Source organism: Spermophilus citellus (genome assembly GCF_964194105.1).
Source record: "Spermophilus citellus genome assembly, chromosome: X".
NCBI classification, from domain to species: domain Eukaryota; kingdom Metazoa; phylum Chordata; class Mammalia; order Rodentia; family Sciuridae; genus Spermophilus; species Spermophilus citellus.
Window position 1 is genome coordinate 38,186,356 of NC_138190.1, and position 257,401 is coordinate 38,443,756.

Genomic DNA, 257,401 nt, shown 5'->3' on the forward strand with positions numbered 1-257,401 from the left:
TTAGTTCAATAACTCATGGTAGATTCAAATAGTACCCCAAAGTAACTACCTAAAAATAGTCATAGGGTTTAAATACATTCATACAAATTTTGTCAATTTGTCCACCAAACATATTTTTGCTTCTCATATATTGTTACTACCATCAGTTGTCACACATCTTAGAAGATTCCACTTCATGTTGTAATGAATCAGTGCTTTCTTAGTTTTTTTTTTCTTTTTAAAATCAACTTATTTTAATTAGGTATATATGACAGCAGAATGCATGTTGATTCATTGTACACAATTGCAGCACAACTTTTCATTTCTCTGGTTGTACATGATGTAGTGTCACACCATATGGACAGTTGTACATGTACCTAGGGTAATGATGTCCATCTTCTTCCAACATCTTTCCTGCCCCCCTGTCTTAGTTTCTTTAAAAATAATTTTACTTGGTATTGTTCCATGCAAACTATTCAAAGGAGCTAATTCCTCAGGCCTTTCAAACATGACATTGACTCCTCAAATAAACAACTAAGTGGTATCTGTAATAGTTAACTCATGAAGTACCAAAGGAAACCACTCAAAATTAATTGCCTGTTTTTTAATTGGGTATGAATATTGATCACAATGTCTTCAATTCTTCAAGCAAATGTTCTAGCTGAAAGGCTAATGGCCTTAAGTTTATTTTCTCTGGACACATTTCTTTGGCTGTTGCAATCAAACACAATTTAATCAAACAGTTTTCCTTGTTTGGTTAAGAAATGAGCTGCTCAGAAAATTACTTTGTTTTCAATCTCATTGTTAGTTTTTATTTTTGTGAAGAGTTCTGCTGTGATGAAATATTCTTTTAAATTTTCTAGTGGTTCTCACTGTTGCTTTCCTGTTGGTTGGGAATATTGTGATGTGTGCTTATTCTGATAATATTGACATATATTGTATTGTTTTAGCAAGGCAATAACAAATTGCATAATAAATGCTTTGCCATCAATTTGGATAATAATCCATACTCTGCTGTGGGCTGGGGATATAGCTCAGTGGTAGAGTGTCCCTGAGTTCAATTTCCTATATTGAAAAAAAAATCCTTATCATATAATTCAAATATATGATTCATCTTAGTATTTGCATCTTTGATCATATTTTCTCATTTAAGATTATCCTGATTTTTGGTATTATTAGTGATTTTTTATTGAAACCTGGACATTTTAAGTATTAGGTTGAGACTTTGGATCTTATTTAAATCAGCGCAGGCTTCCTCTGACATTGCTTTGATGGGGGATAGGAGCACTGACTTCTTACTGCTACATGTTGGTGGAAGTCCAGGTTCCTCATTTAGTCTTCATTGACATTGAGTGGAAAAGGAGTGTCTTCTTACTGTCTAGTAGGGATGGGAATTCTGGCTCTTTAATAGGCCTCCAATGACACTACCCTGGATGAGTGGTACAGAAGTACCTCATTCTTACTCCCTGCAATGCATTTGGATGATGGCATTACCACTGATCAGTGGTGAGTCTTGACTCCCTACTAGGTCTCCTCAAACATTAACTCAGCAGGGAGGGGGCATGACCACTCATAATGGGTAGAGACAGAATTTCAGGTTCCCCAGTGCAGTTGTGGAGGGTGGGGTGAGGTTCAGCCTGGTGAAGGTGTGGGAATCTAGGTTTCTTCTAGAAGCAGAAGTCCTAAAACTATTCTGACAACTTAAATTTTTGTAATAAAAAAGTCTTTTATTATTTATTCATTGTGGTACTTGGCTTAAACCAAGGGATACTCTATCACTGAGCTACATCCCCCAGCCCTTTTTGTTTTAAAAAAATATTTTTTTAGTTGTCAATGGACTTCATTTTATTTTTTAAATGCAATGCTGAGAATCGAACCCAGTGCCTCACACATGCTAGGCAAGCACTCTACCATCGAGACACAACCCAGCCCCCCAAAGCCCTTTTTATTTTGAGACAAGGTCTCACTAAGTTGTCTAAGCTGGGCTTGAACTTGTGATCCTCCTGCCTTAGCCTATTGGGTTGCTGAGATTATAGGTATACATCTCCATGCCTGGCTCAGATAATCTTTATGATACTGGTCTGTATAGTATAGGAAGAACTGGTAAATTTTTGAACTTACTTTTGATGCTGACATAAAGGATAAGTATGGTTCTATTTATAAAACTAGATCTTTGCTATGTTACTTTTTATTATCTGTACAAGTTCTAGGCACTAACACTAGAAATAAACTGTATATACCTACATGCTTCAGGTTAAGTATTTAGTTGTTTAAAATAGATTGTTTTTATTATAATAGAATGAGTTCCTTCTGACATTGATGGTATTTATGTATTAATATAACATTGCTACAAATTATGCAATAATTACTCTATAATCTTAGTACAAAAGGTTTTATATAATTCAAAATATTGATTTTATCTACTTTATCTATATGTCATATCAACTTGGTAAATTCAGATTAAATTTTGCTCAGTTCCTAGTGTGTTGTTTATGAAACAAAAATTAGTACTAAGTGATATAAGGTTTAATTTTATTTTTTATTAATTTTGATACTGGGGATTTAACCCAGGAGTGCTTTACCACTGAGTTACATTCACAGCCCTTTTTATTTTTTGAGATAGGGTCTTGAAAAGTTGCTTAGGGCCTTGCTAAATTGCTGAGGCTGGCTTTGAACTTTCGAACTTCCTGCCTCAGCCTCCTGAGCAGATGGGAAAAAGGTGTGTATCCCTGCAAGGCTTAATTTTAGAATAAATGAAGTGTAGCAATGTTGGGTTGATATGTCTCAAGTATAAAGTGGATTTTGACTGCTTATGTGTTGGAATTATAGGGAGGTTGGGGAGGGTAAAAGAGGAAGTGATTAGTAGATGACGATCAATAAATTGAGAACCCGACTGTAAAAGCAAGGAAAGACTTCAGACCTTCCAACCTTCCTATTTTATAGAGTTTTTGTTTTGTTTTGGTGCTGGGGATTGAACCCAGGGCCTCATGTATATACCAAGTACATGCTCTACCACTTAGCTGTACCTCTAGCTCTACTGAAGTTTTTGAATCTATATTATGTATTCGGCACTTTACCTACCTAATAGCATCTAATCTTTAAATTAATGTCGTAAATGGCTGTATTTTCTTTTTCACAGGTGAATGACTGAGGCTCAAATTAGACTAATTGAAGGTCTCACAGATATCAAATAATAGTTAGGAGTTGAGACTATCTGTATATCACGGTTCATGCTCCTTTGGTGACGCCACTCTGCCTTCCACATGGGTTTTCAGATTTCACTTTTCATAGAAATAATTATTATAGAACCATTTGTTCTATTTCCCCATTTTTCTCTTCAGTGAAGGAGAAAGGTTTAATTTTACATATATTTGACAGATGATAAACTATGAAAGATCCAACAAATTACATAGTGATGCAAGGACTTATGTCACTGCATGAAAATTGTCCCTTGCTTGATGGAGGACAGATCCTTGTAGTTAGAACAGAAACGGAGCTTTGGTTTAGAGGATAGGTAATTTTCCCAAGGTCATGCAGTCTATTCAGAACAAGGATAGGTAATCGGGTCTGCCCGACTCCAACCCTCCCCAACCCCACATCATTGCATACACTAAAGGCAATTCTGCTGTTATATAGTTATGGTGGGAAGAAATACATTGAGAGATGGGGAGTGGGTAGCTTTATCATTCTTGGAAAGGGCCTGAATCAGGAGCCAACTCTAGTAAGATGGCCAAATACTGGCAGATTTATATCTGCTGTGCGTGGAGCACCCCCATGCTAGTGGGGTCAAAAATCTTCCAGGCTTTGAAGGCCACTATTTATGACAAAGTTAACAATGCATGTGTTAATTTAGCCGTAGAAAATATTCAGCCCCCTCTACTCATTTAAGCAAAATGGCATACAATAAAGAATGGAAGAGGTATTTTAGAGAGTAATTAAATATGAAACATAATTTATATAAAACTAGAGTTTGTTCGGTTAGTTACTAGTCTCAAGGGAGCAATTTAAAATTTGTGTCTGTGTGCAAAGTCAGTTGGGATTTCCATAGCTTCTGAGTATTGCTACGATTTACTGACTCAGCACTGAGTTGTCTTCCTTATATTTTGAAATCCAAGTTTAAATAAATCCAACTGGTTACAGGTGGAAATGTACTGTAGAAAATAAATAAAAATCCGTTTATAAAGGGAACCTACTTCACATGTTAATATTTAATATTTCCCAATCCCTTAAAATTGGAAGTATCCCCTGTAACAGACTTATTGCTATATGAGATCTATCTTATTAAATCTGCTGTTTGAATAGTTGACAGAAGGCTTTTTTTTCTTTCTCCCAATTATACTATGGATTGACCACCAGACCCATGACTTTTATTTGCACACGAGAGACGGTCAGAATAAGAAAGTTTTATTGCTAAGGGTTTTCGCAAGTAGTGGAGGCAGAAAACGCTTTTCTGGGTTGCAAGGTGTGATGAGGATTCTAAGTGCGTTTTCTCCCAGGTCTGTCCACAAGCAGCCCCCTAGCACTCCACGAAGGCCCCACTGAGACCAGATCACAGCAACAAAACCCAACATCCTGGCGATCCCGCTTAACATTTTTAATTGCTTTTTCTTATAATACTATAATTAATTACTGATAAGATGCAGGGTAAACGCAGGTAGCATCAAATTTTGGCCCGAAAGTGCCGCCAACAGACAGACCTTCGGCGGTGGGGAGCCATGGTCAGCGAGCCAGACCCCGCAGGCGACTCTTCATTCCCTCCGGCCTGGGGTGTATTGGCCAGGGTCAGAGGCCTTTTTCCTCCTTCACTTTTGGCGCGGGTGAGGGGATCCAGGCTGCGAGCGCGGCCAGGCCTTGGGCGGCGCCCAGGCCGCGGGACTTGGGGCCCGGCAGCTGCTCCCCGAGCGAACTCCTCGAGGAGGCCATTATTTCCTGCAATGCCAAAAGTATGCGCTTTCTTCCGAGGGCAGAGGTCCGGGACCGTGCACCGCTACTCGGCGACGTGACCAGCACCAGGCCCTGTGGGACTCCGGATGCCTGAAGCTTGCACGGGACGACTGGAGCCGTGGTCCGGGCCCACCCCCCAGTTTCCGGGCAGGCAAAGGCCGTCCACGGAATCCTCAACCGCCGCTCGCGCCCGCCGCGGGCGGTGCCGGACCTCGCCCTTCCCCACCGCTCCCCTCCCCCTCCAGAGCCCGCCGCGGCTCCCGAGGTGACACGGCCCGGACCCTCCATTCTCTGCCCGTGTATTTAACTAGCACAACCTAACCAGTTGCTGCCTCTCGCTGACAACCCTTTCCCCGACAGACACGTCCAGCAGCCAACCACCGGCTAGAATTGGCGTACGTCCCGCTCCCCGGTCGGTGGCGGCCTCGGTGGGCGGGGCTCTAGCAGCTAGCAAGTTAAGTGGAGCCACGGCTGACGTGAGTCAACAAAGGTCACGTGAAGAAAGTGGGCAGCGCCGATTGGCTAAGCCGACCGGGTGGAGGGGGGGGGTCACGGCGGCGGCGTGGGGTTCGCTGTGTGACACAATTACAACAACTTTGTGCTGGTGCCGGGGAAGTTTGTGTCTCCAACGAATCCCCCCCGTGCTCCCGAGCCCCGCGCGCTCCGGCCATTCCCGCCGTCCCCGCCTGTGGCTGCCCCCTGTCCGCCCCCGCGATGTGACCCTACAGCCGAACCGTCGCCGCTGCCGACCCAGCGGCTCCGCAGCCCCTGCCGCCGCCGCCTTCGCCGCTACCGCGTTGGGATTTTTCGTCGCCGCTGCCCGCGGCGGAGGAGGAGGCGGCGATAAAGTTGGTGTGCCGGTCCCGTGTGGAGATTGGGGAGCGTCGTTGCTGGCCCCGGCCCTGGGGGGGGGTGTCGGCGTTGGAGTTGTGAATTCGCTGCGTTTCCATGAAATCCTGCGGAGTGTCGCTCGCTACCGCCGCCGTTGCCGCCGCCGCTTTCGGTGATGAGGAAAAGAAAATGGCGGCGGGAAAAGCGAGCGGCGAGAGCGAGGAGGCGTCCCCCAGCCTGACAGCCGAGGAGAGGGAGGCGCTCGGCGGACTGGACAGGTACCGGCCGCCGTCACTCTCCGGGTCGGCTCCGGACAGGCAGGCGCCGCTCTCTGGGGAGGCCCGAGCGCGGCTTGCCTCTGGCGGCGGTGGGGCGGGCACCTCGGCTTGGCGCTCTCCGCGCGGCCGCCGCCGGGGCCTCGGGCTCTGTCAGAGATGGGTCAGTGGTGTTCCGGGAGCTTTAACGAACCCTGTGTATCTTTTTCCTACAGCCGCCTTTTCGGGTTTGTGAGGTTTCATGAAGATGGCGCCAGGACGAAGGCCCTACTGGGCAAGGTAAGGCACCCGCGGGCTGGAGCGCGGACACGGTCTCCCGGGCCGGCGCCGCGTCCCCCCCCACCCCCCGGGCCCCGCGGCCGGGTCAGCACTCATTGTGGCCACGAACGATCGCCAAGGGGCTTCCGGAAAACTATTTCTTTCCTCTGTGCTCCCCCCACTCTCTGGTACCTCGCTTGCTCCCTTGCGAAATCACTCTTCTCTTGAAGCTGGAGGAACGGAGACGGCTGCGCTTTGGGGCCGAGCTCAACTGGGTCGACAAAATTGCCTGCTATTTCACAGCTTTTGGGGGGTAGGCCGATAATCTCCGTGGTGCCTCTTAAGGGTCAAGGGATCATAAATGTGTGCGGATTTCCTGAAATCTCCGACTCACTTGCCTCCTGTGGTTTTTATTCTTTTTCTTCAGGTAGGCTGTTCGTGATGTCTACTGTTAACCAAACGTTTTGGTCTTTCTTCTCTCCCTGCTCCCGGAAGGGGGAAGTTGCACGTAGTTTTAGGTCGGTGAAGAGTTTGCATTGGGCTGTTGACATGTATCTCGATTGGTATGTTTTACCTGAAGTTAGGTGACTTGTTTACTTTTGGGGGGTCTTTCTGCAAAAGAAACACCGCAGTTACTTGTGAATGTGTGTGCGCGCGCGTGTGTTTTTCCTGGAGCCTTGTTTCCTGTGTGTGTGACGGGAGGCCGGGAGGATTCGGGGTGTAGTCTCTGTTTATTTGTGTGGAAAGTTGTTGGCACTGTCATTTAGTTAAGTAATGGCTGCTCCTATCGGCCCAAGATGGCGGGACAGGGTGGGAGGAGAAAGTGAAGGGGGGGTTTGGGGGAGGAAGGAGAGGTAAACATGGAAATAAATAGTAGCGATGAATAGGCCTTTCCTTTGGAGTGTGTAGCTTCATGGCATTTTACAAAAAATTATTCCAGATTATTTGCATATAGAATTCTCCCATCTTTCTCTTGCTTGGAGACAGCATGCATTAGCCTGGTAAATGCTTATCAACCTGTAGCACACTTAGTTACCCATCTGTAAGCTATTGAACAAAGACTGGAGTCTGATTCTGTTCGCATGAGTTTGTATCTCCTGACCAAAATCTGATTGAAATGGTATTAGAAGACTTTCTTCTTAATTGGGACAGTGAAACTTGGAGTGTGTGGAATAAGTGTTGAATCCATTAGGCATTTTCTTTTCTGGCTGAAATCTGTAGCTTTGCGTTTGACACTTAGCTTTATTGTTGCAGTTGAGAAGGAAGTTTGAAATGACTAAAGCTTAGCATTTTTTTGGTTAAATTTGTTTTTGTTATCTTTAATTTTTGCTGTAGTTTGTTTAGCAGAGTCATTAATCCCTTTTAATCTATAATTACACTTCTGTTTTTATTTAAAAGTAACTAAATATAGGGAATTTTGATTGCAAATAGTGACCAGAAAACTAAATGGAAATGATTCTTTAAAATAAGTCCAGTCCCTTTGACCTGTACAGAAAACTTGCATTAAACTTTGTGTAGGTATTGACTTCATTAAAATTATGTCTGGGAAAATGAACAGTGACTAGCTCAGGAATGATTTAAGAATCAATAATTGGGGCTGGGGATGTGGCTCAAGCAGTAGCGCGCTCGCCTGGCAATGCGTTTGGCCCGGGTTCGAGCCTCAGCACCACATACAAACAAAGATGTTGTGTCCGCCGAGAACTAAAAAATAAATATTAAAAAAAATTCTCTCTCACTCTCTCTCTCTCACTCTCCTCTCTCACTCTCTCTTTAAAAAAAAAAAAAAGAATAATTGTTCTTCCCGTCTTAAAGTCCCCCCCCAACAATGTGAATATATGAAGTATTTATTTAAAAATACTAGACCACTGTCAAAATTACCATCCAAAAAAAAAATTAAATGATTTAAATTTAAGGAGCATTTTCTTTTGGAATGAATATTGCCAGTTTAATACTGGGTTGGTAAAGTTGCTTGCAAAGATAATTCATTTAGGCAAGTTTGGTCAAATCTATTGCTTTTGGTTATAGTGATGAAGAAACAAATGTAATTTGATGTTTTATGTAATAAGGTGTAAAATGCTAGTTGATGATTTCATGTCTTAGAATGCTCATTCAGATACATTGACAGTAGATGGTGCTTAACATTGGATATTGTAATATTGAACCCTGCAGTTGGTATGAACTGAGTTTAAATTTTGAAAAAACAGCATTTTCATGCATTTTTTTTTTGTGAAGTCGTGCATTACTTTTGACATTTGAGTACAGTAACATCTTGAAAATGAGAAACTTAGGAAGCTTCACTTTTTTTTTTTGGCAAAAAATTGCAGGTTTATCAAGTATGGGGTAATTTGGTAAACTAGTTTGTTGAGCTAAAAAAAAAAAAAGATCTTCATTGCTTCAGACTTATAAACTTGTGAGGTCATACCTGCTTAAATCAAGACCCGTTAGCCTTGACTTAAAATAAAACATTCTATAGTATGTGCTCAAACCCTTGGTTGCATCCTTGAGAGCCTGAACATACCAGTGGAATGTGTAATGTAAAGCTTGACATTATATAACCTCACACCTTCTGTTAGAATTGGATTCTGAATAGAATGAATGAGCTGGAGTCCTGCTGTAGGAAGTATTGAATTATTTAGTTTCATCCCGCTTTTTAACAGTCCTGGGAAGCTGTTTTTTTTTTTTTTAATATTTTAAAATTTTTTTGGTGAAATGTTGAACTATGTTGGTTTCAGTGGTCTTTTTTATTGTAAGTATTAAACATGAGAATTGGCTTTCTCTACTGAGGTGCGTTCAGGCTACTGGATTGAAGACTTAACTGAATTGAATAATTTCCGGAATTCTCTTTAGCTATTTTTTTTGTTGTGCCACTCCCCTCTCTGCCCCCCCCCCCATATGTAGTCTGTACTTTAACTTTTTTTCCTTTTACAACAAATTTAGTTTTTACTGTTTGTTTTCAAAAATTTGTATTCTCATTCATATATATATATACACACACACACACACACACACACACACACACCCACACACACACACACACACACACACATTCATTATTGGGTCTTTTTTCAAGTTTTTAAATTCACATTTGTACGTTTTAAAAATAATTCTTTTTTTTTTTTTTAAAAAGAAAGAGAATTTTAATATTTATTTTTTAGTTATCGGTGGACACAACATCTTTGTAACAACATCTTTGTATGTGGTGCTGCTGAGGATCGAACCCGGCCGCATGCATGCCAGGCGAGTGCGCTACCGCTTGAGCCACATCCCCAGCCCCCAAAATAATTCTTTACTTAAAAATTTTGGAAGGCTGATAGCATTAAGTGTCTCTTACTTGCCCCCAAACTTTAGGTATTCCTTTTTCAGGTGTGATGTTGCTTTATCCAAACCGCTGATTTCTCTGAAGTTTTGTAAGATTCCATTATTTTAGAGTAATTGAAATAATTTTTGTTTGTAGGATTGACATTTAATATACAGTGTTTGGGGTTTTGGATTAAAAAACTAAATTAGTGCTGGGTATGGTGTCACATGCCTGTAATCCCAGTCACTCAGGAGATTGAGGCCTGAGGATCATAAATTCAAGGCTAGCTTGGGCAACTTGGTGAGACCCTGTCTCAAAATGAAATAAAAGAAGGGCTGGGTCCGTAACTCACTGGTAGAGTGCCTCTGGGTTCAGTCCCCTGTACTGTAAAACAAAACTCCAAGCAACTAAATTAGTAATATAGTATATTATTTTTTTTGTAGTAATATTTTAAAAATAAGATTGTAAATAAAGCTCGAAAGCCTACTTAGAGTTCTTGTAATTCAGTATGATCTTGAACAGTTTGCCTGTTAATGCTGACCCATGATATTAAGGTAATTTAATAATTCAGGATTCTTCTTATTTTTTTTAATTACAGTGGAGTTACTCAAAAGTAATTAAGAAATGAAACATTTTAACCAAAATTAACTATGGTGACATTTTTAGTACAATTTCTTTTTCTTTCTTTCTTTGTTTTTTTTTTTTTTTTTTTGGTACTAGGGATTAAACCTGGGGTGCTCAACCACTGAGCCATATCCCCAGCCCTTTTTATTTGGATTTTGAGACATGGTCTCTTATTGTGTTGCTGAGGCTGGTCTTGAACTTGCAGTCCTTCTGCCTTAGCTTCCGGAGTTGCTGGGATTACAGGTGTGTGCCGTGTGCCCAACTTCTTAGTATATTTTAAAAAACATTTTGGGTTTACTTATTTTTTACTAGGATAAGGGTTTAAGTTAAAGTATAATATGTATAGTATATATAGCATAAACATTGTAAGAATATATATTTATATATAAGTATATGTTTATATATTTATATAATAGTATATATATTATTGTATTTAGTAATACTGGAGGATATCATTAGAGTATTAATATAATGCTAGAGGACTGGGGAAGACTTTCAGTGTCAGATCAATATGGTATCTTCTCTGTGTCAGGGAACTATTACTAAAATAAATGCATATATTCTTTTAAACTTATATCATTTTGAAGTTTGACTTAAGTACTCTATTATTAGTTTTTTTAATAATCCCATTAATAGGTTATGTAGAAAAGAAGAAGTTATGGATTGTTTACTGTTTAAAAATGCATGCGTTTTGGGCTGGGGTTGTAGCTCAGTGGTAGAGCGCTTGCCTCGCACATGTGAGTCCCTGGGTTTGATCCTCAGCACCACATAAAAATAAATAAAAATAAATATATTTAAAAAAATCTTTAAAAGTGTATGTGCTATTTTTAAAAAGGAGATAACAATATTAAAATAGTTGGTATTTTTAATTTTGGGGGTAATGGAAATAATTGAAGATCCATTGAAGAATATATTTTCCTGAATATGATTTGCTTGTATGTAGGGGGAAATTATTAGGTCAGTTCTAGAGGTGGTGTTTTATACTGTAATATTTGGATATTGGTGATGTTAAAAAACAAACGTTATTGTGTTTATTGTTTGCTGGCACTTAAAGGGATATATACCTTTCTGATGTTCTGGTGGCACAGAAATAACCACAGAAGTAATGTGCCTTGTGTTTGAAAATTACGTCTTTGATTTGATGGATTTTAAAAAGTATTTTCTAGGTTAGAAAGTTGTCTTCTAAATAATTATAACTTTATTTGGACTACTACACATTTTTTTTTTTGTTTTTTTGAAATTTTAATATTTATTTTTAGTTTTCGGCGGATACAACATCTTTGTTTGTATGTGGTGCTGAGGATCGAACCTGGGCCGCACGCATGCCAGGCGAGCGCGCTACCTCTTGAGCCACATCCCCAGCCCCACTACACATTTCTTAAAATTTTGATTATCTCTAGTAATAAAGATATAGTAAGAGATTATAGGATATATTTGCATATCTGCACATGAATTAGAACTTCAGTAATATATAAACAGGCACTTTTTAAATTCTGTTTTTCTTTTTACTGAATAGTCTTTCTATAAAATCAAATTAGGGATCATCTATCTGACTGCTGCCTCTAGATATTTGAGGTTGTTAAAAACTGCTTCAGTGATGAATTTTTATGACTTACATGTGATAGAGTGGAGTCATGGGCCACACACTTAAAACCAAAGTGAAGGTTCATTGCTTGGCTAGCTGCAGAGTAAATCTTTTTTACTTAGATTATGTAATGTTTAGTTTCACTTATATAGTGCCAATATTTTGCATATTTTGAAAAAAATTTTGTTGAGCTTGATTTTACTTTGAAATTCATTATGATGCTTTGGGCTTATTGATATTAATGACTGATAACACTATGCATTATTGTTATTTTTAAATTTTTGCTGTGCTGGGAGTCCAATCCACGATCTGGCATGTGCTAGAGAAGTTCTGTACCACAGAGCTATACTCTCCAGCCTAACTCTGTGCATTATTAGTATTTTTGAAATGTGGTATGCAGAGAACTAGTTTACATTAAGAAAATACCACCAGATAATCTAAGAATTGAAATGGTGTTTAGGCTGTTTAGGGCCTGCATGTATTTATTTGTAGACTAGTTAATTAATTAATGGGATTATTTAGTGGATGGATGACAGTCTCATGTACTCATAGTGAAACTTTGCATATAATTGTATCAATTTTTCATATTAGTTTGTAAGTTATGACAGTAAATCAGAGCAACAAATATTTGAATATATGCTAAGTGCAAGTTGTCTGTATAAAGAATACAAGGATAACTTAGATATCATTCCCCTGTGTTGAACTTGCAGTTACCTAATAGGAGTGAGACAAGTATGACCCATCAGCAGCAAAAGAGTAGAGTACTCTGCAAGTTTATTATAAAGGTCAATTTAAGAAGTTAGAAGTTTAGAATAACCCTTAATAGGATGGGAATTGGTTCTTGATTGTGTTTCTTGGAGATGGTGTTTAACGATTTGTATAGTAGCAATACATGTTTATTTTTTATTATTTTAGTGGTTCTGGGGATTGAACTCAGGGCCTCACACATGCTAGGCAAGCGCTTTACCACTGAGCTACATCACCAGCCCCAGCAAGACATCTTTTAATTTTGTTTAGGAAAACATTTAAAAATCAGATTTTGCTTTTAAGCAGATGTTCCAAGGATTATCTGTGTGTTCTATACCTCCTGATCTCATTTTGTAGCAATACATACCTTTGCTAGGAGTTCTTAACTTGGGATAAATGAGTGTTAATGGATCAATTTAAGAAATTCTCTGACAATTTGGGAGGATATTCAAGAAGTAGTTAAATAATGGTCATTTTGCAGTACAAAACACCTCTGGAGTGCTGCAGGGAAGAGATTTCAAACTTTTTACTTCATAAATTTCTGTGTTGTTTTTTTAAAAACCATAGACATATATTACTTTAATAATAATAATAATAATAAGAAGAAGAAGAACAACAACTCTGATGGTATACTAAAATGTTACATTTTAGATGCGTTTAAATGGCTAATGGCTGTTGTCTGTAGTTAGACAAGGATTTGGGGAAGTGGGATGAGAATTGAATTTGGAATGCTTTACCACTGTACATCCCCAGTCCTTTTTATTTTATTTTGAGACAGGGTCTCAGTATGTTGCTAAGGCTGGCCTCAAACTTGGTGATCCTTCTGCCTTAGCCTCCCAAGTTGCTGGGACTACAGGTGCTTACCACCATGCTGAGCTAGAAGAACACTTACAGGTTTTATTATATTTTATTACATAATAAATTGGAATACTTCTGAATTTTGTGGTCCCTCAATGGGGGGGGGGGTAGCAGCAAATGAAGTAGAGATGTTAGATCCTATTTTTTTGTGTTTTAGATGGCTTTGTGTGATATTCATTGCATTCATTCTTCATTTTGATTTTTAGCATCTTTTTCATGGCTGATTTTACTTTGGGGCCTGATGTGGCCCAGGCTGATATTTGGGACGTAATTAAGATCTATAACCTAGAAGGTTGGAGTAATCCCTTGTTTTTTGCTTTAGGTTTCTGAGCTGATTTGTAGGCTGTTTGCTACTTTATTCTTCTACACTGTATTTTTTTCCCCTTCTTTTGCCTGTCTGCTGTCTACTCCTGTATATTGCTAAAACTTGGTGTCATTTTGTTGTGAATGTATTCTTGTATCCTTTTTGTTGTTTTGTCTGTGGTAGTATTTTGTCTGTGTTAGAATAAATAAAAGATGCCAGCTGCTCAGTTTATCTTCAGGAAGAAGGTTGGGCTTTGTTATAGTTGAAGATATTATATAACGTCATCTAATTCATTTTCATTTAGAACAGTGGAAGAAATTATTTTGGACAAAGGGTTGTTTTCAGTCTATAGGTTTATTACAGTATGTTTGTTAGATCCTTCTCTTTGGAAGAAAACAGTTTTATTAAGAAGTAGAGAAAATTGGGCTGGGGATGTGGCTCAAGCGGTAGCGCTCTCGCCTGGCATGCGTGCGGCCCGGGTTCGATCCTCAGCACCACATACAAAGAAAGATGTTGTGTCCGCCGAAAACTAAAAATAAATATTAAAAAAAATTCTCTCTCTCTTCCTCTCTCTCTCTCACACTCTCTCTTTAAAAAAAAAAAAAAAAAAAAAAAAAAAGTAGAGAAAATCAACCAACCACCCATGACCTGTCACCCAGCTTCAATAATTTTCAATTCATGGCCAGTCTTGTTTCACCTTTATCTTTCCCTTTACCCCCATTATTTTGAGGTATATCTCAGATATTTTTTAAAAAACATATTTTTAGTTGTAGATGAACACATAGTATTTTTATTTTTATGTGATGCTGAAGATCCAGCCCAGTACTTCACACATGGGAGGCAAGTGCTTTACCACTGAGCTACAGCCCCAGCCCTCGGTGGTATCATTTAATTTACAGATATCTGTCTCTGAAACATAATTGTAGTGCCCAAATTGTTAAACATAGAAATGATTTCCTAATGTCAGATGTCCATGGGACTTGTTTTTTGTTATGTGAAAGTTGACCATTAGTTGCTTAGGAAATGAGTAGGAAACCGATATTTAGCTGAATGTGTGGTGAGTTTGTATTTTGATGTTGTGGTGGGGTTTTGTAATAGGATATTATACAATACATGACCAAAGAGATAATTTTCCTTAAGAAATTTATGAATCTTAGTTCTTTTAGTCTGTTTGGATAGTTTATATATTTAAGGAAAATGTTTTTAAGATGCAGTATTTGGGGGCTGGGGTTGTGGCTCAGTTGGCAGAGTGCTTGCCTAGCAGAGGCACTGGGTTCGATTCTCAGCACTGCATATAAATAAATAAAAAATTAAGGTCCATCAACAAGTCAAAAATAATTTAAAAAAAGATGCAGTATTTGAATTTCATATAATAATCTATGGCCATACCACCCTGAACATGCTGATCTTGTCATCTGAATTTTGGATAACAGAATGAGAACTATAAAAGCTTTATGTTGCTTGATTGATTTGTGCAACATTTGTGAACTGTAGGGAGGGACTGTGTCAGGTTTACAGAAAACCAGGAAGACCTAGCTTCTATACCCTGCAGTTTGGGAAGAGGCCAAGGGACTGAGTGGTCATATGATTTAGTAAGTTCAATACTAAGGATAATGCAAAGTGCTATGGGCTCTCAAATGATGGAGCAATTGGAACATTTCAAACTTTTATTGTGGATAGTATAAATTGTGTACAGGTATTGAAGATAGTTCAGTTAACTATTTTCAACAATTCTCACCATTTTGGAGTAGTTAATTTTGACTAGAGAAGAGAATGAGGGGAAGTGCACAAAGATTTGGGATTTGGTCTTGATTGTAAAACATAAATAGAAGTTTACCAGGCATATAGTAAGTGGAAAAAGAAGACAAAGAGCTGGAGACATGAAGTTAAATGGTTTTTGAGGAACTGTGAATAGTGTAGTGTGGGTAGAGGGTAGGGTGTCTCAGTGGGAGTGGGAAAAGGTAACTGAGCATGTGAAGAACCGCATCGCTATAGACTGTAGGATTTTTGGGGGGGCATCACTGAATTTAACTTTTTAATCAGGGGAAGTGACATGACCAAAAGTAGGTTTTATGGGACTATTACTGGCCACTGTGAGAAAAATTCAGTTGAGTGGGGGGAAAGAAAACTAGTTGTAAAGTACTTACTTATGGTTAGATAGTGATTTGTGGATTTTAGGTAAAATTCTGCTTCTGCTACTTAATAGATGTGTGATCCTTAGGCAAGAATTTTTCAGAGATTCAGTTTTCTCATCTGTAAAGTAAAAGTGATAATAGATGTCCTGTGGGCTATTGTATTTTGTGTTAGGGAGAAAAAAAGAATATGTAAAAGTACTTGGCATTGGGTTTCTCATGGAAGGTGCTCAGTACAAGATACGTGTTATCATCTTGAAAAAGACAGGTAAGTTTAAACTAAGGCTGTGATTTAGGAATGAAAGGGTCATGGGGGGAGATTTGAGAGTTCTTAAGAAGCTCTTTCCTTGGCTTTCTTGAGGATCTTACTAGTTTAGCTTTCTTTTGGTGTCATATCTCAATCTCCTTTGCAAGGAAGCTCTGTTCTAAGCCTTTTTTACTCACTTTGTTCCCAACTTGCATGCATACTTGACTGCCTACTTGACTATTTGGACCTCAAACTGAATGTAGGCAAACTGAATTTATCAGTCTTTAGTGTTCCTTATCATAGTAAATGTCCCTTACCACTTTCCATGCTAGAAATCTTGAAATCATTCTTGAAGCCTCTTTTTCTTTCTTTTTTGAGACATGTCTCAGTATGTTACCCAGGCTAGTCTGGAACCCTTGAGCCCAAATGATCTTTCCTCCTCAGCCTCCATAGTGCTTGGATTATAGGTATGTGCCACTATGCCAGCCTTTTTTTTTTTTTCTTAATTTATTAAGTTCTGATAGTACCAGATCTTGTTATTTTTGTGCTTTAAGTTTCAAATCTGTTTGTTCCTCTATTTCCCCACTGTCACCATCCTAATTGTAACATGATCCTGTCTTTGACTTTTAAAATGCCTTCATACAATTTTTGAATAGATAGACTTGCACATAGTACAAAATTGAGAAGTAACAGAAAGAATGTTAGAGTGAATAGAAAATCTTCCTCTTATATCATTTCCCAGTTATTTAATTCCAGTTCTCAAAAGTGGTTACTAATAAATATTTATTGGGTAACTTTTCATAGTATTTCAACATATATAAGCACATGCTGTTGTATTTTTTCCCATACAATTGGAGCTCATATTATATACATTTTGTTAAAGTGCATTAATTTTATTGCTTGCCATATGAAAATATTAGTAGTTTTTATATTGTGTTGTCTTGAGTTTCAGGAGTTTTCTAGTTATTCAAGTAATGAAATGTTGATGAGGGGATTGGTTTGGGTGATTTTTAAATTACTTGGATTTTGAGGTTCTGTTACTCCTAATGTATGTGGTTATTGAATGCAGAATTTCTTCAACATGCAAAGGTCCTAATTGAAAGTGTGTTTACGTGTTTTCCTAAGATAGCAGTTGCTTAATTTTATATGCTGTGAACTCCCAATTGGAATAATTGGTGGATTTTGCTTTCATATTTTGGTTTTATTGGTGTGACTGATTACCAGGCTTCATGAATACTAATTTAATTTATTCCCTGAGGGTGTGTAGAAGTAGTCATGGTTTATGCTACTTAATATCTTGTGTTCTTAAGAGTCATTCATCTTCATGATTTATTCTTGTTTTTTTATTTTAGAAAAGGGAAAATAGGTAAATTTGTATTCTTGATTAGCTAAAAGAGGTATAGCCCTTAGTGTGTTACTAACTTATTTCATATCAGAATATATATATTTTCACAGTAGCTTTGTAATAGGGCTTGAACAGTGGTACTTTACTTTTTAGAAGTCATTAACTCTTTGAAGGTCATTGTAGCTGTGTACATTTTGTATGTGATTTCAGAGAGTATAGGGTTTCCTCCCTGAGACCTAACCATGGACTCTAATTTTTTTTTTTTTTTTTTTTGGTACCAGGGATTGAACCCAGGGGCACTTAAGCACTGAGCCCGTCCCCAGCCCCCCCCCCCCCCATGTTATTTAGAGACAAAAGTCTCACTGATTTGCTTAGGGTCTTAGCTAAATGGCTTTGAACTCTCTATCCTCTTGCCTCAGCCTCCTGAGCTGCTGGGATTATAGGCATGTGCTATGGTGCCCAGCCTCCAATGTTTTTAGTTAATTTAGTTTACTGATTCTTGGGTACATGGTATTAATGGTGGGAGTATTAATGTAGGGAGTATCCTGGGGAAAAAGAAAAGTTTCAGACCGTTAAGTAGATTGGTTAATCTGAGATGGCATGGATGTTGCCACATAGTTTGTAGTGTTCTATTTTTTCAATTTCTCCTCTATTAATCATAAGAGTGGTAGAGAAGACTGATCTCCAGAGAATCTTTTGCTTTAACTGGAAATATACCTGTAAGTACATGCTTAACATAGTTAATAGGCTTTGGTATTGTGTCCTCAACTTGGGTGCTCAAAATGCTGATTTGGTTTGGAGGCTATGTGATAAACTGAAAGAATAATGGGCTAGAAAACTGAAGACCTGAATTTTAGTCTCTCGTCCCTATTTTTGTTAAATCATTTAATTCTTATGGTTTCTAATTTTACCTTCTGTTAAAATTAGGAATTTACAAAGTGATTATATAGCAAGCACTAAAATTATAGGTGGCTGTTAATTTGAATTTTTAGGGTTGACTCAGTTCCTTAAGGTTTTGAACCAGGACGGCACAATTAAACTTTCTTTTAGATTGTAATTTTCTTTGATTTAGTCTCAAGTCTTTAAGACTAGAAACTGAAGGAATGCACATAATGGAAAGGAGAATTGTATGTTTTTTAAAATCTAGTTCTTAACCATTCAATTCATCTTAGATTGGTTTGAAAGTTCATTTTATTTATTAATGGTTAAGTGTTTGACTAACTCACAAACTGCTTCTTAGAGGGATTGTCATTTCTTAGGTCATTGTTATTTCTAATTCTGGCTATAATTGATGGATATTTCTGCCTGCCAGGAACTCACGTGGTAACAGGGCTAAATGAATTCTTAGGTGTGAATTGATGAGAAATGTACCATTGAATAAATATGTGCTATTAGGTATTGGGCATTTGGGTATTAGAAAAATGAGTAAGGCTCCTTAAGAGTAGTAAGAATCACTTGGCATTGTTTGGGACACTTTCTGATCTAGTGAAAGTAAACTTTTATTGTTGGATTTTGGAGTGCGTGTGTGTGTGTGTGTGTGTGTGTGTGTGTGTGTGTGTGTTAAAATCTATCTTAAATTAAAATCTATCAGTTATAAAAGAGATTTGGAATTTGTAAGTTAGATTTAAGTATAAACCCCCCACCCAGCAATGGGCATTGAACCCAGGAGTGCTCTGGTGTGCTCTACCACTGAGCTACATCCTCTGCTCTTCTTATTTTTTATTTTGAGACAATGTCTTGCAAAATTGCTGAGGCTGGCTTGAACTTGTGATCCTCCTGCCTCAGCCTCCCAAATGGCTGCAATTACAGGATGTGTGCTCTCTCTCCCCCAGAGTTTAACTCTTAAATTATGTTCGATGCTTGTAATTCTAAAAGGAAAACTTAAAAAAATAACTTCAAAGATGACAAGTGGATAAAATAAAGTGAGTCTTCTGTCGTTGGAGATCAAGTTTATGCATCGACACTACTTGGCTAGGCTGTTGTATATAGTATTCAGATGTCCAAAGAATAGCTTTTAATAGACATCTACAGAAGGGTTATTCAGCTCTTAACTAGTCATGATTATATGGGAAAAGGTAACTGGGCCTTGAACGTCTGCAGGAAAAATTATGAGTCCTTACCAATCTGATGTATGTTTTTTATCTGTTTGTCTCATTGGACATGGTGGTTGTTATCTACAGAAGTGGACATTTCATGACAGATTGGATATACGAATACATTTCTGTAAATGGGAATAGTTTTGTATTGATTTTAAGTCTTTTTTTTTAAATTTGAAATAATTGTAGATTACATGCAGTTGTAAGAAATAATAATCTAATGTGCCTTTTACACAGTTTCCCTCAGTGGTAGCATCTTCCAAAACTGGTACATTATCATATCCAGAATATTGGCATTGATATAGTCAAAATACAGAGCAGCTCATCACCAAAAGTGTCTGTCTTGTTGCCCCATTACAGCCAACTCCTGACCCCCTTCTTAATCCATGGCAACCATTTCTATAATTCTCTCATTTCAAGAATGTTGTATAGATGGGATCATTCAGTCCTTTTGGAATTGCTTTTTTTTTTTTTTCCCCTTTTTAATCCTAAGCACATTTCCCTGGGGTTATCTAAGTTGTCATGCTTATCTGTAGTTTGTTCCTTTTATTGCTGAGTAGTATTCCATGGTATTGATGTACCACAATTTTAATTTTTTACCCACTAAGGGTTATTGTAAATAAAGTTGCTGTGAATTTATGTACTTTTTTTGTGTGTAAATATGTGTTTTCTGGTATGACACTGGAGTTTGAGATGAAACTCAATTCTCTGCTTTACTTGGCTCATGGAGTGTGTGTAAGCAGCAGGCCTCTGCGGCCTAGAAAACCCGTTTGAGTGTTTGGGTTGCAGGTAGCAAAGCCCCATTCTTCTTTACTACCATTGAGTGGTATGTTGCAGCTCTCAGTATTCCAGCCTCAAATGGGGCGATGTCCTCCAGTGTTATAGTAGACTCCAGTAGCTCACTGCCAACTTCTTTTCAGGTTCTTGTCTTGCACATCTAAAGAATGAAATTCATGGAACAATGGACGGCAAGAGTGAAAGGAGTAGGATTTATTTATTCAAATACAAAGAATAGAAACAGAACTCTTGGAGGGGCAAGAGGGGAACCCCATAGGGTTGCTGCCTGAGTGTGCTAGTCTAGGGGTTTATATAGCACTTGGGTCAAAGCTGTTGGTCCAAATTTATGCTAGTCAGGGTTTGGAAAGTGCTAAAGCTATTGGTCTAAATTTATGCTAATCTGTTTAGAAAAGTAATAATGCTGTTGATTGACCCTCAAGTCCGAAATTCTATTCAGGTCTGTTTTCTTGGCTTTGGTGTGGAAGTGGGACGTTGAGGTGGATTGTGGTGGATTGTGGATGCTCAGGGGTTTAGGGATGCAGCACTGTGTGGAGCATGTGTCCACTATCGGCTAGGCAGCAATGATGCCACAAATTGGTGTGCCCTGACTTGCTTTGGCCTTGACTTGCAGTGCCTCAGGTCCATACTGGTGTGGCGTGACCGTGGCCTGCACTGCTTGCCCTCTGGCTGCTGTTCCACAGCTCTGGGACAAGAAGTTGGCTTCAGTTTAAGTACATTTTCTGGTAGTTAACATTTTTTTAAAGATATAATCAGGTTCAAACATTTTATTTTAATTTTTTAAATATGTTTTTTTAGTTGTAGATGGACACGATATCTTTATTTTATTTATTTATTTTTATGTGGTACTGAGGATGGAACCCAGTGCCTTCTACATGCTAGGCAAGCACTCTACCACTGTGCCCTAGCCCCAGCCCCAATGTATGTCATTTTATAACTGCGAAACTATTTTTCAGAGCTTCTTTACTATTTCATATTCCCACCAGCAACATATATGTGTTCCAGTTTCACTGCATACTTGCCAACATTTAGTGTTACTACTATTTTTGTATTAAAAAAAATATTTGACATTCTGATAGGTCTATAGTAATAACTCATTGAGGTTTTCTTAAAAATATTTTTTAGTTGTCAGTGGATCTTTATTTTATTTATTTATATGCGGTGCTGAGAATTGAACCCAGTGCCTCATACATGCTAGGCAAGCGCTTTACCACTGAGCCACAACTTCAGCCCCTTATTGAGGTTTTAAGGACTCCCCCCCCCCCCCTTTTTCTTTTTCCTTGTGGCTTTAGTTTGCATTTCCCTAAGGACTAGTGATTTTGCACATCTTTCATGTTGTTATTTTCCATGTATCCTCTGCACTGAAATATATGTTCATGTCTTTTGTACAGTTTCTAATTAGATTGTTTGAATTTTTTTTTTTAAGTATTCAGTGTAGAGCGCTCTTTATATATTTTAGGTTTTAGTCTTGGATATTTTGTTGGAAATATTTTCTCCTGGTCTGTACATTTCTATATTTCTTTTTCCCCCAGAGAAAAAGTTTTTAATTTGTTGTGGTTCAATTTGTCAGTTTTTATTTTATGGATCTTTAAGACCTGTCCCAAGGTCCTTAAGATTTTTTCTATGATTATTACTAAAAGTTTTGTATTTATGTTTTGTGTTAGGTACGAGGTTTAGGTTGAGCTTTAATTTGTTTTTACTGTAGAGTATGCAATTGCTCCACCATTATTTGTCTAAAAGGCTAACCTTTCTTTCTCCATGAATTGCTTTTGAATCTTTGTAAAAATTAGTTGGCCAGGGCTGGGGATGTGGCACAAGCGGTAGCACGCTTGCCTGGCATGCGTGCGGCCCGGGTTCGACCCTCAGCACCACATACAAACAAAGATGTTGTGTCCGCCGAGAACTAAAAAAAAAATACTAAAAAATTCTCTCTCTCTCTCTCTCTCTCTCTCTAGTTGGCCAACTGGGCATCGTATGCTTCCATAATCCCAGTGATTTGGGAGGTGGGTCACAAGTTCAAGGCAATTTAGTGAGAACCTGTCTCAAAATAAAAAGGGCTGGGAATATAGGTAAAACAACCCTGAGTTTGATTCCCAGTATTGCCCCCTCCCCCCCCCCGACCCCTACCAAAAAAATAAAGAAAATAAAGGAAAGAACTCCACAATTAGTTGGGCATATTCCTAGGGCCTTATCTTTGAGTTCTCTGTTCTGTTTCATTTGTCTCATGTCTGTTCTCCCACCAGTACCACACTATCTTGGTTACTCTAGTTACATAGTAGGCCTTAATACCAGGTATAGTGAATGATCATTAACAGCTTATTATTATTTTTTCTTTTGCAGTGCTGGGGATTGAATCCAGGGTCTTGTACAACCACTTTATTCTGTATTTGCATGAAGTGCACAGATCAACTTTGTGTTTTTTTTTTTTGGGGGGGGGATGGGTACTGGATATTGAGCTCAGAGGCACATTGCAACTGAGCTACATTCCCAGTACTTTCTTATTTTTTATTTTGAGGTGTTCTCGCTAAGTTGCTGAGGCTGTCCTGGAACTTGGGATTTTCTTGCCCTAGCCTCTGGAGTTGCTGGGATTATAGATGTGATAATAATCATTTTACTGTGTTGAGTCTCAATTTATAAACATGAGATTCCTATTCGTTTATTTAGATTTTCTTTGGTTTATTCCATGACTGTTTGTTTATACCTAATATTTCATTTTCTTTTGAGCATGTGTAAATGGTGAGTTTTTTTTAAATTTGGATTTCCCAAAGTTCATTTTTAGTATGTAGATTTTTGTCTGTCGGTCTTGTATCTTCTGACCTTAGTGAACTCATTTATATTAGAGATTTAAAAAAAAATTTTTTTTGTTGTGGAATTTTCTAGATAGATATTCATGGTACCTTTAAGTAGGGAAAGTTTTATTTCTTCCTTTCCAACTCTTATGCCTTCTATTTTTCTTGCCTTATTGCAGTGGCTAGAACTTCCAGTACAGTGTTGAATAAGAATAGTGACAGTGGATGGCTTTGCCTTGATTCTACAGGTAGAGGGAAACCGATCATTCTTTTGTTGTAAAGTACAGATTTAGATTTTCAGTTTTATTTGTTGTTGATACAATAGGTAACTTAATTTTTTTTTTTTTAAATGCTGAACCAGCTTTGTATACCCATTATAAAACTGAACAGGGTGGTGGTGGTGGTGGTGTGGGGCTGGGGTTGTGGCTCAGTGGTAATGCACTTGCCTGGCACACGTGAGGCACTGGGTCTGATCCTTAGCACCACATAAAAATTAATAAATAAAATAAAGGTTTTGTGTCCATCTACAACTAAAAAAATGTTAAAAAGAAAACTGATGTCATGATGTATATTTCTTTTTGTACATTGTTGAATTACGTTGCTAATATTTTGTTGAGGATTTCTGTGTCCTAAGTATCATGAGAGACACTGGTTTATAGGTAACTTTTTTTGTGCATTATTTGGTTTTTGGTACTGGTAATACTAGCACCTATAACATGAGTTGGGAAATATTTCCTTTTTCTGGAATGAGAATCTGTGAAATTGGTTTTAATTCATCTTTAAATGTTAGCAAGAATTCTTTAGCGAAATGATTTAAGCTTTTTTTGGAGCTTTCAGTTAAAAATTCAGTTTGTTTATTGCTTATAGGACTCTTCAGACTGTCATCTTTGCAGAGTTTTGTACTTTATAATTTTTGAGGATTGGATTTGACCTAATTCTAAGTTGTTGAGTTTGTGAGCATAGAATTGTTCATAATATTCCTTTTCTTATCCTTTTAAATGATGCAAGATCTGTAGTGTGATCCCCATTTTCATTCCTGACATTGGTGATTTATGTCTTCATTTTTATTGGTCTTTCTGGAGATTTATCAATTGTTATTTTTTTTTTGAAGAACTAACCTTTTGTGGATTTTTTTCTTCATTTTCTTGCTTTCAATTTTATTGATTTATTCTCTGATCTTTATTATTTTCTTCCTTCTGCTTGCTTTGGATTTGTTTGTTCTGCATTTTCTAGTTTCTAACTAGGAACTTGGATTACTGATTTGAGACTTTTCCTTTTCTCTGATGTAATAATTTAGTGATATGAATCGACCTTTCAGTACTACTTTAGCTATGTTCTATGTATTTTTATGTGTTGTATTTCTATTTTTCACTTGCTTCTGTACATTTAAAATTTTCCTCTTGGATTAGATTTTTTCTTTGATCTATGGAGTGTTTATTAGTGTGTTGTTCAGTTTCTAAGTGTTTGGAGATTTTCATATTAATTTTAGCTTGATTTCTTTATGTTTGGAGAGTTTGCTTTGTATAATTCTATTCTTTTGTGTATGTTGATGTTTTATGACTCAGGATATGGTTTTTCTTGGGATGTTCCATGGGTTCTTGAAAAGAGTACATATTCTGCTCTTTTGGGGTAAAGTATTGTATTCATGACAGATCCTGTTGGTTATGTTGAGTTCTTTATCATCACTAATTTCTGTCCAGGAGTTCTGTCAACGCTGAATGTGTGGTGTTGCAGGCATTCAATTACAGGTGTTGATTTGTCTATTTTTCTTTTCTATGAGATTTTTGCTTGTGTATGTTGAGGCTTTGTTCTTATGTCAGTACACATTTAAGATCATCATTATCTTCTGGTGAATTGATCCTTTTATTATATATAATATGTCTCTCTTTATTTTGCTAATGATTTCCCTTACTCTGGAGTTAATTTTCTCTGAAAGTCACTTCTTTTTTTTTTTTTTTTTAAATGTAGTATTTACATGGTCTTTTTCTTTTCCTTTTTTTTTTTAAAACCCCCAGTGTGAGAGGGATTAAACTCAGGGTCTTGTGCATGCTAGGCAAGTACTCTACCATTGAGCTACACCCCAGCCTAGTGGATCTTTTCCCATTCTTTCACTTTGAACTTATTCATTTTATCATGTTCTTTTTTTTCTAGATAGTATATTGTTAGACAGTTTTTGAAAACCCACTCTTATCTTTTTTAATTGATATGTTTAGATCATTTACACTTGGTATGTTAGGGTTTAAGTCTGCTGTTTTGTTATTTTTTGTTTGTTTCCTGTGTTTCTCATTGGTGTTTCTCTTTTCATATGGGTTATCTGAATATTTTTTAGGATTCCATCTTCATTTTGTTGTGTTTTCTTTTCTTTGTATAGATTTCTTAGTGGTTGCTGTAGGTATTTCAGTATTCGTAAGTAATTTATCACCATCTACTGGTGTTGTTGATGTTTTACCACTTGAGTGAAATGTAGAAACTTTGCATCCATTTAGGTCCCTTTGTTCTATATTTATGATTTTCTTAAATATTGTCTATATGTACATTGAATATCACATCAGATGGTATGATGAATTTTGCTTCAATTAGTTAATATGATTGAGGAAACTCTTCAGTAGTCTGATAGTCTTATTACCTTTACCCTTGTTTTTACCTATTCCAGTGTTCTTTCTGAAGTTTTGGCCTTTTGGTTTCATTTCCTTTTTGTTTAAAGGAGTTCTTTAGCCATTCTTTCAAGGAAGGTTTGCTAGCAACATATTCTTACTTTTTCTGAGATTGTCTTTATTTTCCTTCTTTTCTGAAGTATACTTTTGCTGTATATAGTATTCACAGTGGGCAGTTCTTTTCTTTCAGTATTTGACAAGTATTGTGCTGTTCCCTTTTGTATGGTTTTAGATGAGAAATTTGCTGGTATGTGAATTTGTGTTTCCCTATAAACAATGTATTTTTTGTCTTTAGTTTTCAAAAGTGTAATTAGAATATATCTTGGTGTTGATGTCTTTTGCTTTATTGGTTGCTCACTCACTTTTTTTTTTTTTAAAGAGAGAGTGATGGAGAGAGAGAGAGAATTTTTTTAATATTTATTTTTTAGTCATTGGCGGACACAACATCGTTGTTTGTATGTGGTGCTGAGGATCGAACCCAGGCCGCACGCACGCCAGATGAGCACGCTACCGCTTGTGCCACATCCCCAGCCCCTCACTCACTTTTTTTTTAGTTGTAGTTGGACATAATATCTTTATTTAATTTATTGAACCCAGGGCCTTGCACGTGCTAGGTGAGCACTCCACTGCTGAGCCACAACCCCAGCAACCTCACTCACTTGTTTTTTTTACATCTATGTATACTGTGTTTTACCAAATTTGAATACATTTTTTCCTTTCATGGTACTGGGGATCAAACCCAGGACCTTGCACATGATAGGCAAGTGTTCTATCACAGCCAAATTCCCAAACCCTCTAAAAATTTATTTATTTATGTATTTTCTTACTTATTAAAATTTTGAGACATTGTCTTGCTAAATTGCCCAGTCTAGCATTGAACTTTGTGATCCTCCTGTCTCAGCCTCCTGAATAGTTGGAACTATAGGCATGCCTGGCTTACTGTGGCTGGCAATACTTTTCAATCTATTCTCACTCATCTTCTGGGTCTCTGAGAAGAATCTTAGCTCTTTTCTTTTTGTTCTGTAGGTTCCTGAGGTTCTTTTCATTTGTTTTCACTGTTGTTTAGATTGGCCGAATTCCATCGATTTGCTCACTGACTATATCATCTGTCATTTTCACTCTTTTGTTAAGCCCATTGAGAGACTTTTTATTTTGGTTATTGTGTTTCTTAGTTTGTAATTTCCATTTGGTTCTTTTAAATACCTTTTCTTTGCTAAGATTTTCTGTTGTTTCAAGACCATTTGTAATTACTTGTTTGAAGTATTTTGTTGACTACTTTAAAGTTTTTGTCTAGTAACTAAAAAAGACCCCATTGTTAGTGTTTGTTGTTTCTATTCATTCATGTTATACTTTACTGGTTTTGGTACTGTGTATGTTTTTTCTGTTGTACCCTGGACATTCAGCATATTATGAGAACTCTGGATTCTGTTCTTTATGGTAATCAGTCCCTTTGTTGAGGTGTAGGGCAAGGGCTAGGTGGGTGTGTATATTCAGCTTCTCACTGGGTCCTGCCAACAGTTAACCTGGAAAAGTGGGGAACTGATTCATTCCAAGACTTGATGTAAGTTAGTGGAATGGAAGTTCAGCTCTCCCCTTACTCTCACTGACATTTTCCCAGCAAACATTGGGCACAAGTTTATGCCGCCTTGTTGCCTTTGAGAGGTATAAGATCAACTTCCTGATGGGCTGTGCTGCTCCTCTGCAAGAGAGAAGTTGAGGGCCATCTCTTACCATTCTGATGTTACAAAGTGGGGCAGAAATTTCTTACCTCTTAGTAGTTCCATCTAGTTCACGTCAGGTGGGGAGTGGAAGCTCATGCCAGTGGTACCTTGGATACCACTGAAAGAAAAGCTGAAGCTGATTGTGGGCTATTCTTTCTTACACTGCTTCATTCAGTCTCCGTGCTAGGTAGGTGTGGAAGTTCAGCCCCGACCCAAATGGTTCCTCCTTGGTGGTTGATGAGGGAAGGAGAGAATGGAATGCTGACTGACTCCATCTCATACTGCCTTATTGATGCTGGATAGGGGTGCAGGTTCAGTTCCTTATTGGGTCCCTGTTGACACCAAACCTGTGTGTGAGGTGGTGGTGATGGTGGGTGCTGGTGACAAATTGCTTTACATAGCTTTGTTAAGTCTCCTTGCTGCTGGTAACCTCACTTGCCTCTAGATCCTATTTGCATCACCTTAAATGTGTGAATCAGAGCACCACTTGCTTTACTGGGTGCATTATGGAAGGAAAATCAACTCATTTAGCTTTGCCACCAACCCTGGAGGGGGATTGGAACATCCCTCTATTTCTTTTGGGCCTGGAACATTAGCTTCCTGCTCAGCTCCACCTATACTTTCTTGTCAGGGAAATTATAGTACCCTTGTGTGGGGAATGGAAGATGAGTAGCTTGTTTTGCTCAGCCCACACTACTAACCTGATAGGGGCTTCAAGGACCACAGCCTGCTTTTTCTGGGTAGGTGGTGTAAAATCACCTCTGTATTCTGCCCTGCAAATACCACCTGGTGGGGGAATAAAAATACCATTTTCTGCTTTGTGGTGGGTTGTGTATGTATATGTACATATAACATTAGCTATAAGCTTAACCCCATTGAAACTAGAGGGTGTGTGTGTGTGTGTGTGTGTGTGTGTATTTTCCATTATTGTTTGTAGGGCAGGGGTGGCTTTTCCAGAAATGTTTCTATTGTTAAGCTTCTTTTTCCCAGCCCTTTGGTTTTGTTCTATAGCTCCACCCTCTCCCCTTTACTACTAGGGATTTCTGAAGTGATACCTTGTCCTAGAAAAGTGGGAGACAACAAGAAAGCTGAGGGAACTCACTGCTTTGTTATTCCTCAAGTTCTGAGGTCTCTAGAGAGTCTGCTGCTTTCTTTCCAGGAAAACTCTCTGACACACACACACACACACACACACACACACACACACACACAACTGGGGATTGAACCTAGGGCTTTATGCATGCTCTTAACTACTGAGCTCAGTCCCAGTCCCCCCACCTTTTTCTTGTTTGGGTATTGGGGATTGAACTCAGAGGCACTTGACCACTGAGCCACTTCCCCAGCCCTATTTTGTATTTTATTCAGAGACAGGTCTCACTGAGTTGCTCTGTGCCTTGCTTTTGCTGAGGCTGGCTTTGAACTCTTGATCCTCCTGTCTCAGCCTCCCGAGCCACTGGGATTATAGGTGTGTGCCACTGAGCCCAGCCCATAGCCAACCTAAGCCTTCTGAGTAGTTGGGAAGATGGTGTAAGATCACCAAGCCTGGCCCATCTTTCAGATACTTTCTCTGCTTGTTTCTTGTATTATTTCCAGGATTATTTTAGTTATAAGAGGGAGGACTTGGTAGGAATGAAGCTACTTCATTTTGATGGAACTTGAAGTCTTCCATTGACTTGTGTAGTAAATCAAGCTTTGATAGTGAAAATTTTTGCCTCAAGATATTGTGCCACATGATTTCAGTAAGTCTGAAAGCATTAAATTTTAGAAAAATCTTGACTTCGACACAATCACCAGTGATCACAACATTATCTTTATTATAAAGCCATTTCCTTATATCAGGTGTATTATTTTGGGTAGAAGATTTAAATATAACTACAGTGTTTACTTTTGAACTTTGAATATTTTGTCTTCTTCTTTAAAGGAAATACATATTCACATGCCAATACATTCTGCTCTTTCCACCATATTAAGACCAAGAAATCAAAATGTCTTTCCCAAACACTTTAAACACTTAAAAATGTCTGAGACAAAGTGGTTCAAAAGTTTTGAGGAGGGAGAAGAACAGATGGTATGTGTAGATGTTACCCTGTGAATTTCAGGTGAATTGACAAGGAACTTATTAAATGTAGGGGAGCATTAGTCCTTATTAGGCAGAGGATAACTATAATTTCAACAATGTATATGTAATAAAATAATACAATTTTAAAATGGGGGGGTGCTTTTATTATTCACTACAGCTCTGAAATTCTGTAACTTTGTCCTTTTTGCTAATCTTTTGAATTTGTTATAATTTATATGGAACCTGAAGCTTTTTTTTTTTAATTAGAGAAAAATCTTCGTGGAATAAAGATTGTTAGGCCATTTATTCTGTTAAGAAGTGAGTTTTTTATTGTGTGTATTATGTTTAACTATAATTTTGTGGAATGGTTTAGTATTGTACATTTTTTTATCCATTAATTATTTTGAAGTGTGTTAATTACCATATATTTGATTTCCTAAAGTTTTTCCTCTTATTGACTCATTCCATTTTGGTCTGAAATCATAGCTTTTGTGATTTTAATCCTTTTAAATTTACAGAGGCTTATTTCACAGCCTAACATGTTCTTTCCTAGAGAATGTTCCATCTGTATTTGAGTAGAATATATATTCTGTTCTTGTTGGAGGGTATGTTCTATAGATGACTTTTAGGTCTTGTGGGTTTGTGATCTACTGTCTAGTTATTTTGTTGATTATTGAAAGTGTAGTGTTTACGTCTCCAACTATTACTGTTGAATTTTTTTTAATTCAGCTTTGCTTCTTTTTTGAGCTCTGTCATGCATATTTTTTTAAAAAAATATTCTTTCGTTATAAATGGACATAATACCTTTATTTTGTTTACTTTTAGTTTTATGTGGTGCTGGGGATCTAACCCAATGCCTCACATGTGCTAGGCAAGTGCTCTACCACTGAGCTACAACCTCAACCCCGTGGCATTTGTTTTTAATTGTTATGTCTTCTTGATGAATTGATCCTTTTGTCTTTATAGAATATTTTTTATTCCAAGTAACAGTTTTCATCTCCTAAGTGTATCTGATATTAGTGTAATTACTTCAGCTATATTTTGGTTATTGTTTTTGTGTTACATATTTCTTATAATCTTTTTAATTTCACCTGGTTTTGTCCTTGAGTCCAAAGTGTGTCCTTTTTAGAAAGCATATAGTTGGGCAATGCTTTGTAAAAATCCATTCTGTCAATATTTGCCTTTTAATTGTAAGAGTGTTTAGTTCATTTACATTTTCTGTGATGATTGAAGAACGGATTTACATCTATCTTTTTACTATTTGTTTTCCATTGGTTTTGTTCTTTTTTACTCTTTGTACGTTTTTGGTGTTACAAATTTTTCAGTGTACAGTTTTAATTCACATTTTGTGTATTTTACCATGTACTTATTTTTTAACATGGTTGTTCTGGAAGTCATAGTTTAAAACAATCTAGTTCTGAATAATAGCAACTTGATTTCATTAGCATACAAATAATGGAGTATCTTTTAAGTCACCTGGGAGAAAAAGTGTAACAAAAAAGTTTTAACAAAGGAAATATTTACCTGGTGTCTCAGTGCATTTGTACTGCTGTGAGAAGATACCATAGAATACATGATTTATAAATAATGGAACTTTGTTTCTTATAATTCTGGAGACTAGGAAGTTCAGGATGGAGGGACCAGCAGATTTAGTATCTGTTGAAGACAAATGCTGTGTGCTTTGGAGATGGTACTTTGTTGCCATGGCTTTATAAGATGGATGGCAGCAGGGCAAAAGGGACCACCAATTCCCTTTCACCTCTTTTATAAGGTCATTAATCCCATTCATGAGGGTTCTGTCCTCATAACTTAATCACTTTCTAAAGGCCTCATCACATCTTGATTCTACCACATTGGGGATTAAGTTTCAACATGAATTTTGGGAGTACATATTTGAACCATAGTTCTGGATAGTAAATTTTACTGGAACTCTAGTTTTTTCTTCTTTTTTTTTCCTTGTGGATTTTAGTTATTGTGTAGTATCCTTTCATTTCAAATTGAACAATGTCCTTTCATAGAACTTGTAGTGCAGGTCGTCTGCTAGTGATAAATTCAAGTTTTGTTTATCTGGTTGAGTCTTAATGTACCCTTCATATTTAAGGATAGTTTTGCTGGATTTTTAGAATTCTTGACTGACTTCTTTTTTTTTTTTCCCCCTTTCAACACTTTTAACATGTCATTCTATTGGTTTCTGGTTTCTGTGTTATTTGATGAAGAAATCAAGTATTAATCTTTTCAGGATCCTTTGTATGTGATGAGTTATTTTTTTTGTTGCGTTCAAGATTCTCTGTTTTGACAGTTTTTGACTATAATGTACTGTAATGTAGATAGAGCTCCTTGAGCTTTATGTATTTTGAGTTCATTGAGCTTTTTATATTTGAATTTTTTTTTAAATTAAAAAAAATGACATTTGGTAAGTTTTATGCCTGCCTTTTTTCCTGTCTTTCTTCTTCTTTTCCTCTCCCTTCCTTCCTTCCTTTCTTTTTTTTTCTTTTTGGTACTGGAGCTTAAACCTAGGGGTGCTCTACCATTAAGCTGAATTCCCAACCCTTTTTATTCTTTATTTTTGAAACAGGTTCTCACTAAATTGCCCATGCCAGCTTCAAACTTGGTATCCTCCTGCCTCAGCCTCCCAGATAGCTGGGATTATAGGTGTGTTTCAGCCATTATTTCTTTAAATATTCTTTCTTAATCTTCTTTCCTTCTGCAACTAAAGTTATCCATGTTTTTTATACTTTGTGGTGTTATACAAGTAACAAGGCCCTTTTTTCATTTCTTATTTTTCCATTCTGTTTCTTGACTGAATGATTTCAGTTTATCTCTTTCCAAGTTTATTGCTGTTGAACCTCAGTGAATTCTTCATTTTGGTTATTATGCTTTCTATTTCTCTTTGGTCTTTGTAAAATATGATTTCTCTTCATTTATTGATATATTCTGTTCTTTGTTACATTGACTTCATTTTTTTCCTTTAGGTTTTTTTTTGGCATTAATTTTACCTTAGTTCTTGGAGCATTTTCATAATAGCTGACTTTTATTTTATTATTATTATTTTTAATATTTATTTTTTAGTTGTAGTTGGACAAATACCTTTATTAATTTATTTTTATGTGGTGCTGAGAATCAAACTCAGGGCCTCCCATGTGCTAGGTGAGCGCTCTACCGCTGAGCCACAAGCCAGCCCCCATAGCTGACTTTTAAATTCTTGTCTAATAAGCCCATCATCTGGGTTTCCTCTGGGACAGTTTGTATTGATTGCCATTCTGTTCTGTGTATTGACCTTACTTTCTTGTTCCTATGAATATCTTAAAAAATTTAAAAAAAATTTTGCTTGAAAACTGGGACATTTTAATACAAGGTAGTAACACTGAATGTCAAATGTCTCCTCTGCACTGTAGCTTTTGCTTTTGTTAGTTTGTTCTACTTGTTTCTTTTTCTTTTTTTTTAAAATTATTTTTTAGTTGTAGTTAGACACAATACCTTTATTTTATTTATTTTTATGTGGTGCTGAGGATTGAACCCAGGGCCTCTCACGTGCTAGGTGAGTGTTCTACCGCTGAGCCACAACCCCAGCCCCTTGATTCTTTTTTTTAGTGACTCTACTGAACTAATTTTGTAAAGTTTGTATGCTTTGTTGCCTATTACCAGTGAAGTTTTTTTTATCTTAGCTTTTAGCTAGTATTAGAAATTTCCATAACTACCTGGAAACAATCAGTCTGTCAGTCTTTGAGAAAGACAGCTCATTCTCCTGCTTTTTCTTCTAAAGTTTTTGATTAGTCTATTGTTTGTTCCAGTTGTTAGCTTCTATTTCATCCAGCCCTGAAGTCAAAGAATTCCCTGGAATTATATTTGACAAATAACCCTGGAGTAAATTTTTCACATGTAATGAGCTTTATTTAGTTGTCAAGTAGGAATAGCCCTGCAAGTGGGGTCTTCCAGGGAAACATCAGACAGATCAAATTATAATTTTGGGGGAGGAATGAGGCTCTGAAGGAGCTTCAGCCTCTACCTGCTCTCTCTGCTGTTTTATAGTTTAGAGGCGTTGGGAGGGAGCAGAGACAAACTCAATTATTCAAATTGCCTAACCAGAAATTCCTTGCTTAACAATTTTTGTTTTTAAGTAAACTAATTTGTGTTGAAGTGTAACGTGGACACATTTAAGTTCACCCATCAAAAGTGTGCTGTTCAATGAATTACCATATAGTTTACGGGTTTTGTAAATGCCACCCCAGATTAGGAAATGGACCAGTCTTTGTGCCCCAGAAGCACCTCTTTCTTCTTCACAGTTGTCACTTCTGTCCTCCCCACCCAAAGCAACCACTACACTAGCTTCTGTTATTATAGGTTATTTATTTATTTATTTTTTACATATTTTTGTATTTTATATAATGGAACCATAAAGGATGTACTCTTTGCCTACTTTTGCTCAGCAATACACTTGAGATTCATCATTATTGATTTTTGTGTAGTATTACTTTGTTTTATTGTTGAATAGCATTCCAATATATAAGTGTATGAATTTGTCCATTTGGCTGTTGATATGTCTCATAATGGTTAAAACTCTGGATTTTCAGTCTCATCTTTATTGTTTTATTTGCATGGTAGTTACTCTGATAGTTTTCATTTAATAGCTTATCTTTATCTTTGCTGTCACCCTTGAATCCTCCTGTTCAACGATTTTTTTTTTTGATTATGTTATCTACACCAGAGGACCTTTGTTCACCATTCTGAATTTTCTGGAATGTATTGTGAAATAAGTAAGACAAAAAGACAAGGTCTCTAAGCCAAAGCATATCTCACAGTCCATGTGCTGAGTTTATTCATTTTTATTTCAGATGATGGTCATTAAGGATGGCTATTTATTTGGTTTTCTGTTCTGCAGAATATTAGTACATGTGAATTAGGAGAGACATTGTCAGATGCTTTTATTCTGATATCATATAGTAGTGAAAAACAACAGATGACTGCATAAAAGAATAAAGGAGATAAAAGCATAGCAAGTTTGTAGCTGTTTAGGGTGAATTTCCTGTGGCCTTGTTTTATTAGAATATCACAGCCTAATAACTTTTTTTTTGAGAGAGAGAGAATTTTTTTTAATATTTATTTTTATGTGGTGCTGAGGATTGAACCCGGGCCGCACGAATGCCAGGCGAGCGCGCTACCGCTTGAACCACATCCCCAGCCCTAATAACTTTTTTTTCTTTCTTTCCTTTTTTTTGGTATTGGGGATTGAGCTCAGGGGCACTCAACCACTGAGCCACATCCCCAGCCCTATTTTGTATTTTTAGAGACAGGTTCTCACTTCACCATTGCTGAGGCTGGCTTTGAGCTTGCAGTCCTCCTATCTCAGCCTCCTGAGCTGCTGGGATTACAGGCGTATGCCACTGCACGGCATAACTATTTTTTTCTTAATGATTATTTCTTTAACCAAAGAATAGTTCAATTGTTTTGTCCACACTTGGAAATTTTGGTGAGATCCTAAAAATGTAGCTGTTAGGCCACTGTAGGTTGGGTATGGTGGCACGTGCCTTAATTCTACAATCCTAGTGACTCTGGAGGTTGAGGAACGAAGATTGCAAGTTTGAGGCCATTCTCAACAATTTAGCAAGACCCTGTCTCAAAATAAAGAAAACACTGTGTGTAAAGTGCCCCTTGGTTCAATACTGAGTTTTAAAAAACAAAAACCCCAAATGTAGCTGTATTGGAAGCTTTCAGTTGTTTTCAAATCTGCCCATTGGAACATCTCATTCTCTTGTAAAACATAGGAATGAAGATTGCTTTTACTTCTTTCACATACATTTAGAGCAGCCCCCCCCTTCACTGTAATCATGAAGTTCCCCCCAATCAAAAAAAAAAATGGTTTAGAAAAATACTGCTTCAGAATGCTAGGTAGGTAAATCTCTGTTCACTTGGAACTATTTCAAATTGCTTACCATAGGATTCTAAATGAGCTACTGAACAGAGGTTTGAGGAAGACATTTGTGGAAAGGACTGTTTAGGAGAATATCTATACTAGGTCCCAAAGCTTTCAGAGACCTGAGGAAAAAAGCAGCTTATTTTAAAACCGGCACTAAAATCTTAAGAGCAGTTTTATTTCCTAATGGCTTTTGTCCACTTTTGATTGTCATTGTCTTTTTACCCTGCATTTTGATTATAATAAGATAGCATTTTTGCCACCCGGAGGTGAATTAATACATGACTGTGGTTAAGAATAAGTCCCAAACTGTACAATATTATCTGCTTTTTAAGTTTAGCATCTTTTTAAACTATAGCATCTCTAAGCCTTATTTCCTCATTTGATGTAAAATAATACTTTCACTTATTTCATAGGTTTGTGTGAATTGAATGAGGTAATACATGTAAAATGCACAGTGCTTAGCAGTTAATAGTGTTGCTAATAATTAACAGTTGTAATACTCTGGTGAACAAGAATATGTTAAAATGACGTCTTGTGTATGCAGGAGTTCTTTATGTCTCAGATATATTTTTTAGATAAAAGATTCTAGGAAGAGCATTGTATCCAGAGTGAATTGTGAGAAAGGTGTCACTTGGTGGAATTGACAGAAAGGAGCAGGTAGTTATTTCTGATGCAGGTGGGTTTCAGGAACATTTTTAGGTTTTCCTTTTTCATATCTTCTGTATTCCCATCCCAGTACTTTGTCACTTACTAGCTGTGAGACTGCAGATCTTTTACTTAACTACAGTACTAACAAAAGTACCTGTAACAAAAGTTTGTAAGTGATTTACTTCTAGAAAACAATCAGATGTAGTTCAAGATTTTCTCTAAAATAACATACTACTATTCGTTTGGTATGTTTTCCTGAGTGGTTGAATTAAGTGGGTGGCCTTAGCAAAGCTAGCTTGGAATGAGCATAATACTGGATACCCCTGTAGAGTGTGTCTGAGGTGAGAGCATATTATGGCCAAAGTCAAGGCACTGTCTTACACATCTTATTGGGATAATTTTTCATAGTGGTAAATCTAGTTAAGATAGTGTATTTATCATACTATATGCTGTGTTGACAGAAACACCTGCAGCTGGCTAGGCTTTTCCAGATCCTAGACAACTGCTTTAGTCAGGTAACACATTATGGATGCTTTCTAAACATTGAACCTAGCCCTGAGTTCTGTTCTTGACATTAGCCATCTGCTTAATATAAATATTCTATGTGAGGTGGTAGAATGTGAGTATGTGGAAAAATTGTTATTTATCTTAATCTTTTCTCTTTATATTGCTGGTCATGAGTTTTTTGTTTTGTGTGTGTGTGTGTGTGTGTGTGTGTGTGTGTGTGTGTGTTTAAATAAATAAAGGAGGAAAGAATAGAAGGTGTAGTTTTGGAAATGTTAGCACTATAGCTAAAAATGATATGCCTCAGTTCCAGTGCTAGAAAAAGCAACACTTCTCAAATTCTGAGACCTAGCCTGGTTTACTGTTTGTGTTCAGCATCCTTTGGTACCAATGGCTGGCCTTGGATCTGTGCTCTCACTTTTGTAGGAGAGGAGAAATGTTGGTTAGTTTTCACAAAGATAGCTTTTTATTCTAAAAGAGAGGCACAGCTAATCTGATAAATTTTGCTTTTCCATCCCCTGTAAAGAACTGGGGGATCTTACATAAATATACATTTCATGTTTATTGTGAGCCAGGCAGGCTAGAAAAGACATCCCTGAGTTATGATGGTTCACGGTTACAATTTTTTTAAACTTTGTTGGGTTTGGTGGTACATGCCTGTAATCCCAGCAACTCAGGAGAATGAGGCAGGAAGCATTGCAAGTTCAAGGCCAGTCTGGCCAGTGTGACAAGGCCCTGTCTAAAAAAAAAAAAAAAAAAAAGCCCCTCAGTTCATTCCCAGCCCCCACCCCATTTTTTTTTAACTTTGATGGTGGGAAAGTGATACACATTTACTAGAACAATACTTTGAATTTTGATCTTATCTTGGGCTAGTGGTGAAACAGTATGACCCTCTCAGGATGTGGTAGTAGTGAGAACTACTCCCAGTTAGCCACATGGCCATTAGGGGGAAACAACTTATGTCCTACAGTATGCTGTGCTGGGAGGTTGGGATGTGTGGTAGATTAACCTGGTGAAGTTAATTTTTTTTTTTTTTTAATGACCCAATCTCTGTGTTATCCAATTTGGTCTTAAGAACTCATGTGCTCAAATGATCCTCCTGCCTTAGCTTCCCAAGTAGCAGGGACTACATATGACATACCACTATAGCCCTGGCTGCAGTGCATTTTTGATTTATGATATTTTAAATTTATGATGTAAATTTAAGGAATACCTGTATTCTTTGTGGGGAGGAATACTAGTGCACCTATGACTAGAGCCTGACAAATGCTATACTATAACAAGGTAGGTCTAAGTCGAATGTGGGTTTTGTAATAATGTTGAGGGGAGGAAATAAGAGTTAAAGTATCAGTGTTCAGTTATTTACCTTTCCTTTTTTTTTTAAATAAGTTTCTCCCAATCCTTTGATTCTTTTTAATGTTTAAAAAGAGAAAATGCATTTTTCTTCCTAATGTATGTTTCCTTAGATTGTCCTTCCCCTATTACTATATACTTAAGTGGTACATTGTTTCTCTGTCCTGCCATGTGTCTCTTAAATTTTGTCTTCCTTGCTTGATTACCGTTTCTGTGGGGATACATAAGGTCTGTCTTATTTACTTTCTTTTCTTTTTGATGCTGGGGATTGAACCCAGAGTTGTTTTTACCACTGAGCTACAGCCCAGGCTGTTTTTACTTTGAGATAGGGTCTCACTAAGTTGCCAAGGCTGATCTCCAACTTGGGATCATCCTGCTTCAGCCTCCTGAGTTGCTGGGATTACAGAAGTGGCATGGTCTTTCTTGTTTAGTTGAGAATCAGGTATACCTACCTAGCACACTGCCTGCCACGTAATAGATGTCCAGTAAGGGATTATTGTATTACTTGTAACTTGCATTTGAATAACTTCAAAGCAATTTGACTTCTCATTAGGCCAGGTATTTAGGGTTTCTGTTGTATTACACAAACACCCACACACCCCTATGTTTTTGGTACTGGGGATTGAACCCAGGGGTGCTTAACCACTAACCTACATCCCCAGCCCTTTTAAATATGTTATTTAGAGACAGGGCCTCACTGAGTTGTTAAATTGCTAAGGGGCTTTGAATTCCCCATCCTCCTGCCTCAGCCTCAAGCCACCACACTTTGGCAGTACTACACATTTCTTAATGGTATTTGTGATAATGTCCTTAAATTGTCTTAAGTGCCAGCACACATATTTTGAGAGAGTATGTATTGTTTCTTCCTTTCTGTGTTTCTTCAATTTATCAGAATATCTGATATGTTTTATCTGTGTAGTAAATGTTTAAATCTGGGGGATGACGATTGTTAGGTTTTTGTGTTTTTCTGAAGTGAACTGTTTATATTGTTTGACCTTTCCTGTCTAGAAAGAAGAGAAAGCATATTTATTGGCAATGAAACTTCCAATTTTTAATTGGCTTTAGTTTGATTTGTATTTAATTTATAAATTTATATATATGTATGAATATATAAGAATACTATCTGTTCTTACAACCTCACATAACCAAGTGTAAAATGTGAGATAGTAAGAACAGATAGTATTCTTATATATGAGGAAACTGAGGCTCAGGAAGGGTTAAGTGGCTTCAGTAAGACCCCATGGTTGTTGTAGTGAAGCTGGGACTTAAATCAGATTAGTTAGTACTTCAGTTTATTTTTAATTTTGAGTTTTAACAGCTTAGTTTTAAGGAATCATATATATTGTAGGACTCCCCTCTATTGGTATATTACCAATGTTTTCCTTGTGATAGTTAATGTCTAGCTAAACCAAAGTTTTCTTTTAATTTTTAAATTACAGGGTGCCCTTAAAGATAGTAAAGTGTGAAACCTAAAGCACCACTGGACATATTCTTGAGTGAATATAATAGATACTCTTCAAAAAACTTTTTTATTGGTGCATTATAATTTAACACGACAGTGGGATTCATTATGCCATATTTGAGCATGCTCAGTTTTTCTTTTATGAGTTTACGGTGTCTTATACCAGGGCAAATTAAAAAAGAAAAATCCTATAGAAAATGTGTTGGATTGGTTTACTTTCATAAAAATGTTACTTAAATTTATTCAGACATCTCTGAGTGAATTCCTTATGCCTTTCTTTTTTTAAAAATTTTTTTTATTGCATTTCTTTTCTACTATTAGAAAATAAATTTATAAATTAAATATAAATTAAACTAAAGCCAATTAAAAATTGGAAGTAACATTAATGTAATAGATGATGTTATTTAGTCATAATGAATTACGTTATGACTTATGACAGGGTTATAACAGGTCAGTTTCTTTTGGCATGACTGTACTATGTGTTGTCTGACTTCATTCACCTGTAGTTTTTCTGTATTAGAACTTGTATAAAACCCTCATTTTTTACATTATCTCATTTGACTTTCAGTTTTGGGAAATGAATAATTTGCTACCAAAAGGAGCTTTGCTCAGCAGTAGTATAGTTGTGAAGGTAAATGTGGGAGTTGCTATTGCATGGCAGCTTTTAGATAATAGAGTCATCAAAATATGAGTAATGAGAATGTTTTATTAGGTATATTTAACTCATCAGTAATTAGGCAATGTAATTATATTTTCCATAAAAACTTATAAGATTCTAGAAAGTACACTTGGATCCCCTGTTCGAAATACACTGCTTTAAGTAAAATTTCATTTTAGTTGGTATAACTGTATGTTTTTTATGTAGTTGAAGAATCATCAGTTTGAAGTAATAAACTAGAATAATTTTAAAGAAATTCCAGTTGAAAGGTATCTGGTATTCCTGATTTAGCCATTTAAAATTTTATTTGCCTCTGATATGCAGATGCTAATTCACAGTGGGGGGAGTTAGGGAAGATTAGAGTTACTTTGTATTAGGTAGAGGGGAGTAAAGGGGGGGAAGGGGTATGGGGGCAGGAAGAACAGTAGAATGAATCAGACATTACCCTGTGTACATATATTAACTATATGACCAGTGGGATTCTACATCATGTATAACCAGAATGATGAGAAATTATACTCCATTATATATGATGTATCGAAGTGTATTCTACTCTCATGTATAATTAATTAAAACAAATAAAAATTTTTTATTTACAAACTAGGAAAGAGGTTATAATTTTAGGGTGGAAATGAAAGGAAAGGTGGCAGTTCACAAAGATGTGTGGTTCATGATTTTTTGCAATAATGTGACTCTTAGAAGAGTTAGAGACCTGTGTCATGAACAATACATAAACACTGTGACACATCATAAAAAGGAGGAATTACTTTGGATAGGGAAATTAAAATTTTCCTAGGTATAGTGTAATTTTTAAAAATTGGCTATTTTTGGAATGGTTTTAATATTTACAGAAAAACTGAGAAGACAGTACAGAGTTTCTATGCCCGGGTTACCTTATTATTAACATTTTATGTTAGTATGATGTTTGATATTAATGAACCAATATTGTGATACTTTATTATTAGCTAAAGTCAATACATTATTTAGGTTTCCTTAGGATTTACTTCCTGTCTTTTGACCAGTCTGGGATCCTATCCAGGATATTTACTATGTTACATTTAGTTTCTTATTTCTTTGGCTCCTATTTTTGGCTGTTATATTTTCTTAGACTTTTCTTTTTGATGACCTTAGTTTTGAGGTGTACTTGTACTTGTATATTGTAGGATGCTCCTCTATTGGGGACATTACTGTATTACTGATGCTTTCCTTATGATTAGACTGGGATTAGAGGGCTTTTAGCTGAAGATCATAGAAGTAAAGTGCCATTCTCATCATGTCTTATTAAAAAAAATCACACTTTCCCTCCATGAGGGTAAAATACTTACATAAATTCTTTAGGAGTCTTCTGAAATGAAGATTTGTCTCTTCTCCACACTGCTTTAGCTCCATTCCATGGATTTTGGTATTATTGTATTTTCATTTCAAAATTATTTTCTAATTTGCCTTTTTATTTCTGTTTTGATCCATTGGATTTTAGAAGTCTGTTGTGAGCTGATATCCAGATATTTGAGGATTTCCTAGATATTATTGGTCAGAGAACATTTTTTATGGTTTTGGGTTCTTTGAGAAATTTAAAAACTTGTTTTTTAAAAACTCACCAGAGTACACTTTGGTGAGTGTTTTCTGCCCATTAAGAGAATGTGCATTCTGATCAGTTAGTTCAACTTTAGTCGTGTTTCTCAATTCTGCTCTAACCTACTGATTGTATATTTACTATCAATCATTGGAAGAGGGCTGTATTATGGTTTTGTCTATTCCTCTCAATTGTCAGTTTTTGCTTACTGCATTTTGAAGTTCTTTTATTAGGTAGATACGTGTTTAGAATAGAATTGTTAAACCCTGTTGATGAATTTGATCCTTTAAAAATTGCTCTTTCTCTCTGGTCATATTTTTTGCTCTGAGACCCACTTGATTTTAATATGGCTTCTCTAGTTTTCTCTTTTCCTTAGTTTTCTTTTGATTAATGTTAGCTTGGTACATCTTTTTACTTCTAACATTATTTATGTATCTGTATTTAAAGAAAATTTCTTCTAGGTGGCAAGATTCTGTCTTAAACTGATGAACTCTGCTTTTTTTCTTTTTAATTTTTCTAAAACTTTTTGTTTTGAAGTAATTATAGGTTTATAGGAAGTTACAAAGAAATCTGCCAAATCCTTTCACCCTTTATTCAAGTGTTAACATCTCGCATAACTACTGTATGCATTATGGTTTGGATGTGAGGTGTTCCCCAAACAATACAAGAGGGTTCAGAGGGGAAATGATTGGGTTGTGAGAGCCTTAACCCAATCAGTGAATTAATTCCCCAGATGGGATTAACTGAGTGGAGGTAGGTGGGGCGTGGCTTTGTGTATATTTTTGTGTTTGGCAAGTGGAGATATCTCTCTCTCTCTCTCTCTCTCTCTCTCTCTCTCTCTCTCTCTCTCTCTCTCTCTCTCTCGCTTCCTGATTGTGGTGTGAGCTGCTTTTTTTTGCCACACTCTTCTGCCATGATTTTCAGCCTTACATCGAGCCCTGAGGAATGGAGCCAGCTGTCTGTGGACTGAGACCTCTGAAACAGTGAGCCCTTAAATAAACTTTTCCTCTTCTACAATTGTTCTGGTTGGGTCTTTTAGTCATAGAGCAAAAAAGCTGAGTAAAACAGAATGCTATCAAGACTAGGCAATTAATATTGGTAAAAGCTTATTCAGATTCCATCATATACATACACACTCAGCACTCATTATTTATTTGTATTGTATAGGTCTATGCAACTTTATCAAGTGTATTTTCATGTAACTATGATTGCAGTCAAGAAACTCATCAATGTTTATAGCAGCTCAATTCATAATAGCTAACCTGTGGAACCAACCTAGGTGCCCTTCAACAGATGAATGGATAAAGAAAATGTGGTGCATATACACAATCAAAAAATTATTCAGCCATAAAGAATGAAATGACATTTTCCTATAAATGGATGGAACTGGAGACTATTCATATTAGGTAAAATAAGCCAATTCCCCAAAAAACAAAGGCTGAATGCTGACTCAGAATAGGCAGATGGGAGGGAGAGGTAGAGGTTCACTGGATTTAACAGGGGGGAGTGGGGGGAAGGGAGAGGGGATGGGAATGGGAAAGAAAGTAGAATGAATCAGATGTAACTTATTATGTTCATATATGAATACATGACCATCGTAACTCCACATCATGCACAACCACAAAAATGGGAAGTTATACTCCATGTATGTATGATATGTCAAAATACATTTATTGTCATGTATTACTAAAAAGAACAAATAAAAAAATTTTAAAAAAGCTAAAAAAGAGAAAGAGACAGATGTCATACACATACTATGGCCAAGTCTCTGTTGTGTGTGCCTGTAGTCTCAGCTACTCAAAAGGCTGAGGCAGGAGGATGGCTTTATCTAAAATAAAATTTTAAAAAAGATGAAAGAAATAGCTACTTTACTGTACAATTACTGCAAGACTCCTTTGTGCTGTCTGTTTAACTACACTAACCCCTTCAATCACCCTACTCCAAAACCTAACCTCTGGGAGCCACTAATCAGATGGAATCATGTAGCTTTCATCCTTTTGGTACTAGCATGATGTTTGTGGCACATCCACATTATTGTGTGTATTAATTGTTCCTTTTAATTTCTGAGTAGTATTGCATGGTTATGGATATATCATAGCTTGTTTACCCATTCATTGAAGGACAATGGTTAGTTTCCAGTTTTTGGCTATTAGAAATAAATTGCCTTGAACGTTCATATGTTCAGCATTCTCTGTGATGAATGTCCAAGAATGGGTCTTATAGTAAGTCCATTTTTTAGTTTTTAAGGAACTGCCAAACTATTTGCCAAGAGTGGTAGGTACCATTTTATATTCCCATCAGCAATGTATGAATGATCCAGTATCTCTGTATTCTTGGTATTAGTTTTATTATTTATTTTAGTCTTTCTGATAGATATTTAAAAGATTACTTATTGAGGTTTTAATTTGCATTTCTCTAATAGTGATTGAAGTTGAGCATCTTTTTTATGTGCTTATTAGCCACTTGTATGTCCTCTTCTGTAAAATGTCTATTTTGTCGGTTTTCTATTTGTTTTTTAAATGTTGAGTTTTGTAAGTTTTTTTTTTTTTTAAATATAGATATAAATATGCTGCACCTGGGTCAGATCACTTGTTGGTATCCTCCTGGAGCAGAAGCTTGGTTTGGCCCTGGGCTTTGATGTTATCTCTGGATCAGATAGTACACCAGTGTGAGCTGTGGATCCTGGAAGCTTTGAATGGCCAGAGGCTTTTTAACTTGCTAAGGGTGGGCGGCCTGCCTGCTTTTGTACTGATTGTGGTTTTCTTCCTATTTACCAGTGCCTCTTGGTGTTCTGGATTGAAGAAGGTGTTTTCCAGTGCTCAGTGAAGGGTGTATGTCCAGGATATACTGGATTAAAAAAACAAAAATAAGACCAAATGCCCAGGGAATTCATTTTGTTTTCCTTCCTCAAGTCTTGAAGGCCCTAGAGGGTATGCCTCCTCCTTTCTACCTTTCAGAGTCCTTTTATTATTTCCCCTAGTATTTGTGTATAAGGGGGAGTAGCAGGGAAAAGTTAGCATGTACCACCATCTGTTCTGGAACCAGAAATTGATCTCTGCCTTTTAATTGGGGTGTTTCAAAAGTAATTACTGGGCCCATTGTGGTGGTACAGGCCTGTAATCCCAGCAGCTCAGGAGGCTGAGACAGGAGGATTGTGAGTTCAAAGCCAGCCTGGGCAATTTAGTGAGGCCCTAAGTAACTCAGTGAGACCCTGTCTCTAAATAAAATATAAAATGGGGCTGGGGATGTGGCTCAGTGGTTAAGCGCCCTGGGTCCCAACAACAACAACAGTGTAATTACTGATATAATTACGGTTGAGTCTATCAGTCTTGTTGTTTCCTATCTGTTCCTTATGTTTTTTGGGGGGGTTCTTTTTTTACTCCTTTGATACTACATTTTACTAAATTAATGGAGTAGTTTTTATGAGTCTTTGTTCACTTTTCTTTGGCTAGCTTATGTTAGCTGTTCATGTTCTATTTTTCAAGTAGTTACTTTAGGTTTCAAAATAAACACGTTTACATACCACACTCTACTATTAAGTAATAGTGTACCTTTTCATATGTGTGTAAGGTACATTTTTGTTTTATGTCTCCTGGATATTGTGGTATTGTTGTAATTCATTGCCTTCATTCATTATAGGCCTCACAATACATTGTTATATTTTTGCTTTAAACAGTTATCTTTTAAGGAGGTTTACATTCCTGTGAAAAAGTTATATTTCCCTTGCTTTTCCTTTTGCTGTATATATATATATCCCCCCCCCCCCATTTTGTGTTATTTTCTTTCTGCCTGAAGGACTTTAACTTTTTATAGTGAAGATTTGCTTGTGTGGAGAGTAGTTACTCTCCTGCTCTTAAGTTTCTCCATTTTGTAAAGCAGTGGTTTGTCATAAGCTATTCCATTTTGAGTATAAGTGCCAAGGTGGAATGACTCTGCAACTTGTTTGTACAAGTAAACAACTACCATCTGCCTGGCACAGTCACAAAGCACAAACTTATAAATTATTTGTGCCAATAAAAATGACCACCTGTGAACTTCTTGAATTAATTAGAAACACAAGAATGCATGAGCCTATCAATCTCATATCAGATACACCAGGCCCATGAGTTTACCGAATACACCAGACCACTGAATGAAGCAACACCTTCACTCACGGCCTATAAAAGGAGGAGACTGGCTGGACATGGCACACTTTGACCCTATCACCTGGTCACTCATCCTGAGCCTTGCCCTGGAAAGTCACCACAGCAAAACATCTGAATCTGTCCCTAGGCTTTAGCAGAGGCCCATTCCAAGCTGACACCTCAAGCTAACCCTGAAATTGCTTTCCCCCCAGACCCTGGCCTAGAAATAAGTTCCTGCATTTTTGATAGCTGTGTGCTCTGAAGAAGTTCTTTGGCTGGCTCATAATCGGATCTAACCACCTACTGTGACTCTTTGGATTTGTATCTGCTCTCTGCCTTTGCTATCAGTTCAGTCTCCTGAACCCCTGTGGCTGCCTTAATTAACCCTTCTCTAGCCTTTTTGTAGCACGCGTTTGCGCTTTCTCTCTCTCTCTCTCTCTCTCTCTCTCTCTCTCTCTCTCTCTCTCTCACACACACACACACACACACACACACACACAAGTATGTGTATATGCATACTTATAAATAGTGTGAAATGTGATATGTGACTTGAGTGCTACAGATATTAGAAATTAGGATTGGTTGCCCAGCTTATGACTACCAGGTGACCCCAGTATTCAGTGAACTCCCACTGATGAAAGTAGTGTAGTTTGTGAATTTATTGTTATTCAATAAATTCTGACATTGTGGAAAGGCACAGATGTGTTTGGTCTTTGCTAATAACATAGCTCACACAAAACAGCTGATAATTATTTTTCCAGCCTTAGTCTGTAAAAGTTTATATTTTGCTTTGATATAGAGTTCTAGATTTATTTTTATCCTCCCTTTAGATGTCATGACACAGTTTTCTGCTTTATGTTGGTCTTTGAGATGAAGTTTACTTTTGTTATCATTCTTTCAAGTAAGATGTCTTTATTGCTAATGTTAGCAGATAGGCTATGTTCTGCGTTGAAGTCTTTTTTTAAAAAATTATTTCTTGTGCTTGAATTCTGTTGTTCCTTGGACATGTGGGTTTATAATTTTCACCAAATTTGGGAAATTTTCTGCTCTGTCTTCAGACACATTTTTCTTTTCCTACTTCTGTTAAGACCATCTGAAGTTGTCCCATTACTTAGAGAGAGTGAGAGAGGAGAGAGAGAGAGAGAGAGAGAGAGAGAGAGAGAGAGAGAGAGAGAATTTTAATATTTATTTTTTAGTTCTCGGCGGACACAACATCTTTGTTGGTATGTGGTGCTGAGGATCGAACCCGGGCCGCACGCACGCCAGGCGAGCGCGCTACCGCTTGAGCCACATCCTCAGCCCTGTCTTCAAGTTTATTATTTTTTTCTTTTGCAATATCTAATCTTCCCTTAATTCTTTCCAGTATGTTTTTCATCTTAAGATATTGTAATTTTTATTTGGGCCTTTTAAAAAATACGTTTCCTTAACATGCTTAATGGTTTTCTCTACTTTCTTTAGTATGCAGAATATAGTTTGACAAAAAAATGGTATTCATACAATTTCTGATTAATTTTCTGTTTATTACAGTTTGTAATGTTTTAAAACATTTTTATTGGTGCATTATAATTGTTACATATAATTTTAATAATATTTATTTTTAGTTTTTTGATCTCAGCCTTGTAAATTTTTTTTTAAACCTTTATTTTATTTATTTTTATGTGGTGCTGAGAATCAAACCCAATGCCTCACATGTGCTAGGCAATTGCTCTACCACTGAGCCACAACTCCAGCCCCAGCCTTGTAACTTTTGACTGGGTGCCAGATAGTGTGAATTTTACCTTGTTAGCTTCTGGATATTATTGTTTCATGCTAAATATTTTTGAACTTGTTCTGGGATGAAGTTAATTTATTCAGAAATAGTTTGATTCTTTTGAGGCTTTCTTTTACACTCTTGGGTGGGGACAGAGCGGCTTTTAGTCATGGTGTAAGTTTTCCTTAGTACTGAGGTGATACCCTTCTGAGGACTCTTTGCGATGCTACTTAAATTATGAGGTGGGAGCAGCAACCATTTTAGTCACTGTTTGAACCATGTGGGTTTTCCCACTGTGTGTTTTAGGCGATTCTAGGGTAATTTCTTCACCTTCACATGCTCATTTTTACTTGTCTGGCGATTCTGGGGAGACTATGCAGATTTCCAGAGTCTTCTGCCTGTGCAGCTCTTCCTCTCACACTTTCCCCTTCTGTATTTTAGCTACCTTGGCCTACTTAAATTTTCAGCTCCTTTTGACTCTAGGAGAATACACTTTGCCTTCATTCCCTCCTACCTTTGCGTGCAACTTTCTTTATAGGGGTCACCTCTTCTGTTTCCTTTCTCTCAGAGATTGTTGTCTTGCATTACTTATTGTCCAGTGTCTGAAAATGTTGCTTCACATATTCTGCTTTGTTTATTAGTTAATGAGGCTTTATAAATCTGGTCTTCATTATTTCATTTTGGCCAGAAGTAGAAATCTTTGATAAATTTGTAATTCTCATTTGTGTTTTAGTCTGCTTGCTTAGAATACTTGCTAAGGAACAACTTTTAAGTTGCCTTTAGTGCAGGAATGCCCTGTAGACTCTTTTGATAAATTTGGGTAGTATGTGACATAGTGTAATGTACCATGAAAGGGAGTAAGGAATGGTATGGTAATGGTACAGATTCTTTCTGTGTTCAAATGCCACATAGGATTAGTGTTCTAATGCTAACACAAATATTTCTAGTTTTGAGGTCATAACTTGGTTAATGCATGCTTTAGCACAGAGTTTTCTACCTTTATTCCTTGAAACTTTGTTAATCTCACTAGATTTCTATTGGTTTTCACAACAAAATAGGTTCTGTGAACTAAATGTATTTAGGAAACTTGGGAGTAAAGAGAGTTAAATCTATATCAGCACTTATTGAAGCTAGTGATGTACTAATGAATTCTGTGAATCACCAAAGAACCAGTGTAAACGTATTTAGCCACTGGGCTTTAGTGTTCTACCTCTGAAAATCTTCAGAGGTGTATAGTTAGATGTTTAAGGATGTTTTACTAACGTTTAAAGATGTATTTAATTATTGTGGGATACTTACCTAATAGTTTCAAGAGCTCATACTTCTAGTAAGTTTACTGATTACTCTTAATGGATACTGAGGCTTTTTTCAATTTTCTTCTAGTACAGTCTTGTATATGTTATTTTATACAGTTGTACATGTTTATTTGTAGTGCTGATTCTTAGTTGCTTGGTTAAAGGAGAGTGAATATATACGTGTAACATGCACATATATACATATGCATCCATCTTTGGTGTTGGTAGATTAGTGGCATTTTTTTTTCCATTGATGTTGTGTCAGTTTGTACTTTCATCACTTTGAAAGCCTGGGTTTAAAGAAATTTGGTAAATATTCTCTAGTTATCCTCCAGTATTATTCTAGTTCCTTCTTCTACTAAATGTGTTTGTGAGCTTCTGCTTCTACCAAACTATTTATTCTTTCCCAACCTAATTCTTTTCAGACAGTCTAGAATAGTTATATAACGTGTGAACTCTGAGGTTGTCTTTTTCCAATCATGACTTATTCTTTTACTAACATTTTGACCTCGGGCAAGTCAGCATATCTCAGTTTCCCTATCTGTAAAATGGGAGAATAGTGGTACCTTGGTCAAGACCTATTGTAATTAAATGAATTAATGCATATGTAACACTTGGTGTTTAGTCCATAATAAATTCTGTAAGTAATATCTATTGCACTTGTAAATTCCACAAGGTTGCCTTTCTTCCCTTGTTTTTTAACTGGCCATTATCATTTCTGTATCAGTGAATTGAAATTAGCCTTTTCTTTAAATTTACCAAGGTACCATCACCAGAGAGAAGATGTAAACTGAGGATTTCCTGGAGGCGGTTTATTGGACTGGGGACAAGTGGGGTCCTTGACTTATGCGAAGGAAAAGCATTTCAGCAGGGAATATGCATTTAAGGGAGAATGTGGGCCATTTTGAGAGTGAGACATGTTTTGGGGTTTCTAGGCTCTTTTAAAAGAAACTTGGTGAGGGTTGGGTTTGGGAAGGTATGTAGGGATGACATTAGTCTGGTGATCACAACAGAGTTTATGGTGATCCGGGCATTCTCAGGATCCATAGGCTGATGTGATATTCATTATCTGATCAAAACATGATTCTAGAAAGTCACCTAAATTATAGGTTTCTTAAAATATTTTCTTTCTCTCTCTCTCTCTCTCAATCTATTGTGGGTTAATTAACAGTGTACAAGGGTAATGATCACAAGTGAGTGATTTTTAAGGTTACAGATTTCCTAGGAATTCGGGAGTTGACAGGACTGGGAGAAGAGCTAATGTGAGGAGTGACAGGCCTGGAAAAGTATCAGAATCACAGATTAAAATTATATTTCTTTGTCCTTCCTGTTTTTCTAAATATTATTTTTTTAGTTGTAGTTATACACAATATTTTATTTATTTTTATGTGGTGCTGAGGATCAAACTCATCACCTTGCATGTGCTAGGCGAGTGCTCTACCACTGAGCCACAGCCTCAGCCCCCTTCCTGTTTTGTTTTTACCAACTTTTTATTTCTTACATTCTACCTCATTACTGTGCATGTAGTTTAGAATACAAAAAATCCTATAAAGCTTTTAAAAACAGGAGCTCCTAGATCTCTTTGCCATTTTCCTTTCTCAAGTTTCACATTTTTATGCTCATCACATTTATTTTCCCGTCTAATATACTTGTATTGCTACTTCTTCGTTTTTCAGTTTAAATCATTTTCAATTGATTTTCCATCACAGAAGGTAAGGATTTGAATGGCTTTTCCCCCTACTGTCCTATTATAATCTTGGACTTGAGAACTTAACTTTGGTATTCAATATTTGCATTGTGACTTTGTAACTCCACAAAAACTTGGTTTTTCCTGCATTTAATAATATTCTCTTTATTGGATTATTTTTCTACATATTCATCACTAATTTTGATTCACTTCCTAATTATTTCATTTGTCTGCCTAATTCTAATAAATTGTATAGATTGCTTCTCAGGGTGGTGAGATGGATGAAGAACTTGGCTAGTTTGTATTTCCCTGAACAAACCTCTTCCATAGCCTTTATCTTGGTCTATAGATGGCTTAAACAACAAACATTTATTTCTCCCAATTCTGGAGACAGGTCCAAGATCAATACACCTGCAGATTCTTGACAGATTCTGGCTAAGAGGTGGGGGTCCACTTCCTGGTGTAGCCTAGGCTTGTCTTGCTGTGTTCTCAGATGGTGGCAGGGGCAAGGGAATTCTCTAAGACTTTTAAAAATAAGGGCATTAATACCTTGGTAAACTTTGTTTATACTTTCACTGACGTGTTCTTCAGTGTGTTTTTCTCATAGCCTAGACAAAACTGAGTTTAGTTTTTTTTAAGCCCTATTGGCAGAAGCATTATTTCATATTTTTAACTTTCATCATTAATGATACTAAGTAAACTTTGCAATTTTTATTGTCTCCATTCCTTTTGGTGAATCATCTGTTCATGTCCTTTGGTTTTTCTTTTTAGTGTGTGTGTGTGTGTGTGTGTGTATTTAGAAGACAATAATTTGCATTTCTGTTTGAGCAGGAATATTTTGTAAATAGAGATTTGGAGAAGCAGTTAATACTATAGAAAGGTAGAACTTTGTGATTTAAAATTTATTAGTCTTGTCAAAATGAAGATGACCATTTAAGGAGAACCTAGTTCTAGCTGTCCTCTTATTGGGTGAATGTATCCCTTGGGTGTTAAGAACTGGTGGAGAGGAAGACACATACTTATAGAACTTAAAACATCTTCCTGGAATGTCAGTTGTATTTAGAAGTTTTGGGATAGGTAACTTTTTATATTAAAATAGCTTTTGAGAACAATCTAAAATTTATGTGAATTTTAAAGTAGAAACATGAGACTTCAGAAATAATATATGCAATACTGATATCCCAAGGTTCCTAAAATTTTCTCCTATTAAACGTATTTCAATAGAAAAAGATGAGGGTGCAGATGCTTATGTGGAGTTTAACAGTGGTTACTGTAGATATAATCATAATAAAACAGCAATTTTCAAAAATGTTTTAACCTGGTTCCAGCATAATGGATTTTACATCATAGTTCAGTATATAATGCAGTCATTTATGTGGAGCACATAAAAGTTTTATGAAATGTTATTTATCCATTTAACATAAGAGCCTTTCTGATACTAATTTCACTTTAAAAAAAAAAAAAAAAGGTCTGCTCTGATTGATTTCCATTAGGTTGTTATTTCCAGTTTGAGACTGCTTAGCATGTACTTGTTAATCTTATTAGAAGTCTTCTGTAAGTGCTATGTAGAGAGCCCAATCTAGCCTTTTTTTTTGCTACTAGTTACCTGTGGAACTCAGGACAAATTATCTTTCAATGACCCATTTTCATGAATATGGTATACTAAAAGCTGTACTATTTCATGGAATGATTGTAAGGTAAGAGAATAAGAGAATGCTGGTAAGACACTCTGGCATATATAGGTATCTATGGTGAACTGCTGTTGCAAATTCCAGAAGACCTGAAAACAATGACAGTATCTCCCTATTCCCTTTGTCCCCTTTCAAAAACAAATAAAGTCCTTCAGATATTTCTACTAAAAAATAGTAAAGTGACTTTGAAGGTTATAGTATTGAAAGAAAAGAAGTATTTGAAATTCAGAGAAATGCATTTAAGGCTTGCTGAATTCCCTTTACCCTCCTTTAAAGAAGAAAACAGAATGCCTACCAACTACCACCCAGATAAATATTGACATAAAAAAAGTAGTACATGAATATGTGTAGACAATTTAAATAGTAAAGAAAGTGCATATATATATATATATATATATATATATATATATATAAAATTAAGTTGCAGTTGGACACAATACCTTTATTTTATTTTTTATGTGGTGCTGAGGAATGAACCCAGGACCTCGCACTCCCTAGGCGAGCGCTCTACCACTGAGCCACAACCCCAGCCCAAGAAGCTTTAATGTTAAAAAAAAAAAAAAAAAAGCCAAAAGCTTGCTCTTGTCCTCTTTATCCAAGATATACCAATTGTTGACATTTTGCCACGTTTGTGTTTTCTCTTCAAATTTTAAGTTATCTAAAATCCGCCATGATTGATTTCCTAAGAACAAAAACATTCTCCAAATTAACCACAGTGCAGTAATCATTTTCTGGGGACTTAACATTGATAATACTATTATCTAATATATAGCTTATATTAAGATTTCTTTATTCCTCCCATAGTATCCTTTATAGCTAATATTATTAAAATCTTAGATTTTTTTTTTAGGGATTGTAGTTTGTATGATGTTGTCTAGTCTCCTTTATAGTTCCCTAGCCTTTTTTTTTTTTTAAAGTTCTTCTTTGCATGTCTCATGAATTTTTGTTGAAAATTGCCGGGTTTCTGTTCTCGTGACTAAAAGGCTCGGGTCACTCCAGGTAAACTGGGCTAACTGGGCTGCACGAAATAACCACACAAGAGACACAAATACCTTTTTCTTTGGGGTCGCTGTGATGGCTCCTCTGACCTTAAGGGTCCACAGAAAAAGAGAGTGAGAGCACGCACTGACCCCTTTTATTGAGGAGAAGCTATTCAAATGAGGCAAGGGGTCAGGTTTCAGGGGGCTGAGTATCTTCATGATGTCCACTGTCAGCAGGTTGACTGACACCTGGGTAGGCCACACCCAAGGACACAGTAAGAGAAGGGGACACACACAAGGCACTTCCATGGAAGATTCTATCCTAAACAGGGCAAGGGGTTAGATTACTATGGAACAGGTGAGCATAGCTTCACCCATGGGGCTGTAGCAAGACACACCACACCCATGCACGAGACACCGGACCCCCGAACCCAAGAAGGGTGCCACATTTCTGCGACTGAGCGCCTCAGCACCCAGCCAGGGAGTGTAACTCAGTCACATGTAAGGTTGGCCTCCCACAGAAAATTGTACGTTATCAATAATCTAGCAACTCTAGATTCTGATGCCTGCTACCTTTCAGGTTATCATAGTTGCTGTTTATTTGTTTAGTGGATTGCCTAGACTAATTCCCTAGTCTTCTCAGTGTTATATGATCATTGACATCTCTGCTTAGCTGTCATCTACCCCTTCCTTCCCCTGACCCTTTTAAATTTGACTTCCTCTGCCTCTGTATCCTTGATGACCAGCCAGTGATAAGGAAGATGTTGTGTTTAAACTGTTCTTAGATTTCTGTTCTTTGCCCTAATTTGTTGGTTGGGACCACATTCAAAGTTGAGATGGTTTATAAATTCAGTCTTACTTTTTGCTTGAACAAAGCCTCTCATTGGAGGCGGGGCTAGACAGCTGGAGGATTTACCAGTCTTCTAAGTCTACACAGCTTTCTAGACCCCCCAGGAATATGTGGGAGCTTATCAAGGTTATTAGGGCTATTGTATTCCCTAGATCACCTGATAAATTTTACAGTTGGTTTTATGATTTCACTCACTTATATTGTAGCCTCAAAAGGCAGCCACGATGTGGGACTTAGTTGTTTGACATTTAGATTGTTATTGTTTTGTATATTGTTTCAAGTCAGATCAGCCCCCTCTGTCATCTGAGTGGTGTTTTTCATAACTTCTTTGCGTGCCCTGGTAGAAATAACACCTTTGATGGACAGGGGTTTGCGAGTACCTCAGGTGAACACGCCATACTCCCACTATTTTTTACTGTGGTTCAGTAGTTTTTCTTGAATACATACTTTTAAATTTATTGTATGCTTTTGGTCATTTTCCAGAATCCTGAAGTGGTTCTTTTGTTTTCTTATTTTTTAAAAAAGTTATAGCATAGTCAAATTGACTTCTTTCTTTTGGCGTACTGTACTATACATTTTAACACATGTATAGAGTGTTGTACATACCACTATCAGGATACAGAACTTATGCTTTCCCTTTATAATTGATAATGGAGATGGGAAATTTGACTAGTTCAGGTGAAAAGGGAATCTTGAGTCCAGTGAGAATGAATATATAGGCTAAACTTTTATGGGGGCAGGGAAGGGGGACAAAAGAGGGAGAGGATGCTCCACCTCCAGGAGAAAGGGATAGCCCCCTTGAGAGAGAAGTCCCAACTACTTGTGAACCAAAGAATGCCCAGGCTTTTATTGAGTGGCTGGGCCCTGGTATTTTTATGGTAATTTCTTTAAGGAGTTTCATTCTTGTGGAAAGGACTCTTGTAGGATAGCCTGGTGTCTCCCTATACCAGGTGTTTGTGGTTAATTTGATTAAGAATAGGAAAGTGAGAAAAAAACAGCATACATTCTAAGAGTGGGGAAATAGGAAAATACTTTTAGTAATGGATTATGAATTAAGGTTCCAGAGTTTTTCTGCCATTTTGTCCTCTGTTCTGGTCCCTTCCTGTCTCATAATCACACCTTCCCCTGACCCCCATAACTCCTGGTAATCTTTCATCTTTTCCATCACTATATTTTTGTCTTTTTATGAATATCATATAAATGGAATCATACAGTATGTGTGTCCTTTTGAGTCTGGCTTCATTAAAATTCAGCATAGTGTCCTTGAGTGCCGCAACAGAGGTGAGGCAAAGAACCTCACCCCCCTGCTGGTACAAAGACCTCTCCACAGGTGTGGCTGTATACTGGACCGGTAGGGTAGTCAGTGACGGGTAAGATCCAATTGCAGTGGTACCAACCTAAGACAGGAGGCTGACGCCTTGAGGTCAGCTCATCCGATAACGGGTAAGGACCATATGTACTATTGGACAACCTAAGGCAGGCAGGGTCCCTAAACCACATGCTTGTTGTTTAAACAGAGGGGGAGATGTTGAGAGCCACAGCCGAAGGGGCCCCAGCAAACTTCCAGCTGCCAGCAAACTTTCAGACTGCCAGCTGATGATTGGCTCACAGCGGCCCAGCAACATCTAGCTGATTGGCTCCTCTGCGGTGATGCTCATTGGGGGACTTCTTTGGCTCCGCCCACACGACCCAGCCAATCGGCCTCAAGAGTAGGAGGATTGTGGGAGGTGGTGAGGTTTGTGTTTGTGTTAGAGGCTTGTGGGAAGCTGGTGGTGGCAGTTGGGCTCTGAGGGTTTTTCCTGAGGAGCTGTTTTGTTTGGCCTGTGTGGTTCTAAAACTAAAGTTCGTTTCTTTTGACAAGTGGCTCCTGAATTGTGCCCAGCCAGACTGCCGCACTTGAGTTTTTTTGTGTGTATTGGTAGGTTTTTATTATGAATTATTTTTGCTAAGCAGTATTCCATTGGATAGCTGTACCATACTATTAATTTACCTGTTGGAAGATGTTTGGGTTGATTTTAGCAGTTATGGATAGAGCTGCTGCAAACATTCATAAACAGATTTTTGAGAGAATGAATACAATTTTCCATTTCTATAGGGCAAATACTCAGGAGTGACATGGCTGGGTCATTCAGTAAGTGTATGTTTATCTTTAGCTGTTAGTGGTTTTCAAGAAAGGCTATGCAAATTTGATTAGGCATGGGGCTACATTCTTGGAACATTTTATTTTGTCCCATCTATGATTTAGCCAGTCTTTCTAGCCAAACTACCCTTTCCCCATCTTGTTAGAAAAAGCATCTTTATTGAGGAATGATTGATATATAGTAAACTGCCCATACTTAAAGTATATAGTTTGGTAAATTTTGACATATGTATAAACCTAGATTACCAAGACAAGGTAGGCAATATATCTATCATCCTCAAATGTTTCTTCATGATCTTTTGTAATCTGTTTCTTCTGCCTTCCTCTACTATTTTGAAGGAACTACTGGTTGATTTTTCTCTCATGTTAGAATAGTTTGCATTTTCTAAAATTTTGTTTAAATTGTCACTGAAAGAAGTTTAATGACTTCCCTGAGGCGAAGACCTCAACTCAGAATGAGTGGGAATCTTGAAACATCCAGAAGTGAGCTTAAGGATGTGTCCGTTAGATTTACAGATTTATTCAGGAAAGCAGAGACACATTCAAGGGAGAATGTAGACCATCTTGAGAATGAGAGCTGCTTTTGGGCTTTTCAGGTTCTTCTTTTAAAGGGAACTTGGTTAGGAGTGGGTGTGGCAAGGTATTTGGTGATGGTTTCAGTCTGGTGATCACAAGCAGGTTTCTGGTAGTCTGGCAATTATCAAGATCCCCATTATCTGATAAATAGATAACACTGGAAAGTACACTATATTAAAAGTAAATTTCATATCTCCCTTTGCTCAATCTATTCTAAAAGTATGTTTATTAGTGGGCTAAATAACAGTATGTGGGCAAATTTTCATAAATGGGTAAATTTTTAATAACTCTTAAGATTGTAAGTGAAGATTTGTAGATTTTCCAGAAATTTGGGAGTAACAGACCTGTGAGAGACTGGTTTGGGGAGTAGCAGACATGTGAGAGAGACCCAGTTTGGGGAGGAAAGGTGGGAAACTTTAGCATATAAAGTTTTAAGATTGAAGTTATAGTTTCCTTGTCCTTTCTTTTGTCAACTTTCTATACAACCTTTATATTTTATTCTGCCTCAGAATCATGCACATTATGTATCCTTTTGGCTTGGTTTCTTTCAGCCTTTTTCTGCAGTGCAGGGAATTGAACCAGACACCTTGTATGCTCTAGGTGAATTCAGCACAATTTTTGAGATTGATTCTTTTTTTCTTTTCTCTTTCTTTCTTTCTGGACTGGAGATTGAATCCAGGGGCGCTTAACCCCTGAGCCACATCCCCATATTTCTTTGACAGGTCTTGCTAAGTTGCTGAGGTTGGCTTTGAACTCAAAATTCTCCTGCCTCAGCCTTCCCAGCCGCTGGGATTACAGGTATGTACACCACACCCAGCTTGCTTTCCTTTTCTTTAGGTAAATATCTAGGAGTGGAATGGTTGGATTGTATGGTAGGTATATATTTAATTGAATTAACTCCCAAACTATTTTCTAAAGTGGCTTTACCATTTTAAATATTTCTACCAGCAGAAATGAGAATTCCAGTTCTTCCATATCCTTTCCAACTTTTCCCATGGTTACTGTTTTTAAAATTTTGGACCTTCCATTTTGCCAATTTTATAAAAAAAAATTGTGTTGTTTTCCTGCTGTTTTGTTTTGAGGGCTCTTTATATATTTTGGATATAAGTACTAAGATATGTGCTTTGCAAAGATTTTCTTTACTGTGGGGCTTCCCTTTTCATTCTCTTTAACAGTATCTTCTAAAGAGTAGAAATTTGATAAGGTTTAATTTGATATTTTTTTTTCATTACGCTTTTGTGTTGTAACAGAATATTAATTTAAATTTTTATTTTCATAAGTTTGATCTTTTATTTCTAAACCTATAACAGATGAAAGTACCTTTTCAGAAGTGAGATAGGTAATAGGCTTTAGCTATATTCAAGGTGTTGCCATAGAAATTCTTGCCTTTTTACGTATTCTTAAAATTTTGGTTCATTTTCTGAAAAGGGTTCTTCTATTTAATTCAAGGTGGACTCTATTAAAAGGTGCTGCTGAGTATTTTATATCTTAAAATTCTCATTTCAGAGGGCTGGGGTTCTAATGAAGTGGTAGAGCACTTGCCTAGCAAGTGCCAGACACTGGGTTCGATTCTCAGCACCACATATAAATAAATAAAATAAAGATCCATTGATGACCAAAAAATAATTAAAAAAATTCTCGTTTGGAATTAATAGAGTGATTTTAAAGAGTATGGAAATAGTGTCAGTTTAAGTTATTTTAAACATATTTTAGTTAAGTTGAAAGGTGTACACTTTAATTGTTTTTAAATACATATGGCTGTATTCATCCTTTGAAGCAATCTAAAAAGTTGAAGATAAATCATAGAATTATCTCTTATTATATTTAAAACCAATGCAATGGACAAGTGTTCTTAGCTAATGTAGTGCAAATGGTTTTATCCCCACACCCCCAATCTGAATAATGTATGTTAAATTTACATTTGAATTCTTAATAGCTTATTTTCCTTACCCCCTTCCAAGATAATTATATTAAAAAAATTAAAAAGCCACCACAAACCCTGCTTTTCTTTTAAATAATGTGGCTTGGAGCAGTTTGGTTTCTGTAGACCCTATTGCATGTGGTCTGGCTTGGTTCTGAATCAGGGGCTGTTGGGGCTGTTGGGGCTGTGGTTCTGCACAGTAAGTAGAGTTCAACCTTGGGGGAGGAGACTAACCCTTTCCACTCAAGGGGCAGATCCTGGGTTTCCAGTGCAACCTGGTAGCACACCCCTGCCACCACTGACAGGCCCCACTTTTATCTTCCCTGAGTGGAAGGGGAGGGAAACCTGGAGGGAAAGGCAGAAGAAATATGTATAAGTACAGACTCCCAGAAGTAGTCTCATTAAGGCATTTGGAACAGATAAATTAATTCAGCAAGACTCATCTTTACAGAAGGCTGGAATGGGTAAAACACACACACACACACACACACACACACACACACACACACACACACCTTGCAGCCAGGGATCTAGCTCACTGAGACTGATGTAAGGAAAGATCTCTCCCCATTGTAGTTAGGATCTGAGAACGATGTCCTAAATGTGATCTAGTTCATTCTATTCCTAGTATCCTGGGGCACAGAAGAAGGTGTGTGTGTGTGTGTGTGTGTGTGTGTGTGGTGGGGTGCAGGCTCCTTTTCCACTGTAGATGTATCAGTGTCCAGAAAAAGTTAAATGGGGGCTGGGGATGTAGCTAAATGGTAGAGCACTTGCCTCTGACATGTGAGGCACTGGGTTTCATCTTCACCACATAAAAATAAATAAATATATTGTGTCCTTCTGTAACTAAAAGTGTATATATACAAACAGTCATATAGGACAGAGTACTCCAGGTACCTAGAATTTAGAGCTTCTAAGAAGACTGGGTCAGGTTGATAGCAGCTCAGTCTGGAAGCCTAAGGGAGCCACTGGATTCAGAGAGGTGCTTCTGTCTTCCATGGATATCTGGAGACATCTCCCTGAGGGTAGAGCCAACGATGGTGGACAGGGAGAAATCTACCTCATCCAGGAAGAGGGCCTGGGTATGGGGTAGGGCAGTTGTTGGCCTGGAGCTGCTGTGGCCTCTGGAGGCTTGGTGCTGTGGGCTGCTGGGGCAGGCAGGCTACCCTGGACTTTGTCTAGGGAGATGGAGAGTAGGGCTTGGTGGTAGTGCCAAAGACTTCATGGACTCGAGTGCCACTTCTCATCCTGTCTTCCTCCTCCAGATCTGGAGTGTTTTCCTTTTCAAACCTCCCACCAGGATGCCTTGCCTATTGTGGGTTTAAATAGTGAATTTATATCCTTCAGAATCATTCTCCTTATCTGTAGAATAAGGATCCTAACTCAAGTTCCTTTGAGTTTTAAAACCGTCCCCCACAATACTCATTTCTTCAAACATGTTACCCACAGGATAGGTGTGGAATACAGAGACCTGGATCAAAAATAGGGAATCCTGAATTTGAATTCTGCCTTGGACACTGTTCAGAAGTGATGTGAGGTTACCTCTTTGGGCCTTCTTTTCATCCTCTCCACTGCCTTGTTCTCAAAGACCACCTCCTGGGAATGCCTAAAGTATGACCCAGTCAGTGCTGGGTAGAGACCTAGCTGCAGTAGTGCCTTTTTCTTATCTGGGCCTTATTCCTCCTCCCCATTCAGTTATTGGTCCTCTGCTTTAAAAGCAAAAGAAATTTTAAAAATTAATCTTATCCAGTAATCCCATTTCTGGTTATGTTTTCAGAAGAATTCAAAGCAGGATCTCAAAGTATATTCACAGTAGCATTACTTAGAATTATGCAGTCCTGAGAAAGAAGGAAATCCTGCCATATGCTGCAACATAGATAAACCTTGAGGAAATTATGCTACATGAAATAAACCAATCACGAAAAGGCGAATACTGTATGATTCCACTCATGTGACTTATCTAAAGTCGAAAATCATAGAAACAGAAAGTAGAAAGGTTACCAAGGGCTGGGGGGAGTGCAAGCAGGAATTAATCTTTAATAAGTGTAGATTTTCAGTTTTGCAGGATGAAAAGTTTTAGAGATCTGTTGAATAGAAATGTTAATAACTTATCATTACTGAACTATACACTTAAAAAGTTAAAATGATAAATTTAATGTTATGTTTTTAACCACAATAAAAAATGATAAAATGTTTCTGCAAAAATCCTGTTAAAATTTTGTTATTTGGAGTTCTTTTAATTGGGGGAATGTTTTTAAAAAATATTCTCCATAGTGACTTAATGTCATCTAGTTTTCTTAACTGGAGACCCTTAAGACTAGCAATTAGATTGTTGAAAAGGAATCCAGCGAAGCATTGGGAAATGGAGATAATCACTATTAAACAGAATAGAGTACAAGCTTTACCTTGTGTTAAGATATAAGCTTGGTTTTGTCTTATTTTATTTTTTTTATTTGGTTTCTCTCCCATTCTTTTTAAATTTGTTTTAATTAGTTACACATGACAGTACAATGATCTTGACATATCATACATTTGAATCAGATGGGATATAATTTCTCATTTTTCTGAGTGTACAGGTTGCAGAATTACATTGGTCATGCAGTCACGTATATACCCACAGCAATAATAATGTCTATTTTATTCTCCTCCCCTCCCCTCCCCTCCCTTCTCTCTACTCAATCTAATGTGACCCACTTTTTTTTTCCCCCTCACATCGTTATACCTGTATTCTGTATAATGAAGGGGGTCTTCTTCCATCTTCCTTGTTTTATTTTAATACCTTGGAACCAAGACACGGATGCCTGCTTTGGCCTACAATTTGTCTTGAACTGAGGAGCTTGCTGGTATAGTCTTGTGATACCATTTAGGTCATTGCAGTTTTAGCTGGACTGCTGTAGCTTCTGATAATCTAGTAATCTTTTTCTGTTACTTTTTGCGTCTTATTGACATTTAGGTTCATGGCAGATTGCTTATTTATTTATTTTTTAAATTTATATCTTAATTGGCTTTTCAGCACCATTTTGCATGTTCAACTGTTTTTGCCTTCTCTAAAGCTTTTTACTTTTGACATACAAAGTCTTTTGATTTTCCTCTTATTTCACTGGCCGTTTTCTACCTATTTCATTTAGTTTCACACTTCTCTCCTATCCCACCCATTTAATTGTAAATATTTATTAAGCCCCTTATTCAAAGGCTTATCCACGTACATTTTTTTAATGTAGAAAATATAGGTATACATTTTAAAAAACAGACTTCTAGTGGTTGTGCAAGGCTTTTAGTGAAAATAGCAGTTTTTCACTGTTCCTCAGAGATACCACTTTCAATGTGTAACTATTGCTTTTGGTATTTACCTTGTGTATTTCTAAATAATGTGCTTCTACTGCTGTTTCTGTAATTCCGTCACCACCAAAATTTACATTCTGTTGACTATTACAGGGGATAAAGTTGACCTTTTCTCTTTTCTCTATCCTTCCTGTATATCAGCATTTGTATTGGTATTTCTAGTGATAGATGAAGAAGTGTATTTAAGACATATGTTTACTTTTAAAATTTTATCATTTTTAATGTTTTAATCTTTCCTAAGTTTTCTGTGTCTGTTACAAATCCTTGCAAAACAACAATAAAAGTGCTTCTGAGTACTTTTTTCTATTTAAAAAATACGTTGAAAAACCTATTAGTTTTTCCTCTTCTAAATTCCACCAGGTGCCCCCTTTTCTTCTTCAATGTTTGGCTTTTCATCATCTTTTTAGGAGTAAGGTTTCACAAACTTTGTTGTTAGTTGAGGTCTGTTTCTTATATGTCTTTTCTCTATTTTCTCCTCTTGATTAAGAGTTTGTCTTATATTAAATTGGAAATAATTTTCCTTGAAATATTTGAATCCATTATTTCCTTTGCCTTCTATTTTTCTAGATTTGTTTAGGGTGGGCCATTTTGTATGTCATCTATGTAGTCTATTTTTCTCTTCTTGTCATTCCTCCTCCTTCAACTTTTAGTGTTGTATCTGTACCTAGCGTTCTGAAAAATCATGGTGATATACCTTGGTCTGTGTGAATGTTTGTGTCTCTTCCACCTGGGAAATGCATGTTTGTTTAACTTTTTCATTGATGTTACTTGAAATTACCAGTAAATACCTTAATAGGCCCATTTAACAGGACTCTGATGATTTAGAATGGCAACCCTACCATGTGGCTTAGAGGTAGATATATGAGAATTTTTTGTTGTTGTTGTTTTGGGCAGTACTTGGAACTGAATGTAGGGGTACCCTATCATTGAGCTACATATATTCCTAGCCTTTTTTATTTTTTATTTTTTAAAATTTTGATACACATTCTCAAGAAGTTGCCTAGGCTGGCCTTGAACTTGGTGATCTTCCTGCCTCAGCTTTCAGAGTAGTTGGGATTACAAGAATGTACCTATCCAGTAATATACAAGAATTAGAGAAGTGATAGACAAACGCTTTTGGGGAGTGGTGATGGTAATATGAAGCTACTAATTATGTATAAGATAGAATTTTAGACAACAGTAGATCCTATGTAGATGGGTTAGGAAACAGCCATTTTTGACATACTAGATTTTATAAACCAATGCACTGAGCTAAGAAGAAATGATATGTCTAAGGAACTATTTAAGGGGAAGCAAACATTTGGTAGGGGTGGTTGTTGGTTTTATATCATTGTGTTGGTAAATAGTTCTCCATTATTTTTTCCCCTTTATCATAATATGTGTAATATTTACCTGGCCTTTTTTTCTTTTGATTATGCACAATCCTGGAAATCCATATCTTTCTTTTAATGAAACATGGACATACAAGAGTTAGTGAAAACACACACATCCTCACCCTGTTGTAAGGTTCTAAGTGATTTTTGGTACAACATTTAAAATGTGTTCATAACAAAATCCAGTGTTTGGTTTGGAAAGAACAAAATACATGTACCTCTAGTAAGGCTTGGGGAAGGGATAAAGGGGAGCAGAAATATGAATGATGTACAGGCAAACAGTAATTAACTTTAGAATCGTAATGAAACAGGCCGTTTGTGGCAAAAATACAATTTGTGAATCATAATTCACATAGTTCATTAAGTTCACAGTGGTGGCAGATACAAGTTTTCCAAAATTCTAATTTTTTTTTGAAATCTTAAATTGTGGTAGAGACTCATTTAATCCTTACAGTAATCGTATGAGGTAGATGCTAAAAAATATTCACATTTTACATAGTACAGAGACATTAAGTGACTTCTCCAGTGCTACACAGTATGAAGCTAAAATCTCAGCCAGGTTCCAGAGCCCACACTTTTTATATACAGCACTTAGTTCTGAGGTCATTAAAAAGCATGAAACATTTGGGCAATGTGGCACTATAAGTATCATTAGTAACTGCAATGTTCACTGGGGAGACTTAGGCTCAGCAATCAGACAAGTAGGACCTGATCGAGTCACACTTTGCGTCCTATTGACCAAACAATATTGGACAGTAAACAGTGTGTCAATGGAGCAGTGTTAGGCATTGCTCTTCCCTGGGAATCCTTTCTGTAGTCCAGGGGCTAGTTTTTGGTCCATGAATTACAGCTTAGGTATGCGAATGAGACTCAGATGGGTGGGTGAGAACTATTCTGTTTTATTATTTTTCTGTGGTTGCTTTAACAGATTGGCACAAAATGGGTTTTTGAAAACCCAGAAGTTTATTCTCTCACAGTTCTGGAGGCCAGAAGGTGTGAGAAATTAAAGTATTAGTAGGGTCATATTCCAGAGGCTATAGTGGAGAATCGATTCCATACCTTCTCCTTTGTGAGTCTGTAAACTCCTGCCTTTCCTATAAAAGGATAGTGTATTTAGGGCCCACGCAGATAATGCAGAGACACTTAGCTTCCTTTCCACATCTTTGTCACATCTTTTTATCCAAAAAAGATGATATTTAATCTTTTCTCATGAAAGCTAATATTTTGTCAGTCTTCCATGCCTAGTTTAGGAACCAGTATCTTTTGTAACAATTTATAGGCGTACTTTCCACATGTCTACAGAAGAAATGCTCAGTTAAAAGCGCTATGATTCTGAGAGAATCCCAGAGCTTTGGCATCCTACAGTTCATTTACAGTTCTCTTATTCTGGATTTATTTCACCAATCAGGGATAATATTTACTGTGATGAGTGTTATGAATGTTGCTAGTAACACAACTGACACAGACTTGTCCATAGAGAAAGGGTTTTGTTTTGTTAACCCTTTAATCATAGTAACAAATTACTTAGAGTGCACCATAAATGATCTAATTTTGTTATAACTCTGCATGATTTATTAATGCTGACTTGGCCTTGGGGAGTAGCAGTGAGTTGATAATGTACTGACTTAATTTTTTTGTTTTGTTTTATATTTTAGTTTTTGAGGTTAGAAAGATACATACAGATTTTAGGTTTTGTAGATATTAAAATGGTATTGTAACCCTGAATAAGAGATGTTTTTAATGGATTGAAGAAATATCAATGGTTACATTTTTGGTTTGGGGCAGTTGAATGAACATGAAAGTAGGAGAGCACCACCAGTTATTCCAAACATTAACATACTTATTAAAGTATGTTAATAACATTAATTATGCCATGTTTAAAAAATGCATTCAGAGCTGGGGGTATGCCTCAGGGGTAGAGCGCTTGCCTAGCATGTCCTGGGCCCTGGATTCCATTCTGAGCACTGGGGGGAAAGGCATTGGGGGAAGTTGGTTGGTGGTAGTGGGGCATTCATTAAGATCACCATCAATTTCATCAGAAAGACCTTTAAATTTGAGGAAGTCGTCAAGCTCACTGTATTAGTGGATGAGGTTTCCAAAATTCTGGTATTTGTTTGAAATCTCAAACTTTATTGTTGGTAACAGATACTGTTAGCTGCCTTGCTTAGAATGATAGTTCATTTATTCAGGTCTGAATAAGAATAGTTTGTTAGTCATTCTTTCTTTGTAAAAATGTCATTGCATGAAAAAAGAGGCTAGTTCAGTTTATAACTTAATCATGTGCATACTCTCCTTTAATACAGTGGAGATGTTGTACTTCACTATGGAGTAGAAATGCCTTAAATAAAGTTCTCAACTCATCACAAAGATAATTAAAAATAATTTGTGTTCAAGGGTTGGCATTTAATGAAATGAGTTTTTTTGCAATTTCATCAAGGATATGCTTTTATTTTTCCAAAAGGAGATTTTTAAATTAATTTTGTGTTTCGAAAACTCAATAGTGTACATTTAACTCGATTAAGTGACAGATTTTTAGATCCAGGACATTGCCTTCCTGGTGATAGCAGATCCCATCACATCAGACTTTGTTATTGGTCCTGATAGCTTCCACCTATGTAGCTAGCACTACTTTGCCTTCTGTGCTAATGTGTGTGAAGGCAACTGTGGTGCACGTCTTTCTGTGGGCTAAATGTTCTAGTCTGGCCTTCTCCTCGATTAAATATTAGGGAACTCCCATCTTATAATATAGGGAAGACGGGAAAATAGTCTACTGGATGGGATCCACATCATGAGAAATCATCACCAGCTATGTTGCCTTGTTTTCCATCAAGGTCCTGTGATAGTGTTAACCTCTGCTCCAGGGACAGGCGCTCTCTTAGTGGGGACATACTCTTTGTTGGCAGCTTTCCTTTCAGCCCAGCCAACAGTCTCTGCTTCTTCTCTTGCTTTTGTCTCTGGTCTGTACTTGTTGATTGGCTTCTTAAGCAGTTGGGTAGCTGTTCCGTGATCTAAATAAACCCTGGGCAAAATGGTTAATTGCAGTAGGTACTTTCAGCTGTGTGTAGAGGATAGTCCTTTTGCCATTTGACAAAGCTGGTGAGGTCCCTTTTGGGTTGTATGTTCTAGCCAGTTCCCAAAATCTTAGGTCTTTTCTCAAATGGAGAGGACTTTTACCACCTTCCTTTTTGTTTGCTTCTTCACAGCAGCAGGGGCTGGGGCCACTTTCTTACCTTTGGTTATCTTTCCTTTTGGCATCTTTGGTGGCTAAAAGGAACATTGAGGATATTCTTAAATGAAACTGGCATTAAAAGACAAGAACCAGGTCTGCGGTAGTAGCTCAGTGGTAGAGCACTTGCTAAGGACGTGTGAAGTACTGTGTCTGATCCGTGGCACCACAGAAAAAATAAATAAAGGTATTGTGTACATCTATAACTAAAAAAAAAAAACAACTAAAAAACCCCCACCAAAAGCAAAAAAACAAGAAACAGCCAGGTGCGGTGGTAAAAACAAAACAAAAGCAAGAAAGAAACTCCCAAAAGTTACAAGTCCTAGGTGGTTAAAAATACGATGATTATGTAGTATTCAGTTTGGTGCCTCTGTCCTCATTCCTGCTGGGGTTCTAGCAGATTTGTTCATCATTTCTTTTGCATCATCATTATAAATGTCAATACAATTAAAAAGAGAAAAAACCCTTAATATTATAATGAAAATAATTTTGACCTAATAGACCTGAAGTTTCAGAGATCCCCAGTTGTCCATGACCTACACTTTGAGAAGAGCTATAGTTTTGACCTATCAAAGTCTACTTGGTACTTCTTCCCTTAGGCAATGCAAGTGTTAATGCCTATACTTTCCATCCCCATTCTATCCTTGCTGTATATATGAACTCTATGTTTTACACACAGTATTATCTTTAACGTTGTCATATACAGTTGAGTATGGTGGTTCACATTTGTAATCCCAGCTACTTGGGATGCTGAGTCAGGAAAATTACAGGTTTCACGGTTAGCCTGGGCAACTTAGCTAGACCTGTTTTGGGGGAAAAAAAAGAAGAAAAGGCTGAGGATGTAGCTCAGTGACAAACTCAGAATGCCCCTGGGTTCAGTCTCTAGTACAGCCTCTCCCCACAAAAGTTGTCATCTGCATGTTTAGTCTTTTCTTTGTCATACCTTCCTGCATGGCTGACTTTTCTTGATCATTTTTTCCCCTCTGCATATGGGTTTGCCTTCTGCAAATATCTTTCTCTCTCTTTCACGAAGTATGTGTTTAGATTCATTATTTTTTGCACTTGGCTTCTAATTGTTCCATCATCATTTGTTGTAAGACTATGTTTTTTTCCTATTGAATTGCCTGTGTACCTTGTCAAAAACTAGCTGACTATATTACTGTAGATCAGTTTCTGGGCTATCTGTTGATCTATGTTTTTCTTTCACCAGTATTGCGTTGATGTTACAGCTTATTGTATAAAGTCTTAAAATTGGGTAATATGAATCCTTTGACTTAATTCTTTTTCTTAATTGTTTTGAGTATTCTTCTTTTGCTTTCCATATAAATTATAGTCATATCTTAATATGTATAGAAAAAGCATGCTGAGAATTTGAATGGGATTGCCTTGAATCTGTATGTCAAATTAGGGAGAACAGACATTAATGATGATCTTTCTATTTGTCAGTATCCTATGTCTCTGTTTTGAACATTCTTTGATTTCTTTCATCAGTATTTTATTATTTCCACACACGGATTCTGAATATTTTTTTGTTAGATTTATGCTAAATTACTTTTTGTGTGTGTATGTGATGCTATTATAAATTTATTAAAAAAAGTTTAAAATTCTAGTTGTTCATTGCTGGTATATAAGAATATAATTGACTTGTGTATTCATCTTGAGTATTACATTTATCAGTTGTTTCTTCTTTAACTTTTAAATTGTAGTGTATCTTTAAATAATAATATACCATTTTATATAATATGGATCTTATAAGAATATGCTTCTGTTTCTCTCCTCCTGGTCTTTGTATTGTTATATATTTTATTTCTATGTACTTTATAAACCCCACAGCACGTTCTTATTATATTTTGATCACATTTTAAAATTAAATTTTTTGGTATAATTTACATTTTTAAATTTCATTCATTTAAGAGTTTGAGTTTAGACAAATGTATAGGTACTCTCTGGTCTTTTGAGATGGGCTTCATTCCATCAGTATAATTCCTTTGATATTTTTTCATGCTATATCATTAGTGCATCCCTTTTTGTTAAATAGAATTCCATTATATAGGTGTGCCACAGTGTATTCATTTACCTATTGATGGATATTGGGCTTATTTGCAGTTTTCAGTGATTATGGATAAAGATCCTTTAAAGTCATGTACATACAGATTTTGGTATAAGCATACGTTTTCGCTTTTTTTTTTTAAGGAAAATTCTTGGGAGTAGGATTTCCAGGTCACATGATGTATGTTTAACTTTGTACTTATTGTCACCCTGTGTTCCAGAGGGACACTTTGCATCTTCACTAGCAGGGTATGAGAGCTCCAGTTCTGCATCTTAATGAACACTTGGTATTATAATTTTCTGAAAATTTAGGCTTTCAAGTAGGTATGTAGTAGTATTGCATCATGGTTTTAATTGACTGCTGTAGCTTTATCCTGAGATTAGGACATGTTGTCCTCTAAACTTATTCTTCTTCAAAATTGTTTTGGTTATTTAGTTCCTTTGCCTTTCTATTAAAGTTTTATAATCCTCTTATTTGTATCTATAAAAAGTCCTTCTGGGATTTTGACCTGAATTTCATTAAATCTGTAGAGTAGTTTGGGAATATTTTAGTCTTCTAATTCATGAACATGTTAATTTCTCTGCACTTTTTTATTAGGTCTTCTTTGAACCTTTTCACCAGTGTTTTATAGTTTTTCCAGCCATATACAGATCTGCTGTACATATTTTGTTAGAATTATACCCATATATTTCATATTTTTGGAGCTATATTGTAAGTGGTATTTTGGAATTTGTTTCCAGATTTTCCTTTTTAGTGTATAGAAATATAATTTATTTTTGTATGTTAACCTTGCATCCCATCCATCCATCCATCCATTCATTCATTCATTCATTTTGCTAGAAATCGAACCCAGGGCCCAATATAAGCTAGGCAAGTGCTTTGGCACTGAACCACATTCCCTAGCCCTAAACTCAATTATTTATAGGATTTTTATGGTTTTGGGGGGTTAGATTTCTTTGGTTAATTGAGTTTTAAGGAGGCTCTAAAAATTCAGAGAAATGTCTGTTATAATTACCTTTGTACCTAGAATTTTCAGTGCTCTCCCTTCCATTGTGTGGATCAACATTTTTATTTGGTGTTATTTTCCTCCTGTCTGAGAATTTCTTCTCACATTTCTTAGATTTTAGAGCTGATGGTGATGAATTTTTTCAGGTGATGAATTTTGTGTATCTGAAAAATTATACTTTTATCTTCATTTAAAAAGTATTTTTTTCTGGGTGTAGAATTGTAAGTTGACTGGTTTTTCCTCCCTTTTCTATTCAGTATCTATAAAGATGTTCTACTTTAATCTAGCATCTAAGAAGTTTTCCATACATGTGCAGCAACCTAAAAAGTCTATGGAGGCAGTAAGCTTGGGGTAATTTTAGAACTCCTCTTTCTCAGGGATTATTGTCACACATTCTCTGATATCTAAACACTTATGTGTCACCAATTTTTTTTCTGGCATTTCATTGTTTGGTCCCTTTTTTAATTGAATCTTGACTAGAATCAGAAGTCCAGAGACATAAGAATTTTTTAAGTCTCAAAGTTCCTTCTGAAGTGGAAGATTGAGATGTCAAGAAGATTCACTTCAGTAATCCAAATGTTTGTCTTATATGGAAAATCTGGATTTAAGGTTCCTTCTGAGTCTAACGGATTAGTGTTTATTTCACTGATTTTAAAATAAAGATCTGAATACAAACTTCTGAATGTTGATGTTGTCGAAGTAATCTGTCTACCTTTTTTCTCTTGATATACACCTTTTGTTTATTTTTTTACAGAAATCTTACCATAATCTCTATGTCCAAGATATTTTCTTCTTAAAGATTTATGTAGTTTGGCCTTTTACATTTATGTCTTTAATCAAACTAGAATAGGATTTTGTATATGTGGGTACAAATTCTTTTAATATTTGTTTTCCTCCTTTAGAAATAACTTACTGGCTCATCACCATATTTTAATTCAGTTAATGTTTGCCCATTTTGTTATAAGTTTCCATATATGTAAGTTCTGTTTCTGAGCTCTTCACTCTGTTGCTAATTTACTTTTTACTTATGTAACAGTTCTTTATTTCTGTAATAAATAAACTGTTTACTTATGTAACAGTTTCTCTATTTCTATTGCAATGTACATGTGATATAGCACCAACTTTGTTTATAGTTGCATAGCATTTCTTTTTCAGTATTTTTTTCCCCCTGCAAATCTTTCTGGTTTGGTATGTCTTATAAATTACATAAATCTGGATTTTTTTCTTACATAGCATATTTATCCCATTTACATCCATTGCAATTGAAATATTACATTAAACAATAAGTATTTATTTTAATATAGACATGTAAATCACCTTTTTCTGCCTTTTCCCCTTTCCAGATATAGCAAATTTGGACAAGAAGAGTTTGTTTTAAACTGTAGGCTTGCTTTTAGACCTGGCATGTGATCATAGTGTATTTGATTTTGGTCTGTACTTTGGATTGCTGTTAGTTGGAGACCATGTAATTCTTGTCTGAAGTTTGTATTTTCTACCTAGATTGAATGAATTTAATCTGCTTATGGTTCATGTACTCATATTTTCTTTTCCACTCATTGGCATAGAGGGTGGGCAGTTTTCCTTGCCCTTCAAGGTCAGTTTTAAAATAACACTTAAACATTGTTTTATTATTTTAGTTTAGACTTAAATTGAAGATGTTAATCTGTTGAAGTCCCGGGGTTATTTGGAGGGTATCTTGTTTGACTACATTCTTGAGTGGCCTCCAGGCTTTGTGTTCTGTCCCCTGGATGAGGCCTCCAAACTTAGGTTCATGCAGGTATACCCATCACTTTGGTATTGCCTGTGCAACTTCATTGCTAGGTTAAGTTCACGTTGAGAACTTTGTGTGGCTCTGGGTGTGGTGGCACATGCCTGTAATCCTAGCTACTCGGAAGCTAAAGCAGGAGGATCACAAATTTGAGGCAATTTAGCAAGACCCTGTCTTAAATAAACAAACAAACCCCACAAACTTTGTGCACACCCACTTACCACTGTGTTTTGTTTCATACTTTAAATTTTCAGTAAATTTTCCATAAATGAAAAATTCATTGTACTAATTACTGGGAGAAACTGTTGAGGGCACTTAAGATGGGTGATAGTAAATATACACAAGTGTTTTGAGAGGCTTTGACTATCCTGGGGAAAGATATCCTGTAATATTATATATAAATAGTACTTACTGGGCATGGTAGCACAAGCTTATAATTCCAGCAGCTTGGGAGGCTGAGGCAGGAAGAGCACAAGTTCAAGGTCAGTTTCTACAATTTAGTGAGAACCTGTCAAGAGAGAGAGAGAGAGAGAGAGAGAGAGAGAGAGAGAGGGAGGGAGGGAGGGAGGGAGGGAGGGAGGGGAGAGAGAGAGAGAGAAAATAAAGTTGGGGCTGGGGATGTAGCTCAGTAGTAGAGAGGCCCTGGGTTCAGTGCCCAGTCTGTCCCCTCACACCCCTACCCCTACCCCATATACAATTTAGGAAAATAACTGTCTACAACCCAATAGAGAACTAGACACAGCCTTTAAACAGGTTGATCAGTCTTGAAAAAAGTAATAAATTTAGCTATTAAATATTGGGAAAGAATTAGAGAACTGAAAATGAGCATTACTGATAGAGGATTTATTTGTTGAGCTTTGCTTGAGGGCTTATCAAAAGCTTAAATTGTGCTTTTCATTTTATTGGAATTTAAAGAAATATAAATTTGCTAAATTGCTAAATAGAGACTTGGTTAACAACCACATACTCTTTAGTAGAAATAAATTATCATTTAACTGTTCAGTAAAATGCCAGGCAGATGTTAATTTTGAGATCTGTTTGTTTTGATGTGGAAAATAGTTAATACATTGAATGAAAGAAGTAGTTCATAAAATTAGATATAAAGATTTGTACTATATATAAGAAAAGATAATTGCAATGTAATCAGTATTTTGGAAATTGCGTGAAATGGTTCCCAAACTGTGACTAAAGGTTTATTTGTGGCTGGGCATGGTGGCACATGCCTGTAATCTCAGCAGCTCCAGAGACTGAGGCAGGAGGATCTTGAGTTCAAAGCCAGCCTTAGCAAAAGTGAGGTGCAAAGCAAATAAAATGCAAAATAGGTCTGGGGATGTGGCCCAGTGGTCGAGTGCCCCTGAGCTCAATCCCCGGTATGGTATCTCACCCCACCACCAAAAAACCCCTGATCCATCCTCCTTCCCTCCCTCCCTCTCCATCCATCTATATGCATATGAAGATATGAAGTCTGAAGGGGTATATTTAGATTTTTGGTGGGGGGAAGGTAAAACATTTCTTTGGGGGAGAGACCCTTGTTAGTTTTTATAGTTGTAGAGTTTTTCTTCATTCAATAAATGTATCTAATTGCCTGCCTGCTATATTTTAAAAATTATAAAACTAAGCAGATTATTTTTTCAGTCCTTTCATGCAATCTGAAGTGCTTGCTCTATCTTTTCCTGTGCATTTATTTATAAGGCAAAGAGAATGCATATTTGCTACCTAAGATATTATTTTGAACTACATATGTGTCTAGGATACAGCAAGCATAATAGATAAAGTATTTTACCTTCATGAAAACAGTCTACATAATTTTGCTGGAGATAGGTTTTGTTTGTATGTGTATATTTTTTAATCTCTGCATTTAATGTGTCCCAGATGGAATGATAGCGAAAGATTACTGTAAGGTTATCTCTTTCTACCTCTAGGTATTAGTGTTATTTTCTGTTGCTGTAATAAAATACTTAAGGTTGGATGCTTATGAAGAAAATAGATTGATTTTCCTCAAGTTTTAGAGGTCAAAAAGCATGGTGGCCATGGCTCTGGTGAAGATCCTGTGTGGTGTCATCATGGTGGGAGCATGTGTGTGTGAGAGAGAAGGTGAGATGGGAAACCCAGAGGATGATTCTGAGGTCAGACCTGCTCTTTTCTTACAGCTGCCTTTCAAGAACTGTCTAATCCTATCTGAGAACTTAATTTCATCCTAGGGTGGTGCCTCCAAGAATTTACCACCTATCATTAGGCCCCACTTCTTAAACGTTCCAGACCACAATATTAGCATTACTCTCTCAACATTGCTGTACCGGAACCAAAGTTCCAACACATGAACTCCTGGGGGGCATACTCAAACTATATCCAAATTATAGCAGTAAATAATAGACCTGGTAGAAGGTCTACTGCTTCATATGGGAGATCACAGGATCATTCTGGGCTTCACAAAAATCATTCTGAACTGAAATTCTATCTTATACTCTCCTCAGCTTCATATTTTAAATGTACATTATTTTAAAGGTTATTCAAGGCTTAATTAACAAGCATAATTTGAATAAGGAGACTTGAAACAGTATACTTGAATGTACACCATCTGTACAGTGTTACATTAGAGTGCTACAGAAAAAAATTGTTTGAAAAATAACTTAGCTGTAGTGTCAGAACAGTTTCTCTTTATTTAATGTTGGCCCTGGGCGTGTGTGTATGTGACTATAGAATCCATTTATTCATTTAGTTGCATGTATTTATGACAAAGGTTTTGGAGTTAGTAAGTAAACTAGCAACTTGTTGGATGAGACACTAGAGCCTAATTTGCTTTGTTGCAGCTTATTTTGGACCTTTGCCAAAAATACTAGAGAGAAAAATCAACATTAGGTTAAGTAGGAGGTATAATTCAGAAGAGACAAAGAAATGGGGTACAACAGTTTAACATTTTTCACATATATACTGCACTTTGTCTGAATTGGTGTATTATTATTATTATTGGCATTTATGTGAGTTTTGTAGTGCATTATAATTATACATAATAGTGGAATTTGTTCTTACATATTTGTACAAGTACACAATAGAACAGTATAGTTTTGGCCAATTTCTGAAGTGGTATATTATATATACATTTGTGTGTATGTGTATGTGTGTAATAGAGTGTTATTTTTCTGCAGCAGGTGGCTTTTATATTTATTTATTTATTTATTTATTTATTGGTTGTTCAAAACATTACAAAGCTCTTGACATACCATATTTCATACATTAGATTCAAGTGGGTTATGAACTCCCATTTTTACCCCAAATACAGATTGCAGAATCACATCGGTTACACATCCACATTTTTACATAATGCCATATTAGTAACTGTTGTATTCTGCTACCTTTCCTATCCTCTACTATCCCCCCTCCCCTCCCATCCCATCTTCTCTCTCTACCCCATCTACTGTAATTCATTTCCCTCCTTGTTTATTATCCCATTCCCCTCACAACCTCTTATATGTAATTTTTTTAAGATGCCAAAATCTGAAATCTGTAATCATTTTATTTTATTTTATTTTTTTTAAAAGAGAGAGTGAGAGAGGAGAGAGAGAGAGAGAGAGAATTTTTTTAATATTTATTTTTTAGTTCTCGTCGGACACAACATCTTTGTTGGTATGTGGTGCTGAGGATCAAACCCGGGCCGCACGCATGCCAGGCGAACGCGCTACCGCTTGAGCCACATCCCCAGCCCTCATTTTATTTTTTAAATTTTTTTTTAAAATTTTATTATTTTTTTTATTGGTTGTTCACAACATTACAAAGCTCTTGACATATCATATTTCATACATTAGATTGAAGTGGGTTATGAACCCCCAATTTTACCCCAAATGCAGATTGCACAATCACGTCGGTTACACATCCACAATTTTACATAATGCCCTATTAGTAATTGTTGTATTCTGCTACCTTTCCTATCCCCTACTATCCCCCCTCCCCTCCCCTCCCATCTTCTCTCTCTACCCCATCTACTGTAATTCATTTCTCTCCTTGTTTATTTCCCCATTCCCCTCACAACCTCTTATATGTAATTTTGTATAGCAATGAGGTTCTCCCTTCATTTCCATGCAGTTTCCCTTTTCTCTCCCTTTCCCTCCCATCTCATGTCTCCGTTTAATGTTAATCTTTTCTTCTTGCTCTTCCTCCCTGCTCTGTTCATAGTTGCTCTCATTATATCCAAGAAGACATTTGGTATTTGTTTTTTAGGGATTGGCTAGCTTCACTAAGCATAATCTGCTCTAGTGCCATCCATTTCCCTGCAAATTCTATGATTTTGTCATTTTTTATTGCTGCATAGTACTCCATTGTGTATAGATGCCACATTTTTTTTTATCCATTCATCTATTGAAGGGCATCTGGGTTGGTTCCACAGTCTAGCTATTGTGAATTGTGCTGCTATGAACATCAATGTGGCAGTATCCCTGTAGCATGCTCTTTTAAGGTCTTCAGGGAATAGTCCGAGAAGGGCAATAGCAGGGTCAAATGGTGGTTCCATTCCCAGCTTTCCCAGGAATCTCCAAACTGCTTTCCAAATTGGCTGCACTAATTTGCAGTCCCACCAGCAATGTACAGGTGTACCCTTTTCTCCACATCCTCGCCAGCACTTGTTGTTGTTTGACTTCATAGTGGCTGCCAATCTTACTGGAGTGGTTTATCTTAGGGTGGTTTTGATTTGCATTTCCCTGACTGCTAGAGATGGTGAGCATTTTTTCATGTACTTGTTGATTGATTGTATGTCCTCCTCTGTGAAGTGTTTGTTCAGGTCCTTGGCCCATTTGTTGATTGGGTTATTTGTTATCTTATTGTCTAATTTTTTGAGTTCTTTGTATACTCTGGATATTAGGGCTCTGTCTGAAGTGTGAGGAGTAAAAATTTGTTCCCATGATATAGGCTCCCTATTTACCTCTCTTATTGTTTCTCTTGCTGAGAAAAAACTTTTCAGTTTAAGAAAGTCCCATTTGTTGATTGTTGTTATTAACTCTTGTGCTGTGGGTGTCCTATTAAGGGATTTGGAGCCCGACTCCACAATCTGTAGATCGGAGCCAACTTTTTCTTCTATCAGACGCAGAGTCTGTGACTTGATATCTAGCTCCTTGATCCACTTTGAGTTAACTTTTGTGCATGGCGAGAGGAGGGGATTCAGTTTCATTTTGTTGCATATGGATTTCCAGTTTTCCCAACACCATTTGTTGAAGATGCTATCCTTCCTCCATTGCATGCTTTTAGCTCCTTTATCAAATATAAGATAGTTGTAGCTTTGTTCATTGGTCTCTGTGTCCTCTATTCTGTACCATTGGTCCACCCGCCTGTTTTGGTACCAGTACCATGCTGTTTTTGTTACTATTGCTCTGTAATATAGTTTGAAATCTGGTATCGCTATACTGCCTGATTCACACTTCCTGCTTAGAATTGCTTTTGCTATTCTGGGTCTTTTATTTTTCCATATGAATTTCATGATTGCTTTATCTATTTCTACAAGAAATGCTGTTGGGATTTTGATTGGCATTGCATTAAACCTATAGAGAACTTTTGGTAATATCGCCATTTTGATAATGTTAGTTCTGCCTATCCATGAACAGGGTATATTTTTCCATCTTCTAAGATCTTCTTCTATTTATTTCTTTAGGGTTCTGTAGTTTTCATTGTATAAGTCTTTCACCTCTTTTGTTAGGTTGATTCCCAAGTATTTTAGTTTTTTTTTTTTTTTTGAGGATATTGTGAATGGAGTGTTTTTCCTCATTTCCGTTTCAGAAGTTTTGTTGCTGATATACAGAAATGCCTTTGATTTATGCGTGTTGATTTTATATCCTGCCACTTTGCTGAATTCATTTATTAGTTCTAGTCGTTTTTTTGTAGACCCTCTTGAGTCTTCTAGGTTTAGAATCATGTCACCCACAAATAGTGATAATTTAAGTTCTTCTTTTCCTATTTTTATGCCTTTAATTTCTTTCGTCTAATTGCTCTGGCCAGTGTTTCGAGAACTATATTGAATAGAAGTGGTGATAGAGGGCATCCCTGTCTTGTTCCACATTTTAGAGGGAATGCCTTCAATTTTTCTCCATTCAGAATGATGCTAGCCTGAGGCTAGCATAGATAGCTTTTACAATGTCAAGGTAAGTTCCTGTTATCCCTAGTTTTTCTAATGTTTTGAACATAAAGGGATGCTGTACTTTGTCGAATGCTTTCTCTGCGTCTATCGAGATGATCATATGGTTCTTATCTTTAAGTCTATTGATGTGGTGAATAACATTTATTGATTTCCGTATATTGAACCATCCTTGCATCTCAGGGATGAATCCTACTTGATCATGGTGCACAATTTTTTTGATGTGCCTTTGTATCCGATTCGCCAGAATTTTATTGAGGATTTTCGCATCCAGGTTCATCAGAGATATTGGTCTGTAGTTTTCTTTCTTTGAGGTGTCTTTGTCTGGTTTCGGAATCAGGGTGATGTTGGCCTCATAGAATGAATTTGGAAGAGCTCCCTCTTTTTCTATTTCCGGTATTAATTCTTCTTTAAAGGTTTTGTAAAACTCCGCTGTATACCCATCCGGTCCTGGGCTTTTCTTGGTTGGTAGTCTTTTGATTGCTTCTTCTATTTCATCCATTGATATTGGTCTGTTCAAATTGTGTGTATCCTCCTGACTCAGTCTGGGCAAATCATATGACCTAAGAAATTTATCGATGTCTTTACTATCTTCTATTTTATTGGAATATAGGTTTTCAAAATAATTTCTAATTGTCTTCTGTATTTCTGTAGCATCTGTTGTGATATTGCCTTTTTCATGCCTTATGTTAGTAATTTGAGTTCTCTCTCTTCTTCTCTTCGTTAGCATGGCTAAGGGTCTGTTGATCTTATTTATTTTTTCGAAGAACCAACTTTTAGTTTTGTTAATTTTTTCAATAGTTTCTTTTGTTTCAATTTCGTTGATTTCCGCTCTGATTTTAATTATTTCTTGCCTTCTGCTACATTTGCTGTTGTTTTGCTCTTCCTTTTCTAAGGCTTTGAGATGAAGTGTGAGCTCATTTATTTGTTGTTTTTCTTTTTTTTGAGGAATGACCTCCAGGCGATGAATTTCCCTCTTAAAACTGCTTTCATTGTGTCCCATAGATTCTGATATGTTGTGTCTGTATTTTCATTTAATTCTAAGAATTTTTTAATTTCCTCCTTGATGTCTTCTGTAACCCATTGATCATTCAGTAACATATTGTTCATTTTCCATGTGATGTAGGATTTTTTCTTCCTTCTTTTATCATTGATTTCCAGTTTCATTCCATTATGATCAGATAAAATGCATGGTATTATCTCCACCCCTTTATATTTACTGAGGGTTGCCCTATGGCATAATATATGGTCTATTTTTGAGAAGGATCCATGTGCTGCTGAGAAAAAAGTATATCCACTTGATGTTGGTTGATATATTCTATATATGCCAGTTAAGTCTAGGTTATTGATTGTGGTATTGAGTTCTATAGTTTCTTTATTCAACTTTTGTTTGGAGGATCTGTCCAATGGTGAGAGAGGTGTGTTGAAGTCACCCTTAATTATTGTCTTGTAGTCTATTTGATTCTTGAACTTGAGGAGAGTTTGTTTTATGAACGTCGCAGCACCATTATTTGGTGCATAAATATTGATAATTGTTATGTCTTGTTGGTGAATGGTTCCTTTTAACAGTATATAATGTCCTTCCTTATCCCTTTTGATTAACTTAGTCTTGAAGTCGATTTTATTCGATATCAGGATGGGGTGGCTTTTAAATATGGGAAGTTCTCCTCCTCTTTGGATGTTTCTTAATAAAAATGATGATTCTGTCTCCCCTACTCCACCACAAATTGAGATTCCGGGATTGTATCCAGGCCTCACTCATGCTAGGCAAGCTCTCTACCACTGATCTACACCAATCCACGATTGTTTCTCACAATGATTTAAAATAAAGAAAGGTGAGAAAAGAACAGGTTGTCTTTTGTGTAATGGGGAGAGTGGGGAAATGGAGATCTTAGGTGCTGCTTTTCTGCTGGCTATAGAGACAAGAGTAGGGGAGAGGTCCAGTGTGTAGAAGTATATGAGGAAGAGCTAATTATGGAGGTTTGTTTTGTTCCTTCTGTGGTCCTGGGGATTGAACCCAGAGCCTTACATATGCCAAGCAAATGTTGTACTACTTAGCCACTTTACCAGTCCCATGGAGGTTCTCTTTCTTAATATCACTTCAGGTCCCTCGGCATGGCCCCCTTAGAATACTGCTCAGAGGCTCTGGAGCCTTGCTGTTGGAATGTACCCTTGGCTGGTTAGTATCACTGTGATCTTGAGCACAGAATTTACTTTCTTTATGACTAAGTTTTCCTATCAGTGAAGTAAGGATAATAGACTTCATCATATAAAAATTGACAGGCTTAAAGGAAATAAGAATATGGTAACGTTCTGATGTACAGCTTAGTACATATCAAGAATATAAATATTAGCTATCAATACTTTAACGACCAAGATGTCTAGTCTGAGTTCAGTAGTGAAGTTGTGTGAGAATAATTTGCAGTAGCATAGTGTTTTAAATAGTTTATTTGAAAAGAATGGTAAAGTGCTGGGATAGTTTTTCAAATGATGCTTGCTTATCCATTAGCATTCAGCATATCACATGAGTGCAGAGTAGTAGTTCAGAGATATTGAGAAGTCTGTAACAGACTTATGTTTTTAATTTTTGCTATACAGACTATTGTGATGCAAAAGATGTGTATTAGTTGAAAACAGGAAAGAGTGGGATAGGGTAGCATAACAGATATATAAATTCCTTTATCTTCTTTCAAATGTTAGCTATGGGTGACAGTTAATTAGGTTTCTGTTTGCTTCCCTTCATCCTTCTTGAATGTGTTAATGATTATGTCATAGGGTGTTGCTCCCTTCCCCTTTTCATGAGTAAAGAGGGTGATATACTTATTTTTATCTCTTAAAGACTTGGGAAGCGACATGTAACAAATGAAATTAAACTCCTATCTCTCACCCTGCACAAAACTCAACTCAAAGTAGATAAAAGACTTAGGCACCAGAACAGAGACTCTGTGCCTAATAGAAGAAAAAGTAGACCCAAATCTTCACCATGTTGGTCCTAGGATCTGATTTCCTCCTAACAAGACTCCTAAAGTGTAAGAAGTAAAATCAAGAATCAAAAACTGGGATGGATTCAAATTAAAAAGCTTCTTCTTGGCAGAAGAAATAACAACATTAAGAGAGAGCCTATAGAATGGGAGAAATCTTTACCACGTGTACCTCAGATAAGAGCATTAATCTCTAGGATATATAACGAACTCAAAAAACTTAATACCAAAAACCCCCAAATAACACAATCAATAAATGGGCTAAGGAACTGAACAGACACTTCACAGAAGAAAAAATACAATCAGTCAACAAATATATGAAGAAATGTTCAGTGTCTCTAGCAATTAGAGAAATGCAAATCAAACAACTCCTCTCACCCTGCTCAGAATGGCAATTATCAAGAATACAAGCAACAATAAATGTCAGTGAGGATGTGGGGAAAAAGGCACATTCATACATTTCTGCTGGGACTGCAAATTGATACAACCACTCTGGAAAGCAGTGTGGAAATTCCTCAGCAAACTTAGAATGGAACCACCATTTGACCCAGTTATCCTACTCCTTGGTTTATATCCAAAGGACTTAAAATAAGCATATTACAGTGACACATCCATATCAATGTTTATAGCAGCTCAATTCACAATAGCTAAACTATGGAACCAACCTAGTTGTCCTTCAATGGATGAATGGGTAAAGAAAATGTGATATATACATACACATATACACAATGGAATATTACCCAGCCTCAAAGAAGAATGAAGTTATGGCATTTGCTGGTGAATGGATGGAGCTAGAGAATATCATGCTAAGCTAAACAAACTAATCCCAAAAAACAAAAGGCCAAATGTTTTCTCTGATATGTAGATGCTAATTCAGAATGTGTGTGGGGGTGCTAGGGAAGAATAGAGTTACTTTAGATTAGGTAGAGGGGAGGGAACACGGGGGAGGGGGTAGGAAGGATAGTAGAATGATTCAGACTTACACATTACTACCCAGTATACCTATATGACTATAATTAGAGGGATTCTACATCATGTACAACCAGAAGAATGAGAAATTATACTCCATCTATGTAAGATGTATCAAAGTGCATTCTGCTGTCATGTATAACAAATTAGAACAAATAAAAAAAATCTATTTAAAGGAAAATAAAGAATTCTCAGAAGCGGTAATTTCAGGCCTCACTGGAATGTTATTGTTCAATAACATGAGCATCTATTTTCCTACTATGCCATTTTCAGCTGTGGCATCTACCTCATAGTCTTGAGCATTACCAAAGCTCCTGCCATCTAGGTCATACCAGATGGTAGGGAGAAGAGGAGCTGAAGCAGAGTCTGTCTTTTTGCCTTATATCCCATTGGACAGAACTAGATCAGCAGGCCACAACTGCAGTAATTGTTGCAAATCTGTCTTTTTTCTGTATAAATATGTCCAATTAGGTTTAGGTATTCTATTAACAAAGAAGAATATAGAGAGAATATCTGAGACATCTAGAATCTGAAGCAAGTTCCAAAATAATGTTTATATAAATATGTAAATATTAAGGTAAAGTAGACAAATACTTGTGCTTAATATATGTGTGCAATAGAACATGGTAGGCATTTTAAAAAAACATTTGTTAACTTATGGGAAAGGGAACTTAATGTTTGAGGCCAGGACTCAGAGAATTTTCAGTATACATATCCTTTTGAATTGATGATGTGTAAATTCACTTTTTAAAAATAGTAAATGGAATTTAAAAACATCTGAAGGTGAGGTCTGGTATATAAGTACAGGAATAGCTATGTCATTAAGAGTCAATAATCCTTAAGGTTGTCGTTTTTAGTAACTCTTATTTTAAAATGTTGAAATTCAAAACAACAAAACAAAAAGTTGGTTCTTTGAATAAATAAATAAAATTGGTAAACCCTTAGTTATACTAATGAAGAGAAAGAGAGAAAAATCAAATTACTAAAATTTGGGGTGAAAAAGAGAATTCCACAATGGACATTGTTGAAATACTGATAATTTAAGAAACCATTTTGAAAATATATACTCTAATAGAAAAATCTTGAAGACACTGACAAATTTCTAGACTCATGTGATCTACCCAGTTGAAACAGGAGGAAATAGAAAATTTAAGCGGATTAATTTCAAGCAAGGAAGTAGAAATTGCCATCAGAAATCTATCAGCTAAGAAAAGCCAAGTACCAGATGGATTCTCAGCTGAGTTCTACCAGACCTTCAAAGAGGAATTAACACCATTACTCAAAATTATTCCATGAAATAGAAAAGGAGGGAATCCTTTCAAACTCATTTTATGAAGCTACCAAAACCAGACAGCATATCAAGGAATGGAAACTTCAGACCAATATCCCTGATGAACATAGATGCAAAAAATTTGTAATAAAATTCTGGCAAATTGCATACAAAAACATATTAAAAAAATAGTACACCATGATCAAGTGGGGTTCATTCCAGGGATGCAAGGTTGGTTAAACCTACAAAAATCAATAAATAATTCATCACATCAACAGACCTCAAAAGAGAAGAATCATGATTATCTCAATAAATGCAGAAAAAGCATCGGATAAAATACAGCATCTATTCATGTTCAAAACATTAGAAAAACTAGGGATAACAGGAACATACCTCAACATTGTAAAAACTATATATGTTAAACCCAAGGCTAATATCATCCTAAATGGAGAAAAATTGAAAGCATTCCCTCTAAAAATTGGAACAAGACTGGAATGCCTTCTTTCACCATGTCTATTCAATATCGTCCTGGAAACTCTAGCCAGAGCATTTAGATAGAAGAAAGAAATTAAAGGGATACAAATAGAGAAGAATTCAAACTATCCCTATTTGCCGAAAACATGAGTCTGTATTTAGAAGACCCCCCAAAAAACTATTCCATAAAACTTGTATAACTCATAAATGAATTTAGCAAAGAAGCAGGATATAAAATTAACATCCATAAATCTAACTGTGTTTCTGTACATCAGTGATGAATCAACTGAAAGAGAAATTAGGGAAACAACCCCATTCACAGTAGTCTCAAAAAAAAAAAAATTTTTTTTTTTTTTTTGGAATCAGTCTAACAAAAGAGTTAAAAGACCTCTACAATCAAAATTACAGAACACTAAAGAAAGCAACTGAAGAAGACCTTAGAAGATAGAAGGATCTCCCATGTTCTTATATAGGAAGAATTAACATTTTCAACATGGCCATACTTCTAAAAGCTATATACAGATTTAATGCAATTTCTATTAAAATCCCAATGATATTCTTCATAGAAATAAAAAAGCAGTCCTGAAATTTATTTGGAAAAATAAGAGACCCAGAATAGGCAAAGCAATCCTTAGCAAGAAGTGCAAAGGAGGAGGCCTCACAATACCAGACATTAAATTATACTACGGAGCCATAGTAACAAAAACAGCATGGTATCGGCACCAAAACAGACATGTAGACCAGTGGTACAGAATAGAAGACAGAGACAAACCCATATAAATACAGTTACCTCATCCTAGACAAAGGCCCCAAAAACATACATTGGAAAAAAGATAACCTCCTCAACAAATTGTGCTGGGAAAACTGGAAATCCATATGTAGCAAAATGAAGTTAATCTCGTCTCATCCTGCACAAAACTGAACTCAAAAGTATATCAAGGACTTCGTCATTAGACCAGAGATCCTGTGCCTAATAGAGCAAAATGTAGGCCCAAATCTACATCATGTTGTTTAGGATCCAACTTCCTTAACTAGACTCCTAAAGCGAAAGAAGTATAATCAAGAATCAATAAATGGCATGGTATCAAACTGAAAAAGCTTATTCTCAGCAAAGGAAATAATCATGAATGTAAAAGAGAGCCTACAGAATGAGAGAGAATCTTTGCCACCTGCACCTCAGATAGAGAATTACTTTCCAGGCTATATTTAAAAACTCAGAAAACTTAGCACCCAAAACCAAATAACCCAATCAATAAATGGGCAAAGGAACCGAACAGACAGTTCACAGAAGAAGTACAATCAGTCAACACACACACACAAAAAAAATGTTCAACATCTCTAGCGATTAGAGAAATGAAAATTTAAAAATATCTTGAGATTCCATCTCTAGTCAGAATGGCAGTTATCAAGAATATAAGTAATAGTAAATGCTGGTGAGGATGTGGGGAGAAAGGCACTCATACATTGCTGGTGGGACTGCAAATTAGTGCAACTAAGGAGTTATGGACATTATTTAGAAAACTTGAAATGACACTGCCATTTGACCCAATTATCCCACTCCTTGGTCTATACCCAAAGGACTTAAAATCAGCATACTACATGCAGCCATATCAATGTTTATACCAGTTCAAATCACAATAGCTACACTGTGGAACTAACCTAGATGCCCTTCAACAGATGAATGGATGAAGAAAATGTGGTATATGTACGATGGAATATTTCTCAGCCTTAAAGAAAAATGAAATTATGACATTTGTTGGTGAATGGATGGAGCTGGAGACTATCGTGCTAAGTGAAATAAGCCAATCCCCAAGAAAACGAAGGCTAAATGTAGCGTGCTCGCCTGGCATGCGTGCGGCCCAGGTTCGATCCTCAGCACCACATTACAAAAACAAAGATGTTGTGTCCACCAATAACTAAAAAATAAATATTAAAATTCATTTTCTCTCTCCCTCTCTCTCTCTCTCTCTCTCTCAAAAAAAAAGATATTTTTAAATACTATCAGGCCAAGGAATTGCTGAGTACTTGGAAAGGTCCAGATTTTTGTTCTGATTTATGAGGTGTGTTTCTAGAAGGGTATTATTAACTTTAACCATGTGGATATTTTTAGGTCCTTTTTCTCCTCCTTAAAGAAATCAGATGGTTAATACATTTATTTTTTTATTATTCTAGAAATTCAAAGCAGTGAATAAACTAATCATAGACTTAATCGAGAGGTATGCTCACATGTTGTAATTCAACAATTACTTTTGCGTGTTATTACATGTTATATGTACTGTATATAATTGCATGATATGTCACTTTACTCATAATGTAGAATGAAACACTCTTAAGTGGGTGACAATAGTGGTAGTTTGACAGAAACACCTTTTCCTGATGTTATCTGGATTTCTATAATGTCCTTTTACTGATGTATGTCAGAAGCAGCAGTGGTGATCTATAGTTGCATAGTTTATCACCTCTAGGAGTATCTGAATATGAAGATGTTAAAATATATATGGAGTTTGTGGGATAAGAAAGTTTGAAAATGGTACAGGGTTGGAGTAGGGTAGGCAAAAAGAAGTGGACCTAAGTATCAAGAGCAAATAATTAATTGGAGGTTTAGGAACAGGAAGCATAATAATAAATCACAGTGCTTGAAGAGTGGTTTTTGTTTAGGGTTATGAGTTGGGGTGACAGCAGTTCAGGCACATCAAGTGGTAGTGATGCTATAATACGGTATTCAATGCAATTGGGAAATGATATTTAAGAAGACAAGGAGAATGGTTACAAGAAATGTGGTAGGGAAAACAGTAATTTGATTAGATGTGTAGGGATAAAGAAATGCTTTGAATTGGTGCTGTTAATGATGAGGAAACTTTTTGAACAGGCAAAATCTTAATTATTGCTTGATAAATTTTTAAGATTATGTTTGGATGTCTAAATGGGAAAAGTCCAGTATGTTGTTGAGAGTTAAAAGCTTTTTTAGACTTGTTAGTGTGGAGGCTTATCGAAGACTGGAGTTGTCTTCACTCCTTTTTTCTTTTCTATTATTTTGGTAAGGAGTATTTAAACGAAATTTATAGGGCCCAAAAGTGACTCTTGGTATCTTTGGTTAAGAGAAAGGGTAATGAAGTTGGAGTCAAAGAAGAAAGAGGAGTTAGTGCCGCAGTCTGGCTGGGCACAATTCAGGAGCCACTTGTCAAAAGAAACTAACTTTATTTTTAGAACTACAAATGCCAAACAAAACAGCTCCTCAGGAAAAAACCCTCAGAGCCCAACTGCCACCACCGGCTTCCCACAAGCCTCTCACCCCCACACAACCCTCACCACCTCCCACAATCCTCCTGTTCTTGAGGCCGATTGGCTGGGTTGCGTGGGCGGAGCCAAAGAAGTCCCCCAATGAGCAGCTCTGTGGAGGAGCCAATCAGCTAGATGTTGCTGGGGCCGCTGTGAGCCAATCATCAGCTGGCAGTCTGAAGGGCAGGGAAACAGCCCAATGAACATCACCACAGAGGAGCCAATCAGCTAGATGTTGCTGGGGCCGCTGTGAGCCAATCATCAGCTGGCAGCTGGTTGCTGGCAGCTGGAAGTTTGCTGGGGCCCCTTTGGCTGTGGCTCTCAACAAGTTAGAAAGGTGTAAAAGTTAGAAAAGAGCAGAAAACAAATGATGTGGAGGAAAATAAAAATTATTTTAAGGAAGCAGGATTCGCCCTGCTTTGATTTGTGATGTCTAGCAGTCGCATTCATGACTAAGTTTTCATTAATTAGTGACTAGCATAATACTGTGTAAAATACACATAACAAAAAACTTACCATCTTAACCATTTTATTTGTGTAGTTCACTGTTGTTAAATACATTCTCATTGTTGTGCTGCCAGTTTCCAGAACACTTTTCATCTTCAAAACTGAAACCCCAAAATACTTGTTATATTCATCCCCTTTAAATAAGAAAGGTTCTTCTTTTCCTTCTAAAATAATAGGTTGAGCACCCCAAATCTGAAAATCCCAAATCCAAAATCCTGAATTTTTTGATCACCGATAGGACATTCCATGTAGAAAATTCTATACCTGACCTCCTGTGAAGGGTTGTAGACAAAATGAAGCTGTATTAAAAATATTGTATAAAATCACTTTCAGTCTATGTGTATAAAGTGTATATGGAACAAATGAATTTTTTGTTTATATTTAGGTGCCATTCCCTAACATTATGTACATGTAAACATTTCAGAATGTGAAAATATCTGAAATTGGAAATATTTTGGTCCCAAGAATTTTGGATAAGGGCTACTCAACCTATAGTAGTGTTGAAATTGTGTATTGACTGGTCTTTTATTGAGAAACTTGTGAAATTTAAAAACCATGATTCTTAAAAATCTATATTTTTTCTTGTATGATTATTTTTTTTAAATGTTTATTTTTTAGTTTTAGGTGGACACAATATTTTACATTTATGTGGTGCTGAGGATTGAACCCAGTGCCTCATGCATGGTAGGCAAGCACTCTACCACTGAGCCACAACCCCAGCCCCTCTTGTATGATTCTTAATGGGCTTTTAGAATCATAGAAGGTCAAAAATAGAGCTTGGTATGATATCCCAAGTAAGAAGTCTCATTCCTTTCTCTCACTCAAATAGCTTCATACTTAAGTTCTTTGCATAGTATGAGCCAAAGATGTCCCATTTAATTGTGGGCATGGTTTAAGGTTTCTTTCTCTCTGATTGAACTCAATTATGTTTGTCCTTTTTTGTGTGTGTGTGTACTGGGGAGTGAACCCAGGGGTACTTAACCACTGAGCCACATTCCCGGCCCTCTTTATTTTTAATTTTAACACATGGTCTCAATAAGTTGGTTAGGCTGGCTTTGAACTCACGATCCTCCTATCTCAGCCTCTAGAGCTGCTGGAATTACAAACCACTGTGCCCAGATATGCTTGCTTTTAAGTTAATACCCATACAGCGATCTGATATTTGGAGCTACCCAAAATGTAATTAGTATTCTCTCTTAAGTGATAGCTTTTTAAATTTTGAGTACAACATCCCCTGTGATTCTCTTCAGTTATACTCAGTTAAAAGAAAAAAAAATGGGGGCTCTGGAATTGAACCAAGTGTTTTGTGCATGGTAAGCATGTGATCTACTACTGAGCTATACATACACTCTCAGTCCCCAGATAATTTTCATGTGACAATTTATTTTCACATTCTTCACCAAATGGTAGCCCTTTATTTTGTTATAGCCTGATAAAATGTAATACTGAGAACAGAGGATAATGTTAGCCGTCTGATCATATTAGACTTTGGTGAGCTGATTATTGTTGTTGATCTGTATAATATACTTTATTAATTTGTGCCACGAATACTTTTTTTAGTAGGCATATTTCATGGGTGACACATTGATTTGTAATCTGCTTAAATCCCTTAATCTGTTTTAAGGTCTTCTGGCTACTAAACCATCTTGCATGGGGTATTTAAATCTATATTTAAAATTTTTCTACTATTTATAATGTCACCTAGCTATTTCAGTTAACCTTTTAATTGAAAAAAATGACTATGTTTAAAAATTCTAAAATATTAACAGTACATTAATTTAATTAGGCACTGACTATATTCATCATATAATATTAATACTTAACATTTTAAAAATAAATTAGTTATCTGTGTTCATGAGCTCTAAATTTTATCTGGCAAGGATTAGCTATAGAGGATAATGTAATGTTATTACCAATAGCTATAAACAGTTATTGTTCTGGGATAACTGATTTTTCAAGTAATAAAAATAAAGCAGAACCAGGCATGTAGATGCATGCCTATAATCCAAGCTGCTCCAGAGACTAAGGCAGGAGGATTGCAAGGCTTTCTCAAAATTAAAAAAAAAAAAAAAAAAAGCTAGGAATGTAGCTCAATGGTAAAGCATCCCTGGATTCTGTCTCCAGTACTGGGGGAGGGGGAGCGATTGAGAGGGGAGCAAAGGAGATGCCAAACACAAATTACAGTGAATGTTATAGAAAATGGCGCTAAGATGGGAGGAATACCTGACTGGGAGGATCTTTGGTTACTCTCCTGTGCTTTTAGTATTTAATGATAAACTTTCCTTCTAAATGTGTTTTTGTAGTAGATAGTGAAGATTACAGATGTGTGGTGCACCAGCTATAAACAGTTACAGGATATAACAATGATTTTGGTGTGGTGGGTATTGCTTGTTCCCATTACAAGATATTATTAATTTTGTGGGCTTTTCATTTATAAACTTAAGAAATTTATTTTCCTAATACTTAATATATGGATTGAATATTCAGTTGTTTTAAGCCTTAAAAATATCTATATTTGCACTGTCCAAAATGGTAACTATTAGCAATATGTTTATTTTCATGTAAATAAGTGTTCAGTGGAACATTTAAAAAAATTCAGTTGTTTATTGCATTACCCATGTTTAACCTGCTTAAGAGCCACCCATTTCTACTGGCTATCACAATGGACATCACAGATTATAGGCATTGCAGAAAGTTCTTTGTAGAATGATCGTTGATCTAGTTACAGGTGATTTTCATCTTACTATCCTTACACTGAAGGTATAGGATGGATTCTAGGGGAAAGCATAATAATTCTTTAATGATTGTTACATTAAGAGAAATGATATAGGTTAGTAATAAAAAATCTAGGAAAGCGATTAACAAAATAAAGTTTTTATATGTGCCTACTGTAGAGTTTCTACTTTTAAGACTTATTTTATAGTTTAGTCATTTTTATCTCCAGTTATGTTCAAGCACACACACTATATGGGGATGATTTTATTTGTGTATATGCCAAATTAAAAAATACAAGCAAGAAGGAGGTTTCACTGTGCTGCCTAGGCTAGTCTCAAACTCCAGGACTCAAGTGCTCCCCTTCCCCCAACAGCTGGGGCTACAAGAGTGTGCCACCACATCTTGCTTAAAAGTAACCCTTTTAATAGGAAATATTTTTGGTTTATAGTGATTCCAAAAGCTTGGTCTGGTGACCAGTGCCAATCCAGTAATAAGGAAAAGGTTTTGAGAAAAAGGAAAAAGAAGTTTTAGTGCTTTGCTAGTAGAGGAGAAACACAGTAGAACTCCTGTCCCAGATGCTGTGATTCTAACTGCCAGTTAGAATCACACTCAAAGAGTGAGATAACAAAGGCTGCACTACAGCTGTGCCTTGTCATTTATAGCCTTGAAAGAGAGCTGTTTTTTTTTTTTTTTTTTTTTTTAAAGAAAAAAGAACTTCAGGTGCCCAAAGTCTGGATTCCTTCATTCCTATGGTTCATGAGCCCAAGGACAGATAACTTGGCCTCAGACAGGAGAAGGTTACATGCTTCCTTCATGGTTAGGGAAGGGGAGAGGGAAAAGAAGGAAAAGAACAAGTCAGTTTTAAAGTAAGCTGCAGAGGCAGAGCAGCATTGGTTATATTCAAACCATGAAATGGACACCTTTTATAATAGGTGTTTACCAGATCTTTGTTCTAAGTCTAATCCTGTATCTTATATGTTTACCATTAGCCCTTTGAATAAAAAAAAAATTATAAAAACACTGTGTTTTTAGTAGTATTGGAAACTATCTTGTTATTTATTTTCCTTTGCGCATTAAAAATTATGTTAGGATTTGATCTGATATCAAAATTACCTTAAACATGCCAAATACATTCATGAAATTTTACTTAAATTATAACATAATATGCTTAGAAATTTTATTCTGCCTTTTTACTCATTTTGATCTTGTTTGATATTTGGCTTTGTCAGCATCGTCTTTCAACATTGATGTCTATTTAGTAGGTACGTAGTGACTTTGTGGGGAAATTGTTAAGAATCTGTTAATCCAACCAGAAGTGTAGGGTAGGTGAATTTAAATCCACCCTTTCTCATTTTTAGCTGATGTTATGTTTTATAATGATTAGAGATATGTATAATATTAATAATTTCAAGCATGTTCCTTTATTTTTTGAGAAAGGGAATATAAGCAACAGGTAACCATGGTAGTGGTATGGCATCAAGGGTGGTAGGAAGAAGTATAGGATGTTGGCATCTTTTTTTGCTTAAATCATTAAAGAAAATTTATTTGATTTTATGGAAACAGAAGCTTTCTTGCTTTGCTAGCAAAGGAGAAACACAGGGGACTAGGGGCTGTGACTCTCATGATTTTATCTTGAATACTTTCACCATCATTTGCTTATAAATTTAATGTTAATCAGCTCTAAGAAGTTGTCAGGAATAACTAAGTTTCTAAATATTTTAATGAGTTAAAACAGACAACTATTTTAAGGAATCTTTTATTTACAATATCATTATTAGCTTTAGAAAGTCATTTTATTTAATGTAAAATTAGGAATTGTCATTCTGTGGCCTAATTTTATGAATTTCTCTCATTATAAAGCTCTGTAGTAAACTGTATTTTGTACTCTAACCATCTGCCAGATAAGAATTATATGCCTTAAATAAAGAAGATCTTGTAATTTCATGCTTCCAAATTATAGTAATTTCTGAGACTTCAGTGTAGCACTCAGACTCTTTTAATTATAGAGAAGGAGAGTGATTAGTTTTCAGTGATTGTGATTTGGTATGTATGTACATTGAGATAGCTAAGGGTGGGGAACTGAAGACAGATCTTTTAGAAATTTTAGGCTTTAAGCATGAGAGGATCAGCCCAAATTTGCCTTGTGTAGTATGGGTTCTCCAAACTTGCTTGGGTAAATTGTAGGTCATACATTTTGAAACTGTCCATAAAATGGTCCATATTTCATAGGTGAGGAAAAACGAAGGCCTTCTAAGTAGGTACTCATCTCAAGAAAACTCTGAAAATGGTGGTAAAACAATTTTTTTTTTATTATTATGGAAGCTATGAGTTCCTTTCTTTATGTGAACCAAACTTAGGAGTGTATCTATAGAGATTTGAAAAATCACACACATTTCTTACTTTAATGATGCCAGGACATATATAACAGAGCAACAGTGGTGTGGAGTATTTAGTTGTTAGCAGGGAAATTTGGACAACATTATTGGGCAGCTTGAAAGAGTTGGCTCAGTAGTAGAGTGCTCCCAGGTTCAATCCTAGCACATAATAAAAACAAAAAGCCAGAACTGAGAGAGGATACACTCCTCAGTTCTGCAGCATATGACAATTGGAATTTATATAGTTAGGCTATAGAACTCTGTTCTGTGTCATTCATTTTTCTCCTTGCAGTCTCCTGAATTGTGCTTTTTAAAAAAGGGGGTGGGGAGAGAATTGATACCTTTATGGTATTGTTGTTTTTTCCTTTGGAGGAGTAAAAGCCAGAGTGAGTATATAAGCTTGTATTGGAGTCTGGGTAAGATTAGGAATGGAGTTAGAGGTGGTATGTTTGAAGTATATCACAAGGAGAAGATAAACAAAAGGTTGTCTATGGTAACTTAAATCTGGTAGGTTCTGGCAAAAAGCCAGTTCAGTATAAATGCTATTTTTATTACTCTAGAGATTTTACAAATTCTCACATAATTCAATATGTTTCTTCCTGCCTGTGGGAAAGATGGATGATGTTTGTATTTGAGGGTAGGTTTGTTTATGTCAACAGGGACCACAATAATAATTTAGATTTTCAATTTAAGAATAAAGTTATCAAGTGTTCCTACATTATTTGATTTGGCCAGTATTGTTTGCATTTTATAGATGGAAAAATCACTTAGACCATACATAACTAGTGGGTCTTTTAATAAATACTTAGTTAAGGAAGCTATTCCTTCTGAAGAACACTACAATGAATAAGTCTGAAATAGAAGTGAAACATATAAATATAGACTTTTTAGGTGATTGAATGGAGGATATATACATTATCTCAGGAAGGATATTCATGTTGGGATTTTATGTCTTAAATATTTGTATTTTTTATTTCTAGGCTGTTCGCTGCTACGAATCTCTAATCTTAAAAGCTGAAGGAAAAGTGGAGTCTGATTTCTTTTGTCAATTAGGTCACTTCAACCTCTTATTGGAAGATTATCCAAAAGGTAATTTTTTTCCCTTGTTAATTTCTATTTGATTAATATATATGTTTAAAGTAACTGTAATTATACCCTATTGAAGGATACTACCATTTTTAATTCTAAGAAATCGTAAGCTCATGAACATTGTAAACAGAAAGAAAACTGGATAGATGGAGAAATGTTGTGTAATTCTGTGTAAATCATCAATAAGTTGTCCATTCAGTAAAATTTACAACCTCCTACACATGCAATGTCATTTCGGTCTGTCTTGTTAAAAATTCTTCCCTTTAAAGGTTCTGCCATAGTAGAAAGTGAGCCATTTTTCTCTTTGGAGGTGGTCTGAGAAGTTCCTGGAGAGGGGGACCTCAACTCAGGGAAAGTGGGGTTCTTAACAAACTTTGCAAAAATGAACTCAAGGATATGTCAATCAGGAGATACATAATAGATTTACTTAGGAAAGCAGAGACATATTCTAGGAGAATGTGGAGTATTGTGAATGACAAACGCTTCTGGGATAAAGCAAGGAATACACATTTAAGGAAGCATGTGGCCATCTCAAAAGCAAGAGGTAGAAACCCTTTGGCCTGGGCCATTAATTTTTACAGAGGGAAGGTAGCTAGGGACTGGAATAGAGGTGGAGCTGGGCCAAGTTAGGTGATTTTGTGCTTATTTTTCTAATGCTTGCTTGACGGTGTCAGCTCCTATTATGTTACTTTTTGCAGACATGGAAGCATGTCAGGTGCACAGACTGGGTTGCTGATGAGTTGTTGGTTATGCATTTTAGGGTTCAAGGCATTTTCTTGCATTCCGGTGACTTAAGGGCACTTTCTTTTGAGACTCCGTGTCCCTTCCTTTTTTTGTATCCCCAAATTCTTATCTCAGTTTGATATAGGTATTTGTACATTGGTGGATACTTTGGCAAGGTTACACAGACTCAGCCTTCTTTATCTTGGCTTTAAAGCCTGTCCACATTAGCTTGAAAATATTTGAATGAAGATCTGATATGTAGTCATGTTGTAAGGTAGATAAAACAGAGATATTGGTTAGATATGAGCTGGAACCTTGAATAAAACCAGACTTTTATTCATTTGAAATTTTTTTTTTTTTAAGAAATGAGTTAAATGACTGAAAATAATTGGTCTTAAAGACATGCCTTTTTCATGGTATCAAGTTGCCAACTCATACAATTACCCACTTAGGAAATTAATAGCACCTTCAGATAACCCCTACCTCCATACCAGTGGAAGAATCCACAGCAAAGGAAAACTTAACTTACAAGCACAGGAACATCTTAAACTTTTGATAATAGTAAACATCTTGATGTGCAGTAGATGTGTAATTCAGGCTATCAGCGAGTGCCTTTAGTAGGCAGAACACATGATAGTTTCAGGGCTAGAGTGAAGGATTGTTGGTATTTCATGTTGATGTTTTATTATACCACTTGAAAATGTGATTTTAGTATGAAAGATGCATACTCTATGATATTTGAAGTTAGACTTATTTCCCAATTTAGCTCTACTATTGATAGCTTTAGATTATATAAATATCTTTGAGTTTCTGTGTTCTAATCTATAAAGGCAGGGGAGGGTAGATAATAGCTCAGGGGCTTGTGATTATTATGTGATACTAGTTAGTACTTAAGAAAATGGCTTCAGTTCAACAGGATAATAGGTATTAATAATTACTTAACACTCCAGTTAAAACTGTTAACTTAAAAGGAGCTATTATACCACAAATATATAGAATGCTATGCAATCTAATTTTTTAGTGCTACACCTTTATGTATTTGGAGAGCATACTAATTTGACAGCAGATAAACAGAGTCTAAGACTTGAAAATTGGGTGTACATTTGGGGCTATATGTCCTTAGTGGTTATTTAGGGATATATCTTTTAGCTTTTAAAACATTATTTTTTTAATGGATTTAGATATATTTTCCAATGTAAAAGTTTGGCTATGAAGATAACAAAGAATTCACGGATATTTGGAGGGTTTTTTTTTTGGGGGGGGGGGGATAAGTAGAGTGTTGGGTATGTGGCAGTTAGGCTATGTTGGCAAACTAGCTGATGGGATTGATCTAGTAAAGTGGGAGAAGGAGGAGGATAGCCTAAGGATCTAAGTACTTGAAAAGATGTGCTCCCTAGACCCATTTACTATTATATAGATGAACTGGCCATTGATAGGTAGGAAGTAGCTTGATTAGTTTGTAATAGTAGGAAGAGGAAGGAGAGAGTGGATATAGAGGTATACAAAGGTATTTCAGTATATTTTAATATTTCAAGCTGGTGGCTTCTGTTTACTAAGATGTGAGTTTCTATTTAGTGTTTTGAATTTTCCCTGAAACTTTTTGGGCTACATTCCTTCCCTCTTTAAAAAAAAAAAAATCCTGTTAAAATGTGAACTAGTGAATTCTTTCTGTGAATTCCCTTCATCTTTCTAAAAATCTGAAACTAGAACCAGTTTCTAATAGCACACTCCCCTCCCCCATGTACTCACCCACATTCAAGCCACCACCACCACCACATTAGTTGCCTCAGGCTGCTTTTTCCTTCTTTCTTTGGGACCTGTATAAGATAAGAGAACCACCAAACCTAGGCAAATAAATGTTTATTTTTAGACAACACATTATAAACCATAACTTTTTGAAAGTAAACATGAACCATACAATGAACATGTAATTCTATGAACAAACTCTTTAGGTATTCTTATGTAGGGGACTTATGACCTTGTTGTTCTGATGACAGTTCTTCAATATGTGTTCTGATTTGTTGTTGTCTCCTTTGTATAAAAGCCCAGTGTTTGTCTGAGTTGAGTTCCTTGTAAAAAGCTGCTTCTGCTTCTGCAATACTAAATGGTAGAACCTGTTTGTGCACGTTTTGGACTGCGGTTTTTCTATGTTTATTTACTTTGATCTTGTCTGCTTCCTGTCTTATAGGAATACCTAAAAATTTTTGGTCTACAAATGGTATACTTTGGTTATCATTACTATTATGAATTTATTCATTCATTCCCCCCCCCCCCCCCCGTCATTTCAGATGATTTTGAAGCAGAAGGGAAAAAGACTTTCTAAAATATTTTCCTAACCTTTTTGTCTGATAATAGGCACAGGGAGTTTAAAACCATTTCTGTCACTTGATTTTGCTTCTAGGAATTTATTCTTAAAAACAATTGGATAGGAGATTCTGGGAAAATGGGGCTCAGTGCACTAGGTCTAATGCTGTAGGTTGGATTCTCTGAGAAGGAGTGTAGCCTGTAAGGAATATTTTAGTAGGAAATTACCTTTAGGATTAACACCCATGGAAGGTGGAGAATAGAACCAGGATTGGACAGAGGGAGAAATTAAGCTGTGACAGACTTGGCCAACTCCATGGGGCGCTTTGGAGCCTTTCAGAGCTGTCCCAAGTTGGGCCAAGATGGCCAGACTCATATTCTGCACTGATTTGATAATGAATGTGAGCCAACCTGGGAAGGAGTTTGAACTTGGATAAGACAGCTCTCTGCAGCTGAGGCACATCTTGTAGGAACTCATAGCTAGAAGGTGTCAGGTGGGCATAACTCCCAACAATTCTTCCTTGAAAATGGATTTGAATGGTTCTTTGGAGTGTCTATCATACCTCCTTTCTACTTTGAACTACATAGCAAAACCCCTTAACCTCTGTTGAACCAAACAACTAATGTGGCTGTCAGACTGCCTTAAGCAATGGAGACAGTACAGTAATTTCTCCAGGTTGGAAGACAACCTGAGAGACAGAACTCCAGGTTGAAGGACAAGGATATATATTCAGATCTTTAGAAAATATGTGTAATAAATTATAGGAGCAAAAAGCCACTGAGTTAAATTAGTTGCTTAGAAAATCAAGTAGTTAAGAACACAGAAAATATTATGAAAATAAAAACAATGATGTCATTGTTACATGAGAAGTAGTAAGTAACTCCAAAATAATGAATAATTTTTTTTTATTTCATGTTAAGCTGGATGTTCCCCAATTATAAATCTTGGAAATTCTGGTCAGTGAATAGGTTTTTCTCACTTTTTTCCTCCTTTCAAGTAATTTTTCCCCCTTCTTCTTTGCTGATTTGTCACTTCTGGGCAAAATAGGATTTAGGTATTTAGGTCCTAAGCAGTTATAAATGCTGGGAGTTACTAATGTGGAGAAATCAGAGTTTGGTATGAGCTTTCTTTTGGTCTTTCTTATATCAAACAACAGTACTCTATCCTGAGATATTTATAGTATAAAAACATAAAATGCATGCTGTTTAATGATAGATGTTGAGTTTGGTTTCTACAAAATTATCAGTGCTTTTGGTCCATTTACTATAGTCATTCTGAAACAGGTTTTAGGTATTATAAGGATATTAAAATTATTTCCCTAATTTTCTTTTAAGAACTTCAGAAAAATCTAGTTATGACAGACTAAAAATGTTTTTCATGGATAGTTAGTTAACTGAAAGATTAGAAATAAGGACTATGCTTAGGTTAAAGGGATTTTACTAGAGAGACTTTGACAGTGCTTACTTCTATAGCCTTTAGAGTTTTAATATTAATAATTGTTTTGAATTAGTAAACAAAATATATTAGGATCTTAAAATTAAATGCCAGTCCAAATGGAGGTGAAGTATAATTATTGAGAAAATATGTAAATGAGTGGAAAGATAAATGATCGCGGAATGGCTCATTTACAATCTGTTGCTGTAATTTAGAGTGTCAGCTCTTTATGACTTTGAATTTGAGGGTTTGTATTTATTTCTTAGCATACCATGTTGTTGTATGGATGCCCTATTTCTCCCAACTGATAATCACATGGGTTTCTTGTGCTTCAGTTGGAGTTACTTTGGAAGGCATCTTACTATTTCCCTAAGGGCTCCCAAATTGTGAAAGGGAACTTTATGACGTCAGGTGATATATATTATTAATCAGAATATTGAAAATATATCCTCCAAATTTGTTGAAATTCTATAGCATCATTAAAAGGACAGTCTCCAGGTTTGGTATGGTGACTCCACAAAATTGTCAAGAGACGTGGGCTTCTATTAATTAGGATGTTTTTAGACACAAATATCAAAGATTTCATTGTAGCCTACACAATAAGTAGATTCATTACTGTGCATAATTGGAAGTTTGTAGATTGGTTGTGCTATGGATGCAATTTCAAGTCTAGAAGGATCCAGCTATTTTCCATCTATTTGTGGTCTTCTCTGGACTTGAAAGATAGATCCCTTGTGGTGACAGTTGGTGATATATGCTTCCTTGTTCACACTTAGCATTAGTGAGAGAACATTTAACATGACTTTTATTTGTAAAAATCAGTGGTGACTGGGTCACTTGAGCTCATGTGCATGGTGTTGGACCAAAACAATCACTGGGATTGCTGGCAGCTGCTGTCCTCTCCAATCAATGGTGGAGGATGGAAGTGGGTTCAAAATGGATATTGGAATATCATTCATGCCGTTCATTTCACAAACTCTTGTCTGACTGTTCTTTTATAGCTAGTTTGATAATTTGGTTTACTTTTCCTTTGGGAAGACAATTAATGACTTTATGATAGCTACACTTTCACATGAAGAAATAGGAAACAGGGAACTGAAAAAATTATTCACAGTCTCATTTCCTTCTAGTGTAGGTTGGTTGGCATCATCTTCATGGAAAAAAAGCAAACATTATTCAAATGAAAAAGTTACTTGTTCACATATATAATTATGTGTTTGCATAGTTTTTCTCCCCTACCTCTGTTTTGCTGTGGTGGGAGACCCAGTCTAGGACCTTGCACTTGCAAGGAAACACTGTTCCACTGAGCTATATCCCTAGCCCCAGTGCTTCTCTTTCTGAACATATTCAGAAAGTTCTTTATGTGGCATTCACATATATGTTTATTAATAAATCATCTGGCAATATTAATTATGGTGTTTTAGAAAATGTTATTTTCCATTTTTGGTTCATGTTCAGTCTCATATTTAATCAGGAGATTATGTTTTATTTACCATTTTGTTGAAGAAGCAATGTGATCACTAGTGAGTGTGAAGATGCAGCATGTTGCAAAATTTCTTTACTGGTTTCCAGTCCTTAATACTTTTTTTTTCCTTTAAATTGAGCAATGTATTATATATTAGGAGAGTGTTCAGAATATATATGTACCATGTAAAGACTATTACAATTGATACCCACTTAACTGCTATACTTAAGAAATGGAATGGTAGTTGGTACCCCTAGCTTGTGTTCTCTCTAATTATATCCTCCTCCTTTCCTCCATAAAACCCGTGTCTGACTGTGCTGTTCCGTGTTCTCTTGGTTTTCTTTTTCTTTCCTACTTTATTTTTTTTTCATTTTTAAAGGGCACAATAGTAATATCCTTCAGTGAGATACTGTTTTAAGTTTGAAAAACTGAGCAGCAAGCCCAAATGCAATTATATTAGGAAAGGGCCTTATTGTTATAATTAGAGGAGGGTCTCAGCAAAGTAAAACTATAAATAATACATTCCGTGTCATAGTTTGACTTCTGTTTTCTTAGCAGTTTACAAGAGCCCCTTTGGGGGAACACAGTGGGCTAGGGTATATATGGACCCTGGCAAAGATGATACCCAGAGTTAGGACATTTGATAAGACTAATGAGGACTGAATACTAGAAAATCTGTCAGGAATATGATCAGAGGAAGTAAGCAATTCAGAAGCAGTACACAGCAGAGCACTTAACACTTGTGTGGGATAAGATGAGAGCCATCAGATCATCCATTTTTGTTGGAGGGGAAAAAAAATAGGAACTTAATCAGAACATGGTCAAGAAAAGCCAAGCCCAGAGAAAAATCTAGTCCAGGCTTATCCAGATATTCAGTTCTCAGGTTAAGAAGAGGTTAGAAGGGGGCTGATTGTGGTGGTACATACCTATAATCCCAAAACCCAGCCCGTCTTTTTTAGTTGTATATGGACACAATATTTATTTTTTAGTGTTTATGTGATGGTGAGGATTGAACCCAGTGCCTCATACATGCTATGCGCTCTATCACTGAACCACAACTGCAGTCCCCCAGCCCTGTCATTGATAATGTTAGAGTTTCTCTAGTAGAGTTTCTCCAATTTTTGTTTCTATCCTTTTTGTTTACTTTTGGGGGGAGATTTCTTTATTCTCTTTTCTTCTGCTTATTGAGTTATTCACTTATCCTTTCATACTTTGTTCTCTGAATTCTGTTTTATTTTTCTAGAGCATCCTGTTTGATCTCCTCTCCTCCTTGAAGGCGATGTTTTCCCCTAATCTAAGATGAAGACTAGTAGTTTTTTAAAGTAAATTTTTCCTTGCATGTCTTTTTCTTTTTTATCTTTTTGTTACATTTTTCTAATTATGTTAGTCTCTTATTGGTTAGAGACTTCCTTTAGATGTCTGGCAGTTCTTAGCCTTTCATATTTTAAGATTGTAAAACCTGAGAACTGGAAACATTGGAGCATATGGGTGGGACTTTTAAAATATCATCTACCTAGATTTTTGTTGGAAAATCTGTATCTTTTGGTCAGATTGCCTAAAATATGTCAAGGATTGAGTAAGGTAGTTGAGGGAACTGACTACTTCTCAGTTTTTACCCTAGTCCTCCTCAATTTTAATCTGTGAATTTTAAACCAAAAGTTTAAAAAAATCCTCTCAGCTGATCATCAGAAAATATTATTTCAAGTTTGAAGACAGCCTGCTCAATATAGAGAGTCCCTGTCTCAAAATAAATTTTTTTTTAAACAAGTTGTTTACTGAACTAATTCCCTACTGATTGGAAATGCCACCTATATTCTTTGCTAATTCTTATATATACCCCAAGGTTTTGTTTTGAGGTTTCGGTTATTTTCTATTCCTATTGTAATTATTTTATAATAGTTTCAGTATCTGATGGAACATATTCTTTTCATTACTTAACATGTTTGTCTTAACTGTCTTTCCTTCCCTATTTAATTTTATGAAAGTATTTCAGGTAATAAGGGCAGTTTGCTTTTATTGTATGCATGTCTGAAGTTAATAAATTGATTCATCTGTGAAACTCCCTGGTGTATTAGAATGTATGTAGAACGCTGCCACTTCTGGCTTAATTCTATAGCCCTTTTACTGCCTTGGTCTTGAGAGTACTGCTTAGTGTACTAGCTGTACTTGGAAGATCAAATGGGGATCTTTTAAATGTATAAATTTTTAGCCTCTAATAGATAATGACTTATTTGGAATGGGATGAGATGTGCTAATCAGTTTCTTTTTTTAAAAAAGGTATATTCAAAGGCCAGGTGCAGTGGTGCATGCCTGTAATCCCAAAGGGGTTGAGACAGGAGGATCAAAGCCAGCCTCAGCAACCTCCAGTTTGCTAAGCAAGTCAGTGAGACCCTGTCTCTGAATAAATTACACAAATGGGCTGGGGATGTGTCTCAGTGGTTGAATTCCTCTGAGTTCAATCCCTGATAACGCTGCCACCCCCCCCCCCCATTTCTACCAATTATAATGTACATACGTAACTTTTAGTTTTCATTTTTCCCTCACTTTATTGAAGTTTTTTAGGTTGACAGGAGCTACTTTTTTCTGAGTCTTTTTATACCTTGAGATAGATTTAGGGGTATAGGTTGTCCTATTTTGAAATAGAATTGGAGTAAGGCAGTGAGTGGGGTGTTGGTTTTTTGAAGGAATGAAAGGAAACGTCAAAAAAGAAATAATTCCTTTTGGAGTTAATCCTAATCATTCTCGGCAGTTGGGTCCCTTGTGAGAATAAATAATCTATTACATTTTGGAATAACCTTGGGGAATCATAATCCTCTATTAGTTTTGTTTCCTGAGGAAGGTCAAGTTGAGTCAAGGGGTTAACCTAAATTATGTTCGGTTGTAGGTCTAAGATTTGACCATGGTTTATGACCTTGAACTTCTGACTAGGGAGGAGCCACATTTTTCACTTGTTGGGTATTTGAAATATCATTATCTGCATGGAGATGGGTGTGATGGGAGGCTTTTTATAATGTTTCTTAAAACATATATTATTGATTTTGAAATGAAACATAATCATGACTCACAATTATTTCCCCTTTTCCAGCATTATCTGCATACCAGAGGTACTACAGTTTACAATCTGACTACTGGAAGGTTAGTACATATTTGCATGCCTGTTGGTTTTGTTAGCAGATTATTGCCAATTATACTAAAAATGAATTGAAATCTTGCCTTTTTTTAATTGCATGAAAATATTACTTCTAGAGGAAAGGGCTTGGAAAAAGAAAAATGAGTATTTTGTTTGTCCTATCTTATTTGAACCACCTTGTATTTTATTAAAATGTTAGATTTGGTCTAACATATTTTACTAGCCAAAGATGAGCCTAAGTGAGAAAGTTTGAATCGAGCATGATCAACCAACCAACCAACCAACCAACCAACCAACTAACTAGCAGTAACAAAATGATTCTTTGTTTTCTTGTCTTAAATTGGTACCTAGGAGTAAAAAAGGTTGAAGATGGGTTTATCAGTCTAAAACAGGAAGGTGTAATGAGAAATTTATGGAATCTTTCTTGGTATAGTCTGTCTATATTTGGAGCTCTGAGGAGGGCAGAATCTATTTTAAAAGACATACCCAAATGAAAAACTGAATAATGAATGAATCATTCACTTTCATATCTTAGTTTAAATAATCTCTCATGTTTACTATTAAATATAAGCTTATTAATCAGTAGGGTTTTTTATCTGAATTTTCATTTTGGTTTTTTAATGGATTTTATTTTTTTATTGTGTAGTTTTTAAACTTTTTGATTTGTTTAAGTTTTAGATATAGGTACTTATTCTAGACAAGACTGGCTTTGTCTGGGAAAGTCCTTCAGTAATCATTTTGTTCAGAGAGTCTGTGTAGAAGTTTTAGAAATATATTCGGTCATTTTTTCGTGTGTGTTCATGTATGGTGCTGGGGATCGAACCTAGGACCTCACACATGTTATGCAAGCTCTTTACTATGGAGCTGTGTCCATAGTAAATTTTTAAAAACTATATTGAAAATAATCTTCTGTAGTCTGTGGCTTGTGTGTCTCTGTCTGTCTTTCTCTCTCTTTTTTGTTGGTGCTAGGGATTATCTTTTTTTTTTAAAGCTTTATGAATTGTAATTTACATACTATAAAATGCAACTATGTAAGTCAGTAATTCTTTTTTGGGGGGTTGCCAGGGATTGAATTCAGGGGTGCTCTATCACTGAGCCACATTCCTAGCCCTATTTTGTATTTTATTTAGAGTCAGAATCTCACTGAGTTGTTTTGTGCCTTGCTTTTGCTGAGGCTGGCTTTGAACTTGTAATCCTCTTGCCTCAGCCTCCTGAGTTGCTGGGATTAGCAAATCCATAGAGTTATACAGACATCACCATAATCTTATTTTACATGTTCATCTCTCCAGAATGAAACCTCATGCCCACCCTTAGCCCCTGACAACCACTCATCTGTTTTCTGTTTTCCATCTTTTGATATTTGTCTTTCCTGGACATTTCATGTAAATGGAATATTAATATAATATGTGGTCTTTTGTTACTGGCTCCTTTCCTTAGCACATTTTTTTTGTTTCATCAATGTTATAGCATGAATATTTTATTCTTTCTTATTTCTTACTAATATTCCATTTTATGGGTATACCATATTTTATCTATCCATTTTATTAGTTAATGGGTATTTGGGTGTTTTTTGTTTGTTTGTTTGTTTGTTTATAGTTATCAGGATCGAACCCAGGGCCACTTTACCACTGAGCCACATCCCCAGCCTTTTAAAATTTTTTTATTTAGAGCAGGGTCTCACTGAGTTGCTTAGGGCCTCATTAAGTTGCCGAGGCTCGCTTTGAACTTGTGATCCTCCTGCCTCAGCCTTCTGAGCCACTTGGTTTGGGCTGATTTTTACATTTTGATTATTGTGAATAATGCTGCTGTGAACATTTGTGTACAAGTTTTTGAATAGAAATAATGTTTTTAGTTCTCTTGGATAGATAGGAGTAGAATTATTGGGTTGTTGGGTAAATCTATGTTTAACATTTTGAGAAACTGCCAGAACTTTTCCCAGTGTGACTGAACAATTTTCTATCCCTGGCAGCAACATATGAGGGTTCCTCTTTTTTCATATCTTGTTCAACACTTGTAGTATCTTACGATTTTATTTGCATTTTTCTACTGACTAATGATGTTGGTCATGTTTTCTTGAACATATTAGCTATTTATAGGTCACCTTTGACAAAATGTCCATTCAAATCCTTTGCCCATTTTTTAAATTGGACTTTAAATTTTTTTGAGTTATATGACTTCTTTATATGTTCTGGATATAATCCATTTTTTAGATATATAATTTGCAATTTTTTTGTAAAGTGTGTGGCTTATCTTCATTTCTTGTGAGGAAATAGATTAGTATGTTTTGAAGTACAAAAGTTTTTAAATTTTGATGAAATTCAACTTATCATTCTTTGCTTGCACTTTTGGTATTGAATTAGGCAAATCTAATTCAGAATCACTAAGATTTATTCCATGGTTGTTTAGTTTTTTGTTTCAGTGTTCTGCTTTTGCAGAGAGACTGTTGTAATAAGTAGTGTTATAACAGTATCTTTCCATATTTTTGTAAATGATTCTTTATAGATTGCTTTAAATGTGGGATTGTTGAGTCTGAGGGTATTTGCTTTCTGGGAACTGAACCATTTTGCATTCCTTTTAGTAAATGTATGTAAGCGTTTGTTTTTCTTGGTCTTAACCAAGAAAGTTTATGTCAGCAGAGTTTTTGCCAGTCTTATAGGTGAGAAATGTTGTCTTAGTGCAATTTTATTTAGCATTTTAATTGTTAGTAAAGTTGGCTATGTTTTAAAGTTTAAAGTTTGTTAACATCTTCTTTGAAATACATGTTCATGTCTCTTGTCCAGTTTTCTACTGGGCCATTATTTTCTTTCTTGTTTTATGTAGCTATATTTATTATTACATAGGTGTATTTATTCTTCATCTGTGATATAAGTTGCAGGTACTATTATCTAGTTAGTGATTTGTTGTTTTGCTTTATTTTTAGGTGTGTGGTTTTGCCCATGTAGAAGTCTTCTATCCTACACCTACATTTTTAATTAGAGGACAGGTTTGTCCTCATTTCTAGGTCTTGGGGAGAATTTCACCCCATTTTCTTTCTTTATTTCCTCCATATTTTTTTAGTTCCTGAATTTAGTTTTAGTTTGATGTTTTGTTACATTTACATTTCTTATTCTTTTGGAGTTTATCCTTGTTTGATAGTATGAAGAAAACATCTAAGTTACATTTTTCCTCATGGCTAATTATCTCAGCGTAATATATATGTTTTTTTTGTGTGTGTGTGTGTGTGGTGCTGGGGACTGAACCCACTAAGCCTTGTACATGCTAGGCAGGCACATTATCAACTGAGCTGTATTTCCAGCCCCAGCCCTTAACATATATATATTTTAAAAATTCATCTTTTCCTCCACTGATTTGTTACCTTAATTGTGTATTTTTAAGGTAACAAATACATTCATATGCAGTTTTGTCTGTGGATTTTCTGTTGTTTCACTAGTCTTATCTATTCATGAGCTAACACCACATTATTTTACTTAAAGAGGATTCCCCCATTGTTCTCATTTTTAGGGTTTTTCTGACCATCCTGGGTTGCTTGTTTTTCCAAGTAAACTTTTTTTACTAACTTGTCTATCTCCACAAAGATGTCTGATGGATTCTTTTCTCCACCTTTTTTGAGGGATAATTTACATTATTTTAAACTTATAGTTTGCCGATTTTCAACAATTTGTATAGTTGTTTTGGCCATTATTATAATTAGGCTAAAGAATATTTCCATGATTCAAAAAGTGATTCCTTCTGTCCCTGTGCTAGTGGTTCTCACTTTTGTTTCCTGGTCCCAGGGAACCCACTTATCTGCTTTCTAACCCTTTAAGTTTACCTTTTTTAGAATGTCATGCAACTGATTTAAACAGCATGTATTCTGTTGTTGTTGATACCTTTCATTTGGCATGCTGATTTGGAAATTCATCTATGTTGCTGGTGTATCAATATTGTGTTTCTTTTAATTGTTAACTAGTATTTCAAAGAATGGATAGGCAGACTTATATTTTTTCATTTATCAGTTGATAGATATTTGGGTTGTTTCCAGCTTTTGGTTATTACGAATGAAGTACTGTGAGCATTATTTGGCATCGTGTAGACATAGTATTTCATTTCTCTTGATATATGTACCCTAGGCCTTGATAATTCTGAGTAACCTTGCAATGGAAGGTTTAACTGCCAAATTGTTTCCTAAGGGTTTGTACCATTTTATATTCCAACCAGCAGTGAATGATATTTCTAAATGTTCTGTATCTTCACTGGCAGTTGGTATTGTCACTCTTTTTAATGTAAGCTGTTTTAAAGTGTATTATTTTCTCATTTTGCTTTTATTTGCATTTCATATGCATCTTTCATAAGCTACTGGCCTTTTGTATACCTTCTTTTGGTAATTATGTGTTTACATAGTTTGCCCATTTTATCAACATGTAGTTTTGTTGATTTTCATATAATTTTTTTTTCTCTCACAGCTTGTACTTTTTGGGGACTGTTAAGAAATCTTTGCCTATCTCAAGATCTTAAAAATGTCCTGTTCCCTAGAAGTTCTAGAGCTATATTTCTTATGTTTTTTTGTCTATAATTATTATTTTTTAATCCTATTTTGATTGACACATTAACTGTACATATTAATGGGGTTCAGTGTGGTATTGCAACCCAGCATACACTGATTAAATTAAGGTAATTCACATTTTCCTCTCCTTATCATTTGTGTTTAGAGGCCTTAAGCTCCTTTCTTCTAGATCTTCATGAAATATGTAACAGGTTACTCTGAATTACAGTCATTCCTCTGTGCTGCAGAACACCAGAACTTACTTCTTTTATCTTAACTGTATTTTGATGCCTGTTGTCTAACCTTTCTTTATTCTCCCCCAACCCCCTTGCCAATCTCCAGTAATCACTATTCTATATTCAGGTTGATTTAGTTTCCACAAATGAGAAAGAACTTACAGTATTTATTTTATGTGTCTGGCTTATTTCATTTAATATAATGTCCTCCAGTTTCATCCATTTTGCTACAAATGGTAAGATTTCATTCTTCTTTTGGATGAATAATATTCTATGATGTATACTTACCACATTTTAAAATCCATTCTTTGCTTGCTGGGCAACTGGGTTGATTCCATATCTTAGTTATTTTGAATAGTGTGATTCTGTGTGTGAGCTATTGTGAAGAGTGCCACAATAAACATGGTAGTGCAGGTGTCTGTATAGTATGTTGATTTCATTGCATTTGGACATATATATATATATATATATATATATATATACACACACATACTCAGAAGTGGGTATATATATCATATACCCACTTCTGGGTGTATAGAAGTGGGTATATGATATATATACCCACTTCTGGGTATATAGAAGTATATAGAGCTGGATCATATGGTAGATCTAGTTTTAGTTTTTTGAGTAAACTCTATACTGTTTTCCATAAGGGCTCTATTAACTTATATTCCTGACAGTAGTACCTAAGATTCCTTTCTCTCCACATCCTCACCAGCATTTGTTATTTTTCTTTTTCTTTTTCTTTTTTTTGATGATGGACGTTCTGACTGGGATGGGATGATGTCTTTGAAGTTTTGATTTGCATTTCCCTGCCAGCTAATAATATTGAGCGTTTTTTCCCCTCATATATTTGTTGGCCATTTTTATTTTGTAAAATGTCTTTTCATATAACTTGCCTATTTTCAATTGTATTACTTATTGTTTTGTTAAGTTTTCTGAGTTTCTTATATATTCTGGATATTAATCCTTTGTTGGATTAGTTGGCATATTTCTTCCATTCTGTAGATTGTCTTGTCACTCTGTTGATTTGTTTCTTTTGCTGTGCAGGAGCTTTTTAGTTTGATGTAATCCCATTTGTTTATTTTTGCTTTTGTTTCCTGTGCTTTGGGGTCACATCAAAAACACCATTGCTTATACCAGTGTTTCCCCGATGTTTTCTTCTATTACTTTCAAGTCCTGTTTAGCTCTTGGATTCATTTGGAGTTGATTTTTGTATAGGATGAAAGATAGGGTTAAGTTTCATTCTTCTGGGTATGGTCACCTAGTTTTCCTAGTACCATTTATTGAATTAGGCTGTTCTTTCTCCTGAGTGTGTTATGGCTCCTCTTTCAAGAATTAGTTGGTAGTAGATGTGTGTGTGTTTATTTGGGAATTTACTGTTCCCTTGGTCAGCACATCTGTTTTTATGCCTCTACTATGCTGTTTTGGTTACTATAACCCTGTAGTATGTCTTGAAATCAGATATTGTGATGCTCCCAGCTTTATTATTTTTGTTCAAGATTTGCTTTGGTGATTTCTGGTCTTACTTTCATGTGAATTTTAGGATTGTTTTTTCTAGGTCTGTGAAGATGTCGTTGGTGTTTTGATGAAGATTGTGCATTGAGTCTGTAAATCACTTTTGGGCAGTATGGACTTTTTTATTTGCTTGCTTGCAGTACTGGGGATTGAACCTTGGGCCTTGTGCATATATGCAAGTGTTTACCACTGAGCGACATCATCAGCTCTGTATGGACATTTTAATAATAATAATAATTCTTCCAATCCATCTTAAACATGGGAGATCTCAGATTTTTATATTTTCCGTTTCTTTCATCAGTGTTTTTTAAATTTTCTTTCTTTCTTTCTTTTATTTTTTTTTAGTTGGATACGATACCTTTATTTTATTTATTTATTTTTATCTGGTGTTGAGGATCCAACCCAGTGCCTCACACAATGCTAGGCAAGTGCTCCACCACTGAGTCGCAACCCTAGTCCCTCATCAATGTTTTAGTTTTTGTTGTAGTGTTTTTTTATGTCCTTAATTAAATTTATTCCTGGATATTTTATTTTTTGTAGCTATTATGAAAGGGATTGCTTCCCAGCTTGCTTTCTTAGCAAGCTTATTGCAAGTGTATAAAAATGCTACTGGTTTTTGTATGTCAGTTTCATATTGTATAACTTTATTGAGTTCATTTATCAGTTTTGACAAATCTTTTTTTAAAAAAATTTTTGTAGATTTTGGTGGACCTTTATTTTATTCATTTATTTATATGTGGTGCTGAGAATTGAACCCAGTCTATGTATCTATTTTTAAGTCAGCATAACATTGTTTTGGTTACTTTACTCTTGAAATAAAGCAGTGTAAGTTTTGCTGTATCCTTTTCCAAAATTGTTTGTCAAGCACCCCCCACCCCCTCCCCGCCAGTTCTGCCTCTTTTTGCTTTCATTTCTTCCTGATGAAAAACTAACTCTTAACTGAATGTCTGGTTCTCCTGTTCATGCCCCTTTGAAGATTTGCTTTTTTGTTGTTTGTTTTCAATAGTTTGATTATGGTATACTTCTAGATAGTCTTCATGTTTATTTTGAATGTCTTCAATGTACATCAAATTTGGGAAATTTTTGCTATTATTATTATTGTGGTACAGGAAATTGAACCCAGTGCCTTCCACATGCTGGGCAAGAACCCTACCACTGAGCTACTTTCCCAGCATTTTTACTTTTTTTCTTCTACTTCTTTTTTGTTTTTGTTTTTGAATTGTTTTATTTAGAGACAGGGTCTCTCTCTGTTACCCAGGTTGATCTTGAACTTGCTATCCTCCTGTCTCAGCCTCCCATGTAGCTGGGATTGAACATGTGTGCCACCATGACTGGCTTATTGTTATTTTTTTCAAATGATTTTGTTGTTGTTGTTGTTCATTCTCTTTCCTTCTGGAGCTTTAATTACCTGTAAGTTAGATAATTTGTTTTTGTGTAACAGGTCCCCTAAGATATTTATTTTTCTTTTTTCTCTGTAGTCTTTGCATTGGATAATTTGAGTTTTCTATTTTGAAATTCCTTTTCTTTTTCCTGTGCCATCTTATTTTAATTGAATCCATTAAATTTTATTTCATATGTTTTGTAGTTTTAGAATTTCCATTGGTTTTTTAAAATTGTTTTTCTCTGTTGAGATTGCAGATCTTTTCATTAGTCATAGATTTTTTTTTTTTTTACTTTGTTGCAGTAGCTATAAAATTCTTGTACCCCATTTCTAGCTTGTTACCATTTTGAGTTTGATTTCAGTTGATATTCTTTTGTTCTTGAGAATGTCTCTTTATTTTCCTGGTTCTTCCTATGTTGTTTAATTTTGTGTCAGGTATTGACATTAGGAAAATTGTACTAAGTCTTGAGTGGTTGGTTGTTTTCTTCTAGTGATTTTTGTTTTCTTCTATCAAGCAGTTATTTTTGTTAGACTTGAAATACAAACAGTTTTTTTCTGGTGCCAGCTTAAGTATCAACTTAAGTATTTTTTGTGTAATTTAGATGTTTTGAATCCTTTTTTGTTTGTTATTTTTTGGGACAGTCCTTGACATGTAGCCCAGGTTGTCTTCAAACTTGCTGTCCTCTTGTCTCAGGCACTAACACACCCACCCCCCACCCCCCACCCCCCACTCCCCACCTTCTGCAGCTGGGATTACAAGCATGCATCACTGCTCCTGATTGTTTTGACTCTAACTTGCATACCGGAGACAACCTGACATATGGATGGGCAGAGTTTTGTTTTCCCTCTGGATCTTTTTCCTTTCTGTGATTTCTTTTTTTTTCTAGCAGATTATAATTTTTCCTGGTTCCAGTCTTCTGGACCAGGAAAACTGCTGTTCTCACCACCATGTATACTATGTCTGGCCTCAAGTTATATTACTTTAATACTTTCCTCCTACCATCTTGGCTTTCTGTGTTATTTCCCCTTTGCTGTTTTAACAAATTACCACAAATTTGGTGACTAAAATAACAGATATTTATTTTCTTAACGCTTTGGAGGCCCGGGTCCAAAATGAGTCATTTGACACTAAAATCAAGGTGTTAGTAGGGCTGATTCCTTCTGGAGACTGTTGAGGAGAGTCTGTCTCCTCTTCCCCAGCTTCTAGAGGCCAATTTACATTCCTTTGACATGTGGCCCCATATCCTGTTAACTTTTTTCTCATTTTATCTTCTCCTTGCTTTCTTTGGCCTTTGAATTTCTTGCCTCACTTTTGTAAGGGCCCATGTGATCACATTGGGCCTGTCTAGATAATTCAGAATGATCTCCCATGGAAAGATGTTAACTTAATCACAGCTACAGGATTTTTTTTTTTTTTTAAATCTTGTCAGGTTTATATTGTTGGTTCTGGTGATTAGGATGTGGGCATCTTTTCTGGCAATTATTTAGCCAATCTTATCATTCTACTAGAATCTGTCTCCTTTTGTTTACTCTTGAGTTCCTTTAGCTAGCTGCTTAATATATTAAGCCTAGCTTGTATAGATTTTATAAGACTATAGTTATAGTTGCTACCTGCAGGAGGATCTTCTGTAGAATTATCCTATATAACCTTCATTGGAAGCAATAGTGTGATAACATAATGTTCACTCTTCTCCTTTTGAACTTTATAAAAATGTAATCTGTTGAGTATATGCTAAGGAGTGGAATTGCTGGGTCATATGACAATGTATATTTAATTTTACTATTTTTTTGGCAAACAGCATACCAAAAAGTGTACTTTGGGAGGCTAAGTTTCTCAGCCTCCCATTCTCTTAAGTATTCCTGTTGTTTCTCATTAGCCTTTTAGTTGCTGCTTTTGAATGAGCATGTGACTTGTTCAGGAAAATGGTCCTCTTACAGTTTTTAATGCCCAACTGGGTACCTTTTTCTTTCTTGAAATTGTGGAACTAGTTACAAGACGGAGTGTTATTAAGCAGTGATGGAAGGTTTATTCTTGGCTCAGAATAGGAGACACAGGGAGAACAGTTCATAGATCTGATACCTGAAAACAAATTTAAAAATATATTTTGTCAGTTTTTCTATTATACTTATTAGGGTAGAACAGGATGTTGGGGTTTGCATCTGGAACAAATTAGTCTACTTTTGCTAGAAATAGAACTTTAATCTTACTTATAATAAGGAAAACATATTGTAAAATTTATTGTTAAAAAACTTACTGTAGCCAGGCGTGGTGGTACACACCTGTAATCCTAACTGCTCTGGAGGCTGAGGCAGGAAAATTGTGAGTTCAAAGTAAGCTTCATCAAGTTAGCGAGTTCCTGAACAACTTAGTGAGATCCTCTCCCTAAATAAAATATGAAAAAGGCCTGGCGATGTGGTTCTGTGGTTAAGTGCCCTTGATTCAATCCCCAGTACAAAAAACAAAACAAAAAAACCCAACCAAATGGCAACCCCTCCCCCCCAAAAAGTACTATAAGATATTGTAATAATGAGGGAGAAAATAAATTCCTTGCTGAATGTCCAGTATATGGAATCTTATTTAGCCACCGGACTAATTTATCATATGGTCTTATTGTATGAAGTTCTTAATAATTTGAGATCCACCCAGTTATGAAAATTGACTTTCCAAATACCAAGAACATAAATCTGAGGTTAATGTTTACCATGGTGAGGGAGAACACCACTTTTGCAAGGTTTTCCCAGCATCTAGTAGTGTGGAAAGTAAGATCAGAATTGATTGATAATTGAGTTTGGTTTAAGGCAGGTCTTTTAATGTTGGGATTTTATTGGGTAAAAATCTCCTTATAATAGTTTTGAGAGACTTTACAAGGTGGCAGAATAGAGGAGGTCACTTTCTTTGCTGCTCTATGGACTAAAACCAAGTCATTCCTGCCAAACCCGAGTTTGGCACTGAAATACAAGCCTAGCAAACACTGCATGCTGTAGTATGCACTTAAGTGATCAGGAAAAAAATCAACCATGGTGAGTGGTTTACATAGAGGACAACTGGTCGTGGAAACCCACCTGGCCCTCCTTCTCCCCCTACCTCTCCAGTCTGGCGGCTGCCAGGACCTGCTGGGAGAGTTGTGTCATCTCTGGAACTTCATAAGGGTGGGGGCAAGAAAGATTGAGTTTGGAGACTGAAAGCAGACCAGGAAGTGTGGGGGCTATAGGTGACATATGGGACTAAGAATTGGCTCCTTCACCTCGTGAGTGGAACCCAGGGGAAAATCCCTGGATTATAGTCTTCCAGTGTGGACCAGCAATTACTGGGCCCTGGAGGTACACTGATCTGAAGTCTTCAGAACAATTGGCATTCAGTGAAGAACCTGGAGCCCATGTAGGAATTCTGCCTTCATGGATTACCCTCTCACTACTGATGTCCAGAGGGTGTAGCATCACACTCTAGAAGACCCCACTTAACACTGCTGAGAAGGGAAGCCAAGAATCTTTTGACCTCCAATGGAAAGAATTCTTTAACTTTACATCAAGATTTTTTTCCCCTCTTTTCTCTGTGACCTTAGTTGAACATGGGTATTTATATATACTCTTGTATCCGCCGCCCCCCCCCCCCCCCACATTCTAGCATTTTTGAAGCCACTTACTTTTTGTGGGTCAGTTTTTTGAGGACTAGCATGTTGGATTAGTATATTTTAGTTTTGTTTTGTATTCTTCTATTTTTATTTTTAATTTTCAAAATTTTTTACTTTTCATAAATATTTTTTTTCTTACCTGTTTTCCCTTGTTTCTCTTTCTCTCTTTTCTTTTTTTTAAAATTTTTTTTAAAGAGAGAGAGAGAGAATTTTTTTTAATATTTATTTTTCAGTTTTCGGCGGACACAACAGTTTTGTTTGTATGTGGTGCTGAGGATCGAACCTGGGCCGCACGCATGCCAGGCGAGCGCACTACTGCTTGAGCCACATCCCCAGCCCTCTCTCTTTTCTTTTTTTTTTTTTTTTTTTTTTTGGTACTGGGAATTGAACTCCGGGGCACTCAACCATTGAGTCACATCCCCAGCCCTATTTTGTATTGTATTTAGAGACAGGGTCTCACTGAGTTGCTCAGTGACTCACTGTGTTGCTTAGTGCTTTGCTAAATTTGTCAGCCTCCCAAACTGCTGGGATTACAGGCATGTGACACAGTGTCGGGCTCTTTCTATCTATTCTTCAGCTAACAGTCAATCTCCGTTATTGGCTTTTTCACTCCTTCTTTAATTTTTTACTTCTGTCTTCTCTTATTCTCCCTCAAAATCATCATATCCTATATCACTTCTCTTGCTGCCCACCATTTGAAATTGTAAAACCCTTTTGCAAACTTGTTACGAGTTATTGCCTACATTATTGTGATGATTAATATTGTAGATGTCATAGTAGTAACTATTTGGTTTAACACTCTGTATTGTTTGCATTGGTTGTTATTATTTGTCTCCCCCTAAATGGTGAGGTACTGGAAATCTTCAGGGACACTACAAGTCCACAGGGTAGAAAATCGGCTACCTCAGATCTATACTACTAGATGGGTAGACACACAAATTTACACACACACAAAAAAAACAAGGGAACAAATCACTCCAACCAAACTAATAACAAAATCTAACGACACCACAGTGGAAGAAATGTCAGAGTAGGGACTTAGAATGTACATAGTCAAACTGATCTGCAAAGTAAAAGGAGTGAAATAAGAACGAAAATACAGGACATGAAAGATTACCTCAATATAAATTCAATGGAAAGCATCACCAACAGACTAAATCACTTGGAAGACACTTGGAGTTTCATGCAATGAATGGAGAAAAGTTATTAAGAGGCCATAAACAGAACCTCCAAGAAATATGGGATAACCTGAAAAGACCAAATTTAAAATTTATTTGGAGAGATGAAGGCTTCGAGATACAAACCAAAGGATTGCACAATCTTTTCAATGAAATAATATCAGAAAATTTCCCAAACCTAAAGAATGAAATGGAAAATCAAATACAGGAGGATTACAGGACCCCTGAATACAAATTACAATAGACTCACACTAAGGCATGTTGGTAGGAAAATGCCTAACATACAAAATAAGGATAGAATTGTAAAGGCTGCCAGAGAAAAATGATGGGTAACATTTAGAGGGAAACCAATCCAGATATCAGCTGATTTCTCAACTCACACCCTCAGAGCTAGGTGGTCTTGGGATGATGTATACCAGAATCTATATACCAGATTCTCTCAGAATCTTTCAGAGGAAAGAAAATGGATGTCAGCTGAGAATACTATACCCAGCAATAGTATCGAGCCTCAGAATTGACTATCAAATAAAAACCTTCCATGATAAACTAAACTTAAAAGAATTCACAACTACAAAGCTTGTACTAGAAGACATTCTGTATAAAATATTTCATGAAGAAGAAATGAAAAACAAAAGTGAAAATCATCAAAGGGAGGAACTGCACAAGAAGATTAATCAAAGGAGAAACTAATTCAAAGTAAAAACCATAAATAAATAAAAACGGAAGGGCATAAAAATCATTTCTCAAAAGTAACATTGAATGCAAATGGCCTAAACCCATCCATCAAAAGTCATAGACTGGCAGATTGGATTAAAATACAAGACCCAACAGTATGTTGTCTTCAAGAGATTAACCTCATTGGCAAAGATATCCATAGAGTGAAGGTAAAAGAATAGTTCAGAAACATAGCAATCACATGAAGCTCGTGAACAAGCAGGGTATCTATCCTCATATCAGATAAAGTGGACTTCAAACCAAAGTTAGAAGGGATAAAGAAGGACATTTCATTCTACTTAAGGGAACTGTACATCAATAAGACATAACAATCATAAGTATTTATGCCCCAAACAATGTAGCATCTGTGTATATGAAACAAACCCTTTTTAGTTTCAAGAGTCAAGTAGATCACAACACAATAATACTGGGTAACTTTAACATGCCTCTGTCACCACTGCATAGATCCTTCAAAGAAAAACTAAATAAAGAAATTATACACTAACAAATACAATCAATAATTTAGACTTTATGAAATATATAGAGTATTTCATCCATCAGTGACTGAATATACTTTCTTTTCAGCAGCACACAATTCCTTTTCTAATATAGACCACATTATATAAGCTATGACAAATGTTGGTATGCAGTTGTAATATTACCCTAATATATTTTTAGCATCTGTAGGATTATTTTGATAGCTCCTTTTCCATTGTTATTATTATTGTTGTTTTTTCTTGATTAGGCTTGATTTTTATTCATTTTTAGCAATATTATTTCTTATATTTCTGCTTCTACTCATATTTTTTCCTTCTAACTACCTAATTTGAAAATAATTTAATTGTTAATCTAGCTTCTTTCTGATACAAGTACTTTAAGTTATAAATGTTCATCTCAGTACTGTTTCATCCCTGAATTTCTGTTATTTTAAGCTTTTATTATCAATTAATTAAAAAGCAGTTTTCATTTACTTGTGTTTTCTTCCTTGAAATGTGAGAGTTTTATAAGTGTGCTGTTTAATTTTGAAGTAGTTGACAAGCGGAAGTAGGGTTCTATATATCTTAAGGTGATTGGTTTATTTTATTTTATTTTTCTAAATATATATGTATATTTTTAGTTGTAGTTGGACACAGTACCTTTTTTATGTTTTTGTGTATTTATTTGGTGCTGAGGATCGAACCCAGCGCCTCACACGTGCTAGGCGAGCACTCTACTGCTGAGCCACAACCCCAGCCCAAGGTGATTGATTTCTAATATAATAAATCATGCAGGAAACACAGTCTGCATGATTTCAAATTAAAAAAAAGTAATGGTAATGCTTTTTATATTGATTATTGGTTATATATGTGTCAAAACATGTCAAAACTGATTAAATTGCATACTTCAAATTGTGCATTTTTTTTTGTACTTCAATTTTACCTCAATAAAGTTATGGGAAAAATAAACAGTCTGAAATTGATGGAAACTGCAGGGTAATTAATTTGAGGTAAGGGCCTGTGTTAATCAGCTTTTTATTCCCATCACCAAAATAGCTTAGAAGAACAATTTAGAGGAAGAAAAATCTATTTTGTCTGTGGGCCTGAGGTGAGGCACAACATCATCATGGTGGAAGAGCTTGGAGGAGGAAAGCTTCTTTAGCCCTTGGCCTCTGGGAAGCAGAGAGTGCACAAGGGTGTGCACTTGGGTTTAGGAGCCAGAGACAAAATCTAATCCCCAAAGGTGGCACCCTCAGTGACCTACTTTCTTTAACCTGTGCCACCTGCCTACCCTTACCACCCAGTAGTCCATTCAAAATATTAATCATAATTTATACTAGTTCAGTACAAATGACTTGTCATTTGTGAAATGGTGAATTTTTGCTGGTTCTCTCATGACCATTATGTTTATTTATGATTGTAATAAATACCTTTCTCTAGTCAAGGTAGTAATAAATAAAAACTTAATTTGTTCTACATATCCTGTAACAAGAGCAAAATAATTGAAAAACAAACAAACAAAAACCCTTCAAACCTGAACTCATTCATGAGCCAGGAAAGTTTAGAAATTTCTGATATGGTATATGGTATTAATAAAAACAGAGATCAAAAAGTACATGCATAGTGTTAGTGCTGCTATGTATTTTGGTATACAAGTAGATGTTAAAATGCCAAGACATGCTGGTGCTTATTTATAACTTTTTGTCTTGTAATTTCTCAAATAACTTGGATACACTTTTTTAAATATCTGTGAACTTTAAATACAACCTCCTCTTTTTTCATTATTTTTTTCCCACTTGTATTTAAGAAAAGGTTTTGAGTTATGATAATAATGTCTGTATGAATAGGACTATGGAAACACACTGAGTATGGAGAACAGTTATAGAGCACAGTCCTTTTTGTTTGAAAAATTTGTTTCGTTATAAGACATACAGCAATTTTTTTTTTTTTTTTTTTTGCTATATTAAAATTTAATTTGGGACACTCCTCACTGCTCAAGAAGAGGATCAAGTGTTTTGGGAACTTAAAACTTGTAGAGAGGTTAATGTGTAAATGGATCCTGTCCCAAATCCTGTAAATCCCCATCAGGAGGGGCAGTGGGTTTTAAAGAAACTTTTTAAGGGTTACATTGCAGGTGTGCTTGGGTAGGGGGTTCCAGGGTGCCAGCTGTGTGTTAGAATTCACTTGTTAATTTGGGAGATACTCATTTCCCAGATCCTCAGAAATGATAATGCTGTCTCCCTAATCTTGTTAGGGAGGGGGAAAGGGGAGAAGAGAGGGAAAAAAACATGTTCTTTAAAAAAAAAAAAAAAAATAAGCCTTAGAGCAAAGAGGGCTATATTGGGAAGGTGAAGGGACCATTGTTACAAAATCATGGATGAGAGTATGGATAACAGTATTGAAAAGTAATTCGGAATTGGACACTATGCTTAAGCTATCTTAAGTTCTTTACCTTAAATTTTCATGTGTTAAAAAAAGTGAAGGAAATGTGATAAAAAATAATTCAGCACAGTTTCAAGTACTAATTCTAAGTGTACGCACACTTAATTTGAAGTGTTTTTTTTCATTCTCATGGTACATAAAATATGATTCATCTTAAATTTGAAGTCTTAGATTCAGTGATAATGTATTTTCATAATTTGCATGAAAATAACTTTCACCCTTGTTTTAAGGTATTTTTCTTGCACAAACAATTCTTGGTTATTGCTTATTTCTACAGATTTCTAGCTTCACTGAATACTTTTTGAAAAGTTGGTTGTTATTTATTTCAGTATTGTTTAGCTTAATTCTCTAACCTCCTATTAACCACCTGTCATCTTTTGAAGCTCTTATTTCTTCTGACTTCTTTTGAAAAATCTTCTCGTTGTTATTTGTAACTTCCCTTTGTGTATACAATTTCATTTTATTTATTACGCATTGTGAATGTGTGCATTGCTTTCACTAGAAAAATGTTAGCTACTACATCTTCAAATGTGACTGATGCCCCATTTGATTCTTTCACCTCTCCAGCTGCTTTTACTTATTTATTTGGGTACTGGGTATTGAACCCAGAGATGCTTTGCCACTGAACCACCTCCCCCATGTACCCCTTCTTCTTTTTATTTTTTATTTGGAGACAAGGTCTTGCTAAGTTTTTTAGGACCTGGCTAATTTGCTGAGGCTGGTCTGTCTCTTGTAATCCTCTTGCCTCAGCCTCCTGGGTTGCTGGGATTTCAGGCGGGTACCACTGCACCCATTTCATAACTGGTTTTAGAACTATAATAGACTTCACTTCCTAGTGCTTAACTTCATTTTCATATTTCCTCTGTGTTGCTGTGCTGCATTGTGAATAATTTCTAGCACACTCCCTTTTAGTTCATTCATTCTGTAGCTACAATTAAAAAAATGTAAAATTTCTTTCTCTATTCTATCATGGGGTAAAGTTTTTTGTTGTTATTTGTTTTTTTTTTTTTTGGAAAGAATTTTATTAAATTTTATTAAATGTATCTTACATTACTGTTGAAAACGAAAGCTCTAGGTCTCAGGTATTGGCAATTGAATTTTGCTTGTCTGTGTTTTTCCCTTTTAGTTTTCAGCCTTTTCCCTTTTGTTGACAGCTCAGCCATTCATTTATAAAGATGGGTTTAACATATTTTATCTAGCATTTTAATAGTTTTGTATCAGAAGGGTTTTCCAACCTATTACTTTGACCAGTTGGTCATATATTTGGAAGTGGAATGCATTGAAGTCTCTTAGCTATTATACCATAATTAAGGAAATGTAAATGAAAATGCTGGGATACTTGAAAAAATACTTTAATTTGTGCTTTAGATATAAATGAAAAGCTATAAATACAAAGGAAAGAAGTTTATGGATGGCATTTGACAATATGCAGAACAAGCCTAAGTCTTCATATTGTTTGACCTAATAATTCTACTTCTAGAATGTAGACATGATGGCTATGTGGGATGACACATTAGATAGGTGTGGATTCCATCTATTATAGAGACTTTAAATGGTGACTTAAAAGAAGAGAGTTTTTTTATATCTCTGTAGTTCATAGGTAGAGATATTCATGGTGGCAAGGCAGTTTTGTTCCATGATGCTATTTAGGTAGGGCTATTAATGGTGTGTTATCCTTGACTGCATAGTTCAAGGTTTCTTGGAGCTGGTGCTGCTCCAAAAAAGCTGGCCAGAGGAAGAGGAAGCAGAAAGTAACAGCTCTTTTCTTTAAAGGAATTATAAGATGGCCTTCTACCCCCATTTCATTGGTGAGTCTTTAGTAATATACTTTGAGGGGGAATGTGAAATGTGAGAATAGGATGGAGAACAATAAAAAGAAACTCCACATTTTGCAAGACAGAATATATTATTAATGCAGATTAGCTCATATATCATTGGTAGATGGGGAAATTATGTTTATGTGATGTGGAAGTCTTATTGCTTCACTCAGTTTTTTTCCCCCCTGGGTAATGGGAGTATTATTATAAATGTCAGTAGAGAAAGAAGAGTTTTCATCTTGGCTGCTATACTTGCAGCAGGAGTCATTTAGTCTAGATCTTAAGAAAATTAAGGATGATCACCTTTGGGCTGCAGATGTGGCTCAGTGGTAGAGTGCTTGCTGAATGCTTGTGAGGCCCTAGGTTTGATTCCGACGACCACAAAAAAACAAAAGACAACAACAACAAATAGGGATAACTACCTTTATCCAGGGCTCCCCCTGACAGGGACTTCAATAGTTTTGTAAGGTTCTCAGCTATTTTCATTCTTTCAGGATCATCCAGTTCCACTTTAATTAAAGGGTTGTTACCATTCTAACTTCATTTTTTTGTACACTTTTAATAACAGCTGAGGCAAGCCATGCTAACCTTCCTTCAGGCTTTTTCCAGGTACTAGTTATCATTTTGAAATTCTCTGGTTATGATGTTACATAAACCCTATCATGTCTCATGTATATTCTTTGAGTAAATTATCTTGTGCTAGATAATTTTCATGGTGGTGTTTAGATACATTATATTCTAAATATCTTACATGTATAAATTATCTAATTGTTCATAATAACCCTATATGAAATAGAGATACTGCTTTCTGTATTTTACAAAGATGAAGAAATTGAGATGAATTAGTTAACTTGTTTCATGAGTTTTAATAGCTAGTAAGTAAAAAGGCTGAGATTACAACCCAAGTCTAATGTCAACTAAAATTTGATTTCATGATTGCTAGGACCACTATACACAGGTCTTGATAGCAGAAATTTTGCCGCAGTGCTGTAACTTTGGGCTTGATGTATATTACAAGATTTAGCTAATGTCTTTTGCTGTATTATTGGTACTAAGAAAAACCTTTTAATTATCCAAAGAGTAGTTCAGACTATATTAAGTGATTCAGTCTAAGTTGAATTAGCAAAGAATTAAATTCTTCAGTGATAACTTTATAGCAGGTTATTAGACTGTAAGGCATTGATTTAGTCAGTAGCAGACTTTTCCTAAATAATTTATATATGTCAGTTACTTTATTATAAAGATCAAAATACACCTTGGTTTCTATCTATCATTATAGACTCATATTCTGGTGGAGGAGATAATCAGTATATCTGTAATAGACATTGGTATTCATTTTTGAATAGCAGAAAACATACTTCTCTTTGGGTTTGGAATGCGCCAGCTAATCACTTGGAAAAGAGAAAGGTGAGTGTTGTTAAAGGTGGATACAAATTTGCCAAATGGAGAAATGAGTGTAGGAAGCAATCATAGTTACAGTCAGAGAAGTGTGTAAGAATATATTTTATTCATAGATCTGCATGTTATTTGTTGTGACTGATGTGGTATCTGTGAAACTAGGAAAATTCAGCAAGAGTCAAAAAATGAAGACTTTTATAAATCAGGCTAGATTATAGGAACTCTTCAGACAGAGAAGTTTAAAATTAAAAGTGTCATTTTATTTTATTTTTCTGGGGATTGAACCCAGGAGTACTTTACCACTGAGATACATCTCTAGTCCTATTTTTTATTTTGAGACAGGGTCTAAGTTTCTGGGATTCTTGCTACTACAATGCTGGTCTCAAACTGAAGATCCTCCTGCATCAGCTTACCAAATTGCTGGGATTATAGGCATGTGCCTTCATGCCTGGCTTCCTTTTGAGGGTTTTGTTTTTGTTTTTTTGTTTGTGTACCAGGGATTGAACCTAGGGGTGCTTTGCCACTGAGCCACATCTCTAGCCCTTTTTATTTTTTATTTTGAGACAGGTCTCATTAAGTTGCTTGGGGGCTTGCTAAATTGCTGAGGCTGGTCTCAGTCTTGCAATCCTCCTGCTTCAACCTTCTGAGTCACCACTGCACTTGGCATTGTTTGAGTTTTTGAAAGCTCATTGGCAGTCATGTTGAAGGCAGATTGGAAAGATTGGAAATGGAGGGAGAAGTTAGAGTTGGGGAGACGAGATAATTGTTGAAATAAAACAGAAGATAGAGTTGAGGTCCGAAATAATCTGTAGAAAGACAGTAGGAATGGAGAGGGGGTAGATTGAAAGGCTTTTAGATTCTAAAATGAGCTTTGTGGATAGAATGAATGTGTTTCACTTATGGGGAGGAGGTAAGAGGAGAAAAGTAGGATTAATTTTTAGCTTGATCAACAGTTGAGGTTGCGGTACCAGTAAAACATGTGATTGAATAGTCTCTTCAATCTTGGTTTCGTTTTGTTTCAGGTATTCATAGGATGTGTAGCAGGTGGAAGAAACTCAAAGGCAGTTGAAAATTCTTGCCTGGAGCTTTTGGAATGTCCTTATTACCTTCATTGACCTTTTTGGTCCCCAGTAGGGTTAATAGCCCTCCACCTACTTTTACTGGCTTTGTGGAATAAAGTTTAGAGCAGAAAAGCATTAATCAGGACATTTGATTTTTTTTTTTTTTTTTCCAGTTTGTCATGAGTTAGTTTCTTTCTCCTCCTGAGGATTGAATCCAGGGCCTTGTACATACCAGGCAGATGACTCTACCACTGAGCCACATCTCCATCTTGAGTTTATTTCTTAAAAATATCTGAGCATAATATCTTTGAAGTTGTCTTCAAAGATGACTATTGAACTAAGGGATGCCTGATGATAGTTATAACCAGAGTGTTAATTCCACTCCCAAATTGTCAACATTATAACAATATGTTGTCATTTAGAACCTAGTTAGTTGTCCTAGACTACATTCGGTTTAGATCATATCTAATAAAAGTTTCAGAAACTTTAATATTACTTTTATTAACATTTTCTTCTTTTCATCCCACCTTCCCTTCCTTTGGGAAACCATTGCCTCTCATTAGTGCTACTTTGTCCTTCCTGCTCCTAGGGCAAAAGTTTAGACTCTGTTGTTTTCTCAACAGCATATCACAGTCAATACAAAATAACTCTATGGGGGAAGGCAGTGTTCTTATCTTAAATGTATTGATTCTCTGTGTTCTGTAAAGCTTGTTTTCCTTTAAAATCATGGTATGGCCATGACTGTCCTACCATTCCGCGCCCAGTCAGAAGTTTATACACAGGTTGGTGCTTGTTACTCTGGGTGGAAATACACTCTTCTCCAACTTGGGTCTAGTAGTTGAGATCCCACAATTAATTGACAATACACAGATTAAGAGGGAAAAAAGTAAATTTATTTATTCTACACTTGAGAGTTGGTTTGGTGAGCAACTCTGAATACCTGGAAATAAATTTTCAAAATGTTACAGTTGAATGGGAACAGAAGCTCCAAACCTTGGTTCTTCTGTCCCAATGAGGCAAAATTTAAAGTCAAGTCAGATATGAAAAGCCAAGCAAGATGATTTTTAAAGTGAAAGTAAGGCTCAAGCAAAGCACACTCTCAAGAGAAAGAGTGGGTCATCTCTGAGCTGAGAATGACAGAGGAAACTTAATGCTACTTCCAAAGTTATTACTGTTTTATGTTTGCCATGAGAATTGGGGTACACCTTCTGCAGTCTTCACCAGACCAGTGTTTAACTCGACCTATGCATTGAGTGGGTTGGGGGGTTTGTCCCTTGTTGGTCCTTTCCAGAACTGTCCTGGTGACCATATCATTCAGGGGGGCCTCATCTACAAGTCATTCCTATGATAATGTATGTGCTGGGGTCATTGACTAGGAAACTGTTTTAGTGTGCCTGTGCTACCAAAGAAATTTCCCTTCTAATATACGTTGTGAAACCTGTGACCATAACTGACTTTACAGTGATCCCAGTAGACCCTGTCAGGTGTTAGTCCCATTGATCTTTCTTTCTTGCCACATTTTTTCTTTTCTTTTCTTTTTTTTTTTTTTTAAAGAGAGAGTGAGAGAGGAGAGAGAGAGAGAGAATTTTTAATATTTATTTTTTTTTTTAGTTCTCGGCGGACACAACATCCCCGTTGGTATGTGGTGCTGAGGATCGAACCCGGGCCGCACGCGTGCCAGGCGAGCGCGCTACCGCTTGAGCCACATCCCCAGCCCATTGCCACATTTCTTTAAAAAATTTTTCTTTTAAAATTTTAGATGGATGCAATATTTTTTATTATTTATTTATTTTTATGTGGTGCTGAGGATCAAACTCAGTGCTTCACACATAATAGGCAAGCACTCTACCATTGAGCTACAATCCCAGCCCCACCATATTTCTTAATTGCCTCCCTTTGTTATCACCCATTTATGCTCAAGTTTAGTACACCTGTTGTTTTCTCATAAGTTACTCAATTATTCATTAAAGGCAACTTAAGGAAACCCTGTGACCACTGCCCCCAAATATATATAACCTCTCCAATTACCATTTGTTACTATCAGTAAACCTACGTTGATATCATTATTATCCAAATTCTATAGTTTATGTTAGAGTTCACTTTTCCTTGCTGTTCCATTGATTTGGAAAAAATGTAAAATGATGTGTATCTACCATTATAGTATTGTAGAGTATTTTTACTGCCCTAAAAATTCTCTGTGCTCTTCCTGTTTTTACTGCCTCCATACTTTCGGCTTTTTCCAGTTGGACTTTTTGGTAGTAATGGAATTTGATACTAATGAATTTCTGCTTTCCAGTGTTAAGGGTCAGTTTTTTTTCAATCTGGAACCTCTTTGGAAGGTGGGAAGGGCATCAGTCTAGAGAACTGCTTATTGTTCAGATGTTTTCAATTTAAAGTGATTTTTCATACCACTTTGGTATGCTATTAATTCCTTTAGCCTTCTGGTGACTATGACACAGTAACAGCAGAGAAAAGGCGACACAAGGAGAAAAAGAAAACACATCTTTTCTAGAAACTCCATGGTACAAATCTGCTTGTTCTCAGTGGCAGGAATTGTGTTACATTACCAGGTTTATCTCACTGAAGGTGGCTGGGAAAAGAGGGGCTTGGTTATCCAACCAGCATGCCTTTTGTGAGATTTCAGAGATTTAAGAAGATTTTGTAGCGGTTGTCTAATATAAGATGGCCAAAGTTTTCTTTATTTCACCTTTTATTCTGTAAAGTTCACTGTTACTATGATTTAGCACTCTTTTTCCCAGTCACTTCTGGGATGTTCATGAAAATGGAAGCAGAACCTTCAGTTATCTTTCCTTCAGTTTGGAAATAGCCTGAGGAAACTATGACAAACAGCAATGTCTATTTCCCATTTCTTACTGTTTTTAATACCTTTTTCCTATAGGGCTAGATAGAATAAAGCTCGCAGCGTTTTAACTTTGAAAATTACAGTTTGCTTCCCTTTCTTGTCTGGGGTTGTACAGTTTGGAGCCCTAATTATGCAACCAAGCATTCAGAAGTTTATCTAAGAACTGTGTGGTTATCTAAGAGCTATATTAGGGAGTAGTGGAAACACCACTGTAGATTCCAGTTTTGGCAAACTACTAACCTAATGAACTACATCCTTTACTGCAAACGGCTTTACTGTAGACACAGTATAAGAATCCTCGCTAGAAACAGACAGTAATCTCATCAAGATATAATTTCTTAACTTGCTGTGGTAATGGGTACTGTAATAACAGTCTAGGTCAGAGGTTGGCAAACCTCTTATGTAGAGGGCTAGATAATAAATATTTTAGGTTTTATAAATCAGATGATTTCCAGTGAAATTTCTTACCTCAACTGTTGTAGCTGAAAATAACCATAGACAATATATTAATGATGGGTGTGGCCATGGACTGCCTGGTTTTGTTCTGTGTGCCATAATTTGCTGGTTTCACTAGTGGGTATTCTTACCATAAGAATGTACTCTGAGGTATCAGTACAGCAATGCTTTCGTATCTGCAGTTTTGCTTTTCATAGTTTCACATGGCTGAGACCAACTATGGAGAATTACAGAAATAAACAATTGATAAGTTTTAAATTTCCTGCTGTTTTGATAGTATGTCTGAAGTCTTGCGCCATGCCACTCCATCCTGCTGGGGATGTGAATCATCTCTTTATCCAATATATTTACATTGTATATGTTACCTGTCTGTTAGTCAATTATTAGTCCTCAGGGTTATTGTATGTTAACTATCTTGGTATCATAGTGCTTGTGTTCAGGTGACCCTTATTTTACTAAATAATTGTCCTACAATGCAAGAGTAGTGATGCAGGCAATTTGGATATACGAAAGAGGAATCATGAATTGCTTCCTATAAGTAAAATGATGTAAGTTCTCAATTTAATTAATAAGAGAATAAATTTTTATGCCAAGATTGTTAAGAATGCTCTATCTGAAATTGTGGAGAAGGAAAAAGAAATTCACACTACTTTTGCTATCACACCTCAAACTGCAGAAATTTTGGTTACAGTATGTATGTATGTGATAAGTGCTTAGTTAATATGGATATTAAATTTGTGGACAGAAGACATAGGAGACAATTTGTTCTAATTGACGGCAACAGATTGTCCTGGAAAGCATTGAGCCTATACAAAGATTTCAGCAAAGGATCCTCTGAAAAGAGTGACACTAAGCCATTTACTGCAAGTAAAGGATGGTTAAAATTGAGGAATTAAGTTTGGACTGCAAAATATAAAAATTCCCGAGAGTCTGTGTCTGTGATGAAAAGGCTGCTGCCACATATCTAGTGAAGTTGATTAAGGACACTGTTTAAGTCTTGATTTGTGACAAAATCTGGCCCTTCTAGAAAAAGATACCCAATAAACTTATATTCATAAAAATGTAAAGGAGGCACAAGGGCACGAAACATAGAAGGACAAATTAACTCTGGTATTCTGTGGCAATACTGCAGGTCATATGATAAAGCTAGGTGTATGTACTGAGCGAGGAACCCACATGATCTCAAAAAACCCCAATATTATGAGAGAGAGGGTAAAAGCATGTACATTCATATAACTTTTAGTACAGTTTGTTATAATTGTTGTATTTTTTACTTATTACTGCTAATTTCTTACTATGCTGAATTTATAAATTAAACTCTATGTCATTGGTATGTATGTATAGGAAAAAAATAGCATATATAGAGTTCAGTACTATCTGCAGTTTCTGGCATCTACTGGGGTCTTGGAACCTATCCCCCCATGGATTGGAGGCGGGGGACTCTACACATTTTATAAATTCAAATTTCATAAAACTGCTCCCCTAACTCTTCACAGTAAAGAGTGACTACATGAGATTCAAATTCATTTCCATATTAGTTCCTTTACTCAGGTCATCCTTTTGTACAGACCCAATTGGAATACCATGAGCATTTTTGATGAGATAGTATGTTGACTTTTGGAGGGGATATATGTATTTTGGGGCATAGCAATTCATATTCCACTATTTCCAAAAATTTTAAGGACCCTTGGCTGAGATGTTTCTATTTCTTTCCCTACCATCCTTGAGATGTAGTACCCAAGTACTATCCTAGCTTTTCTTGATTATACTTCGTTAACTCTTAAGTTTGTAGCTTGGCATTTATTATTAGACCTTAACTTCAAAAATCTTTTGTCATTAGATTATAAATTCATTGAGAATAGCACCCCGCCCCTTTGTTCACTACCATAGGAGAGGAAAAATAACTATTTCCTATTACTCACTTTAGGTTCATTGTCTGGGGCCCCTGTAATAAAAAGACAAACAAGAGAAAAGTACACGCATTTATTTAATATGAATTTTATGTGACATGGGAGCCTTCATAAGGAAGATATGAAGAAACAGCTAAATCTGAGTGTGTTTATGCTAGGTTTGATGAAAGAATAAAAGTCTTCCTCTGTCCTAGGATAAAGGATATGAGCTGAATGAGAGAAACTTAGCAAGGCTTGTTAGTTCAGATTCTTCTCTGTGTCCCTTTATCTTGGGGGGGGTCGGTGGGGGGATAACTCAAAAATGGGGGTGAAATGACCTTCTTCAGAGAAGGGTAGGAGAAGGTCAGAAAATCCTTCCTACATGAGCTGTTTCTCAAATTTCTTCAGCTCAAATGTTATGTATGCCAAGGTGCCATATTTTGGCATAATGTGTTCTGAACTTTGTCATCACTATCTTCACAGTACCTTATAAGCTCTAGGTGCTCAATAAATGTTTGGATACCTTTGTTTTTTGTTATTGAAAAATGGGATTCATCTCCTAGTTAATAGTAGATAAGGGCCAGGCCTTCTGCTAGTTTGGGTCACCCAAGGAGACCGAGCACACAACAAAATGATTGGATATAATAAATCTTTGACTTTCTGCTGTATTGGAGCACATTGTCCTACCTAGTAATAGGGGATAGACACAGATGATTAGCACTTCTGTTGTTGTGGCATTTTTGTTTGATGAAATAGAGATTAGTTATTAAATAACAATAACAATAAAACACAGTATTTAAAAGTGAGCTCTAGAGGCTGACCTAGCTTCAGTTTCTGTGTCTACTACTTAGTACCTTCTTAAGCAAGTTGCTTAGTCTGTGATCCTCAGTTTCTTCATTCTATAAACAAAAAGCCTTCTACTACCTCATAGGGTTATTAGAATCTTTAAAAATAGATATTACCATTTTACAGAAACCTAAGTATTTATTATTACACAATAATAATGTCATATACTTTTTGCTAAGACCAAATTAAGAGGTTGTAAAGATTACCCTGGTTTTAGGTAGAACAGCAAAGTTTCACAGGGAAGGTGACATTTAAATGGATTTTGAAAAATTGATAGAATTTATAGGGTGACAAGGATGGAGCAAGATTTCAGTTGAAGGATGAAGTATGAACAAATAAGAAAGTTGGGAGAATGTAGGATGTGTTATAAAAGTAGAACTGCCCCTCAATAAACTCATATTTCCACTTTTCCTACTGGGTTGTTGTCTGTTGTTACACAAGCCTTGCTCCCTTCACCACTAACCTCCCTATCCATGTCCCTAAGAAGACAGTGGTCTTTCAAATCTCGACTTTCTGAATTAACTACTCCTGCATCCTGAGTATCTGTGCCTTCCCTGGATTTCATGCTTCTTGAAAGTAGAATATTTTATTCATTTTGGCTTGTTCAACCCTGTGTATTGTCTCCTGCACTCAATAAATGCTTAAAATTATTTCAGTTGGTGAATTAGCAAATGAATGATCCTGATTAAAAATAATTTCAACTAAATTTTTAACAAATTCAGTGTGAATTTTTGAAATGGATGTTGTCTGAGACCTTTGTGACTTCCCCGAATTTGTGAATACCTCTCTCACATAATGTTCTAATTTAGAAAGTTGGGGGTAGTAAGAACTTAGGAAATTGAATTTTCATTTAATTACATTTTTGTGATATACTTCAATTTTAAGTGTTTCTAGGAAGTACTTACAATTCAAAGGAAATGCACAATGTAATCCTAGAACACATTTTAGTATTAAAAAAAGTCATGTTGAAAACACTTATGTTTTGGACTTTTAAACATCTTTTTCTCAAGTCAGCAAACTGACAGCAGTTGGGGGATAAATAAATGCCCTAGTTCTAGCTGTAATCAACTCCCTAATGCATTCTTTTATTGACTTCTTTCCTTCCTGTCTTAGTTCTTCATTCCTTTCAAAAAAGGTGTTTTCTGGGCTAATTTCCCAAATAAACTGAAAGTTGTTGTTCTTTTTTTTTTTCTTTTTTTCTTTTTTTTTCTTTTGGTACCGGGGATTGAACTCAGGGGCACTCGACCACTGAGCCACATCCCCATCCCTATTTTGTATTTTATTTAGAGACAGGGTCTCACTGAATTGCTTAGGGTCTCGCTAAGTTGCTGAGGCTGGCTTTGAACTCGCCATCCTTCTCCCTCAGCCTCCTGAGCCACTGGGATTACAGGTATGCCACCGCGCACGGCTTAAACCAAAAGTTCTAAAACCTTTGTCTCAGGGTCTACTTCTTGGGAAATATAACTGAAGACTATATAGCAAAAAACATTTTACTTTAATAATAGTTTAAAATTTTTAATCTTTTAGTAATCAGAGAAATTTTTAATTTAAAATACAGAATATTAGAGAAATTTGTTCATATGAGTCAGTGTGAAAGTTTCAGAGAAGATTTACTAAGACAGATTTGCTTAGTTATTGGTACAACATATACTAGATATTCAAATGTTGGCCTTTCTTGAAAAAAGGGAGTAGGTAGGTAGTTCCTCTTTGGAGACCAGAGGTAAAATGAGTCAGGATAAGTGTTGGCATCTTTCTGTTTCATACTGCAGAAGGAATCAGATGTGATTAAAACCCAGAATAACCCATGTTATTTTGGCATGTGATTTTTCTTTCTCTCTTTTTTAGATGTTCTGATTTGTCTAGGTTTATATTATGTATTTCTTTTGAATTCTAAGTACTTTCCTAGCAATATTGAACGTAAAATTAAAAACAGTTCAAGAAGCAGAAAGAAACAGAGAAAGAATGTAGATGCAAACAAGGGAGAATAGGATAGCATAGTTTTAACATTTTTTTATTCCTAAAAAAGAGTTTTTTATTTTAAATTTACTGATAGAATTATGCTGATAAGTTTGATTTAATAGAATATATCTTTGTTGATTAAATTCTGTGCCATATGTTGACTCATCATTGTTATTTTGTTTAAAAGTATATTGTAAATATATTGTAGTGCATGATAGAGTTTTAAGAATCTAAAATATCTTGGATACTATATTTTATAGTAATTACATCATATGTATTAGATATAAATGGTTTTCCTAAAAGTCTCTTTTTTCCTTCCTTTATAGAATGCTGCCTTTTTATATGGTCTTGGTTTGGTCTACTTCCATTACAATGCATTTCAGTGGTAAGTTGACATAAAACTAATAACTCCAGTTGTTCCCAGTAAATAGTTTGTTTTAGTTTCTTTGGTTTGTTTTTGCTTGATTATGTGTGTATGAGTGTGTGCGTGTGTATGTGTATGTACACATACACACATACACACTCATACATAATCTGTACAAAATATTTGTGTCAGTAACCCTACATTTTTCAGTAGTCTATTGAAATGATTAGATTTTTCCTTCAGATGTGTTGACTCGCCTTAGATTATTAGAATTGTGTATATAGAAGAATCTGATATGAGATTCTGGTCAAAGAAGGTTTAAATTAGGAAACATTTTGAAATTTCTCACTCATTGTAGACTGGTAGTCCCAGGTTAGTTTGAACTAAAGAATGACTATGATCTCAAGATCTGTGGGTAAATGATCCATAATGATCAATATTTTTATTGATACATGATGACCAGTAATTTTACCTTTTCTGACTCCTCCCTGCCATACAATGGCTACCACTTTACAATTTCTAATAACTAGGTACCAGTTCATAAACTCTCAGTTCTCTCTTCTATAAGAAAAATGGTAACATTTCAGAGTTGGAGATTAATTTTTATAGCAATGTGTAAGATTTTATAAACTGTGGGGCTCTGTTACTATGGCCTTTGTCCCATTGTTATTTTTCTCTTTACCAGATAGATCCTTTAATGGAAAGAATATAGAATTTGAGTTGGAAGATTGGCATTCTGGTTGTAACATTGCCACTTTGTTTGCTCTTGAGTCAAATAATTTCCCTAGATTTGTTTTCTCATTTATTTATAAAAAGAAAACTACATTACAGTCATAGGTATTTTACAGAATTTTGATGCTCAGGTGTAATAATATACGTCTTTTAAACGGCAAAGCCTTGCATAAACTTGTTTTAAAAATTTGAAGTGTATTTAACTTTGTCAGTGAGAGTCCAGAGGAAGGTGATTATGCGTTTGGCTGAAGGTTATAACTCTTTTATGTACCTGATATGTATCATGAGTATTTAGTACAGAACTTCCACATATGCATTGGCAGTGATTTAATATGGTATCCTTAAAAATGAAACATTGGATGTGACTGGCTTTTTATAGTATGATTTTTTTCTTCCCTACTTGGGTCTTATCTTTTGGTCCTGTTGGCTTTTGTTCATGTATGGAAACCACATTATTACAGAGCACTTATGTGTGCATATAGAGGATTATAATCCTTCAGAATACTGCTTTTTAGAAACCAGTAATTGAGATCTTCATAAAGAAGCTTTGAAATTTTTCTCTTGAATTATTTCTTGTTTTATAGCAGTCACTAGTTGAACCTCCTAATATCATGTTGTGTGTTTCATATTTAAAACCAAGGATAAGTACTTGGTAACGTTTCTTGAAAATCTTGCTTATAGAATTCAAAGTTCTAACAGAGAAGTGGTCTTAGAGATAATTTAGTTTTTTTCATGTGGAGAAAGTAAGATGTGTATCAGATTCCCCAAGCAAGCATGCAGATATGTGTGTGTGTGTGTACGTACACACCAAGTGATTTTTTTTTTTTTTTTTTGTACTGGGGTTTGAACTCAGGGGCACTCAACCACTGAGCCACACCCTCAGCCCTATTTTGTATTTTATTTAGAGACAAGGTCTCACTGAGTTGCTTAGTGCCTCTTTGTTGCTGAGGCTGGCTTTGAACCTGTGATCCTCATATTTCAGTCTCCTGAGCTGCTGGGATTACAGTGTGCACCACTGCACCCATCCTCAAGTGATTATTTTTAATCAGTATTTGTAGTTGTTATCTTGGGGCACATTGATTGTCTTTTATGGTATGCCAGAAATAATTTAAATGGAAACCAAGGCAAGGAATAGTTGAGGAATGGCTATATATACCTCCTACCATCTCACCTAGTTTTTTTTCCCCACATACCAGTGGTAATTTGTGAGCTTCCCTCTATATTTAAGATAAGAACATAAAGATAGTGAGGAAGCTGTCATCAGTTCAAAGTTTGATTGCTTTAATAAGTATGTGTTTATGTTAAGTTAAGGGTCTTATAGCTGTGGAAAACTATTACCTCTTTTGATTCCTTACCTACATACAATTCCTGTATATTTAGGTTAACCTAAGAAATAAAATTGAGTAATAAAAGAATAAGCAATGTCTGCATTAGTAAGTGCCCTCTGCTTTATTGATCTTGTCTTAGTCACCACCATTTTCTCATGTCTGGACTTTCAATGCTGTAGCTACTTCCTAAAATAATATATCTTACACATTGACTGTGAATTTACTCTGACTATGTGTTTTCTCTTTTGCTGATTAAATGTTCTTTCACAAACTATACTTAACATTTCTGCCTCAACTTGTTGTCTCTTGAACAGCTACAAAATGAGAAAGCATGGGGTAATGCTTAGTGAAAGGTTTAGAGTAGTTTTAAGTGGTAGGAACTTACTTAGGTTAAAGCTAGTTTTGTGTTATATTTGTGAATGCCTGTTGGTTACTGGGGTTAGGAAATTTTAATTACACACCAGATTCTTTGGGAGTGTTGAACAGTGTTTCTAGTCAAGAGAATGGCCTCAGCGTGCACGCCTCTCCCCCCGCCCCCCATTGTCAGCACAGAGAATTTGCCTAGGATGGCTCAGTGTTGTATTTCTGATTCATGTATAATTTAAGCAAAATTTGGTATTTGGTTATGGTGTCTGTTGGCATTTAATAAGATTAAATATTTTATAATAATGTGTAACCAACATGTGAGTTTGGCTTGGTTAAACTCAATTTTAACTTGGTTAAAAGCAAATTTTGTTTTGTTTCTTAAACTATAGTCTTGCTCTTACTTGTTTGCTTCTTGTCAGATTATGCTACCCTTTTTTCTTTTGGAGTTGATTCTATTGGTCAGCTTTTAGATTAGTTCAATTGTTTGGTCATTTTTTTTCAGTTTCAGTTGTAAGCCTCTTTTTGGAGGAGCCCATGTCGTAAAATAGTACATTACATCATCTGTTGCTTGATTAATCTGGGGCCAAACTTTAAAAAGGATTTCTAGAAGAAGAAAAACAGACATAGAGGCACATGGTAAAATATCTACAGCAAAGAGCTAGAAATGGGTCTTTATAAAGCTGTTCCTTTACATGTGCGTGTATATCAACCCCAAGCCCTAAATTGCCACCTGAAAGGGTACCTTGAACTGAAGAAGTTGTCTTTGGGAAGAATTCTGTACCCTAGAGAGAGAGGAAGTGAAATACAGAGAAAGGAAAGACTGACAGAAAAAGGTAGCTGAGGGGGGATAACAATCAAGTTTTTAAAAAATAAAACTGAAGGAAACAAACTATTCTTCCCAGTACAGCCTATAGCCATACCCTAAATACATCTTCCTAAAAACCATTAACTAAGTTTGGCCTATAACCTTTTGTATTCTTTTGAATATCAGAATAGTCTGTGCTATAGGTATAGGATTATAGAAATTAGGTTTCCAAATCTAATTAACAGTTTGATAAGGAAATGTAGTGATAATTATTACGTTTTCATCAAGAATGATGAGGGGAAAGGAGTACAGATGAGTTCAAAAAGAAATGTTAACACCTAACTAGTAAAGTTTCTTTAGAATTCATTTCCCCACAGCACTGCACTAATCATAGGTGTTCCCAAAGAGTGTAAGAATTTCCGTTCTCCTCTATGGTCAATACTTTAGGTGCAGTAGGGAAAAAGAATAGTGAATTTAGTGATGATCTTAAAGCTTTTTGATAGAATGAAAGAGAATAGTGCATAATAAACCTTATGTAGTTGTGATACCATTGATCTTGAGGCTCATCTAGCACGGTGTCTGATAAAAGCATTTTAATGTATAGTTTTGAGCTATCATAATATAAACACACTCTTAGATTGAAAGTTTGGTTTTATTTCCATTAAAGTAAAACAGTTGATGTTAACGTGTTGAGTTTATGGACACTTCTGTTTTGAAAAAACTAACAGATTTTTTTTTTAATTTGGCATTTTATTATAAAAACTAGCAGATTTAACTAAGCAGTTCTGATGAATTATGCTTACTAGTGACACAAAGATTGTCAGAATTCTGAAGGGTTTTGATTAATCAAACTTCAGAAAACTGTATAAAAACATAAATCTTTCAGTAAGGGAGGGATTAAAATGAAGGGTGAATAGTGAGGGTAAAAGAGGCAGGAGAGGTAATACATTACCAAATATTCATGTCAGTAAACTTGTGCATCATCTTTCTAACCTAGACTCACATTTATAGTATTTTCTGATTCAACCTCACCCTTCTAGCATAGTATTCCTCTAAGTATATTCTTTGTACTAGTCACATTGTATTAACATTTCCCTAAAAACGTCCTCAAAGTAATTTTTTTTTAATTTATTTTTTTGAACCACTGTGACATTGTGGGTGCCATTTACTATTTGGTCTGCCTTGTCTTTCTGTCTTCACTTTTTAAAATCTTACCTACTTGACTCTGATTATTTCACCAAATCTTTTTCATTTAAAAAGAATTGTTGTTTAAAAAGAATCTCTAAATTTCTGAATATATATGTGTGAAAATATATATGTGTTGTGTGTGTATTATTACTGATTTAGAGCTCGAATATTCTCTTTTTAATTAGTGCGAAATGTTGTACAATTAATTCACTTACCCTTTCATGTATCCCTGAGGTAAATCTCCAGGCTTAGCTTTATTAACCCCAGAGAACCTAAAGTTTATTATGCCTCTTTTCAAGGGTACTAAAACTATGCTAGGGATATTTAGTTAATAATAATAATATTTTTATTACAGTAAAGGGCTTTTAAAAACTGTGTTTTAATAGAAATTTTATTAAAAATAACCATGTTAACATACATTCAGCACATGCATATGTTTTTTGGAAGTAGTACTGTTGAACTTTTATCTTTCTATCATTTTCTTCTTTAAATTGCTAACAATGGTAGATATTAAATGAAAATAATCTAAACTGAAAAATCTATAGAAATAATTTTGTTGGTATAATTTTTTTTCAAATTATAATTTACAATGCCAATGATAGTGTAGACAGCAATATGCACTTTTCATTGTAGTAGAGAATATGCTTAAAAATTATGAACCTTTCTGGCATTGTATCATAAAAGTATTTTATAGTTTTTGGTATCCATTTCTTATGTTCTAAAATTCTCTTGTCAAAAGTTCTGAAGTCAGCAGAAATTGTATTTGTTGGTGATTTAGTAATTTGTGCTGCAGAGACCAGGTTCTGACTACATTTATTTTGGTGAGATATGAATGCAGTCAAATGACAACCAAAATTAGAACCTTACCTATGTTCTCTACCTCTTTCCATCTTCCCCTGTCCCACATATACTTGTTTTATTGTTTCCCCAGTTGAGAAAAACTGAAAAAACACACAGGAGAGAAAAATGGGCAAAAATTTAGAAAGAAAATGAACTTTAATTTATTTGAATAATGTATTTTGTATTAAATGAGGGGAACTGATCAGTTAAAAAGACAGTGAAGTTTCTTCTCCCCAACAGGAAGTCCTATCAATTAACTGTAAAAGTGATGGAATCAGTTAATGTCTATTAACCTTAAACCTGTGGCTATATTATTTAGAATACTAAAAATAAAAGAACACTGTGGATCCTAGGAATAGACAAACTGGAGACAATACACCAATAGGTAGAACATAAAATGGTTTGATTATAGAAAACTGCTAGTTAATACTAAACAAAAAGTAGTTGATAACTGAGTTTGGGTGGTGAGTCTTGAAGGAACTAGAGGGAAGCTGAAAAATGAAAATATTCCAGATCAGCAGAATATAGAGAGAAGAAGCAGGGAAGCCATGGAGGCCTTTGTTAGAATGAAGAAATTCCTGAGGTAGCCAGTTCACAGATGAGGAGGAACAATGTTAGAGCATAACAGGAAACAATGTTCAATAGGTTCACAGATCTTAAATGCATCATGGAGGTAGGATTATTATTAAGTTGTTAGGCAGTCACAAGTGCCACATATTCAAGGAAATAAATGCAGATTAGAACAGAGGGAGGAAGTCCTTAAAGAATTTATTTCTATAATTTAGTAATGAGATGCTAAAGATTGGGTCCAAGAGATATTGAATCTGAAGTGAATTTTGAAACAACAACAAAGAAAACTTGTTGATTGGGATGTATATTGGTTGTACCTTGTCCCGGGACTTTTAATAGACATTAAAGAAGAAACAGACCAGATGCAGTGGCATACATAATCCCAGTGACTTGAGAGACTGAGGCAGGAGGATCCAAGTTTGAGGCCATCCTTAGCAATTTAGCAAAGCCCTGTCTCAAAATGGGGGTGGGGGAGAAAGGACTAGGGATGTAGCTCAGTGGTAAAGCACCCTCTGGGTTTAATCCCTAGTATGAAAGAAAAAAAAAATAAAGACAAACATAATAGACCCAGCCTAGTCTGTTTGTAGTACATGCTTTTGCTTATTGTAGTACCCTTCCACCCTAGTGTGGTAATGTACATAGAGAATATGTTAAAATAGACCAGTGTTTCTTTGTACCTGTGTGACATTTTGAACCAAATTATAGATATGTTTGTGCTGAAGGCACCGATGGACTGAAGGTGTAAGATATCTACAAATATTGTGTTTAGGGAAAAGGCTGGAACAGAATATAAGGTAGAGTAAGAAATATTTCTTCTGAGGGCTCGCTACCGATGTTCTCTGTTCCTTCTCCCTCCTTCCCTTCCCCCCTGTACACCCTTTTTTATACCCTCCCTCAACTTCTCAGTTTCTTTATTCCTTCTTCCCTTTTGCTGCCTTCCACTTTTCATTCTTTTTCTTTCAAGTCTGTGACTCAGGTCTGCCTAGGTTTTTATTGGTACATATGGACATTGTTTTGTTCTAAACCCATTCCATCAGATAGTTTTCTGACCCTTATCATAAGGTAAGATTATTAGGATATTATAAAGCATTATTTATGTTTTTATTACTACACAATATAATATGCCCAAAGAAAAGTGCATAAGTCAGAAGTGTACCTCTTAACTTGTTATTTTAAGGTAGACATTCATACAACATAGACATTCATCACCTGGTTCAAGAAATAAAATATTACCATCAATCCAGAAGCTCCTAAAAGCTTATTTATTGCTGCAGGTGTTCTCTTTCTTTTTTGGGCGCATGTTGGAGATGGTGATAAGCATATATTCTATCACTGACCTGTGTCCTCTCTCAGCCCCTCTTCTAAACTTTTGATGCCACTCCCCATAAATGTGTGTTGTCTCCCCCCTTCCACACATGTGGGCACTGATTGAGAGAAATAGTAATCCACCTTTGAATTAGAATGTTAATTTGCCCAATTTCTTTCCTGTCAGTCCTTTGATCCCTCTCTACTGCCTCAAAGCCTGTGTGTATCATATAATAAAACATGTACATATCTACCCACTTAAAAAACCATCTAATAATGGACACCAAAGCTCTTCTTCAAGAAGAAGTTTAAGTACTATCATAACCAGGTGGAAAGAAGTCTAATGCCAGACCTGTGCTCCATGTCCCTTTGCCTCTTGACTCTCCTGCCAATAAACTCAACCATTTAGAATTCTTGATTTTATAATGAACATGTATATAACCACTCATATTTCTGGAAATAAATAAGGTGTGAATCCACTAAAATAAACTTTCTAAAGACACATGAGGTTTTTTGGTGATGTGATATTTTGAATTTTTTATATAAAAGTCTAGTTTTTGTTTTGAAAGACTCTAAGATTCAAAATAGCCACCATTAAGGTTTTTAATAGTAGAGCTAATTGTTAAAAAAAAAAAAAACCTTTGCAAAGAATATATTAGCTTGTGTTTGGGATAAATTTTAAATTATGTAGAGGTATTTAAAATGATATCTAACATACTGTTACATCTGGTATTATACTTTTAAAATTCAAAGTAGACAGGTGATTAGGTAATGTCAAGTTAAGCAACATAAAATGTATTTGGTGAAAATCCCCCTCCCCCATTTATTCTATTGATAATCAAAATCTTTATGAAAGATAACAGTGTTAATTTAATGCAGATATAGAGCTAGGACAGCAGAGTGAAATAAAAAGAACCCAGAAACAGATCCACATGAATATGAACATTTAATTTAAGATAAAGTAACACTGTAGAACTTTTTATTGAGGATGATGTTTACTATAAATGGTGTAGGACTGTTGGACGTTAGTATGGAAAACATGAAACCTGATGCCAACCTCACAGAATATAAAAGATAAGATACAGATAGATTATAAACCTAAATACAAAAGACAAAAACATAAAGTTTTGAAAACTCTTATTTTTATCGAGTAGACAAGAAACAGAATTAATCTCTCAACTCAAAAACAAAATCTTCTTATCTGCCTTATCTTCTTCTCCTCTAAGAAATGCCAGAAGCAATGAAATCATTTCACATTGTGAATTTTATTAAACTATGAAAAAGTGTTTGAATAAATTAGAGTAAATTTATTTTCCTTTCCTCCTTTGATATACCTTTCAGGCCCAAGTCCCCCTTTTAGTTTTTGTTTTTCCCTTATGATTTATTCACATCATTTTTATAAAACTGACATTTCCTTTAAAACAGTATTGCATAAAACAGAAATTTTACTGTACTACCAAGCTAAAATTAATGCACGTGTTAAAAAGTTAAGCTATCTCATGTCTATATTCTTTCAGGGCAATTAAAGCATTTCAGGAGGTGCTTTATGTTGATCCCAGCTTTTGTCGAGCCAAGGAAATTCATTTACGACTTGGGCTTATGTTCAAAGTGAACACAGACTATGAGTCTAGTTTAAAGGTAGGTTGTTGGGTTTTTTTTTCCCAAGATACAATGTCTCATTTCTGTGTTTTTTTTTCCTTTTTGTTGTTGTTGTTTGTTTGTCGTTAAATATTAGAGCATTGAGAAATGTTGGAATTTATATTGGCACTTTAAAAGAAAATTTGAAAATTTAGATGATGGAACCATTTATCATCTGTGAACCAGAAGATATATAAGGTTGGGTTTCAGGATACAAAGTAGTTATAATGCTAAGGTTTTCATGGTAACTAATTATATTGTTAAACCTGCATTTTGTTTCTAAGTTTTGACTAAGGTCTGTAATCAGAAAAGGGTGATGCACATCTGAGTACCCTCTTAAGTGATTTGCCCCTGTAGAAGTCAAAAGCAGCTACTTATGATTCTGTGTCTGTGACCCAATCATTAGCCATTCTTTGCATGATCTCAATAAAAATATGTCCAACTTTCCAGCAGGGCATGTTTTATGTCTGAATTGTAAAAAGGAATATTCTCAAGGCCTGTGAACTGCTGGTTTGTAAGCATAAAGATTGTTGGGAAAAGATAATATGTTGTTGTAAGTATCTTACTTCCTTCTTATGGAAGTTTGATATTTCTCCAATTTTTCTTTCTTCATTGAGTTTCCTGTGCTCATTGCATGCTGTCTTGATTTTAAAGGTATGTGTGTGGGGGCAGGGTAAAGCAGCAAGAATAACTTTACAGTGGGTTATAATTTAAAGTAAGAAGGAGCTACTGAAGTCTTTTTTTTTTAAACTACTTAAGATTGCCTAATTGTTTCGATTTTTAGTGTAGAACATTATGCAGATATATATTTATATTTTACCATTCATGAGTTTTTAAAAAACAATGCTGATGGTAGGAAAAGAGAGACACACAACCCAAAATAGTAAGACAAGTAAATTGTGAAAATTGTAGATCACATTGTTTGAAGGTAAGTGCAGTTGAGAAATAGGTCCTGGGCTAACTGTAAACGGTATGGGAGAGTAAGGGCTGCCTGGAAATTAGCAATTTTCCTCATGCTTAGAGCAGCTAACTGTGGGATGTCTAGTGGATTTGAAATGAAAAATAAATTCAGATATGCTGCCTTGGATATTTTAACATCTCCTTTACAGTTTCCATTAGCTATCAAGAACTCTTAACGTGTCTTATGTTACAAAATAAACTTATTTGAGCATTTCCAGTATTGTCACAACATACCTATTATGTTGCAAAAGGTTATTTGATAGCAGTTTGGTAAATGTTCCTCAGGAACTATATTTGGGGAGGGGGCAATTAATCAGATGTGTCCTGAATTATAGAATTTGACTACCTCTGAATACCAGTACAGTGGTATCTTAAATAATTTTATGGATGCAAATCTGTTTTCACCAAGGTGGCAATATTTAAAATCCCTTTAATCAGGGGAAACAGTACTCCATAACTAATTGAAAATGTCCTTGCTTCACTTTTGCTGAACCAAAACATTTCTATATGCCACTTTTTTTTATTCAAGAATAAGTTGAACTGGGGCTGGGGTTATAGCTCAGTGGCAGAGCACTTGCCTCACAGTTGTGAGGTACTGGGTTTGATCCTCAGCACCACATAAAAAAATAAATAAATAAAATAAATAAAGATTGTGTCCATCTTTAAAAAAAGTCTTAAAAAAAGAAAAAGTTAAACTCTGACAAACATTTAAGTCATGGTGATCTTAGCATTTATTAAAAAAAAACTTGGTAGCTTTCTTATGACTATTTCATTTGTATGAACATAGAAAAGAATTGTAAGAATCCTGATATTTCTCTTCCTTATAGTATGAAGGTTTCATTTGATGTTTTTTAAATCTCATCATGACATAGGCTCCCCCAGCCCTGGCATTGACTTTTTAAGCCTCCTTTGTCCAGCATTCCTTGTTTATTTTAAGGAGAATTTGGGGCATCAATGTTTTTAGTTGGGGAGAAGGTATTTTGGTTTATGACTATAAGTAATTAGAATTCAGTGTGAGGGGAGGTAGGAATCAGAAGGAATGATAGGCCTCTTTCCCCTTAGATTGCTTCCAAATTTCCTGATTAGTACTTTTCTTTCATCTGGATAAATGTGGAACTTCTGTTGACCTTTCCACCATGTTAAGCTGTTTCCTAGCACAGTGTGTTGGTATAGGTGCTTCTTAGGCTACAACCTCAGGAACTGCAACACAAGCTGGCTAAAATGACAAAAAATAGTAGCTTCAGGATTGATTGATTCAGCTGATCTAAGATTTCATCAGGTATTCATTTTCTTTTCAGTTCTGTATTGACTTATTCAGATAACTGGTTGTTTTCTTTGATAATGTAACATAATAATACTGTCTACCTCACAAGAGGTAAGATGGTTGCCATGTAAAACCAAAGTGTAATGTTTCCTTTTTCATGTCTTATATAGAAAGACATCATAGAAGAGTGGCTTATGTGCTTATCATAGTGCTTAATAAATGGTAACGATCATCATTTCATGGAAGAAAAAGATCCTGGCTTCCTGTTGATCTCTTCAAAAATATTTCCCCTTGTATCTCATTGGCTAAAAATAGGACACCTGGCCATTTCTAATTGATTTCCTTTTCAAAGGAGATGCAATTACGCTTTGATCAGGTGTGGCCAGTCTTTGAGCAGGGTTCAAATGTTCAATATGAAATATTCTGTTTGTGTTTAATGGAGGAGTGAAAGTTAAGTAAAAAGGATATTTCAATGTGGGGCGGTGATGTGAACAGTCTGTTCCTTACGGATCAGGTCATCTCTTATTTCCTTTCCCTCTGCCTGTAGAGGGATGTAACATATAAAATACTTCTTAGATGGTAACATATTTAAATAAAATAAAATTTATTTTCATAATAACTTTATTCTTTTTACCCACATAATAAATGTATCCCAGGGTGTCCTGTTTTCTATCACACTGGTAATAACATTTCTCACAAAAATGTATCGTGCTGTGTGAACATCTCTTGGAGCAAGCAAATTTGGTTTTAAAATTCTACCCTGCCACATACCACATAACTAATTGTGTAACCTTGTGTAAGATTCTTGACTCTTTCAATTCTGTGTCTATAAAAACCAAATAATCATATCTTCCTCACAAGACTGTAAAATGAATACACACACATATTTTGTATCTTGCAAACAATTTTTTCCCAACCATTCTTTAGTTCTCAGTTTACCATCTAAAATTCCTCTAATTTGGGGCCATTATAGAGATTTTTTTTTTGAAATTCATTTTCCTGTCCTAGAATTTAATCTTTTATATTTCTTGTCACTCTTTTCATCCCCAGAAATGTGAAGTTAATGCTGAGCCTCCTTTTCAATAATATGGTGTCGTTTTCCCATTAAGTTTGCCAATAAAGATTTCATGTGTTTACAGTGAGTAAGAGATACCAATTCTTTTTTTTTTAAAAAAAATTTTTTTTAAAGAGAGAGTGAGAATGAGAGTGAGAGAGAGAGAATTTTTAATATTTATTTTTTAGTTATCGGCGGATACAACATCTTTCTTTGTATGTGGTGTTGAGGATCGAACCTGGGCCGGCCGCATGCATGTCAGGCGAGCGTGCTACCACTTGAGCCACATCCCCAGCCCAAGATATACCAATTCTTAATTTGTGAACTAGTTTAATGTTATCTGAATCAGAGCCCATTCTGAGGTGACATGTCGTTCTACTTGGTATTTTATTTTTGCCATTATCTGCTTTAGAAAATATCTCCCTGCATGAGTCTAGTTGCCCATTTAACTCCATACAATTTATTCAGGATTTTATTTCATTACCTATTAATGATATTAATGATGATTACTTACATTTGTTATATATTTGAAGCAGTATGCTATCATTACCTCACAAAAAGTACACTAATTTTAACAAAGTTTTATACAGCATCCCTAATTTTTACATCATGGCAGACTTAAAATTATTTCCTTCAAGTGAAACTAGTAATACAAAATAAGATATAATAACACTCATATTCTTTGGTCAGTTAATACCAATGTATGTCTGATTTAGTGAAAATTATGTCACATTTCCCTGATGTTTACTTTTTGTGTGTGTGTGGTACTGGGGATTGATTCCAGGGCCTTGTGCATGCAAGGCAAGTACTCTACCAACTGAGCTAGATCCCCAGCCCCTGATGTTTACATTTTTAAATATTCCTAAGATATGTTAGCTTTAGAACTTTTTTGGATTTTTAAGGGTAGAGTAAAATGGGAACTTGCAGATGGTTGACTAGGGTACCAAAGTTAAAAGTCTCCTTATCATTTGAAGATGGTAAGTGCTGACGGAAGAGGTTAGTATGAAAGGGATAGGAAGATGAGAATTACAGAGACAGTTCAAAGGAAGCAGGTTGAACTCACATGAGGCTTGTGTGTTAGCATGAGACCTTACCAGGAGTTGTTGCTTCTTGAATGGGTAGATAAATGAAATGGCACAGGCTAAAAATGAGTAAACATGTGCTTAAAATGTAGGCCAGGAAAATTAAAAACAAACAAACAAAAAAGCTGGTTTTATTTATCATCTCTTAAGATAGGATACTTTCCTATACAAAACCAATGCTGCGTTTTTTTTTTTTCTCAAGATACCCCAGCTCATCATCATTTGATTCAGCCTGTCTCCCTCTAAATTATATTTAACATTAAATTTTGTTCTGTTTTTCTTTTTTTCTATTTGGTGGTACTGGGGATGGAACTTGGGGCTTCTGCATGATGCTAGGCAAGTACTTTACCACTAAGCTACATCTCTAGCCCTTTAAATTGTTTTTTTTTTTTTTTTCTTTTTTGAGAAAGGGTCTGGCTAAATTGCCCAGACTGACCCTCAAACTTGGGATCCTCCTGCCTTTGTCTCCTGAGTAGCTGGAATTACAGGCGTCTGCCGTTGTACCCGGCTTGACATGAAACTTCTAAATGGAATAGCAATTCCACCTTTCTTTTTACCTTACTCTACTCAGGAAAATACTTCATTTCTAGGTACCTGATTTGATCTCATACCCTGTATAAGACCCAGGAATTTTATTGTCATATTTCTTATGCCAGTTTATTAAGGCAGAAGGATTGAGTAAAGGCAAGATATATACCTTTTCTTCAAAACCACTTTTGAAATCTGTGAAATGCCTCCTGTCTTTCATTATTTTCCTTATTAATGTAGAATGCCCCGACCATTAGTTTCATATAATAAAGATATTGCGAACTCATGTCTACTGTAGAAATACTTGCTGATAATTTGAATATTACTTATTACTTTAATTTTATCCATGCCTTAAGTTTCTAAAATAGTGATGTTTCTTTGTAGATGTTTTCAGTGTATTTTGGTTCAGTTGTCTGCAGGTAATGAAAATTGATGTTATTTCTCCATACCTGCCCTGTCTTTATGATGCTCAGTAATTCACTCTTCCATCTGGCATTTTGAAAATTCGTTTTTTGAGTGGTTTGATTTGAGGTATGGAGAGAGGCCTCATCCATGTGACTCCTTCCCTTTTATAGGGAATTGGAAAAATCCGCTCATCCCCAATAACTTAGAAGAACATGGAGGGAACTTTAAAATGTAAGATTTAATCTTTATCATGAGATTTGTCCTAAAACCTGGTATCAAGTACAGAAAGAAATTCTTCAGAAAAGGATCTACAGAGTTTTGGCATGTCATAGAACTGTAGAGTATTCATAGGAATCATGATGTAGAAAGAAAGAGAGAGATTTGTCATTTATGTTTTTTTTTTTTTTTTTTTTACTTGAGTTTCGTCTGGTATTGGTTAGCAACATCACTACCGGTAGGCTCCACTCTACAAATTAAGCTTATATTTCATTACTTCTGTATTCATCTTTAAATGCCTCACTGAAGCAACTCTTAATAACTTTCTTTCTGGATAAACTTAAGCAGACACTAAAAAAATATTAGGGCATTATTCTGGTAGTCATAAGAAAAATTTCTTACTATTTGTGACATTGTATTTCTTCCTTCAGATAACTATTGGTTTTATTTATTTGTTTATTTATTTATTTATTGTAGTTGTTGATGGACCTTTATTTATTTTTTAATTAATATGTGGTGTTGAGAATCGAACCCAGTGCCTCACCCATGCTAGGCAAGCATTCTACCACTGAGCCACAACCTCAGCCCACTATTGGTTCTTTATACATAAAAGACGTAAGAGTTTGCTTGGCTTCTTATGGTTGGCAGGAGATTGGATTATGGGGAACCTGCAAGCCACTTCTTTTCCTTCCAGTCATTGGCAGTAGAACTCTGTTTTCACTTTCATATAATGTCACTTTTTTTTTTTAAAGTAAATGATCACTGCTATTTATTTTGTTTTCTGTCCATTTTCCCTTACTTGTGGAAAAAAAGGTCTTTCCCCTGTTTTTTCCTTTTTCTACTTTTCATCAGTTTGTACTTTACCTTATAATCTTTCCTAGATATTATTATCTGATTATCTATCCTAACTGGTTTATCTAGTTATTTAATAATGCTCTTTCTGCTTCCTGTACTTACCCAATTTTTCTTCTGTTTGACATTTATTTTTTGCATTGTATTCTATTACATGTCTCCAATATATAAAGTAGTAAAAATGTCTGAAATACTTATTTCTAAAATGCATGTTTGTAAAGGACATGGCGTATATATGCAGTAACCATGCTGTCTGGTACTGAGGAGTTACTCTGGTAATTCCAAGTTCCTCATGTCACAGATTTCTCTCTTCCAATATATTTGAGTGCAGAATTAATTTCTAATTAAAAAGTAATATTTCGTATTTACCCATAACAACTTAAATTTTATAGTTATATTTGTCTTTTTTAATATTTATTTTTTTAGTTTTTGGTGGACATAATATCCTTATTTTATATTTATGTGGTGCTGAGGATTGAACCCAGTGCCTCATGCATACTAGGCGAACACTCTACCACTGAGCCACCAATCCCAGTCCCTGTATTTGATTTTGAAATGAATTCAATTTATCTAATGTCACATGAAACAAAATGTTGTGTTCCAAAACATTTTTTCAGTTCAAATTGTTTTAGTATCATCTTTATAAAATATATATCATGTTCACCATGTTGTTTGTGTACATATCAGTCTTATTCCGATATATATGTAAATTGTTAACTAGATGGAAAGAGCTTGAAAATGAAGTCAGCTCATATTCAGTTATTTGTGCATGCAGATTGGACACACACCAGCACCAGTTTTTAGCAATTTCTAATCAGTTTCATACCTATACTTTTGTAAAATATGATAGTAATGAAGAATTGAGAAGCTATGGAATAAAAAATTAAAAAGATGAACAAGAGTGTAGGATAAGTAGGTTCTCAGAACATGGATGAATGGGCAAAGAAGAAGAAGATCTCTAATCTAGAGATCTTAAGGAGATATATTAACTGACTCAGTGTGGGGAGAGGTTCCCCATTTATTTATTTATTTATTTTTTTGGATCATTATATTGTTAACTAAAGTACCGCATAGAGACAGTAGCAACACGTTTTGGGTTTAGGAGGTGAATATGCTCTGAAGGGACATATTGAGTTGGGGATACCTGAGGATATCCAATGTTGTTGTACTCAGATTTAAGTCTGGAGCCAAAAATCAGAGCTAGAAATAAGATTTTGAATATCTCCAAAATATAGTGTGTTTTGGCTTCCTTTTTGTTAATGAAATTTTTAGAAGAGAGCAGACTGGTTGAAATCTCAGAGGAGGAGCCTCTTTTTTGAGTGAACATTGCCAGGATCTGTTACTATTAGGAAGTTTTTGGTATGTAGTGAAGTCTACCCTCGGAGCACTTGTAATAACTTTGTATTAAAAACAAGAATCAGAAGAGCTGAGTTTGAGGACTTTGACAGAACAGTGTGATTTAGATCAGTGTGGCCAGGAATGTGTCTTACAAGCCCCATTGGAAATTACCATATTCATTCAGAGACCAAATCCCTGAAGTAAAGACCATCACATCCTAAGGCACTTTCCTGTTCTCATCCATTTTATCATAGACTTAATTTTAGAAATCGCATTTGTTTGTTTTAAGTCATACTTTTACAAGTGTGGCACAAAGAAAAAGAAAAAAAATGATTTGCAAGAGTATCTGTCACACCTTCACTTCTCTCACTTAAATGATTCAAAAAACTCCATTTTGTAATGACTCCATAAAAATAACTTAAGCTCTTTTCTCATCTTGAAGTAATTTATAAAAAAATTTTCCTTACTGTTCATTCCCCCCCCCCCCCCCAATTCATTGTGGAGTTGTCTTTGTGTGTTCCCAGGGCAGAGTAATTTTTTAGAATGGTTATTAGCACATTAATTTTAGTGAACTTTGTGTAGATGTGTGAGTATCTATACAGAGTAAAAGTTGGTAAAAGCTTGTTGCCAACATGTTATTCATAAAAACCCATGTCTACTTTTAATTGAATATAGACAGCAGTATTGACTGCATACACCTTATTTATATGATCTGAAATAAAGGCCTCTATGGACAGCATACATTTATTTATTTCTTTTTCTTGATATAATGATCCATTTTATTTTTTAAGGTTTCTATTTTTGCATTATAGTTATACATAGTACATAATAGTGAGGTTCATTTTGACATAATCATATAAGTATGGAATATAATTTGTTATAGTTCAGTCCTCAGTACTTTCTCTTTCCTTCCCTTTCTCCCTCCCTCTGTTCCCATTCCTCTACTCTACTTCTGTTTTTTAAAAATTATTATTCCATGTAGACTCTTTGTACAATTGTACAAACATGGAATATATCTTATTCTAGTTAGAGTCCCATTCTAATGGATGTACATGGTGGCTGTATTTACTGTGTTTTTCATATATCTACATGGGAAAATTACATCAGATTTGTTCCATTGTCTTTCCTTTGCTTATTCCGTTTTCCTTCCTTCCACCACCCACCCCACCCTTGATTGTGAGTTAGCTTCCACATATTTGAGAAAACATTCAACTTTTGGTTTTCTGGGACTGGCTTACTTCACTTAGCACGATAGTCTCCTGATCCATCCATTTGCTGACAGAAGTCACAGTCATTTCTTCTTTATAGCTGAGTAATACTCCATTGTCTATATAGACCACATTTTCTTTGTTTATTCATCTACTGAAGGGCACCTGGATTGGTTACATAGCTTAGCTATTGTGAATTGAGCAAGCATGCAATTTAAAAACTAAGAATAGTGTCATTTAAAGCTGATGATGCATTGGAATAATTTGCAGAAGTTTTTTTTTTTTTTTTTTTCTGATTTGTACGCTATTATACCCCAATACACTGAATCGGAACGTCCTAGACTGGATCTGTAATCCAACATTGCTCTAAATTAATGATTCCTAAATAAAACATAATTTGTCAATTAAGAAAAGTTATTTGTTTGCTTGTGTTCAGGATCAAGAACACAGTTGAAGGATTCTACAATAAAGAAGATTCATAAGATAGTCACAAACTATGCAGCTAGAAATAAAACAATTTAAGAGAAAGTCTCGAAACTCAAGTTTTACATGTAATCACATGAATATAGATTTCCCTCCTTATTTAGAAATCAAGTTCCATAGGCTATAAGAAGCAAAATAGTATAACATAATTTTGGAATACTGAACAAGTCAGAGGCTTTTAAAACAAAAGTTGGCTTTGGTAATAAAGATGTCAACAGAAATTGTAATGAATCAAATTGTGAAATTGGATCAGTAGTGCTCTATGAAAAGAGAATCACAAGGCTGGGTATGTAACTCAATGGGAGAGTGCTTTGCCCAGCATGCACAAGACTCTGGGTTCAGTCCCCAGCATCACAAAAACAAAACTAAAGAGAATCACTGTAATGTTAAAAACACATCTTAGGTGAATCTTCTGCTTGGAAACCAATTTTCTTTAGACTGTTTTTTGCAGGTTTGTATACAGCCTTTGAACTTCACAGGCCTCCATAATAACTGTTTTACACAGCAGTAGTCACTTTAAGGGCTGCAATATTTTGGTGTGAGGTGCAGATGTTTCCGAGTTTCTGTTGATTGCAGGGATAGGCTCTGAATATTTACCATGATATTTTCAGGTTTGTGGGCTGGTTATTATAATTGATAGTCCTTTCCCTTGATTTATATGTCAATAGGTACATCTGTTTTGCATCTGACTTAGATATTGGAAATGAAGCTATGAGATCATGTTATCCCCATCCTGGTCCCTCATCTGTCTTTAGTGTGATGAAAGGTGTGTCTTGTGTTTTTTGTTATGTGGAATAGTTTTGTTGGCTGTTCTTAAGTTTCTTAAAACACTTAATAATTATTCTGTGTGTTCTTTCATTCTCATGCATGCTTTTGAATGTGTATTCTTTATTGTGTCATTTTTCTGTATTTATTGTTTGGAAATATTTGAAATTTCATGGTTTTGTAGGTTTGAAATGGTAACTCAGTAACCTGATTGCTGATTTTAATATTTGAAAATAATTACATAAAATGTGATCAAAACTGTTCCTGTCAGGTTTCATTGTAGGATCTTGAATGCTCATAGATGTTCTTCCTATAGATTTTCAGTGAAGTAGTAAGTAAAATTATAGTACCACCATCTTGAAGGCTATTTCTTCTGAGATCAGTGTAACCTTTGATGCCTTAGTTAGAAAAGGTTTGTCTTCTATCTAAATATTAATTGTCTGCAGGATAGATTAGACTTAAATATATAATACAATCTGAATGGGTGACTGCTGTGTTGTTCTTTTTGTTTAGAGGAAAGCAGTGGATTGATTATAAAAGCATACTTTGCTTTCATAGTATTCACATCTTAAGATAGTCTGTTTTCTATTGCTATGGTAACATACTAAAGGGATGTTTGAAGACACACAATCTGCTTAGTACACTAAGAGAAAATACTAGCAGTTCTCAAAGTGTTCTTATGTTGGGACTATTGTTATTATTCAGTCAGTTGTGGGAAAATTTTTCACTTTTGTTTATCATTGTGTCCTTAGTGTCTGCATTGTCCTTAAGAGTAACGTAAGTGTAGGCTAACTGTGCATGCACATAACAGACATTTGTGAATGAATACATGAGAGCTACTGTGTTCATACCAAATGCTACTAATTTCTCTTTCTTTGTAGCATTGGGTAGCTGACATTAGTTTATTCTTATTAATTGAAAGTTCTAGTTCGCCAAATGCAATGTTGTTAATTCCGCATTGAAATATAGAACTTAAAACTTGGTGATAATTATTTCTCTTAATAAAAACGAAGTTCTGTGGGGGTTTACAGCTAGAAGCTGTCATCATGAATATCACTGATTTGTTCAGAAGTTATAAAAAATTACAACTTTTAAGTGTTTGGATTATGGATAGAAATGAGCTTATTGTGTACGTGTTTTAAATATGGTTTGTGGGGCTGGGGATGTGGCTCAAGCGGTAGCGCGCTCGCCTGGCATGCGTGCGGCCCGGGTTCGAACCTCAGCACCACATACCAACAAAGATGTTGTGTCCGCGGAGAACTAAAAATAAAATATTAAAAATTCTCTCTCTCTCTCTCTCTCTCTCTCTCTCTCTCTCTCTCTCTCTCTCAAAAAAATTAAATATGGTTTGTACTTTGGCTGGCTGTTTATTACTTTTAATGCTGAAAATTTGTGGAGGCTCAGAGGCATATACATTCAGTGTTTTAGAAGTGTTCAAAGAGAGTTACTCACCTTGTGTTTTAACTTAATATTTTTATGTCAACTCTTGTGCTTATTGCTTATCTTAATTTATATACGAAGTTTAATGTTGCCAAACTATCAGAAGTCACCAAGTGTTCATAATAATTTACATTCTTAAAAATTTGTGGTGTAAAAAAAGTCTGTGTTATATACATTGATGTTAACATGTATTTTCTGGATAGGCTTCTGATATTATAAATGGATACTTCATATATTAGTAGCTTAATATTGTCTGAGGAATTAAATTTTACAGACATGATATTTCATTAGATTAACTTGAACAGAAGCTATTGAAAATGTGCTCAAGTATAGTAATTATGAAGAACCATTGAAGGCAGATAGTTTTATCCTCTATCACAATTTTTATAGTGCTTTTTGTTATTGGAGATTAAAAAGTAGTGTTCTGATACTAATGCCATTGTACTTCTACTTGCAGTTTCAAATGGTTATTCTATTTAAACTGTGTTGTAATACTTCCTGTTTATGTAAAGACTTAAAAATCTGAAGTTTTTTTCATATAAATAAAAATACATATAAGATAACTTAATAAAATTAATTCTTTAAATTCTCCATTCTTGACTATCTCAAGAAAATAACCTAACAACCTGTCAGTATTCAGCAATAAATTTTTAAAATAATTCTAGTTGGTTGCCAGAACATTTTATTTGCATAATATAGTTTTAATATTATATCTTACATACCTGAAAAATATCTTGAGGTACTTTTTTATATGACTCTAAATTTAGTACATTAATTTTCTTACTCTCCTCTTGCAGCATTTTCAGTTAGCTTTGGTTGACTGTAATCCCTGCACTTTGTCCAATGCAGAAAGTAAGTATTAAGTACTATAGTTTTCTCCATGTATTCCCATCACTTCATCTCAAATAATAACAATCAATTGTAGTAATAATGTTAGTGGTAAATTCTGTGCAATTCTTTGAATTCTAGAATTATTGAATGTAACTGTATTGGTTGCTATGGCTACTTATACAAATGGAACATATGAGACCAGATATTGTGAACAGCCTGTGTCTAAAATAGGCCAGTGAAATAGGTTGTTGTATTAAAATTATCTGTACTAATGAACAAGATTGATTTGTATGTGTATTGATTATATTGTAGATGAATTATTGAGATGTAGAGTTTTTCAGCCATTTAGGAAAAATGAATATATGAAGATTCTTATTGTGGTAGCTCACTGATTCTGCTTTGTGATATCAAAATTAATGGTAATTATTGAGGCATACTTTGACTTTTGTTATAGTTTACATATCATTTACAAAGGTAACGTTTTTCAGTTAATTTAGGAAGAATGTGATTGTGAAGTATGCTCTGACACAGTGGCTTTCTTCAGTTATTTTCTACTTCTGTATATTTCCAAAAGCAGATTGGGTGGTGGTGGTGGTTGTTATTAGTTTACCAGTAAGTATGTTACGGTGTATTTGCTTATTTAGTGACTTTAAAGAATACAATAAATGATTTAAAGATTTTTCATTGGATTCAAGCTGAATTTGTAAACAACTTTTCTTACTTTAAAAATAAAAATTTTAGAGTAAGAAAAACTAATTCTTAATGAAAATTTTATGTCAAAGGATTCTAGAATTTAGAAAGTCAGTATTTGCTATAATATTCTTGGTTACCCTCCCTCCCTCCCTCCCTCTTTTTTCTTTTTCTTTTTTGACAAATCAGGGATAAGAACAAAATAAGGGCCCAGCGAAAAGTAATAACAGGTGGGAAACCATTGTTGCTTCTCTGTCTGAAGTAGCAGAGGAAGCAAATGACTGACCTTAAGGATACAGCCAGCTCTTCTGTGACTCTCATCTCTTGCCTCTGCAACATTAGAGACATGAGTTAGTGAAAAGTAGTCTCAGTGTTTAGAAATGCATAAGAAAATTGTTGGAATCAGTGCAAAAGCTGTGAAGTTTTGGATTAAGACATGGCAGGGAGGCCTGGGGATGTAATTCAGTGGTAGAGCTCTTGCCCAGCATATACAAGGTTCTGGTTTGGATCCCCAGCACTGCAAAGGAAAAACTGTGACAACAAATCATAGTATAGGCTACATAGTATAGGCTACATCCTTGCCTATATCAGACCAATTATCTCATATTTCTACTAAAGACAATTTCCTGAGGTGGAAAAAAAGAATTCTGTTTTCTTTAAATGAAACTCAAGATTTGGTACTGATCAGTGTATTTGCAGAATTAGTGGCAGAAAAGTAACAAATGCAGCGTTTTATAGTTTCTAAGATAAGGTTAGATTGATATAGCAATTTATAAAGTGCTGATTAATACTTTTTCTTTAATTATATGTCCAGGTTATATAAACCTTCTGAAATACAGTTCCTTAAAAATTTTGTAAAAATTAGTTTATGGGAATAAAAAAGCAACTAGTATATATTTAATTCATTCTAATACCCTAACACTAACTTGGTCACTGCTTGTTTGAGTAACTTTGAGGGACATCTCACAAATGTCAAATTAAATATTTTGGTAAATCCTTGGTATAATCTACTCTGTCAAGGTTAAATTTCAGTTGTGGATCATTACTCTTGAGAGGAAAACCCTGACATAAGTAGAATGAATGCCATAGGGCAGGCAACTTTCATGTGGAAGAACATCTTCAGGTCTACTGTGCCTCTCTTTCTCTTGATTATTGAGAAGGGAAAACAGGAGGTAGGCTGACCAACATTCATTTTGTTCATGACTGAAGAATTTCCCTGGACTTTTCATATACTTGAATGGTTATTCACTCTAATGGAAGGGCACATGCTTTAGACTTTTAGGCCATTATAATACAGTTGATGTGGGTATTCTGTATGCTTACTTGATAACCATGATAAAAGCAAATGTCTTGCAGAACACCAACAATTGCAGAGTACCTATTTTGAGCCAATATTACTGTTTTAGATACCAGGTTCTTTTTTGTTTTTGTAAAGCTCATTTTTTAAAAATTATTTCATGTCATCACCAATTTACATATACTATAGACCTTCATTATTATTTGAAATATGTCAAGACTACTTAGTGATACTAGAAAGATCAGAAGTATAAATCATAGGACTGGAGGTGTGGTTCAGTGGTGGAGTGCTTTCCCAGCTTACCCAAGACACTGTGTTACATCCCTAGCACTGCAAAAACAATACATGAATTATAAAAAGTAAAGTGAACTTTTAAAACCATTTCTGCTGGAGCTATTTAATGATGACTCATTTTATAATTTTAAAAATAAGTGAATACTCTTAGTACTGTTAGAGCTTTGTAAGAGTTGTCAATTACAGTTTATGGCATGAAAAATAGAATCATAAAAAGTAGAATCAGTGATGTGAGACTTTTATTATATAATTGCCTCTTGGAATAAAGTTGTGTTTTTTCCTAGTATTAATTTTATTCTAGAAAATATTAATTTCTGAATTAAATTCAATTTCAGAACTTTTTATGACAATATTTGCTAAAATTTTCATTTCATTTGAGACTTGCCAAGTAGAGGTTTTTTTGGTTTTTTTTTTTTTTTTTTTTGGTAATTATACAGTTATACTCCACTTTGAAGAGAACTTCTAAGAATTTAAATGTATGAAGGTTTTCATGCTACAAAGGATGACATTGAATTTAGAAACTCATGAGATAATGAAGTCTTATTCAGAAGGCTTGGAACAAAGCCTAGAGAAAGTAGTAAGAAGATGGCTAGCTGCTGATCTTTTTTATTCCCCCCTTACCACCATTATTAGAGGAATAAGAATATTGGGGGAAACAGGCATAGATTTTTCCATCTCTTTCATGTTCTCTTAACCTGTAACTGTCTCCCTCCAATGATGTAATGAGGTGAGATTTGACTGAGAGCTACATTGAAGTAGTGAGTGAGGAAGAAGCCCTCAAACCATGAAGGTAAATGAGAGATAAATACTATAACTTCTGTTATTATTTTTGAATTTCACAAAAGCTATTTTTCATCTTCTAAAGATGATTTTTAAATTTTGCTTCATATCCAATTAATGTGTGCTAGTTAACTTTACAGAGAGATGTAGTACTTAAAAGAGATTTTGTTATTCAAGAATGAAAATCATAGAATCGAAGTACCATTAGAAAGTTTGAGTTTCTGGCTCATTTTTACTTTTGTTGAGTAATTATACTGTGGTAGTATAGTATCAGGAAGAGTTGGCAATAAAAGCTGAGATATTCAGTTTTTACTTTATTTTCAACATTACTTATTAATCTTTAAACTGTTTACTATTTGACTTCAAAATGGGTTCTCTCTCTCCCCCCCCCTCCCCTTTTCGGTACTGGGGATTGAACCCAGGAGTGATTAACCACTGAGCCACATCCCCAGCCTTTTAAAAGATATTTTATTTAGAGACAGGGTCTAGCTACATTGCTGAGGCAGGCTTTGAAGTTGTGACCTTCCTGCCTCAGCCTCCTGAGCTGCTGGGACTACCACCACGATGCTCGGTCTTCCTTCTCTCTTTAAATGATGAAGTCCATCTAATTCTGAAGAGTTAAAAAAGAAAATCAAAAGCTCAATTCCTGTGTGTGTTACTGCCATTGTCATCCTGACTTATGATATTGTAAATATCATATTTCTAGAATATGGTACATAGAAAAAAAATCTAGTGGCTTTATTTGGCTTTAATATGTTTTTATGAAATATTGATTTTACTATATTTTCTGATATAACTTAGATTTTGAATACCATGTTTTGAAATGTATAGTTTATAAAGGTTTTCTCTTATTTGCTTAATGTTGCCACTTTGAATTTTGTAAGATGTATGCTTGTGTGCTCATGTACTATAGATATTAATGCTAATTTAATAATTGAAAGAAATTTTACTTGATAATGAATGACCAAAAATGAATAAATGTAGTTTCTTATTGTGTTTGTTCTTTAGTATGTTTGTGTATTTTTTATTAAAAGCAAATAACAGTTATATTTCCCTATTATTTAAACCTATACAACATAGGCTGTGTTTGTTTTACATTTTATGATATTCTTACTTAATTTACCCCAAACTTTGTTGTGTTGTTACTGATTTTATTTTTTATTTTCCATCATCTTTTGCAGTTCAGTTTCACATTGCCCATTTATATGAAACCCAGGTAAGTGTTTTAACTTACCCAATTTAAAATAGAACCAAACAAAAATGATCACTTATATAGGTTTTAATGAAATTAATTATATACAGATAATTTTAATGATTTCTGGTCATTACCTCTTACATAAATTTTATATTTATTGTAAGTACCAATGTTGCTTAGTTAAACAGTTATTACACAGTGTATACCCAGAAGTTTGATTTAATATGGCTTGTCTCTAAACTTAATTTGTAAGCTCAAATGGCTGTATTCAAGATTTCTGTTATTTGTAATGCAAAGTGCCTCATTTTCTTTCCAAATGTTGTAGATGCTTGTTTTAATGCATTGTTTTAAAATAGTTTTTTCCACTTTTTCTTAAAATTTGAAATAGTTCTTCTGTGTGTCAGTGTTTGGAAGGCATATTGGAATCAACTTTTTGTCATTACCATTACTTACGTGGTTGTTTTATTTTTAAAACTTTTTCGGTTTAATTTTAGAACATTTTGCTTCTGTGTATTTCACTTATTGCTTAGTTGTATAATAAATGGTGTAACACATTTACTTAAGGCAATACAATAGAAAATCGGTTATAAATTTTTATGAGAATAAAGATAATAATACTTTGTATGAGACAAATTTTGCAACTGCTTTAGAAGAAAGAATGTGCTGATCATTATATATGTACATTATTTCTATTTTGATGCTTTGCCCCAAGTGTAACAATAAGGCAAGTATATATATGCCATGCAGCTCATACCTAAGAAATAGAGGATCCTACTATACCCATTTTTTTATACAATTGTGGGATATAATCAAATACTTTGGGATATAATCAAATACTTTGAGATAAAATGCTGCTGTTTCCCAAACCCAGCTTTGAAGCAGAATCATTTGGGGATTTTACAAGCCAATCTAAAGTCAACACAATTAACCTCAAAGAGCCAAGTTTGTTGGTATCCCTACCTGTAGCCCCTGCTACTTGGAAGGCAGAGGCAGGAGGATCACTTCAGCCCAAGAGTTATAGATCAGGCTAGGCCACATAGTGGGACCCCATGTCAAAAATAATTAACATCAGAATTCCTTGTACTAGTAATACCACCTTAAACCCACATACCCACAGAATCAAAGTTGATGGATGCTCAGGTTGATTTCTAAACACCCCTGCCACCCCAGCTTTTCTAATTCTTGATATGATTTGTTTCCAGCTAACCATACATTTTCTCACCACCTCCTTCTTTTTTAATGTTATTGTATTTTTTGTACCTTTATTTAATTAATTTGTTTTTATGTGTTGCTGAGAATCAAATCCAGTGCCTCACACATGCTAGGCAAGTGCTCTACCACTGAGCTACAACTGCAGCCCCTCACCTTCATTTTTAATGAATGTTTTTGCTGGAATTGGAATTCTGTTTATTTGACCACTTTCAGATTTGTATTCCATTTTCTTCAGACTTTGTTTCTTATGAAAATTTGTCTGATGGTCTTATTGTTTAATCCTGTTAAGGTAATATGGGGACAGGTCCTTGTCCCCCATTGACTCTTTCATTTGATAAATTTTTAATCATTCAGATTAAATAAAATCCAAAGAGCAAAATTTGTAACAAGCAGAGTATGTGATTATTGGGAGACAAGAAGATGACACTATAAGCATATGAAAGGATTGAAATCTCTACTCCAATGATTATAACAAGGATTTCCATTTTTCAGGTGAACAGTTGAAGAAAAGCAAAATGGCCTGTCTACTTACCTATAAAATTGTAGCTTTTATACTTAAACCAGTTTATTACCAACAGACCTTGTTTATGTATATGGATTTTTAAAATTTAAGTAGTCAAATGTGGTTAGCAGCTGCTGCCAGGTACAAAATAGTTAATGGGTGTTTATAAGAAGTTGTCTTCTCACTAATAAATGAAGAAGAAATTCAGTATCATTTTATGATTCCCTGAGGGCCCTACCTCCACATTACCTTCACAGTACTAAACAGTAAGATCATAAATAAAACATAAAAATGATGGGTTACCTCTATTATGATTAAAGAAGCCCTCTCTGATAGAAACTGTTTGGATTGAGTCCTGATTGGAGAGGAACCAGTGATATAATTAGTTGGGGCTGCTGAGAGTTTGTGTGTGTGTGTGTGTGTGCGCGCGCGCGCGCACACACATACATTAGTACTGGGTTCTGCTAATAAAGAGGTGTTATAAGTGCAGTAGCTTTGTGGCATTACACCTATATAATTAAAATGTGTTTAGGTTGGGAATGTAACTTGGTGGTAGAGGTCTTATTTAGCATGTGTGAATTCCTGGGTTCAATTTCCAGCACCATTTTTAAAAAAAGTAGTTAAAATATGACATGTCATATGAATTGATAAATAGATTAGTGGAGTATATCCTAGAAAGCTTAGGAATAGACCAAGGTGCATATAGAAATTAAGCATATGATGGGACTAAGATGGATTTATTAGTAAATGCTTCTAGGATTACTAGATAGATTTTTAAAAAAGAAAAGATACTGCACAAATAGTAGAGGAAAACATATTGAAATCCTCATAAAATATGGTATAGGAAATATTTTCTAATTATGGCTCAGATTCAGAGGCAGTAAAAATAATAGTCATTCTGAACAAAATAAAAATAATTCCTATATGGCTGGCAAAAAGCCCAGAAGTTCAAAGAATATCTAAGAAACTGGGACCAAATTGTAACATGTACCACCGACAAAGGGCTAATATCCTTACTATGTAAGAAACTCTTAAAATGTTGAAGGAAAATGAAATCCTGATAGAAAAATGGGACTGGGGTTGGGGTGGTGGTGGTGTTGAATAGACAATTCAGAAAACCAAGGTAAAAATAGCCCTTAAACATGTGGAAAAGTTTTCACATATTGTTAGAGAGATGCAAACTAAAGCAACACTAGTACAGTATCTCACCTATCCAGTTGTTGATAATTAAAAGGGACTGTTAGAAAACATGCCCTCTCAGGCATCATGGGAATGCAAACTGGTACAGTCTTTATAGGGGAGCATTTGGTAGTAACCTAGCAAAACAGTATGTGCTTTTGACCAGACTGTGAATCTATCTTGGAAGTATACATCCAAAAAGAAAAAAAAGAAAAAAGCAAAAAAAAGATAACAATTGCACCATTGTTTGCCATTGCAGAAATATTGGAAATAACCTAAATGTCCACACAGAGGAAAATGGTTATGTGAACTATAGTACATTCTTGTAATGGAACCCTATGAAGCTACGGAAAAGAATGAGGAAGATTTGTGTGAAGGGACATGGAGTGATTTTCCAGGATATTCTGTTAAATGGAAAAATTGCAGAATGCACTAAGAACATATCTGTGTGAAAGAAAATATACATGTGCAAAACAAAGTATACATGTGCCTATTTCAAAAGAAATAGAATAAACCAGAAACAAAGGAGATTGGCTACCTTATAGGTGGTAGTTGTAGATAGGGTAATAGGGATGTGGAAGAAGTAGAACTTCTCTGAGCATATACTTTTTGGATAGTTCTGATTCCTACAACCTGGTAATGTTTTATATACCCCCAAATTAACTGAATATGATGAACCATTATGTCAGCCAACCTAAAATAGAACACAAACAGTAACAAATGAATCTAACTGTACTATGAATGAATAGAATAACTATACTGGAGGGTATTAAAAAAAACCTAAGTAACTTTGAAGAAGTGTTTTAACTCTATAGTGTAAAACTAGAAACAAAAAGAACTAGAAACCAATCCTGCACTGTAGTTAGTTTCTCACAGGGGTATAGATTATAAATTAAGTGTATTGTGAATAATGACAACCAGGTTTATCACTGTCCAAGAGAACTTACTGATAAAGAAGAAAGGCTGAACTGAATTCTGTGTTGTTGGGTTTGAATTGAAGATATCAGTATAAATGTATGGTTATGGATATAGTAGGTGGATAGACATAAAGGTAGGAGAATGTATTGTGTATATGTATGTGTGCTTACATAAATATATTTCCTAACCCTATTTGCTGGGAGGGCCTAGAAGCAGTTACTCTATCCGGTAACAGTGAACGTACTAGGCACTTAGACCTTCATTTCTAGATAACATTCTTTAAGAATAGGACCCAGGGATCTTATGGAGGTGTGGGTGATTCTAGGGCCTATGAAGGGGAACTACAGGTTAAGCCTTGGAGTATCTTAATGGTAACTGAAAATAAGGAAGTGTGCAAAAAGTAAAGAACCATGGGGATATGTCAGAACAACACAGGAACCATCTGCAAGGGTCAGGGTTCCTATTCACCAAAGTGACACAAGTATAGAAATGAATAATTATAGTAATGGAGCATAAGGTACAGAATATGTTAGTCCATACTGATGTAAATTAATAATTGAACAAATGAATGAAAGGTCTTACTGTAGAATTCTCATTAATTAATGTAATGATTAATGATAATATCTCCCTGTAAGTCCCTATAAGATACTTATTCATGACTTAGTAACATTTTTCAAAATAACTAGCCGGTATTTTTTGTGAGTCTCAGAATAATAAAAGTCAAAGACCTAAGGATCTGTCTCAGATTGGAAGAAAGTAAAAAGATATTCTAACTGAACACATTGTGGGATCTTGGATTGGATCCTGGACCAGAAATAGAACATTTGTGAGACAATTGGTGAAATTCTATAGATAATAGTGTTTTATCAGTGTTAATTCTGTCAGTCCTCTTTTCATATATTTTGAAGCTCTGTTACCATATCATCCTGATGATTGATTAGTTCTTTAACAAATTAAGTACCTGTGCAAGTATACATACCTTTATCTTGAAGCCTGTATTAATCTGATATTAATCTATTTGCTTCAGCTTTCTAATGCATACTATTTGTGTATTTTTTCCATCCTTTTTTTTTTTAACCTACTTAGGTTTATATGTAAAGTGAATCTTGTAAATACTGTATTTTTGGCTCTTCATGGTGCAAATCTATCCTGTGTGTCTCTTTTGTTTGGACTGTGCTTATAATTAATTTGATTATTGACATGATTGGAAACAGCTGTCATTGGTATGTCTTTGTCTTATTTTCTTCAGGTTGCATTCAAGGCTTTTCTGTTTGCATTTAGTTTTGAAGAATTTGACTTTGGTGTCCCCTGAGGTTGGCGTTTCCTTTATGATTATACTACTTACGGTTATTTTTAGTTACTTGGACCTGGAATTTGATGTCTTTCATCAGTTTTTGAGCATTCTCAGCCATTGTGCTGTTGATTTTTTTTCTGCTTTATTGTTTTTCTATTCTTCTTGTACTATAATTACATGTATGGTAGACTGTTACTGTCTTAAACATTTCAGATACCCTTTTCTTTTTCTTTACTGTCTGTGGGTCCCCTTCTGCCTTTAAATTTGATGCTTTCAATTGATGTTTTTGAATTCACTGATTTTTTTTTTAACATTCCAATTTACTGTTCATCCCCCATTAAAAAAAAAATTCAGATGAGTATTTTCCAGTTCTACAACTTACTTTCTGTGGTATGATTTCTTACCCATTCCTTTATTCATTATGATTATGTATTTTTTGTCTGTAAACATTGTTAAAATAGCTACTTTATCTCCCAGTTTCAATATCTAAGTCATTTCACAGTTGGTTTTCATTCATTTCCTTTTCTTTTGAATATGGGTAAAATTTTCTTGATTCTTCATAAGTCTTGTAATTTTATATATGATGACATTTTATCTTACATATGGCATTGTAGAGGGTGACTGGTTTTTATTTGTTTGGAGATTTTTGGTGGTGATGGTGGTGGTGGTGGTGTTGGTGTTGTGATTGAACACAGGGTTATATTGAGCCACATCACTTACACATCCTAATTTTATTTTTAGACAGGGTTATACTAAGTTGCACAGACTGGCCTGAACGTGCTATCTTCCTGTCTTAGCCTCCCTGGTAGATGGAATTGTGGGTGTGTGCCACCACACCTAACACCTCTGTTGTATTTTTCTGAAGATTGATATTTTTGTTTCATTAACTAGTTTACTTGGCTCAATTTTGTTCTTTTCCCCTTTTTTGGGGGGGGGGAGGTGCGTACTAGGGATTCAACCTAGGGACACTGTACCACTGAGCCACATTTCTAGCTCTTTTATGTTTTATTTTGAGACAAGGTCTCATTAAGTTGCTTAGGGCCTAAGTTCCTGAAGCTGTTCTCAAACTTGTGACCCTCCTGCTTCAGCCTCCTAAGTCACTGGGATTACAGATGTGTGCTACCATACCTGGCTCAATTCAGTTATTTTAGACAATTTGACATTTGTTCTGTTCACACATAGTTGAGCAATCAATCAGAGATTTGGGCACAGTTTATGTGCAAAATATGATATTTCCTCACTGTGTCGCCTTTCTGGGATTTTTCCTTTTACATCTAGCTCTTGTGGTAGCTGTTGATTTCTATTTGAGTTCTAGCCAGCCAAGTATAAACTGGAGCCTTCCTGCAGGTGAAAATCTCTCGAAAAGGGGATTACTCATCCAATGACATTTTTTTTCTTTACATGTTAACTTTTCCTTTGGTTCAGCCTGATGTTGATCTCCCCTCTGGTACTTTCTGATCATTGACTTTTACATTTCATCCAGAATTTTAAGCTGTCTGTAAAATGTTACTCTAGCACTACTAGAGGCAAAACTTCTCCCCAACATTGTAAACCATAAATTTATGTTGTTTTTTAGACATTATTTATAATTGCTGTTTAATGTTCTACTGGAAGCATCCAGTATATTTTAAATCTTTACTTGCCTAGTGACATAGACTTAGGTAGCCCCCAGTTTCCCTAAGTATAAACAGTACCTTTTAGAATATTACTGTTGGAATTTTTCTTTGCTATATATATCATGAGAGTGAGATTGCTGGATTGTTGTATATTTGTATACCTGATTTCATAAGTAAATTCCCTTTCAACAGGACATGTTTTCCTTTACTCACATTTCCATAGTACTTGGAATTACCCAACTTTCTTAAATTTGCTGATCTCGAGGGTAGAGGTGGTATATCATTTAAACTTGGATTTCTAATTTCTAGAGATATTGCACTTTACATGTCTTTCACCTTTATTATATTATTATAAAATATATAATATGTATAATATAAAATGTTATAAAATTATGTAAATGTGTGGAGTTTTATGTTCATTGCCTGTTTTCATGAAATGTTGAGTTGCATCTTTATTCTTCCTTAAGATTTGTGCTTTTTTGGCCATGTTCGGTAAATTCCCATCCCAAGGAAATATTCTTCCACATTTTCTTATCTTAGCTTTGTACTTTTTACCTTTTATATTTAGGTTTTTAATGCAGTTGTAATTTTTAATGTAATATGATCCAGCTTCATGTTCCTCAATATGATGTAATCATTTTTCCAAGTATGTCATTGTTTTTGTCACTAGTGTTTGGAATATGTGTTAATAGCTGTTGAGGTAGTTCTACAAAGATGTCTTGCTCAGATAAAAATGTGGTCATATTACTTGAAATCATTCAGTGGTTCTCCATTGTCTTAAGATACATTCAGTTGTCTTTAAATGGTTTAGGAATATCTTTCCAAAGTAGTTTCTGCATTTTCTGCCCAGCCTCCTAATACTCTAAACATGTACCTGTTCTTCCTCTGTGAAGTATCATACTAATATTATACATCACACTTGTTTTCCTGTCTATATTATTTACTACTGTCATCCCAGCCATAGCCATTTCTGTCATGTGTTAGACAATGACCAATTATTTTTTGATTGTAGGAATTGGATAATTCTACCCTTATCCTTCAGTAACTGTCTAACTTTTAGACCAGATTAACATTTGGGTGCAACTAGTTTAGCTGATGAATAAAAGTTTACTTAATAACTATGATAATCTCAATGGTCAATTCTCTGAAATCTTCCCACACAAACATAGATATTTGTCCTTAAATTGCCAAAGCTGTTTATTAATCTTACTTGATCCTTAGAACAAACCTTTAAATTGAAAGATGGACAGATACCTCTTTTTTATTATTTTTAATTGATGTCTATTCGTAGTGTAGGTGACTTGCCTGAGTTCCCATAGTTTTACATTTTTTACCTGTTTTTTGGGGGGCGGGGGAGAGGGGGGAGATTTGTTTGCTTTGGTGATCATATGGTAGTAGTAATATGAATAAAAAAGCTACTTCAGTCCATTGTTTAATCACATATTTTTAAAGGTAATATTTAAAGGGTTTTCTTTTGTTGGCTTTATCCTTTTGTTTTGGAGGAGTTGTCTTTAAGCACTATCATTACAACTCTAATGGCTTTCTGCCATATTAATACTTTTGAGGAGAAAACTGAGGATAAATGGTTGCATTTAGACTTTTCTTGTGGAACCTTAAATATTACAAATATAGTTAAGACTATAAGGGCTTTTTGATGTATCTGAAGTCATATAACACAAATGTTTTTAGATACTATTTTATATTTTTATCTACATTTGTATTAGGTTTTGTTAGTTTTTGTCATGTGCTCTAGTATTTACTGAGTTGCTTGGAAACTTAATGTTTCTAGGTAGACTTTATCTTCATTATTATTGAGATAATTGATGTAATTAAATAGATTGAGGTGATTTTAGCTATTGGAAGTTAGCAGATTTTTAAAAGGTCATATTTTAGTACTTTGGTATAGTGAATATTACTTTTACTGGTGTTAGATACTCTGGAGCATGGTCTATTCTATTCAAAGCCGTCTGAGGTTGAAGAAACCTCAGTAATGGAATCAACACTTTTTCTTTCAGTTGATTTTTAAAAATATACGAAAGCATCAGTATTGTCTAATCCTTAATATATGTAATAGTTCTTTAAAGATTATGTTTATTTTTCTCTGAATCTCTTTCTACCCTTTAGAGGAAGTATCATTCTGCAAAGGAAGCTTATGAACAACTTTTACAGACAGAAAACCTTTCTGCACAAGTAAAAGCAACCGTGTTACAACAATTAGGTATGTAATAGTATGTGTTTAGTATAAGTGTTTCTTTTTATGTTTTTAACATGTTAGGATGGCAGATATGTGGCTCATTTATTCTATTCTATTCCTTCTTTTACTCAGACTTGATAAACTTCATTTGAACCCAACATCCATTTCCCTCCCTTCCTTCCTCCCTCCCTTTCCTTCCTTCCTTCCTTCCTTCCTTCCTTCCTTTCCTTCCTTCCTCCCTCCCTCCCTCCCTTTTCTTCCTTCCTCCCTCCCTCCCTCCCTTTCCTCCCTCCCTCCCTCCCTTTCCTCCCTCCCTCCCTCCCTCCCTCCCTCCCTCCTTCCTTCCTTCCTTCCTTCCTCCCTCCCTTTCCTTCCTTCCTTCCTCCCTCCCTTTCCTTCCTTCCTTCCTTCCTCCCTTTCCTTCCTTCCTTCCTCCCTCCCTCCCTCCCTTTCCTTCCTCCCTCCCTCCCTCCCTCCCTCCCTTCCTCCCTTCCTTCCTTCCTTCCTTCATTCCTCCCTCCCTTTCCTTCCTTCCTTCCTTCCTCCCTCCCTCCCTCCCTTCCTTCCTTCCTTCCTCCCTCCCTCCCTTCCTTCCTTCCTTCCTTTCTTCCTTCCTCCCTTTCCTTCCTTCCTTCCTCCCTCCCTTTTGTTCCTTCCTCCCTCCCTTTCCTTCCTTCCTTCCTCCCTCCCTCCCTTTCCTTCCTTCCTTCCTCCCTCCTTTTCCTTCCTCCCTCCCTCCCTCCCTTTCTTCCTTCCTTCCTCCCTCCCTTTCCTTCCTTCCTTCCTTCCTTCCTTCCTCCCTCCCTCCCTTTCCTTCCTTCCTTCCTCCCTCCCTTTCCTTCCTTCCTTCCTTCCTTCCTCCCTCCCTTTCCTTCCTTCCTTCCTTCCTTCCTTCCTTCCTTCCTTCCTCCCTTCCTCCCTCCCTTTCCTTCCTTCCTTCCTTCCTTCCTTCCTCCCTCCCTCCCTCCCTCCCTTCCTTCCTTCCTTTTTTTTTTTAATTTTATACTTGGGATTCAACCCAGGGGTGCTTTACCACTGAGCCACATCCCCCAGCCTTTTTTATCTTTTATTTTGAGACAGGTTCTCACTAAGTGGCCCAATCTGGCCTCAAACTTGTTATCCTCCTGCCTCAACCTCTTGAGTCGCTGGGATTGTGGGCATTGTACCACCTTGCCTGGTTGAACCCAGTGTATTTCTTCCCTCTGCCAAGCACTGTCCATTGTATAGTGTATCGCAGTATAATTCTTTAGTACAAATGGCCCTTTTAAGCCCTCAGAATTACTCCCTAGTATTTAACCCATGATCCATGCCAGATGTAGATTTAGCACTTGGTTAAGTGATTTGCTTAGAATCACCTAGTGGTTGGTGAGCTTGTTTTCATAGTTTAATTATAACTAAAACTTTTTTTTTCCTAAATTTGTAGCACATCTAACACTATATTTCCTATATGCATGCAATTCTATTCTGATATTGAACTTGAGGGTATGTAGCCATTTGGATGTCAGGTGTCACTGTCACCAAGAGGATAATAAAGGAGCTGTTTAACAATAATGCTGTTACCTAATTATTGAATCTTGTTTCTTTTCAGTTTTGTATATTTGGTTTTGGTTAGGGCAAATCATTAATTTTAAACCAAGATTGTACATGGAAGTTTTCATCATGTAACTATGTTTTATATAATTTTGAAGTATTTTAGATTTATTAATATATAATTAGCTATACAAAATAAACACATTACCTTCATATAAAATCTTTGTTTTTAATTTTTAATTTTATTCATTAGAATTTTACTTCAGTTGTCTATACTTCTTAAGAGTTGTGGAGGATGCAATTAATTGATTTATTGTTCTGGGGACTGAACCCAGGAGCACTTTGCCACTGATCTACATCCCCAACCCTTTTATTTTTTATTTCGAGATAGGGGCTTGCTAAGTTGCTGAAGCTTTACTTCAACTTGGGATCCTCCTGTCTTAGCCTCCTGAGTTACTGTAATTACAGATGTGTACCACCACGCCCAGCTGATAATATTTATTCTTAATGAGTCATCTTATAGTGTTTGAGTAATGTGAATTTTTATTTGTATTTTGTATTATATTTTATTTTAATACTGAGACTTGAACCCAGGGGTGCTCTACCACTCAACTGTATACTCAGCCATTTTTATTTTGAGACAGGGTCTTGCTAAGTTGCTGAAGCTGGCCTAAAGCCTGTGGTCCTCCTGCCTTAGTTTCCCTTTCACTGGGATTACAGGCATGTGCTACCATGCCCAGCTAAATTTATATCTTTAAATTAAAGCATGTTTATTAATACAGTAAAAAATTATTTTGATTCTTAAGTAAAAAGAACCAAATGTGATGCCTTTAAAAATGTTAGCAAAAATGCATTTACTTTTTAAATTTAAGAAATAAGTTGAAATAATCTTGGTTTCAACTGTATCTGACTTACAGATCATCTGATCTCTTTGGCAATGTCTTATTGAATTTTAAGAGTATAAAAGTAAACTTGTTATTGTTTTGAATATAAAAATACTTGCCCCTAATTGGCTCAAATTTAATCTGCATCAATCCTTCCAGTTTTTTTATTTATATATTTATTTGCTTATTCACTTATTCAATTTTTCTTTATGTGTTACTTTCTTTTTTTTTTTATTGGTTGTTCACAACATTACAAAGCTCTTGACATATTATATTTCATACATTAGATTGAAGTGGGTTATGAACCCCCAATTTTACCCCAAATGCAGATTGCAGAATCACGTCAGTTACAGTTTTGATTGTCACTGCTGTTGAAACAGCTCCTTTAAAGCCCATTTCTCTAAATACTGTTCTTACTACTATAGTGGGAGAGAGATGGGAAGAACAGATGACTTAATGTGTACTTGACTTAGAGTTGTATAAAACACAGTAACAAAATCCCCTTAAAATACCTTTTGGTGCATAGCAATTAGAATAAATGTCGGAACAAAGGGTCCTCATTTATTATATATACTATGGACTATATATAGTGAGCAGAGCTAATTTTATGCATTTGAATGATCCACTGATAAATTCAGCCAGATTATTCATCAAACAAACAGTATGGTATTTGTACATTAGAATACACTTTTCTTATAGCTCTGGGTTTTTTAAATTATCAATTGCCAGTGAGGTAGAGTTGTGTATGTACAATTTAATCTGAACTATGACTATATAGCCTTGTATTGTTACTTGGAAATAAACATTAGGGTTAATACAGTGTCTTGGAGATTCTTAAAATATACATTGATTTTTACATGGAATAGTAAAAATAAGACTTGGGCTGGGGATGTGGCTCAAGCGGTAGTGTGCTCACCTGGCATGTGCGGGGCGCTGGGTTCAATCCTCAGCACCACATAAAAATAAAAATAAAAAAATAAAGATGTTGTGTCCACTGAAAACTAAAAAATAAATATTAAAAAATTCTCTCTTTAAAAAAAAGACAACATTTTTATATTCTTTGTTTCATTACTTGGACTTTTTTTTTTTTTTTAATAGAAAACACTACTGAAAGCCAGTAGAACCTTGTTATTTTAACTTTGCTTAATGTTATATACCTTACATTGGACATTTGATTGATATTAGATTTCAAATCATAATTGTATTTGAAACTTACCATGTAAAAGTGAATACATCATTAGAGTATGTATGCTTTATAACCTAAACGTTAAATATTATTTTAATTTTTCTTGAATGAAAGCTCAATGTGGCTTTGATAACTATTTACTGTGGGAAACAGAATACCCAGTTCTAAAATGTGGTAGCATATACTCTAAACTGAATTAATGAGTTGATCGAAAAGAGTATTTTTATTTGTTTTCTGCTTAGTAATCTTAAAAATGAAATACCCAGGTAATGTATGTAAATATTTTAAATCATTTACTATAGGTTGGATGCATCACACTGTGGATCTCCTGGGAGATAAAGCCACCAAGGAAAGCTATGCTATTCAGTATCTCCAAAAGTCCTTGGAAGCAGATCCAAATTCTGGCCAGTCCTGGTATTTCCTTGGAAGGTGAGACTTTTTAGATATATGACTTTGCTTTTGTCCATTTCAATTACAGTCTAAAATGTTAGTTTATACTTATATCTTGAATAATGTGTTTTCTCTTTTAAATACATTATCAGAAATATTACAATGGAAGTTAAAAGAAAGCTTTTAAATATGATGGTTTCCTTATAGCATAAAATAAGAAACAGGACATTTCTTATTTCGATATTGGATTTTCTTTTGACCTGAATTATTGCCAGTTTTTAAAATGTCTTATTGCCAGATATTAATTTTTTCAGTAAAGTGTTTAAATGCCTTTTCTTCTGATTTCTAGTATTTTTTCTTTATGTCTTTACATACCCTTAATGAAGAAGACATAAAGTAGCTTAATGACTGCTGGTAGCCAGAAGAGCCTTGTTATATGTAGTTTTGATTAATAATGTATATCTAAGAAATGAATGGACATAATTTGATTAATAGTAAATCTCAAGTCACAACTGCTTGATATATTATGGTGGAAAAAGTGGGTACATTATTATTAGATATGTTGAAAAGCAGAAAAGTGACATGTAGGGAAAACCATTTTCTGATTCTGGAAGCTTTTGTCATGGTTTTCAAACATTGAATGTCTAAATTATGCTTAGGAATTATCTCACATATACTTTATGTATGTGTATTGGCCAGAAGACTTAGATTCAAGTACTGTCTTAGCTACAGTTTGTGGCGTTGTGGATGATGCAGTTAAACCTTTTGAGGCTTCAATTTATTTTAACCTGTTAATAAGAGTGGTTCTCAATTGGGGACTGTTGGGGAGTGCTGCTGGCACGTAATGGGTAGAGGTAGGCATGCTGCTAAACATTGTCCAATATAAAGGATAGGTCTCTACAACAAAGAATTACCTGGCTCCAAATGTCAATAATGCTACAGTGGAGGAATTTTAGATTAGGTGATTTGCTAGGTATCAAAAATATCCTGTTTTGTTTTCATTTTAATTATTGTTCCATTCTCTGTTTACGTAAGAATATTGTGAGTAAATTTGCCATATAATCACATTAAACTTTAAATTATTTATATGGCTTCAGTTTTCCTTTGAATAGCAAGTATTGTTTGTGAGGAATAATGATGCTGTTTCTTTAAAGAAGGAAATAGTAAATATATTAAATATTAATTATTATGTTAAGTAATAAATAGTCAAATATTTAAAATATTCGATTGCTCATTAATGTACAATAAGTGTTGACTGAAGGCTACTTATTTAGGGCAGATTTTTCTCATTCCTGTTCATGCTTATAAAATAGTCTAATTTGAGTTGCTCCTAAATGAAGCTCGAGTGTCTAAACCGTGTTTCTCTTCTGTGAAAGCAAAAACTGGATCTTGTCATCTTTCTTTTTGCCTGACAGAATGATTATTCAATAATGGAATAAACAAACAAACTAAATTCCATTTGTACACTAATACCATTACCACTGTTAGTGTAGCAAAATGTGAGGTTTCATGCAGTGATGACTATTAAGAAGATCTGATACTAGGAAGTGGGGGTTTCTAGATTTCCTATAATTTCAAAGTTTATATATGAAAATTTCTTTTAATATAGATTAAAAGGAATACATGTTAGAAAGTGTTTTCCTTTTGTCCTAAGATTAGTAGTTTAATACAAAACAATAGTGTGAATATCATCTTAGTAAAAGTTTTTAAATTCAAATTCTGGATTTATAAAATTAATATATAATGAGCTATATCTAAAATTATTCTTAGTAATCCTGTAATTTTCAGCTTCAGTGAGCAATATTCCAGAGAAGTTTTAGAGTTAACTGTTTTTACATGCGAGACCATTGAGGTGTCCTTAATTTAATCTTTTGGAAAACATTTCCAAGTGTGTAATACACTTTTCCTGACTTCTCAAATAAAGGTACTTTTCACAATTTAACTTGCTTTAGAGTTCAAGGTAATCATTTTAGACATTCATTATTTTTCACCTGTAATAATTCTGGTTCTGGTTTAGATTTACTTTGATATTTACTTACCCTCTTTCGCTGCCTTCTAATGTGAGAAAATTTTGTACATAAATTATATTTTAGAAGTTATTTTAAAGTTCCAAATGAAGACTTCAAGTATCAGAAACTTGGGGGTTTGATGACTAATGTCTCTGAGGCTTTTTATTATTTACTTCTTCACTTAGGTCTGTGTTGAAGATTGAATACGCTCATCATTTACCATGTGTGAAGTTGTTATGTGGTATTCTACTGTATTGACCCCTGTCGTTGACCTTGTTATCACAAACTATAGAATATTAGAGTTGGGAGGGATAAGGGAAGTCACCTTATACCCTATAAATACCGTCATTTTATAAATGTAGAAAGTAGATTCAGAGGAATAAAATGTTTTGTCCAAGGTCACACAGATATCACAACAGGAACTAGACCCTAGGTTCACCCAGGGCTTTTTATTTTTTTTTTTATTTTTTTTATTGGTTGTTCACAACATTACAAAGCTCTTGACATATCATATTTCATACATTAGATTGAAGTGGGTTATGAACCCCCAATTTTACCCCAAATGCAGATTGCACAATCACGTCGGTTACACATCCACAATTTTACATAATGCCCTATTAGTAATTGTTGTATTCTGCTACCTTTCCTATCCCCTACTATCCCCCCTCCCCTCCCCTCCCATCTTCTCTCTCTACCCCATCTACTGTAATTCATTTCTCTCCTTGTTTATTTCCCCATTCCCCTCACAACCTCTTATATGTAATTTTGTATAGCAATGAGGTTCTTCCTTCATTTCCATGCAATTTCCCTTTTCTCTCCCTTTCCCTCCCATCTCATGTCTCCGTTTAATGTTAATCTTTTCTTCTTGCTCTTCCTCCCTGTTCTGTTCTTAGTTGCTCTCATTATATCCAAGAAGACATTTGGTATTTGTTTTTTAGGGATTGGCTAGCTTCACTAAGCATAATCTGCTCTAGTGCCATCCATTTCCCTGCAAATTCCATGATTTTCTCGTTTTTTTAGTGCTGTGTAATATTCCATGGTGTATAAATGCCACATTTTTTTTATCCATTCGTCTATTGAAGGGCATCTGGGTTGGTTCCACAGTCTAGCTATTGTGAATTGTGCTGCTATGAACATCAATGTGGCAGTATCCCTGTAGCATGCTCTTTTAAGGTCTTCAGGGAATAGTTCGAGAAGGGCAATAGCAGGGTCAAATGGTGGTTCCATTCCCAGCTTTCCCAGGAATCTCCAAACTGCTTTCCAAATTGGCCGCACCAATTTGCAGTCCCACCAGCAATGTACAGGTGTACCCTTTTCTCCACATCCTCGCCAGCACTTGTTGTTGTTTGACTTCATAGTGGCTGCCAATCTTACTGGAGTGAGATGGTATCTTAGGGTGGTTTTGATTTGCATTTCTCTGACTGCTAGCGATGGTGAGCATTTTTTCATGTACTTGTTGATTGATTGTATATCCTCCTCTGAGAAGTGTCTGTTCAGGTCCTTGGCCCATTTGTTGATTAGGTTATTTGTTATCTTATTGTCTAATTTTTTGAGTTCTTTGTATACTCTGGATATTAGGGCTCTATCTGAAGTGTGAGGAGTAAAAATTTGTTCCCAGGATGTAGGCTCCCTATTTACCTCTCTTATTGTTTCTCTTGCTGAGAAAAAACTTTTTAGTTTAAGTAAGTCCCATTTGTTGATTCTTGTTATTAACTCTTGTGCTATGGGTGTCCTGTTAAGGAATTTGGAGCCCGACCCCACAATATGTAGATCGGAGCCAACTTTTTCTTCTATCAGTTGCAGAGTCTCTGATTTGATATCAAGCTCCTTGATCCATTTTGAGTTAACTTTTGTGCATGGCGAGAGAAAGGGATTCAGTTTCATTTTGTTGCATATGGATTTCCAGTTTTCCCAACACCATTTGTTGAAGATGCTATCCTTCCTCCATTGCATGCTTTTAGCCCCTTTATCAAATATAAGATAGTTGTAACTTTGTGGATTAGTCTCTGTGTCCTCTATTCTATACCATTGGTCCACCCGCTTGTTTTGATACCAGTACCATGCTGTTTTTGTCACTATTGCTCTATAATATAGTTTGAAATCTGGTATCGCTATACCACCTGATTCACACTTCCTGTTTAGAATTGCTTTTGCTATTCTGGGTCTTTTATTTTTCCATATGAATTTCATGATTGCTTTATCTATTTCTACAAGAAATGCCGTTGGGATTTTGATTGGCATTGCATTAAACAAAATTGTGCACCATGATCAAGTAGGATTCATCCCTGGGATGCAAGGATGGTTCAATATACGGAAATCAATAAATGTTATTCACCACATCAATAGACTTAAAGATAAGAACCATATGATCATCTCGATAGACGCAGAGAAAGCATTCGACAAAGTACAGCATCCCTTTATGTTCAAAACATTAGAAAAACTAGGGATAACAGGAACTTACCTTGACATTGTAAAAGCTATCTATGCTAAGCCTCAGGCTAGCATCATTCTGAATGGACAAAAGTTAAAGGCATTCCCTCTAAAATGTGGAACAAGACAGGGATGCCCTCTATCACCACTTCTATTCAATATAGTTCTCGAAACACTGGCCAGAGCAATTAGACAGACGAAAGAAATTAAAGGCATAAAAATAGGAAAAGAAGAACTTAAATTTATTTGCGGATGACATGATTCTATACCTAGAAGACCCAAAAGGGTCTACAAAGAAACTACTAGAACTAATAAATGAATTCAGCAAAGTGGCAGGATATAAAATCAACACGCATAAATCAAAGGTATTTCTGTATATCAGCGACAAAACTTCTGAAATGGAAATGAGGAAAAACACTCCATTCACAATATTCTCAAAAAAAAATAAAATACTTGGGAATCAACCTAACAAAAGAGGTGAAAGATTTATACAATGAAAACTACAGAACCCTAAAGAGAGAAGTAGAAGAAGATCTTAGAAGATGGAAAAATATACCCTGTTCATGGATAGGCAGAACTAACATTATCAAAATGGCGATATCACCCAGGGCTTTTTAAATTACATAGGCTGTCTCAGAGGAACCTAGTTAAGGAAAAGTTGTTGGTGATTGGATTGGGACATTTCTATTTGGGCACATTGATTTCCTACTTTGACTTTGTAGGACCAGAATGTGAAAACACTGATTTGGGGGCACAAACTACTTATTTCTGTCAGCAGTTATGCAAATTTGTCTATAAATCTAGAGATTTGGCTTTGATTTAACAACAACAACAACAAAAGGAGCACATTTCCTACTCTTTGTTAAGCGTTCCCTTTCCCTCTAGTATCTGTCCCTGTTTGGCATTTTTGCTGACCTCTTCTCATGAATTTTCCCTTTATGAAGTAATCTGTAGATGATGTCTGAAACTTTTTCTCTTCTGTCTCAGCTACTAATGTTTTTTTTCATTGTCCAGTGCACATGGTGGTGATTCCTTAGACTTACATCTCTTATAGGTGTCCTATGCTCTTACAGCTTCTCTTCCATATAGATAAATTCTAAGTCTAGATTTTTGTATTCATAAGCGATCTTAAAATTCCAGGTCCACATCTGTTCTTTACCAAAATTTCCCATTTTAATGTCTTCACTGTGTTAAAATCAGTATATATCAAACCACATTCATCACACTCCTCCCGTATCCAGCTTCTTGCTCTTTTCCTTGGTGGTGGGGGGGGGGGAATCACCATTTTCTTCCCTTTTCTTATGGTGCCAGGGATGGAATCCAGTGCCTCATACATGCTGCACAGGCTCTCTACCACTGAAGTATACCTCCAGCCCCATTTCTTTCCTGTTTAATCAGGCTTTAAAGCTAAGTTATAGCCCCCATCACCATGCATATCTATTCAGCCAGTCATGGAGTCTTTATTTGTCTTTTGCATTCTTGTTTTTGCCATCTTTTGTTCTCAACACTTCCATTACTTTCACTTCAATTTTGACCTTTTCAAATCCAGTGAGTGTTGGGAGGCTGAGGCAGGAGGATCTTAAGTTCAAGGCCAACCTCTACAACTTAGGAAGGCCCTGTCTCAAAAGGGGTGTGTGTGTGGCTCAGTGATTAAGCACCCCTGGGTTCAATCCCCAGTCCAAAAATAAAAGAAGTGTGACCATCCTTTTTTTTTTTATTGTGCATAACTTATTTTCCTTTTAGTCTGCCTGTACATTGTTCACAGAATTAATATTCCTGTGAAGTGCTTCCATTATGCCCTTTTCCCTTGTTAGGAAAACAGACTTCAGGGTATTCTTGATATGGTATTCTCTACTGTTTTATATCTGTGTTTTCTTATAAATACACTGTTCTTTGCTCATACTTATTCAAAATACCTTCTCTCATCTTCTCTGCCTAAATTAGTGACTCCCAGACTTTTAGATGACATGAAAGATTCAAAGAATAATTTAAGATAAAAATATGTTGTTCAGGCAAGCAAAGGTGTTTTTTTCTGTTTTGCACAGCACGAATATTAGCTTATTAGAAAAATTTTATATGTGTATGTCGTATGTGTGATTGTTTCTTCATGTTGTCTGCTTGGCAAACTTGCCATATGTTAACTGGCAATTGGAATCACTGATCTAAATAATAAGCACTTACACATAGTCATATCACTTATTCTTACTCTCCCCACCTCCTTTTTTTTTTGCATTTTCTAAATTCTGCAGTAAATAGTAGTCTGTTTCTAGATTGTCTTTGCTAGCCATTTCATATGGTATTGCGACATTTATTTTTAATTCTCAGCTAAATTATAAGCTTCTTGAAGACAGAGACTGGGGTTTTTCTTTTCTTTTTTCCTTTGGTGCCAAGCTAAGAAGACAATTTCTGTATTTGTAATTTCAGCTGCTATCTATGTCCATCTGGTACATTTGTATTAAGAAAACGGAAGGTCCTTGAAACTTCAATCTTACCTTGCTTTATTCATTAGTCATCAAAATATTGCACTTTTTATTTTGTTGTTTCTGATACTTAGATATCTGAGATGGACTGTTACATTTTTTAATGAATTAAAGAATTATTGCCTTCCATGTCAATGAGAAAGAAGAATAGAAATCTGATTCAAGTCTTACCAACATTCAGTGTTTTGTTTGTTTTAAACTATATTCTGACTGTATGGAAAGGTAGAGATGAAGATACGTAAGTGGAGTGGGAAGGGGGCATGTTCAACTCTTGATATTATAATATTGAAATGATATGGCCAAAACCTATTTTAAGGGAGTTCATTAGTACAGCATGCTTTAGCACTTATAAGACAGACTATAATATACTTTACTGGAGTGCTTATTATAATATACATTATAATTCCCATATATATATATATATATATATATACACACACACACGTATACACACATATACACACATATACATAAATATATTAAATTTACTAGGCTTTTTAAAAATTTGCTTTGATATATAGTTCATCCTTACAGCAAATTAATTAATTTCAGTACTAATGGAATTTTCTTGATTTCCCCTCCCCTCTCAGGTGCTATTCAAGTATTGGGAAAGTTCAGGATGCCTTTATATCTTACAGGCAGTCTATTGATAAATCAGAAGCAAGTGCAGATACATGGTGTTCAATAGGGTAAGACTTTGTATAAAATTAATGGTAATTTAGTTGACGTGCAAAGAAAATTGCATCATATACAATGTACTTTTTTTCTTTTTTCTTGGTACCGGGGGTTGAACTCAGGGGCACTCGACCACTGAGCCACATCCCCAGCCCTATTTTGCATTTTATTTAGAGACAGGGTCTCACTGAGTTGCTTAGCGCCTCACTAAGTTACTGAGGCTAGCTTCGAACTCTCGATCCTCCTGCCTCAGGCTCCCGAGCCCTGGGATTACAGGCATGCGCCACCGCGCCCAGCTCATATATAATGTACTTTCATAGTTTAAATCATGTTGTGAATCTAAGCAGTTCCTCTTAGTTAACTTATTTGTTGTTAATTTCTCTTCCTAGTGTGCTATATCAACAGCAAAATCAGCCTATGGATGCTTTACAGGCCTATATTTGTGCTGTACAATTGGACCATGGCCATGCTGCAGCCTGGATGGATCTAGGCACTCTCTATGAATCCTGCAACCAGCCTCAGGATGCCATTAAATGCTACTTAAATGCAACTAGAAGCAAAAGTTGTAGTAATACCTCTGCACTTGCAGCACGAATTAAGTATTTACAGGTAAAATTTTTAAATAGCAGTCTCTTAAAGCCATGTATTTACCCAGGACACTCAGGCAGGAGGAGGGTGGCTGGAAAGTTTGTCTAGTTGTGTTTTGATGTCTATAATCTGTTTCCATATTTTGTAAACATACCATAGCTTGTAATATTATTTTACTTTTCATTTTAAGTAAGATATACAGTATTTTAAAAGATGCTCTTTTGCACATTTACGCTGTTGATGCATATTAATTTACATAATTTTTTTCTATGTGCTGTCTACATTTTTAAGTTGTCATAGCATTTTAAAGAAAAGAACACAAACACTGTCTTTCACTCTTGCTTGGAGTTTCATGAGAAGACAGCTATGAGAACTCTGAAAACAGAGCTCAGCTTTGTTTTGATTCTCACAAAGGTTTATATTCCGGTTACCCTCTTTATACTTAGTATCTTTCTAAAGCCCCAAATTTAGAAGCTATTTTCTTTAAAAAAAACAATTAGCTATACCATTTAGGAAGATTTAGTGGACTTGCTCTTACTCAAGTAGGCTTGTGTTAAATTTGCTTTTTACATAATTTTTCCTAGGCTCAGTTGTGTAACCTTCCACAAGGTAGTCTACAGAATAAAACTAAATTACTTCCTAGTATTGAGGAGGCGTGGAGCCTACCAATCCCCGCAGAGCTTACCTCCAGGCAGGGTGCCATGAACACAGCACAGCAGGTGAGAAGTTGGGTTATGTTCTGCAGGTGCCCAGCTTTAAGGGTTCTTTTCAATCTGTAGTGGTCAAGCTTATTTTACTAAGCCCAGGAGGCTTTTATTAATGAAAAGCCTTTTGATTTAATTGCAAAGGGAATCTAGACCAAAATAAAACTCCCTCTGATATGGGAAGATTTTGGGGTGCCAACTTAGACCTTTGTGCATTTTCATTATTTTGAAGGAGATTTCTTAAAGTAATGCTGCAATGGTTTATTTAATTTTTAAAGCAAGTTTTTCAAAGGAAGGTACACATTCCTCCATTGATTATTCATTTGATTTTGATTTTCGATAATTGCAATCAGCGATGTCCACATAGCTTTGAAAAGTATGCAGCTTGTAAAGTTTTGTAATTTGAAGGAATGATTTAAGAACATATAGAACCCTATTTTTGTCTTCCTTCTGTGATTCTTAGGCATGTAAACCTCATCATCCAAATACTGAACCTGTATTAGGCCTCAGTCAAACACCAATTTCACAGCAATCCTTGCCACTACACATGATTCCTTCTAGCCAAGTAGACGACCTGTCCAGTCCTGCCAAGAGGAAAAGAACATCTAGTCCAACAAAGGTATATGTTTTAGAGAAATAGAAATCCCAGTCAAAAGAGAAGCTCTAACTGCCCTGAAATTGTGCAGTTTGAACAACTCCTGTCCTTTACTTTAAATCTGTGGACATCAAAGAGTGAAAGGTTTGAGTTTTTCCATCCCAAACTCTTAGAATCATTAAATATAGACATAGGGATAAATTTGCATTCATCAAATCATTTTATTCATCTCCTTGCCGTTAAGATCTCAGCACACTTTTCATCATCACTTTTTACTGACATTGAAATAAACTTAATGTTGGATCTAGTGAATAGTTTGATATTTAGGCTAGCCACTTGGGCCATAGTTTAGGGGTGGGTCTTTTGGGGTGGCTTATTAAAGAATTAGTATTTTAAATTTATGATTTATAAACTTAATATGCATGAAAAATTATCTTTTTAAAGAATATAATGTTACAACATCTTTTATGTGTAAATAGTTCCATAGTCATTTGGCCTCCATTAGTCATTATTGTTAACTCTATGGATTTAACCAGATATTTTTTAATTTTTTTTTTTTTGTTGTTTTTATCAATTTCCCTCAGAATACTTCTGATAATTGGAGTGGTGGCCATGCTGTGTCACATCCTCCAGTACAGCCACAAGCTCATTCGTGGTGTTTGACACCACAGAAATTACAGGTACGTAAAACTACACTTTCGACAGATTGTTTTTTATATTAAAATGGAGGTAGTAAGCTTTAAGTTCTTTAGGCATTCTTAAAGCTGAATGGTAGTTAACTCAATTGATAAGTCCATAAGTAAAATGAACCCACATTTGCCAGAAAAATGGAGATAATTCACTCGTTTTTCATTTTATTTTTAAATAATTCTTTCTTTTTTTCTTTTTGTAAACAGGTAATACATTCACATGGTTCAAAATGCATAAACTTTAATGTAGAAAATACATATGGTAAAACCTCCTTCCAGTTCCTGCCCTTACCACTCACTTCTCCTAACAGATGGCTGGTGTTACTAGTTTCTTTTCTGTCTTTCCAGAAATAGTTGTACATGAACAAGCGGATAAGCTTACCCCCCTTCATATACTATTCTCCTTGTTTAATAAAAGAGAATATACTATATTCAAGTTGTTACCCCTTATCTGTAGTTCTACTTTCTGCAGTTTCAGTTACCAGCAGTCAACTGTGGTCCAAAAACATTAGATGAGAAATTTGAGAAATAAACCATTAATAAATTTTAAGTTGTATTATTCTGAGTGGCATGATGAAATTCTACTCTGTCCCACAAAGGATGTGAATTATCCCTTTGTCCTGAATATTCACACTATTATATACTGATTGTCCTTAGTTATTTAGTGGCTATCTCATTTATCAAACAACTGTTGTAAGCTGGGCACTGTGGCACATGTCTGTAATCCCAGCAGCTTGGGAAGCTGAGGCAGGAGGATTCCAAGTTCAAAGCTAGTCTCAGCAACTTAGCGAGGCCCTAGCAACCTAGTGAGACCCTGTCACGAATAGAAATAGATATGGCTCAGTGGTTAAGTGCTTCTGGGTTCAATCCCTGGTACAAGAAAACAAAACAAAAACTGATGTAATTTTGTGATATTTCAGTGCTTGCATTCAAATAACCCTTAGTTTACTTGATGATAACCACAAAACATGAGTTATGATTTTGACAGTTTGGATATGCAAAAGAGAAGCCACATAGTGCTGCCTTTAAGTGAAAAGATGAAAGTTCTTTATTTAATAAGAAAAGGAAAAAAAAATATATGTTGAGGTTGCTAAGATCTAAGGTAAGAATAAATCTCTTACCCATGAAATTGTGAAAAAGGAAAAAGAAATTGGTCATTTTGTCGTTGTACCTCAAATTGCAGAAGTCATAGCCACAATATGCAGTTTTTTTAGGATAGAAGAAGCATTAAATTGCAGGTTTGGTAATCGACAGTTTTAGGTTTCCATTGGGGTCTAAGAAGATATTCCATGTAGATGAAGGAGGTCTACTGTATGCTATTTAACAATGCATTTTACAGACTTCTCATGTCAGTATGTAAAGTGCTTCTTTGTTCTATGGTTGCATCATATTTCTTTCTATAGATGCCACACTTGTTCTTTAAGCAAATAACTAACTTTGTACATTCAGCTTGTCTTCAAACTTTAGCTATTCCAAGCTGCTGGGATTACAGAGCTGCTTCAAGATGCATTATTGTCATAATATATTTTTAAGCTTTAGGAATTTTCTATACATGTGCTGAAAAATATTGTATCAATCAGTAAAATTTCATGTCCATTTCTTTGAAAGATCACATTATAGTAAGCTTTGTTTATATGAATTCTTAGTTCTTAGGTTTTTCAAGCTTTTTAAAGGACTTTATCTTGGCGTTGATGATTGTTGGTCAGAAATCAGTGTCTTTGCCCAGATAGTGGCTCTGAGATTATTCAGTTATTTCAGAGAAAGGTTGCTTAGAACACTTAACTTGTTTCTTAAATATGTCTTTGACTGTATTCTCCTTTTTTCTTCTTTTAGCACTTGGAACAGCTCCGCGCAAATAGAAATAACTTAAATCCAGCACAGAAACTGATGCTGGAACAGTTGGAAAGTCAGTTTGTCTTAATGCAACAATCCCAAGTGTGTATAGCATTTTTTCCCTAAAATTTGTTAGCATTTTGAGTATTTTTATTAACTGTGATATTATTTTAAAGCATGTTCATACCAAATTCTACTTTCTACCAATATTTCATAGAATTTAGTGATATTTGCTTCTTAAAATACTAGATATAGCAATTCTACTTTAGAAAAAAATCAGCAATAAATTTAATTTTGAACACTTCATGTTTTATTATTTATTTACATGGCATTTGACCTGTATCCTAAGGGCTTATGTTTAGCACTTAATAAGCTATCCTAAACTGAGATGCCATTTTCATAGGGTATGTTTAGTTTGAAGATCTGGCGTACTTGTTTATAATGAAATTTTGAGATCTTCTATTTTGTGTTATAGAAAGGACCTAGTTCATATTTCATGGAAGAATCATCACGAATTTTTTTGCCCCTTCCCTTTTTCTCTTTGCAAAAATGTGGGATGTGACCATTTTAAATTTATGCTAGTGTTACTTAAAAAATTTATTACTGAACTCTTTGGTGAAAGATTAAGACACTTGTGAATATGTTAATGCAGTGGAGATGATTATGCAATGAAATATGCTAAATTGTAGATTTCATAATTTTCAACTGCTTTCTTTAGTGATTACTAATGGGATGTTTCTTTAAAGTGAAACATTTTTGCCTTTTTAAAAAAATTTTATTTTAATTAGTTATACATAACAGGAGAATGTATTTATGCACTTTGATATATCATACATAGATGGGATATAATTTCTCATTTTTCTGAGTATACATGTTGTGGGGATAGGAAACATTTCTGCTTCTTATATGTGAATAAATACAATTTCTTATTTTTAGCATTGCTATTTTTCAACCTAGCAAAATATTAGGGTTAAATCAGAGACTACCTGATTATTCATCTTCACATTCTGATTCTGTTTCCCATGGACCACACACACAGCATTTACTTTTCATTTGTTTTGACAGATGAGACAAACAGGAGTTGCACAGGTACGATCTAGTGGGATTCTTAATGGGCCAACAGCTGACTCATCACTGCCTACAAACTCAGTTTCTGGCCAGCAGCCGCAGCTTGCTCTGACCAGAATGCCTAGCGTCTCTCAGCCTGAAGTTCGTCCTGCCTGCCCTGGGCAGCCTTTGGCCAATGGACCCTTTTCTGCAGGCCATGTTCCCTGTAGCACATCAAGAACGCTGGGAAGTACAGACACTATTTTGTTAGGCAATAATCACATAATAGGAAGTGGAAGTAATGGAAACGTGCCTTACCTGCAGCGAAACGCACTCACTCTACCTCATAACCGCACAAACCTGACCAGCAGCGCAGAGGAGCCGTGGAAAAACCAACTATCTAACTCCACTCAGGTAGTAGACCAGCTGCTTTTTTGTCCTCCCATATAGTATTATCTTTATTTGGTTTTATACATTTTAAGAGAAGAAGTAGTAAAACTTGAGGGAACTGTTTTTATGAGGATTTTTGTAGTACTACAGTTTTCTTATGATATTGTGATTCAGTATATGCGTATATATTTTCTTTTCCTCTAAAATTTCCCCAGACACAGGTATTCTAACATATATACAAAAGAAGAAAATAGATCATATAGTCCCCCCAAACCCATTGTTAGTTTACAGTGGTATCTATCATAAGCAAGATGTTCATTTCTGTAGCAGTAGATAGTGATCAACACCTGAGTATATTAGGAAAGCAGATCCAACAGATTAGCTCATAGAGTGGGGTGTAAGAAAAAGAAGTCTCAGCTAGCTAGACAAACTAGATGAATAGAGGATACCTCGGGTATCACCAGGGGGTAAAAACAGGTTGAGACGAAAACTCATTATTGAACCTTGGGGCATTCTAGTCTAATATGCCAGGAAATTTAAGAACCAGCAAAGAGGAACAAAAGAGGATTGACCTGTGAGGTAGTAGAAGATCTAGGAGAATGTAGTGATTATCTGAAGCCAAATAAAGTCTTTCAAGGAGGAGGTCATGAACAAAGTGTACATCAAAGAGTGCTTATAGATCAAGTAAGGTGAACTGGGTATTGATCATCTGAGATATTTGGTGACATTGCTGGGCTTGAGAAACTGCAGAGTATAGGCAAAATCTGCCCTACAATCTGTTTTTTTTTTTTTTAATTAATAATAGCTAGTGAGCAATAGATGGGTTTTGCATTTTTAAAGGGTTGTTTAAAAAAAAATGAAGAATGTGTGACAACGTATGATCTGCAAAGCCTGAATATTTTCTATCTGATCCTTTACAGAAAAGATCTGCCAACCTTTGTATAAGAGCAATTTCATTGGATTGTTGGGGGAAGAAGGCTTGCCTTCAAAATGAAATGGGAGTAAAAAAAACTGGAAGTATCAAATATAGACAATTCCAGCACAGACACTCAGAGTCATATAGGCTATATAAATAGGAAGTATAGCTGAAGGGTAGGTAGGATCAAGAGTTGTTTTGTTTTAAATTTAAAATGAGAGAGAAAGCAGTCTAAACTAATGGGAAGCATTTAGTAGAGAGGAAGAAATTGACAAGAAAGAAAAGAGAATTGTTACAGTGAACAGAGGATATGGTTTTGGGAATTCATTGTTTTTAAACATTAAAGGAAGAGGATAACATGAGATTTTTGTTTAAATACTTATAAAAGTTCTAATGTATAATTGGTAGTTAATAAATGGGAGCCATTGTGAGGATTGCAAGATATGGTTGTATTATATTTTTACATATAGTTGCTGGAAATTTGCCATCCTTTAAAAACATAATGGGGGGTGGGGAGAACAAAACAAAACCAAAACCTCAGGTTTCAGGCCTTCTTAAATGACTTGAGAATACTGAGTGGCAGGGAGCTCCAGCCTTTGTTTTACAGGCCTCTCAAGTCCAGCGTCTGTTGGAATGTTACAATTCAGGTAATGAAATTGAGAAAGTTGTCTAAAAATACTGTTGAACTGATTCCAGGTCACACATTTCCCAAATGAGGTTGCTCCATGTCACTACAGCTGGAGAGCCTCTATCTCTGGTATTAAAAGCATCGATCTCAAGTAAACAGTATTTTTTTATATATACTGTCTCATATATAAACTTACTCAAATATTTTTCTGAAGTCATAATGAAAACTAAACCATTGACAAACCTATATGATATATTATACACATTTGATCTTTTTGTGATAGGAAGAAATATAGATCTGTTGTTAACTTGCATTAATAGTTTTGAATAGTTTATTCAGAATTTGCTTTTGGTAACTAACAAGATATGAAAGTAAAATTATATAAATCATAGGTGATTCTTCAGTAAGTACTCTGAATTTATTGCTTAAAATGTCTTGACTTGCAGATAGAGAAGGTGTTATAAGCAAGTTTACCACATGTCTGCATATTAAATCAATGTATTTGTTGAATGGTTAGCCTCTGAGTTAAATATTTGATGATAAGTGAAATTTTGGCTCACTTACCCAGACTTTCTTGGATAATGCTTTAAATATGGATATGCTTATAATCAATATTTTTACTTTATGAAAAGTTTCCATGTAACTTAACAGATTTCATCTTTCAGCTATTATTATGGTTGAATTTTTAGTTACATATTTAATCATCTAATTGCACTCCTTTACATGATCACTAATGTGTATCAACTTTTTATGTTCCTAGGTTTTTAGTTTTTAGGTAGATAAGCTTCTTGAATAGAAACATCATTAGTTCAGATTTTTAGCTTAAGAAGCTTGTTTTAGGGGCATGCTAGCTGATTTTAACTAGATTAGATGTAAATTCAGCCTTTTGCATATAAATATATCATCACCTAAATTATTATTCCTTTATAGCTTATTACTGACAAGTTAAATTTCACCTTTCAAAATGCTTCTAATCTTGGTACTGATGTAATTTTCAGCTCAAAACACAAAAGTCTTAAATTTTTTTCGAGGGGTTGGTGTCCATTTAGTTGGAATATAAGTTAATATATGATAATCTTATAAACCTTGTGAACTACTACTAGTTTTGATCTGAAATATAACAATTGAAAACTACTAAATTATTGTTTCACAATTCCAACGTTAATAGTATTGTTGAAAAATTAAGCTTTCCGACTTAATTATTTTGTCAGTAAAATAAAATGAAATATTCTTCTTAAAGAAGTTTCTCTGCGGCAGCAGGGGCAATTTTCAGGTAAACATTGTACATCTTAGTTCCATTTATCTTGTCTTCATTTCATTAAATGTCCTAAGTGACTTTCCTGTGGACTTGAAACTTTTACTAACTGTAGTATACTGCCCCCTCAGATTGCTTACATAGTAGCAGTATATTTTCCAAGTGTTTGAATTAAGTTGATGAAAAATGTTGTTTATTCCTATGTCTTCTGTGGACACATATAGTGTCTTTAATATATTGTGGGCCAGTAGTTGGGAAAACTTATTCCTTGACATCTTTTCATAGATTTAAAAATTTTGCTCTTAATTGGATATAGGTACTTTAATGGTATTTGAATTAAAGAAGGATGTATTTTCATTGTAACTTTAAAGATTTAATGAATTCTTTTCCATATTAATCTGTTAGTAGATCACATACCAGTGAGTTGGTTTATGTTGATCTATGGTTATGGCCTTAATTATTAATGATACTTTAATCCATGCCTAATATTAGAGATGAAATTTTATATTTTATAACATATACAGTTTAGAATTCTCAGTGCTTCATGTGAACTAACTTCTGTCACACACAAAAAAAATGAAGAAACACCTTGATAACTTTAGGAATTGGGTAAAATTATCTTATACCATTAGATGTTCGTTCTTAGTGGCTTTGTTTTTTAATATTTTAAATTCCATATATGACCTCCGAATTTGCTTAATATTAGATTTGAATGATTTTTCTTTCTTTTTAGGGGCTTCACAAAGGTCAGAGTTCACATTTGGCGGGTCCTAATGGTGAACGACCTCTCTCTTCCACTGGGCCTTCCCAGCATCTCCAGGCAGCTGGCTCTGGTATTCAGAATCAGAATGGACATCCTACCCTGCCTAGCAATTCAGTAACACAGGGGGCTGCTCTCAATCACCTCTCCTCTCACACTGCTACCTCAGGTGGACAACAAGGCATTACCTTAACCAAAGAGAGCAAGCCTTCAGGAAACACATTGACGGTGCCTGAAACAAGCAGGCACACTGGAGAGACATCTAACAGCACTGCCAGTGTAGAGGGACTTCCTAATCATGTCCATCAGGTGATGGCAGATGCTGTTTGCAGTCCTAGCCATGGAGATTCTAAGTCACCAGGTTTACTAAGTTCAGACAATCCTCAGCTCTCTGCCTTGTTGATGGGAAAAGCCAATAACAATGTGGGTACTGGAACCTGTGACAAAGTCAATAACATCCACCCAGCTGTTCATACAAAGACTGATAATTCTGTTGCCTCTTCACCGTCTTCAGCCATTTCCACAGCAACACCTTCTCCTAAATCCACTGAGCAGACAACCACAAACAGTGTTACCAGCCTTAACAGCCCTCACAGTGGGCTACACACAATTAATGGAGAAGGAATGGAAGAATCTCAGAGCCCCATGAAAACAGATCTGCTTTTGGTTAGCCACAAACCTAGTCCTCAGATCATACCATCAATGTCTGTGTCTATATACCCCAGCTCAGCAGAAGTTCTGAAGGCATGCAGGTTAGTGTGGGAAAGTTCATCACAGAGTGAAAATGTTTGACTACTTACTGGCCTGATCGGAACGCTGAAATGTGATTTGGATCTTTTAAGATAAGGGAAGTAAGAAAAAGATGGTGTAGTAGTTCATTTAAAGTAAGAGTTTGACAGAAGCTTTGTTAAGCTTGGATGTTGTGGTCATATTTATTGATGTATCAGATGTGAAAAGGATTTCTGTAAATGACTTCATCTGAATGGGTGTGTCTGAGTGTGCGGTTACTGCCCTCTACTGGTTACTAGGGTTGTCTGCTTCAGTGTGATTGACTGCTCTGGGGATTGAAACATGGGAATGGGTTAAATCACATTTGACCAAAACACAAGGTCTGGCAAACCTTTTGTTTAAGGCAGAGAGCTGAGGATTGTCTGAACTTAGTAAACAAAACCTTTTGATCGTAGCCTGTTAAATGTTAGGCTATGAATGAACCTCAGCAGTTATCAAGGATAATCTCAGTTTACAGTTAAGAAAACTGGACTGTTTTATTTAAATCTAGAAGAAGTTATAAAGCAGATAGAAGAGGAAGAGGTCGGGGGGAATGGAGAGACATGAAAGAGTGTTATTCTGGAAGGGGCAACTATATTCTGCTAGTTTTGTAAAGACAGGGCCTCTGAAACTTAGGAAGAGATGAGTCTCCTATTCAAAAAGAAGAAGAAGAAGAAGAAGAATCAAAAGTTCAGGCAGCACCATTTTCTTTGGTATTTGGAAGACATATAGATTCTTTTTTTTTTTTTTTTTTTTAATACCAGGGATGCTTAACCACTGACCCACATCCCCAGCCATTTTTATTTTTTTTAATTTTTTATTTTGAGACGAGGTTTTACTAGGTTGCTTACAGTCTCACCAAGTTGCTGAGGCTGGCTTTGAACCTGTGATCCTCCTGCCTCAGCCTCCAGAGCCAGTGGGATTCCAGGCAAGTGCCACCGCACCTGGCAACATATAGATTCTTAATGACCTTTTCATTATGCATGGCACCTATTTAATTTTTTAAATTGTTGTTTTTCTCTATACATGAATAAATCTTGGATGAAAGTTAACATACTTAGGAGAAGCACATATTTCTGCAGTATTTTCTAAAACATTGAATTTTAAATTTTAGCAGCAATATAGTAGGTTTTTAGAAAAACCTTTATTTAGCTGTAGATTGTAATAAAATAACAGAGCATTCCATACGTAGAAAATATAAACATTAGCTCTAGTTGTCTACATTGACCACTTAATATAGCTTATATTGCATTTTTAAAGTTCAGAACAGTTCTCATTTAACATTTATATAATCTCTTCCTGCAGCTACTAGTGGTTAATGTGTTTTATTTGTTGTTTATCTAAAAGTATGGTTATCCTTTCTATTAAATTGTTTTATTAGAAGATATCCTGGGTCCACCATTAAATGTTTGTCACTAATGAATGGTCGAGATAAAAATTAAAATTTGCATTTTTATATAGTTACTTTTGAGAGGCATGGAGTAGGGGCAATGGAGTAAAGGGAAGAATTAATTTTAAATAAGTTTCAATTAATTTAAATCTACCACTTTAATTGTGGTACTGGAACTTTACTATAAATATACTTTATAAAGAGTTTGAATGTATTTTATGTATTACTTTTCATTATTAACTATTTAGCTGTAATCCTTAATTTTTCTGCATAGTAGAAAAATGAGTAGATGCAAGTAGAGAAATACATCTTTTTCTTCTTTTATTATTTTGTCTATTGGGTCCACATTGCTGGCAGCGTTTTCCTCAGCAGCCTACAACATGATGACCATTATCATTAATCTTAACTTTCTTACAGTATTTTTACATGTCAGTATTTAATGCCACATTGGGTGATCTCTAAATCAAATTCTTCCAAAGCATATAGTACATTTGACTCTTTAGAAATTTTTACTTTAGAGATTTTGTTATTAGTCCTTTTGTTTAGCTTTTACACTTTCATGTACTTCAACTGTGGGCCCTTTTAAAAATAGTAGGAGTGTTCAGATCAAGAGTTATACCTGGCTCTCTGGGGACACAGTGCCTTGACTCACTGCTAATCTGATTGCTTTCTGCCTGCTTCCTACTCAGCTGCTGTGGCTTCTGTCCACTTTCTTAGCTACTGCTGTTGATTCCATTCTGCTGGAGCAGGGGGCTTCCTCCTTTATCTCCTCTCTGTATACTCAGTACAGTTGTTAGAAAATGGAGAGAAATTGAGTGGTCTAAAATTAACATCATGGACTATATGGAACCTAAGGGTTTTCTGGAGGAATACTGTCAGAAAGAGTTCCATGGTACTGTGTTCTGTTCCCCAAGTTTTAAACTGTATAGTAGTAGTTTTCATTAATAAAGTTTTATACTTACAGGTGCCTAGTCAATTGCATTTCTTAATATATTAAAGATTATAATCTTCCATTTTATTTTTGAGTCCTAATATGGACATTTGCTTCATATAATTTGGTAGAGGAAAAATTTGAAAGTAAATTTATGTCACTATTTCAAATAATTGGGCAACCATTAATTTCTTCCTATTCTGCTTGGCTTAGGAACAGTTTTAAAATGGAATAAAAAGATTTAAAGTGGGACAATATATAAATCCTTTCTAGTACCTGCTTCTTTCTTCAATTCCTTTTCTCTCTACTTTGCATTTTTATATTAAAGTTTCATTATTGGATTTGAGGTATTCTAAACAGTATTCAGAAGGTAATTTATTCCTGTTATTTATCCTATTAATCCTAATGCCCTCTACATTAGGATTGACAAGCATATTTTAAGTAGAAAACTTAAATCACTACATAGTGATTATAGTCACTATATAGACATATGTTCATAAACATCATCTCCTTCAGGGAAACTTCTTTTTGTTTCAGACTTGATTTTAATAGGCAAGTGGTCAATATTTGAAACACAAAAAGAAACTGCTGGATATGAATTGTTTGTGCTATTTAATCTTAGTACCCTTTTATTTTCACATGCCTACTTAGCTTTCTAAAGTAATGATTATTTTTTAACCTGGTTTAGTTTGTCTTATTGTTGCAGTGGTCAGTGTTACACATGAAAAGGCAGTTACTTTTGCTTCTTTTATGGTTTAAATTGTAATTGCAACCAACATTCAAATGGTTAAATCATTATCAGCATTCCTAATCATGCCTCCTTTTTTTCTTTTCTATTTTAAAATATAGTCAGCAACATTTTCCATTGTTTTCTTTCCCATTTTTTCTTAAAAAATAAAAAACAAAAACACTGTCACAGAACCGTAGAAATGATAGAAATAGGCAATTCTACTAAGCTGCCAAACCCCATTTTCTAGTCTCATAAATGCCCAGAATGTTGTAGAAACTTAAATTTTGGTGCCATATTTAATTAGCGTGTGATGCTGTTTTATAGTGAAGTTGGCTTTTAATACATGGTTCATATCTTTCAATTTTTAAAAATATTGATCAATACAAATAGTACTATATCCATCTCCTTTTTTGAAAAACAAATTTTATGTATTCTGAAACATTTTGTTGTTCAGGAGTTAAAGAGTGGCAGAGGTACAATTCAGCATGAAAACTAATTATACCAATTTTATATCTTAATATTAAAACTTGGAAAAATCCTATATCTTTATCTTTAAATGTACAGAATACTTATTCTTTTGTGGAGAGATGTTGAAAATTGGCATTGGGTAGACTATTTATTTGTTCAGTCTTTAATTGTTAGACAAGCTAAAAATTGTACTTTAACAGCAATTTCACATACTGTACTTAAGTCAATTATTTTAAACTTAATTTATTCCTTTGTGATGTGTCATGAACATTTTGGTTTTACTTCCAGTTGTAGTTGAAAAAATTAAGTAAGACACCTATGGTGTGATTTAGGATAACTCAACCATTTATAGCAGTGGAATTTCAAGACTTATTTTACATTAGCGCCAACTAGAACAGATGATTCATAAGATTTCTTCAAGGTATCAAAAACATAGTAAAATAAGGAAGTTTAATTTTGTTCCAACAAGTATGTTTCTATAATTTGAAACAAAAAGTAGCTAAGTCCTTCTTCAGGAAATAAAGTTACTGAATTTTTGACTTCCCATATTAATTTTAATTTTCACTCTTATTGAAATTGTAATATGTTAAAACTACTTGATATTTTAATGCATTGACTGGTTTTGAACTTGTGATAATTTGATGAGGTAAGTTAGTTAACCTAAAATGATTAGAAAACTCAGGATTATTTCTTACTGATTTTCTAAATTGGGTAGAAATTTTAAGAAATTAGGAATATCTTCATTTTTTTCTTACATGAAAAGAATTACAGATTGGGAATAATTCTATCATATCTTAAGAATTTATAATTTTAATAAGTATGATACATTTATTAAGGGAAAAGAAACCCTAAATACTAATAAGTAATGATGAAATGTAGCATCTTAGAATGAATAGCAACTATACACATTGTTTAAAAAAATTAGTATACTTTGATGTAAAGTTTAATAGATGGAAGTCTTGTTGAATTTTATTAGCTAAGAAGTTGTAAAAAAAGAAATCTTTTTAAATTTGAGAAAAGAAAGGAAAAAAACTCTGAGAGTTATCACAAAGATTCTGGTTACAATTGTTAAGATGAGACATAAGAAGAGAGACATATTTTATTATTATCTAGACATTTATTGGTCAGGTTAACATTTCAACATTTGATGGAAAAGAATCTTATAGTAGAAGGAAATTGGAGCCCATATTTGTTCTTTAGGTGAAGAAAATACATTGGAAAATTACAAACAAAATAAAGAATGTCATCAGTAATCCATGTATTATGCTTTTGTTTTTCTTCAGTGAAAGATATAGGAATCAAAATAAGTATTTGCTGAAATAATCATTCTTAGTTTTTTCCTGATGGATCGAAATTCTATAGATTTGTATAAATACCTAGTCGTTTAATTAGGACTTAATTCAGGATTTTTTTTTGTTTGTTTTCTAAGTAAACATATAGCTGATTTATTCCTCCTCCTCCTTTTTTTTTTTTTTTTAAAGGAATCTAGGTAAAAATGGCCTGTCTAATAGTAGCATTTTGTTGGATAAATGTCCTCCTCCAAGACCACCATCTTCACCATACCCTCCCTTGCCAAAGGACAAGTTGAATCCACCTACACCTAGTATTTATGTAAGTCTGAATTAACTGACTAGAAATCAATCAAACCAGTATTTGCACCTGCCTGTTTTTCATAAAATCTTTGTTTAAGTCAACATGGATGCCCTTTAGAAAGTGTTAGAATTATTGGTAACAGTGTGAATATCCAGGCAAGGGGGAGATGTATTGAAAAGGCTTTTGCAATAACATTTTATAAATGCCTTCTTAGCTATTAACTATCATTGTATTAGAATGTGAAAAATATTTTTACTGCTTTGATTTTTGAGCTATATTAGGCAAAAGCTAGCTAAATGTATGGACTTTTTTTTTTGAGTAAATTGGGTTTTATATCTGCATTCTACTAGTTGTGTGGACCTTAATGTTCATTTTGTTTTATACATCTACCAAAAGAAAAAAGATTATCTACTGCAAAAAAAAGTGTTTTGAGAACCAAATATGTGATAATAGATGTATATACTAACCTACTAAAAAGCTTAGTAGGTTATTTGAAATATTTTAAACTGGATATTAGGCCTGGGGTTGTGGCTCAGTGGTAGAGCGTTTGCCTAGCATGTGTGAGGCACTGGGTTTGACCCCCAGCACCACATAAAAAACTAAATAAACAAAATAAAGGTATTGTGTCCATCTACAACTAAAAATATTTTTAAAAACTGGATATTAGGTTTACTTTATAGAAATCTGGGTAAGCAATACAGGAAGATTATTAGTGTGAAATCTAAGCAATTCCTCTTTTATGTTTGTTTCTAAATAGATCCTGCTGTTGCATTTCCTTCCATCTTCAAACTTCAACCTCAAATGCAAAACATTTTTATAAAGTACATATAAAGTTAGGATAATGTACTTAGAATTAACTTGCATATATAAATGATACTTGAGTTTTAGAAATTTGGCCCTTTTGCTCTGTGGAGGCCAGTTGGTAGTAATCTTTCCTCCAATGAGTAGTTATTAATCCCTTTTTTGTAAAGGGAAGTAGTGGGATGGATGTGTAATAAAACATTTTTAACTGAGGTCCAAGGGGAAAAATGCACAATTGAAATCTATCTTATGGGTCTTCTTTAGCCTACTTCATTTTGAGGATATATTTTTAAAATATTTTGATTTTCTTTATTCCCCTACTTTCTTGTGATTTTTTTTTAAAGCACATAGCATGAAATTTACCATTTTAACCATTTCTGGATGTACAGTTATTCGGATTAAGCATGTTCACATCATTATGCAACCCGTTTCTGGCACTTTTACATCTTGCTGAACTGAAAATCTATTCATTAAACAAAACCTCTTTTCCCCACTCTTCTCAGTCCCTGTCAACCTCTATTTCACTTTGTGCTTCTATGAATTTGACCACTTTATATGCCTCAAATAAGTGGAATCATAGAATATTAGTCTTTTTATGACTGGCTTATTTCACTTAGCATAATGTCCTCTGGGTTTATTCATAACATGTGATCCTTTTTAAGACTGAATAATACTTAACACACCTTGATTTTGATGTTTATGTTTTATTTCTCCCACATATTTTTTTCAAGATATAGCAAAATGAGAAATGTATGTGGTTACTATCTAATTAAAACTAGAATCAAGAGACATAATGATAAAATCCTGTAAGATAGAAATATCAACACATATGATACATTATTTTAATCTCATTAAATAACGAGTATGAATTTGGGACATATCATTTAAATAAAAGCTGTTTTCCTGAGATCTAACCACGTGTTTTAATTTTGCAGTTGGAAAATAAACGTGATGCTTTCTTTCCTCCATTACATCAATTTTGTACAAATCCAAACAACCCTGTTACAGTAATACGTGGCCTTGCTGGAGCTCTTAAGTTAGGTAAGCTTTAAATAAAAAAGAAAAATGTTTGTATAATTTATTTTTTACTTTTATCTTCTAAATCACTGGTAGATAACTTTTGTTTTATTTTTCCATTTTTAAAAATATTTTCATTTTAACATTTTCTTGTCTCAGAGAAATGGAAAAAAATCTATCACATTTTTCATTCATTATTTGAATTTGTGATAGTGATATTGGTTACTGGTAATTTTGTGGTAGTTTTTAAATTAGCTTTTATTTTGGTTTAATTATATAATTGTGACTTAGGTTAACTCATAGAAGAAATTTTGAGTATAAAAAGTGGGTGAGATGTTACTGATATGTACTATAGCCCGTAAGTATTTCCTGTCAGCAGAAATTACATAAATGAAACTTTGATCTTTGGACACTTGTCTGTTGAGATGGCATGACAGTTAAGCCTGGGGCTTCACTGTATGATTCTGCAAACTTGATACCTAGCTTAGAGTATATATAGAGCCTAGTTAGTTTTTAGGGGAACCAGGTGCTGTACTATAATTTATCTTTTTCTTAAAAAAGGAGGTGCAACTTTAAAACATTATTCTAAATATAGATTTTATTTACTAATTATTTTTTATTTGTTTATAAAGACCTGGGACTTTTCTCTACTAAAACTTTGGTGGAAGCTAACAATGAACATATGGTAGAAGTGAGGACACAGTTGTTGCAACCAGCAGATGAAAACTGGGATCCCACTGGAACAAAGAAAATCTGGCATTGTGAAAGTAATAGATCTCATACTACGATTGCTAAATATGCACAATACCAAGCTTCTTCATTCCAAGAATCATTGAGAGTAAGTATTTTCTTCCTGAAGATTATTTTAGACTTTTAAAACTTATTTTATTTTGGAGTTTTGAAAGGACACATTATTTTTATAAGCATTTCATTATTTTGTATTATATAAAATACCTTGTAATTTCTATGATGTTTGCTCTTAGTTAAGTCTAATCAATCCTATGGGCTGATAAAGTATAGTAAATATCATTGAGGAGAAATAAAATGACTGTCTAGCCAAAAACATCCTTCATTTCTGGGATATTTCTATTTAGAGCAGTATAATTCTTTGTTTTGGGGGTTGTTCTTTGTGTTGTAGGATATCTAGTAGTATTCTTGGACTCTAAAGTATCTCTAGACATACCACATACTCCTAGAGGGCAAAATTGTCCCTGGTTGAGAACCAGTAATTTATCAAGTAAATAAAGCAAGGCTCAAGTATGCTTTATGCTTGCAAAATTCCTAGTCTTATATCTCATCATTTTTTTTTCTGCCTTACTATTATTATCTGATAGACAACTCTCAGAAGCTTAGTATTTTGGCTACCAATCTTAGCCCATAAGAGAAAGCTGAAGGTGAGGTAGAAATTTAGAAGAATTATTTCAAAAGATATGGAGAATTATAAAATTTGAAAAATAAATAGAATTATTATTAAAAGACCTATATAAAACTTTCAACACTAAAGCATTTCTAAAATCCTCTAGTAGTATAAGGAGAACTTTGTGAATTCTCCCACAAAGTAAACATAAAACACCCACAGAAATGAGTTTATTAAAGATATTACTGAAATACTTGTCTGTGCTAAGTTGTTTCTTCTTCACATGTCCTATAGCTGATGTTTAATATGTGACTGAAAGTGTTTAGTATGTAATTCATTAAATTTGTTTGTCTATTAAGAATTGTACCCTGAGTTCACGTTTTTCAGTCAAGGCAGCATTTTACCTATAAATTATGTATTTGTGTTCCTTTCCCACTGCTGGTCCCTATATGCTACCAAAAGGAGGGGGGGGGGCAAATTCATCTAGTAAAAATCTATCCTGCAACTTCCATGAGTTACACTGAATGCATTGTCCATATCCATCTCCATAGTGAACATTTTTAAGATGCTTCAACTACTTAGTAATATTTTGGTCAGGATAGACCAAAACATTAAGCAGTGTTCAAAGAATATCCAAGGAAGATTTGGACAAAGAGTTAAAAAAGCAAAGATAATAAGAGGCAGAATATTTAAATGGGAAAAGACCTGTAACCAAAGGAAGGATGGTCTTTTAATATGCTTTGAGGCATGGAGTAGAATATATGAAAATTTGACAAATGTTCAGAAATTATACATTTAAAGGGAAGGAAGCCACAGTGTTAGTAATCATTACTAACTCATAGATCATGGAACAGTGTTTAAAAGATACCACATTTGTGACACAAGAATTATAAATGAAAGTATATTTGCATTGAGAAGCGCTATATTTTTCAGCACTTAATTTCCATACTGATTTTGTAAATGTTCTGTCATGTTTATAATCCATTGTGTAATAAAGATTTAACCCAGGAACAACTTCTTCCATTTGTCCATAATCAAGAGTAGAAACATCTTACCCTCTGTTTTTATGCATATATGGCTATGTACTTGTGCACATGTCTCTGGGAGCTTAGAACATTTATCATTTATCATCAAGGTTGAGACTTATCAGGCCTTTCCACTTAAATTTTCTCTCCTCTTGAAAATGGAGCAAATATGAGAATCTATAATGTAACTTTGTAGCTGGTGGAAGAAGTTGGATACCATGCCAAGTAGATTTGAATTTTTTGGGGTCTGTCTTTAAATTATTATCTTACGTCTTTGAAGAAATTTTATGTGTAAGATGCCTATAGAAACTTAGTTTCAAAACATAGATAATACCATTCAATCCAGATGTGAACTTTTTTTAGTTGTATGATGAAAATGATAGCCAGTTGTGAAATACTAAGGTAGAACACTTTTCTTCTTATAGGAAGAAAATGAGAAAAGAAGTCACCATAAAGACCACTCAGATAGTGAATCTACATCTTCAGATAAGTAAGTCATTTTTTAATGTTCACCTCATATTTCTTTTACAAGGCATGTTTTTAATATTGTCTCTCTCTTCTTAAGTTCTGGGAGGAGGAGGAAAGGACCCTTTAAGACCATAAAGTTCGGGACCAACATTGACCTGTCTGATGACAAAAAGTAAGTCCTCATGGTAATATTTCTCTGAAATGATGCAAAGGAGTAGCCTTCTAAAGATGAAGATAGTCTGTAGCTTCCTTTTTTTTTTTAAGAGAGAGAATTTTTTTTAAATATTTATTTTTTAGTTTTCGGTAGACACAACATCTTTATTTTATTTTTATGTGGTGCTGAGGATCGAACCTAGCGCCCCACGCATGCCAGGCGAGCGTGCTACCGCTTGAGCCACATCCTCAGCCCTATAGCTTCCTTTTGTATTTCATTCCTTGTCAGTTTTTTAAAGTTGTTATATGAGAGAATAAGGTAAAAAATGATTTTTTTTTGCTAGACTTTGTTATTATTTTTTTACTTAAAACCCTGGTACAGTTTTTACAGTAAGACCCTGACTTGATGTTAATTACAGAATTATAAAATCACATTTATTAATTATATGAAATAGAATTATGGAGCTGGGGTTATGGCTCAGTGGTAGAGCACTTGCCTGGAATGTGTAAGGTACTGGGTTTGATTCTCGGCACCATGTAAAAAAATAAAAATAATTTTTAAAAAAGAATTATAAAAATACTTATTAATGAAATATGATTCTACAACACAACTATAAAAAATAGAAAATTAATTTCTTTTCACTCATTTACTTGGTCCATAGTTTTTATGCTTCTTTTCATAGGAATTTCTCTTTGAAAAAAATTTAAAAATTTAAGCATTTTCTATGCAAAAGTAAAATACTTACATATTTAATTATAACTCTTGATCTATTTTATTGCAGATGGAAGTTGCAGCTACATGAGCTGACTAAACTTCCTGCTTTTGTGCGTGTCGTATCAGCAGGAAATCTTTTAAGCCACGTTGGTCATACCATACTGGGCATGAACACAGTTCAGTTGTACATGAAAGTTCCAGGAAGCAGAACACCAGGTAATTTTTATGAAATCATATCATTGAAAAGCATAAAATATGAAATATGCATAGAGAACCAGTATCTTTCCATTTAAAATGAATAAAACTGAAAGGGTTTTTCTTATTATAAGATTAGACTCTATAATGGGGCTTAGATTATCATTTCTTCTTGGAATACCTTTTAAAATATAATAGCTAAGAGAGTACTGTGGCCCACGCCTGTAATCCCAGAACCTTGGGATGCCTAGGTAGGAGGACTGCAAGTTCAAAGCCAGCTTCAGCAACTTATGGAGGCACTTAGCAACTCAGTGAGACCCTGTCTCTATATAAAATGTTTAAAAAGGGCTGGGGATGTGGCTCAGTGGTTAGACACCCCTGGGTTCAATCCTCAGTACCTAAATAAATAAATGAGAGAGAGAGAGAGAGAGTGAGAGTGTGTGTGTGTGTGTGTGTGTATAATAGCTCAATAATGATGATTTGACTTTTAAAGGGGCATTGGAGCACCACTGGGAAAATAAACCTCTGTGGCCTAAAGACTCTGTTGTTGATTCCATCTATTGCAGAGAATTACAGAGTACAGTGTTTTTCTAAACTTTTTTAAAACCACAATCATAAGAAAAATATGTTTTCTGTCATGACCTAGTGCATATGTATGTATATAGAACCATTTCATTGAACAGTACATTTTCTAAATTATTCCATTGTATTTAATTTTAAAAAGAAAGTGGAGGTTTCAGTCCTCTTATTGGATTATCTGGACTTTGCCACTAACTAAACTTGTTGCTTTTGGCAAGTCACATCCCTTCTCTGGGTCTTTCTCTTTGTCAAATAAATTACCTTGTTTTTAGCCTTCAAATTTCTGTCCAACGCTAATGTGTCTCTTCTTTGTACCTCCGTGAATTGACATGAAATTTCACAAAGTGATGTTTGAAATATTTAATGGTTGCTGCAACCCTGGCAATAACGCTAGTTATTAATCTAGTTATTATAACTAGTCAGCTATGTCAGTGTATACAAGCTGCATGTTTCTCTCAGTGCTTCAGTTTTCTACTTGAAGCAGACATAGTTTAAAAAGCAGACTTCTTTTATTTATTTATTTTAAATACATGACAGTGGAATGTATTACAATTCATACACATAAAGAGCACAATTTTTCATATCTTTGTATAAAGTATGTTCACACCAATTCATGTCTTTATACACATACTTTTTTTGCATTACAATTCTTTTTTTTTTTTTACACTTATTTCTACGGTGTTTAATCTTTTTTTTTTATTGGTTGTTCACAACATTACAAAGCTCTTGACATATCATATTTCATACATTAGATTGAAGTGGGTTATGAACTCCCAATTTTACCCCAAATGCAGATTGCAGAATCACGTCGGTTACACATCCACAATTTTACATAATGCCCTATTAGTAATTGTTGTATTCTGCTACCTTTCCTATCCCCTACTATCCCCCCTCCCCTCCCCTCCCATCTTCTCTCTCTACCCCATCTACTGTAATTCATTTCTCTCCTTGTTTATTTTACCATTCCCCTCACAACCTCTTATATGTAATTTTGTATACCAATGAGGGTCTCCCTTCATTTCCATGCAATTTCCCTTTTCTCTCCCTTTACCTCCCATCTCACGTCTCTGTTTAAAGTTAATCTTTTCTTCCTGCTCTTCCTCCCTACTCTGTTCATAGTTGCTCTCATTATATCAAAGAAGACATTTGGTATTTGTTTTTTAGGGATTGGCTAGCTTCACTAAGCATAATCTGCTCTAGTGCCATCCATTTCCCTGCAAATTCCATGATTTTGTTGTTTTTTTAGTGCTGCGTAATATTCCATGGTGTATAAATGCCACATTTTTTTTATCCATTCATCTATTGAAGGGCATCTGGGTTGGTTCCACAGTCTAGCTATTGTGAATTGTGCTGCTATGAACATCAATGTGGCAGTATCCCTGTAGCATGCTCTTTTAAGGTCTTCAGGGAATAGTCCGAGAAGGGCAATAGCAGGGTCAAATGGTGGTTCCATTCCCAGCTTTCCCAGGAATCTCCAAACTGCTTTCCAAATTGGCCGCACCAATTTGCAGTCCCACCAGCAATGTACAGGTGTACCCTTTTCTCCACATCCTCGCCAGCACTTGTTGTTGTTTGACTTCATAGTGGCTGCCAATCTTACTGGAGTGAGATGGTATCTTAGGGTGGTTTTGATTTGCATTTCTCTGACTGCTAGCGATGGTGAGCATTTTTTCATGTACTTGTTGATTGATTGTATATCCTCCTCTGAGAAGTGTCTGTTCAGGTCCTTGGCCCATTTGTTGATTGGGTTATTTGTTATCTTATTGTCTAATTTTTTGAGTTCTTTGTATACTCTGGATATTAGGGCTCTATCTGAAGTGTGAGGAGTAAAAATTTGTTCCCAGGATGTAGGCTCCCTATTTACCTCTCTTATTGTTTCTCTTGCTGAGAAAAAACTTTTTAGTTTAAGTAAGTCCCATTTGTTGATTCTTGTTATTAACTCTTGTGCTATGGGTGTCCTGTTAAGGAATTTGGAGCCCGACCCCACAATATGTAGATCGGAGCCAACTTTTTCTTCTGTCAGTTGCAGAGTCTCTGATTTGATATCAAGCTCCTTGATCCATTTTGAGTTAACTTTTGTGCATGGCGAGAGAAAGGGATTCAGTTTCATTTTGTTGCATATGGATTTCCAGTTTTCCCAACACCATTTGTTGAAGATGCTATCCTTCCTCCATTGCATGCTTTTAGCCCCTTTATCAAATATAAGATAGTTGTAATTTTGTGGATTGGTCTCTGTGTCCTCTATTCTATACCATTGGTCCACCCACCTGTTTTGGTACCAGTACCATGCTGTTTTTGTCACTATTGCTCTGTAATATAGTTTGAAATCTGGTATCGCTATACCGCCTGATTCACACTTCCTGTTTAGAATTGCTTTTGCTATTCTGGGTCTTTTATTTTTCCATATGAATTTCATGATTGCTTTATCTATTTCTACAAGAAATGCCATTGGGATTTTGATTGGCATTGCATTAAACCTATAGAGAACTTTTGGTAATATCGCCATTTTGATGATGTTAGTTCTGCCTATCCATGAACAGGGTATATTTTTCCATCTTCTAAGATCTTCTATTTCTCTCTTTAGGGTTCTGAAGTTTTCATTGTATAAATCTTTCACCTCTTTTGTTAGGTTGATTCCCAAGTATTTTATTTTTTTTGAGGATATTGTGAATGGAGTGTTTTTCCTCATTTCCGTTTCAGAAGTTTTGTCGCTGATATACAGAAATGCCTTTGATTTATGCGTGTTGATTTTATATCCTGCCACTTTGCTGAATTCATTTATTAGTTCTAGTAGTTTCTTTGTAGACCCTTTTGGGTCTTCTAGGTTTAGAATCATGTCGTCCGCAAATAGTGATAATTTAAGTTCTTCTTTTCCTATTTTTACGCCTTTAATTTCTTTTGTCTGTCTAATTGCTCTGGCTAGTATTTCAAGGACTAAATTAAATAGAAGTGGTGAGAGAGGGCATCCCTGTCTTGTTCCAGATTTTAGAGGGAATGCCTTCAACTTTTGTCCATTCAGAATGATGCTAGCCTGAGGCTTAGCATAGATAGCTTTTACAATGTCAAGGTAAGTTCCTGTTATCCCTAGTTTTTCTAGTGTTTTGAACATAAAGGGATGCTGTACTTTGTCGAATGCTTTCTCTGCGTCTATCGAGATGATCATATGGTTCTTATCTTTAAGTCTATTGATGTGGTGAATAACATTTATTGATTTCCGTATATTGAACCATCCTTGCATCCCAGGGATGATTTTTGATGTGTTTTTGTATTCGATTCGCCAGAATTTTATTGAGGATTTTTGCATCTACGTTCATTAGAGATATTGGTCTGTAGTTTTCTTTCTTTGAGGTGTCTTTGTCTGGTTTCGGAATCAGGGTGATGTTGGCCTCATAGAATGAATTTGGAAGAGCTCCCTCTTTTTGTATTTCCTGAAATAACTTGAAAAGTATTGGTAGTAATTCTTCTTTAAAGGTTTTGTAAAACTCCGCTGTATACCCATCTGGTCCTGGGCTTTTCTTGGTTGGTAGTCTAAAAAGCAGACTTCTTGTCACCTTCTTAATGAATCAGAGTTTAAGAATCATTTCACAATATGGTTGTGATACTTCTGGTTAACACAGGTCAGTGATTCTCAGTTCTGGCTGCTCATTTGAATCTCCTGATAAGCTTTGTAAAGATATATAATTGATCTCTGGGGATTGAGACACAAGTATTATTAAATAAACAGAAATATGTTTCCCAGAGGTTTTTAGTGTACAGCCAAAATTAGAACCATTGGTTGTAGTTTTTATTCTGAGTCCATTTAAAGCTCAGTTCTATGATGTTTTATCCATAGTTGAAGAAAAAAGAATTCTGGAATAAATAATGAAAGAACTATGTTCTGCTCTACACTGTGTCATTACACACTAGTATAAGTACTGGGCAAACCATTTGAACTCAATAGTTAAGTTTTCTTATGTATTTGTTATCACATTGGTTCTTAATTATTAAGGTTCATTTCAGTTGAAAACTTCTCCCATCCAATTTAAATTGTTTTGGGCAAATAACATTATCCTCCAGTCAAAAAGAATCCCTTTTTCATTACAAATATAATGGAAAAGAGTACTTCTTTGTTAAAAAAAAAAAAACCAAGACTGTTCTTGGGTTTTTGTTTGTTTGATTAATTCTCCAAAATTATCCTGTCTAATATTAAACAATTAATAATTATCTGAAGAATTCCTTTAGTATAGTAGTTTCCAGTAAAAATATAATACAAGTCACACATAATTTAAAATTTTTTGGTAGTTATGTTAAAGTTTAAAAAAAAAGGTGAAATTTATTTTGACTTGTTATAGCCAAAATATTTCAACATGTAACCAATATAAAATTACAGAGATTTTTCACATACCAAGTGTTTCAAATCTAGTGTGTACTATGGAATTACTGTATCATTTCAACTTATATTTCAAGTAGTAATCAGACAATGCAGTCTTAAAGGAAATTTTGTATAATTTGTTCAGTTCAATTTAGAAAGCATTATTTTGAGTATTTTGTTAATGGGGGGTAAATACTCCCTCTTAACATCCTCCACCTCAGCCCTCACCCCCCCCCCCCCCGCCCCCGCCTAGATTTACATAGATAAATATAAGTGGTATCTGTTTTAATGGATTTAACAATCAGACATGTATGTTCTAAATCAGAGAAATGCTCTCAGGCTCTATCCTAAGATTTTGTTTAGATAGTGGGCCCCCAGCATTTGTAATTTTAATTAGAGCTACATTTTATTAGTGTCCATGCCATGGGCACTTTGAACCACCTACCTAGTAGTAGTAGGTGACAGCTGTAAGTACTGAGAAACATTGAACTGCTTTCCCTGTTAGAATTCTGAGGTATGCAAAACACCTAGAATCTCCTTTATGTTAGTCCTTTGGGGAAACCCCAGTCTAGTCAAAATGGATATATATAATTTCTTGGGAACAAAATCTACTCTACTTCTTCTAGAACCACGGACTCTGACACCAGGAACTCAGACTTTGTCTTTAAGTACACCACTCTATCAGTGATGGGGGTGGGGCCAGGTTAAGTTAAAGTGCCACAAAAGAATATCTATCAGGTTTAAATAACCTTTCCTCCTGTTCAAGCATTTGATTGGTTTATGTTAATCTGACTATCTTCCCAAGTTCTGGCAAAGTTATTTTAACAATTTTCATTGGATTTTTGGTGTTTCTGGAGAGGGACAGACATGCAGAGTCCCTACTTTGCTATTTTTATGGATGTCAATCCTTGGAGCAGCTACATTTTGAAAACCAGGCTTCTTGTTCCTTTTCTAATGTCCTAATACTGCTCATAAGAAATGGGGATTACAAAAAACTAAATGCCAAATGTTTTCTTTGACACAAGGAGGCTGATTCATAGTGGGATAGGGAGCGGGAGCATGGGAGGAATAGCCGAACTCTAGATAGGGCAGAGGGGTTGGAGGGGAAGGGAGGGGGCATGGGGTTATAATGATGGTGGAATGTGATGATCATTATTATCCAAAGTACAGGTATGAAGACATGAATTGGTGTGAATATACTATGTATACAACCATAGATATGAAAAATTGTGCTCTATATGTATAATAAGAATTGTAATGCATTGCGCTGTCATATAAAAAAAAGAAATGGGGATTAGTTCACAAGGAAAAAATGATATAAATATATGTAATAACTAGTATTTATTGCTTACTTTAATTTAGGCACTATTCTAAGCAGTTGTTATTTCATTGATCTTCAAAACAACTCAGTGATTTTATAGGAATTGTTATTATATACTCTTACATATAAGGAAACTTAGTTAGAAAGGCTTAACATCTTGCCCAAGTTCATGTAATTACTAAACCAAGGAGCCTGACTCCAAGAACCTAAGCTGATAACTTCAATTTGTACCGTACTGCCTTCCATATTCTTACTGAATGAGTTAGGAGTTGACCAGATTCAGTTCTGAAGTCAGACTTGACTCAAAAGTGCTATACCATAAAGAATTAAATATCTCTAGAACATTATCTGTCGAACATTTCTAATATTTCATTTCTAAAGACAAATTTTCCATAGAATTTATAGTGTGCTGATTTTTTCTTTTCCCATTTTAGGGCATCAAGAAAATAACAACTTCTGTTCGGTTAACATAAACATTGGCCCAGGTGACTGTGAATGGTTTGTTGTTCCTGAAGGATACTGGGGTGTTTTGAATGACTTCTGTGAAAAGTAGGTTTCTAAGCTAAATTTTCTTTAAATATGATTATTAGAAAACAGTAATTATAAAGGACAACTTACCAAATTGGATCCTAGTGGGTATATAGCTAGTTTTTACTTATTGTTCAACACTTTAAATGATTTGTTTCAAGACCTATTATTTGATACTATTGGAAATATATAAGATTCCATGAAGCCACTCCATGCAATAGTAACAGTCATGAATTTAGAGGATATAAAGATTGAGTTATTATTTTAATTTTAAACTGATGCATAAATACTTGTTCATTTGAAAGGTGTGTATTCCAAAGGAAACACTGTTTTATTATAAATGGTTTAAGAAGGTAGAAGGAATTTCGTAATAACTCAAGCTTAAACATACTAATCTTTGCCTTATCATCATGATATAAGTTCTTATTAAAACCAGCAACTTTTCCTATAAAGAAATTTTACAGAATTTAATTAACTGCTTCAGATTGTTTTACCTAATGAAAGAATGTGCACAATGAGAATTGTTCCCTTTCTTATGATCCTAGAAATAGCCTTCATTTATTTGTGTTTGTGTTAAAGAATACTCTGAAAAAAAAATTTATCGGTTTAATTATTTCTGTAGCTAAACTTTATTTTTTTCCCTAGAAAAGCACTTATTATGTAAGCACCTGATATTTCCATTAAGTAATAACATTGGAAAATTATTATGGAATAAAAATTAAAAGCATAAATTATACACATGATGGTCAGAATTTTGCCCCCACTGCAATTAGATAAAGGGGGAAAACTCACCAAAAATGTTTACAATATGAGAATAATTTGAAAACTAATTTAATATATATTCTACATATTAAACCTGTCATGTCTTACTTTGGCTTAAGAATCTTGGCTGTGACTACCTGGATTTAGTCAGAAGTAAGTCAATAGTTGGGAAAAAAAGATCCAAAATTTCTTAATACAGGCATGAGAGAAATTATCTCTCACAGTCCTCGGTATTTACCTTGTAGGTTTCAAATGTACTAATAACTAACTTGATCCATTATTTCTTTTATGAACCAGCAGTCTGATAGTAGCAGAGAAAAACAGTAGTATTATATGGGAAATCTCCAGTGTGCAACAGATTTTAATTTCTTAAATTTTGAGATCATTGTGTATTATTGAAGCTACAGTACAGTGATCCTTGTTCATTATTTCTGAGTAGGGATTGACTAATTTTAGGGTAAGGTTTTCTTTCCTTTCTAAATGGAGCGGTGTCTTGGGAAAAAGATAATTAGAATAGGCAGATGATGTCCAAAAAGCTTGGGCTTGGGAATAATAAAAATATCAAGTTTAGTATAAAGGGTTAGGTAAATTTAATAACTGATTTAGAGAAAGAGCATTTGCAGGGCTGGGGTTGTGGCTCAGTGGTAGAGTGCTTGCCTAGCATGTGTGAGGCACTGGGTTAGATTCTCAGCACCACATACAAATAAATAAAGTTCATTGACAACTAAAAAATACTTAAAAAAAAAAAAGAGCATTTGCTGCCTTAGCATTTCACTGTAATTTTGTTTCACATAAGGGTTGTTTCTTCTGACATTGTGTCAGTAGTTTATTTTATGATGTTAAATAGTACCTGTCTTGAAATAACAATTCTTTTTAATATATAATTGAAACAATGCTTACTTCTTTTTGTAAGTTTGTAGGGTTTATTGTTGTTGGTTATTTGAAATTTCTCTCTTGTGGTTAGAAATTTTTCTCCAATTTTATCATGGCAAGACTTGAGTAAAATAGGGCTAGGGTTGTGTTTGTAACTGTTTTTTTTTTTTTTTTTTTTTTTTTTGCTTTATTGACAACTTTTATCTGGACTGTGTCTACTTAGCTTTATTACAAACAGTAAGCCAATCCTTGTCACCTTACAATTAGGCTGCTATTGGCAATCTGTTCTAGACTTTCGAAGACTAGTTGTTCATTTTTTAAGGGAGGCAGGCAGCGGGGTGTGGGGGTGGTGGTGGTACAGGACTAAGGTTTAATTTAGATGAGAGGTTTGTAAATTTTTTTCCATAAAGGGCCAGAGAATAAATATTTTAGGCTTTACTCGTTATATGGTCTCTGTCATAACTGTATCATAATGCAAAAGCAGAGATAATCTATAAATGAATGGGCATGGCTGTGTTCTAATGAAAGTTTTACTTATAAGAACAAGGAGCAGGGGCCATGGGCTATAATTTGCTGACACTGGTCTAACATAAAATTAAATTCAAATCAATAAAACAATTTCAAAAGTATACTTTATCATATACTTCAGCACAAAACACAAAGTGAAAGTTATTTTTCAGTTCCTAAGGAATATCTACTGGGGCCGGAGTTGTAGCTCAATGGTAGAGTGCTTGCCTCACACATGTGAGGCACTGAGTTTGATCCTCAGCACCACATAAAAATAAATAAACAAAATAAAGTACTGTGTCCATCTACAACTAATATATATTATAAATTTTTTTTAAAAAAGAAAGTATCTACTGTATAAGTACTTCCTTCCCCAAAATGTAAAATCTGAAGTAATTAATTGAAATTTATAAAATTATCTTATAGGAAAAGTTGCTATATATTTTATGATGTACTTCATATCATGATGGAGACTAATAAGAAGCCAGATATTGAAATAGAAGCTTAGTAATATGACCTGTAGAGTTGTTTCCGCAGTATATTGGTGGTAGTAGTATGTGATTGTTTGCTTTTGATAAAGTTGGTTTCAACTTTATAGTTTGAATCAGTGGATCATTCAAACCATATAGAAACTGACATCTTGTCTCCCTTTTCAAAACAGTAGTAGAGACCATTTCTCTCTTTTCTTTTCCCTCAGAAATTGTGGGAAGTTTCTAATACTTTTATTACTATAATGTTCCTATTTACATATTTAAATGACTTGATATCATCTCCACCTTCCATTTACCTTTAAGGGATTTCCAGGTACTCCACAGAGTTTAATGAAAAATAGTCTAGCCTGGTGTTGTTGCACATTCCTGTAATCCCAGTACTGCAGGAAGCTGAGGCAGGAGAATTACAAGTTTGAACCAGCCTTGCCAACTTATCAACACCTTGTCTCAAAATAAAAAATAAAAAAGGACTGGGATATAGCTCAGTGGTATAGAGCACCCCTGGGTTCAATCCTTAGTCCCCCACCTCCAAGGAAAAAAATGTCTTCATTGAAATGAAATGAAATGAATGAATTACCGAAGCATTACTTTAAAATAGCTTTGAATTTCCTTGGGATCTTTGAAAAATTAAGGTAGTAATACTAGTCTTCAGATAAGTTGTTCAATACTGAACTAATTAATTTCATACTCTTTATATACATATAGCAGTTTTTATTGTGCAAGTACTTAAATTTCATTAAAATAGATGAATATTATTTAAAAACTTGTGATATTTCAGTCTTATAAAGAGCCTATTAAAGTTACCTGATCCATCTGTACCATTGTTTCTTATTTCAGAAATAATTTGAATTTCCTAATGGGTTCTTGGTGGCCCAACCTTGAAGATCTTTATGAAGCAAATGTTCCAGTGTATAGGTTTATTCAGCGACCTGGAGATTTGGTCTGGATAAATGCAGGCACTGTTCATTGGGTTCAGGCTATTGGCTGGTGCAACAACATTGCTTGGAATGTTGGTCCACTTACAGGTATTTTAAAGAATATGCTTTAAAAAATAGTTTAATTTAAAGGCTTATATCTAATATGTATATTCTTTTTTTCCTTGAATATAACTCACTAAATTTTATATTGGAAGATGAGTGTCTCGTTGCACCAAATTTCAGTTTTTAGTAAGAAAGAAATTAAATTCAAGTCAACATTTGGAAATCTAAGGCCATAAATCTCAGCAAACAACAAGTTTATTTGTTTATATACATAGAAGATGTACTTCAATTTTTAAAGTGCTTGATTTTATTTTATAAAGGAAACATTTTATGGGAAAAAGCAAAGTACAAATTTATTCTTTCAAATTTTTCTTTTGTATGCCATATAAATAGCCCTACTATGTAAAAATCTGTTTGAATTATGCCTACATTCAGGCAGTATTAGCTTAAGGTTAAGAATATGGCCTTTAGAGCCAGAAATACCTGGATTTGGACCAGGACCTGGTTCTTGTAACTTTGGGCAAGTTATTTAATTTCTCTAGTCCTTGATTTCTTCGTCTATATTATGAAGATAATTTGTAAGGCGTTGGTAATAATTAAATGAGATAATGGTAAAATTAGCTCAGCACAATGCCTGGCACATAGTCATAGGAAGTACTCTTTTCATATAATTGATTCTATCATAAAATATAAAAATGATATTTGTAGTATTTTGAAGTTTTCAAAATTGGTGTTGAAGATATCACCTGAGAGAATACTCTGATAATGGTTATCTTCATATCTTTCGATACTTTGGGTTGCATTATAACTGTTTTTTTTTTCCTAGCCTGCCAGTATAAATTGGCAGTGGAACGGTACGAATGGAACAAATTGCAAAGTGTGAAGTCAATAGTACCCATGGTTCATCTTTCCTGGAATATGGCACGAAATATCAAGGTCTCAGATCCAAAGCTTTTTGAAATGATTAAGTAAGTGCTTTCTAAAACTGCTGTAGTCCCTCTCTTTTTGGGGGAGTGTTAACTATTAAATACCTTTTTTTTCCCCATAGAATTATGTTGACATTAAAAGAAAGTGGTCCAGAAGTCTAGTAAAATGTAATATGAGAATCCACATGTTAAAAATACCTTTCCCTTCCAAATAGCCCACTGTGATACAGAAAAAGAACAAAAGCATAAATGATTCTAAACTAGTAGATTCACATTCTTGTGTTTACTTACCCCCTCCTCTCTGAACAACCTTATTTCCCAAGAGACATTAGTTTTAATATTGAAAATCTGCTCTTAGTAACTGAAGGGATAATAGCATTATAGAATAATTGCTGTTATGGAGAAATTAACAGTTAATACAGGGATTTGACTAAACTACTAATTTCTTTTGTTTAAATTATCCATCTTGTCCCTATTCATAGCTGCTTTAAAAACTTAATACAGTTTATATAAATTCTTGTCTAGTACCTTAGTTTAAATCTGTTTAGAAATATGTGTTTTCAAACAGTGCTATATGGCAGTGTTCCTGTAAATTATGTTTTCTACTACTACCCCTACCTGCCCAAAGGTGGAAAATTCTGGTCAAAGAAATATGGGAAATGATGAATTAAATAAAGTCGAACAAGTCCTTTATTTTAAATTTATTCTTTGTAAAAATTTTTAAATACTGTATGTGTTGATGTGTTTTATAAATAGAAGTTATGTGTATTTCCCAAATTTATTTGACCAGTATCTTTTTAAGAATTGATCTCCTCAACTCATTTTGGAGTATGCTGTTTTATACTCATGGATGAATTAATTTTGTTTTAGTCTTTGTTAAAATAGTATTTACACTCATTGTTATTCCTGCAGGTATATTAATTTGGTCAGCATGTATTGTTTTCAGAATGCTGTCTTTTGAAAGTAATCCTGGCTTACTAAAATTTTTTCAAACCTAAATCCAAAATTTTATTCAAACAAAAATTGTGTGGGCTAGGTAACATCCCTGTGAATTTTCTTATGACACAGTCCAATAATGTATAAATTCCTTAAAACATTGAATCTTAGGCACTATATTCCCTAATAAATATAATTGGCAGTGGAGGAGGGGTGTCTGTATCTCAGAATGGTACTTTGCTCTCTGAACAATAAGTTCAGTATTTTTGGTGGAGCAAAGAGGATGACCTGAAGTGTCCCTGAAGATGGTTAGTTAAGTTGGAGATAGGCATAAACTAAATGCTAATTCAGATAAACTAAAGGTAAAGGGATATGCAATATCGATACCATTTATCTAACAGCTATGTAGATTGGAAGTGTCTTATCTCATTTTGGATAGATAAGGATTTTATAATTGGAAAGGATTTTAAAGGGCATTTACTAAAAATTTCTACTTAATATTCGAGTAATCCTGCTTGTAGCATTCATAATTTATACTAATCTAATGACATCGCTCTCTTTTTTTTAAAGAGAGAGAGAACTTTTTAATATATTTTTTTTTAGTTTTCGGTGGACACAACATCTTTATTTTTTTATTTTTATGTGGTGCTGAGGATCAAACCTAGCACCCGCGCATTCCAGGCAAGCATGCTTGAGCCACATTCCCAGCCCTAATGACATCTCTTTACCTCACTATAATTCTTTAAAGTTTTTTACTAATTTATCTAAAATCTACATGTTGCTAGGTTCCAATTCCCTTAAATATACTGAGATTGGTACAGAATATATTCCATTTAACAAGTGCTTTAGAACCAACTCTGGGCCAGATACCATCCTACACACTAAAGGACAAAGCATTGTTATAAGACAAAATCCCTGTGTTCAAGGGGCTCAGATTCCAGTGGAGCAGGACAGACTCCCAAGCAGGAAGTCTAAGAAGCAATTTATCTGTATGATTAAGGTAAAATAGAATAATATTTTGGTGGGAGAAGCTGATAGTATTTCTTTGGCCAAAGTGATCAGGGAAAGTATCTGAGAGGGTCCTTAGCCCTGGAAAATGAGGTGAAGTCATTGGTATACAGATCTAGGGATAGAACATTTCAGATCCAGAGTACAAGTGAAGGCTGAATTAGGAACAGTATGAGCATGTTTATGGGACAGAAGAAGCCAGTGTGACTATAGCAGAATGAGAAAACATGAGTGGTAGCAATAAGCTCAGTGAAGTGAGCAGCAGGAATGAGATTGTACGTGGACTTTTAGGACATAGGTAAAGAGTCTATATATTTATTGTAAGTGTTACAGATTACTATTAGAGGATTTTAAGCAGGGGGAGGGGAATAAGTTCTAATTTTACCGTTAAGAAAATGGATCTGAGCTGGGCACAGTAGCACATACTTGAAATCCTAGTGGCTCGGGAGGATGAGGCAGGAGGATCGCAAGTTCAAAGCCGGCCTCAGCAATTTAGTGAAGCCCTAAGCAACTTATCATCACCTTGTCTCTAAATAAAATATTTTTTAAAAGGATGAGGATGTGGCTCAGTATTTAAGTGCCCCTGAGTTCAATCCCTGGTTCCAAAAAGAAAAATAGAAAATGGATCTGGTTGCCTTGTGGATTACAAGGGGCAAGGGTAGAGGTAGTAAGGATGGTTTGGAGGCTACCAGGCAATTACATTAGAGATCAGCTTGGGCAGAGATTTGCCTGTGGAAGTGAAGAGAGGGACAAACTAGGGACTGCTGTAGAGCCAAAGCTCACTGAACTTTCTCGTAAATTGGGTGGTGGAGTAAGGGAAAAAGGAACCAGTGAAAAACTCTTGCCAGTATTGTTCTTCCTGCCTGATCTTGGATAATTTAAACAGCGTTTACCTCTATCATTTCTATTTCTTACCCCACCTTCATCAAACTTACCATAATTCTGGACTCCTTCCAGTTGATCACTGTCCCTCTTAATATTATGAAGTCTTACACATTGATACTGGTATTATCTTTGTTATAAAGTTGCCCTGTGTTGAAATTGGACACATAAAATTTGGGTGTTTTTCACTTATAATTATTGGTATTAAAGTTGTTTCTTATGCCTGCCTTCTTTCATATTTTAACTTAAAAGAACATCCATGCTTTTGTATACACCATTTGATCCAGCACTACAAAATGACTAATCCTTTGAACCTTGATTATTCATTTTATTAAGAATTCTGCTACCAGCTTGAATTTTCATTGAGATATGATTAGCAAGCATTTATTGTCATCAGACCAGTGAAGATGTTAACCACAAGTCCAGACCCCTAGGCGTTGCTTTATAAAGCTTCCTTTTTAAAATATAGTCATTCAGCCATTGCTAAAACTGTACTTTCACCAGCCAACATTGCTCCCATTCCTTCATTTAATGAGTGTTTACTGACTGAATATAAGACTCTGGGCTAGGCACTAAGGATTTATAAATATATATTTATAAGCACATGTAAGTACATATTTATGTATACTAGATCCCATTAGTGTGTATAAGTAAATATAATGAAGGAAATACAGTGATATAGTCATTGAAGTCTCTGCAGCTCACAGAATCCCAGATGTCTTTTTAAGCTCTTCATTCTAGGGAGAAATGTATTTTGTGTGATGGGTGAAAATGTGGAGGCAGGGAAAGGCAAAAAGAATAGCATCTCAAGTCAGCTTAAAACCAGACTCTTGCTCCATCAGGAAAAAGCCTCAGTTGATCCATAAAATGAAAGTATATATATTTAGTATGTTTAAGTTAATATAGTCACGTTTTCTTCCAGTGAAGGAGTGAATCTCTTTTCTTCTGTAGAGCACAAGGTGAAATAGTTGATTTATGTAGAAAGGTCATGTTTTATGACACGTGCCAGCCAGTCTTCAACTACTGAAATCATACTCAGCATGGTAAGCTGCTTATACTCTGAGAGGCTCAGGGGAACTCTTGACTCTTTAGAGGAACTGCAAATGCATACTTCCTCTGGGTCATCTTCTCTTCCGACTGCTCTCTTTCTCTTCCTTGACCCATTTGCCTTGCTTTCTCTCTCCTGATCTCCCCTAATGTGTCTTTGGTAAGAAACAGTGAGACAACACAGAATTAAGACACTTCGGAGAGGGTAAAATTCAGGAAAGGCCTCACCAAAGAAGTACAACAGCTCCATACTCTCTTATCCTAACCCCTTTATGCCAAATGTGTTTGGGAATTCAGAACTTTTTAGTTTTAGAAAAAAAAAAAATCTTTAAAAAAAAAAAGAAAAGAAAATCTATTATATTTTTTCCCGTACAGTAGGGTATCTTATGGCTAGAATCAAACACATTAATATTTCTATAGTAAAATATGAATAGTTACTAATGAGCTAAATGAAACCTATAAATAGCTCCAGGTCAAGTTTCAATACAAATGAGTTTATGAAAAATTTGTGAGGTAATAATAAGAACTTATGAACCTATAGTTGTACTGGGTGGTTTAATTATGGGACATGGTGGCATCTCCTATTGTGATCTACTAATTCCTCATTATAATTTTGAGGACAAATTACCTGTTCTTTTAACAAGTCAACATAACTCGTTTTTTTCTTTGCACTTTCAAGTTCAAGTAGGAGCTTAAAATTCTATAAAGTCCTTTATCTAAGTAAGTCATTTAGTAAATCTCTTCCAATTTTACAACCTAATCATTTTGCACACTAATATCCATACTTTGCTTCACAGTTTTCCAAATACTTCCTATATTGGCATGAGTCAAAAGAATATTCATTATCTTGATTTCTTATTTCTTTTCATAATGCAGTAAACTCAACTTGGAAAGTTCACAGCCTGACTCCTTAAGAGAATTTTAGTGGGAGCTCAGTGTATAACTTTGATTTCATTTAACTGTTTCAGTGAACATAAGCTTTCCTCTGTATACCTCATATACTGCAAATGAGCTTAGTTTCTCCTTTATTCCAAACTTTTAAAGTGTCATTCTTAGGTTTAAGCTTTCATATTAGTTAATGAGTACATATTTAAACTTTTGTTGCTAAAAAATTTAGATAGGCTTAACACTGGCAAAATGTACTAATGAGAAACCTTTAGAATTTTTAATAATCAAATTTGCAAGCCAATCACTTAGCAACAAGACAAAATATTAAATGGAAGGCAGAAGATTTAGAGGCATGAATTAGAAGGTAATTGCTACAGTTTAGACAAGGGTAGAGTCAATGGTTAGAGGGTAAAACAAATTGCACTTGATGATTGATTGGTGGAGATAAGAAAGAAATCTTTATTGTTGGACTTTGGTTTGGTCCACACAGTGGGGCATTTATGCTAATTAATTGGGAGTAAAGGAAGACAAGTGGAAATGGATCAGCTAAAGGGAATGAGGATTACCAACTTGGCTGACCTTAGATATACAGAACTTGAACTCTTTCTATGAGAGTTTAAGTCAAAATTTCTATTTAAATGCCCAGATGGATACATGGTTGTATTGGAAAATGAGTCAGAAATACGCATTTGTAGCTTTCAACTGACTATGATAAGCAATTATCACTCAGGTATTAGCTGTTGAGTTTTCTGGACCATTAGTTGTTTTTAAAGTGGAACAGTACCCACACAAAGAAATGAAAAGTTAAAGCTACCAGTCACTTCCTTTAATTCACTGAACGGTAACAGTTTTTCCATGTTAAGATATCTTCTCCTTTAAAATACATATTGCTGCCCCCTGACTTGTTTGTATTTTTTTAATCTAGCTTTTATTTTGAAAAATTTAAAATCTAAAACAAAAAGTTGATAGAATAATACAGTAAATATCTATATAACCTAAACTGGGTTCATCAGATAAGTTTTTGCCACATTTACTTAGCAGTCTCTATATACACATGCATATGTGTATACTGTTTTGGCTGAGCCACATGAAAAAGTGATTTGTAGACATTATGACATGTCATCTCAAATACTTCATTATGCATCTCTAAGAATAAGTATAGTCTTAGCTGGGCATGGTGGCACATGCCTGTAATCCCAGTTACTTAGGAGACTTAGACAGGAGGATTAGAAGTTTGAGGCCAGCCTCAGCAACTTAACAGGACCATCTCAAAATAAAAAGGACTGGGGATGTAGTTCAGTGGTAAAGACTTCCTGGGTTCAATTCAATACCCCCCCAACTCCTTCCAAAAAGAATATTTTCCCACATAAGCATCATACCATTTACTATAGCTCAGAAATATGAAATTCAGTAGAATTACCTAATATACAGTCTACATTTAGATTCCCCAACAGAAAAGAGGAAAAAAAATACATTTCCCTACCAATGTAAAAATGTCTTCTTAGCTTTTGCCTCACCTCACCACACCACCTTAATCCAGGCTGAATCAAATTTCACCTGAATTCTGTTTATAGCCTTTGCATCTTCTTTAGTCACTTTTAAAAAAAAAATATGTAATCATGACATTTTCTTTTTGCAGATAGCAATTCAAAAAACTATTGATGAACTGTTTTCTTTTGGTCAACTCTTTTGCCACTCTAGTATAAACTGTGTTATAGATTTTTTCATTTGTGGGTCCTGAGTAAACCAAGTTATACTAAAAAGGTACTTTAAAACTTAAAATTAGGGATGGGGAAATTACTTTTATTTTTTATCCATCTTCATCAAATCATAGTCTTTATCCTGTGTTTTTAACTTTAATAAACAGGTTAATGAAGAGTTAAAGGAAACATTTACTCTTTGCAAATTCATGATTCCATTTTCGGATATTTGAGACATGTTACTTTAGTCTACATTTTCTCTCCCTGTATAGTATTGAGATTCTTTACTTCACTCTCATAAGGTTCATACATTGCTTATGTTTTACCATTGAAGTATCGTTTTAACAAGATCCTTGAAAGGAATCGAAATGTTAATATAGCAGATGAACTCTGAAAACTACTGGTACTGATGCAGTTTCCCTGTAGATAACAGGCTTACAAAATAAATAGTCTTTGAGGTACAATTGAATGGTTTAATCTCAATGGTAGAGAAAGCCAACCCCCAAGAAATATGGTATACATTTTTGTAATCATGGTGGATGATTAGCAAGTTAATACAATGGTAATATGTTGCCAATACATTAGGAAGCTCTTTTCTTCAACAATTTTGTTAGTTTCATCTATGTCTTGGTGGTTAAATAGTTCAATAAATATGTCAAAAATAGAATGCCAAGGACTGTGTTTTCTTCTGAAAAGTTCAATATTAGGAAGACTGAGGTTGAGGAGGAACATATCAGATAGTAAAAAAGAATGGAAAGTTAATTTTCAGAATACGTATTTTCATCCACCTCCCTATAATCTGCCAAATAATTATATGTTCTAAAATTACTAATAATATATAAGCCAGTAGTTGAAAATAAATTCTCTAAAATTTCAACAATACCAAGTCTGTCTTAAATTACTCCCCCACAGACTTAATTTCTTATCCTATCATTTTGTCATTCTTTTGAGTATGATATAAAGCACTGCTCTTATTTCATTTTTAAATGTACCATCTTTTACATACATAATATTGAAGCCTCATGTGCTTTCTTTTTGTCTTTTGTGTATGTGTGATCACTGTGTGTTATTTTCCTCCACCCCTCCTTTTTAAAATTTTTCCTAAGTCTTAGATTCTGTGCTGTTTAATCCCAATGAAATAATACAGAAGGGGTAGCATAGTTTAGTTGTCTGGAATCTGCCCTATCTTCATATCTTGGCTTCTTCATTTACTGGCTGAGGGACTGGGCAGATTACTAAATCTATTAGTCTTTGTTTCCTCTTCTGAAAAAATGGATATAATAATATCTTTTTATGTAGCTTTAGTGGGCCTTGCATTGAGTAAGCACTCAGTAAGTGGTAGCTATTGTTATAGTTAATATTAATTATAGAAACCCTAGTCACCAGTATTTTTGTTTGTTTGTTTGTTTGTAAAGTTAATACTTATGGACCTAGTACAGTGGTTCTAAAATGCACGCAGTTTTTCTTCCATGGGGCACTTATGATAATGTCATCACTTAGGTGGGAGGGGTGCTACTAGCATTTTGGGGTAGGGAGTAGCAATGCTGCTAAACAGCCTATAGTGCACAGGCCAGCTCCCCACAACAAAGAACTATTCAGCCCAAAATACCAGCAGTGCTCAGATTGAGAAACCTTAAAGGAATCTAGTCTAAACATTTTATTAGAATAATTTTTGTTTTCTTTTCAGTGTATTAACTATTGTACTTTGACACATATCACAATTTTTTATTGATTATTTAAAGCATTACATAGCTCATGATATATCATCTTTCATACATTTGACTCAAATTGTGTTTTGAACTCCCATTTTCACCCCAAATACAGATTGCAGAATCACATCTGTTACATATTCACATTTTTACATAATGCCATATTAGTGACTGTTGTATTCTGCTACCTATCCTATCCCCTACTATCCCCCCTCCCATCTTCCCTCTCTACCTCCCCTGCTGTTGTTCAATTTTCTCCCTTTTTTTCCCTCCCCCTTGCCCCTCATGACCTCTTATAATTTTATGTATCATTTTTTCAAATTAAAAAATCAGTGTATTCAGAATCAGAAATTTGAACTTTACCTGAAAACTTCAGTTTAGTAATTATATAATTATTTTAACATGAATTAAGAGTTTTGACATAATAACATTAGTTAGCTGGGTATGGTGGTATCTACCTGTAATCCCAGTGGCTCAGGAGACTGAGGCAGAAGGATTGCAAGTTCAAGGCCAGTCTCAGCAACTAAGTGAGACCCTGTCTCAAAATTAAAATTTAAAAAACAATTAAAAAAAAAAACAGGCTGGGGATGTGGGTCAGCAGTAAAGCACCCCTGGGTTGAATCCCTAGTACCAATAATAATAATACTTAATGTTTATGGAACACTAATTGCCAGGCACCAAATTAAGCATTTTATAGAACATACATAATCCTCATAACAGCACTCTTAAGTGTCCCCATCTAACAACTGAGGAAACGGAGGCACAGAGAATAGGAAGTGTGTGTGAAGCTGAAATTTGAACCCAGGCAGTCTAGGTCTAGAAACTGCTCTTGCCTATTCCATTAGCTGTCTCTCTGTGGTCTCTTAGGGTCTTGGTGATAAAAATGCAATGATCTGTTAAGTTTGAATGTATTAGTATGTATTGGAAAATACAAATTTTAGACACTGTTTTCGATTTTGTCACTTTTTGTGGTGACCAGTGAATCTTAGGATCAGGCAAGTTAGGTACACCCTGGAGTAGATTAGATCTTTTAGAATTGTGATTTTTAAAAATCTTTATTTCACACATATTATTGGTCATTACCTTATCTATATAACATAAACTTTATCATAAGTACAGAGTTTTTAAATAAAAGTTAAAATAAACTTAACTTCCCTTTTCCCTTTGCCCATTTTTAAATGGATAAATGAGGTGTTCTGCAATTGTTTGGTCATAGCCAACTGGCCTAATGTCTTAAGCAGAATTTCTCCTAGCACTATGCAGAAATAATGGTATAACTACAAAGACCAGTCTATAGATAGCAGATTTTAGTGCTATAGTCCTAGTGCTCTTCTAATAATCCATTGGGTTTGATATGCAATGATTTTTATAACATTGACCAAACAAAATCTAAAGATTCTAAAACTCTGCCTTCTTATGGTTAACATGTATTTGCTTTTATGCTTGTTTTTCCATTGAGGAATTCTTTTTTTTTTTAATATATCTTTATTTTATTTATTTATTTTTTATGTGGTGCTGAGGATCGAACCCAGGACCTCGCAGGTGCTAGGCGAATGCTCTACCACTGAGCCACAATCCCAGCCCCATCCATTGAGGAATTCTTAAGGTGTTCATTTTATCATTGACTGAGACCTTGATTTTCAGCCATGTGGTTGGTTTAAATAAAAATGTTAGATGCCTTATTGACATTCATATACCTTCTGTTGTCATAGGAAAACACAATCCTGGAGTGGCAGGTAGCAAGGGAGTTTTGAGGGCTCACATGTTGGATTACTTTTCCTTGTAGGGTTAGAGACTGGGCAGTGCAAGCCGGCTCTTAGAACTTTCATTTGTCACCTACTTAATGACTGAGTTTGTTGCCATGAAGAATTGAAAAGTGCCCTATCAAATTAACCCATATTTCATCTGTCTCCACACTGACATTTGGGAACTTAGTCAAGTTACCCCTAGAATATTAGCATAATCACCTGTGTTGTCTTAACTTTGACATAACATCATTAATAGCTTCATTCCTATTCTTACCCTGCCCAGAAAAATCATTTGTAGGAATAATCGTTTGTTCCCTAAATAATACCTTCTCACAGTGTGCCTTTTGCACAAAAGGTGCCTTACCCCAATCTCTTTTTCATGCTTATATCTAAATTGATATATTCAAATCAGAAATTTCAACATCCTATATGAAAACTTCCGATTTCTACCTCCCCTAACCTGAAAATGATCTCTTTTTCCTTGTAGTATTCATGACTTCCTAGGTTTGTTTATGGTTTGCCTGATGTGTTGATTTGTGAGTATATTGTGTATTTTCATTCTAAAGAAGTTATTCTCTCAAATTCCATCCCTTTTTAAGCTTCATCTTTGCAGATCAAGTTTTGGTTGCATTAATTTCTACTGAATAACCTCAAATATGCCTAGCCCTCACTTAGTCTCTTCCTTGTGGTTTTCTTCTGTGCCAGAGCTGTCTTTATCCTCTTGTCTTTTTGTGTAGTTTTTCATCCAAATAAAAACAGGGCTTGGGTCTTGAAACCACTGGTAATCCTTAAAAGAATTCTGTTTCTGTAGCTGCAGAAATAATTTCTGACTCTGTTCCTAAAATGCATTCATGTAAAATAGAACTTTCCATCTTCTACATTTAGCATTTTACCTTTTTTTCTAGTAATTTATTATTTTGTTTTTAGCAAATTAAATTCTTAATTGGTATAAGATAAACATATTAAAATTAAGCAATACTAAAATTAAGAGGAAGTGAGAACCTTGATTTTATTGGGCTTTTAATTTTTCTTAAAGCTCTTCAATGTTCTCTTTATATAAAAATCAAAGTCTGAAGTTAATTAAAGCAGAACCATTTATGATTAAATCAAGTCTTGAATATTGTATCTATACCTTCCCAAGTATCCTTTTCCCTAAATCTCTTCACTTCCTGATTATTTTTCCCTGTCCTTTGATTGAATCACCTTTTAGACCTGCTCATTGCTGTGGTCTCTAAGAGTCTCTGTCCCTCTAAATTCTCCTTCTCTTTCAACTCAACAAAAGATTTCAAAAAATATAAGGGTAAGGAGAAACCACAGTTTTTCATTTATTATCAGAAAACAATTGTTTTCTAAGATTTTATCATGACACAAAAATTGTGGACCTGTGATTTCAGAAGCAGACTGCTTGTGGTTATTTATTCTTAGCAACCTTGGGTCCATCCCTTTGTTATTTTGTACTAAAGTATAGAATAATTCTCCACAGAGCCAAGACTCTGTTTTGAAAAAAATTGCTGACTGAGCCCAAGATTTTTATCTTCACAAGAACAAGGAGAGAGAGAGAATGGGAATTGAAAAAATACCAAAAAGAAGAGAGTAGAACATGAGATAGTGAGGGAAAGTTTGAGATTTTCTTCTTTTACAAACCCCAAACTCAGTCACTCTACAAGCTTTATGATGTATCATACAAATTTAGCTTCCCTGAGCCCCTGCTTCCCATTTGTGAGATAGAAATAACCCTTTTCCACAAGGTGCTTAAGGGCCCTGGTTGGCATAATGGACGTAGAATACTGAATATATGCCTCCTGTCTGGTTCTTATTTTGTATTATTTATTTATTTATATTGTTTTATTATTTTTGTTTGCCCATGTGGGAGCACAGTTGAGTTTGAAAATCTCCCCAAGGTACCTGTAGAGTTTTAGGCATTATTTTCCTGTAAAATAAAAATATTGCTAACCCCTGCTTGGAAAACTTGTTCAGTAAGATCTATACTTTCAGAGGTGAATTGCATGAGACATGGGGAGGGAAAAAGAAGCAGTTGCTTTTCAAGAGCAGGGGGTGTGGGCCCAATTATATTGTCTGTCTTTTGCTATGATCTGAAGTTTTATGTGCTACCTCTCCTGGCACCCTATACCACATATGCATGTGTGCATGTGCATGCACACTCAGGTAACAGTCCTAGCTTTGACATGCAAGTATAGTCTAAAGCAAGAACATGTTTAACATGAAATGAATTCCTTAAGAAATGATAACTTAAGGAATTGGCCTGCAAGTGTAAAGTTGATTATTGTATGTTGTTAATGTGTTTTACGTATATTTTAACCACCCCTATCCCCTGAGAAGTTTTAATATACATGGGTTCTGACAAATAACAATACTTCAGCCTAGTAACTTATAAAATAGAAATGAAACATAAATTAAGATTAATATACTATTACCTACGTTTGAATTTTAGTTGTTTAGAAAGCAAATGTTTACTTATTGAACAATAATATATGCCAGGCACTGTCCTAGGCAGTAAATAAATGAGTAGAAAAATGTGAATAAAATAGACAAGACCTTCGCTCTCAAGACAATATTTAGTTGCTAAATTTATTTCCTTTTCTTTAGGGTATTTTTGTTATCTCTGATTTTTAGAGCTGAAAAATGCCTTACAGATCATCTAGTTCAGCCTTTCTGTTCAAATGGAGAACCTGAACACTGAAATTCTCAGGAGAGTAAGATAATACAGCAGAATATTCCAAGTAATGCAAACTGTAGAAAAATCAGCACAAACTGAGAATTCACAATGTCTTTAGTATCATGTTTAAATTTTAGAAAAGTCTAAATTATTAGGAAACTTCAATTTTATTAATATAAATGGATTCCACTATATTATCTGCAAGTTAAAATGAAAAAACGTCTTTTTTTCTTCTTTAGCATTATAGTTAAAACAATTTTGTATACTCTAATGATTGAATCCATAAATTGTTTTCTGTCTGTGGAACTCAGAGAGTTTCAAAAGTAATGATGTTCATGAGTGTCTCAGTAGTGTTGATAAAAGTAATGTGTCTTTCTGTCTTTCTTAGAATCATAGCAGTTCATATCTGGAATTCAGATCCCTTATTTCAAGGATGTAGATATTGACTCCCAGAGAGGTTAACTAACTTGCCCAAATAAGAGCCACAATTAGCCACTCAAATTTAATCAAGGAGTCAGGTTTTTGTTTTGTTTTGTTTTTTAATTAAGACTTTTATATTTTGATATTCAGATATCCATTATTCTCAACTCTAAATGGTTTAATATTAATCATCATCAGACTTGCTGAGCATTGCCTTATTTTTTAATTCTGGGAAATTGACAAAAATTCTGAAGTCATAGATATTAGAACCAATTCTCTTGGCATTATTTCTGTATCTTTCATGCTATAATTATTTGATATTCAGTTGCTGGTCACAAATAATTTTTCCCCTATAATAGGTATTGTCTTCTGAGAACTCTGAAGCAATGTCAGACATTGAGAGAAGCTCTCATTGCTGCAGGAAAAGAGATTATATGGCATGGGCGGACAAAAGAAGAACCAGCTCATTACTGTAGCATTTGTGAGGTACGTAAACGTTCATCTCCACAGTTGTTTTTGTAATCCCTCTTGCCTCTCCACTCTTGGTTTCTCCTCAGACTGTGTGTGTGTGTACACACACACACTTCCATGTAACGTATTTTACTGTAGTTAGCATTGTGTTCAATTTTGTTACTAGATTTCTTATTTCTTATATTAAAACTTAATCTGATGATGTAATATTTTATGAATTGTTAATCAGCCTTAAAAATATCTACCACAGAGTCATTTATCTGATAGGTCTTTTACAGATGATAATAAGCAAGAAGTTTTTAGTCCAAGAATTTAGACTAGAAACATATGTGCACAGATGCCAGTAACTGGACATAACATGCAGATCAATGTTCAGTCCTCCCTGGTGCAATTTGCAATATATCCATCAATCTTCTACTGTAGCCAAGGCTTGTAAGAGGAGCAGGAACAAAGGAGATGTAGTGCCTGCTCTAAAGAAACTTAAATTCTACTTGGAGAAAATGAATTATAAACAGTTGATTATAATTTATAGGAGACTACGATAAATGTGAAGTTGGGATTTCTGTTATGAAAATACTGTGGGGAAATAAATGATCTAATTTTCCTTTCTGGTATTGGCCTAAGAGCTCACAGAAGTATTAGCATTTGAGTCCTTCCTTGAAGGATGAGTATGATTTCATTGGGCTAAAAAATGATGTGAATTAGAGGTAGACTGTCATGGGGTATAGGAAACATAGGACTGGAGAATTAGAATAGTTTTCAAAAAGAATGAACAGTCCAATGTGGCTATAACACAGACTGTGCAAATTCTACTCATAAGTCTCAGTGATATGTGGTTTGCAGTGCATCTTGAACACTTTTAAGGAATTTGATATTTGGTTTGAGGTCACTAAAGCCATCAAAAATTTTTGAGAAGCAAGTAATATGATGTGTATCTTGGAGAAGACAGAAATAGTAAGCTATTGGAGTGGTCTTAAGTACGATTTTTTATCTTAAGGCCTAGACTAGAACTTGGCAGGAGGAATATTAAAGAAGGGGAAGAAATAAAAAGTATTTAGAAGATAAAAATAAGTAGTCATTAAATGGCAGAAGTAAGCGACAAGTTTAAGAATGCTTATAAACTTTCTAGCTCAGGTTCCTATTATTGCCCATTGATAGTAATGGAAACATGGTGTACTCCAGGATTTTAAGAAATGAGATTGTGTGAGTTTTCCATTACTGAAAAAATTCCACAATAAGCAGATATGGTAATATTGATGATCTTTTCCAAATTGATGTTTTCAAATTCTGTTGTTGATCTTTCTTTGAAATGATTGAATTCATTAACTATATTAGTGTTGTATAAAGTCCAAAGTAAGTCAGTTGGAGAAAATGAATGTATAAACTTTCCAGTATTTGAGAATGACTCCTGTCCCACAGTGCTGGTCCTTATCCTGCCTTAACAACTCAAGTCTTTCTGTATAAGATAGAGGCATTATTTCTAAATCATGCCATGCTCATGAGTATACTTTTTGTTTATACTTACATAAGGCTTATAACTGAATACTCAACTGTCATTTCATTTACCTATCAGTTTCCTTATCTGTAAAATAGATTATATTCATTCACCAAGCATATTTTGAGGTTTGGGTAAACACTGGGCACTATGACATGCACTAGCAATAAAACAGTTTTTGTCTTTGAGTAACTCAGCTGTGGGGAAAGACAGGCATCCATACACAATACTGTGTAATGAGTACTATCATAGAGAGTAAAAGGAAAATAATGATTACATGCATCTGATTGTATAATAATATTTTTAGATTTAAAACAGAAATGAGCTGACCTTTGCCAAACTTTTGAATTAGGCTATGTCAGAGGTCATCATGTCATTCTCTCAGGTAACTCCCCTAAAAATGCATTACCACCGTGTATTTGGGTTTGACACAACATAAAGATTCTCAAACACAGACATGTTTTTCCTTAGTGTACCCTATCTTAACCAGAGATAATTGTCTATGCATGGTTCCCTTAAGGTAAAGTTTTATGTTTATACCAAAGCAGTACAATAAATACCACCATCTCTGTTTAATGCATTTTTCTTTTGTATAAAACAGGTGGAGGTTTTTGATCTGCTTTTTGTCACTAATGAGAGCAATTCTCGTAAGACCTACATAGTACATTGCCAAGATTGTGCACGAAAAACAAGTGGAAACCTGGAAAATTTTGTGGTGCTAGAACAGTACAAAATGGAGGACCTGATGCAAGTCTATGACCAATTTACATTAGTAAGTGAAAACAACACGTTGAGTATGTAGTTAGCTGGGTTGAGGCAACAGTGTTTGCCACCTGATAAGTTGGAGGTAATGAAATACTTAAATTTTCTTTTGGCTCAGCAGATAATACATAAGGGTGTATTCCTATCATCCCCTTCTCTTTTACTTCCAACTATTTATTCATATGAAATTGGCATATATCATTTTCACTTTTCTTCCTGGGTGAGACCAGCCTAAATAATGTTACAACTACATTTTAAAATCTTCATGTGTTTTAGAACCCTTTCATATCTTTTCTGTCATTTGATCTCAGTTAATCGAATATGTACATAGGTTATTAGTGCCAACAAAATGCTCAGTGTGTGCTTTTCTATATATACTTCTGCTTTTAGAGTTAATTGTATTTCTTTATAAAATTTTGATTTTGCCAGACATATTAACCTCATGGGAATATTTGATGGAGTTTAACTTCCTGGTATGTTATATAACCTTCTGAAATTTAAGTATACTTGTAAATTGCATATAGTTTTTAATTTCAAATAGCAGATTCTCAGGGGAAAACATTTTATCCTAGCAGATCAATAGCTTTATGAAAAGAGACAGACATAATTTATGAATTATTGATTTTCTCCAATACTTTTCTCTCACACACATGTGATAGAAACTGACTTTTTGAAGTTTAGCTCCTGATATTTTCACCTGAATGCTTTTCAAGATTTCTTTTGAAGAAGAAGAAAATTATCTGGACTATATTGAGCCAAATATGTATTACCTATTGAGATAGATCCTGAAGGCAGTCACTAATGAAATTGTAATTGATTTGTTATTTTTCTAAATATAAGTATGGAAAGTTGCAGGTACATTGAACAGGGAAGTGGTCTTAGACTCTTGGGAAAAGTGGCCAAGTTAAAGAAAAGGTTTTACTTTAGTGTATTAGGCTGTTGACTTTTTTGTTTTATGTTCCCGAACTTCATAAACAGAATTATGTTTATAGCCATAAGCTAGGGAACAATATTAACAATTTGTATATCAAAATAAACTACTTTACTTTCATTTTCAGGCTCCTCCATTACCATCCGCCTCATCTTGATATTATTCCATGGACATTAAACATGAGACCTTTTCTGCTATTCAGGAAGTAACCCAGTTCTGCACCACTGGTTTTTGTAGCTATCTCGTAAGGCTGCTGGCTGAAAACTGTGTCTATGCAACCTTCCAAGTGCGGAGTGTCAACCAACTGGATGGGGGAGAGTACGGCTCCTACTCCAGGACTCTCACAAAGCTAATCAGCTGAACTTCAGAAAAATAAATAAATAATAATTTCCATGTTTTGTATATATCTGACAAAACTGGCAACACCATACAGACTACTGACTTGAAGACAACCTCTTTTATATTTCTCTATTTCTGGGCTGATGAATTTGTTTTCATCTATCTTTTCCCCTTCACAATTTTCCTTGGAAAAAAATACTAGCCTAGCTGGTCATTTCTTTGTAAGGTAGTTAGCAATTTTAAGTCTTTCTTTGGTCAACTTTTTTTTTTAATGTGAAAAATTAGGTAAGAAACTTTTTTACTGCTTTTATGTTTTTCTGTCTTGTTTTGAAACCATGATGGTTATACTTTTGGTTCCTAAATAAAACATTAAAAAACTTAACAGCCAAGTCACAAAGATAATGGATTGCACATAGACTAAGGAATAAACTTCAGATTTGTGATTTTTGTTTCTAATCTTGATGTAAATTTACACTATTTATAAATACATATTTATTGCTTGAAAATATTTGTGAATGGAATGCTGTTATTTTTTCCAGATTTACCTGCCATTGAAATTTTAAGGAGTTCTGTAATTTCAAACACTACTCCTATTACATTTTCTATGTGTAAATAAAACTGCTTAGCATTGTACAGAAACTTTTATTAAAATTGTTTAATGTTTAAAGAGTTTTCTATTGTTTGAGTTTTAAAAAGAATTTATGTACAGTGCCCAGTTTTTGTTCATTTTTCAAATCTGATTATATATATTTTATATATACTTATGTATGTATATATAATATATATAGAAATCTGAATATATGTATAAAGATTTAGAACTTAAATTTTTCTCGTTTAAGTTTCACATCAATGGTAGATTTTTGAGGTGTCTACTGTAAAGTATTGCTTACAAAAGTATGATTATTTTTAAAGAAATATATATGGTATGTATCTTCAAGACCTAAAATGTCAGACTGGTTTATTGTTAAGTTGCAATTACTGCAGTGACAGACCAATAAACAATTGCTGCCGAAATATAGTATAATAGTAGATAACAAATAGTGAATGAACAAGATTTTTAAAGGAATGTTGTATTGACTTGACAAATCCTGTACATCACTTAGTAGCATTTTATATGGGAAAAGGGATTTCAGGATAAAGGGTCTATTTTAGAATACAAATAAATTAAGAGACTTATTTTTTAAAGTTAGGAAATTTTGATATTTCATGCTTTCCTGTTTGCATGACCATGATGGGATGGGGATCTACAAATTCCTTATCACTAGTAAAATACAACAAGCTATATTAGCATTCACAAATCACTGCTAATTAACGGTGTCTAATATTAGTATTTTACTTTATAATGCATCTTCATTTGTATCTCCATTTTCTGAAGCACTTGGCAAATAGTCTCCTTTTATAATATAGTTCTATGAATTTTCCAGAAGTGTTATTGAAGAAACATAAAGAGTGCTTATAAGTGAAGTTTTAACACAAACACACCTACACATCCACACATGTACACACATGCACATATGACTGAAGAAAATTTATTGTCCTGTCTGGCCAAATGCTGTGCTGATTGCATTAATCAAGTACCCTTTCAGACAGTTTTGGAGTATGTTGTCCTTCTAGAAGCAACTTGAAGGCTGAAAGCATGTAGATGTTTTATTCAATTTAGTTAATAATTTGGTTTGCTGCTGAATACCTTTTAGCAGCAGTCATCCCATATTTATAATTTAAGACAAATAATTCCAAATCTTTAGTTATGAAGTAAGTGCTTCCTGAAGTGCTGTGAGGATGTTAACCACAGACTTTTTATTATTATTATTATTTTTTTGTAGTTGGACACAATACCTTTATTTATTTTTATGTGGTGCTGAGGATCGAACCCAGGGCCTTGCACATGCTAGGTGAGCTCTCTGCCACTGAGCCACAACCCCAGCTCCAACCAGATATTTTTAAGTGGTTTTCTTTTAAAATCTCCTATCCAGAAGTCATATAGAATAAAAGAACTCCAGACAAAACATTTTTGCAAACAAAAATTGCAAGCCAATCTCCAAAAACAAAAATCAGAAGAAGGCTAAAGCTGTACCTAAATGTTTCTTAACCCATTCTGATGTATCTCATATAACTGTCTTGTCTTCCTTGGTTTTGTTAAGATAGTTTGTTGTCAGGAATGATTTTTTAACTGTTTGTATATGTTGGCCCCATTAACGCATACTCTATCCAGATGGCTTAATAATGGAACGATTTTGCATCATCACACATTGTTCAAAGAAAGGATCTAATAACACAGTGCATTTTTTAAAAAGCAGATGTCCATCCAGAGATTGAGGACTAAATTACATTCTTTTCTCATTAGCATCAGTTAAGTAGGAACTCTTTTAACTAGCATCAATATAGTAATTCCATTTGCCTAAACTATTAAAACAATGAAAAGTTTTAGATTTTACTACAAAGTGTAGAAGTTAAGTCACCTCTGAAAAGTAAATTGAAAATTAGGACCTTCAAAATAAATACTAATTAGCCAAATGAAATTTAAGATCACATTATATCATGAATTGAGTTTAAATATATGAAATTTTAAAGTTCTGTGAATTTTCATTTAGTCTACGTGTTTATGCTGAATGAATAGTATGTGATCCCTCCATGCACACATCTAAAATGGGAGATTGATGTATATTTATGCAAAACCTACAGGTAGCAAGAAGAAGGGGTAATAACTACATTTCAGCATGGGTTTCATTATCACACCTGATGGGGCAAGAAGATTTGGGAACTTGGAAGTAGTGTTAAAGGTGTGCTGGAAGACAACCAGTGAGGTAGGAAGGAGCTAAGGTTGGAAAGCTCTCTGCCATAAGAGATGTTTAGACTTAACCCTCTAGTTATTATGAAACCATCTGCTGAATTTAAGCAAAAGAAGAGCATTGAATTGTAGTTGCCTTGCTGATTCTCTTAACCATTCCATCTGTCCTCTACGTTGCTACCAGGATATTTGTAAAGCACAGAGCTCCAAGGAAGACATGATTTGGGCTTGAACTTTGGATATTGTGGAGATGGCATTAAAAGCACAGATTTGGAAGACAAAAATCAAGTCTACAGGACTCATTAGATGTCTTCCAGGTAGGAGAGGGTACTTTTACCCAGAATAGGAGATACACATGAGTTCTGGAGGCAGAAGATAATGAACTTCCTGTTGGCAATCCAGTTTGTTAAGAAGAGGTTGGATCTGTTAGTCTCGAATTAGGAACCACCTGGTATCTGGCTGTCCATTGAGGTAAGGCTTAAAGCCAACAAGATCAATAGCAGAGAGGTGGAACTTAGGCCCAATATGGAACATCAGCACATAAAAGGCAGATAGACTGCAAAGGAGAAGAAAACTTAAGCTAGCCAGGAGTAGTGTTAGATAGGTTAGAGCTTTTGAAAAAATAACCACAGCATGCTGCAAAGATGAGGATTAAAGAGATTGCTTTGGGTTGTCTCATGAGATTTTTGGTGACATTCGTTGGAGCTCCATCAATAGAGTTGACAACCTGATTGCTGAGATGGGAAGAGATTGAGAGACGTGAGTCAGTTTAGCCTTTCCGGGAGCTCTAGATATGAAATTATGTTGGTCTTGGTACATAGTAAACAGATAACCAATCTTAAACATTGTGCAGCATTATACTAGAATGCTCCACACAGTAGTACGTTTGTGTGTGTGTGTGTGTGTCGGCAAACCATGTGATGTTTCACTTTTGAGAGGAAGGCATACTTTTGACTTATGATGTTATTCATTGTAACCTGAAGATACTTCCAATGTAATGAAAACTTGTGCAAAACCCAGTACTTAATACTTTTCCTCTGTTTAATGCTTACATTAACTGAGTTAAATACTATTTTATCCCCATCTTCACAGGTAAGTAAATTGAAATAAAGGGATGTCATGTAACTTACACAGATTCACAATTTTTAAGTGGTGAAGCCAGGATTCTATTTCACAGCCTGATTCCAAAGTACATGCTAGTGTACCTCCCACTGTAGAGAAAGAGTTACTGAGTGTTCACTCAATAGTAACATTTGGAAGAAACTTTTTAAAAGATGAAGGTGTCTTTAAGCTTGATAACCTGTAATTAAGTTGACCATATCTTTTATAGTACAAACCAGGACCCTTTTGAGATTGAAAGGGGGTACTAATAATTGGGTTGGGCAGCAGCCACAAAATGATACTGTCCTGAGCAAACAAGGATGGGTAGCATAGTGTGTTTTAAGTTAGTCTTTAGGAGAAGCATTTTGGGAGTAGTATTTGCCTCCTAATATCCTAGATTTTTGTATTACAATGGAAAACTACCTGCATTTAGATGCATTAAGACCCCCAAATTGGGTTTAAAGTAGTTGGTGAATCATCTTGGTGAAGATGCATACAATAAATTAGCAGTAATAATAAAGGGGAAATTCCTGGGTAGTTTTTCATTTGTTTTATGCCAGGGATTTAACCCAGGGTCACCTAACCACTGAACCATATCCCCAGCTCTTATTATTTTCTAATCTTGAAACAGGGTCCCACTAAACTCCTGAGGCTGCCTTTGAACTCGTGATCCTCCTGCCTCAGGCTCCTGAGCCTTGCATAACCATGCCTGGCTCCACTCGTTCTCTTGCCCCCTCCAATCTATTCCTCAATTCTCTCCCTAGCAAGCAGAGGGAGATTTTTAATACATAAAACTGCACTGAGTCTCTTGCTGCAAACTCCTTTCTGCTATTATCCCCATGCTCTCCCAACATGTTTTGGTTTTGTTTTTTGTATTGTTTGTTTTGGTACTAGGGATTGACCCAGGGGCACTTAACCACAAGCCACATCCCCAGCCCGTTTTTTGTATTTTATTTAGAGACAGGGTCTCACTGAGTTGCTTAGGGCTTTTTTAAGTTGCTGAGGTTGGCTTTGAACTCAGGACCCTCTTGCCTCAGCCTCCCTGTTTTTTAGTCAGTGATGTCCACTGAGTTGTTCCTGACCTAAAATTGACACTTCAGAAAGTTATGTGGGAAGAATATGAGTAAAAAGAATAATATTTATGTAAATATTATTAATATATACTTTTCTTAACTCTAGATCTGTTACCAGTCTAGTTTAAGGTGGGAATCTGATTCAGCATGTTCAAAATATGATTTTTAAGTGTCAACCTGAAAAAAAGGTAGTCACTCTTTTATAGGGGTTTTAAAACTATTTAGCACCATATAGTTTACTTCTAAGTGATTGAACATGTTTACTATGAACCACAGAAAGATTCCTAATGAACATAGGACTATTCTAATGTATTTAAGTTATAACTGTGTGTGATAACTTGAAATTGATTCAAGGTATGATTAACATAAAGCAATACTCTGAAATATACCCATTTTCAAAAATACCTAGATATGACATCTATTGGAAGAAAAGAGGAGAAAGCAAATACATTGATTTGGGGGCTTAAATAGTTAGTTGTAGTTATGCAATAATTTTAGCTCTTTGTGCTAGAATAATGTATTTGGCAGAATGGAATTAGATATGAATGTTATCTTTAGAAAACTTGATATGTGATTTAAATGTCACTATCCTTCATTAAATGTACTTGTTGGATACAACTTTTGAGATGACTGCACATGGAGAGAAGTCTCATAAATGGAGATCAGCACTCAAATTTATGATTTACAATCAGCAAAGCTTGCTGGGTGAAGGTACTGAAAACATTGGTGTAGGGAGTGGGAGAGCAAGTTCAGAACTACAGGTGATACTGATGCCTTAAAAGTTTCAGTTAAAAGAAAAACTACTAAGTAACCAAGGTTTGACAATACAACTACTATATACAAATCCTGGATAGGGTCTTTTATTATACATATTTGGGGTTTCCAACATTGATGTTAGGGGATACATACAGAGAGTGACATGGTTACTATGCAGTGAAGCAGAATACAAGTCATCTCACATGGTTACATTTTTATGTGATAAAAGCAGCTAAAATCTTTTATTCTAATTAGTTATACATGACAGAATGCACATTGACACATCATATATAAATGGAGTATAACTTCTTATTTTGGTTGTACATGATGTAGAGTCACACTGGTCCCGTAGTCATATATGCATATAGGGTAATAATATCCAATTCATTCTACTCTCCTCCCTACCTACTATCCCCTCTCTTCCCTTTACTCCCTTCTACCTAATTCAAAGTAACTATTTTTTCCTCACCCACTCCCTTTATTGTGAATTAGCCCTGCATATCAGAGAAAACATTGGCCTTTGGTTTTTTGGGATTGGCTTATTTCACTTAGCATGATACTCTCCAGCTCCATCCATTTACCAGAAAATGCCATTATTTCATTGTTCTTTATTGCTGAGTAATATTTCATTGTGTATATTTACCATATTTTCTTTATCCATTCATCTGTTGAAGGGCACCTAGGTTGGTTCCATAGTTTAGCTACTATGAGTTGAGCTGTTATAAACATTGATGTGGCTGTGTCACTGTAATATACCAATTTTAAGTCCTTTGGGTATAAACAGAGGAGTGAGATAGCTGGGTCCATTGGTGGTTCCATTCCAAGTTTTCTGAGGAATCTCCATACTGCTTTTCAAAATGGTTGCACCATTTTGCAGTCCCACCAGAAATGTATAAATGTACCTTTTTTAAAATATCTTTTTTAGTTATCAATGGACCTTTATTTTTATTATATGCAATGCTGAGAATCAAACCCAGTGCCTCACACATACTACACAAATGCTCTACCACTGACCACAACCCTAGTCCTGAGTGTACCTTTTCCCTCATAGCCTCACCAACATTTATCGTTGCTTGTATTCTTGATAATTGACATTCTGACTAAAGTGAGATGAAATCTCAGTGTAGTTTTGATTTGCATTTCTGTAATTGCTAGAGATGTTGTACATTTTTTTCATATATTTGTTGATCAATTGTATTTCTTCTGTGAAGTGTCTGTTCAGTTCCTTAGCCTATTTATTGATTGGGTTATTTGTTTTGGGAGTGTTAAGTTTTTTGAGATCCTTACATATCCTGGAGATTAATGCTCTATTTGAGGTGCCTGTGGTAAAGATTTTCTCCCATTCTGTAGGCTCTCTTTTCTTGTTATTGTTTTCTTTGCTGAGAAGAAGCTTTTTAGTTGGAATCCATTCCACTAGAACAGAGACCCTGTACCTAATAGAAATAGCACAAGAAGTAAAATCAAGGATCAACAAGTGGAATTGATTCAAACCAAAATCTTAATCCCTAATATAGTACCTTTTTATTAACTGTTGTCCTCATGATTTCTAGATCCGTTCATCTTTCATGTCTGCTGTTTTGTGTCCTTTGACCTATATCTCTTCATTCCCTCTTTCCCCACCCACTCATGGTTACCACTGTTTCATTCTCTGTATTAAAATATGGATCATCTTACACATTATCCCATCATAAATCATTCCAAATCAGATGTGGTTTGTAGTCTGTGATTAGAATTCCTTTGTAAGACTCCATCTGCTTCTCCAGAAAAGGTCAATGTGCTGAAATTTCCATGAATAAGAGACTATTGAAGAGCTGGTTGTGAACAATATGTAATCCGATAGTTAATCTTGAAAGGCTACAAAACCTGATTGTTAGGCTTGCTTCTGCCTCCATCTAATTCCCTCTCATTTCTTGTTTTTGTCTTATCTTTTCATTCCCTCTTTTTTCCCAATTCAACTGTTTAATCATTCCCATTAATCATAACATAATTTAATTATAGTTTTTGTTTAAGCCTGTTATTTTAATTTTTATAAACTTTATTAAAATATAATATGCATGAAGTGTATAGATCATAAGCATACACTTTGCTGGATTATTTGAAAGACAACACCCATGTAACCCAGCCATGCCAAGAAATAGGATATTACCAACACCCCAGGAGCCCCTTTGTCCATCCTTCCTATTATTACATGTTCCCTCCTCCCAAAGGTAAACATCATCTTGGCCTTTAACCCCATAGATTACTTTTGCCATTTTTGAAGTTTATGTACCAAGTGTATTCATTTGTTTCTGGCTCTTTCACATTTACTTTCTCTTTCACATTCCATGGACAGACATTTTTATTTTGTATTATCATCATTGAACCATTTAAAAGTTGGTAGCTGATTTTATGACACTTTGTCCCCTAAATATTCAATGTGCATTGTTTAAAATCTAAAAATTGCCATTACATATGTCATCTATGAATTAGTAATTTGGGTTCAAATTGGAATGCCCTCAGTTTTGCCCAAAGACATCTATTAACTTTTTTTTAGAGTCAAGATCCAATCAAAATGGATACATTGAATTTTTATTTTATTTAGTATTTTAAATCACTACTATCCTTTCCTTATTTTTATGAAATTGATTTGAATCCCAAACAATGTCTTTTAGAGACAGACTGGCCTGCATTCCCTATGTGTCTGATTATTTCCGCATGGTATCATTAACTTAGGTGATATTAAACATAAATGATGTTGTAGTCCATCAGGAAGCATGTTATGTCAGATCACCTCACTCTTTATGGTTTTGTTTAATCATTTGGTTAAGATAGTGACCACTAGATATTTCCACCATAAAGGTACATTTTTCACTTATTATTACTAAGTAATCTGTAGGGGAAATATTTTTCCACCATGCAAATATTCTGTTCTCAACAATATTTTTTCATATGGCCATTTTTTCAAAATTATTTTGTTTTAGTTAGAGTTAGACACAATAGCTTTAATTCATTTTTATGTGGTGCTGAGAATTGAACCCAGCCCACACATGCTAGACCAGCACTCTACCACTGAGCCACAACCCCAGCTCCCATTGGCAATTTTTTAATGAATTAGGGGATTGAAAGTGCTAATTTGCTGACTGTCATTTTGGCTGTGCTAACTAGTACTCTGTTCTAAAGAAGTGTCTTTTTCTTTTTTGACTTTTTCCTCTGAGTAAGAACTCATGGATTTTTTTCAGGCTTTTACAATTAATTATAGTCATTTTTCTTATCACATGCTCAAATAGTTTCAAGCTGACTCCTATGTCCTTCTGATGCACCTATAGTAAGTCTATCAGCTCTTGTTGCATTCTGGAACAACAAGGTGTCCCAGGGTCACGTCTCACTTTCTGTTTACCCAGTCTCAGCCCTGGAATCAGCTGTTTCTCAAAGAACCTCATTTTCTTTCAGTGTAAAAACATATTTAAAACCCAGACCTGAGTGCTAAGTCTTTGTATTGCTACCGTGATATCATTGTTTCTAAATCTTCTTTGTAGACAGCTACTATTTTAAAAAAATTGAGTTCATACTGATGTTATCAGTTCACATTTAATATTATACGTTTTTTTAACCTTTTATATTTCTTTTCGCCCTCTTAGATGCAAAGTCTTAGTCTCTGATAACATTAATATATTTTATTTGCTCTATCATACAATAGAGCAAATAAAATATATTTGAAATGCAATACTTGATATTATTATTAACTATACATCTACTGATGTTTGAGATTTCTCTGCAATTTTTGTTGGTTATAATAAATACCACAAAAACTATGTTCAAAATTCATTAAATTTTTCTTTTGTGGTTATATCGCCAATTTGATTTACAGTTAAGTTCTCTTTGTTTTATGTTTTGTTTCAAGTATTTTCTTTTGCTTTAGCTTTATTTTCAAAATATATAACATTTACATGGTTCAAAATGTAAAACTATACACCTCTGTATCTTCAAGTTAAGGAAACCACTGGACTCTATTTGGGTTCTATTGTCCTGGGCTGTGGCCTAGAAACTCTCCAAGCAATAAGGTTGTGTGATTGTTAAGTCTGTCTTCATTCATTTTCCTTTTCTCAGTGATCACTGTCTTGTGATACATATTTTCCAATGTCTGAAAATAATTGCTGTATAAATTTTGTCTAGATTTTTGCTTGTTTAAGACAAAAGGATAAATAAATCTTGTTATTCAATACTTGCTAGAAGCAGAATCTGTTTTCTATTGGTGCATTATGATGATACATAATAGATTCATTATACCATATTTGTAAATTTGCATAACATAATTTGATCAATCTAATTTCCTACTTACCTTCTTATTCGTTACCCTATCCTCCTTCCCTTCCATTTGCTTGTTCTACTTATCTCCCTCCTATTTTTATTATTATTTTAATTAGTGTATTATAATTATATATAAAAGTGGGATTCTTTGCACTGTATTTTTTTAAAAAGAGAGAGAGAGAATTTTTTAATATTTATTTTTTAGTTATCGGCGGACACAACATCTTCGTTGGTATGTGGTGGTGAGGATCGAACCCGGGCCGCACGCATGCCAGGCGATTGCGCTACCGCTTGAGCCACATCCCCAGCCCTTTGTACTGTATTTATTTATTTATTTTTAAGAGAGAGTGGGGAGAGAGAGGAGAGAGAGAGAGAGAGAATTTTTTAATATTTATTTTTTAGTTTTTGGCGGACACAACATCTTTGTATGTGGTGCTGAGGATCGAACGGGGCCGCAGGCGTGCCAGGCGAGCGCGCTACCGCTTGAGCCACATCCCCAGCCCTGTACTGTATTTATATGTGGACATAGCATAATTTGGTGAGCTTTATTCTTCAATACTTCCCCATGCCATCCCTTCTTCCCTTCTTATCCTCTTTCTCTACTCCCTTCTATTTTCTTTTTTATTCCTCCCCACCCCCCCACGTTTCTCTCTAACTTACGCTATGTATCCATATAAATATACCAGAGTAAATGAGAGGAAACAGAAAAAGTGCCCTTGACTTTCTGAGTCTGCCTTATTTAACTTAACATGATGTTATCCAGTTCCATCTATTTACCATCAAATGTCATAATTTCATCCTTCTTTATGACTGGGTAATACTATATAGCGTATATATACCACATTTTCTTTATCCATTCATCTATTGAAGGAAGGGAACTTGAGCTGGTTCCATAACTTGGCTATTGTGAATTGTACTACAGTAAACATTGATGTGGCTATATCACTATAGTATGCTGATTTCAGTTCTTTTGGATAAATGGCAAGGAGTGGGATAGCTGGGTCATATGATGGTTCCATTCCTAGTCTTTTAAGGAATCTTGATACTGCTTTCCAAAGTGGTTGTACTAATTTGCCATTTTACCAACAGTGTGTAAGTGTACATCCCCCCATTCTTGCCAGCAATATGGTTTTATTAGTGCACTATATTTATACATAATAGTTGGGCTTATTTTGACATAATCATACATGCATGGAATTTAATTTACTCCATTTTAGTCCCCAGTGTTCTCCTTTCCCTCCCCTTAATCCTCTTTATTCTACTGGTCTTCCTTTTGTTTACTTATCTACTTATTCAAACCTTGATTTTCTGAGTCTGGATTATTTCACTTAGCATGGTGTTTTCTAATTCCATTAATTTTCCTGCAAATGCAATAATTTTATTCTTCTGTATGGTTGAGTAAAACTTCAGAGTGTATGTGTGTGTGTGTGTGTGTGTGTGTGTCACATTCTCTTAATTTTTTCTTCTATTGACAGACATCTAGGCTCGTTCCATAACTTGGCTATGTGTGAATTGCATGGCTATAAACATTAGTGTACATATAGTATGATAGTATGCTGATTTTAGTTCTTTTGGCTAAATACTCAGGAATGGGAGAACTGGATCATGCGATGGTTCCATTCCTAGTTTTTTGAGGAATCTCCATACTGCTTTCCAGAGTGGTTGTACTAATTTGCCGTCCCACCAACAATGTATGACTGTACCTTTTCCCCCACATCCCTGCCAGAATTTATTATTATTTTAATTCTTGATAATTGTCATTCTGACTGAAATGAGATGAAATCTCAATGTAGTTTTGGTTTGCATTTCCCTGATTGCTAGGGATGTTGAACATTTTTTTTTTTACATATATTGGTCATTTGTGTTTCTTCTTTTGAGAAATATATGTTTAGTTCCTTTGCCCATTTATTGATTGGGTTGTTTTTCTGGTGTTAAATGTTTTGAGTATATTGTATATTAATTTACTGTCAGTAAAGATTTTCTCCCATTCTGCAGGTTCTCTCTCTATGCTTTTGGAGCCAATAACAATATTTTAAAATTGATTGTGGTGAGGTTTGTCTGACTGTGAATATACAAATTTTTCCCAACATACAATGGCTTAACTTATGATTGATTTTTTAACTTTATAATGGTATAAAAGCAATATGCATTGAGTATATATTGTACTTTTTGATTTTTGATTCCCCTAGGCTAACAATTTGCTGTATTATACTGGAAGCTGCAGCTCCTACTTAGCAGCATAGTCACAAGGGTAAACAGCCAATATTCTACAGTGTAAAATTTGCTATGTTATGATTGATAGGTTTGGTTTATTAAATGTACTCTCAACTTATGATATCCCCATTGTAAGTTAAGAAGCTTTTTATATGTAAATAATTTCATTTTAAAGAATAGATTCATGCCATCATGGAGGCTTGGTTGTCCAAACTCTGATAGAGTAAGCCAGTAGGCTGTACATTCAGGGAAGAGTTGCAGTTGCAGTTGGGAGTCCAAAGGCAGTCTGCTGGCAGAATTCCATCTTGCTTGTGCAAGGTCAGTCTTTGTTCTACTAATGCTCTCAACTGATTAAATGAGGCCCACCCATATTATGGAGGGCAATCTGCTTACTCAAAGTCTGTCATTTCAAATGTTAATCACACCAAAACACCCTCATAGAAACATCCAGAATTGTGTTTGACCAAATGTCTGCACACCATGACCCAGCCAAGTTGACACATAAATTATCACACTGCTTATTTTAAAATATTAAAATTATTTACTTAAAAACATGTAAAGAGTACCATCAAGTATTTTGTTTTGACTCTGTCAGGTTGAGTTTATCTGATGCTTTTTCATGTCTAGACTAGAGTTATGGATTTGGGAGAAGAACACTACAGAGATAGTGCCCTTTTCATCATATCAGGGAGTACATGATATTATATAATTATAGCAGTGGTGATTTTGTCCTTGATCATTTGGTTAATATGGTGATGCCAGGTGTTTTTTAAATTATTATTATAGTTACTATTTTTCATTCCTATATGCTCTTCAATCCAAGCAAGTCACTAAGACCACCTCCGGAGGGGATAATGTCTATATGTATATTGAAATTCTGTAAAGAATATTTGTCCTTATCCACTGTTTATTTATTCAATCATTTATATCAGTATGGACTCATAGATATTTATTTTATTTGGTGGTTTATAATCCAATACTATTGTTATTTGTTGTTCAAATCATTCTAGCTTTGGCCATTGGGAACTCTTTCACATTGGCTTTTGTATCTTTTATTTTATTTTGTGTGTTAGGGATAGAATCCATGGCTTTGTGCATGCTAGACAAGCACCTTGCCATTGAGCCAAAGTCCTAGCTCTCATGAATTTTTGATATCGCCCCCTTTTTTAGCACTTTCATTCTGCCACCACAAGATGCTCTAAGATCATTTTGTATTTTTTTTGCCTTGATTCTAGACTTAGTCATTTCTCCTAGAAGCCCTGGTTCCTTTTGTTGAAGATGGTTTTAGAAAGTAAGTTCTGGATAATGGGTGTCTTCATTGCTACTGGGATGACACTGCTGTTAAATCCTTTATCTAAAAAGGCAGAACTAGGAAATATATGTAGGTGTACTAGCACATGTATATATACATATCTATAATTATATTTCTATGTATATATTAAAGTAAATATTACCTACTTACTTTAAAAATATATAAGGATATTGTCATAAAAGTTAAAATTATGCATTGCCTTCCCAACCTTTCATAGTTATTTCATCTATAACAAAATTAAATGTGGTGTCATTACTAAAAAAATAAATATGTTTTGTTGGGGATGCAAATCAAGTCAAGATGGCGCCTGGCAGTTTGCCAGGAGGAGTGGTTTGTGAAGCAATGTCAGCGAGCCATTAAGATGATGAGGATTCCTTATTGGCTGACTGCTGTATCTAGATGATGTTAATTGAGTCAAGCTGTGTGTAATTAGTTAGGTATATATATACCTCTGCTTTCCGGCAAAGAAGCGGCTCCCACTACCTTGGGTGCCGGCTACTTTGAGTTCTCGCTCAGTTCCTGCTGAGTTCACTTGCAATAAAGTAGTTCTCGCTTCAACCTTCAAGTTGCTTGTCACCTCTCGGTTAATTTGCCCAGCCAGACTACGGCATATGGTGGCCCGTATGGGGAACGCCTGAAGCTTGGGGGTAAGTGACAAGGTAAACTGCTCGCCCCTGAGGGCAGGGCGAGAGGATGGGTGACCATTTCAAGAAACAGTGTATTCTTCTTTCGTTTTGTTTCATTTTTGTTTCAAGCTGCCTGTCCCTAGAAATAAATAGGATGGGAGAAAAGTTGTTCACCCCTGAAGAACAGATAGAGATAGACCACGGATGCACATGTCAAGAAAATAGAAAAATTGATACAATGAATTTTTGTTCCGTTTTTGTCTCATTTTGTTTTGGTTTTGTTTTGTGTTATCTAGTTGGGTTGTGTTATCTTTGTAGAAGAAATATGGGATCAGAAATTAGTAAAAAACAAACCAAACGAGTATTAAGTAAATTGCTAGAGGAAGGGCACCCCAGTAAAACAAAGAACAGTTAGGGCATACATTGATATGATACAAAAATGTAGCCCATGGTTTCTTAAGGAGTAGTTGTTAAATATATCACAATGGAACCATCATGGTGAAGATATAAAAAAGGTAGAAAAGGAAAGCCCAGGAACTCTGCCAGTTGGCACATTACCATTATGGACATTGATACGGTCTTGTTTGCTTAGTCAAGGAGAAGACATTTTAGATCAAGTAAAAGAGGAAGTCTCTCGAGTTAGACAGGGGAAGAAAGTATAGAGAAGGAAGAGCTATCAGGGGAAAAGTTACAATGGGAGGTTGCTACTAACCCCTTTCTATCACCAGAGAGCCTAAGTATTCAACCAACAGCTCCACCTATGTATATGGAGACAACATGTGCTGGGTGGCCCTCAACCCCCATAGTTGATAGATGGGATCCTGAGACAGGACCTCGAAGATTAGCATGCCCTGTATTTGAGGAGGCAGGAGGGCAGTGAATTCACCATGCTTTAGATTTTAAAACTATGAAGCAGCTGAAAGAGGCTGCAACAACCTATGGTCCTCAAACACATTTTACTGTAAGTATGGTTCAATCCATTACAAACTTAAACATGACACCAGCAGATTGGGCTAGCATGTGCAAAGCTGTGCTAAATGGAGGACAATATTTGCTATGGAAGGTTGCCAATCAGGAATTTTGTATGGAGACGGCTAAGCGAAATCAGAGAAATCTAGATATGTTGCTAGGAGAGGGACCTTATGAGGGTCAGCAGCAACAAATTGGATATGATCCTGCCATATACTCACAAATTGCTTCAGCTGCGGTTAAGGCATGGAAAACTTTACAAGGACATGGAGATTTACAAGGTCAATTATCTAAGGTAATACAAGGAACTAATGAACCTTACGCTGAATTTGTAGATAGGCTTATACAAACAGCTACCAGAATCTTTGGGGATGTAGAACAAGCGATGCCATTAGTGAAACAGCTAGCCTACGAACAAGCCAATAGATGGTGTAGGGAGGCCATTAGACCATGGAAACATAGAGATTTAAATACATATATTAAATTATGTAGAGACATTAATGAACAGGGCAAGTCTTGACAGCTGCAGTACAACAGGCTTTAGGTGCCAGGCTAAAAACATGCTACAACTGTGGACAAACAGGACATTTTAGAAGAAGTTGCCCCATAGGAGGAGGGTTTAACAAAACGGGGTATGATCAAAGGGGTAGAATACCAGGTATTTGCCCACAATGTCGTAGAGGGAGACATTGGGCTTATGAATGCCGTTCTCAGACTACTGTAGAGGGTACTCCATTGTCAAAAAACGGACAAGGACCAGGTGTTTACCCATGATATCATGAAGGAAAACATTGGACTCCATTGCCAAAAAACGGACAGGGGGGCCCAATGCTCCGGGGCCCACGACCACAAATATACAGGGCATTGGAAGAACCCAGCAACACCATCAGGGTAGTGCCCAGGACACATTATACATTAGATCCCATATCAGACAAACCAGAGGGAGTGCAGGGTTGGACATCTGCGCCTCCGCCAGAGCAGTACTAACTCCAGAGATGGGAGTTCAAATCATTCCCAAAGGGATAAAAGGACCTCTTCCCCAAGGAACAGTAGGCTTATTATTAGGGCGCAGTTCTTCTACTCTAAAAGGATTTATGATAAGTCCTGGGGTAATTGATCCCGATTTTAAAGGTGAAATAAAAATTATAGCCAGTTCTCCAAAGAGTACATCAGTAATTTCACCAGGAGATAGGATTTCACACTTATTAATAATACCCAGCCTACATGATAAATTTTCCAGTCATACTGTAGAAAGAGATTCCAGGGGATTAGGCTCCACAGGTATAGATTGAGCTATGCTTTCTTTAAATTTAGATTCTCACCCTATGCTAAAGCTAAATATTCAAGGACATGAATTTAATGGGCTACTGGATACAGGTGCAGACCTTAGCATCATCTCTAATCAAGAATGGCCAAAACATTGGCCATTACAACAAGCCACTCAAACACTTCAAGGCCTAGGAGTGGCGACTAATCCCCATAGAGTTCGATGGTATTAGATTGGAAGGATCCTGAAGGATGTGAAGGAATATACAGCCATATGTATTGGATCATCTTCCTATAAATTTATGGGACGAGATGTTCTAGATCAATTGGGATTAACATTAACAAATAACATCAATTCAAATGCGCCCACTATTATGGCTAGACAAGGTTTTAGGAAAGAAAAAGGATTAGGAGAAAAAGGACAAGGTATAGTGGCACCAATACAAATAGATCAAAAAACAGATAAACATGGATTGGGTTTTCGGGAGGGGTCACTGAGACAATAAAAATTACTTGGAAATCAGAAAGGCCAGTATGGGTTCCTCAGTGGCCCCTTACTAAAGAAAAGATACAAGCAGCCCATGACCTGGTCAAACAACAATTAGCAGAGGGACATATACAACCTTCTGTATCTCCCCATAATACTCCCATTTTTGTCATCAAAAAGAAATCTGGTAAATGGAGATTATTGCAAGATTAAAGAGCTATTAATAACGAGATGGTTATCATGGGACCGGCTCAATCGGGGATTCCTCAATTGTCTGCTTTGCCAAAAAGCTGGTATGTTTTAGTTATAGATATTCTTTTTAAAGAGAGAGAGAGAATTTTTTAATATTTATTTTTTAGTTTTCGGCGGACACAACATCTTTGTTTGTATGTGGTGCTGAGGATCAAACCCGGGCCGCTTGCATGCCAGGAGAGTGCGCTACTGCTTGAGCCACATCCCCAGCCCCAAGTTATAGATATTAAAGATTGTTTTTTTTTTTCAATTCCAATTCATCCTGAGGATAGTCCACGTTTTGCATTTACTGTCACTGCGCTGAATCATGAAGGTCCTGATCAGAGATATGAATGGAAAGTACTCCCTCAAGGGATGGCTAACAGCCCAACTATGTGTCAAATTTATGTTAACAAAGTAATCCAGCCACTTAGAAATCAAAATCCTGAACTACAAATATTTCACTGTATGGATGATGGATGTATTATTAGCACACAAAGATAAAAACACATTGCTAGAATGTTATGCCACACTTACAAACTTATTAAAAAATTATAATCTAGAGATAGCAGTAGATAAAGTACAATTAAATTTTCCAATTAATTATTTAGGAGTTCTATTATCCTCAACCATGGTCCGTCCACCAAAAATTCAAATACAAGTAGATCAACTTAAATCACTTAATGGCTTTCAAAAGTTGTTAGGAGACATAAATTGGATAAGGCCTTATCTAGGCATACCAACAGGAGAGTTGGGACCTTTATTTGATATCCTAAAAGGTCCATCGGATCCAAATTCACCCCACATGTTAACGCCTGAAGCAAGAAAGACACTAAAACTCATTGAAACATATATGGAAAATATGCATTTGGATAGAATTGATATAAGTTTGCCTTTATTATTTATTGTACTACCAACAAAAAATATTCCTACAGGAGTATTTTGGCAAGAAGGTCCATTATTATGGATACATTTATCTTATTCTCCTAACATTATTCTTACTAGGAATCCTAAAGCTGTAGGACAATTAATGCTCAAAGGAATAAAAGCAGCAAAGGGAGTGTTTGAAATTTCTCCTAACAAAATTATCATTCCATATACTATGGATCAAATTAATGAGTTAGCTAATGAGTTAAATACTTGGGCAATAATTATATGCAAATCTATTTGTTCATTTGATAACCACTTACCATCTAATCCTTTGTTGTCTTTTTGGTCTTCGCATCCTGTAGTTTTTCCAAAAATGACAAGAAAAACACCTATCATGAATGCTCCAAATATGTTCACTGATGGGTCAAATAATGGTACAGCAGCAGTAATTAACCCTGATCAAGATTTTACATTTTTGGTACCTAAACAATCAGCTCAAAAGGTAGAGCTTAATGCAGAATTACAAGCTTTTGTGATGTGTAAAGATTCCATATTTAATTTATTTTCTGACAGTTTATATATAGTTAATGCTATGAATTCCCTTGAAGATTCTGGTAGGATTTCCCCTTCCTCTACTGTTTTCTCTTTGTTCTCTGCTATACAAAGTTTAATCTGGGACATAAAATCCATTCTTTATAGGACATATCAGGGCACATACAGGGTTGCCTGGAGCCCTTAGTTTGGGCAATGATTTAGCAGATAAAACCACACATGACATACATATTTTTTTCTATACTAGAAGAAGCTACAAATTTTCACAAATCCTTCCATGTCAATGCTAATACCTTGCAAAAGCATTTTAGAATAACTAAGGAACAAGCTAGACATATAATAAAACAATGTCAAAAATTGTGTGACCTTTTTACCACAAGTTAATCTTGGAATTAATCCTAGAGGACTAATATCTAATCATATCTGGCAGATGGACATCACACATTTGCCAGAATTTGGAAAATTAAAATATTTGCATGTTACAGTTGATACTTCTTCCGGATATTTAATGGGCTCCCTTCATACCGGAGAAAAAAACTAAAGATATTATATCTCATTATTTACAAAATTTTGCCACTGTGGGCATTCCAAAACAGTTAAAAACAAATAATGGCCCTGGCTATACTTCTGCTTCTTTCAAGCAATTTTGCTCATCATTTGGCATTACTCACATTTCAGGAATCCCGTATAATCCACAGGGAAAAGGCATAGTTGAAAGAGCTCATCAAACTATTAAAATGTACTTATTAAAACAAAAAGAGGGAATTGGGAAGGGATATAAATCCCCCCAAAATAAACTTAACATAACCCTTTTTACATTAAACTTTTTAAATTTGGATTCATCAGGACTTAGTGCTGTGGAAAGGCACATGTGTCCAAAAAAATGTACATAAGCCAAAGGTACTTTGGAAGGATATTCTAACTGGACGATGGAAAGGTCCTGACCCAGTGATTGTCTGGAGTTGGGGGTCTTTTTGTGTGTTTCTACAGGGAGAACAGCAACCTATTTGGATTCCAGAGAGACTAACTAAAGAAGATGATTTGGCTCAAATCCATAACAGCTGATATCCAGAACCCCAGTTTAGCTATCCTTACATCTGCGATAATGGTTCTCCTACACCTGGAGGCTAATGAGCACCATTAAGGCCTATTTCAAATGTAAAAAACCTTGAGGCTTACTTGTGGGAATTCCTTCAAACCCATATGCAAGTTACAGGAAGAAGGATGGATGTCAAAAGAAGAGTCAAAACCAGGTGGTAGCCAGGATGCTTTTTTCTATTTTATTTTTTGAGCTCATACAGACCTAGGTTAATGTTTTTCTGATCAGTTTTATTTTTTAATCAACTGTGGAGTTTTTAAACATTGCAATGGAGATTTCACCTGTGAAAAGCTACAAGGCCTTTACTATTGTATTATGTGTGCACACTTGTGTTATGTGTTGTATGTCTGTGTGTGCGTATGTCCATATATCAGGAGCGCTCATGAAAAAATGGATCCAAATATCTTTTATTCATGTGATTTAAACAGTTTAATTTAAATTGGGTATTGTTTTAAAAAGTGAAAAAAAAGGAGGTTAACAGATCTGTTTGTTTACTTTCACCTTTCCTTTTCATTATATTTAATAATTCTGTTCAGGATAATGTAAATTGTTCAGAAAATTGTTTTCTTAGTGCCTGCTGGAATGCTACACAATTTTCTTTAGCTATCATTGCCAGAATTCATACCTTAAGACAAAAATAGAAGAATTTCCAGTATTAATGAAAACTAAATGAGACTTCAGAATTACAGCTACCATCATCACAGCTGTTGCTGTTTCTGCTGCTGCCGCTACAGCTTCTGCGATAGTTATCACACAAACTGTATAAACTGATGCATCAATGAATAATGTAACTCAACAAGTAATGCTCAATCAAAGAGTTGATTTGCTTTGAGAAGAAATATACATATTAATGGATTTCTCTGCTTTGAGCTGCTTACAGAACTTACCTGGACTGTGTATCACTCATATGCATTTTGAACTGATACAACAAATTGTAATAGTACCAGGGTATCTTTGCTGATGGTGCCGTCAGTGGTACAGTTTTTCCAGGGGTTGCTCACTTACAGCCATCAATGGCTTGATATCGTGGCATTTTGTATCCTCCTCCTTCTGCTTGTAGCAGGTTGTTTATGGTGTTTGTGTAAAAATCACTATGGTCGTTATCCACAAGTATGGCTAAGTGTGTTGGGCCAGTAGTCAAAGACGGGTAAGATCCAATTACAATGATACCAACCTAAGACAGGAGGCTGACCATTTGAGGTCAGACCATCCAATGACGGGTAAGGACCATATGTAGTATTGGACAACCTAAAACAGGCACGGTCCCTAAGCCACATACTTGTTGTTTAATAAAACAAAAGGGAGGAGATGTTGGGGATGCAAATCAAGTCAAGATGGCGCCTGGCAGTTTGCCAGGAGGAGTGGCTTGTGAAGCAATGCCAGTGAGCCATTAAGATGATGAGGATTCCTTATTGGCTGACTGCTGTATCTAGATGATGTTAATTGAGTCAAGCTGTGTGTAATTAGTTAGGTATATATACCTCTGCTGTCCAGCAGAGAAGTGGCTCCTGCTACCTTGGGTGCAGGCTACTTTGAGTTCTCGCTCAGTTCCTGCTGAGTTCACTTGCAATAAAGTAGTTCTCGCTTCAACCTTCAAGTTGCTTGTCACCTCTCGGTTATTTTGCCCAGCCGGACTATGACAATGTTTATACTTATCTCTTAACTTGAATCTAGCACCACAGTGTTCATTCTAATACTCTGCTCTGCCCACTTTATTTGTAACTGCTTACTCTAGTATCATAACTCCTATTATCTACAATTTATTATTTTTCAACCCTAGAATACATGTAAAGTATTTTTAGAATTGCTTTCCTTGTTAGTCAGCATTTTATCACTGTAACCAAAATACCTGACATGAACAAGTTAAGACTGTATTTATTTATTTATTTCATGACAGAACACATTTATTTTTATTCACAATTTCAAAGGTTTCAGCCCATGGTTGGCTGACTCCATTTCTTGTGCCTGAGGTGAGACAGAACATCATTGTGGAAGGGTGTGGTAGAGGAAAGATGCTCACCTCATGTCATCTGGGAAGCAGAGAGAGAAGAAAAATGAAGGGACCAGGGAGAAGATATACCCTTCTGGGGCATGTCCCTAATGACCTGCTTCCTCCAACTAGGCTTTACTGCCTATAGTTTCCACCACTTCCCTATAATACCATTTAATTTGAATCCCTAAATGGATTAATTCATCAATGAAGTCAGAGCCCTCATTTTGGGATACAATCAGTTCCCAAAATCCCCATCTGTGAACATATGCTACATTGGGGACCAAGACTTCAACACATGAACCTTGGGGGGACACTTCATATCCAAACCATAACACTGTCCTGTAGTTTTGTATCTTGCAATAGCTAATTAAAATAGTGTTTTCCAAAGTTAGTTGGGTCAGGTCCTTTTTCCCCCACTCACTTCAGTGAGATTATGTCATACATTTGTAATACAGTTAGATCCATCTGTCACAGTCTGCATTCTTTTCTGGGATTCCCATTGTTGATTTTTAAAAATAATATATAAGATGAAGTTCTCTATGTGTAGAGTCATATGTCCACATCCTAGTACCATATAGGATGATTCAGTTAACCTAAAAAGGCCCATCCCCATCTTCTGCCAAGATCATTTTAAAGCACTGGTTTCCAAGTATGCAGAAACCACAACACTCATTTACTGAAATTTTTGAGATCAAACAGCCTGGATACAACATAGTTGAAGGATGTAATTTCTTCTCTGTGGATGCTTTCTAAAGACTGAGAAGTTTTCAACAACTCCTAAAAGTAACAGAAAAGAGGATGTGGCCAGGTGTGGTGGTGCATGCATGTAATTCCAATGGACTCAGAAGTCTGAGGCAAGAGGATTGTAAGTTCAAGGCCAGCCTCATCAACTTACTGAGATCCTGTCTCAAAAATAAAAAAAAAAATAAAGACTGGGGATGTAGCTCAGTGATAAAGTACCCTTGAGTTCAATCCCCAGTACCCTCCATTCCACAAAAAAGAGGGTATGTCCAGGACACCTAGGTAGTCTCTTAAACCTTTAGCCAGATCTTTATCTTTGTCAGATGCCATATCCTACTTGTTTACATGTAAATACTTCTAATCATATGTCTTCCTTTTGACAAATCAGGAAGAGGAACAGTCTGTTCATATAGTCCTGGTGGGGAAGAAACCTGTCAATATTAAGAACATGACCTCATGACCTAAACTAAGCAGCCCTGTGAGAGATTAGAGAGGACTATACCTATGAAAAGAGACCTTGAAATTGGCAATTAATTGAAGCAGGTTGTAGAATTTTTTTATATGACACTAAATTCAATTAAAAATATTTCATTTGAGGACTGGGGTTGTGGCTCAGTGGTACAGCACTTGCCTGGCATGTGTGAGGCCCTGGGTTCAATCCTCAGCATACCACATATAAATAAACAAATAAAGTGAAAAATCCATTGGCAACTAAAAAGTATTTAAAAGAAATATATTTCATTTCATATTTTTGCATCTCAAGTTATTCATGAGATTGGCTTGGAACTCTATCTCTGGTAGGTTTTGATATGAAGATATTTCTTTTGAAAAAATACATTAAATTTAGATTTCTATGAAGATTACAAACTGGATATGGGTAACAACCCACATCTGATTGGATTCTGGGACTGATTTAAGGTCAAATGAAGCTTTGAATCTCACTGGAGTCCTAGTAAAGAGAACTTGGGCCAGGTATGGTGGAACATCCCTGTAATCCCAGCAGCTCGGGAGCCTTAGGCAGGAAAATAGCAAGTTCAAAGCCATCCTCAGCAACAGCGGGGTGCTAAGCAACTCAGTGAGACCCTGTCTCTAAATAAAATACAAAATAGGGCTGATGATGTGGCTCAGTGGTTAAGTGCCCCTGAGTTCAATCCTTGGTACAAAAAAAAAAAAAAAAAAAAAAAAAAAAGAACTTGGGTGGAGCTTTTACCTAGATGGACTGGCCAAGCCATAGAAACCAGAGTTGTAGAACCCCAGGGAGAGGATTAGAATGAGGCTCAAGCCTCCAAGACATGGATCCCAAGGGAGAGAAAGGGATTGACATTAGATTTCTTTATGTGATTTGATTGTTAATCTTCCAAGAGACCAAAGGGGCTGATGGGCTCTCAATGTGGTGATGGTAGCCTGCCAGCTGCTATGGGAAAATCATGAGGGATGAGAAAACTTTGTTGTCCACTTCTTGAGGTCTACTTCCCCTGTACTTTAACAACTGGACCTCAGCTCCACATAGAACTAGGTCATCTAAGAGGGCCAAAGAGCTAGAAGAATAAGATCAAGGATAACATGTCCACCAAAATTTGTTCAGGACAAGTACTCACCCAAGGCCTTGGGTTCAATCCCCAGTCCTGCAAACAAACCAACAAAAACCTTTGAATAAAAAAAAATGTGATGAGAAGAGGAGAAGATGGCATATTAGAGGAAAGGTGCACTTCCTAGCAGTTTCTTAGCTCTAGACTTAAAAAGTGGGAAGACTGCTCCTCAGTGAGATGGGTAACTAAGGAAACTCACTGAAACTCAATACTGAATAGTTAAAAAAAAAAAAAAACAGAAAGTTGGAAACTTGGAACATAATATAAGAAATAATAAGTTAGAGATGCACCAACTTGTCTGGTGGCAGCACGGCAGCTGCAGCTGCTGAGGGGTAGGGAGAGAGAGAAAGCATGGCAGGAATTGGCTCTAGGGAACCTGTGGAATAGAGAGGGAGGCTGATCTTAATGTACCCAGAATTGATGGGGTAGTTGTTGAATTAAAAGCAACCAATCTTGCTTAGCCCATGGGCAGACAGTTTGGTGGGAATTGAAGTCACCTACATGGGAACCATTTATAAGCACTGCAGTGGCCATAAACAGAGGCAAGAGATCTCCTAAAGGAAATTGCCAGCCTGACTCAGCAGTCACCTGTTGTGAGTCCCTGACTGTGCCTTTCAGTGTGACTGAAATAGGTGCAAAGAAAATTGTTCCTACATCATTCAGGCACTGGATATCAAGGAGACAGAGCTATTAATAAGATGCCAATAACAACCAGGGAGGAGCATCTGCACTCCAGATCTGATCCTGGATAAATCACTTCCATAGCAGTAAATGTGAGACCTGTGGAGGTTTAGATTCCACACCCTAAAAGTGGAGGCCCCTGAGACTCAGAGTCTAGCAGAGATCAGCACCTTCCCAGCAGCAGCAGGTGCAGATCAAATCTCAAATACCTACCCACAGAGTTCCAAAGGTCAGCCAAGACTAAATCCCAACTGCTAGAACTTCCAATTTAGAACTCCACACCACCCCCGCTAGGGAAGCACACAATTTGCCAGCACTCCCCAGTCTATCCCACCCTATACTTGGAGACAGGAAGCTGAGAGTGAGTACTTTGGCTCCTAGCCACAATGGCTGGCAGCTAGGTGAAGAACACAAAGACGTTGGATTTAACAACCCATAGCCCTTCAACCAAGAGTTTAGAGCCAAATATAAATATAAAAAATTAAAATCTTTCCTTACCAATAATTTTGACATCTCAGCAGAAACAAGCCCAATATTTTTTTATTAAGAATTTTAATTTTTTCTGTATTCCCCATTTTCAACTTTCATAAGTTTTTTTTTCCACATTTCATTAGTTTTTACTTTTTTCCATTCTGCATGATTGTGTGTGTTCTAAGCTTAGTTCTGACAGACCTTTAAAGAAGAACTAACACCAGTCTTTCTTAAATTATTCCATGAAATAGAAATGGAGGGAACACTTGCAAATACATTCTGTGAAGCTAGTATACCCTGATAACAGAACCAGACAAAGACACATCAAGAAAAGAAAACTACAAACCAGTTGTTACTATTGTTTATTTTTGCCCCATTCTGTGAGATGCGGGGAACACTAAAAGTTCACAGGTTAGAGACTCTGCTACTGAACTAAACATTCCCCAACATTACTCCAATTCAGATAAGTGAAAGAGACAAAGCCCCAAGCCAACAACAAGAACTCAAGGAGGAATAATCAGAGAGGAACCTCAGGTTCCACCCATTGGCATCTATGCATACATCAAAAACAGAGAGAAGTCCCAGAACAAATATGATAATTTCCCACAAAAGATTATGTGCAAAAAAAGAGGTAAGAGAATCCATTTCAATTGATGTACAAGTCTAAGACTTCTGAAAACACACACACACAAAAACAGACACATAAATCTCCCCCCAAAATCCACAATCCCCTGACTGATAGAGAGGTGGATGAAAGCCCAGAAAAAGATTATAAAAAACTGATTATTAAAATGTTCAGTGAACTAAAAGAAGATCAAAGGAATTAAGAGAGCAATTATAGGAGATGAAAGAGCACTTTAATAAAGAAACAGAAATAGTGAAAAGAAACCAAGCAGGACTCCCAGAAATGAAAGATGCAATCAATCAAATTAAAAACTCACTTGAAGGCCTCACTAACAGATTAGATTGCATAGTAAATAGAACATCAATGCTACATCACTGCTATTATATCCATGGTTACCACATGAAATTGTAAACTCTTATGTAAACTTACTGTTTTCATTATGGGCAATAACTGATCTATCATTTCTCAGGATTGTAACAACCAACATTGTAGATTTCATTGCAAGGTCTATTTGGTTTAATACTGTAAATTGTTTACATCAGTTGTTTTTATTATCTGCTTTCCCTTAAACTGTGAGATACAAGTAACCTTCAGGGACACTATAAATTCGCAAGGTTGAAATTCTACTGCCTCAAAATCAACCTTTAGATGGGTATACAAACAATATGAAAAGGCAAGGGAACAAATTTTGCCTCCAGCAAACCAAAATACATCAGAAACAGAATCCATCGACACCACAGTGGAAGAAAAGTCAAAGAAGGAATTTAGAATATACATAATTAAACTGATATGCGAGGTAAAGGATGATGTCAGAGCAAATTCAGGTAGCAAAGGATCACTTCAATAAAGAGATAGAGATTCTGAAAACAAACAAACAAACAAACAAACAAACAAACAAACCAGAAATCCACAAAATAAAGGAATCAATAAATCAAATAAAAAATATATCAGAAAGTATCGCCAACAGAATAGATCACCTGGAAGACAGAGTCTTCATATTGATAAACCACTAGCCACACTAATGAAGAGAAAGAGAAAACTCAAATTACTAAAATTCATGATTAAAAAGGAAATATCATGATGGACACAACTGAAATATAGAGGATAATTAGAAACTATTTTGAAAATTTATACTCCAATAAAATAGAAAATTGTGTAGACATCGACAAATTTTTAGAGACATATGACCTACCCAAACTGAATCATGAGGACATATATAATTTAAACAGGTCAATTTCTAGCAATGAATAGAAAATGCCATCAAAAACCTACCAACCAAGAAAAGCCCAGGACCAGATAGATTCTCAGCCAAGTTCTACAAGACCTTAAGTGAAGAATTAACAGCAATACTCTTCAAATTATTCCATAAAATAGAAAAGAAGGGAACCCTTTCAAACTCATTCTATGAGGCTAGTATCACCCTGATACCAAAGCCAGAAAAGGGCATGTCAAAGAAAGAAAACTTCAGACTAATATCCATGATGAACATAGATGCAAAAATTCTCAATAAAATTATGGCAAATTGCATTAAAAAACCATATTTAAAAGATGGTGCGTTACAATCAAGTGGGGTTCTTTCCAGGAATGCAAGGTTGGTACAACCTACAGAAATCAATAAATGTAGTTCAGCACATCAATAAACTTAAAGACAAGAATCATATGATCATCTCAATAGATGCAGAAAAAGCATTTAACAAAATACAGCACCCCCTCATGTTCAAAACACTAGAAAAACTAGGGATACTTCAACATTGTAAAAGCTATATATGCTAAGCCCAAAGCCAACATCATTATAAATGGAGAAAGATTGAAAGCATGCCCTCTAAAAACTGGAACAAGACAAGGATGCCCTCTTTCACCACTTTTATTCAACATTGTCCTTGAACCTCTAGCCAGAGCAATTAGACCGAAGAAAAAAATAAAAGAGGTACACACAGAAAAGGAAGAACTCAAAATTTCTCTATTTTCTGATGACATGACTCTATATTTAGAAGATCCAAAAAATTCCACCAGAAAACTTCTAGAACTAATAAATGAGTTCAGCAAAGTAGCAGGATATAAAGTAAACATCCATCAATCAAACATGTTCCTATACATCAGCAATGAATCTACTGAAAGAAAAATTAGGCAAACTACCCCATTCACAATAGTTTCAAAAAATAAAATAAAATAAAATACTTGGGGATCAATCTAACAAAAGAGGTGAAAGACCTCTACAATGAAAACTACAGAACACCAAATAAAGAAATTGAAGAAGACCTTGGAAGATGGAAAGATCTCCCATGCTCCTGCATATGCAGAATTAATATTGTCAAAATGTTCATACTACCAAAAGTATTATACAAATTTAATGCAATTCTTATTAAAATTCCAATGACATACTTCATAGAACTAGAAAAGCAATCATGAAATTCATTTGAAAAAAATAAGAGGCCCAGAATAGCCAGAGGAAACCTTAGTAAGAAGAGTGAAGCAGAAGGCATCACAGTACCAGACATTAAACAGTACTACAGAGCCATATTAACAAAAATGACATGGTATTGCCATTAAAGCAGACATGTAGACCAATGTTACAGGATAGAAGACACAGGGACACAGCCACATAAATACAGTTATCTCATACTAAAAAAAAAAAAGGTGCCAAAAACATTCATTGGATAAGAGAGCCTCTTCAACAAATAGTGCTGGTAAAACTAGAAATCCATATGTAACAAAATGAAATTAAACTCCTGTCACTCCCACAAAACTCAACTCAAAGTGGATCAAAGACTTAAGCACTAGAACAGACACCCGTGCCTAATAGAAGAAAAAGTAGACCCCAATTTTCACCATGTTGGCTTAGGATCTGACTTCCTTAACAACATGCAAGAAGTACAATCAAGAATCAATAAATGGGATAGATTCAAACTAAAAAGCTTCTTCTTAGCAAAGTAAACAATCAATAACATGAAGAGAGAGCCTACAGAATGGGAGAAAATCTTTACAACATGCACTTCAGATAGAGCATTAATCTCCAGGATACATAAAGAACTCAAAAAACTTAACACCAAAAACCAAATAACCCAATCAATAAATGGGCCAAGGAACTGAAAAGATACTTCACAGAATAGTAAATACAATTGATAAACAAATATATGAAAAAATGTTCAACATCTCTAGCAATTAGAAAATGCAAATCAAAACTACTCTTAAGATTTTATCTCACTCCAGTCAGAATGGCATTTATTAAGAATACAAGCAGGGGCTGGGGATATAGCTCAGTTGGTAGAGTGTTTGCCTTCCATGCACAAGGCCCGGGGTTCAATCCCCAGCACCAGACACACACACACAAAGAATATAAACAATGCCAGGTGTAGTTGCATGCCTGTAATACAAGCGGCTCAGGAGGCTGTGGCAGGAGGATCGCAAGCTCAAAGCAAGCCTCAGCAAAAGCGAGGTGCTAAGCAACTCAGTGAGACCCTGTCTCTAAATAAAAATACAAAATAAGGCTGGGCTGTTGCTCCTTGGTCAAGTGCTCCTGAGTTCAATTTCTCCCCCCACCCTCCAAAAAAGAATACAAGCAACAATAAGTGTTGGTGAAGATATGGGGATGTTGCTTAAACTGCAAATTGGTGCAACCACTCTGGAAATCAATATGGAGATTTCTCAGAAAACTTGAAATGGAACCATCATTTGACCCAGCTATCCCATTTCTTGGTTTATATCCAAAGTACTTAAATTCACCTATTACAGTGATGCAGTCACATCAATGTTTATAGCAGCTCAACTCACAATAGCTGAACTATGGAACCAACCTAGATGTTCTTCAATGGATGAATGGATAAAGAAGATGTGGTGCATATACACAATGGAATATCAGTCAGCCATAAGAGAGAATGGAATTATGGTATTTGCTGGTAAATGGATGGAGCTAGAGAATATCATGCTAAGTGAAATAAGCCAATCCAAAAAAAAAAAAAACCCTGAAGGCCAAATGTTTTCTCTGATATGTGGATGCTAATTCTTAGCAAAGAATAGAGGTACTTTGGATTAGCAGAGGGGAAAGAAGGAAGGGGAGGGGGCATGGAAGTAGGAAAGACAGTAGAATGAATTGGACATTATTACCATATGTGCATATATGACTACATGACTGGTATATTTCTACTTCATGTAGAATGAATAGGAAATAGAAGAATGAGAAGTTATACTCCATTTATGTATGATTTCAAATGCATTCTACTGTCATGTATAGCTAATTAGAACAAATAAAAAATTAAAATAAAAATAAAATAGAAACTCAGAAAGCAGAACTACAAACATTGCTGACAGGCTATATGTTCCTGAGTGAAAAGAGGGCAATAAGGGGAAAAAAGTATAGATTATGACCAGAATATACAAGAACTCTGGGACAATTTAAAAATACCAAACCTAAGAAACACTGGAAATTCAAACTAAAGGCATAAAGAGCATTTTATTTTTTTTATTTTTTTTTTAAAGAGAGAGTGAGAGAGGAGAGAGAGAGAGAATTTTTTTTTTAATATTTATTTTTTAGTTCTCGGCGGACACAACATCTTTGTTGGTATGTGGTGCTGAGGATCGAACCCGGGCCGCACGCATGCCAGGCGAGCGCGCTACCGCTTGAGCCACATCCCCAGCCCCCATAAAGAGCATTTTAAATCAGATAACCATAGAAAACTTTTCCCATATCAGAAATGAGATAGACATCCACATACAGGAGGCTTATAGGACCCTATGTAGACCTAGTCAAATAAGAAACTCTCTAAAACATATAATAATAAAAATGCCTAACACAAAAAATAAGAAAAAAATTAGTTCAAGAGTCCAAGAGACCACAACACAATAATTTGGGGTGACTTTTACCCACTTCTTTCATCACTAGATAGATCTTCCAAACAAAAGCTGAACAAAGAAACTATAGAACTAAATCATACAATCAATAACTTAGACTTAACTGGCATAAATAAAATATTTCATCCTTCAACGAAAGAATACACTTTCTTCTCAGCAGCACATGGATCTCTCTCTAAAATAGACCATATACTATGCCACAAAGCAACTCTTAGCAAATATAAAAAAGTAGAGATACTACCCTGTATTCTATCAGATCATAATGGAATGAAATTAGAAATAAATGATAAAATAAAAAATAAAATCAACTCCAACACCTGGAGACCAAATAACATGCTACTGAATGAACAATGGGCTGCAGAAGACATCAAGGAGATTAAAAAAATTTTAGAGGTGAATGAGAACACAGATACAACATATCAAAATCTCTGGGACACTATGAAGTCAGTACTAAGAGGAAAGTTCACTGCATGGAGTTTATTCCTTAAAAGAAGAAAAAGTCAACAA

At 35.2% G+C, this 257,401-nt stretch overlaps 1 protein-coding gene across 10 annotated transcripts; it reads left to right on the forward strand.

Moving 5' to 3' along the window:
* The first annotated feature begins 5,369 nt into the window (after positions 1-5,369).
* KDM6A (lysine demethylase 6A) lies at positions 5,370-227,463 on the forward strand. Of its 10 annotated transcripts, XM_081276462.1 has the most exons (30): positions 5,370-6,032; positions 6,245-6,308; positions 93,098-93,206; positions 102,219-102,268; positions 130,978-131,036; positions 139,667-139,787; positions 152,180-152,234; positions 156,456-156,490; positions 165,315-165,408; positions 169,287-169,413; positions 176,884-176,982; positions 177,358-177,577; positions 178,141-178,275; positions 178,724-178,879; positions 179,440-179,535; positions 181,378-181,479; positions 182,443-182,838; positions 186,347-187,125; positions 192,142-192,271; positions 193,990-194,095; positions 194,704-194,909; positions 196,879-196,943; positions 197,019-197,093; positions 197,857-198,005; positions 204,670-204,784; positions 208,234-208,421; positions 209,203-209,344; positions 222,677-222,803; positions 224,885-225,055; positions 226,104-227,461. In XM_081276462.1, exons 1-30 carry the CDS (start codon positions 5,872-5,874, stop codon positions 226,131-226,133), a joined length of 4,362 nt encoding a protein of 1,453 aa, XP_081132588.1. In that variant the 5' UTR covers positions 5,370-5,871; the 3' UTR covers positions 226,134-227,461. The 10 variants fall into 10 exon arrangements, with proteins under 10 accessions (XP_081132588.1, XP_081132597.1, XP_081132592.1 ...); XM_081276471.1 differs by lacking the exon at positions 178,724-178,879 and having other exon boundaries at positions 224,885-225,072; positions 226,104-227,463; XM_081276466.1 differs by lacking the exon at positions 178,724-178,879.
* Positions 227,464-257,401: the final 29,938 nt, after the last annotated feature.

Coding starts and splice junctions, on each gene's coding strand:
- KDM6A (XM_081276462.1), top strand. CDS start 5,872: ATGAAATCCTGCGGAGTGTCGCTCGCTACCGCCGCCGTTGCCGCCGCC. Junction 102,269..130,977: donor TACAATCTGACTACTGGAAG/GTTAGTACATAT, acceptor CTTCCTTTATAG/AATGCTGCCTTTTTATATGG. Junction 182,839..186,346: donor AACTATCTAACTCCACTCAG/GTAGTAGACCAG, acceptor CTTTCTTTTTAG/GGGCTTCACAAAGGTCAGAG.